Genomic DNA, 286,784 nt, shown 5'->3' with positions numbered 1-286,784 from the left:
TTTAATGCAATCCCTATCAAAATACCATGGACTTTCTTCAGAGAGTTAGAACAAATTATTTTAAGATTTGTGTGGAATCAGAAAAGACCCCGAATAGCCAGAGGAATTTTAAAAAAGAAAACCATATCTGGGGGCATCACAATGCCAGATTTCAGGTTGTACTACAAAGCTGTGGTCATCAAGACAGTGTGGTACTGGCACAAAAACAGACACATAGATCAATGGAACAGAATAGAGAACCCAGAAGTGGACCCTGAACATTATTTCAATAATTTTAAAATGTTATAGAATTTAAGGAACCTCCATACTGTTTTCCAGAGTGGCTGTACTAACTTATGTTCCCACCAACAGTGTAAGAGGGTTCCTCTTTCTTGCATCCTCACCAACATTTGTTGTTTCCTGAATTGTTAATTTTACCATTCTGACTGGTATGAGGTTCCTCAAAAAGTTAAAAATACAGCTACCCTATGACTCAGCAATTGGATGACTAGGTATTTACCCAAAGGATACAAATATTGTGATTAGAAGGGGTACCTGCACCCCAATGTTTATGCAGTGATGTCCACAGTAGCCAAGACGCCTATCGATAGATGAATGAATAGGAAAGATGTGGTGTATGTATGCACAATGGAATATTACTCATCCATCAAAAGGGATGAAATCTTACATTTGCAATGACATGGATGGAAGTGGAGGGTATTATTCTCAGCAAAATAAGTCAATCAAAGAAAGACAATTATCACATGACTTCACTCATATGTGGAATTTAAGAAACGAAACACAGGAACATAGGGGAAGTGAGGGGAAAATAAGACAAAATCAGAGAGGGAGGCAAACCATAAGAGACCCTTAACTCTAGGGGAAAAAACCTGAAGGTTGCTGGAGGAGAGGTAGTGGGGGGATGGGGTAATTGGATGATGGGCATGAAGGAGGGCACATAATGTAATGAACACTGAGTATTATATGCAATTGATGAATAACTAAACTCTACATCTGAAACTAATGATACATTAGGTTAATTAATTAAATTTAAATAAAATAAGATATTAAAAATAGAAAAAAATGAAAATGTTATAGAATTTAAGAAGAGAAAATACAGGATTAAGTTTAAATCAGTCTCTATAAGAATAGGATTAGCAGTTGGCAAAGGAAGAGTCTAGTACACTTTGTTTCTGCTTTGTTTCCAAACTATTACATAATCTGCCTGGCCAGGTTTTGTTTGTTTGTTTGTTTGTTTGTTTGTTTTTTCTGATTTCTTACCTTGAATTTAGTGCAGTAGTCACCAACTCTGATGCAAATTATGACATTATGACATTTCAATCCCCTCTACCACCTGACTCAAACTCCTGAAACCCATCCTCCTCCCCAGATGTAAAACAATCCTCTCTGTTTCTTATTTATGCAAAGGTAAGATTGGACAGGTGCATGACAGATGCAAAAAAATGAGTCCCTTATGTGTTTATAACCACTGCTCAAAATGGAAACTGTTCATTCCAACGTGCAAGTAGAAAGCTGGCAGGTGACACTCTGACCTTCAACAGCCCCCAAGTGTCCTGCAGAAATTGAGTCTGAGGATCTAATTCTGAGTCAACTTATATCTCAATTAGGGGACTTATCCTCAATTAAGGGAAGATAGAAAAACTCCTGCCATCTACTCCATCCCACAGACCAGGTGACATGGACATCAATCTTCTGGAGAACATCCTCCTTTTCCATCAGTATGGGAAGGTTGCAAAGACACCAGAAAATCACCCTGTAATCTTGCTGTCTAGATCTTTTGAAGCTACATACTTTGTCAAATAGCCAGAAAAGTACAAACCAAATCCAGGAATTGAGGCCAAAATTATCTGGCATCAAGAGAGGTATGGGGAAGAAATCCTTGCCACCAGCAGAATGGGTGTAAAATCCTTATTTAATAAAGACAATCAGGATCTATTGCCAACTTTCCTCTTGGAATAAAACTGAAATGTTGATGGATAAAGGGATAAAGGGAAGCAAATAAACTTTTGGTTTGAGTATTTGTTTTTAACACACACAACATGTTCAGACCTGCAGATACAGCTCAGTAGTTTTATTATAAGACTTACCAATAGGGGATCCCTGGATGGCTCAGCGGTTTAGCACCTGACTTTGGCCAATGGTGTGATCCTAGAGTCCCGGGATCGAGTCCTACATCTGGCTCCCTGCGTGGAGCCTGCTTCTCCCTCTGTGTCTGTCTCTATCTCTGTCTCTCTCTCTGTCTCTCATGAATAAATAAATAAAGTCTTAAAAAAAAAGACTTACCATCACATGAGAAGATAACCACAGCACAAGTTTTATAAGATCAATGACTCCTCTTATGGTTGTCTACGTAATAGTATAGAAGTCTCCACAACATCACCATCTTATCAATAGACTGTATCAATCATCACCAATTCCAATTTCCATTCTTACTGGAAGATTATATCTACCTATCACACTGAGTTCAGGTGGAGCCTTCTGGCTTGTTTCATCTTATGAGGTGTTGAGAAATGACGTGTATCCCTAGCAGAAGCTTTAGAAGTTATGCATACTTGGACATGCTTCCTTTTTCCCTACCATGGCTGCTAACAATAATCCAGAAAGAGGTTGACATAGCAGCCCCTAGATAGATGAGAGTACTCAGATGGCCTGAGATGAATAGCTAGTATGGGCAGGAAATAAACCTTCAGTGTTTTACACCCCTGGAATTTGTGCTTCCTTTCTTGTCATGGTATAACCTGTCTTGTCCTGACTGATATCCTTTACTGACCCAAGAAGACAGTAACAACCGTCTCGCTATTTATTCTACAACCTCTATTCCTCTGGCAACAGCAGCATCTACACTGTTGCTAACATAAACTTTATGAAACCCAAAATTGTTTATGCCTTATCACAATCTTTCTATGAAATTTGGTGCAAAGTCAAAACTCATGGTGTAGAAAACAAAGCCATCCATAATCTGCCACTTGCCTATCAGATTGCCTGCCGCTCATCTTCCTACACATCAGCTCTCACTTTGAGCCTCTTACAGAACTTGATGCTGCCATTCATCCCTACCTCCTGACTTTGGTCATGAAGTGTCCTCTCTAGAAGAGAGAGCTATGCCAGTTCTCCCATAAAAAGTTACCCACTCTTCAAACCTCAGCTCACATAGCTTCATTTCAGAGAAGTCCTCCTGTTAATAACCTGTAGTCACCAATGATATCGAACCTTCTAAATATAGGTCTAATACTGGATTTGGCATTTGGTTTTTTTAGTTTTTATCTCTCCACTTAGAATTCGAGTTCTTTAAAGGTTGCCCTCCCCCCACCACTCATCCCAGTAAGGACAATAAAGCTCAAAGATTAAGTAACATGCTTAAGATTAGGCAATTAGTACATTGTAGAATTACAAGCTGAACCTGAGTCTACAGCTCATCCACCTTCCTGAGCAAGCGGCCTCCATCCAACCATAGTCAGAAGACCTGTTCTCCAGTCCTTAGCCCGAGAGCTGTGGCCCAAAACAGAAACTCACAGGAATGGTGGAAGAGCTGAGTATTATTCCCTTTCCTCAATAGCTCTTCATTTATTACCAGGTAATTCTGTAACATCGTCCATATGATCCAGCATCTGAAAGAAATCAGAAAAGGACTATGGATATTATGGATATCCAGCCTGTCCTCATTTTTTCTTCAGTAAGGTTTTTGCGGGTTTATTAATTAGAGATGGGAGACGTCATCAGGGTCCTTAAGTCCTTTTTGATGAGGTGGAATGAACAATGAAGACTCCCTGGAGATCTATGTTCCAGTTCCCTCCTAGGCCACTAACTGGCCTTTGAGTACAAAGTCATAGGTCTCTGGATAAATAATGAATTCTATTTAGATGGTTCTTATGGTCTCCCACAGTACTAACATTGCCTAAGTGTAAAGTATGGTTCATCCAAAAAATAACAATAAACAGGCCTTTGCAAGCACAGGATGTTAACTTAGATCAAAGGATCAAATGTAGGTACCTGTTCACTAAAAATTTAACTGAGGATTCTTATAAAAAGACTTGAAGGTGTTGTTGATCAAATTCACTTTTTTCTCTCCTACACTTCCCTCTGTATTTCAGGTTAGTAATTCCAAAGCTTTGCAGCCAGCATCTTCTTGTTTATTACCAATGGCACCCTTGGTGGGTCCCTGTGGAGTAACTGTGGGGAAATTAAATGTTTTCATGCTGGGTGCAATCCTTCAAAGAAAGTTCTTGCCTGAGACAAATTTTCTCCATAGGTTGTAGTTAGTAATTTGCTTCCTGTTAATAATTCCACACACATTGATCTCACAGCAGCTGGTGATTATTTGGCACGAAACCCTCTGGATTTATTTTAAATTTAGAAAAAAAAATTGCTCCAGTACCTGCTTCCCACTTGGGCATTGCCTTGGGAGACCAGAATATTCTGAATAGCTTGATGCGAATGACCAGTGTTCTCAACAACAACAAAACCTCAAACTTTTCATCCAGCTGCCCACAGGAACAAATTTTTTTCCATTCAACTGAATTTCTTCAAACAGTTTCAACTATAAAGCCTTTTATAGCTTCGTCCCAATTCACTCAGGCATAAACTACTAAAACAAGGCATTTTCTTTTCATGACCAGCTTCTCTTTTTGCCCTGCATACCATCCCCCTCCTCCTAAAAAATAATGGTAGTCACCAAGTGCCTCATATATGTATTGGGAGCACATTTAATGCTAGAACAGAAGTTCATGAAGGTATTTTTGTATTGTTCACAGTGTCATTCTCAGCAGCTGGAACAATGCTGGGTGTCTAATAGGTACTCAAACATTATTTGTGGTGATTTATCAAAACCCTAAACTAGGGATGCCTGGTGGCTCAGCAGTTTAGCACCTGCCTTTGGCCCAGGGTGAGATCCTGGAGACCCAAGATCGAGTCCCACATCGGGCTCCCTGCATGGAGCCTGTTTCTCCCTCTGCCTGTGTCTCTGCCTCTCTCTCTCTCTCTCTCAAATAAATAAATAAAATATTTTTTAAAAAAAGAACACTAAACCACATTTTCTATTGCTTAAATATTATCTTTTGTCAAATATTAAAAGTGGATTAAGAATTCTCTGGATATAATATAATGGCCACTTTTCTAAATATAATTTTACTACTCATACTCTGTGTGTCAGAGACAATCACACATGAATGTGGTCAGGTCTCCTGTTGGGTTATCTTGCCTTCAGGAACCTTTACTAATTCATCTCACTGAAGATCACCTCCAAATTGGGACCTTTGATGTACCACATTATTATTTTATTTTATAATTATAAAATCATTACTACTTTTGTCTTTAAGATCAACTAAAATCTGGGGTGCCTGGGTGGCTCAGTTAGTTAAGTGTCTGTCTTTGGCTCAGGTCACAATTTCAGGGTCCTGGGATCGAGCCCTGCATTTGGCTCCCTGCTCAGTGGTGAATCTGCTTCTCCCTCTCTTGCTCCCCTTGCTTGTTCTCTCTCTCTCTCTCTCTCTGTCAAAAAAATAAATAAAATCTTTTTTTTTATTTTAGATTTTTTTTTGTAATGCAAAACCAATTTATCTCCATGTACGACAATGAAGATTGAGATACTATTAAAAGTAAAGCAGTCTTCCGTCAAATAGAGATCCAGATTTTTAAGTAGCTGCTTTTGGGAACAACTACGATGGAAGACTTGCTGTGCTGCCTTCAGATGTTAAGCCTGTCTGCCTGATGCTTCACCAAATTGTTCCGAGATGCCTTCCTTCGAAGTCAGCCTTTCTAATTCCTTCTGATAGCTATGCTGGTATTCCAGATATTTTATGTTCCTCTTCTGTTTACCCATGAACCTTTTCAGGAATTCTAAGAGATCAGTTTCATTCTTCTGAGAAGCCAAGTTCTGCAGGTCTTGCAGGAGCTTGTGTAACCCGTTTTCCAACTCCAGAGCCATCACTATAGCTTGCACGTTCGTTCCCCAGTATCCTTGGTCAAGCCTCTTAACCACTGGAAGGCAGACTTTACTCTTACGCTCCTTCAGATATCTTATGAACTGCCTTGCGTGTTCTTTCTTCACCTCAGCTTGATCATGGAAAAAGGGGACATAAACAGGTGCACCCAGGTCTTTAAAAAATCTTTTTTAAAAAAAGATTAACTAAAATTCTAGTGAGAACTTAAACCTTCCTGAAATTATCCTTCAGTCTGCAATTTTCTGCCCCAAATGCAAGATGTTCACTCTTCCATCCATATAGAGAATGTTTTTTCACTTTTATTTCATTAATCAATTTTTTTTCTATTTTCCAGAGGTATCTCAATTAGTACATTCTCCATGAAGCCTTCCCTAACCAATGCAGCAAAAACAAGCCCTATTTCCAAAGATACTCCTACAAAAGTCATCTGCATCATTCATTTTGGTCAAAGGCATCATGAGTCGAAGGGAAAATGCATAACATTTGGAGTGGAAAGGCTAAAATTAAATTTCTAATTATGACTATTGAATAATAATTGTGGTCCTCGGAAAACCCTCTTAACCCATTTGCATGTCAGTTCCCTCGTTTGTGAAGCAATGGTAATGTTATCTGATCCATATGTCTTGTGAGAAGCAAATGAAGTAATGGCTGTGACTTGTGAAGTATCACACTAATGATAGTTCTCATTACCTATCATCCACTATCCCCACATCAATGTGTCAGCTGGTCAACTACAGTCAAGTCTCAAATACAAGAACTGTGTTATTTTGTCCTCCACACAACTGAATCCTGCAAAAATGTCTTGACTCTAAAATGAATGCAATAAATAAACATTGAAAGAAGAACCTATTATGTCTGTAACACTGTGGAAGGGAAGACAGATGAGGAAATGAGCAAGAACACTAGAGTGGGTCTATGCTTTGTTGATGGATGTACACCAAGAAATGGGCCCAAACCATGTGGTTCTCAGAGAAGATAATCTTCCAATTCCATTTTACATGGAGATGATAACCTTCAACCAGAGAAAATAAAGAAGGGTATATTAGGAGCAGAGTTAGAAATAACCATGTGCAAAGGCCAGTAAGCATGCATAGGGCGTTTTTATTTTAAGATTTTATTTATTATTTATTTGAGAGAAAGAGAGAGGGCATGAGCCGGGGAAGAGGCAGAGGGAAAAAGCAGATTCCCCACTGAGCAGGGAGCCCGACTTGGGGCTCCATCCCAGGACTCTGAAATCATGCCTGAGATGAAAGTAGACTGAGCCACCCAGGCACCCATACACTGGCTTTAATGTTAAGGGAGAGGGAAGACACTTAATATGGCCCAGAAAGGATCAAGAACCAAGAGATGGGAAAGTCTGGTTGGGAAGGTCAGGTAACAAGGAGTCCTGCATGGCAAGCAAGGAAGCTTTCGCCCTATCTCCTACTCTTTTCTGGTCCATGAACACAGGCTGATCTGCAGGCGTCTGGTCCTCCTCGCTCCACTCACCTGTGCCTCACTCTTCCACCACTACATTCACCATCACCTTCTACTCTCTGTCCTGGACCTTGACTCCATTTAGTCTCTATAATCTCTGTAAATTTCAGATCCATTATTTCTCAGTTGACCTTAGACATTTTTAGAGGATTCAATCTTTTCTCAACCCAAAATGACAGGAAATAAGCACACTGCCCCTGGCTCTCCTGTCGCCCTTAAACTGTACTCCTCATCTGGGAAGGAAATCCATTCCTGCTGAAGACACTGAAGTCCAACTTTTAAAGATTATGCTACTGCACTTAGAGCACTTACGAGTACCTGTAGAAAATCTTATTTGAACTAGAAAAATTTCAACATAAACTCAGGAAGCCTAGCCTTCTCTGTGTGGGTGTGCACCACTTATGCGGTAGGAAAACCTGAAAAAAAACACAGACATTGTACACATAACATATGGAGAGGACATCAAGGTTCTGAGTGCTGTCAACAAAATGAAATGGAGAATTACACTTGGAATTCATAGATGTAAGCTTTGATTGTGTAGTTCAGCTTTCTACAGTTTCCCCAACTGATGGTGATGGTGTCACAAGGACACTTAGCCAGTAATTTTCAATAAGTTGAGCATATTCAATGTGATCTTTACTAGGAAATGCAAAGTGTTATGGGGAAATCAATCAAGTGGTTTCACTGAAGTAACAGCCGAATGGCTGGATTCACTGGTCATTTATGCTGCATTCCATCACAAACTGGATTCTTGCTCTGTGAGACCCAACTGTGCCAGGGTGGAGAGTACAACTCTGGGTCCAGGCTGGAGAGTACATCTTTGAAATTACAAACACCAGCTGTGTTATATGTTGTGAAACCTGAACACACAGTGCACCAGGTTTTGGGGGAATCTTTAGAACAGCGAGATGAAGTCAAAATATCCGTAGGCTTTATTCTGGATCCTCTCTAACCAAAGACTAGAATCAGAGCTACACTGTGTCAAATGTTAAGTTCCAAGTGTTCACTCAATAATGTACTTATTCATTCAAAGAATATTTTGTATAGAACTGCTCTGTTGTATGTGAACATGGAGCTAGACATGACAATAAGTCAAAGTCAACACATTTCTACTTCCATTCTCAATCTGAGTTACTTTACCAGTGTTATCTAAGCACTCACATGAGACAAATAAATATTATACTTCCTTCCTGGTACACACCCCCTGAGGCAATGTCTAATATCATGAACATGATATGTCCCCTGAACATGGACAGGACCAGTGACTTGCTTTTTACCAACAGAATATAGCAAAGGATTCTACTCCATTGTGATTAGGTTATGCTATATAACAAAGTCAGAGGATACCTCTCCATGATTTTATCACTTATATAAGATTATGACTTAGTGGACTAGAGAGACATTCTTCTGCTGGCCTGGAAGAATCAAACAGCCTGCTGTGAAGTGCCCATGGAGAGGACCAAGTGCCAGGGAACTGCAGTGGCCCCTAGATCAATCAGTGAGCAGCTGAGGGGCCTCCATGGTACAACCGTGAGAAAACAAACTCTGTCAACAACCTGAATGGGCACAGAGATGGATTCTTTCCTGATGAACCTCCAGATGAGAACACAGCACAGCTGAAAATTTGGTCACAGCCTGATGCAGGTTGCCTCACTAAACCATGCCTGAACTCCTTACCCACAGAAGCTGTGAGATAATATGTATGTGTATTATCAGATAATATGCTGGTAATAATTTCTCATGCAGTAATGGAAAATAGATGATTCATCCTTGATTCTAAGATTCCATCTTATAAGGTGTAAAATCTATGCATTAATAACTTTTATGGTAAACTAGAGATACTGCATTCAATGTACATTGAGAAAGAGGGACTTAACAAATGATCAATGCCATGTGTTAATGCATCAGGTGCTTTGCCAGACACAGAGGATGGGCTGACAAAGAATAAAATATGCAACCTTCTCTTCTTTATCAACTTTCTGACATCAGTGAACTCACAGTACAGAAGAGAGAGGCATTAATAACACCACCACACGCAAACATCCACTGCCAGCCAGGAGGAAGTAAGCCCATTATGACCTCGCTCTCCTGCTGATTACTGCTGAAAACTCTGCACAGAATACAAAAAGCTCTTGAGGTCTCTGAAAAGTAAGCAATATCAGATAGATGAAGAATTGAAGTGAGAAGTTGAATAACAACTCACCGCCAGAGTGAGTTTCATAGATGTTTTTCCTCCCTTGTCTCCCCAAGGATGAAGTGAACTGCAGAACTCAGCAGCAGTCACCAACTGTGAAAACAATAGAGAAAAAAATCAATAAAATCAGAAGCTCATTCTTTGAAAAGTTCAATAAAATTGATAAAGTGCTACCCGACTGCCCATGAGAAGAGAGAAGACACAAATTGTGTAATTCAAGAATGGAAGAGGAAATAGAACTAGAGACACTTAAGATCTCAAAGGATATTAATAGAATTCCATGAGCAGTTCTGTGACCATGAATTCAACAACTTCCATAAAATGAAACAATTCTTTAAAAGTCACAAATTCTCAAACTTCTCTGAAGAAACAGGTAGATATGACTCTACCAAATAAATAATTTGAATCTGTAGTTAAAAAACCTTTCAACAGAAAAGGTCCATCAAACATTTAATAAAGAAGTTCTATCAGTTTTATATTTTTTTCCTAAAAGGCAGAGGAGGAAATTCTTCCCATCTTATTCCATGAGATCATCATTGCCTAATATCAAATCCGAACAAAGAAATTATAAGAACATTACAAACATCTCTCATGAACCCAGACACAAAAATTATTAAATAAAAATTAGCAAACTGAAGCCACCAGCAATATATACAAAGGATTAGTACATCATGACCAAGATGGGTTGGTCTGGAACGCAAGGCTGACTGAACACTCAAAAGAATCAATGTAATTCACATATTAACAGACTAAAGAAATATCACAGGGCACCTGGGTGGCTCAGTTGGTTGAGTGGCTGACTTATGATTTCAGCCCAGGTCATGATCTCGGGTGGTGGGATCGAGCCCCACATCAGGCTCTGCACTCAACATGGAGTATGCTTGCCCCTCTCCCCAATCACACACTCTTTCTGTCTCTCTCTCTCAAATAAATAAATAAAATCTTTTTTTAAAAAAAGGAAATATTGGGATCCCTGGGTGGCGCAGCGGTTTGGCGCCTGCCTTTGGCCCGGGGCGCGATCCTGGAGACCCGGGATCGAATCCCACGTCGGGCTCCCTGCATGGAGCCTGCTTCTCCCTCTGCCTATGTCTCTGCTTCTCTGTCTCTCTCTCTGTGTGACTATCATGAATAAATAAATAAAATCTTTAAAAAAAATAAAAAATAAAAAAATAAAAAAAGGAAATATCACATGATTATTTGACAAAAATGCAACATCTATCCATGATGCAACATATCAGCAAACTAGGTATAAAATGGAACGTTCCTAACTTGGAAAAGGGCTTCTATAAACTACTTATAGCTAATACTTAATTGTGAAAGATTTCATACTCTCCCCCCTTAGATAAGGAACAAGGCAAGGGTGACCACTCTCATTACTCTCAGTCAGCATCTTACTGGATAATCTAAGGAGTGGGAGAACAAAGGGAAAAGTCTGTAGCCTGAAAAGGAAAAATGAAATTATCTCTTTTAGAAGGCAACATGATTGAAAATACTACAAAACCTACAAATATAATCTTTGAACCAATGAATGAGTTTAAAATAGTTGCAGGAAAAAAGATGAGAACACAAAAGTTAATTGTCCTTTTGTGGTAGACACCTGGAAATTTTTTTTAAAAAAATTAAATATGATTTTTAACAGCACTAAAATAAAAGAACTAACCCTAACAATACATGGACAACTACTATAGGTTGAAAAGTACAAAACAATGATGAGAGAAGTCAGAAAGGGGCAGCCCGGGTGGCTCAGTGGTTTAGCGCTGCCTTCAGCCCAAGGCATGATCCTGGAGATCCGGGATCAAGTCCCATGTTGGACTCTCTGCAGGGAGCCTGCTTCTCCCTCTTCCTGTGTCTCTGCCTCTCTCTCTTTCTGTGTCTCTCATGAATAAACAAATTAATTTTAAAAAAGAGAGAAGTCAGAGAGGACCTCAGTAAATAAAAATAAACAGTGTTGAATCGATATAAAAAGTTTACAGAGGCTTTATCAATAGTCACCAAACATGGAAATAATACAAAAGACTTTTAAGGTGAGTGGACAAATAAAATATAGCATGTCAATACTACTCAGCAATAGAAATGAACAAATTACTGACACAGGAATAAGGTTACATTTCAAATGCATTATGTTCAGTGAGGGAGATGAGGCTACGTGTGATATTACTCCTCTTAAGTGACCTCTCTGGAAAAGGCAAAATGATAGGGCTGGAGAACAGATCAATGGTTTTCAGGGTTGAAGTGTGGGGTAGGAGGGGTAGTGTTAGACTATTTATTTCAGGTAATGGAACCCTTCTGTAACTTCATTCCAGTTATGGCTACATAGTTTGAGGCACTTGTCAAAACTCATAGAATTACACATTTAAAGAGTTCATTTTACTATATGTAAATTTTAAAAAATAAAAGCAAGAAATAAGGAATTAAACCCTAAGTCAAACAAATAATATATATAACTGCATCGGTTCTATGTACTACAAAAGAAAATATACAATAATAATAATGAGCCTGGTCAGAGAGGACAGATGTAGACTATTGAGTGAAAGGGAGGTTTGAAGAATAGTACCATTTCATGGGAGAAGGGGGTGAGGAGTGAAGGACATTCCAGACACAGGGTGAGCCATCTGTGCAAAGGTCCCGTGGCAAGAAGGAGAATGTGTTTTGGTTACTGAAATAATGCCAGTATGGCTGGAGCACAGAAAATAGGAATGGCCTTAGTGTGTCTTATAAACCACACTATGGATTTTGTGTTTATTTGAAGACCAGTGCAAAGCAACTCAAAGATTTTTAGCAGACAGAGGACAAAAGCTCTCCTCTCTTAGCGTGGACTCAGGGAAACAACCCATAATTATGATCCTACTGTGACAGTTCGGGGAAGAGATTGTCGGATTCCCTCCTGTTGTGGCACAGTGATGATTAACAAAACTGAAAAGATTCCTGGAACACTCCTGAGGCAAATCGATAATATTCTGTGAGTTGGATACAACACATGAAAGAAGAGCAAGTGTCAAATGTCACTCTAAGTCTGGATCATAAGCTCTCTCACATTGTAGGCTTTGACGGCCACACGTGAACTCTGTTGCATATTCTCTTATTTTATTTTATTCTGCTTTTTATTTAAAAAAAAACATTAAAAAATGTTCAGACCATTCTTAGCCGATGGGCCACACACAACAGGCCACAGGCTGGATTTGCCTCTCAATGTAGGAGATTCTCACTTTTATAAGACAATAGATATCCTTGCCATTCCACAGAGTAGTTGATAGGGTTTGAAGTAAACATCTCATGAAATCAAATTTTTTAAATGTTGAACTTGAGCTGCCTTTGAAATACCAGATGGAGACATCAAGTTGTCATTTGGATATATGGAATGATGCTCAGAGGAGAAATCTGGGCATGACACATGATTCCACATAGTCTGTGCTGGGTGGTAATAAAGCTGGAGATACAGATGAAAGTTCCTGAGGAAAAGTTAAAAATTGGGTATGAAGGGAAACTGCAGAACTCAGTGCCTGGACTAGGGATGAGGTACCTGCAGCAGGAACAGAGAGTGGGTAGAGACACCGAAGGGGAGTCAGAACAGGCTGTGTTACAAGAGCCCAGGGATTCAGATAATGTGCTCATTCTCCTTCAGAATTGCACTCAAAATGGAAATTTAAGCCTATAAGACTTATGTCCAGTCTTCCAAATCTGTAATGGTCCTGGGTGGCTTCCTAGATGGGTACAGTGATACAGTGTGTTTTTATTGTCCTCTGTGGGGACAGTAACCTCTTAACCTCTGTACTATCCAACCGTAACATAATTTTGACTATTGAGAATAACAGGGTCTTGTTTGTATTTGCTATTTGGCTCAAATAGTCTTACTTTTTCAAAGTCAAACAACTTCTCCTCAAATCCAACGGTAAGGGTTTGCCCATCAAAAGTTACCTACCTGTGATATTCTCATACAGAGCCCATCAGTCTCACCTAGCTGCAAAATCTGTGTGCTTCTGCATATATTTGCCAATACTTATTGTTACCGGATCGTCTCCTATCACCACACAATACATAAGTTTGTAATATCTTGTGTACAAATAACCTTCTTTCTTTCCAACAATGCATCATGATGTCATCTCTTACACAATATTTTATGAGACAAGCAGGGATTTGAGATTAAATTAAAATCCAACCACTCCTTGTACTTCCGAAGCATGTAATTTACTTGAGAAGACAACCCGAGTCCAATTACTATGTACGTATTGACATATATACAGTTCGCCCGTATGAAAGCAAGTTTGGCTATATGACAACCTTGGAGCACCTGAGTGGCTCAGGGGGTTAAGTGTCTGAGTCTTAATTTCGGCTTAGGTCACGATCTCAAGGTCATAAGATTAAGGCCTGTCAGGCTCCATGCTCAGTGAGGAGTCTGCTTGTCCCACTCCCCAACCCCACCCCTACCCCCACTTGTGCTCTATCTCTGAAATAAATAAATAGATAGATAGATAGATAGATAGATAGATAGATAGATAGATATTTTTTTCAAAATGACAACGTTTTTAAACACAAGGCAGCTGATAACTTTGGCTTTTACATCAACAGAAGGTAAAACCAAATTTCAAATATCTTCATGGAGTCTTCAGGCTAGAAAGGCAGAACTTCAGGGTTGATGTTCTAATTTTACGCAGCACATCTGAGAGAAGGAAAGCCATGGTAGAGCACAGAGAAAGAAAAAACAATGAAATTAAGGGAAGAGAACATAAGGCGTGTAAACCAGAGTTAAGTGGTCTAAAATCCAAGAAGAAGAGGGAAAGAATAGAGCAAAAGTGTTAAAGAGAATGTTCTCCAAAAAGATAAAAAACTCACAGGTTCAATAAGCTTGATAAGCTCAGATCAGAGATAATTCAGAGACAACTACAGCTAACAAAACTCAGTTTCTATTGCCAAATTGCTGAAAACCAAAGATAACAAGAAATTCTTTGTTTTTTATTTTTTTTTAAGGATTTTTATTTATTTATTCATGACAGAGAGAGAGAGAGAGAGAGGCAGAGACACGGGCAGAGGGAGAAGCAGGCTCCATGCAGGGAGCCCAACATGGGACTTGATCCGGGGACTCCAGGATTACGCCGTGGGCTGAAGGCGGCGCTAAACAATGGAGCCACCTGGGCTGCCCAGAGAAATTCTTAAAAACAGCTAGAGAAGGACCGCCCGGTGGCTCAGTCATCTGACTCTTGACTTCTGCTGAGGTCATGATCTCAGGGTCCTGGAATCCAACCCTGCTTGGGACACTGGGCTCAGCAGGGAGTCTGCTTGTCCCTCTCCCTCTACCCCTTTCTTTCCCTACTTGTGCATGTTTTCTCTCAAATAAACAAAATCTAAAAGAAAAAAAAAAGCTAGAGAAAATGATTTTACTACATTCAAGAAAGCAGCAGTAGACTTTTTCAATGGCAAACCTAGAAACCAAAATATAATAGAATTGCTTCTTGAAAAGTACAAAACAGAGGGAAAAATCCTCTAAATACATTATACTATACCTAACAAAAATACTCCTCAAAAAAATAAAGGCAAAATAAACATTGGGAATAAAGTCATGTTCTGACAAACAGATACAGAGAATTTGTGGTCAGCAGGAGGATACCACAAAAAAGGAAATCCTTCCAGATGAAGAAAAAACAATTGCAAAATTAAGCACAAATATGGATGAATGCAAGTGCCTAAAGGAAGCATGAGGATCAATCATCTCTTGTGTTTTTTACAATTTTGCCATATTCTTGTTTATTCCTAAGAAATGATGCTTAGTTAAAATTTAAACTTTATGTAATATTTTCTTTCATAGATTCTTTAACAACTTGCTTTTTTAAAATTTTGTTCCTAAGGTTCATTAATTTTTGGAGTATAGTTCAAATTCATTAAATCACAAATATTCAACTTTGTGAATACCTCCAAAATGAACTTAGCTGTTTTTCTACAGGACGTTTGTGTTGTTTTCAATGTTTTGCCAGTTCTTGTACTTTCCACAAAATATATTGACGTATCTCTTTTGTTAAGGCAAACATCTTGGTGGACCGCTGCTGAGTCATAGGTTAGTTTCATCTCCAACGAATCTAGACAATGTTAATTATTTCCCCAAATGGTTTAACCTATTTAGAACACCACCAGCTGTATGCAGGCGATCCCATTATTTCACATTTTTGCTAACACTTGATATTGTCAGTCTTTAAAATTGCTGCCAATCCTGGGAGCCCATTGGCTTTGTATATTTCATTTCCATTTCCCTGAATAATGGAACTGAGCATTTAATTTTTTTAATTTAAATTAAAATTAATTAATATATACTGTATTATTAGCTTCAGAGGTAGAATCCAAGCTTCATCACTTATAAACAACACCCAGTGCTCATCACATCACAGGCCGTCCTTCGCACTCAGCACCTAGTTACCCTGTCCCCCACCTCCCCACCCCTCCAGTGACCCTCAGTTTGTTTCCTATAGTTAAGAGTCTCTTATGGTTTGCCTCCCTCTCTGTTTTCATCTTATTTTATTTTTCCTTCCCTTCCTCTATATTCATCTATTTTGTTTCTTAAATTCCACGTTGAGTGAAATCATATGGCATTTGTCCTTCTCTGAGTGACTTATTTCACTTAGAATAACACCCTCTGGTTCCATCCAAATCATGGCAAATGGCAAGATTTCACTCTCTTTGGTGGCTGAGTAATATCCCATTGTATATACAGACCACATCCTCTTTATCCATTCATCTGTTGATCGGCATCTGGCTCTTTCCATATTTTAGCTATTGTGGATGTTGCTGCTATAAACATTGGGGTGCATGTACCCCTCCAAATCACTATGCTTACATCCTTTGGATAAATACCTAGTATTGCAATTGCTGGATCATAGGGTAGTTCTATTTTTTACTTTTTTTAATATTTTTAACTTTTTGAGGAAGCTTCATACTGTTTTCCAGAGTGGCTGCACCAGTTGCATTCCCACCAACAGTGTAAGAGAGTTCCCCTTTCTCTGCATCCTCACCAACATCTATTGTTTCCTGAGTTGTTAATTTTAACCATTCTGACCAGTGTGAGGTGGTATCTCATTGTGGTTTTGATCTGTATCTCCTTGAGGCCAAGAGATGTTGAACATTTTTTCATGTGTCTATTGTCCATCTGTATGTCTTCTTTGGAGAAACATCTGTTCGTGTCTTCTGCCCATTTCTTGACTGGATTTTTTTGTTTTTTCAGGTGTTAAGTTTGATAAGTTCTTCATGATATTGGACACTAAGACATTTGCAAATATCTTCTCCCATTCCATAGATTGCCTTTTAGTTTTATTGACTATTTCCTTTGATGTTCAAAAGCTTCTTATCTTGATGAAGTCCCGATATTATTGGTTATTTGAATTTCTTTTTTTTGTCAAGTGCCTATTCAAACTTTTTCTCCCTCTTTTTTTTTTTATTAGTTTGTTCCCTTTTCTCACATGGGTATGTAGCAATTGTGTATACATTCTGCATATTGACCGCTTCTTAATTTTATGTTTGGAAAGTATCTTCTAGTTTTTAAACAATCATAACCTCTTTCTCTGATGTATATTTAGTAGAAGAGAGATTCTTAATTTTAAAGAGGTATAGTTTTGCTTTTTGTGTTTTTCATTTTTTGGCTTGTTAAAAATTATACTTTACTATGATAAATATATTATCTATATTATCCTCTATTCTCTTTTAGAGGTGTACAGTAATGTTCTCTTTCCCTATGAATCTGCAACATTAGTGCTGCCATAAATCAGGTTTCTATAATTAAGTGCTGATTAAGGTTCTCTATTCTATCTCTTTGGTTAATTGGTCTATCATTGAAGCAATGCCCTACTCCCCTCCTCTGCCTCCTACGTACCATAGCATCAGAAGTCTCAATAAGTCATAAGGAAGCCACCCTTTATTCCCCATACCCTAGCATTGCCAAGTTGTTCTTCTTTAGTTCCTTGGATTTTTTTTTTTTGCCATTTACTATCCCATATAAATTTCAGAATTTTTATATGTTTTATAATTTTATATTTTTATGGTACATTTTAAGTACACTTGGCCCTTGAACATTGCAGAAGTTAGGGGTGCCAACCCCCACGCAGTCAAAAACCAACATATAACTTTTGACTCCCACAAAACTTAACTACTAGTAGCCTATTGTTACCAATAACACAAGTAGTAGATTAACACATATTTTGTACATTATATGTATTATATACTGTATTCTTACAATAAAGTAAGCTAGAGAAAAGAAAATGTTATCAGGAAAATCATAAGCAGGAGACAATATATGTATAGAACTATACTGTATTTATTAAAAAAAAAAACTAATCCAAAAATTCACATGTAAGTAAACCCACACAGCTCAAACCCGTATTGTTCAAGAGTCCACTATAGATTGCACTTCCTTTCATGTACTGCTTTCTGCCTTAAAGTCTAATGCATCTGACATAATATAGCAATCACATCTTTCTTTGGGTTAGTATTCGCCTCTACTTCAAACCTTTCTGTATTGCTTTGCTTCAGAAGTGTGCCTTATAAACAGTACATACATCTATATAGAAAAACTATTTTAACTAATTCTGGTTGTCTTTCTCTTTTAACTGTTTTTTTTTTCAGAAATTTTATTTATTTATTCATGAGAGACACATACAGAGAGGCAGAGACACAGGCAGAGGGAGAAGCAGGCTCCTCTCAGGGAGCCTGGTACAGGACTCGATCCTGGAAACCCGGGATCACGCCCTGAGCCAAAGGGAGATGCTCAACCGCTGAGCCACTCAGCTGCATCTTAAGTGGATATTTTAGTTCATTTACAAATATATTATTATTACACACACATATATGCATGTACTTGTTCCTACCATCTGGTTGTGTGCTCTATGTTGATTTTGTCTTCTCCAAAACTTTGGAGTGTATGAACTCTGTCATTCTTCAGTGGTTATCACAGACAATTTGACATATACTTAATTCCTTGGAACCTGAAATACGATAAATAACTTTACCCACCCCATTAGTAATACAGAGATCTTAAAACATTTGTTTTCTTTGCCTATCTCCTGACTTCTAAGCTATGATTGTCACTGATTTTAGTTTTATTCTTGTGTCTTTAGCAGGGTTATTACTGCATTATTACTCTAGGAACCAATTTAGGATTGTCTAGATTCTTCTACATATTTTCTACTCTCTTTGCTTGATCTTTCATGATTCTCAGACCTTCCATTGGTGATAGCTTTCCTTCTTCCCAAAGTCCATCCTCCAGAAATATTATATTATAAACATAATATATATTATAAATATATTATAAATTATATAATATAGCATAGTAATATACTTGTCACTATATAACTTAAATATTGCCTATAATAAATGATTCATGATTAAATTTAATAATTATATGTAAAACTTATAATAATTACACATACACATATATAAAATTTTACCTTGTCGTGTATGTTCCTTCAATAGATTGAAAAATCTTATTTTTCAGCTTCCATGGCAGTTCTAAGGAATCAGATGTTAATCAAAGTAACATACTGATAAATATAATTTTTTTTCTTTTTGTTTCAAAGATCTGTTTTCGGTCTTCATTTTTGTTTTTCCCAGTGCCGTTGTGTCGTATTATGTCAGGGTTTCTTTAGAATTCAACCTACCTGTGATTTACTGAGATTTCCGGATCTGAGCACTGACTTCTTTTAACAATTCTGGAAATTTTTGCTGCATTATATCCTTCGATATCTCTTCATCCATCGTTCTCACTATTATCTCCTTCAGGAACACTAGTTTGGCATAAATTAACAATTTTGATCTCTTCTGCATGTGTGTTAAGTTCACCTTATCTGTATCACCCATTTATCGCTCTCCATCACATCCCATGTTATGTCACCAGTTCTTCCACAGTGTCCAATCTTCCATCTATTCTTTCCAATATTTCACTTATTTCTTTAATCAATGTTCTTAATTATCTTTCACTCTTGTTTTTGAAAATATTATCAAGCTTTCCTAATTAATATCCCTTAATACATGCAATGTAGGACATGCTCCTATCCCCATCAAGAGGTCCATGCCCCAATCCCTGGAATTTACAAATATATAGCTCTAAATGGTAAAGGTGACTTTGCAGATATAACTGACTTTAAGATAGGGAGATTAGCTTGGATTACCCAGAAGCATGTGATTTAATCACAGGAGGCCTTCAAAGGTAAATTATCCCGGAGGAAGAAAAAAAAATGCAGCAGAGAGGAAATCAGCCATGCCAAGTGCAAGAAGAATTCAACATAACTTTGTTGACTCTGAGATGCAGGCACACCCTTAAGATGACCAAAAAGGGGCCTCTTGGCGTAAATGGTGGCCCCACTTAGCAGTTGGGAAGGAAATAGACCCTAGTCTTACAATGGCAAAGAACAAGATTTTGCCAACAACATGAATGGGCTAGGAAGTGGGTTCTCCCCAGAGAGTTTTCATGAAGGCCTGGTCAGCTGACACCTTAATTCTGGATTCCTAAAACCTGGAGCCAAGAACTCAGCTGAGCCAACTCAGGCTTCTAAGTACAGAGCTGTGAGATAAGAAACTTGTGTTGTTTCCAGCCCCTAAATTGTGATACTTTTTTATGGCAACAATGGAAAATTACAGAGCCTATTAAACAGGATACCAAAACTTTAATGCATGGTCCACACAGATCAGTAGCAATGACAATGCCTCAGGGTGTTTTAGAAATGCAAAATATCAAGACCAAGTCAGACTTACAGAGTTGAGGCAGGAGAGAAGGGAGACTCAGGAGACCAGCCGTCCAGGGTAAAGCCATCTCAGTGTTAGGCTGATCTTTAACCTAAAAGTGAACAAGTCATAAAGAGTCACAAGATCCAACTCTTGGAAGACCACGAGACCCCACTGCCTTGTGCAATAAATGCTGCAAAGGCTGGATAGTATTACAATTGCTCCCTGCGGGTAACTGTACAACCTTAAAAGAATGGAAAAACTAACTGCCCAATAGAAATGATAAACCCAAAGTTAGAGAGTAAGCCCCCTCTCTTTATGGTTAGCTAAAAAAAAAAAAAAAAAACAAAACTATAAAACCCTTCATTTGAGGTAAGGGTATGGGGTCATATTCTCCATCTGGAAGGAGAGGCCTCAGCTTTGTACAGTAGCTCCTTTCCTGCTTCCATACTTAATAAATCTTTGTCCCTTTCTCTCAATGGCTTGCTCTTGAATTCTTTCTTGTGCACACTTGATGGGATAAGCACTGGATGTTATACTGTATGTTGGCAAATCGAACCTCAATAAAACAAACAAACAAATAAATAATTTTAAAAAATAATTCTTTCTTGTGCAAAGCCAAGAGCCCTCTAACTGAGGGTCCTGAGTATCCCCTTCTTCTCGGAGCTTCAGCCCATCCAGCATCAGAGTTAGAATTTCATTTATCAAATCAAAATATTACCAGATGACTCATAAATTTTCAGAAGTAATGTTCTAATGTTATCTGATTACAGCAACATCTGATATCTTTGTGGTGTGATTCTATTGTTTCTCATTTCTTCTTTTCCCTTTTAAAGATTTTATTTATTTGAGAGAGAGAGAGAGAAAGAAAGAGAGAAAGAGCATGAGCTGGGGAGGGGCGGAAGGAGACAGAGAAGCAGACTCCTCCTGGGCAGGAAGTCTTCTGCAGGACTTGATCCCAAGACTCTGAGATCATGACCTGAGCCCGAGGCAGTCGCTTCACCAACTGGGCATCTCTTGTCTCCTGTTTCTGTTCACACTTCCTCATGGTGCCTTGATTCCTTGTGTGTTTCATGATTCAGTCTGAGTTCCTGTTCTGGAATTTGAGAGGCAGGATTTCAGGGTGCAAATATGTTTAAGGATTGTAACTGAGCAGGTCTGGAGTGGGTCCTGATGATCCAGCCTTCTAGCCAGGTGAGCTCCTTCAGGGAGGAATTGTATTTGCTTCCATCAGGTGCCTGGAGACCCTCCACCTGGGGTTAAAATTTCTCCGACTACACAAGAAGTATGAATTTAGTCTCTACACGACCGCGAGGCTCCACTTGAGGTTCTGGATTCTCAGAGAAGATTTCTTCTACCTTCAACCTGGAACTAAGGCTTGAGCCAGATAGTTTTCCTTGTAGCTCACTGGGGAGTGAGCATATTCTAGTTACTCTTATGCTAAGGTGAGGTCATTTAAAATCACAGGCAAGGGGGCAGATTTATCAGCTCTCCCACAGTGGCCGGGACCTTGCCTTTGTGTGGCCTTGTGCTTGGTGTGGCCTTGAATGCTGAATTTCATAATTACCCTGTTAGCAGCTGTCCTCCAGGTGATAGTGTCTTGCACAGCTCCACTTCTCCTGGGTTCCTCTTTCGCACTCACACCTCTGGGTCCCCCCCTTAGGGATTTCCTAAGGGATTATTGATGCCATTAGAAAATGATTCCTATATATTGCTGGAAAAATATCTCTAAAAATTGTAAGTGATGGTATTTTTTTTGTTTGTTTGCTTGTTTGCTTTCAACAAGGTCATCCCAGGAACATGGTTCATTATGTGCTGGAAACAAATCCCTCTAGCAACCATGCTTGGTAAGTCACTGACATGTCCTGCTCAGCAGGAAGGTAGCAGAGAGGAGGCCAGGGGTCCCCCACCACCCTTATGTCAGGTGTTGGGTCAGTAGGACAGTCTGTGTTTTATTATTGAACCCGCCAGGTTAAGACGATGCCCATGGGCTTGCTTGCACATGTTGTTTGGGAATAAGGCCTCCTTGGCTTTGGGGTGGTTTTCGAGAGGAAGTAGTTGCTAACCGAAATGAGATCTCCCAGGACAGATATCGGTGTCAGTCACTGAAATAAACCAGGACTGGAGAGACGGAACTTCAGTTTTGAAACGTGAGATGCTCCCTCTGGAGATCGCGGCATGGAGGTGCCAAGCAGGCTGCTGGTCTGGGCAGAGCAGAGAGCAGGGCAATGGGTAAGCATGGTACGACCCGGCACGACGATCGGGAGGACGAATGTCCCTGGGAGTCAGGCGGGCAGAGGGCCGGCTGGCAGTCGCAGGGGGGCCGCTGGATGTGGGCCGAGGTTGCCCGGGGGGCCTCTTGGAGGAGAGGGCTGAGCGAGCCACCGGCGTTTGTGACAGTGTCTGTGCTGGAGAAAGCAGGACGCACGCTCAGCAGTGGGGCTGCGCCGGCAGGAGAATTGTGACAGCAGGCCCACCTGAGAGAGGTGGGCAGGAGACAGAGGTGTTTGTTTTCCTCATTATCTCCTTGTAAAAACAATCTCAACATTTCGTTTTATTTTCAAGTGGCACGATGTTGTGTGAGGTTATTTCATCTCCCTTTAAACAAACAAACAAACCAAAAGGAACAGAAGGTAAATACCATAAACAGAAGCTGGAGAAACCTCCAGAAGGTAATCTGTTAGGCTGCAGCGAGAGGTGTCAGCCCTGCCTTCCCCAGCGTCGCTGGCTACAGGTGCTGCCTTCCAGCACCTGCGGAATCCCAGCACCCCCCACCCCCCCACCCCGGGGAAGGAACCGCAGGAGCCCGCTGCGCCCTACCAGAGTGTGGTCTGGACCTGGGAGCAGAGGCGTCTGCCCAGACCCAGAACCTAGGCCGCAGGGACGCAGGGTGGCCTGCCACGCTCTTGCACCCACCCTTTCCAGGGGGCCCCCTAGCACTGGGACTCCCCATCCCTGCCACCTCCCTACCATCCCGGCCTTGCTGGCTGGCTCCTGACTCCCTTCCTAGCTCTTTTCATGTTCCAGACCCCAGTCATGTACCTTCACCCCAAATAGACCAAAGTTTCTGATGCCTTTGCTACGAATGTCATGCCCTGCATCCCACCTTGGACTAGGCTGCCTGGGTGTTGACACTGGCACGGGTCAAACAGAAGCTTCTTCCCACCACCAACCCCTACACAGGAACATGCTACTTGGATTCCTGGCTCTCAGTGCCCGCGGTCAGCCCAGCAGCCCAGTCGGACCTGGTCCCAACTTCCTCGCCTCCTACCTCCCCTCGTGCCACCCTTGGCCCAGCTGCTAAGCCCAGATGGCCGTGCTCCGTGAAACCTGGAAGATTCTAGGAGACTCACTCATTCTGTTCGTCAACAGATGTTCATTTCCTGGCTGCTCTGGACACCCCAAATTCTGCTGCAACAACAAAAATAAAGTCCCTGGCCTTCAGCTTGGGGCTGGAGTGAGAGGGCAGGCAGTAAATAATCAGAATTATGGAGCATGTGAGGGGGTATTAAATGTTATGAAGAAAGGAGAAAGAATCTCCAGGAGTGGCGAGGGAGGGGTGGGCTGGTTTTTAGAGTATCCAAAGGTAGGCCTCTGTAATGTGGTGGCGTCTAGCAGAGACCTGGAGGAAGGGGAAGGAGACGTAAGACTATCCGCCCGCTCCACAGCCCGCAGCAGGTAAGGCCCAGACAGAGCCCAGAGCCCGGCTCCTGGGCTGGGGCTGATTTGCTGAACCTGGCCTCGCCGGCACTGCCCTGGCCCACCTCCTGCCTGAAATGTGGACTCTGCTCGGAGAACGATCCCTGTTAACAAAAAGAAGCCGATGGCGTGGGACCCTGGGCAGCCCTCCAGGGTTTCACGCTGGATCACCCAGTGCCTGTGAAGCGGCCAGACACCCTGAAGAACACTTCAGTTCAAAAATGCTAATTGTAAATTTAAAAAATGCTAATTGTGTTGGGGAGCCTGGGTGGCTCGGTCAGTGGGGCATCTGACTCTTGATTTCAGCTCAGGTCATGATCTCAGGGCTGTGGGATCCAGCCCCACGCTGGCTCTGCGGTCAGTGAGGAGTCTGCTTGGGATTTTCTCTCCCTCCCTCTGCTCCACCCTGCTCTCTCTCACTCTAATAAATAAATAGGAAAAAAAAGAAAGAAGAAAGAAAGAAAGAAAGAAAGAAAGAAAGAAAGAAAGAAGAAAGAAAGAAAGAAAGAAAGAAAGAAAGAAAGAAAGAAAGAAAGAAAGAAAGAAAGAAAGAAAGAAAGATAGACAACCTCTAACTGCGGAGAGCACTTAGGATGAGTTTTGCACACCAGAACCCTTAGAAGATGGTGCAAATCCCTGGTACTCTCAATTCTCACTAGCTGCTGTTGTAAAAACAAGTGCCTCCCTGCTTTTACTAGGTCCTTATAGAAAACACGCGAGAGTTCCAAATATCTCTAAATATTTGTTGGGGCCAAACGGTTGGAATTGAGACTAGAATTTGGTACTCAAGCTTTTTTTTTTTTTTTTTTTTTTTTTTTTTTTTTTTTTTTTTTTTTTTTTTTTTTTTTTTTTTTCTGGCAATATTGACTGAGTATCTCCTGTGTTCCAGCATATCACATACTTCTCCACAGACCCCCGTCAGGCAGGAAAAATCGTTCCAGCTTCACCTACATGGCCATAGGCGACACACTCTCTTTGGAATTAGAAATCAAAGACAGGCTTATCTGAGTTCAAAAGGTTGGCTTTTTCAACACAAAGTCCCCATTTGAAAAGGATCACCCTAATTTTCTCATTGGGTTGAACCTGTGAAACTCCCTCGTATCCATATGGAAATGCCAAGGAACCTTGACAGTGCCTAATGATAATGCAATAGAATGGCTTGATTTTGAAGATAGAGTCTGTTGAAAAACTTTTAGGTGGTTGAAGGAAAATTCAGCAAGAAATTTAAATTTGGACAAGTCTCTAATTTCAGGTCCACAGTGAGAAGATTGTGTCATGTAAGATGAAAAAAAAAAAAAAAGAATTGCCAAACTTCCTTCATTTGAAGAGGTAAATTTTCACCTGCAGAAGACCTTGTCATATATACGGATATCATTAAAAACTGCAAAGCAAAACTTACAAAAGTAGCACATTTTTACAGAACTGCAGAAGCCTGATTTAGTCAGTGAGAATTTCTTCTTCACACAGATTTTTGTCATCTCTCTCAGCTCCAGGGGCCCCTTAATGACAAATTAGCAAGGTGCTACTGTCTTGTAACTAGGAGACATTTTAGCACATTGACATTCAGCATTGTGACCCGCTTCTTGCTAGACTGCTAATTAATATTTGCACTGGCTGCAGAATTAGCTTGTGTTCTAGATTATTTCATATTCAAAAAACCGCCTGCAAGTGAAGCAGGCTTCCATCTAAAAGCTTTATTTTAACTTTGTTTTATCAACGGCATTTACAGGAAGAGCTACCACTGGTTATGTATCTGTTCTTGCTGGACATGCAGGCCTCTTGCAAGCCTTATATTATCTCAACGGTGCTACAGTGGGGCAAGAGAAATAATTTTATCTCCACTTTGTACTTTAGGACACTAAGCCTCAAATGTTCAAATAATGTTCTCAAGAACACGTAGTTGATGAAGGCCATAACTGAGGTTCCAACCATCTTCTGCAAGAATGCAAGATGCTGGTAACTCCATCAGACCATCATCCTCACGCTAAAGGGCCACTAGAAGGAGGAGCAGAGATCAATCAGCATTCTAAGTGACGCATCGCCTTCGCAGGTGTATCACAAGACTGTAGATTCTCCTGCTACAAAAGAGAAAAAACACAAAATGTTCTTCCAAACCAAATGATTTAATTGGAAATTACGTGAATACACCTGAGCTCCCCTAGTATTCCATCGGCATGCAAATGTACTCACGAGCACCTTTTTTCTTTAAGGACCAGCGTTCATTCTGAGGAGCTCATACTCAGGGCTGAATTAGTTATTAAATATTTTGAATCACACTCCAACAGAACAGGAACAGCCTCTTCAAGTGTGTCTTTATAGAAACAGGAAAACAGGATAGTTTTTTTTTTTTCATTGCAAAAGAATACAGGCGAAGATATATATACACAATTCTATCCCTCCTATCGCCTGCTTCTCTGTGGCAAGGATTACAAAGGTAACATCAAGCTTGGAAGGAAGCAGGAGCCAGCAGCCTGAGCCCCTAGGTTTTCTCTCAGGAAGAGCAACTTGTTTTGTTGCTTTGACTGTATTTTTCAGTCTCAGAATTCTCTTCTGTATGTCTTTTCTGAGCACAAATTTTCTTCCCTGATGATCTAGGTCAATACTTGAACAGATGGCAGCTGGCATTTCCAAACTGTAGCTTGGGAGGAACTGGGAGAAACTCAAAGGGTCCTAAACTAAAAAAACCTTATATTTATAAAGAATTCACTTTTAAAACAAAGGTCAATCAAATCACTGTCGATTTCTTCTTTTAAGGAAAGAGTATTCAAATTCAGGTTGACATTTTACCCGTTTTATTTTAGCCTTCGTTGTTTTAGTATGCGAATAATACATGGTTATGTGGACAAATAGAAAATACAGAGAAGGGGGAAAAAAGGAAAGGAAAAAATCTTGTGTCATCTCTTTGATGATAAAGGGGTGTTAATACCAACTTGCTTTGATTTGTGTTAACCCAATCATGGGGGGGGGGATCATTTTTTCTCCTGATAGTCTTTTTGGAGCTTGTCTTTTTATTTCCTATAGATTTATAATTTACATTACACCATGAAATCACACTATGCTCTCTGTAACAGATTATCAGGTTTTCATATTAACAATTTCATGATGTTCATGGTATGTTCATTGCAATGTTCACATACTGTTCAGTATCATCTCAGTGGCTGTGCCGTGTCATCACATGGGTGTAATACTATTATTTGCTCCACAGCCTTAAATGATTCACACTTCAGTTGGTTAACTTTTGTTGTTGTTTTTATTAAAAAAAAAACACTTTAATGAACATTTGTGTATATATATATCCCGGCACTTGACTAATAATTCCCTTCGTATAAATCCCTAGAAGCAGGTCAAAGCAATGAACATTTTTAAAGTTTCCGATGTAGTCTGTGAAGAGGTTACGACGAATAGTTTTCACACAAGCTGTGTACGAGTACGCTAGACCCCCTCACCCTCTGCAACGCTGTATATTTTTATTCTATTTAATCATTGTCAGTCTCAGCAGTGCCAGAAAACAGTAGCTCTTTTGTGTCCTAATTCAGCCTCTTCCTTTCGAGCTGCATTCAACACAGACACAAAAATCCAGCGCAAAACTTGAAGAAATCTGGACTGTATGCTAGCCCTTTGTACAGACTATTTCTTTGAACTTTTTCTTTCCAAGTTTCTCTGTTTTCTGCCTCACTCTCCCATCTAAATGCCCAGTGTTTACTTCAGAAAGAACCCAAGGATATATAGCTCTAGATCTAAGTTTCCTGGCTACCTCTCTGCTCAGAAGCTCCACACAGCAGAGCCAAGGGAACAGACTGTGTCCCAGTGCCCCCACCTCATGCAGGTCCGAGGAAAAGAGACCCAGGCTTCTTGGCACATACAGGCTCTCCAGACTGAACAATGCACAGGCAAACACAGGTCTGCAGCCAGCAACTCCGTGGTGGTCCTTTTATTTGGAATAATTACCTATTTTTATTTTCTGTTGCTGATTATCCATTCAAAACTTGCTGCTGGTGGTTTTGATAAAAATTCACTCTTTTTCCAGGAGATGAAGCAGTGGGGCTGAAGGGGAGGCATTTTGCTTCCCTTGGACTAGATAAAGGCTTTCTTCTTGGCAAGATGCCCCTCTACAAGGACAGCAGCCCTGGGGAAGATGGGAAGATCCGCGGGTGCCAGGACAGCCCACAGATTTTGAAAGCCTCGTCAGGGAGGCTCACAGGTGAAGTGGGAAGCTGTGATTTCAGATTTAGTCCCTCAAAAATCAGCAAATTGGCTGGATGTTGAGCCTGTTCAAGTGGGCCCATGAAGACGGGGGTGGCCAATCAATGATTCCTACCTTGGTTGTCTATCAACAGACGTGAACTAGTTAAATGTTAAAGCCTTGAGCTGCTTCCACCTCCATCTTTGAAAGATGGTTTATGTCCAAAGATGGGAGGACATGGCTCTCCTATCCTATCAGAAGTGAATCTAGAAGTTATTCTACAAACAGGAATACAAATAAGTAAAAGACAGACTTTAAAGAACTCTTCCAAGATAAATAATATAAGAAACACAGAACCTTTATAATGGGACAGGTAAGGGCATTTGGGGGAAGACACATGGGCAAAACTTGAGCCAGAGGCGACCCACCTGTCCCAGGCCACTCTATCGAGTTTTTAGCTGAGGTGGGCAAAGCCGAGAGAGGAAAGCAAGCCCGTAAGGAAATACAGACAAGAAACACAAAATATGTATGGTGACATATTAGCAACTGGAATTGGAAATCAAGGACTTTCTGAAAATTACTAAAAGAACATAACAAAGGAGGCTGTGTTCTAGCACACATCGGCATGGGACGAGAAAGCCAGGTGCCTGCAGAAGTGGACCAGCAGAATGTGGCTGAGAGAAGATAAATCTAAGAGGGACCTTCATAGAGGTGATTTTCTTAATCACACTTGTTGAGGAACTTCGTATTAGAATCACTACACAGAAAAAAAAAAATCACTACACAGATAGTACTTGAAGGTGTGCATGAATAGGCCCGATAAAACGTGGAGGTTTTTTTCTCATTCCATAGTATGGGTTTGGCTCCTTCTTAACTCATTCTCTTGAGATTTTCAGATACTTTGAGTTAAAGTTGTTAGAAATAGAGATTTGATCTGCGAGAAATTGGTACCAATACAGTCAAGATTCTGATAAGAAGGGAAGGCAAACGTGAATTAAGCAGACCCCACCCAGAATGCATCCCCAATGGGGAGCACTTAGTCTTGGAGCTGTGACTTCCCTGCTGGGTTGTGTGCTCTGTGCTCCATCCACTCCAGCAGTTCACATTCCCACATGTGGCTGTTCTGTCTGGGGAACATTTCATCTCATCCTAGGACACAAGGTGTGATGGTCACTCCAGAGCAGGTCCATCCTCCTGGCTACTCCGGAGCAAACAGTCGGAGAACTAGGTAAAGAAGCTCACTGCCCTTCTGACACAGAAGTGGAGATCTGACGTACTTCTACCCCTGGGTTTACATGAACCCCATACCCTAAACCAGCTTCAGTTTGGCACAAGGACTCTTCCCCTGTGAGGGAAGGGAAAGGACTAGGAGAGCAAAGGGGAGAAGTATATGACTCACGTAGGATGAACACCCCCCTCAGGTCATAGGGGGCATCTCCTGCTCTTTCTATATTGGTCTTCATGTGGATCACCTATGATATTTACTTCAAAATCAGGCACATGGCCCCATATGTGCCTATAGGGCTACAGGCCAGGGTCTGGAGGATAGTCAGGCCCACTGGTCACCTCACGAGGCCAGAGCAGAGTCTGCAAGAATGCTCTTGAATCTTTCTGATGGACATGTTGCAGAAGTCATGTCTTGCTCTATTCTGGGAATAGAGATGATGCGGAGTGATTACAGAAATTCCACTCCAGAGTTAAAGAATTAAAGCCCAGATCCCAACCAAAGGACTGGGTAAATTAATTTAAGATATACCACTAATAGTATTTTCTTGTATAAGGTTCTTCCTACTTCAGATTCAGGAGGTTTATCCTTTTTCTAACAACAACAACAAAAAGATTCATTTATTTTAGAAGAGACAGAGCATGTGCATGCACACACGAGCTGGGGGAGGGGCAGAGGGAGAGTATAAAGTCCAACATGGGACCCCACATAGGACCCAACTATGGACTCAATCTCACAACCCTGAGATCATGACCCTAAGATCATGAGCCGATCTGAAATCAAGGGTCCAAGGCTTAACCGACTGAGCCTCCCAGGCGCCCGGACAGGATTTTCCTTGCATTGCGCTGAAGTGTAGGGCTAGCAGCTTAGCTGAATAGGAAATGGCCTCAGGGATATATGTGAGCAAAGGGCCACAGGGTGAGCTGCATTCCCTGGGGAGGTGTCCCCAACCACTCTGGGCTTGTCTGAACTGAGGCAAATATGTAGCCCACAAGACATCACTTCTTCCTTGTTGTCCTAACAGACACTGATGATTAAGATCAGGACTCTCCTACATAGATGGGACCCAGCTTCCGGATCCTGCCCAACCCTCAGTCAACCCTTGGCACAGCTCCCAGTGTGGTGAGGGACAAACACCCTTCTTTCCTCTGACGGCCGAGGGTCCTTCGAGCCATAAAGGTCAGTGCTTGTGGAAGGAAAGCCAAATGTTACTCCACCTTTCTGTTATTAATAAACACTCAGTTAATGCGTATTTACTGTACTTAAGGATTTATGCTCACTTGCAGTCCCCTTCTCCTTCACTCCTTACAGCAACCCCAGAAACTAGATAGTACTATCAATCCTATTTCACAGATTTGGAACCTCAGGCTTGGAAATATCAGATGACTAACCTAAGGTTACATAGTTAGCTAGATACACGGGGGAAGGTCTTGCATCCAGCCTCCAGCAGATGAGCTGGGGAAGGCCCTGAGGTGGGGCCCGCCCAGCTTTCCTTCTCCCTGGCTGTCCCTGGGCAGATCCAGGGACCTGCACCTTCCCTTGCACAGCTTCTTGCTGACCTGCACAGGGCACACAGTCTCCAGGTGGGGACGAATCGGCAGGGCCCAGATAATTTTAAGACCAGTGAGACTATTCTGTAGGACGCTGTGCAGGTACATACATGGCATTATGCATTTGTCAGAACCCATAGGATGTACAGCTCAAAGACTGAACTCTAATGTAAACTCTGAGCTTTGGTAAACACCGTTGCCTATCCGCTTAGTTGTGGCCAAAACACCGCCCTAAGGAAAGCTGGGAATAACTCAAAGTTGGCAGAGGATAGATGGTCAACAGGAAGCCTCTGTCCTACCAGGCCAATTTTCTGTAAAACGAAAACCCCTTTGAAATAAAAAGTCATCTTTTATTTTATTTTTTAAGATTTTACTTATTTATTCATGAGAGACACACAGAGAGAGGCAGAGACACAGACACAGGCAGAGGAAGAAGCAGGCTCCATGCTGGGAGCCCGATGTGGGACTCGATCCCAGGACCCTGGGATCACAACTTGAGACAAAGGCAGACGCTCAACCACTGAGCCACTCAGATGTCCCTCTATTTTTTTTTTTTTTTAAGAAAAAGAGAATTGACAATATCACTTGATACCGAGAAACAGAGGTAAAAGGTTGAACCCACTAGAGATGTGCAAGGACGTGCAAGGATGACTTTTTAAAATTACGACATGAATGTGTGAAATAGGCAGAGGGGGTCCAGAGTACCTTTAGTGTGGGGCACCTGGCTGGCTCTGCTGGTGGAGTATATGACTCCTGATCTCGGCATTGTGGGTTTAGGCCCCACATTGTGTAGAGATTATTTTAAAAAATAAAATCCTTTTTTTTTTTTCTTTGTAAAGAGTACACTTGTCATGATGAGCACTGAAAATTGCTGAATCACTATACTGGACAAACCTGAAACTATCTTATGCTGTATATTAACTACATTGGAATTAAAATTTAAAATAAATTCACAGCATAAATAAGGTTAATAGAAATGATTTAATTAAAAAAACAGAATTTAAAGACAGTTATTAAAATGAAAAATGTTATTTAATGTGTTGAATAAACAACCCAACCATCCAGTCTGCAAATTGAATCTGAGCCCTTCACACACGTGGTCTCCATCATCCCAGGAGAGCTTTATCCGTTCCCTCGGCGTATCCCCCACACCTCGACGGTTGAGCTGACAAATATTCTGATACTTCTTCCCCACTGAAGCCAGAACAAAATGATCCTTCCATCCTCGAGGGAAGCGGATGCTGTGGCACCTTCCCGTGAAGCTTGGCTTGTGTGGGAAGAATAAGGCACCCAACTCACTGGCAACCCACCCCCCAAACGGCCCCATCAGGATCAGAGACCCTGCGCGGGAAGATCTCGCACTAGACCCATCGGTCCCGGCTCAGCCTCTGCCGGTTGTCTTCATTCCTTTGGTTTTCTCTGCCTGTGAGGTTGTGAGGTGCACACGGTCTACTTAAATCCATGGCAACGTGCGAAGCTGTGTTGCCAAGTCCCATTTACTGAGCCAGGCTGTGTCCATGTGCACCTAAAGGTCTGTAAGCTCTGACTTCTTTATATTTCACGATGCTTGGACTTTAAACCAACAAACATGTCTGCAAAGGGCAAACAAAGCACATTTTAAAACAAAAGATAGTTTTGAGTCGGGTAACCTGGGGAAAGAGTCCCCCAGCCTGAGAGCACATCCCGCTGGCTTCACCGACAGAGCCCGTGCTGTGTGCAGACACGGGGGGCAGGTCTTGCACCCAGGCTCCAGCAGATGAGCTGGGGAAGGCCCCAGGGCTGGGGGCCCCGCCCAGCTTTCCTTCTCCCTGGCTGTCCCTGGGCGGGTCCAGGGACCTGCACCTTCCCCTGCACAGCTCCCTGCTGACATGGGCTCCAGGACTCCAGGCCTCGAGTACTAGACATGAGCAAAACCCCATGTGCTTCCGAGGTCCGTGGTCGGGAGACGAGGGGTTCGGTGCCTGTTTCCTTCGATCCTTCCCGGGTCAGGGCAGCAAGCCTCGAGGAGGAGGACATCGCTGATGCCTGTCTCGGGCAGCTCATTAGCGGAGACCCAGTGGCCCAGCCTCACTGTCTCTCATCCTAAAGGATGAGTGCTCAAAGCCAACGGCTCGGGCTTTCAAGACATGTTGATAATTCACAGCCTTTTGTGAGGTTCCACATTCATTTCGGGGTTTCTTTTGCCAAGTTTGTGTGTCCAACGTTGGGCCTTTTCTCCTTTGGGTAAAAAATATCTGTGGGCTGGCCACGGCCCTGGCAGGTTCTCCGCTGCAACAGTGACACCTGCTGTTGAGGACATAGTTGGTGCTTTCTCAAAGGAGATGCTCCCTGGGGTCAAGGTTGCTTGCAGATTTCCAAATTCTGGAAGCCGAAGTGGGTGCACGTTGCAGGGAATAAACATCGTTGAGCTGAACCACCAACGTAGGAGGAGAGGCCGGCACATGACACAGGGACAAAGAAAATGTCTCCTGAGTTGAAAAGCAAAGACATCAAGGAGCCCCCTGGCCTGACACAGAGCCGGCCAGGAGCTGCTCTGCCACAAAGGCTGAGGGAGCAGTGGCCCTTGGCACCGGTGATTCTTTTTTTTTTTAATTTAAATTCAATTAATTAACAGATAGTGCATTATTATGTTCAGAGGGAGAGCTCAGTGATTCATCAGTTGTGTATAACACCCAGAGCTTATCCCATCACGTGCCTCCTTCATACCCATCACCCTGTCACCCCATCCCCTTACTCCTCCCCTCTAGCCACCCTCAGTTTGTTTCCTAAAGAGCCTCTTATGGGGATCCCTGGGTGGCGCAGCGGTTTGGCGCCTGCCTTTGGCCCAGGGCGCGATCCTGGAGACCCGGGATCGAGTCCCACGTCGGGTTCCCGGTGCATGGAGCCTGCTTCTCCCTCTGCCTGTGTCTCTGCCTCTCTCTCTCTCTCTCTCTCTCACTGTGTGCCTATCATAAATAAATTTAAAAAAAAAAGAGCCTCTTATGATTTGTCTCCCTCTCTGATTTCGTCTTGTATTTTTTCCTCTCTTCCCCTATGATCCTCTGTTTTATTTCTTAAATTCCACGTATGAGTGAAACCACATAATTGTCTTTCTCTGGCTGACTTATTTCACTTAGCATAATACCCTCTTGTTCTATCTATGTCGTTGAAAATGGCAAGATTTAATTTTTTGATGGCTGAGAAATATTCCATTACATATCTCCATAAACCACATCTTTCTTATCCATTCTTCTGGGCATCTTTCCATGGTTTGCCCAGATGGACATTGCGCTCTTTCCATAGTTTGCCTGTTTGTGGACATGGCTGCTGTAAACTTTGAAGTGCAGGTGCCCCTTCAGATCACTACGTTTGTATCTTTAGGGTAAATACCCAGTAGGCACCAGTGATTCTGAGATATTCCTGCCATCAGTGGGCCCTCCTCCAGGGCACAGAGCGCTCTGTTTCCCTCAGGCAGACCTTGACCCTTCAAGGAAGTGGTTTCCGCCAATAGGCTTTCCTCCAGGAAAGGACCACCGAGGCCCATTTCCCGCAGTTCTGGGCACAGCGGTTGATGGATGTTCTCCTCTGGTCCTCCCTGCCCTGGGATAATGAGTGCTTGCTGTCACAGGCTTCCTAGAGTTTACTTTATAAGATCCACATGTTCAAAGACACAGGTCTCCAATTCCTTTAAAACCCCAGAAATTATAACAGGAAACATTTATTATCAATGCCCATTTTCCATTTGCCTTTAATGTTAAGGAGTAATTCTATTGTTACTGATTTTAACTTGCCTTAACTTTTTTTTTTTCCTTAAGTAGACTCCATGTCCAATGTGGGGCTTGAACTCATGACCTCAAGGTCAAGAATCACATGTGCTACTGACTGAACCAGTCAGGTGCCCTGACTTAACTTTTAATCAAGGCAGAATTTGAAGTGTCTATGATGTCTCAAATTCTTACCTTATGCTCACAGAAATAGACACATTTTTAAGTGACCCGCTCTCCAAGTAGTTATGTAAATATGTTCAAAATGACCTTTCCACGTGTGTTCCAGAAGTATTTTCCCAACTACATGGATATAAAGCTCAGCTTTTATTTTGACATCCATAGGGGATCTATCAAATAAATGTGTCTAGTACCTAAACAGAAGAGTTTCAGTTTAATAGCAGGAGCGCCGATCTCAGAATCAGCAGAAGTGGGCAGTCTCAGAGCAGGGGCTGTGTGTCCTCTGCGGGGTGTCTTCACCTCTCTGAGTCATAGTTCTTTATGTATCAAATGGGGGAGTCAGAACATAAAGCAGAGCTTTCAAAATTTTGCAGAAATAGGTTTAACCCTTTTTGCACAGATAAGAGAAAATCTGCAGGGAAGCCTAATTTTTTTTTTTTTTTTGAATTGAAAATGGTGGGAATCCTCATCTTTACCCAAAGGGGCCTTGGAAAGACTCCTTGGCAGCCCAGAGGCCCCCATAGGACAGTCTGCCAAGCAAAGGGCGAGCACCTTGCCCTGGTCTCCAGCCGCCCCCCCCCAACACACACACCCTGCAGGAACCATGGCCCCAGGTCCCCAGTCTGCACCCCCATCTGTAGGATGAGGACAATTTGCCTGCTTCATGGGTGACTGTGAGAATCAGGGGTACAGCACAGCTGAAAAAGCATTAATTAACACAAAGAGCTAAACAACTATGGTTATAAAGTAAAAAAGGAAAATAATACTTTTACCTCCTTAGGTTCCCTTTCCCCAACTATGAAATGAGGGATTCAGATTAGGTGATCATTCGTGACACCCTGTTACCTTGTGAGCTATTAAACATGGCCAACTCTGTGGTGCCATCCCAGCTCCATGTTCCAGCTGAAGAAGGAGGATCAGGAGATTCTGGAGGCCAACCAGCTGCCCATCTGGGTCCTGGGACTCCTGGACCAGTGCACACTGCATCATCCCTCATCCCCTCCGTGACCTCGATCAGGCTCGGTAGCTTCGAGCTCTGTCATTCGGTGATTCTCTGAAATGCTGTCCTCACACTCTCCTGATGGAGAGCTGCAGCTTTGCACATGGATGTGAAAGCAATAATCTGCAGATTCCAACATACTGTGCGTCAGCCCCGCGTTCTCTGCTCCGGCTAGCCTACATAAACCATGAGCGTCCTTCACACGCAGCAGCTGGACCGCAGCACGGGCTGCGTCGTCAGGCAGGCCTTCGAGGTGTTTCCGGCACGTCTTTTGGGGCCGTCCTGACCCCTCTACCCCAGACGTGGGGGCTTCGTCAGCGCCGTTGGAATCTCTCAGGGACGTGCTCTCACTCCCCATCCCACCTGGACTGGATGTTACAGCAAGATTTCATTTTTTTGTTGTTGTTCTTCCCACTTCCAATTTTCCTCTCTCATTCATTTTAATTTCCCTGATTTCCCCCTTATCACTTAATACATTTTCCTCATTATTGGCATCTGGGCTGAAGGCTGCAGCGCAAACACGGAAAGACCAAATCAAGATTTAAAAAAAAAAAAAAAAGAGCAAAATATTCCCATTTCAGATGGAGAAACAGATGGGGCTCTTGGCACTTCAGAGGATTTAAATTGACCCTCTGCACCACGCTGGAGGAAGGCAGACTGTCACTGCTGACAAGGAAGCACGGAAGAGCCCTGCTTTCCCTTCAAACATACAGTAGCATTTGGAGTTCTTTTCTCTCGGCCGTGTATGACGAGAAGAAACCATATGATTTATTCTGACTCTCTTGGTGCCTGAAAATGCAGCTGTGGGACCCCAGAAGGCCCTGGGCATAGATCGCTCTTCCTCAAGCCACCGTTGTGACCTGGACACGTTGACCTCGGAGCCTGGTATGCCATCTGAAGATGATAATGAAACCACCTGCCTCTCCCGACAAGCAGGAAGTATGCTAAGACGGAGGCAGAAGTGCCCAGCACAGTGCCCTGCATATAGGAAGCGTTCAGCACATTTAGTGTCTTTCCTGCTTTTTCACACACGGCCAGAGATGTAAGGTTTTTGGAAGCTCCCTCCCCACTACTTTCTCTCTTTACAGCTGGTGAGGATGAGGACCAGGTGGGTGGCTCTGACCTTCCCTGGGATGGCATTTATAAAATAAGCACTATCCATATGCAGGACAAGTGCAGTCGGCATCTGAGACAGGAGTTCCTTATTTTAAGCAGGTTTTGAGCTTGCCTGCAAATCTTTAAAATATGGAAATCTTGGACAACCTTTAGTCAGAAATCTTGAGGCTGCCCTCCTGTTCCGTTATCGAAGATGTTCCAAATCACTACGTCTATCCATTTTCAGCTATTCTAAGCACTGACTTCTTTTGATGGCATGAACTGTTTATTTTAATAATAATTTTAAAAATCTGCCTCAGACAAACCAAACTACTTGTGCTTGTTACTAAAAACAACAACAACAAAAACAGAAACAAAAAGGAAGAAAGAAAAAAAGAAATGGTATAAGGCAAGAGTAGCTAAATTAGTTACAAGAAACTTCAAACCCAAGAAAGGAAATCCACTTAGGATATTTATAAATGAAAGTGTTTATTATCAGAAAGACCATGAAAGAAGATTAGAAAGAGGAAAAAAAAAACTGTAAGAATCAAAGGAGATAGATAGGGATTACTGATGCACCTCTTTGAACTCGCTGCTAGACATCCTGCTTCTATGTTTCAAACCCCGCTACTAGGTGCCTCACAGCCCACAAAATGAATTCAGCCTCCAAGGTTCAGCATACAGAGGCTTTCTGTTCAGTTTTTCTTGACCTTTCTCAACTCAGTGTTTAATAATCCCCTCTCCTCCATGGATAATCTACCTCACCAAACCATTCACATTTCCTGGATCATGCCTTACATGTTAACTGGGACAATGCTTGTGCTCAATGTCTATTGTTTACCCAAATAAACAAGCAAAAATTAAGCCATTGTATTTAAAAGTCAATAACATAGCACACAGGCCACAGAAAATCTCAGAACTCCTTCTGGAAGCAGGAGTAAGAAGAGAGGCTGAAACAGAAGAACCCATTAAACACCCATATAGAGAGCTAGACCAGATGGGCTCCATCCTGGGCAGTGAGGCACTACACCTTCTGTCTGGGTGGGGTACTAGGTATGCATGCACTTCATGGAGAAAACCAACCAGAGTCTCTAGAAAAGAGTAAAAAAGAGAGAAAGAAGGTAAAGTATGAGGCTGAAGACAGAGGGAATGAAGCTACCATAATAAAGGGGATGTCCTCTCGACCTCCTCTCCTTGGCTCCCAGCACACCCTGGGCAAGAGATAAGAGAACAGATTTCTGGAGAATGGGGGAGCCCAAGAGAACAGACAAGTACACAGCCATATCCATCCCAAGCACCAATTACTCTAAGTGAAGCTTGCCAATTCCTAAGCCACACATACACACAATTCCCATCAGATTTTTGTACTTGACTTTTGCATCCAAGCAGAAAACCAAAAGCAGTAGAGATCTGACTAAAGCCTCTAGTAGGAAAGAAAAATCAAAACTGAAGAAGAAAGATGGAAACTGAGGCACAGCAATGAGCAGAAGAAAACTTTCAAAATACATTTAATTAAACTCCTCAGAGAGTTAAGACATTACATCAATTAACCAAGGACAGAACATTGTTGAGTACGAACAGAGAACAATAGAGCTCTTAGATAGTAAAACTAAAATCTGTAAAGTCAAAAACACGATAAAAGGTCTAGAAGCTACATTTGAGAAAATAGCTCAGAAACTGGAATAAAAATGATAGGAAACGGAAAATAGGAGAATGTAAGAAATTAAGAGAACTCATCTGGGAAATCAAATGTCTTAATCACAGGAGTTCCAGAAAGCCTGGAGTAAATAGAAAGGAAAAATTATTAAAGAAATAATAAAAGAAAATGTCTCCGAAGCAAAGGACTTCAATGGCCAACAGACACACAAAAATATGCTCAATATCACTCATCATCAGGGATCTACAAGTCAAAACCACCATGAGATATCACATTAGAGCTGTGAGAATGACTAGCATCAAAAAGACAAGAAATGACATGTGTTGATGAGCATGTGGAATAAAAGGAATCATTGTGCACTGCTGGTGGGAATGCAAACTGTGCAGCCATTGTGGGTAACAGCATGGAGTTTCCTCAAAATATTAAAAATAGAAATATTATACAATCCAGTAATTCCACTACTGGGTACTTACTCAAAGGAAATGAAAACAATAATCCAAAAAGATATATGCACCCCTGTGTTCATTGCAGCTTTATTCACAATAGCCAAGATATGGAAGCAGCCCAAGTGCCCATCAGTAGACGAATGGATAAAGGTGTGGTGTGGATAGACAATGGAATATTACTTGGCGATAAAAAAGAATCAGATCTAACCATTTGTGACAACACAGATGGACCTAAAGGGTGTTCTGCTAAGTGAAATAAGTCAGACAGAGAAAGACAAATATCATATGATTTCACTTATATGTGAAATGTTAAAAAACAAAAGAAATGAATAAACAGAGTAGAAACAGGCCCATAAATACAAAGAACAAACTGGTGTTTGTCAGAGGGGAGAAGGCTAGGGGATGAACAAAGTGGACAAAGGGGAGTGGGAGGTACATGCTTCCAGTTTTGGGATGAATAAGTCACAGGGATGAAAGGCACAGCATTGGAAATAAAGCCAATGCTATAGTAATAGGATTGTGCAGTGCAGATGCAGATGGTAGTTACATTGTGGTGAGCATAGCACAACATATAGACTTGTCAGATCACTATGTTGTACACTGAAAACCAATGTAACGTGTCAACTATGCTTCAATTAGAAAGAAAAAGAAAGGAAGGAAGGAAGGAAGGAAGGAAGGAAGGAAGGAAGGAAGGAAGGAAGGAAGGAAGAAGAAAGAAGAAAGAAAGAAAGAAGAAAGAAGAAAGAAAGAAAGAAAGAAAGAAAGAAAGAAAGAAAGAAAGAAAGAAAGAAAGAAAGAAAGAAACTTCAGTTCCTATTAAGTGGCCATGGTTGGCTGGATAACAGCCCCCAGACAAGGTGTATGTCCTAACCCCTGATTCTTGAGAATCTCTTTGAAAATGTGATTAAGTTAAGGATCCTGACATGGGGAGAGTACCCTGGATTATCCAGGCGGGCTCTAAATGCAACCATTTGTATATGCATAAGAGAGAGGCCAAGGAGATTTGACACACAGAGGAGAGAAGGCACTGTGGCCACAGCCGACGGGCACTGGCAGCCACCAGAAGCTGGAAGAGGCAGGGAGCAGGTTCTCCCCTAGAGGCTCTGGAGGCAGGACAGCCCTGCCAACACCTCGATTACAGTCTAGGGAAACTGACTTCAAACTATCAGCCTCCAGAGCTTGAGAAGGTACATTTTTTGTTGTTGTTTCCAGCAACCCAGTGAGTGGTGATAGTTGTAGCCACAGGAAACGATCAAAATGACCCACTAAATAAATGTGCAAATAAAATACCCGCAGCAAGAAACATCATTGCAAACTTTCAGAGCCCCAAACATAAAGAAAGGAGACTGAAAGCTTCAGAGGGAAGGAACACATCTTTAAAGAAGACTCAGGTGAGAATCATAACGATAACTACTACAACCCAATGCAAAAATTATCTGCAGAATCTAACGTTCTGAGGTCAGCATAATTTCTGATCTAATATTCTTTATCCAATCCATACAAAATGTTAGAGGATCCCTAGGTGGCTCAGCGGTTTAGCACCTGCCTTTGGCCCAGGGCGCCATCCTGGAGTCCCGGGATCCAGTCCCACATTGGGCTCCCGGCATGGAGCCTGCTTCACCCTCCTCCTGTGTCTCTGCCTCTCTCTCTCTCTCTCTCTCTCTCTCCCCCTCTCTCTCTTTCTCTATGTCTAAAATAAATAAATAAATAAATAAATAAATAAATAAATAAATAAATATTTTTAAAAAATGTTAGCCCCAGATAATTGTATTTTTGACATGCAATGTCCCACCAGATTAACCTCTTACACACATCTTTTTCTTAGAAAGCCGCTGAAAGATGTGCTCCAACAAATGAAGGAGGACACTTCCAACAAAAGGGAAAGTCAGAAACTTTAGAAAGAAGGCAAGCCAAATTAGGTGTGGTAAAGAGTGAGTTTCTAGGAAACTGATGATGCCAAGTTCCAGGGTGACAGCTGAACCAGAGACTTGCTGCAGAACTTTGTTAGAGCCTGAGGATGGGAGGTCACAGAAAATGTCTCAAAAGCAGTAACACAGTAGAATCAATATATATCCTAGGTATTGGATGATATTTAGTGGGTCTCTAAACGCCCATTCAAAAAGAATTATTAATGGGTGTATAGAAAAAATCAATTTTTAATAAAATATACATGTGTTGAACCCATGGTGTGTGCTATATATACTGTCATCTTCCATAGTATAAGTCAATAGAGAATTTTTTAATCTTTTAAAAATAGAATGAATATATATTACTAGAAATCTGAAGTTCTGATTCAGAAGAAATAGCAAAGAGTTTGAAGTAGCTGACGCTTGGGCCTAAGGAAGAGTATCATGGAGTCTACAGGTTTTCCTTAAGTTTTTATTATTCTGATTTTTCCAAACCATACACACTTGTTACTATGATTCTAAAAAGAAATGCACAATCTCCCTTGCCATAAATGTTTTTATGTGAGTCCTAATCCAGTTTTCTATATGACAGTAATTGTGTGAAGTATTCATATATATATATAGTTACCCCCTCACTAGTAAAATGTAGTTCATGTATGCCAATTAAAGATGAAGAAACCAGGGGTGCCTAGGTGGGTCCGTCGGTTCAGCGTCCAACTCTTGATTTCGACTCAGGCCTTGATCTCAGGGTCACGAGATCAAGCCCCATGTGGAGCTCTGTGCTTAGCAGAGACTCTGCTTGAAATTCTCTCTCCCTCTGCCCCTCCTTACTTGCTTGCTTTCTCTCTCTCTCTCTCTCAATAAATAAATAAATAAATAAATAAATAAATAAATAAATGGATGAAGAAACCAAAGCTTTGGCCCAGACAGACCTTGTCCTCTTGATTCCTATCAGCACATTCTCTTCACATTATTGCTCCCCTTCCCCACTTCACAGCGTTAAGATAAAGGACCTTTGCAAATACTCACTTCATCGGGATGGCTGGCATTCCTGAGGATGCTCTGTAGGTAATGAACTCAGCCCCTATCTCTGATCTGCCCACACTGGTCCTGAGCCGGCCAGGCCCTGGCACAGAACGGAGGCCAGAGGCACACGCACCCTAGGGTGAGGTTGAATGAGGCTAATTCCTGCCCAGTTCTTGATCCAGGCAAAGACGAAACACGTGCTATTTACCTACCCGGCCAAGTATAAGAGTAGGAAATACAAGCCGTATCACATACCATCCTTGCACCCATGACATCTAGGGACAGAAAGTAGATATCCATTCAGAGTTAATAAAAACAAGTTTTAGAAACTAAAATATAGGAGCCCAGAGGAAGGAAAATCCAAATGACAGAAAGGGCATCCTGGAGATAGCAGCATTTACTTTGGCAATTCCAAACATCCTCCTCATGCTTTAATGCTCCCTTCCTTTGCTGACACCTCTTTCCCCCCAATGGCAGGCCTGGCAACCTCCTCCCTTACACCCCACAGGGCCCTCTGAAAATACCCCATGGCTTTTAGTTCTGTTTCCCTCTCCGGGTTCTGAGCAGTTAATTTCAACCAAAGACTAAAAGTGCTTGGATTTATTAGTATCTATTAGAAATACTTGCCAAGTGAAAGAAAAAAAAATGCATGTGTGTTCTTCTGCTCAGCTCCTATTAGAATCCTGAGGCATCGTACTTCCAGAAGGGAGTAGAGCCCATTTTAACAAAGGGACATTTGGATAAGATTGGGAAGGGGGGCTTCTGTGCACCGGGTCTGGGCACAGGAGCTGAGCTGAAGGCATTCAGACCCACAATCCATATTCGGTCCCCTGCGTTATCAAGCTAGTCCAGTAAAACACGGAGTTTCCACTGACTGGCAAAATAGCTGTTTGCAATCTGTCATTTTAAGGCATGTGTTTTGAAATTAAAATCCAATGGGAATGGAAATGAACGTGTTTTTCCTCTTAATTCAAGACCAATCTTTTTTCCTTTTATTCCCCCCCCCCCCCAACTCCCTTGGAGGCTGGAAAGTTGGATGCCAACAACCTTGATATATTATTGGGGGTTCAATCTGCTTCCAGGCAAAGACAGATCTTTAAGAGTAAAAACCACAACCACCGGTCTGAGCACACAATCAGAGTGGAAGAGCTGAGGGGGGTGAGCTGAGGGGGGTGTGTGGGTATCTGTGTGTGTGTGTGTATCTTTGGGAGCATTTTTTCCTGATGTTGGGGAAGAGAAGGGTTTATTTTTCCACTCCCATTCACACCAGCTGCCATGAAGCAGCAATAAAGGCCCCCCGGCGTAGCACTGTGGCCATAGATCACGGAGCCAGCCCCAGCTGCAGATGGACCCAGCAGCTGGCCAGAGAGGTGCGCCGGCTGACCCCCTCCCACAGGCTGGGGACGTGGGGAGCAGCTCGCACACTCCTCCGCCTCCCACCCCAGATTTATGAAGCAGGGAGCAGCCAGCCAAAAAAGCTAAAGAGAAAAAGCCCAACTGCTCTTCTTCTTTTTTTCTTTCTTTCTTTCTTTCTTAAAGTCAACACACACCTAGCGACGATCCTTAGCCATTAAACTAGTGCCTGTATCTGTCACCTACAAGTGTCAGGAAGCAGACAGGCTGGACATGGAAGACAGCTTTGTGTGCAGAGACCGTTAGGAATATCCAGACTTGGAGCCTCCCATCATCGAGGTCTGTGAAAGGCAGGAATGCAGTAGTCACATATACAGTGCACCTGCTCTGAACTGCATTCCGACATACATTTTTACAGTGCATCACCACACGATATCTGGGAGATAAAAGATTAAGAAGCATTGAGTGCTGTGCCTGGAGTGACATGGTCAAGAGATGTTCCTTGTTGGTGATGGAAGGCTGTTTAAAACAAACAAACAAACAAACAAACAAAAAACCCACAAAGCTCTAGAAGGATCTAGAACTTCCTTACAAGCCTTCTGGATAAGTCATCTAGTTGCTGGTGCTTCAGTTGCCTTTCATTGAGATTGAGTTGGTTTTTTATGGTCTCACACCAAAAACTCAAATTAGGACTGGAGCAGAAGCTCCATTTACATGGGAGCAAATCAAGGCCTTGGGATTCCAAACAGCCTGCCCAAGTTCACCCAATAACTGTTGAGAGAGAGCAGAAGGTAGGACTCCATCTCTTAATAAATACTCTTACTCTTTATGTAAATTCTTAATTTGATGGTAACTTCCCAAAATAATGATGTGCCCAACAGACAGCATAAGTGATACAGTCCATGCTATGGGCCTGTGGGCAGAAGTCACGATCAAAGATCCACCCGAGTCACCTGTTCTTCAAGAGAATGTCCAAGAAGGACATGAACTCACTGGGGTAAAGAGACTTAAATGTCTGACATGCAAAGGAGCTTTGCAGAACCCGAGGCTTGAAAATCATCATGCAAATATCTGTATTTGGGGAGGTAGAAATGGAGTGTGAGGAGGAAGCAAGGATTAGCGGTATATTCCGGTGGGAGAAAATCCTCCATGGTTGCTATGCATCAGCTAGTTGGAGCTGGCATCAGTGGATGCAGAAAAGGCTCCACCCACACACCTGCAGCGCACCCCCTAGGTGGTTCTGGAGCCCAGCTCTCCCAGCCTGGCTCATTCCGCAAATGCCCTTTGAGGGACCTGGTCTTGAGTCGGCACCTTGCGCCAACCCGCTCCCTTTAAATAACAGGAGGCCGGAGGGCAGCGTGGTTGCTGGAGTCCTACAGTGTCGACAACGGAAGAGGAGTCTCTTCACTCAAAGCAGCACCATGAAAAAGGCTGATAGCCGGGAAGGAAAAAATAACTTTAAAAACTCCCAACATTTCCTGATTAGTGAAACACATTTATAGTAACCTACCACCCAGAGCTGTGGACTTTCATGTAAATGCAGAAGAGTGTGGCATTGGGCCAGGTGCATGAATTTTCAAACAGAAGAGGCTGTGAAGCATGTCTCCGAGCCCAAGGATGGAAGTGGCTCTCTAACGCTCAGGGAGAAAGAGCAGAGCCACCAGACGAGCGGCCTTGCCTTAATCAGAGGCTGGGGATCTGCCTATATCTGATCGGGCTGGGACGGACCCTATCTTCATGTGGGTCATTGCTATAAAATGGGTTTCCCTTTATTTGCCCCGGATGGGAGTCTCTGGCTTACTTGTTTCTCCTCCGTTCTAGATTCTGACTTCCTGCGTAGACGTTAAGTTGTATCATCCATCATTGCGTCCAGCACAGTGCCTGGCGCTAAGGAAACCCTTGCCGATCATTACAGAATAAATGGTGAGTGGATATTTGAAATGGAACATTGTTGAGTGCTCTGCATCCCTCCAGTCTGAATGTCGAAGATTCAAAAAATAACACTCCATCGCCAAACCGAGCTATTGAAAAATAAATAATAACTTGGCTGTTCCAGAATGGAGTAAAATTGGTTTCTCTAATATAACACACCTGTTGTTTTCTCTAAGCCCTGGCGCACTAGTGGGTTCCTGATAGTGGCTGCACATTGATATGATCAGGAGCTGAAAAGCAAATAACGCTGCCTACGGCTCAGCCCCAGGGATTCTGACTTAATTCTCCGCAACACGACCTTGGCATTGATGTGCTTTGCGAGCTCCCAGGTTCGAATGTGCAATCAAGGTGAGGAGCTGCAGAAGGAGAAGCTGCACCGTATTCCGTCCATTTGTGTCTGGACACAAGGAGGGAAGCAACCTGAACTTTCTGTTTATGATAGCTGCTGGGTAGGGAGAACTCAGTACTTAAAGTCATGCAGCTACAAACTGCATTTTTCATTAGGTGATTAAAATAGTTTTTTAAGCTTGTCAAAAGGGGGGGTTATATCTGAGCCACCACTGTATTCTTTAGGACACCCTACGCATGGACGGAGCCCAGTAAACATTCGTGGAATTGAAATGGCACAAAGAATCAAAACTTCTTGAATTTCTGGCCCATCCTTCCTATAAAATCTCTGACATCGACTCCAAGAGAAGAGTCCAATAAGCAGCCATCATAGCCAACAGCTGAGCATTTGCTGGGACGACGTTATAGGCATAGCTCCATTACAACAAAATCATATTCTAGAGCCCACGAGCTTGCTGGTGGTTGCAATTTAGCAATACGTCTCCTATCACGTTGCTCCAGTAGGGTCGGCTTCACTGCTCCTGGAGAATCAGGCCTGCACTATGAAAGCTCCCCGCGTTTCCTGGCATCCAAGGGCAGGCGGTCAACTGTATCTTCATAAGGAAGGTCAGAGCAATAGTGAAGGAACCAGACTAACTGCGGTGTGCATGAGCTTTTACGTATCTACACGGGGTGTCACAGGCCCGGGTGTCACAGGCCTATCACCCGAGAAGATGATAATAAGGTCTTGGGCCAACAGGACCAGCAGGCGTCAGGTAGCTCTGGCTCAGGGAGGCTCAGTCCAGTGCCTGCTGCCTCGGGACTTGGGGCTTGCAGCCTTCTCCTGGCGATGCCCACGCGTCGTGTACAGACTTGCTCCCTCTCCAGACACCAGCTTTAAGTGCAGGGAGGAGCACCTGTTTTTAATGGCAAATGACTTTGTGATCATTAACTAATATCTAATAAAGTGAAACCTTTAAACAGGCTGAAGAGAAACAGATGTTTCCAGGGCTTAATGAAAGGGAATTATGCATCGTCATACAGCAGAACCCAGCCCCGCCTCCATCACCTGTGCTATAAAACAGCCAAACGTCCTCGCTGGGTGTTCGAGTAAGCTCGGTGGGAACAGCCCCTGGTAGGCTTACATCGAATCCGACGCACGCTCAAGTAAACACCACATGCTCACAAACACACACCTGCTTCGGTGTGTGCATGCACACCCACGCAGCACCACAGGCAAGGGCTGAGTAAACACTCTGCCATAAAGGCCCTTCAAAAAGGAACCGACCCGGTGCTGGCCTCTGAGATCCTGCGTGAGTTTAGGACTCTCAGGCCAAGTGATACAGAGAAGAACAACTCCGAGGCCAGTCACACACGTTCTACTCCTCACGAGCTCTGTAAATCTGGGCAGATTATTTATCTCAGAGGTCCATTTCCTCAGCTGTAGAATTTAATGATCAAACACGATGGTACCTAGAAAACCAACCTGTAGTTGTAAAAAAAATACTATGTTTTAAAGCAGGTGAGCCCTACGAAAGAGGTTTAAATGACCAACGATCATAAAAGCCATGATACAGTATCCTCCATCTGTCACCACCCCTCATAAGATCCTTTTTTTTTTCAAGATTTTATTTGTTCATGAAAGAATGAATAAAAGAGGGAGAAGCAGGTTCCCTGCAGGAGACCAACGTGAGACTCGATCCCAGGACTCCGGGATCACGCCCTGAGCTGAAGGCAGATGCTCAACCACTGAGCCGCCCAGGTGGCCCTCATCGGACCCTTTTGCATGTGATCTCAGTCCACAGTGGACGCCTCTCCTACCGGCACCTGCTTGGTCAGTCACCCAGAGCTGCCCTTGCTGAGCTGGTGTGCTCTGGGCCTGGACAAAGGCGCCCCCAACGTCGGAACCACAGCTGAGACTGCTCCTTCTGCACCAGGTGACTGGCCAGCCCAGTGCCCCAACCGGACAAGGCTCTCCAGCAGTTTGCCTCCCCAGACACACACTCTTTCTCCACAAAGCTGTGGGTGGCCTCCTAGCCTCTGCCCAGACGGTCACGAGTCGGCAACCCCTCAACTTGGCAAAATGCCTGGGCGCCTGATAAAAACCTGGTTTTTGAAATATACCTTGGTCCTCCCACCTGTTGCCTTTCAGCTCCCAGCTCACCTTGCCTCTCACTCCACTGGAGGCAACCCCCCTCCTCCACCTGCTGGCCCCCAAGGAAAATGCACTTGGCTTCTCTGAAACACGCTGCCTTACATCACCTCCCTGGGCTGCACTCATCGCAGCAGGTGAACGAGAGTCACTCGCTGGACTCCTGCTCCAGGTGAGGCTCCTCGGCCCAGGCCCAGGCCCAGGTCAGGTCCTGTGTCTGCGGGAGAGCTCAGCCTCCCCAGCACTACAAACATCCCCTTCTCTTCTCGTGCTCAATCCTTATCGTTCATGATGGAACACCTATGAGAAAGTAGTGACATTCCCAAAACTCCTAAAATGTGCAGGTGTGTGGTCATTCCCTTTTACAGCCATGTTCCCTGCAGGAGAGAGGTTGTGGTCTTGGTTATGGTGACATCCGCGGAGCGTTTATTACATGCATTCATTGTTTCATACATCTTTGCCTGCATGATCCCCTGTAGCTGGGGCATGGAAGCTCAGAAAGGACTTGGAGAGGCCAAAGCAGCCCCGTAGGCAGTGGTCCATCCAGGACCGGAGGCCCCTACTCACTTCTGATGTCCCCTGTGGCCCCTAGGGACCACGGAAAGCAGGCATAGAGCCACTACGTCCAGCAATTCAGAGGCTCTGGAGACTCTACATGCTGTCTCCCTGGGAAGTAACAGGCTTGTCGGTGACTTAAGAACTTCAAGCCCTAGGACGCCTGGGTGGCATCCCTCTGCCTTCAGCTCAGGGATGATCCCAGGGCTCTGGGATAGAGTCCCTCATCAAGCTCCCTGCGTGGAGCCTGCTTCTCCCTCTGTGTCTCTGCCTCTCTCTGTGTGTGTCTCTCATGAATAAATAAATAAAAATCTTAAAAAAAGAAGAAGAAGAAGAAGAAGAAGAAGAAGAAGAAGAAGAAGAAGAAGAAGAAGAAGAAGAAGAAGAATTTGAAGCCCTAATGAGAATCACACATGGTTCTTTCTGTACGAAAAGCCTCACCCTGGTGTGCAGCCCCACTCCCTGGAAACCTGTGCAAAAGCCACCTTCTTGGCCTCACTTATGAGATCATAAATCTTGAAACCTAAACTAGATTATTGTATCTATGGGTACATAGTGCCTGCTTGGCTGGAATACTGGAAGCTGGAGATTCAATATTCTGAAGGCAGAGGGACACATTGTGGCCTCCACATAGCTGCTTTATTGCTCCAGGGAACAGCCCAACTTCGACGTGCCTCCAGAATTTCCAGCCCAGCATGATCCCCTCTCTGCACGAATGACATTTCTTCTGGAACCAGGCATGAGAACTGAGGCCCTCAGTCCTGTGCTCTTGGGCCGACCCTAAACCTCCTCTCTGTCTTTTTCTTTCTTGCCTAGGCCTCTCTGAGACACAGAAAGGAAGAACAGAGATTTCGTCATCTCTGAGGCCACTTCTCTTGCCTCAGAGCCTTGCAGAGGTTGCACAGAATTTATCTCATTTGCATCTCCTGGCAAGTCTGTGATGTGAGGTCGGCTTGCAGCGGTGACACCCTCCGCTGTCGGGACAGGCTGAGCTGCTCTGGGCGTGTGGCAAGGTTGGGACGATGCCCCGACCCTCTGGCGTCCAGTCCTACCTGCTTTTATATGCAAATTCAGATAGATAACCTCGATTTGCTAACAGTGGCTGCGGTAGGAGCATCGATATGGTAGTGACACCGGGTGAAGCGGTTGCACTAGAAGGAATAGTAATAGTACGAGGAGCAGCAAGTACAACCCCTGAGCCATTAGCAATGGACACAGTGGAAGTCGGAACAGGAATGCGGGTAGCTCCCAGGCAGCCACTGCAAGAAGGGCAACACGATTACAGTGGGCTGAGCCACACTGGAGGTTTTCATAGCAGAAATGCCTACAGAAATAACTTCCAAGAGGTCAAGAAACCCTTAGAGGAGGATGCCACAGAGCACCTTCACCACGGACGCTCACCGTTGTGCGGCCAGCTGAGTGTCATGTCCAGGAGGACAGCATCAATGGAAACCACAGCAGGTGTCTGGCATCTATGATGGGGCTGGCACGTTACAGTCTTTCCCCCTAAATTCAGCTTGATTCTACAGTGTATGGATCATCAGCCCATTTTCCAGATGAGGACAGCTCAGCTGAATAAAGTAACTTGATCAAGGCCAAACTCTTACTAGGTGACAGAGCCAGGATTTGAACTTAAGCCAGAACCAAACTAAGGCTTATGCTACAAACACCTTGGAATCAACATTTATGAAGCAAGAACAAAAGATGGCGCACAGACGCAAGAGAACACTCCTGTGGCGGCATTTTGAATATGTGTCTCTTGTTTCATGAGAGATAAAAGGAGACAAAATACATTACAATATAGAAGGCCTAACGAACATAAATAATAAGGCGGATGTTGTTGACCTACGTCTAACCATCTGCCATGGAAATAGAAGATATGTGAATTTTTTCAAGTGTCCACATAACAATCCTTAAAAACTGACCTTTAAAAAAATTTAAAAATAAAGAAAATTTTTTTAAAAACTGACCTTTTATTGGGCCACAAGAAAACATCACTAAACACCAAAGGAATAGAAGTGCTACATAAAGGGAAAAACAAAACAGAAATTTAAAAACAAAATTAGCATGTCAAATCAATTATCAAAACCCTCCCGAGGGACCCCTAGGTGGCTCAGCAGTTGAGTGTCTGCCGTCAGCTCAGGTTATGATCCTCGGGGTCCCAGGATCGAGTCCCACGTCGGGCTCCCTGCATGGAGCCTGCTTCTCCCTCTGCCTGTGTCTCTGCCTCCCTTTCTGTGTCTCTCATGCATAAATAAATTTTTTAAAATCTTTTAAAAAATTAAAAAAAAAAAAAACCCTCCACAAGGAAATTTAAGAAACTTCTATTTAGGGCAGCCCGGGTGGCTCAATAGTTTAGCACCTGCCTTCAGCCCAAGGCCTGATCCTGGAGACCCAGGATCGAGTCCCACATCAGGCTCCCTGCATAGAGCCTGCTTCTCCTCTGCCTGTGTCTCTGCCTCTGTGTGTGTGTCTCTCATGAATAAATAAATAAAATCTTAAAAAAAAAAGAAGCTTCATTTAACAACACTTTGATCAAAGAACAAATCAAAACCTCAATACGGAAAGGCCAATGGTCTCATCATGATGACGATAGAAGCACGAAGGGCCAGCACCCACGGCACGCGACTCTAAAAGCATTCACAGGGAACTTCTCTGCCTTACATATGTATATCAGCGAGCAAGCGTGAATAGAAATGCATGACTGGATTACAACACTCAAGAAATCAGAAAAAAAAATAGGAAAAATTTCAGGAAGGCAGAGCAAGAGAATTTAAAAAGATGAGGGCAGAAATTGTTTACATAGATAGAACTGATTAATAAATCCGAGAGTTGGTTTTTACGTATTAACGAGCTACAAGATCAGTAAAGACAATGATTAGTGGTAGGAACTGGTCATGAGGAAGTGGCTGCGGACGTAGGGGAAAGTTAAAGGAGGCAGGAACGGGCTTTGCTGAGCTTCACGTGGCACCTGGAAGAGAACCCACATTGCCGCTGACTCCCACGGATGCGCGGCCTTCTACGTAGACCCAGGAACACGGAACAGACCCAGTGACCCCCTCCCCGTAAAAGAGCACCAAGCCTCCTCGTGTCTAACAGGGAATTTCTAACAAATCTTTGAGAAAAAGAATATTAAGGGATTCCAAGCAGGAGGCGGAGGGAGGAAGAGCGAGACTCCCAAGTCATTTTGTAAAGCTAGCAAAACATGGAACCCCGACCCAACCAACAGGCAAAGAGAAAAAGAAAACTGCAGGCCGACAACACTTTAAAATCATGTATTCAATTTCTTAGGCACAACCCAGAGGCCACTCGAAGACTAACACCATGCACAGCGGGGTTTATTCTGGAAACACAAGAGTGACGCGTAGTGGACACCCCACCACGCGGCTTTCTGTTCGAGTGCACTGAAAGGAAACGTGTGCAACATACACAACGTTTTCCGGTGCAAAAGCTATTTGGTAAAATTAACATTTCATTCTTGGTTTAACATTCTTAATGTCGTAGGAATGGGCAAGAATGTAAACTGTTTGCTATTCACAAATTTTTAATTTAAGACCTTTCTTAGACCAGATGAGCTGCATCTTCCAGAACAAAATCCCAACCGCTCTGCCGGGCGATGCAGGTGTATGCGCGGCGCGGTGCTTTGATTTGCAGCAGTTGTACAGATAGATAAACCTCACTGCGTCTCCTAAATGCATGAGGAGTGAATGTTTCTAAAAGCAGCAACACAAAAGTGATTGTCAGGATGATGGCAAGGAAAGAAATGGTGACTTCAGAGGAGATTGCAAAAAAATGCAAAATTCTGCATGCAGATAGGATGCGTCTGTCGAAAAAGACCAAGAATAACGTGCCCTTGGAAAATGTCCATTTGGTGGACAAGTTGTAGCACCAATGCCCCGTATGTGAACCAACCTACCGTGTCCTCAGAAGAAAGCCACGGATGTTTCCAGAGGGTAAAGTTCATTTCTTGGGCTCAGGGTCCTTGTATGTAACAGGGAAATACCAGGTGGGGGGGAAGAGGGCGTCTGTAGCTAGGAAGAAGCTGACGAGGAAACAGATTTTCAAGGTAAATAAAACTGACTATTTGGAGAAATGAAGCCCAGGGAGATAGCGTTTACCCCTACACTTTGTAAAGCTATAAAATGGGAGCGCCTGGGTGGTGCAATCGGTTGAGCACTGGACTCTTGGTTTTAGAACAGCTCATGATCTCAGGGTCTTAGGATCGAGCCCCGCATTAGGCTGCACGCTCGGCGGGGAGTCTGCTTGTCCCTCTCTCTCCCCCTCTGCTCCCCCACCACCTGCATGTGCTCTGTTTCTCTCTCTCTCTAAAATAAATGAATAAATAAAATCTTAAAAAAAAAATAAGGCTTTAAAATGAAATCACACTCCCACTTGGTGGAAATGCCTCTGGGAAAGAGAACCTTAATCCCTTCCCAGTCATTTTTTTTTTAATTTTTTACTTTTTATTTTTTGGGATCATTTTTAAAAATAAATAAATGGACTTCCACTTTGTCCAGGGGGCTGTATATAAGTGAGCGGGGAGAGGAAAACAAGCCACGTTTGTTCTTGGGGCCCCGTCCCCCTGCGCCTCCTGCCAGGTGCCAGCACAGCCCCCCACCCCAGAGCAGAAAGGCGTGCGGCGGGCCGGAATGAAATGACCACCGTGAACGCAGGGCTCCGTGACTCAGGGAGGGCTTCTGACCCACCATCTCCACTGGATCTTCACGGCAGCCTTAGGGGGCACTGCAGGAAAGCAAAGTCTGGCCTCAAACAGGAGAAATGGGGGCCCCAGGGGTGAGGTGGTTTGCCCGAGAGCTGGCCAGTGGCCAGAGCACAAGTAGGCCTGGGATCTCCAGCCTTCCTCCTTCTAGCATCCAGCTGCCAACAACTGCATCCCAGCCCAGAGATTCGGCTGAGCCACTCGGTGGGTAAGATCTGGACTCCCTCTTCTCATCATGCAAGAAAGCTTTTTACTTGTGATAGGGGTTTGCGTGGCAGCCCCAACCTCTGACCCTTAAGGCTGATGAGCAAGTGTTTCTGACCCGTATTCTTGCTAGAATCTGGCAGTCGATAGATGAAAAATATTAGGTCTCTTGTGAAAGTTTGACATAGTTCCCCTTGTCATCCGCACGTGGATCACGATCCGGTTAGATCCCGAGACGTGACACTGATCCCTGCAGGCACCAAAGCCAACTTCATCCACGTGAATCTCAATCAATGGGACCCTTAGTGGATCCGGACTCCTGTGCGTGTTTTGCGGTTGGAGAGCGCACATGGGGCAGCTCAGGGGGCGGCTGACGCGCCCAAGGTCTGCTGGTCTCACTAAGGGGTAGAGGCGAGGGGGTGCGGTGCCCAGCTCAGAGCCTCACAGGCGCGAAACGTGATGGAGAACCCTTCGGAAGAGAGGTGCCAACGCCTGCCTCTTCTCCACCGGCCCGGGGAGTGGGCCCACGTCCAGGTGAGGCCGCCCTGAGGATGAGGGAGGTGGTGACATGCCCGAGGCTGCACCTGGGGTGATGGTCAGAACGGGGGGCCAGGGCTGCCCCCTAGATGTGCCTCTGGGGCTCCTTGTCTTTCTACGATGAAGAAAGGAGGCACTCGGGGAGGTCACCGAGCTAGAGCAAACCTCTCGTCTTCACCAACAAAAGAGAATGTTACAGAAGGACTTCCAGGAGGAAGGCTGATTTCTCTGTCACCTTGAAAGGGGACCTGCTTAAATGGCTGGGTCCACTGAGGTGCAGGGGGGCCTGGGAGTGGACGGGGTGCAGGTAACTGGGCACCTGTCTGCCCCCCTCGTCTGGAGCCTGGGCCCCCCTGCCTGAGGTCCCTGCCGCCACCGGCGATGACCCCAGGGGTCTGCCTCAAGCACGGAGGGCAGCCCGTGCCCCTGCCCGGCCGTCCCAAATGCTCGCCTGTCCTTCCTGAAACTGACCCCAGGCCTCTTCTCAGCTTCGTCGCCCTTTCTTATTCTGCTTTATCTCAGTAGGGGAGGCGGGAAAGCGAAAGTACTCTGGAGGAAGCTGAAACCAAGCTGGGTGGGCACAGGGCGGAGGGGCGGGAGGCAGACACACAAATCTACCACTAACACGCAGAAACGAAAACACCAGAATTTTTAAGAAAAGGAACAAGGGACCAAAAGGCAGCGGGAACTGGAGACATGAAGTCCTCGCGTGCCACCTGCTGGGCGCCTCTGGGCACTGCGTGCTGGCCTGCGCTCCCCGCCGCCCCACAGCCCTGTCCCCCAAGGGGGCCGCGAACCTCGCACATCTGGGGTCCCCCCCTCCACTCCCGGTGCCGCAGAGTCCTTCTCATGCTTAGGACAAAACTGTCGCTTCCCAATGTAAAACCCTCCAGTGGTTCCCATTCCACACAGGAGCAGACGGTCCCTGTCCTTCCAGCCTGCCCCCCACCCAGCTTAGTATTTGTCCCTGGCATATATTTGCAAAGCAAACGCTGCCCCTTGTCCTGGGGTCCAGGTGGGCGCCCCTTAGGCTAAGAACTGAGAGGCTTTCGAGCACCTGCTGTCTTCCAGGGCACGGAGGCGACGAAGGACCTGCGGCCCGGCCCTCCCTCGGAGAGCCCTCCTCGCCCAACCTAGGGGGGCACAGCTTACCCGGGAGAGTTGCCAAGGCACCTGGGCCCTGCCGGCCGCCCCAGCAGCCCCGGAGCACCCCTGAGCCCTTCTCACCCCCTTTCCTGGAGAGCACCCCAGCCTCCCCTGGCGGGGACGCCCTGGCCAGTCCATCTCTCCTCCCACTCACCCCCCCACGTCCCTCACCTCTGGGCAACGAGCCTCACTTGAAACAGAAGGGCCTTCACACGGCAAAGACTTCACTGTGACCCTCAGTGTGTCAGCCTGCGGCCAGGTCTGCTCTGCCAACCCGAGCCCCTCCTGCGGGCGAGCACCTCAGTGCCCCCGGGTCACCTGGCCAGCCACCGGGACGTCTGGCAGCACCGAGGGCCCCGTGCATCTGCGCGCCCAGCCTCCTGCTGCCGTCCAACACCCTCTGGCTCCCACGCCCTGTGCCAGGCAGGGAGGTGGCGCCGTCCCGGGTGCCGGAGAGTCAGGATGACGTCCCACGGATCCAACTTTCTAGATGGGCCCGCGAGGAGTGCACGTCTCCAGCGACCGGCTCCCGCCTACGTCAGGCCATTGGCAGGTGGCACATGGCGTGACCAGAAGCCAGTTGGAGCCTCGGAGTCCACCTCTCAGGGATCCAGAGATCCAGAGCTGCTCCCCCTCAACTCCAATTCCAGAGCTCGCCACGGCCCCAGGCTCTCCCCGGGTTTTCCTCTCGCAAACCTCTCTCAGCCTCAGGGGTCCCCCCTCTCCAGATTAATCTCGGATTTCTCTCCAGGCCAATGCAGACCCTGTGAGGGCGATACCAGAGCGCAGACACACGTGTACACACACACGCACACTTCACTCACCTCGAGCGCTTCGGGAGGCTAATTAACGGCCAAGAAATGGGTGCGTCGAGAGAACTCCCCTCCACCACCTGCCAGCGTTCCCTCCGGCTCCTGCTTCCATGCTTCTGGCAGGAACCAGCAACGCTTCTCCTCCAAGTCTCCTGGGATTGGGGGCGGCCAGGCTGGTCTCAGCTCCTGCCTTAAATGAACTCGTCCAAGAAACTTCCCTGGAATCTCCTGCACTCATCACCTCCCTGCCGCTTATTCCTCCCTCGCTTGCACCTGCCGCGGCCTCGACCACCACCATCCAGATAGATCGGCCCTCACGTCTTTTTTTTAAATATTTTATTTATTTATTCATGAGAGACACAGGCAGAGGGAGAAGCAGGCTCCATGCAGGGAGCCCGATGTGGGACTCGATCCCGGGTCCCCAGGATCACAACCTGGGCTGAAGGCTGCGCTACACCGCTGAGCCCCCAGGCCGCCCTGCTCTCAGGTCTTTAAAAAGTGGGACCAGCCCAGTCTCCTGACTTCCCGGCATTTATGAAAAGCTACAGGGCTCATTGTCCGTCCAGATGAGAAAGTGTCGCAAGAACAATAAACAAGTCGGGGTCGGTTCCCCCAGCTGCCAGGCCAGTCCTGCCTCCCGTGGCCGCACCTTCTTCTGGGCCCGCATGACCATCGCCCGCGGTGAGCTCCTGGGTGTCCGGCCCGCATCTCGGGGCTGCTCCCCGGGGCCCCTGTGTGCCCAGGAGCCGAAGGAGTCGGGACACAAGGGAAAAGCCACACCTGCAAGCGGAACAAAGGTCAGAGGAGCGGCACCAACTCTTCCTTCCGCCGCAGGGGCCAAAGCCGGAGCAGAGCTAGGGGATGAGGCCAGGGGAGCTCAGGGAGAGCAGGGATGAGCCGGGGGAGGCGCCGGGTTTGCTCTACTTGGAGCCAGTGCCTGGAGCTGTGATTGACCACAGAGGCCCCGGGGCTCGGGGACTGCAGGCCACTCCAGGGCCCGGTCCTGACTGCGACGGCAGCCGTGCACCTCCCGCCAGCCCGGGCGTTGCCTGGCTGCTGGCGCGGTGCCGCTTCAACGCCTTCAGGGGCGGCCCGCAAGGGCCTCCGGTGCGAACTGAGCCCTCTTCTACCTCGGAGTCCGAGGGAAAACCTGTATCCACAGTCTCGCTCACTCACTCACACACACATCTGTCCATGCACACACGTGTGCCCACAAACACACATGCACAGACACGTGTGCAAGCCCATGCCCACATACACACACACAGGAGCACAGGTGCACAGCTGCACACACACTTCAGTCCCACAGTTTAAAAGCAGGGACACTTTGGCCACAGATCTCTTTGGCAGGTGTTCTGTGTCAGTGTAAGCCCCACCCATGGCCCCCCCATGGTCACAGACAGGAAGCTACTTCCCACCCCCCACCCCAGCAGGCAGGTATCTCGGGGCCTCCCAGCCACACTCCCCAGAGCACAGCTCAGCACCCCTGCGCCCGGCCCCAGGCCCTGGTGTCCTGCTTCAGCCCCGCGTCCTGAGGCCGCGCCTGGAGCAGCAGGTGGAGGCCGTGTCTGGGCTCCTCTGGGCTCCTCGGCTCCCGCGGGACAGGCAGTGGAGCAGAGGCCGCCCCGGGTCGGACTCGGTGGCCTGGAGTGGCCAGTTGCCCCCCTGAGGGAGCCCTTCAGTCTGGCCCCAGGACGAGGAGCGAGGACACTGGCCCTTTGGATATTGCTACCCTGAGGACAGTGACTGTGAGAGTCTCCGATCGGACACTGAGGCAAACCTAGGTCACTGCGCAGTTGATGTTCTGAAACAGGGTTAAAGGCAGCTTTCCTTTTACCCGGAACCCTGAAATGAGCCACGACGTCCACGGGACTGTGGTGGCAGCAGCCATCCCCACAACACGGTAACAGGACACGCCTCTTACTGCATTGCCCGTGGAGATTCTCAAAGTCTGTAAGCAGAGTAGAGGGCCGACCAGTCACGCGCAAAGGACGCACCTATAATTCATTGGCCCATGATTCTCCAAATATAGGAATCGACAACGAGCTTTGCCCTCCATCCTGCCTTCCTTTTATGGGGTGGAGTGCAAGGTGACATTTGCAGAGCACCCAGTAAATAGTACCTGATTTGGGAAATGATGGTTCACAGGCCAAAGGTCAAACTGTAGGTGCTATGACTGAACAATTTTTCCAGCTTCCTTTCCTCCCTCCCCTCCGGCCTCCTCCCCATCCTCCCCTCTGGCCTCCTCCCCATCCTCCCCTCTGGCCTCCTCCCCATCCTCCCCTCCAGCCTCCTTCCCCATCCTACCTCCCAATGTCCCCGTGCGAGCACACGATGTTTCCATCAAACCAAACAGTCTCAGTTTCCTTGCACATGTCCTAGGCCCTGTGTCTCCTACTGTGGTTCTTTCTGACCCGGTTCCCCTCCTCAAATGCCACGTGCTCAGGTGGCAGGCATCCCTCCAGGCTCCAAGCACCCTCCACTGGAGCTTCCTGCACCTGCAGCCCTGGCACCCAGGCCGTCTGCGGCCTGCCTTCACCGGAGGCTGGAGGCCATCACCTCCCCAGGCTGTGAACACCCTGTGCCACCGTCATCCCTGATTCTGCCCCAAGCATCTCAGATCCTGAGAGGCTGGTGATTAAACAGGCCCGTTAACCCCATGCCCCGGATCACTGCTTTCATTTCCTCAAAATAGAAACTCGGTCTTCCAGCTACAGCTTCTCATCAACCTGCAGCCCCCTAACCAGGTTACGAAGAAATGCCACAGGGCTCGGGCTCGCACTTCAGTCTAAGTTACATTGAAAGGAACCAAGTCAAGAAGGAACCAGAGGGAGATGTGACTTCCAAGGCTCACTGCAAAGCAAGGAGATTAAGCTGATGATCTTCAAAGTCTTTTGCTTTCCGACCACCCAAGGTTCCCTAAGCTGAGTTGTTTAAAATTGACAAATGGAAACCCTGGGCGTGAAGGGCTGAGCACGGAGGCTGTAGCAGCGGTGATGCCCGGGCTCTCCTCCTCCCGCGCGGCGATCCACTCCTTCAGCGTTGCCAGTAACATCGACTCGTAGCTTTCTAGGCACCAGGAAGTTTGCATCCGTTTCCTTCCATACCAACGATGATCCACAATGTAGAATCACCAGTTATAGAAAGTTGGGCCCAGGCACGCGGAGCAACGTTTCCAGTATAGCACACGTGGCCACACAAACCCCAGTCTGTCTGGTTCCGAAGCCTAGGGCCGTCCTGCTATCCCTCAGGGTAGGTAGGGGAGGACCCATCATACGTCTCCAATCATGGTTTCTGCAGGAACGTACTGAGGATAATTAATCATCATCATCATCATCATCATCATCATCATCATCATCGTGTGTGTTTCTGCAGCATCAGGGCGGCCTGCCTCTCAGGGAAGAGGCGTGAGCCAAAGTAGCCAGCATCCCCATCACCGTGGATGTGTTTTGGAAAGTGCTCTTCCTAGACGTGGCTTGGACTGGGCATGTGGTGAACAGACACAACCACGGAGGTCAGGGGAAGAAGACAAAGGTGACTGGGTGCAGGGTGAGGATCACCCCTCAGGGCAGCAGCGTTGGAAGACGAGCGAACATCACGCCCCCAACACCTGGCCCCTGCCACGGCTGCGATGTATTTAAGATCCACCAGGCGAGCTAAGCCAGCATAGGAAAGAAGATGGGCAGAAAGAATGGGCAGGAATCATTGAGAATTCAGTGATTTTTCTAAGAATAGGCTTTTATCTCCAAACCATGAAATGCAAAACTTATTTCCCCGGATATATTTAAATGCCAGATACTTACACACTTGGGAAATTTTAGATTTTTTTTTTTTTTTTTTTTTTTTTTTTTTTTTTTTTTAATAAATGAAAGTGGATGCTCTAGTTTAGTTTCTTGTTGTTGGAGTTTTTTGTTTTTTATTTTTTTAGATGCATTTGCTTATCAAGATCACCAGGGGGAGCTTGTACCAGGTTTTATCTCCCAGGCTCCAGCTCTAGAAATTAGAAACCATTAGGTCTGGCTCCACTTCTAGGAAAGGGCACCACAAAAAAATAAAAAATAAAAACATAAAAAATGAATAGAAAAGGGCCCATGTAATTCCAATGTGCATTCCAGGTTAAGTACCACTGTGTCAGGTGACTGTAAATTGCCAGGGATCCCAAGATTCATCTATTCATACTTAAAAAAAAAAAAAAAAAGGTTTAGTGGTTACTCAGAGCCTAGCCTTTTATTAGGGGCCAAGCCAAGGCAAACACAACCAGTGCCGGGGAAGACCGTCCCTGTTCCAAGGGGCTCCAGGCTGCTGGGGGTGTAGACCTGCCCACCCTAACCATGGCTACTTGCTGGCGCCGGGCCACACACCTTCCCCGCCCTCCGGTGACCGACAGCGGAGTTGCCCTGCTGATGTTCTATCTAAGGGAAGAAGGGGAAAGGCAACACGTGTTTGAGGGTGGTCTTAATCATTCGTATTACTCTATCTTTAGACAAAGTTTCATGGCCTTTCTGGATTAAACATGACAGTAAAAAAAAGACCGTAGTGAGAAAAGTTTCCACGTCATAGGTCACAAGGAAATGCGAATGAAAACAATAATGAGATACGACTACGTAACCATTAGAATGGCCAACGCCCAGAACACTGACGCATCTAGCGCTGGTGAGGATGTGGGGAAGCAGGAATCTCGCTCATTGCAGGTGAGGAGCCCGAGGAGGTGCAGTCACTTTGGAAGACAGTCTGGCGGTTTCTTGCGACACCAGATAGACTCTTGCTGGAGGATCCAGCCATTGCACTCCTTGGGATTTAGCCACAGGCGTTGGAAACAAGTCCGCACACGCGTGTGTGTGGCGGCTTCATGCGGAATTGCCAAATCTTAGACGCAAACAAGATGTCCTTCAGGAGGTCATGGATTAACCGGAGCATGTCCAGACCATGGAACGCTACTCAGCGCTAGAAAGAAATGGGCGATGGAGTCCTGACAAGACACGGAGGAAGGCTCGGGGCATGTTATTAAGCGAGAGAAGCCAATCTGACCTGATTTCATATGTATGATTCCAACTACATGACATTCTGGAAAAGGCAAATCTACGGAGACGGTACAAAATCAGTTGTCACCAGGGGTTGGGAGAGGGATGGATGAAGACGCAGAGCCCAGGGGATTTTCAGGGCACTGAAATTACCCTGTGTGATTTTCTAAGGACGGATACGTGTCATTACACATTTTCCCAAACCCACCAAAGGTGCAACACCAGCAGTGAACCCCACTGAAAATTACGGGCCTTGGGTGATTACGGTATGTTGGTGTGGGCTCATCGGTCGTATCAAACGTCCCACTCCTGCGGGGGATGTCTGTGTGGTGGGGGACAGGGAGTATAAGGAAATCTGTACCTTCCTCTCAGTTTCACCAGGAACCTAAATTGACTCCAAAAAAAATTAAATCTTAATAATTTTAAGAGACACTAGTTCCAGAGGGATGCTCCGGGATAGTTGGCTTTGATAGTGATGAAACGAGTCCTGGATAAAACACCTCAATCTTCTTGGCTTCAATCACATGTGGTCTGAATGACACCAATGGACAAAGCCAACTGGGATGTCCAAGCATTGTTGGATCACAGAACTTTGTCTTCTGTGCCTCCCTTCAGCTGGATACAAGGACAAGTGTTTCTATCGGATGGAAGCAAGCTGGTTAGTGGGGAGGGCACCGGCCGGGTCCGAGCTGCGAGACGGCAGCCGGTGACCTGCGTTGGTCATGAGGGGATCACCTCAGCCCGTCATCATCTGAATCGGCCTTTGGAAACCCAGAGCTCAGGCAGGAAGGATGGCAGCCTGGCAGATTGGCCAACGTCGTGAGGGGTTCCAGGGCCCAGAGGGAACAGCCTGGCCTGGTTCCCTAACGCGTAGATGGGGGGCGTCCTGGGTCCAGCGTCACTGCTCTTCCGGAAAAGAGTTCAAACCAGGAAAGCAGAGTTTTGTTGTCAAGTGTGAAGAGGGGTGAGCAGAGGTCCGGCCGTGGCCAGAGGAGTGAAGTGAGGAGCATGCGCACTCCGTAACCCCCAGGGCTCCCCAGAAACCAGGGGCATCAAGGGGGCGCTGCCAGCGTCCGGGGAGGGAGGGCAGGGAGGTCTTCCCACAGGCCTGGCACCAGGCAGCCTGACCAACGTCTCGAGTGTCAAGCCCTGAGAGGTGAGGCCTTGGGATCATCCGGATGCCACTTTCTAAGGATGTTACCTGCTACGATTGTGCTTATCGCTTCCAGCTCGGTTTCTCCACTGTGAAGGCCGAGCACCCAGCATCGAAGACATCATGAGACATTTGAAGGGGAAGCGGCACCGCACCATATGCGTGCCCTCGGCGGCCCGACGGCAGCTCGCTCCTGGCACGGGTGACAGCCACCGTCCCAGCGGGCGCAGGGTTTGGCAGGAGGGAGGCAGGGCTGAGAGGGGGAGAGCCAGGAGGGGCACGGCCCCCTGCCAGCTGTGCCCCTTCCTGGCGGGTGGCGTCGCCGAGGCCCCCGCGGCCAGCCGAGCGGTGGCACCCATAAGGCAGCTCCCCTCCGCTGAGTCACACTGCGGGACGACAGTGACGACGGCCTCCCGGATGCTGCTCAAGCCGCCCTGCCCATGGCCCTGGACACAGACTGGGCTTCTCCAGGGCGCGTAGCCGGCGGGAAACCTGCTCCAGGCCTGGCCCAGGGAGGGTCGGGGTGTCGGGGAGCCCACAGGCCCACCGCCGCCTCCAAGCTGCCCCAGCCCAGAGGTCTCCAGCAGATGCCCTCTTGGGTGCAGGGTTTTAGGAAAAGAACAACCTGCTCTGGTGAGGAACAGGTTCCGCGTGGAGGAGTGGGGACCCTACCTCATGACCTCTTCCTGTCCATCCCGTGCGTCCCTCCCCCTGAGGAGCTGGAGGGAGCGCCTCATAGGTGCCACCTCGCTTCCTGGCTCATGTCCCACCGTACACAGGACCTCGGAAAATTAAAGGACCCTCCTTCAATTATCCCCCTTCTTTTTTCCGTCTGGGAAACATCTTTCAAGACCCAATCTAAACACTTCCTTCTCTGGGACACCCCCCACCCCACCCAGATCCCCCGGCTGCCACTGAGCTTTCTGCACGAGGGCTATTGTATTGCAGCAGGTGAAACCGTCTGCACGTGGCCCCATCACAGTCAGTCCCCAGCGATTACCAAGGTTGGCTCGTAACCCGTCTCTATGTCGTCGTAGACTAGCTTCCCTGCTGAGAAACCGCCCCCAAGATCTACACATACACCCCGGCACAGGGCCTGGCCCACACTAAGTGCTCAGTAAACATTTCAGAAGAGGAAGGCATCAACCTTCGCAAGAATCCCGCCTGCTGGGGAGGAACGGGCTTCCTCAGAGCCCACGCGGTGTATAAATACCACTCCCATCTGCAGGCCACCTCTGTCTACAGGGATCCCCTCAGGATGGGCCTCCTCAGGGCCGAGGAAGCCTTGCTAATCTGCAGTCACTCCATACAGGTGAGCCCTGGGGTAGGTGGTGCTGCAGACACCTGGGAATGGCACCCCGCCAGCTCGGGTGGGGGGTTGGCTGCACCCAGCAAGGCATCCTGGGTCAGAAGCTGCACTTTGACCAGCGGGTGACGGTGGACGCTGTGTTACTTCACATCTTCCCCAATTGCATTCAAGGGTATCAAATACACCTGTGTTAATGGGGCTTCAAGGGGTTAACTTTCGGAGTGCTTGGGTGGCTCAGGGGTTGAGCGTCTGCCTTCAGCTCAGGGGGTGATCCTGGAGTCCTGGGGTCGAGTCCCCCTTTGGGCTCCTTGCATGGAGCCTGCTTCTCCTTCCTCTATGTCTCTGCCTCTCTCTGTCTCTCATGAGCAAAATAAATAAAATCTTTAAAAAAAATGGGGGGTGCTTACTTTCATCCCCACTGCCTGGTCAAAAGAACATCCTTATAGATCGGCAACGTGCGCCGGGGCCTTCCGCATGCTTTCAGTGTCCTCTGGACCATTTATTTCCTCCCAGGAGGCTCCTGAGAAGTAATGAGCTAGCAAGGACTGCAGGGTTGTGCAGGGTCATCTAAAACACAACAGTGTGGGGGGAGCTATATGTACAAAGGATTTCGGGTAAAGTGAGCAATCAATCACAATGTCACTTTGAATACAGAATGATAAGCAGTTAGGTTAAGAGAGGGTTCACATGCACTAGCCCACCTTGGCCCACTCAGGAGCCCTCAGCCCCGGCGGCCGTCCACCCTCAGCAGACCCGGGGAAGGCTGGGTTTCGGAGCCTACTCCTCGTGTGTACGCAGGGACACAGCGCTCCCCATGACATCACCTACAGAATCCAGAACACTTGGAAATTACTTGCCCATCCATCAGAACAGCCGGCACAGCAATAGTGGCTTATTCACACCACAGACAAAATCAGGCGGTGAGTTGTCCAACGGTTTTGCCCATGAAGCACAGGAGGAAACATATTTCAGGCTGTGGACCTGCCCTAACAGCCTGGACTTTTCCAAGAAGCCTCAGTAATATGCCCTGTCCCATGTCCCCTTCACTTGAACCCGGACAGCCTTTTTTGTTGTTGTTGTTGTTGTTTGTTTTTCACATAAAAAGAATTTTATCTATTTACTTTTTTACATTTTTTGAAATTTGAATTCAATTTTTCAACATCTAGTATAACACCCAGTTTTCATCCCATTAGGTGCCCTCCTCAGTACCCGTCACCCAGTCACCATATTCCCCCACCCATCTCCCCTTCTGCAACCCTTTGTGTTTCCCAGAGTTAGGGGTCTCTCATGGTTTGTCTCCCTCTCTAATTTTTCCCACTCAGTTCCCTTCTTTTCCCATATAATCCTTTCACTATTTCTTATAGTCCCCATATGAGTGAAACCATATGATGATTGTCCTTCTCTGATTGACTTACTTCACTCAGCATCATACCCTCCAGTTCCATCCACATCGAAGCACATGGAGGGCATTCGTCTCTTCTTATGGCTGAGTCATATTCCATTGTGTATATAGACCACAGCTTCTTTATCCATCATCTGTCGAAGGACATCGACCGGCTCGGCCAGTAGCTGATAGCAGAGGCATTGCCAGGTGACTTCCGAGGCTGCACTGCAAACATGACTTCAGCTTTGTTTGCTTGGAGCTCAGCAGCCAGGCTGGGAGGAGGCCCACACCAGCCCGAGCAGAGCCCACAGTGCAGATGTTCGAGCCGAGGGCTCACTCAGGTCCTGGCCAGCCTCCTCCAACAGCCTCTTCCAACAGCCAGCACTCCCAAACCTTTGACTCTTCCCAGTTGGGACCACAGATGTCATGGAACAGAGATAAGCTATCCCATGGGTCCTGCCCAAAGGGCTGCTCCACGGGACCCGCAAACAGAACACGATGGGTGCCCTGAGAAGGTTTGCCAGCGACCACTATACCTGGATCACCTGCACGTACAGGTGACAGAAATAAAAGTCTTACAAAACAACAATACTTAACCTTAAAAAAAAAAAAAAGCTGTATCATAGGAAATAGCTAACGAGAATGAATTCCTTCCTCCCTGTCTTTCTGTGTTCACTCACTCACATTCATTCCAAGAAATTCTAAAGAGACAGCATCACCTTCCTCCCCTCCAGAGAGAACTGTTTATTCATTCCAGGCATTGTGCTATTGTGCTTGGCTCTGAGGTCTCTGAAGTGAAAAAGACGCAGCAGTTACTGGCCACGGGGCTTAGGACCCGCAGCCCAGCAGAGACCCTGAGTGAATTTCAACAAGCTTAATTCCTTTTTTTTTTTTTTTTTAAGATTTTATTTATTTGAGGGCAGCCTGGATGGCTCAGTGGTTTAGCGCCGCCTTCAGTCCAGGGCGTGATCCTGGAGACCTGGGATCAAGTCCTGTGTCGGACTCCCTGCATGGAGCCTGCTTCTCCCTCTGCCTGTGTCTCTGCCTCTCTCTCTCTCTCTGAATAGATAAATAAAATATTTTAAAAATATATTAAAAAAAAAGATTTTATTTATTTGAGAGAAAGACAGAGAGCATAGGGGGTGGGGGGAGGGAGAGGGAGAAGCAGACGCCCCCTGAGCAGGGAGCCCGACACGGGGCTTGATCCCAGGGCCCTGAGATCAGGACAGACACTTAAACTGCCTGAGCCACCCAGGCTCCTCAAACACATTTAATTCTTAAACTCAAAAGCATGGAGCTTTTGAAGAGCCCAGGAAAATATTTACCACCACCGCCACCAACAACAAATCACCAGCTACAAACATTTGTTTAAAGCTGTGAGGTCTCGGGATCCCTGGGTGGCGCAGCGGTTTAGCGCCTGCCTTTGGCCCAGGGCGCGATCCTGGAGACCCGGGATCGAGTCCCACATGGGGCTCCCGGTTCATGGAGCCTGCTTCTCCCTCTGCCTCTCTCTCTCTCTCTCTCTCTCTCTCTCTGTGACTATCATAAATAAATAAAAAATTTAAAAAAAAAAAAATAAAGCTGTGAGGTCTGATTTCTATTTCTCTAGATGTCTCCAAAAGTGACATGTCAACTAGTCAACGTAACTCAACTCCTGTGATTGCGCATTAAGATGACATGTGATGTGGGCCGTGGCCACCTCACGTACCTTTGCTGGAGTGGGGGGTGGGGGATTATGATGGGGACGCAGGTAAGCCTGGCATGAACATAGTCCTGGCAAGGCTGCAGGGGTGAGTGGGGTGAGGGAGGCCCCTGAGCAGGACGTAGAACCCACTGGCTTTCATTGATGCTGCTGCAAGCTCCGGACTCCAGCGGCATGTGAGCCTCTCCAGGAAGCTGGTGGCTAGGGCTCTGGGAGGGACGTGACGAGCTGCTCCCGCACGCAGGAACCTGCACCTTCCTCCAGGTGGGCTGGTTCTCCGGCCTCCTGAACCCACGGGAGGCTCAGCTCTGCAGCAGGAGAGGTGGAAGGAGCTCTCCATGAGGCTCAAGGGCCTGAGGGCAGGGAACAGAGTCAGAAGAGCTGACTTTGGAAGGGGGCCTTCCCTCACGCCCTGACGCCCAGCACAGCCTGGGTTTGAGCAGCTGAAGGAAGCTTCCAGACTGACTGGGGTGTAACTCTGTGAGGGCCAATACGTCTCTGTTTTCTCATCCAGGGAAGGAGTGTCTTCCTCATGAGGCGGACTAAGGTTGCATGCGTTCAGGCACAAGGAATGCTTAGAACAGTGTCTGGCCCAGCGTGGGCGCTTAGCAAATACAGCTCATTAAATACACCGTTCCGGTCCACACGTACAACAGCAGGTCTCTACCACGTGCAGTGTGCCAGGCCCTGGGGGGCTGTGCTTGGCCCAGGGGAGGAGGAGCGCCAGGCCGCACACACACACGCTTCATCCCTGATGGTGCCTTCAAGCTAATTTTAAAAAGTCACCCACTCCTGAGGACATGCTTCCTGCCTCTTCCAGAAAATGATCACATACGCACGAACGTATGATAAATGTGACCATGATTCAGACATCGAGGGCAGTGGTTTGACCTCCTGCCCGCCTTTGTACGAACAGGAACATGAAGTTAGCCCTGCCCTCCAGAGCTCATCATCGATTTCCAAATAGTGACAGACGTATTTGCAATCTGGTGTGAACACGGCATGATTTCTCAGCAGTGAGAGTGCTCAGCAGACTTGGCAGACGGGGAGGCTGAGAAAGGCCTCCCAGGGGAGCTGCTGGGAGCTGGTCTTGAAGGCTGAGCAGACCTCCCCGGGGGGAGGAAGACAGGGGAGTCATCCCTGGCGAAAGGAACAGCCAGCTGAGGGCCCGTGTGGCCGGAGCTCGGTGTTCCTCAGGGACACCTCCACGTGTCTGCAGCTGGAGCGGGGCACGGCGTCCAGCAGGACATCTGCCTCTGAGACTCTGGACAGAACCCTTGCTGGCCTCTGCCGGCATCTGGGGTTGCTGGCAACCCACGGTGCTCCCTGGCTTGTGACATCATGACTGCAGCCCCCCCTCTGCTGTCATCTATGTTCTGTGTGTGTGTGCACGCACGTGTGTGTATCCAAAATTTTCCTCACTTTATAAAGTCACCAGTCATACTGGGTCAGGGCCCACCTTCATGCAGAATTACCCCCAGCTTAATCTGATCCCATCTGCCACGGCCCTATTTCTAAATAAGGTCACATTCACAGGTAGCGCGGGTGAGGACCTTCCACATCTCATTTTCAGGGACATAATTCAATCCACGCAGGTTCACACAGTAGTAGGAGGCTAACTCTGCAGAGAAGGCTCTGCTTTCACCCTCACGGGGTCTTTCATTCAAAAAGCTCCCTTTTCAGACTGTGGTGATCATTCTCCAATAAGCACACATGCAGAAACATCATATTGCACACTTGAAATGTTGTATGTCGGTGATACCTCATGTTATATATGTCAGTTATACCCCAATCCAAAAAAAAAAAAAAAAAGCTCCCTGTTAGTTGTCTCTGCAGTGGTCTTTAGAGCTCCAGCTTTCCAGAAGTCTCTATAGAATCCCCAAATCTAGTCCCGGCAACACCGAAACAGCCCTGCCACTTGGAAAGCCCTGCAGACTTTCTCCTGCATACACCACACTTGAGACCCAACTGTGTCATTATCTTAGCACTTTTACACACGTGGGAAGGGCAGCTCAAACTCTGGATTACAGGCACAGGAAGCGTTGACAACATCCTGAAACCTAAGCTGTTTCTTGTCATTAAAGGCACAGATTGCAACATCTTTCAGGGAGTTAATCTCCAGGACGTTAGGAAACTTCTATCAGACCAGTTAGAACTGTGTCTTCACCACGGTGTGGATCAAGTGCTCTCTACAGACGCCTCCTGGGGACAAGCTGGGGTGTGAGTCTCACCCACCTGGACGCACATCCCCTGCGCTCCTCCCTCCAAAAGTTGGCAAGAGGGGACGCAGCGGCCCTGGTGACGAGGTGGTAATTATGTGCAGTGGCTGGAGATCCCGACAGCGACAGCCTACTGGAAGCCACCAGAATAAAAGCGAAAGAGTCAGAGAAAAAGAGACAGAGAAAGCGAGAGACCCGGGCATATAGGAGGAGAGAAAGGTAGTAAGTGATGGAGGGAAGGAAAGACAGAAACGGGGGGGAGAGGGTGTTTGAGAGATGAAGGGAGAGAAGATGCTCAGGAGGGCACAAGGCATCACTGGAACCACGTTATGGGGGAAAAGAAAGCCCGGTAGAAAAATTCCTACCAGATAATACTCTGGTTGCGTAAGCATGATCCGAAGTAGGACTAATTTATTGCTCTCAGTGTGACAGCTCCTGCCACCTGCTGTGGGCAGCCTGTGCAGTGGGCAGGGGATCCCGGGCTGCCGGGGCCGACGGAGGCCAACTGCTGACCCGCGGCTGACCCACTCGCCCCTGGACTCCCAGCTCCCTCGGCTGTGACATGGAGAGACAACCGCCTCTCAGGGGTGCAGCTGGGATGAGGCCTTACCGTGTGCAGAGCGTCCGGCTCTGTGGCTGCAGCGTGGGACACGCCGGGTAGCCTCCACTGGCCCGTCCGCGGTGACCTTGGTGTCCTCGCCAGTGCTGCTCAGGTCTCTGCAAGCCTGTCACACCCCTACGCCCACCTTCACTTGCAGCAGCAAGAGTCAGCCACTGTGTCACCCCTCCTAGATGGCATCCCCGGGAACTGGCAGCTAAACTCTCCCACTGACGGCACCCTCTCGGTGTGCCACCCAGTGAGGCACAGGCTCACCTCCAGCCCAGGCTGCCATCATGGAAGGCCCTCACTCTAGTCTGAGGGTCTCGACCTCCACGGGCATACCACAGTCGCAGTCATCACTGTCTCCCTTATTCCTTATCCTCCTGTTGGTTGTTCCCGATGCTAACGCCATCCTCCAGGCTGGAAGGATCCAAAGCTCAACCCCCTCTTGATTCTCCTTCCCTGCCGTAGTGTCTGAAAGCCAGTCATTGGACCCCCACCGTCATTTTCACTACTGAGTTTCTCTTTGGCATCACCCAAATTCTTTAACTTTCCTGTTTTAGCTTCCTCATCTTTCTTTAAAAATTATGGTAAGAGGGCAGCCTGGGTGGCTCAGTGGTTTAGTGGCGCCTTCAGCCCGGGGTGTGATCCTGGAGACGCGGGATCGAGTCCCACATCGGGCTCCCTGCATGGAGCCTCTTGTCCTTCCGCCTGTGTCTCTCATGGATAAATAAATAAAATCTTTAAAAAATAATAAAATAAAATAAAATAAAATTAATAAAATTAAATAAATACAATTAAATAAATGCAAATAAATAAATAAATAAATAAATAAATAGAAATTATGGTAAGAACCCTTAACTGGAGATCTGCCCGCTTAACAAATGTCTACGCGTGTTACATTTCTCTGGACTGTTAGTACGATGCTGTCCGTAGGCCTCTAGAGCTTGTGCATCTTGCCTGACTGAGATTTTATGTCTGTTAATTAGTAACCCCCCATTTCTCCTTCCCCTTGACCCCTGGCAGTCAGCATTCCACTCTTCAATGCTGTGAATTTGCCTACTACACACCCCTCACATGAGTGGAGTCAGGTGGCGCATATTTTTCTGTGACTGGCTTATTTCAAAATGTGCTCCAGGTCACTCATGTTGTCCCATGTGACAGGATTGCCATTTTTAAGGCTGGATACCATGCATGAACCACTGTGTGTATATGCCGTGTTTTCTTAATCTGTTCATCTGTGGGTGGCCACTCAGTTGTATCCATATCTTGACTCTTGTGAATAGCACCGTGATGAAGTGCTAGTAACACTGAATGGAGGGGTAATATCTCGGGGAGATCCTGATCTCAACTCCTTTTGGATAAATATCCAGAACTGAGATTGCTAGATCATAGGGTAGTTCTATTTTTAATTCTTTGAGGAACCTCCTTACTGTTTTCCACAGTGCCTACACCATTTGCCATTCCCCCCAACAGGGCGTGAGGGTTCCAAGTTCTCATGTTCTTGCTAACACTTACTGTCTTATTTTGTTTGGTTTTGTGGTGTTTTTTGTTTTGTTTTTTGTTTTTGTTTTTGTTTTGTTTTTTTTTATAATAGTCATCCTGACAGCTGTAAGGTGACATCATGTCCTGTGGTTTTAATTTGTATTTTCCTGATGATGAGTGATGTTGAGCGTTTTTTTATATACCTGTTTATCCTCATGTTGAAAAAGCAGGGTAGGGGCACCTGGCTGACTCAGTCAGGGGAGCATGAGACTCTTGATCTCAGGGTCATGAGTTCAAGCTCCATACTGAGTGTAGAGATTATTCTAAAAAAATAAAATTAAATAAAACACGGGGCAAACTACCCAGCTGTCAGGGAGCACAGAAATTAGACATCATGTAGAAGGTACATCTACGGTTCTATCTCTGATTCCCCTCACCCCATTCCACTTTTCAGAGACCTGCCTCTCTAGCTGCTCCAGGTCTCAGTGGTCAAATGAGAGGAGATATTTTTACGATTGGTACAGGCCCCTGGCTTCAGTAGATTCACCTGATGAAAGTCCTTGATCAATTTTTTTTCCAATCAGAGTTCTTCTCTAGGAATTGGCCTTAGGGAATTAACAGATTCCCACATCAACTTAAATCCTCTTTGAAGAGAGTAAATGAAAATAGTTGCTGCCAGGACACTGATGTGTGGGAACCCAGCAAAGCAAGTCTTCTGGAAGGGAAACACGTCAATGCAAGAGGATGGAGAGAACATTCTAAGTCCCAGTAGGACACCCTGCGCACCTGCCTGTATCATTGTCACAAATCCACCTTCTTTCTTATGCACTTAACATAGCTTGATGTGATACCTGTAGCCCTAAGAGCCTGAAGTAACACACCATCAACAGGAGACCCTGTGTACTGAGTGAGAGGGCTGCCTCTGGAAACCAATTCTGTCCCCCGACAATGAGGTGCATGACCTCAAGACTGAGTGCTTCCCATTTTATTTATTTATTTATTTATTTATTTATTTATTTATTTATACATTTTTAAAATTTAAATTCAATTTGCCAGCATATAGTATAACACCCTGTGCTCATCCCATCAAGTGCCATCCTCATCGCCCGTCACCCAGTTACCCCATCCCCCCACCCGCCTCCCCTTCCGTGGCCCTTTGTTTCCCAGAGTTAGGAGTCTCTCACGGCTTGTCCCCCTCTCTAATTTTTCCCACTCAGTTCTCCTCCTTTCCTTTATAATGTCTAAGTCTTCTATGCTCAATTACAAGGTAGAAATGAGAGTACCAAAGTCACAGAGTTTCCAAGTGGCTAAAATAAGAAGAGGGGTTTCTAGAACACCAAGCACCATGCTGGGGGCATGTTAAACACTCAGTGAATGTTAGCTTTTACCATTCCTGTTGCTACAGCCAAGCAAAATCACGGACAACTAACAAGCACGTGAGACGCAATAGCTGTTTGTATTTACTACAAACTGGCATCCCTAACTGTTGTCTTGCACAATCTGTGCTCCAGGATCACCCACGCTGTCCTCTGCGCCGTCTCGCTCAACACCATCCTCTCTGGAATCAATGGTGAGCAAACCTTATTTATCTCACTCTCCTCCAGAGATGTCTGTGATCAATTTACTTTAACTTGGAACAACGATGTCCTTCCTACCACAGATGCAATGCCTTGTGACCTTTCTCTGTTGAGATGCAAAGCCTTTCTTCGAGTACTCCCCATCACTACTAAGAACACATCTGAGAGTGATACTTGGATGCCCTCCCTCTGCCCACCCTCCTTGCAATGTGATGTTATAGCAACTTCCATCAAGGGGAAGAATATAGTTCCCAACTTCTTAACTCTAAAATAGTCTTGAGATTGACTTGGGCAAAAAAACAAAAAGGAAACACCACCACCAAAACACCAGAAAATGCAGGAAAGTTAAAATGAAATAGGTTCATGCCTAGACCTCCAGAGACCATGTGTCTTTCTGTTACTTCTCTGACCTCTACCAAGGCCAGACTGAGGACAATGGTTGTCAAAATGGCCAGAAATGAGAGTCCACATGAAGCACAGCTGAGTCAGCCCAACTGTCCCAGTTGAGGTACAAGGCACACAACAGGCCCTAGCCTCGATCCGCAGCACCAGGTACCCAGCAGACCCGGAGGTAATGACGGGGGCCTGAGTGAGCTCCCCAGACTTTGGAAGGAGTGCCCATGTGGCCACGAGACCCACAGGCGGTGGTAAATGCTCATTCTTTTAAGCTGCTGAATTTGGGGATGATTTGTTAATCATCAACAACAAACAGATGCGCTCTTGTTTTATCTGTAAGGGAATAAACTGGGGGAATATGCCTACCGTTTAATATAGATGACTTACACTACATCCAATGTTTGCTACGTAATTATATGTCAATTCATATAGGTAAAGCACAGAGTGGGCCTTCCCACATGTTAACTTCTGAGACCCTAGGACTCTTTCTCATTCCTGTGTTGGATAATTAGAAGAGCTTTGCTACTACCCCTAGCAGAAGCAAGTGTGAGATGGAATTCTAGGCCTCTGCGTCTGGCCTAAACCGTGAACTCCAAAGAACGGGTGTGCCAACAATCAGCAAAATCTAACAGCAGGAGACTCATTCCTGACCTGTGTTTTTCCAGGACTGGCTGCTTGGCAATGGAATTCTACGGGGCCCCATGGAATTGTGCACAGATTGACATAGGAGACAAGCAATTCTTTGGGAAACTTTTTGGTTGCTGTTATTATTTTGCTCATCTGGGAAGAAAAAGCCATCAGAAACCTCACCGTGGGGCTTGGCTCCATGCATTTTCCCTTGGAATATGATTAATTACTGTCTAAATAATAGAAGTCTTCCAGGAACAATAGAAGGCAGAGACTACAGAGACTACTCATAAATATTCAACTGAAGCCTGCTGGGAACGTTATACTCCCATCAGGGTTCTCTGCTGACATTGGAAGTCAGACCCCAACTCAGACCCATAAAACTTGCAGAAAAATATTTACATAAGCAAGCCTGGTATGAGTTGTCAGAGGGCCACGTTCCACATTTGCCTGAACATTGGGAATTAATTTGGACCTGATAATGAAGCTCAGGTCTGAATGCTAGCAGCTTGTTTATTTCTGTGACGAACTTCCCTGTCGGGGGTGAACACAGTAGGACTACTCAAGCCACCACCTTAGCAGAGACCGGGTCACCAAAATATTGTTTTATTTGCTTTTGATTCTACAGTTTCCATCTGCCCTTTTAGAGATCATTTTGCCCATCTCCTAGACACTAGGGAAAATAAAGAGTAGACGTAGGCCTCATGTTCTTTCAAGGAAAGTACATTCCACAAAGGATACAGACTCATAAATTTGTCATTGCAATTAATCTCAAGTGCCAAGCTGGTGGCTAGGCCAAAGGGTACTGGGTGTAGGAGGAAGGAGGGGCTGCAGATGCCGGTCCCGACAGTGGGGCAGGGGAGTGGCTGGATCCACAGAAGAGGCCTTACCCAGGATGGGACATGAGTGGGTCTCTTGGAGGTTAGGAGAACTTCCAGGTGAGAAGAGAGGGTGGGAAATTCCGGGCCTTCTCTCTTGTGGTCTGGGACAGTGAAGGACGACGTGGTTGTGGTTAGGGAGCAGGAGCTGGAAACATCAGAGCTAAATCTGGAACAGCAATTTGGAGCTTCAGAAAAACATAATGGCCTTGCCTTTCCATTTCATTGTTGGTTTATTCTGGCTGCAGTTTTGGCAAGAGGGGAAGACTACAGAGGGCACCCGAGTATTCGTCTGGCTGACTCCTTGGGAATCTGAGGGCAACAAAAGTAGCACCCAGCCCTGCAGGTTGCCGTGCGCTTCGAGAACGACGGCTGGTGGTCACACGGACGCTCGTCCACGTGGACCTGCGCCGTGTGGTCTTTGTCAACCTCCTCTCAACTACCGACCCCTCACCCAGAAACCTTATCGTTAGAAAAACATTAGAAGTGATCCGAGACTTTCAAAAGTTTTAAAGAAAGTCCTGCAAGGGACAAAAGATAGGAGAGAAAAACGTGCGAGAGGAGCTCAAGGCAAGTGTGGGGAGAGAAGGAAAGATGGTCAGCGGGCCTCTGCTTAGCGGTCGATTCTGTCTAGAAAGGCCCTGTTTTCAACCTTATCCTGATGGGCTGCAACTCCGAGAAGGTGGGTTACACTTCAGGACACGGATGTGACCGAAATGAACATGTAAGCACGCTGCTTTCCTGGGCCAGCAACACCAGAGCCTCGGCACCTGCAGCAGCTATGCCAGGCTTTCGACAGATTCTGATGTCCGCAAAGTATCACCGTGTCTTTCTGCCTCCAGCGCCCCTTTTTGCTCAAGGAAATTAACTTTTAAACATTTTCCATTAAGTAATCCATTCAGGGCATTCCCCGCGTCCCCCGCCCCCAGCCCCTGGCATCTGGCTCAGGGTTGCTCCCTCGGCTTTGATTTGGGGTTAAGTTCCACGGTCACAAAGCACCAGGTGGGGAAGTCTCAGCTTCTCAGCCATCAGCATGTGCTCTCACGGGGATGGATGGAAATTGCCCGACCTCTGGCTCCTGGTACCGACCGAGGGACCTGGAGGGACCTGCCTCCTCCCGGCCCAGGCCTCTGTCTGCATGGCCGCTCAGCATCTCCATCGAAAGCCCTGTTTTCCTCTGCAGGTTTGGGGCAGTAACTCCACCGGGAAATCTGTACAGACGCCCCCACTGCTGCCCGACTCCGACAGTGTCGGGCCGGGGGTGCTGTGGGGGACATGGAGCACGGGACGGCGAGGAACACTGCAAACTAAAACTTCAGGTTAGGGACGTCCACCTGCAATATTTGCACCTTTCTTAGATTCTGTCTAAAACCAACTAATAGTGCTCACTTCGGCAGCACATATGCTAAAATTGGAATGATACAGAGAAGATTAGCATGGCCCCTGCGCAAGGATGACACGCAAATGCATGAAGCATTCCATATTTTAAATAAATAAATAAATAAATAAATAAATAAATAAATAAACCAACTAATATAAAAAGCTGTAGAATAATACGAGAAATTGAAACGCTGATGAGAAATTTGTGATATCAAGTAATAATTGTTGATTTTTTTTTAGATGGGATAATGGTATTAGAGTTCTGGTGGATACAGCCCTTACCTTTTAAAAACATCTGGGGAAATACTCACAAATTGATCAAAAGATACCTGATATTGGCTTCAAAATAGAAAAGCTGGAGAAAGTGAACGAGATACGGAGAACACAAGAGTTGGCCGCCATGCTCTGATGATCGTTGAAGACAGATGTTGAATCCATCTGGGTTCCTTACACTAGACTGGATCATTGTGTCTTTGCTTGAAATTTTCCCCTCAGACAAAGCTAAAACAAACTCTGATGACAGCTTTGACTTTGTACTGTCCCTGTACACACCCTCGTGTTTCACAACTGGCCTCCATAGCTTGTGCTCTTGCGTTACCCCCTCTGCCTGGAGCAGCTTTGTCTTGATTCTTACTTTTCTTCTCTTTCCTCCACTTCTGACCTAATTCCTACTAGTCTTGGCTCTTAGAGTGTTCCCTTGGTATCAGGTTGATTCATCTTTGTACCTTAAATATCTAGCACTGTACGAGGCACGTTGTCAGTAGTCACGCCACCAAGATCATTATTTTTATCTCCTTAGTGTAGTGAGGATTAAGCCACGTGTATAAAGCACCCAGCTTGTTAGAAGCTCGACACCAGGCAACGCCTCTGCTCCCCTTCCACCATTTGAACCTACACCTCCCTCAACCCTCAGTCCCAATGATGTTTCTTCCAGGAAGCTCCTCAAACAACTACTGACCCACTGGTCCCTCTGCTTTGTGAATACTTGTGTCCTCCGACAAATATCTGCTTGACGTTTGCTCTTCCAGGAAGATTTCTATGAGAAAAAGTACTAGGATTCTTTTCAGTTCCTACCTGCCCACCTCCGGGGATTATCACAGTGCTAGCAGGACTACCTAAAATATATTCAGATTGACGGAGGGCAACTGAAATTTGATAATTCTAAGACTGCTGGGAATTGTAAGATGGTAACTCCAATCTTCATAGGAAGGATGAAGCCACTCTAGTAAGTACACACAAAGAGCAAACAGTCACATGCCCATCCATTATGCTTATGCCGTCCAGTGGAGTAGTTAGAAGGGGGCCTGTTGTCACTATTTGTTAAATAAACTTGAGAATCAGGGAAAATGCTCGAGTGCATTCAGCTACTCAGCTGAATTAGTTCATTAGCTGAGTGCGCTGGGAATGAAAGGCCAGGTCTCATGATCCCCTGACACCCTGGTGCCTCTACAACATTCTTGCCCAAAGGGCCATCCAGTTTCTGATCCTCCACACCAGAAAAGTCCTTCCTCACTAAGCTGTTCCTAAATTTTGCTTCTTCTTTTTTTTAAAGATTTTATTTATTCATGAGAGACACACAGAGAGAGGCAGAGACACAGGCAGAGGGAGAAGCAGGCTCCGTGCAGGGAGCCCAATGTAGGACTTGATCCTGGATCTGGGGACCCGGACCTGAGCTGAAGGTAGATGCTCAACCACTGAAGGGGGAAGCCACAGGCGTCCCTCAAATCCTGCTTCTGGAATCAACCACAGAGCACTCACTCTGCAAACATTAAGTCTTTATTGTGCATCAGGTGCTACACTTGACACGGGGCTCGATGGGTCAAGAGGAAATGAGTCGGCCATCAGATAGCTTAGAATATACTGTAAATGGATACAACACGCTGCACCGTGTCATTGTCTCCAAGGGAGACAGTTCTGTGTGACACAAAGACACAGCTTGGTAGTTTTAACCCTCTATTTCACCAGCACTCAGGCCGTAACTTACTTCCCAAAGCCTCCCTACTCACCTCCAGCTGGCGTTGGAGCCTTTTCTTTGATAAACACCAGACAGGCGGGAGCTCTCGGGGGCCAGATTGTGCAGTCCTGGGCAGGGAATGTCAGGGATCTTGGCAGATGGAGGCCCCACGGGACTCAGAGCTCCAAAGGGAGCTTGCCCACATGCTGCACCAGGCAAACAGGCTGTCGGGGAGCTTCTGGTGCACGGGGTCCATATGGTCCCGAGTACCATGCATGCAGATACCTGGGATCTGCAGACAAGCAAGGCACGCATGACTCCTCCAGGGTAGACATGGAAGTTAAGGGAAAAGAGGACCAAGACCAGGTAGGAAAGCCACGGGATCTGAATTAAGTGTTGGCTTCAAGGACAGGCCACAAAACCTGCAAAGGGAGCTGCCTAACAGGAGGGAAAGCTCGCGGGGTGCGTCAGGCACGCTGCTCAGAGAACTCTGAAGGCAGGAAGCGGAGTTGGCAGGGCTGCAGAATCCACAGCTACGGTGACCTAGAAGAGATTCGCGAGGTGGAGTGGGCGGAGGAGGCGGCGGGCAGGGGCCAAACGGCGCCAGAAAAGCTACTCTCCCTTCCAGCCCTGCATCTACCTCGGCCACCCCCGCCCCGTGTGCATTTTTTCGCAGGTGCTTTCGCTTGCGTATTGCAAACACAAGTTTGCGTGGTTGCGACGTTCCTTCTTTTCTGTCCCCCTGCATTGTCTGCTGCTAATAGGTGTTTGTAGTAACTCTCCATCCAGTATCATCTGCATGTTTCATTAACCTGCTGATAACTCCTCAGCCATTAATAAGAAAAATATTCAATTATTATTTAAGGTTCATTGTGCACAGACAACACACCCGTTGTGCAGAAGAGAGAAGCCAAGTGTACACTAACCGCACCCTCATCCTCCTGTCCCTGACATTTCTCAAGTAGCCTAGCGTGGTTGAGTTTTTGTCCTTTCCCCTTTGCAGATCACAAGGATTGTTTTTTTAAGGTCCTTGGCTGTCAGGTGGAACCAGAACAACAAAATCTCCAGAGATCCTATCTCCCCAGAGGGACGTTACGTGACCTCATTAGTCACTTCTCATCTGTCACTTTCGTTACTAAGAATCTATATCCTCCCAAGGTCCCTGTGCCCTCATGTAGGATGGGGGCTGGTTCGCCTGTAGACCCCACTAGACCTCGAGCTCCATGAGGACAGGGGTTAGGACGCTCCGCATCTCTTGGTGTTCTCGTTGTCCATGACTTCTGTAAAGCAGGGGTCCGGTGTAGGCGCAAAGGCCCGGTTTTGGCTGTCTCATGCCTCACCTGCACATTCAGACCTGGCCTTCAGCTAAAGTGAATCTCTTCCAGAAGGTGCCGAGTGGCCTTTGTTAACATTTACATCTGCAGTTTTCAATTTCACCCTGGCTCCTATTTCTATTCCATGTCATACCGTGGGGAATGCCCACTTCCACGGTGGTCCTGTCCTAGGAAGTACTTTGTCGTCCTGGACACATGGTTTGGATAAGTCTTCATCCTGTGGTTAATCCTCCTGACACCAACAAGGCTGCCCTATTCCCACATCTCTGAAACTCTTTCTGAAAAGAGGTTCCCCTGGTCACCACTGTCCCTTGCCCTTGAAGTGGCTTTTGGTGTCTGCTTAAGTCCTGAGTTTTCTCTCTACAAACTGTGGGGTTGGGCCTCTGCTCCACAGTCTACCAGTCCCTGGTACGGAGTAACTCTTAACAAGAGCTTCAGTCCCCTTGCTTATAAAGTGAAGAATTTTGAGAATAATAATACTTTCTTTTCCAGAGGGGTTTTGAGAATCAGGTTCATCTACACACAGTGTTGCTCTGGGAGGGAGTGTTTATCATGCAATGGCCATCATCTCCAGCCAGATACTGATCCAGACACCCCAAGAGGTTATGTCATAAATGGGGGGAGGGTGCGAGGTGAGGCAGGTTTGGTTCACAGTATCTGAAAGCATCCAAGAAAATATTTTCCTTTAAAGTCATTGTTTCAGGATCCCTGGGTGGCGCAGCGGTTTGGCGCCTGCCTTTGGCCCAGGGCGCGATCCTGGAGACCCGGGATCGAATCCCACATCGGGCTCCTGGCGCATGGAGCCTGCTTCTCCCTCTGCCTGTGTCTCTGCCTCTCTCTCTCTCTCTCTCTGTAACTATCATAAATAAATAAAAATTAAAATAAAATAAAATAAAATAAAAAAATAAAGTCATTGTTTCTAAGCAGAGTGTTCTCTGGGGCCCTTCCCACATTCTAAGGTATCTCAAGGAATCAAAGCTCACCCAGAGTGGGGAAGGACTATTTTGGGGGTGAGGGGGCCGTATCAAGAGGAGCTTCTGGACCCCGCCTGGGTAACCCTTCACCTTCTGTTCCTGTCTGCCTTCCCTGTTTGGCCTCACCAGGGAAAGACTGTCCACCTGTGGACCGTGCTCGGGCTTGGACCCGTGGATGGGCTTTCTTGTGTTCCCAGAGATGTTGGGAGTCCTGACCACCAAGGCCTGTGAATGTGAGATAGGGTCTCTGAAGATGATCAAGTTAAGACAAGGTCAGAGTGGACTAGGGTGGGCCCAAATACAATGACTCGTGTTCTCATGAAGAGGATACTTGGACACAGACACGCATCCAGGGAAAACACCATGTGAGGATGATAGAGACCCAGGTAATGCAATCTACAAGTCAAGGAAGGTGAATAATTTTTTTTCTTTTTTTCTTTTTTTTTTTTTTTTTTTTTTTGGACGGTGAAGAATTGCCAGCAAACCACGAGAAGCCGGGGGAGAGGCCGGGAACAGAATCTTCCTCATGGTCCTCACCCACAACCCTGATGACACTTTGATCTCGGACTTCCAGCCTCCAAAACCATGAGAGAAGAAACTTCTGCTAAGGCCCCCAGTCTGCAGTAACTTGTATGGCAGCCCTCTTCCACTCCCCGTAGCTTTAGAGTGAAGGCCGAGTTCCCAGGCTCTGCACACTGTGCCCTCGAGGTTGGACTCTTGAGTAACTGACACTCAGGTATACCAGTTGGACCAAACTCCAACTGCACCTATTGGCCATTCTTTTGGGACATTCCTGCTGTGTGTGTTGCTTAGCTGACACCTACTCATCTGCAAGACCCAGGTCACCTACAGCATCCTCCCAGCAGCCTCCTCTGACCTTCCCCCCAGGCTAAGTGCTGTGCAAATCCCCACCATAGCACCTGCCACACCTTATTCTCATCGCTAATTGGCAGATCTGCCTCCCATCTAGACCAGGAGCTCCTCATGACTAGAAATAGTGTCTTTGGTGCCAGCAACAAATCCCTGGTTAACAAAACACAGCTCCTCTGATCTGCACCTTAAGATTCTGAGGATGGTTTTGAAATGTACCACAGTATCAGGAACAGGTGTCTGTCCCTAGCCTGCTGCTTCACATCGATGGATGTGGTATATATTCTCCTGTGAGGTTTAAACAAGGAAATGAAAGTCGAGGTGAGTTATCAGAGTTACTATGAAAACAAGCAGCATCTGTGTTGATTCTTTTTTTCCCCCAGTAGTAAAAAAAAGGCTCATTGTCATGATGCTGCCCATCAATTCTGATAGGTTTGTAAGTACTTGTCTCGGGCAGGGAGGCAGCCAACGCGGAGATGCTTGCTGATGCCATGTTTCTGGGTTGGCGCCATGAGGAGGAGGGTGAATGTGCGGCCACTTACCCAGCGACTCGGATCCATTTGGCACCGAGAGCTGAGCACACCCCCAACAGAGAAAACCTCAGAACAGAAAAGCATTCCCCCCAGTGGTGGGAGATCACTTTCCCACATGCCTTTCCTCCCTCCCACCCCCAATCATCCTGTTTTCAATCTCCAGGAGTCAACGAAGAATGTACAAAAAGATGGAGCCAGACAGGATTTACAAAAGTAACCTGTATTCCAGCCAAAATCTCTTTAAAAAGAAATCCCTTCTAAAGGGGGGACAAACTACGTAAGACACAATACATTTAAAATATGTATTGAAATTACAAATCAAACTTTTCCATGTGATTCCAAAGTACAAAACACAACATTAAAAGGCATTCAAACAGCTCTTTTATACATCACAGTGTTAGTGGCACAAAATGTACTGACATTTCAAAAAACACAAACCGAACTTTTTTTTTAACCACTGCATGTAAAATACGTACTGTATACATGTGCATGACCCACTCATGCATATTTTTATACAAGATTAAAATATACCCATGGTAAAATGAGCAAAGAAGGAAGGAAAGGTCAGGCATGTGGCAGGTACCTACCCCTCACCAAAGGCTCCCAGAAGTGTGGAAGACAGGGTTATATAAACCAAAGGGAGAATGGAGCCCGTGGGCTTTACATACCAAAACAGCATGCTCTCCTAGGACTGACGCATTAGCAACTATATTTGAGTGCAGGCCCGTCGTCCTATTTGGCATTTTTGGCAACACCAGCCATAATCTCTTCGTTTTGTGTATTTTCATAAGGACTTGGGTTAATTATAAGGAATAAACAAGCTTTGGTATTTTTTTTTTTAAAGAGACCTTCATGAAGCTTTATACATGCAAAATGTTTCTCCCTTGATGATTTCACTGTGATTTATATATATATTTATATATTTATATTTATATACAGGGGCATTTATTAATAAATGAGAATCTGAGAAATATACAAAAAGCCCACCCTGGTTCTTTCCAATCCCCTAATTGTTAAAGACTACCAAGGGAAAATGTCCTCTTCTAACCTGTTAAATAACTTTTAACTTTACGATAGAAGATGAAAAAGACAGAGTCATCTTGGAGTAATTTTTGCGTACCTGGGAATCCTTTTCCCCGTGGGCCCTGCATTCTGGTCAGCAATCGGCCTGGTTCCTACACTGGTTTTATGGAATCGAATGTTGTCGAGAGAATTTGGTTAGGAGGGTGCCACACGGTGGTTCCCTAGTCTCTGGTTGCTCCCGGGGGGGTGAGGAAGAACTGATCTGGATGGCGGCTCATGCAATCGAAGGAACTGACTATGCTCAGATCCCGAGTCAATCTGTGCTATGTGAGTATCTACGGCGACTCCTTCTCTGAGGGCACTGGCCTCCTGTGACCGTCACAAAGCTCCAGGGCCCGGCTACACGGTACACGACGGAGCCAGACCGATAGGCCAGGCACGTCCAAGAAAACTGTATGAGAGGGTCAGAGGGACACAGACGACCGAAGGTCAGCCATGCCCTCCAGCGCCACCCCAACCAGATACCAGTCGCATCGGCCATGGTCGAGGGGTCCTCTTCCCCTCCTCCAGGATTTCAAGGCCTCTAAAGGAATAAACATACATGTGCTTCCAGAACGTCGGCATGAAAACCATCCGTGAAAGTGAATGTAATTTTCAACTAAGACAAGCTATGCCATTTAACACCCCACCTATGAAGTGTAGAGCTCCCCAAGTTCCCCTGGGGAGTGATGGCAAGGCAAGGTTAAAATCCAAGACGCGGGCCATCTTCCCACGCTCTGTGTACATTTTACATCATGCGTGGTTAATATTGCATCCCCACCAATGATGGGAATGAATGGCATTCCCTACTGAAACAGAGGAGTCGGGCTGCAGAAAAGCAAGTTTACGCATGACACCTCAATGCAATCCTGCTGGTATCTTCCTAAGGAACGGAGAGTTTTAGTCATGTTACTATGAAATCAAACCAAGCAAAGTGAAGCATGCTTGGTGCAAAAAATCAGAGCAAGCAGATGCTACTTTGGCTGTGGCCGGCCCCAGAATCTCCGTGGTCCCTACCTAGGTCGAACCACGCGCTTGGGAAATGTGTCAGAGGTGAAGGCACAAGGATGGCTGAGGCTATGGATGTGCAGGATTTGCTTATGGATTTCTCCAGGCTAGATGAACAGCCCAATCCATTAAAAATTAAGAGATCTGGGCTCCAGCCCAGAGAATGTATCCTTTCCAAAGGCTTAGGTCCCACCCCAAAGGAAAGGGGTACTACTATGCAGACTGTGTATGATATGCAATGGGAAGCACCCTGCACAGTAAAGGTGGACCAGGATGGGGTGAGGCCTGCCCCCTGAACACCGGAAACAGGGCCACGAGTCTGCTGGCTTTGATAGGCATCTTAAAGGGTCTGGCTAGACAAGTGCACCCACGGATCCCAGCCTGGGCCCCCGACTCCTGGAGTGTCACCTTCTCTGTAAAGCCATTTACCACCAGACCCTGTCATGACAAATCCACCTACAGGGACTCACTGTCCGGGCTTCATTGAAAAGACAATTTCAGGTGTGTTCTTGTTTTGTTACTGAATTAAAAATTCAACTGTGGTTGTAAGGAGAATGTTCTGAAATGTGATTTTGACACAGATTAGTTTCCTAATGGCTTCGATTTCATAAAGATAACTAATACCACAGGTGGAGAGTGAAGGGGTACAGTTTCTTCTAACCTCTCAAATGTTAGGAACAAAGGAAGAAATTTCTATACGGGGAAGCAAAGCAGCAACCGAGGCCAACACACAAATGCAGAAGTCAAACATACCAAAAACGAAACAAAACAAAAAAACAAACAAAAAAAACCCCCACCATTTTAAAAATATGCTTGCAACAAGCAAACAAGTCATATTTTGTTTCCATTTCACTCCTTTGTGGAATGTGTAATGAGTTTTTAAAAGTCCCACTAGGATAAACCTACATTTGCCTTTCTTTTATTTTTAGAAGTCCCAGGTTCAATGCAATCAGTTTGCTCAGGTGGCTTTAAAAGTCATATTAAAGCCAACCCTCTGGAAAGAACACACTTTCTCCACTTTTGAAAGTCAACTGATGGAGCAATGTGTGTCTTATCGATCCGTGCATTCTGCTTCTATGGTAACTGTCACCCACAGCCTAGGAGATGCTAAGTTGGTAAGATCCTCTAATCGAAATAACTAAGTGAAATGGAAGGTTTTTGTCCCCCCCCCCCCCCCCCCGTGGGGCAAAATGGTTAGCAACAGGACCTGGAACAGTGTACGATACAGATTTCTCCAAAATAACTTAGTTAAAAACAAAAAACAAAAAAACAAAAAAACAAAACAAAACAAAAAACAGAAAATTGGGAAGCTTCTCCCCTAGCCCCCAGGAGTCGTCCAGTCCTGCCAGGAAGCCCTGCCGGTGAGGACCAATAGCACTGTTCTCTTCTCCCTGTTGCCACGAGGACGCTGAGGCAAGCAGCCAAGCCACAGTGGCTCCCAGCAGAACGATTCCCAAGTAAAGCATTTGGTTTCCAAAGACATTAAAAAATATTTGCTCATACCTGGATGAGAAGAGAGAAGCCCCCAAAGAGAGAGAAGAAAAAAAAAAAAGGAAAATCTAATGATGAAGATACTCCTTTAAACACATTGGTCATTTTCAAAGAAATGCAACAACATAGGGACCCACGTTGGTAACAGTACGCTGCGTACAGTGTTCAAAACGTCATTACGAGTTTCGAGAAAAACACAAAGAGCGCGTAAGGCTTTCTAAATCTCCTGAAAAGTGGCCGAGCCAGAAAAGTCGTTTAACGGTATCTTCCTAAAATGCACATTTCAAGAAAGGCATAGGATGGTGTAGATGCACCTTGTTGATTTTTCACTACTCAGTTGGAAAAAAAGAAAGAAAGAAAAAAAACACCTTCTAAAAAGGATTTTACTAAATGCCATTAGTAATAAAAACAGTTGTCATAAACAGAGTGCTTTCCTCAAGTCAGAATTATCGGATTCTGTCTGAAGTGAGTTGTAATCCTCCAAAGACTTCTTCTTTCAGGAACGTGGCGCCATCTGGACGCCAAAGAGGAGACGGACAACATTTTGCACGAGAGGGTCTCAGGCAAACCCCAGACACTCCTAGTCTATCACCACTGGGAGAAAACCGCCCTGCTTGCTTCATGCGGCGCCTCCCTTGTCAAGTCGGCGGAGACGGATTGTGTGGGGACGTGCCCTACCCACGCCAGCCTGCCTTCCCCACGCCCGGGGGGCCGCACCCTGGGCCTCGGCGCACGCTCTGACATCACTCCCTGAAATCACGGCATCCGGCGTGACACTGAAGCTCAATGGGGCACATAAGGCAAGAAAGATGTTTAGTGAGAGGGGACGGCGGGGTGGGGTGGGGGAGAGCCACGCTTCCCAGAGGCAGGGGTCTTGTTCCAGCATCGTGCCTTCCTCTAGGTGGGTAATGGGTCGTCGTCACCTTTACTGAACTTGCACTTGCAGCAAAGTACAAACGGCGTGGCCAAGAGCAGGAAAGGCGAGGCCACCAATAGCAGGAGCCCAAATCCAGCAAAAATGCCCACGACCTGCAAGAAGGAAACACAGGAGCAGAGGGTGAGGTGACTAGCCTGCAGGTTCCAGAGCCAAAGTATAAACCACACGACCATCCACCCACCCGTCATCTACCCGTCCATCATCCATTTATGCGTCCACTCAGCCACCCATCTACTCATCTATCCATTTGTCCATCAACCATCCATCCATGCACTCACTGTCCACCCATCCCTTACCCACTATTCATCTACCCAGGCATCGATCCATCCATCCATCCATCCACCCATCCCCACCATCCTCCCACCCATCCATCCATCATCCATCCCCACCATCCTCCCACCCACCCATCCATCACCCATCCTCCTGTCACCCACCCACCCGTCCATCCATCACCTATTCTATCCCCCATCCATCCATCCATCCATCCATCCATCCATCACCTGCCCATTCATTTATCCACTCACCCACCAATACTTCCTTCCATCCCCTTCCTTCCCCTGACTCCCCCTGCCCTTCCCTTCATTTCTTTTTCTTCTTTTCCCTTTCCTGCCCCCCCTTCCACCTAAGCACCCAAACCACCATCCAATTACACATCCAATTAGCCAACAAGCCTCCTCTGAGCCAGGCTATTACAAATATGGAGACACATCACACTGTGGCCCTAGGGGAGCACCCAGTTTGATGGAAAGAGACCCAAGATTTAACCGACTATACATTTTACAAAAACTGCCATCAGGTTTCCAGGTATAAAGGGAGCCCATGGGCCAGGCATTTGTGAAGGGGAAGACGATAAAGATGAGGAGGTGGATAGTGTCCTGGAAAGACTAGGACAGTGTGTTCCAGGTGAGAGAACAGGAGGGACTCAGGCACCGGGCATTAGGGAGGCAGCACCCCTGTGTCATTTCTGGAGGAGTCAAAAACACAGGGCTGTTTTTTTTTTAAACCGTTACACGTTTTGACTTAGTTTTATAACACACGCTCACGCCTGGGCGTGAGTAAATGTGGACACACTGTCAGCTAAGACAGGCAGAGCGAATTGGCCAGAAAAGCAGGGTGTTTCCTCTTGGACAGCCGCCTGCGGGGCCGCACCCTTCCCGGCAGAGGGCGGCCCGGAGCGGAGATCTGAGGTTGGAGTCAGCCCGCCACCTACTGTTCACAGCGATAAATACATGGAGGCACCGGGCACTCTGCTCTAATTCCCATTCTGCCCCATTTTTCTCAACTATAAAAATAAACAAATGAGGTACAAGATCTCTAAGGGCCATTATCAACCCTGAAGTATGATCCCAGGCTAGAGCACCCCAGATGTGTGCAGGAAAGTAGACCTTCCATTCCGCCACACAGGCACCACACTGCATTCATAAGTTGACCCGTGTTTTCCGCCCAGCTGGCTCAGCCCACTTGTCTGAACCTAGCGTCGATGGTGGAATTACGGGCTGTGAAATCGGATCAGCTTTTGTTAAAATCACGTGCACACCAATACCTCAGAATACTTGAAAACCCCCAGAAAACGGTTATTTCGAGGGCCCGCACACAACCTCAACTACTTGGAAGACTCGGTCAGTCCCAAAGAAGCCAGGATTCTTTGCAGTTGAAACCCTATCGAAATCCTTGACCAGATGCTTGCATTCTGGGCCAGTGACACATCTTGGCTTCCACCCTATCTTGCCTCTTGCTATGCCCGCCGCTTCCTAAAACAAGGCTATCCATCTCTTGCTGGTCGGTGACAAGAAGATGCAGATACTGCCAGAAGGAAGGCAGCCGGCAGTAAGGAATGAGATAGGAAAAGCAAAGATCACAAAACAAAAATACCCAGTCAGCGAGCATGTTCTAACTGTGTGTCAGGCACTAGGTTTTGCACTGCAGGTGACACGGATGTGTCAACGGTGCCAGGCTCCAGAGGGAGCCACCGCATACGCGGCCTTGTTCGTACTGCCCACCTCTGAGATCTCAAGGTCTGGCTGAGCCCTCAGGCTGAGCTCACACCGCAGCTTCAGAGTAGAGCGCGGGTTCTGTGGCCACGCACAGCCCACCGTGTCTCCCATAGTAAACGTGCAACAGATGTTCAGGAGACGAACCAGCTGGATAGAAACGGGCACCTTCCAAATCCTCCCTTCCAGAGGGTTCTACACACCGTACTCCAGGGCTGGGGGACAACAAGCCAAAATCAAAGACACAGCAGGGTGAATGCATGACACTGGCACTTGGCATTTGCACATGGCCTCGAGGCCTGCGGAGCACACAAGAGATGCAGCAGAGGCCTGGACAGGGACAGGTGAGGGACCGAGGGCTGTGTCGTTTGCAAGTCTTGTCCCAATGCCTCCTTCGGTGACATCTCAGTGGCAGCTTGAAATAGCCCCAAGGGGGTGTTTACACCCCAGGAAGCAGCTGACACAGCAACACGGGAGACTGGGCCACCGCCTGCCCGGGAGCCAGCTGTGAAATACCGGCTATCACACCGCTGGAGGCCAGAGATTCCAGGAGGCAGGAGCGCCAGCAGCGAGCGGAGTCTACACTGACGTCCACCAGGTGACAGCTCCCGCCTCTCTCCTGCCCACCTTTGGTAACAGCCCCTCTTTTCTCTGCTTAATTTGCTGTTCTGAACTCATGAAAGAACGGGTCCTGGTGGGAGGGCAGGCAGATGCCAGAAACAACAAAGGGGGCCAAAACTGCACAGATATGGATGGGAGATGCGGAAAACTGGTGCCAGGGAGCTCAAGGCGGCTTCCCTGGGGAGGCAGCAGGTCCCGCAGGTGTGAGCTCGCTGCAGATGGGCTGAGGCATCCGGGAGAGATAATTGCAGCCACTCAAGGGCTCACAGCAGACCAGGCAGGTGGGCGGGAGGAGGTCGATGTGCAGAAGAGGCACAGGTCAGGAGGAGGTTCTGGAGCAAATCAGCAAGACTCGCAGGGACCCGGGAGCCCTGCCCTCGGGTTTGGCTTGAGGGGGTGGACGTGCCACCTTGGTAATGAGGCAAGAACGATGACTTCCATTTGGACATTTGGAGCTTGAGAGACCCGTGGGCGCCCGCGTGAAGATATCCATGAGGCAGTGGGTACGTGAATCTAGAGCTCCGGGGAGAAGCCAGCAGGTTCCAGGGCCATCGGCACACAGATGTTCAAACGAGTGCGTGCATCCCAGGGAGGGAGCACAGGCTGGGGAAGCAACAGAATTAAGCCGTCCCGCCAGGTGCGTGCAGGAGACAAGGCCATCTCGGGAGCCCCGGCGGCTCGGGCTGCATAACCAGGCACTGCAGACGGGCCCAAACACCGGACAGCTGTCTCTTCCCAGTCCTCGCGGGTGACAGGTCTGAGACCAAGGTGCAGGTAGGGCCGGTCCTCAGCTTGCAGAGGTACACCTTCTCCTGCAGCCTCGCACGGCTGTCCCTCTGGGCTTGCCTCTGTCCTAATCTCTTCCTATAAGGACACAGTCACCCAGCAGCCCCACTGCCCTGGACTCGGATCCCCTGGTGCTGGTTCTGGGTGGCCCCTGACTGGCTGCCCACGTCGTCTACATGGGCCTCCCCTCAATTCCCTCTATTCCTCTCCTGGCCCCAGAGGGCTCCGGGGCACCCACATTCCGCCTCCACACCCCGAGGGCTCTGGGGACCCAGAAGGCAAGGTGCCTGCAGGATGGGCAGCGAGTGCCACGGGGAGGGGGCCCAGCCTGGCCAGGCAAACCGAGGCATCTGCAGGAGCACCCATCTGCAGGAGCACCGGCTGGGGTGCTGCCTGAGGGGCGGCAGGAAGGGGAGCGAGCTGGGGAGTGGGGTTCAGGGCACAGAAAGGAGAGTAAGCCAGGCCTTTTGTCTGAGCCACAGGGAGGCTGGAGAGGCACTTCCCGAAATCAGGGGGATGAAGAGGAGGACAGGATCTCAAGGGAAAGTCTAAGGTCTGCTCATAAGTCCACGGGACATACACACAGGGCTGCTGGGAGCCAAGGGGGCTGCATGGGCTGGGGAGGGACCACACAGTACAGGAGGGACGGGGGCGCCTAAGCAGGCCCCTCTATCGCCGGGCCACAATCGCTATCAACACATTAATGAGTCGTTTTGATCCCTAGATTATAGTCCACACCAGTGTTATTTCACCAGTGCAAAATCTGGGGCCAAAAACCCATCTCGGAATCTATTTAAGGCAGTGGAGTGGGACTGGGTGTGCTGATTATGCACAAGCGACACCTCGTGCCTATTTCACTGAGCCCTGTGCAAATGACCCTCAGGACAGCTCCGTGCACGAGGCCTCCAGGACACGAGTGTCTGTGCAACGGACTCCCGCCCTCAGCCTGGGCCCGGCGGGCGTCTCCCGTGCGTGACACGGACGGTGCAGGCGGCCACCCTCGGTGCCGTCCCCTGGCTACACGTGGGCTCTCCCTTCACCCTGAGGTGGGCCTGAGGATTCCCTGCTCGGAAGACAAGGGGGAGCCGGTGCAGAGAAGCCCGTCTCCTGTCTGGCGCTGGCGTCCTAAGGAAAGAGATCCATCTAGAGGAGAGGAAAGGCGCCGTCGTCCGCCTCTGACATCCGATGGCCCACCTGTGGGCCGGCTCTGGAAACGGGGCAAAGGGTTCGCAGCCACCGCGTGCAAAGGGACGAGCGGGGAACAGATGGAAGGGCACGGCTGTGAGCATCCAGGACTCTGCAGCTCACCGCGATGGGATGTCGGACGCCTTCTCCTTCCCAGCCACCTGCTACCGCCCCATCCTGGTTTGCAAAAGCACCAGGACTTTTGCTGCAAAAGTTCCAGCAGAAGACTTGTGTGGAATCAAAGAATGAATGAATGAATGAATGAATAAATAAATAAATAAATAACATCTCTTGGGGCAAAATGGAATCGTGTAGGACCTTTACGTGGCAGAGATTCATCTTTTCTGTCCACAGCCCCTCGTCCCAACGCTCCACCGGGCAGGGCTCTGGGTAAACTGTATTTGGCATATGATAGCTTTCCTCCCCTAAAGATATTGGGAGCAGCTGCGATAACCCCGAGGCAGCCCACGGAGACGCTCTCACGGACTCTGTACCTAACAGCGCGAGAGCTAAGGAGCGGGAGCTTTGTCAAGCCCATAGTTACACCAGGCGATCGATGGCAACCCCTAAAAACGGGGAGCTATGGGGACACTGAGTTCGGGGACGCGTCCTGAGTGCCGCTAAGGCCTGCAGTGGGCGAGGCCCGGAGGGGCAGACGCAGCATCTCCCCAAGGAGCTGACGAAGCCGACACCGGCCAGAAGCTCCAAGCAAGGCCGCCGTCAGTGTCACAGGGTGTCTGGCCCTTCTGTGGGACAGGGGAGCCGTATGGGGGCAACACCTGAATGTGAGGGATGCCTGGGGGGCTCAGGGGCTGAGCGTCTGCCTCCGGCCCGGGGCACAATCCTGGAGCCTCGGGATCGAGTCCCACATCAGGCTCCCTGCGGGGAGCCTGCTTCTCCCTTTGCCTGTGTCTCTGCCTCTCTGTGTCTCTCATGAATAAGTAAATTAAAAGAGACCAGAACTTGAGTAAATAGGACCGAACACATCAAGCAGGGAAGACACATGTGGGTGCACGTGGGTATTTTACAGGTGAGAGGGCACCATGTGTTCCTACCATGGGTTTCCGTCAAGCAGGACTCCACAGCCACTGCTGAGAAGTGCTATGGCCTGAGCAGGTGATGGGGGGGACGGAAGGAGGGGCTGGGGTGGGACCCTGGGGGGGACCAGGGACGTCAGCACGAGTCCCGTCTGTGCTTTCCGCTCGGCTGCTCTGACACCTGCTGTGGCTCCCTAGCGCCGCAGGTTTAAGTCGAAGCACGACATCGGGGTCTTCTCCGGGCCTGACCGCCACCCCACTCCAGCTCCCTATCATGCAGACACCCCGGTCCTGTCCCCCCCGGGGTCACATCCTGGGCCTCTGGCCCCTACTCCACGAAAGCCTCCCCTGCAGGCTCCCGTTTCAGACTTGGTCATATTTAGTTCCCCTCTTTCTGCAGTTCTTCTCGAATCTCCCGGCCTGAACAGTCAACAGGAAATACTCCTGTGCTGCCAACACCTCACGCTGCCCTGCAATCCTAGGAGCTCCCGAAACGTGCTTGATCGCTGGTCCCGGGGCTTCCCTCCCGGGGCTGCAGGGGGTGAGGGTGGGGGGTGGCTGGTCAGCCGGGCAGCGGCGCAGAGCAGGGACGGGGTGGGGGGCTGTGAGGGGCCGCAGAGCAGGGAGGGCCCGGAGGTCCTCACTTCTGACGGCAGATACGAGCCTGCGTGATGCCAGAGTGCCCTGGGCAGGGTCGGCGGCACTCGAAGCCCCGTATGTTGTCGCCGGTCACTCTCGGTCACACCAACACTGCCCCCGGCTTCCTCCAACACCACCGCTGCAGGTCGGGGCGCACTCCTCTCATCAGGAGCCTTTCTGTGTCCCCTGGAGAGGGGATGCCAACATCGCTCCCCACTACACCAACCAAACCAGCTCCCTGTCCCCACCCGCCCGGCTCCCCCTGGGGGCACCTCCCCTGGACGCAAGTGGCTCCCATGGGATTCCCGGCCAGACAGGCCCTTTCCTTCCTGAAGCCCCCGAAGGAGACAGTAGCTGCGGGAGCAAGGACACAGGGGACACAGGTCCGTGCCGACTGCCGGCCTTGAGGGGGGACGGGGGCTGTGACCAGGTCAAACGGCAGCCAAGGCCATCGCTCCTGCTTCCCTCCACGTTTCTGGCTCAGGCAGGGGACCAGGGCCGTAGGGGTCACGACGACCAGCAGGCCCTGGTACCGAGGACAGTCTGTCTCCAGATAAGACATGGGTTCAGAGGGGAGGACGGGAGGCAGTCGCAGCAAGGCATCGGAGCTGCAAGAAGCCCGCAGAGCCCGGGGTACAGGACGGGGGCTCTGGGGACAGGCGGGAGCAGGAGGGTTCACGGAGGACATGGCCCTGAACCTGGCTGTGGACAACGGGGCCGCATCTCGAGCAGCGAGCTAGGACACAGAGACCGGGAGGACGCAGGGGCCTGAGGAGGCGGGAAGAGCCCGGCAGGACGGCAGGCCCAGGGCCAGTGCTGGGCAGTCGGGGCATCTATCCACCCCCACCCCGGGCGCTTCCCATGCACTCGCCAGACACTTGAGGCAGGAACTGATGAGGGAGAGTAAAACCCGCATTTCTGCATTCGAGGCTTTGCCCTAAACACAAAGTGTGACTCCTGTCCCAGGATCAGCAACAAGCCAGCGGAGAAGCCACGTCCAAGCAGGAGCCCATCCAAAGGAGACGGGGACGGGGACGCCCCCTCTGATCCAAAGGCAGCAGATGCATACGGGACATGGGGCCAGTCTCAGGGTCCTGTCCGGCCGAGGCTCATGCTGAGGACGAGCCCCTAGGGCAGGAGTGCCTTCAAGCTGAGGGGACCGTGCAGCCTGCGGGGGGCAGGGGGTCCCCACTGTCAACGCTGAAGGCTTAGCACAGCCGCCCACGGGGTCTACACGAACGTCTGCTCCCATCCGGCTCCGCAGGGCACACAGGGTCCCTCAGCAAGTCCCGGGCCATAGGCTTCGGCTCCCACCGTGTCACACTCCGCACTCGGCTGGTTTCCTCACTATCCTCACTGTCCTTTTGATGCTGGTCCGCTCCTATTTTACTGTTTTGCCCAAATCTAACTAACACTAATGCGTGGGCAGCCTCCGCTGCTCTAACCTCTGACCCTGCACCTCCGGGGAGCGGCTCGCCCCACAGAAGCAGGTGCCTGGGTGAGCGCGCGCCGCCGTGCGTGCCTGTCCCCTCCTCCTGCTGGGCCCTGCCATCAGGGCCTCGGGGGGCTTGGGGCCTCATGGCTGGCGCTCAGAAGCTAAAGGAGCGGGCGGGAAGCTGTGCCAGGCTCCTCCCCGAGCAAGGACCCTCGGGTCCTGGTTTCTGCATTTCTCAAGGGACTTTCTCGATTCTGTTGATGCCTATTACCAGGAACTCAGGGCCGCCCTGGATGGCCCAGGGACATGCGACTTCTCGCCTGAATCAGGCACAGGGCCAGGGGGTGACTGCCAGGCTGGGGGGGACGGGGCCGGTCTCCACCTGGCCCTGGCGCTCCCCCGGGGAGCTCACGCTTGCCACCAGCGGCGCCGTGGTTGGGAAGCTCAGGCCGCGTGCAGAGACACGGGAAGGAGCTCCAGCAGGGGCACCGGCCCGCAGCGTGTCCACCTCCCCACGACACCCAGGGCACCTCCGCCCCAGCTCGGGCCGCGTGGCGCCTTGTTCACGCACAGGCTCGTGAATGACGTCAACACGAGGACGTGAGGCTGATGCATTTGGGGAGGTTGTATACGCAGCCGGGGTACCCCCTTGGGCAAAGCCGCCTTCCCTTGGCTGCTACCCATTCCCTGCACAGAAAAGGCCAGAGTGGAACGACGGGATCCCAGAGTCCTCGCCGGCTCTGGTCCAATGGCCCCGCACAGGCGCCGACAGCTTCCACCACGCAGATCCATGCCCGGCCATCCCCGAAGACGTGGGGGGAAAGGGGCACAGGAGGACGGCGGCCTCGCTCCAGGCCCCTCTACTGCACGGGGTGAGGGTGTGGGTATCGCCAGGGGTAGAACCACGACCCCCCGACGAGCTACCTGTGGAGTCCTGGCCCCAGGACTGCAGGATGGGACCTTGCTTAGAAATAGGCTCTTTGCAGAGGTCACCGTGTTCAAGTGAGGTCATCAGCGTGGGCCCTCGTCCTACACAGTGGGTGTCCTTATTGAAAGGGAAATTTGGCCACAGTGACAGCTGCGCAGAGGACAGGTGGCCTCGCCCAGGGAAGCACCTGCGAGCCAAGAGACACCACGGATGGTCGGCCTGCACCTGAAGCCAGGAGGCCACGGACCGAGTCCTCTGCAGGCTTCAGAGGCAGACCAGCAGGGTCCCGGGGAGGTGCGGGGTGATCCCTGAGGCTGGAGGTGCTCCCCAGGAGGAGGAGGGGGAGGAGGAGGGGGGAGGAAGGGGGGAAGAAGGGGGAAGAGGAGGAGGAGGGGGAAGAGGGGGAGGGGGCGAAGGAGGGAGGACCAGAGGGAGGAGGAAAAGGGGGGAGGGGGGAGAGAGGAAAAGGAGAAGGAGAGGGAGGGAGGGGGAAGATGAGGAGGGGAGGAGGAGTGGGAGAAGGGGGAAAGAGAGGAGGAAGGGGAGGGGGAGGAGGGAGTGAGGGAGGAAGAGGGGGAGGGGAGGGGAGGAGGATGCTTCCACAGCTCTCTAGACCTGGTGAGCTCCGTGGCCTGCACCAGGTCCACAACAGCCTTTGGCGCCCGGCCATCCACACCCCTTCCCACCCAGGCACCCCGTAAGCTGCAGGACTCAATGCTGTTTGGGGTTGAGGACCAGGCAGCCAGCCCCTCGGTCCAGTCCAGCTCGGCTCCCTTAGACCGCTGTCCTGGAAGGCACCCGGGGCTCCGTGCTGACGCACCGTCCGCTGCTCCCCCCGCCACCCCCGCCCCCGGCGGAGGGTCACTCCTGGGACGCACAGCCCGCCACCCCAAGGCCGTCCACCCAGGGCCCCTGCAGGAAGGCCTCCTCAGCCCCACTCTGCGCCTCGTCGGCTCCGCTTGGGCGGCCGTGGGGGAGTCAGCGCTCACAGGGGGAGTCGTCAGCCCTGGATGCGTCAGCCCTGGATGCTCCTCGTCCCCAGCTGGGCTGCACACCTGCCTCGGCGGGAGGCACAGGTGGTGTGACCCTGACAGTGGGCGGGGGCTGTCAAGCTTCTGGGGTTCTGGGGACTCTCTTCTGACACCATCGGCGACCACTGGGCCTCACCCCTGCTGCGGGCCCTCGGGCCTTCACACCAGGGCTCTACCCATCAACCCTTGCCGTTCCCGCAGTTTGAACTCTTCTCTCTACCTGGACCATCCCTCCTCTACCTGGACCATCCTCCCTCTGCCTGGACCATCCCCTCTCCGCCTGGACTGTCCCCCCCTTTACCTGGACCTGGACTGTCCTCCCTCCTCCTAGACCGTCCTCCCTCTGCCTGAACATTCCCCATCCTCCTGGACTGTCCCCCCCCTACCTTGACCGTCCCCCTTCCACCTGGACTGTCCTCCCTCTACCTGGACCGTCCCCCCTCCTCCTGGACCATCCCCTCCTATTTGGACCGTCTCCTCCTACCTGGACCATCCCCCTTCTGCCTGGACTGTCCCTCACCCTGAACCATCCCCTCCTACCTGGACTGTCCTCCCCTTCCTGGACTGTCCCCTACCTGGACCATCCTCCCATCTACCTGGACTGTCCCTCACCCCTGGACTATCCCCCATCTATCTGGACTGTCCCCCCCACCTGGACCATCCCCCCTCTACCTTGACCGTCCCCCTTCCGCCTGGACCATCCTCCCTCTGCCTGACCATCCCCCCTCCTCCTGGACAGTCCCCCCCCTGCCTGGACCTGGACTGTCCTCCATCTGCCTGGACTGTCCCCCCTCTACCTGGACCATCCTCCCTCTATCTGGACTGCCCCCTCTGATCCTGGACCATCCCCTCCTACCTGGACCATCTCCTCCTACCTGGACCGTGCCCCCTCCTCCTGGACTGTCCCTCACCCCTGGACTGCCCGCCCCACCTGGACCGTCCCCTCTGCTTTGTCCCCCGCTCCCGCAGCTGGCTCCTCCCCATCACTGTGAAGATCACTCAGAGGAAGCCTCATTACGATGGCATCAGGGGCCGCAGGCTGAGCTCCTGTGTCCTCAGGGCAGGTAGGGACAGGTGCTGGCACTTGGGGAGCTGCCTCGGGGCCTCCCCTGCAGGGGGAAGGGCAGCCTCCTCCTCCCCACTCCCTGGAGCAGCCCAGCCCTGAGGAGCGCTCGTTCAGGACCCCGCAGCTCCCTGGTCCTCCCAGGGCCTCTGATGTCTCCACGGCCTCCCCAAGGCCCCCCTTCTTGTATGAAAGAGTGCCCTGCCTGGGGCTGGCCGGGCCTGGCTGCTCCCGTGGCGCACCCCTAAGCTGCTCCCAAAGAAACCCATTTTTGCTGGTCAAATAGCCGGAAGCCTCATTTCCAGGGCGAGCGTCCCTCAGCACCGGGCCAAGGGTACCCCGCGCTGGCCCTCCCGGCCGCGCCATCCATCACCTACCCCGCTAAAGCCCTAGCACGCGTCACGCTGTCCCCGCAGGACAGGGACGCACCTGTCCTATTCCCTGAGGACCTCCAGCCCCCGCTCCAGGGGCCCCAGCTGTACTACACGCAGCCCCAAATCACTGTGTGTTGGGAAGCCCCACAGGCTGCGCAGACGCCGCCAGGCAGGGACTCCCCCTTCCCTCCGTCCCCCCTTTTCCTGAGACTAGCTGGCGCACCTCAAGGGCTCCAGCGGCAGCTCTTCACTGAGGGCCACGCAGGGATCCCCCCACCCCCTGGGGGATCATCGCCAACGCCGGGAGTCCGGGGGGCTGTCCAGCCCGAGGGTAAGGAACTGCACGTGCAACACGAGGCACGCGCACCACGACACGGGGCCGGGGCCACCACCAGCTTAATCTGAGAGCTAGAGGGTCCCGGATGACCCACGCTGCCCAGCTCCGCCTTTCCACAGGGCGCGGCTCTCCCGCCCCAAGACCCCGGGTCTGGGCGAGCCACCTCCTACCTGTGTCCGATGCCAGATGACGGACGCCCTGGAATGGCCCAGCTTATTCCGGCAGGGTCCTTTATCGTAATGGATTAGGAGGAAATCATCCTGGAAGGAGAGACAGAGAGAGCGGGGTCAATGGCAGGTGCTCCTGAGTTTCCTCAGGCCCCAGGCAGGCAGGGACACGAGAGGGCGCGGGTGGCCCGGAGGAAGGGCACGGCCCGGGGGCACTGGGCGGCCTGGCGGGCCCTCTGCCTCCACCCTCCCTGCAGCACCCCCAGGGGCCGCGGCCGGGGGCGCCCTGATCCAGATTCCAGGGTCCCGCCCTTGCAGGAAGAGCCTCTGTGATGCAGGGCTCGTGAACAGGTGGGTTGGGGGCTCCTGGTCCCCCACAAGCCGCTCCCGGCTCTGGCTGTGTTGAGGCCACGGGTGCGCTTCTGTCTTCATATCCTCTTTTTGCCCGCCCGGCCGGCAGGCTCACCCCTGCACCCGGTGATCCCTTCATCTCTGGTTCATCCTCCTCCACTGGTGCCAGGCTTCTCACCTGGGAAGTGCTTCTTCCTCTCAGCTCCGGCCTCTAAAGCGGCCTCATTACTCAGCGACCACGGGCCACCTACAGCTCCTCCGGCAGAGCGGACCGCCCGAAGCGAGCTGGGCCTCCCGGACGCGGCCTGTTCCTGCCCGAGCCTCGCCCCCAGCCCTCTCGGCTCCCGTGCCGGCCCCCAGGCCGTCCCTCCGTTCCTGGCGCTGGACCCTCAGCCAAGGACAGTCGCTAACTACGTCCTGGCTCAGCACGTGACCCCCACACCCAAACCCCTCACTGCCCCCACCGACCCTGTGGAACAAAGAAACAGCTCGAGACCCAGTACAAAGGAGGGGCCAGTGGCTGTTTACTCATTTAACTGATGGCCTAAACCGCCTCCTCCTGAGAAAGGAATAAATAAATAAGCAGAGGCCCCAATGTCCCGAGAGGACGGGAAGTCACTGTTCCCGGAGGCCTGGAAGGCCGCACATACAGCCTGGCGTCCGGCCCTTCCAATCAGCTCTGCTGGACCAGCCTGGGGGCTCACGGTCAGCGAGGCCTGCTCTCCGAGACCGGAGCCCGCCTGGAGTCTGCTGGTCCCACGGGCCTTCCCGCCGGGGCCAGGGCGCACAGTGCACGTCCTGACACCCAGGCTTCTCCGTGGCAGCGGCAAGAAGGAAGCCTTTGTGGAGGCTTGGAAGTCCCAGCCTGCCACGGCCTGCCTCACCCCTGTGCCCGGGCCCTCGACTGCGGAAGGAAGCCCAGGTGCAAACGAACAGAAAGCCTCCTCTAGCCGGAGCCGCGTCTCCTACGAAGCGATTTCTGACGTCTGTCCACTGTGAGCCCCTGCTTCCTTCAACTTTTTTTTTAAGGTTTTATTTATTTAGAAAGAAAATGAGAGAGAGAGAGAGAGAGCAAGCAAGAGCAGGGAAGGGGCAGAGGGAGAGGGAGAGGGAATCTCCAGCAGACGCCCACATGGGGCTCATTCCCACAACCTGGAGATCATGACCTGAGCTGAAATGCAGAGTCAGTCGTTTAATCGACTGAGCCCCCCAGTCACCACCCCCCCCTTGAACTCTTAGTTGCACTTTCCTTTACGCTGACATTTACCCAGACATGGAGATATTAGCTAATTCCTGGCTACGTCTGGTCTTCCCCGACTGCCTGTCACAAAGCCTTGCAACGTAGGCTGCTGCTGAAGAGCTTGTTTTCTGAAACACAAACCGAAGAAACGGGCAGGGCAATCCCCAGCATCCCCGCCAGGGCTCCGCCACCCCAGGGAGTCCAGGGGCGCCAAGACGCTCAGGGTGTGCCTCCTGAACAGAACGGGAGCTCGTTCAAATAGTGCCTTCCTCTTACCCGACCAAAGCCCTCTGCGACGCTTTTACAAAATACAGATGATTTCACTGTGACGTTTAGTGGTCGGAGGCTTTGGGCAGAACGACCCCCAGGACCTGCCAGGAATCTAGGTGTACCTCTGTGACCTGGAACACTTGCCTAACGATGTGCAGGGAAGTCTCGTTAAGCCCCGGGCTGGACACAGAAACTATGGAGCGATCCGAATCTATTGTCTTTTTAGAGACTGAAAGATCAAAGAGTGGACGCTTGTTCGTTCCTCCTGCAGTGCTTTTGGGAAAAGCTGTTAAATCTTCCTGGACTCCCCTTGAAAAAGGAAATCGTTCTGACTCGCACAGGAAGAATGCACGCATTAAATAAAGCGGGTGTGTATGACCAGTTGCACAGTGTGGGCACTGAACAGATGAACTTAATAGATATGAACTACTATCTACTGCCCCAGAAAAATAAAAGGAAGAAAGCGCAAGTGTCCCTATCGACCGTGTGGCAGCGGCCAGGAGGCACTGGAGTGGGAAAGCCGGGGAGCGCGACGGGCGCCCCAAGTGAGGGTCCGGGCCAGGTGCAGACAGGGGGAGAGGGCGTCTAGTGGAAGGAAGCCGCCTCGCAGGATCTGTAACTCCCTGACTGTAAGTGTGCGAGGGAGGCAAGTGCAGCGCTCTCCTCTCCTGTCTTAGAAGCACTGCTGGCTTCCAGCCACGCAACCGCGCACTTGTCTCACGGTGTCTCACGGTGATTGTCCTCGAGAAGTTACCCGCGAGCAGACTCCCTTTCCTTGAGAATCTGCTTTCTCGGGCCACAGGGCCATTTCTCAGCAGCTCTTCCTTTACAAAGACAAACAAGAAATGCTTGGCCAGAGGGGGTGAGAGCTTTCAGGAAAAGAGCAGGGTGGCGCCACGCATCCTTAGTTTGGGCAGAGCCAGGGTGGCCCGGGCCTCAGACCTCAGGCACGTGGGGCGTTCCTCTGGGGACCAAGGCAGAGTCGACGACCGCACCCTTTCCTGTAGCTTCATCAGAGCAGCGTGGGGGGGGGTCACCCCAGAAACTACACCTCTGTCAGCCGGCTGCCAATACCTCTCCCCAAAACTCTTCAAGAAGATTGGCTAACAGGGAGTGAAACTCTCATCTCCCTTCCTTCCCTTCAGGAAAAGTTTTAAGGACTGGCAAACTGCAGGCCAACACTAAATACATCCTAATTGATGTTTTGTTTTGTTTTTTTTAAGATTTTATTTATTTGTTCATGAGAGACACACACGGAGAGGCAGAGACACAGGCACAGGGAGAAGCAGGCTCCATGCAGGGAGCCCGATGCAGGACTCGATCCCAGGACCCCGGGGTCACGCCCTGAGCCAAAGGCAGATGCTCAACCACTGAGCCACCAAGGTGTCCCTGGGTACATCCTAATTTAAAAATCAGTTTCCTCCCCACAACGGGAATATGTTAAAATACAAAATTACACACATAAGAAAGAAAAACTTGGGATCCCTGGGTGGCTCAGTGGTTTGGGGCCTGCCTTTGGCCCAGGGCACGATCCTGGAGTCCCGGGATCGAGTCCCGCATTGTGCTCCCGGCATGGAGCCTGCTTCTCCCTCCTCCTGTGTCTCTGCGTCTCTCTCTATCATAAAATAAATAAATAAATAGTAAAAAAAAAAAACTTTATATATAAAATTTATACATATACTGTACACCCAGGTAGTATATGTATGTGAAAACTTCCAGGCCCTAAGGACGTCGTAGTGCCTCAGAAGTCCTCTAAACATCTCTTCTCAACACACAAGATCACAGAACATAGTTGTCTGGATCTAAGCTAAAGATTAATCTTGCCAAACTGACTTATTAAGCTTGCCTTGGGTAAGCAAATGAAGCCTCCAGGACACCAAAAGGGTAATATCTTCCCAAGACTCATGCAGCTACACGCATTCTACTGCACATCCAGTCCTTTAAGTTAATAAAAGAACAATAAACATCTCAGAAAAACAAGCCAAAAGAAGCAATCTAATTTTTTTAAAGGCAGCCTTTAACTTACAGACTCTTTAAGATTCCACCTCAAACAGGCATTTACTTTCTCGACAATCTGCAGACTTGTCCTGAGGACGACAGGCTGACTTCCAAAGTTACTCCACTCAGCCCACTGTCAGGGACCCTTTATCTCCTTCACCTTGGCAGCCCTGAGAAGCTGGCCTTTCTGGGCCCTCGGGAGCTGAGCTGACTGCTCTGATGTGGCCCCAGGGAGGGACACTTACCCAGACTAGGGCTCTGAGGTCACAGAGTCAGGGAAGCAGGGGTGGGCTGTGGACCAGTGAGCTCCTCACAAGGTAAAGCAGGAAACTGTGGCAACCCTCCCTCCATTTAGTTAGATCTTAATGGCTTAATACTATTTACTGAAGAAGCCAGACACAGTCAACCTTGCTCCACAAGACAGACAAATATAAATACATAGGACACATGGCTCGATTTGCTATGATAGTCACTAACCACAAAGATTTTAACAGATGATTATTTCTGCTACTTAGTTTTAAAAACCTATGCACAGGGGCGCCTGAATGGCTCAGTCAGCTAAGCGTCCAACTCTTGGTTTTGGCTCAGGTCATGATCTCGGGGTCATGAGATGGAGCCCAGCATTGGGCTCTGTGCTGGGTGTGAAGCCGGCTTGCGATTCTCTCCCTCCCTCTGCCCATCCCCATTGCACGTGTTCTCTCTTTCAAATAAATAATAATAAAAAAAAAAACCCTATGTACAAATAAACTCTTCTAAAACTAAAGTCAGAATGTGTCATTTTGGCAAGATGCCCATTCTCTTAATACGGGTGAGGAAGGAGAATATGGAACTGAAAAGAAATATCCTTCACATCTGACCCGGAAGTTCCAGAAAAACAAAAACAAAAACAAAAACAAAACAACAACAACAAAAAACAGGTGCTTCAGGAGGGGAGGGCCGGGTGCTCCCAGTGGGAATGCAGCATGTGTAGAAACACTGGCATATAGAGTGTTTGGGAAACACTGGGCACAGCGGACACTTGGGAGAAAGTGGCCATACGAGGCTGGGAACTTCCATTCTGCGAGATGGCACAGAGTGTGTTTTTCTGCCCTGAAGGTAACAACGGGTCAGGGAAGTAACCGTGTGGCCGCCACCATATTTCCCAGTCCCTTACCTCTATTTATCCTTCTTATTCCACTAACAGTCCCTGCTGTGCACTACATGGTTGCGTCCCCCCAAATTCATATGTTGAAGCCTGAATCCCCCATGGGACCCAAAGGCAGGGTCTTTGGGAGGTGATGAGGTTCAGATGAGGTCATGAGATGGGTGCAAGCTCTTATACAACGAAGAAACACTAGTTTCTCTCTCTCTGCCTCATGAGGATATAGCGAGAAAGCAGCCATGTGTAAGCCAAAAAGGGTTCTCTTGCCTCTCTTGGCATTGGGGCCAAGGGCCAAGAACTGAATCTGCTGGCACCTAATCTTGGGCAATAAGGCTCCAGAACTGGGAGGAATAAATGCCCATTGTCTCTGGTGTTCTGTTACAGCTATCGAGCTAAGATCATCCCCATGGACAAAATCTAAGATCCTAAGACCATGTCCACCTGGGCTGAATCCCAAGCCTGAGCTGACCATTTGCTCCCCAGAACTTCTGATACCACTGCACTCGATGAATTAGTATTTTCATAAGCACAGAAAAACAGCTGATAATGTTATTTCTGTTTCCTAGGCACGTTCTCTAAGCTCTTTAGGAAATGGCTGGTGTGTTTCCCACTCCAAGTCTGAACCTCCAAGCCAAGCTCAAGGCTGTACTCACGTCCAGAGACTCGAGGCAGTACCAGCAGAAGGCGTGTTTGCAGTTCTTACACATCATCTGGGCACAGCCTTCGTCCCGCTCGATATAGACCTTGCACTTGGGGCAGCGCTTGATGGGTGCGTCGTCCTCCTCCAGTTTGAAAGCAGAGCTGCGGGAGAGATTCCATCAGCGCTAGGCTCAGCGTGGCCCAGGGGAGAGCTGTCGGCACCAGCTAGGCTGCAGGCGTCGGCGCAACTAGAGGGGCCGAGGCCGCTTGTTATTAAATGTCATAAACTGAAACCAATGAAACAGACTCCAAAAAACAATCACCAATAAAACCAAAAAAACCCACAATAAACAGAAAACAAAAACCTGTGGGTCAGCCAGCTGGATTTAAGGGAAAAGAAGCAATTATCAGTATATATTAAAGTTTAGGCATATGTAGACAAAAGACATTACTTACATACAGCAAAGGTTTATAATGAAGGTGTCTGCATAATGGGATTATATTCATATTTTATGTCCGTCTTCAGATGAAGGACATATACTTTCCAAAGGATCAATGATAACTTTTAAGCACTTCACTATTTTCAGAAAAAAAAAAATGTTACAACTATGTGCTCATTGATTAGTTAGATCTACTGGGCTTGTCCTTACAGATTCGCTTTCCTGAGAAGTCTGGTTAGGCTCACGGTGGTTAGTGTGATAGGGTGTAAGCCCGGGGTCCCGAGCCGGCCCTATGCAGACGGCTGTGCAGCAGCCACGCTGGGCCTCAGCCCTCCCGGTATGAGCATGCTTGAAGACGAGGCGTGACGAGAGTACAGTGCAGCCTCGGGCATGGGGGAAGCTGGCCGATAAATGACAGCAATAATTTCATGCTGATAATGAAGAGATGACATAGACATTTTGGTGGGATTCCGGAAGAATGTTCATCCCACGCTGTTAAATATCAAAAGAAAGCTCAAAAAATACATGCCTGGGATCATTGGGAGGAATAAATGGTAAACTGCTATAAGTTCTCACTGGCTATGGGAACGCTTTTGCTGTATTACCTGAACTCATTACATCAGTCCAACGTCTCCAGGAGAAGAGTGATCTCCCGCTGGAGTGAGCAGCCCCTCCAGAACCTAAAGCACGGATGGGCACACGTCCACGGCAAGGGAGCAACTTCCAGCATTTGGAGTGCATTTTGGCGGAAGGATCTTCCACATGCATCATATATCATGATTAAATATAATAATTAAAAAGTGTTTTGAGGGACGCCTGGGTGACTCAGCAGTTGAGCATCTGCCTTCGGCCCAGAGCATGGTCCCGGAGTTCCAGGATCGAGTCCCACATTGGGCTCCCTGCATGAAGCCTGCTTCTCTCTCTGCCTGTGTCTCTGCCTCTCTCTCTCTCTCTCTCTGTGTGTCTCTCATGAATAAATAAATAAAATCTTATAAATAAATAAATAAATAAATAAATAAATAAATAAATAAATAAAAAATGTTTTGACTCTCGTATGAGCCAACTGATAACCAGGAGAGGCTCCTCCTCGGTGAGGCACGAGCTCCAGCAGAATGTGGTTCTGTTCTGTTCAGGAGGTGACCGGTGAGGACATGCTAGAAGGAGGTGGGATGTCCTTGCAGGGAGGAGCACGGGGTCTAGAGACAAGTCCCAGCCATGCCACTCGGGCATCAGCAGAGTTGGGGTCCTGACCCACTGCTAGAAGTGAGGCTGGCAGCATCCAACTCAGGGTGTGGTGAGGCCTGCAAGGGTTTCCCTGCACGCAGAACACACACCTACAGACCCTGGCCGTAAGGGGCACGTGTGGATATACTCTCTCTGAAAAGGGAACACTGTCTCTAGCTCCAATTCTCCTCTAAAGTGGAGGCAAACCACACGGCAAGCTGGCTGCACAGAATGTGAGTCCGGATGAGCCAGGGCGGTCACAAGCAAGTGCCTCCAGGGGGCCCAGGGAAACAGCTCAGCTCTGCGCAATCTCGAGCTGGGCCCTCCAGATGATTTCTGCCAAGAGCCAAAAAGTCACAAGGCACCAAATCCAGTAACTGACGTTGGCTATCGGGTTAGATAACATCATTTTGGTTTGAAAGCTAGTTGTGACCTTCGAGTAATGAGACTAATTTTCCCATGTGACTCATAAGCTCATTTTGAAGGAAATGCCATGAACGGGGCCAGCATATCAGCAGAGAGCCAAGACCATCTCTCAGAGAGACTTTGTAAAGTGGGAAAGAGTTAAACTACGTAAGTTCTGGTGCGTTGTGGCATGCACAGGAATTTACATCGTACGGACAGTGGTTTCCAAACATTTCCTGGCATCTGAATTACATGTATGATTACTATTAATGACAAGTCTCACTAGGAACTCAAATTTATGAAGGTAGATAGGAGTCTCCGAGAGCTTCCTCACGATCTGCGTGAGGCAGACATGCGTCATTGTGATTGGAGCTGGTCAGGCGGTGGATGGGAACATGGCTTCAGGGAAGATGGAGCCGAAGGACCAGTGGAGCGCAGCCTGGGTTCCTAACGCCACCTGCCTCCAGCCTCAGGACCAGTATGCAAGAGGACTACAGTACACTAAAAATAAGCACCAACCCCCTTCCCAAGAGCTGGCTGCTTCTCTGCTCCAGCGACCATCAGCAGGTGGGAATAGAGGCTGGCTCAGTGCAGCTGGAGAAGCCAGAGATTTCTATAGGAGATCTTTGGATTTTTAGGTTTCCCCAAAATGAGACTGGTGAATTTCGATTTAATTTTCCCTGTGTTGCTTTTTTAATTTTTTTTAGTTTGCACAATGTGATGTTTTTCATTTTTGTGTGTTTCTGCTCTTTGCAGGGCATACAATGAGATGATTTAACAGACACGTAGACTGTGCAATGCTTGCCGCCCTCTGCAATGACCTAAATGAGACCAGAACATCTCAGGAGGAGAAATACTAAGTCATCAGGCTCCCAACGCTCACCAGCCTCCGCTTTAGGCTTAAGAGGTATCATGGCTGGAGCCTGCCTCCACCCCACCCAGGACGGGACCCTGGCTCTCTCTCACTGCTCATCGTCTTCCGTAACAGAGCATAGGAACCCACTCACTCACTCACTCCCAGGGAGCTTCTCTTTCAAACAGGTAACTCGGATGTGTCGTGAGGAGAGAACCCCTACCTGCTTCCTCTGTACCTGGCCCCCACCCTGGACACTCAGCTCTTCAGTAATGTGGACACTGACCGTACAGGAGTGTGTTTCTTCTTGCAAAGTCATGAAGCATTAAGAACCTAAATATGAGGGAGGTGATCCATTCTAGCATTCGAGTGCCTGCCGGATGCCAAGATCTGGGGTGACAATGTTCGGACAAGCGTGGGCCGTGATAGGGGAGCTCAGACTAGTGGAGGAATCGGCCACATACACAGACGAGCAAAAGCACCATATGGCTGGTGCTGTGACCCACGCAGAGGATCTGCAGTGGGACGGCACAGAGGGTGGGGTCATTAGCCCTGTCCTGGGAACGGGGCAGCTGGATAACGGGGGGATGTGAGCCATGTCTTCGAGGGGGGCAAGAAGCCTCCAGGGAAAGAGGGTGGCGAAGGGGCACGTGGGCACAGGAATGGATGTGCAGATGGGAGGAAGGGCCCGAGGCATGCCAAGAGGATATGTGCAGGTGGAGCTGTGGGGAGTGAGAGCAGGGGTGTGGGATGGGGAGAGGGGAATGGGGAGCAGCTGGTAGCTAGTGGGGACTAATGGGGAGCAGCTGGAGGCCGCACTTTTGGGTGGCCAGTGGGAGTCCCTCTACCAGGAGCGTGGCCTCAACGGGTGCAAGGCTGACACCATCTCGGGGAACTATCTGTGCTACAGACCTTAGGGGACAAAAGTGGCTGAATATTGCCAGTTCCTTAGGATTCATGCTACTCCACTTCAAGGCACCTACAGTGATGGTGTCCGCCCGGGCAGCGGCCTGGGGGTCTGACCAGGGCACAGGAGGGCAGACACGCAGTCGTGCTTGCCCGCAGCTTCCTGCGCGCCCGCTCTTCTAGGGAGATGCCGCCCCTTGCTCTCGGGCACCTGGAAACCTCCTCCCCTGGTATTGGTAACCACCGTGCGCCTCCTCTTGCTCCTGTTCCCGTCCCCCTGGTCTCACCCTCCACACAATGGAGTCTGGGAAATCTTTAGGTACCACAGGACTTAGAAGCCGTGACAGTAATAAGCCGTCCACACGTCCGTCTTTCTGGATGGGCGGAGAGCGGTCCGTTTCCTGTGCGTCATTACAGCGCCACTGCTCTGCACAGTACCTGACGCATAATCAGCTCTCAAAAATAATCAACCCACCCACCCACCCGGGTTTAAATGAGGCTCAAGAGGAAGAGACTGATCCAGATGCCGTCACGTCTTGCGGAGACGCGTCTAAGGAGGAGCGCCCCCCGTCTTCCTCGGCCCCAGCCCTTGGCCCGTGCCTCCCGCGGTGGCTGCGCGGCGGGTACCTGGTCTCTCCGGGAAGGAAGGTGATGGGCATGGTCTCCGGGCAGCCCTGGCCAGGGTGCCAGCTGGCTTTGCAGGCGGAGCAGAATTCCATGGCACAGGCCTTGCACTGCACCAGCTGAGGGGTCTGCAGCCCCATCTCCTGGAGCTGGCACACGGCCTGGCAGGTGGAGGCCGGGCACCACGTCCGACAGGGGTCCAGGAGCACCTCTAACACAGGGAGACAAAACGGGAGGTCAACGTCTACACACGAAGGGTCTCGAGAGGTGCTCAGGCTGAGGGGTCACAGGAGTGTGGGGCTTCCAGAGGGAATGTCACGGGCTCTCTATGACGCCCTTCAGGGCCTGCTGCTTGCCTGGCTCCTTCTACCCCCCTCCCACCACCACCACACTCCGCACTCCTGACCCCACCCCAGACACCCAGCATCCTTTAGAGACGCTGCTGCCCGCACCCAGAATGCCGGTGGCCACGGGGAGGCACCCGCCTGCCACCACATCCTGGCCTCCCACCCCCAGCCCCCCGAGGGGCCCCGGGCCAGGGTCCAGCACCCCTTCTGCTCCGTCTGCCTCCTCAGGACGCAGCTTCCTGAAGTCAGGCCTCTGTGTGCCTCCCGACCCAGCCCAGGGCAGGGCAGGAGGACCCAGAGACAGGAGGGAGGAACGTGGCCAAACTCTTCTCATCGAGAGGCTCCTTCACCTACGGCTCCCTCCCAAAGTTGAATGTAAGCCACGGACCCACTCACACCCCCGTGGAATGGCCAGGCCGCCCCTCCCAGCGGAGGCCAAGCGGCTAAGAAGCCCCACGGAAGGGAGTTCAGTGGCAGCGTTTATTTTGAAAAGCAGGCTACCCTCCCGTTTCCACTCCCTCATGACCTGGTGCAAAACCTGCATTTCTTTGAATGATGGGTCCCGAGCTGCCCTTCCTTGTGAGCCGGGCTGGTCGCTGCACTGGCGGCCCGTCCGGGTGACACCGAACCCTAGGCGAGAGCCCAGCAGGAAACCACAGAGAGGCTGAGGCTCTGCCAAAACCTATCACAGGCCAGAGGCCTGGGGCTATTTTCAAAGGCCCTGAAGTAGGCCACGGGTTTCTCAGCGGTGGCCCTGGGGACGTAACCCGAGCCCGCGGGCCTCTGCCAGGGAATCCTGGAAGGCAATGAAAGGGCCCCGCGAGCTGCGTGGCCGGAGACAGCCCGCCAGCGGGGTGGGCCGAGGTCACCTGCATCAAGGGCAGGGTTTGCACGCACCGGGATCTACCGCAGCCCGGAGGCTGCACGGGGGCTGGACGTGCGCCTGGACCTCACCCATGGGCTGCCACGGGGCACGCGGAGGGGAGCCACGGCCCCCGCTCACACGGGAGGCCAGATCCAGCCCTCTAGGAATAAGCTGCGTCAGGTACAACCCTGAAAACCGTCTTCTAGCCCAGGAGCGAGCCAACGTTTTCTGCAAAGTTACAGTGTATTTTAGTCTTGCAGAGTCGTGCGGCGTCGAGCGGATGTCTAAATGTGTGTTCCGATGAAGCTTTACCTACGATGCCAGACCAAGGGCCACTGGCCGGGGCTGGCCCCCCTCCTGCTCTCATCTAACGCCTTCCCCCGACCTGTTTTTGTTTTTTGTTTGTTTGTTTGTTTTCCGGAAGGGAGAATTCATCAGCGGCAGGAAACTACCAAGCTGGCAGGTCTAGGGAAGATTTAGGAGAACCTATTAACATAAAGGAACTCGGGCATCCAGGAAAATGTGCTACTTCTTAACTGGTCTTCGTTAGGGTCATGCAAAGTCTCCGCGATGTTCCCGATCCTGAGTGAAGGGGTAAAATTAGCTCTTGGCATGAGGTGAGAGCTTCAGGGTTTGTTTTTCTAGGAATGTCTGTGGCCATCAGATCCGGGGAGGTGGCTCCGTGGGGCACGTGTGCGGGGAGCTCACCTGAGTTGAGGTGACGGGAGGCGAGAGGGAATGGAAGCGGGGAAGGTGACCCAAGCCCTCCCCTCCCTGGTCTGATTCACCCCCTCATGCCCTCTGCGCAGCTCCTTGTCTTCAGCGGGGCTAGTGAGTGCTTTGGGGGAGCCCAGCTCCGCCCTAGCTAGATTTCGGGGTCCCCTCTGGGCACGGGGGCAAAGCAGAGGGTGGGCCCTCAGGACACGTGGAGGCAAATCCTCAGGCTGCTCTGTGCTCTTCCCTCTCCACATGGTGGTTGGAGCTGGTCTGTCAGGGCGCGTCAGTGAGCCCGCCGCCCTCTCCCAGCCCTGCCCTACTCTGAGGAGCCTGTGGCGTGGGTCCGGGAGGCCTGCGCTCCCTCGTGCCCCTCTGGCTCTGCCCCATGTCCCGTTCATTCTCCTCGCACAGCGAATGCAGCCACTGGGCTGCCTCATCGCCAAAGGCCCAATTATCTCATGGAGTGCAGGGCGAGGAGACCTAGTTAAGGTTTCCATGGTAATGACTTAAATTTTGTGACTTCTGCTCCTCGTGGAAGCTGTGACAGCAACTGCCTGTCCCCAGGGGGCAGATTCCCTTTCAGAGAGGGCAAATAACCTGTCCCAACCTGCCGCATGTGCACACCCTTCCCGAACGGCCAGGGCACCTCAAAGCCTGTGAATCCGGCCCCAGGCCTCCTCTCTAGGCCTTCTATGGACAGTCCATCATCACCCCCACTGCTGAATTCCACCAGCCGGCGGACAGGACAGGAATTGACCCCTAAGCAAAGCCACACCGGGAAACTCCCGAGGGCTCTATCAATCACGTACATGCCTAACAGCACACGTTAGACACGTTCCATCCTATATATATGACATCTAATTTTCACGCAGACCTATCTGTGTATATCCTAGATTTCCAAACAAGGCCAGCAGCGTATTTTCTGGCACACCAGACGAAATTAATCTCAGCTCCCGTCTCCCAAAGACACAGTAACAAAAGATTAATGATTAACGAAGCAGGTCCCTGATAGCTCTGCTTCTGTAAAAAAGCCCAAGATCAAAAAAAGAAAGAAAGAAAGAAAGAAAGAAAGAAAGAAAGAAAGAAAGAAAGAAAGAAAGAAAGGGAAAGAAAGAGAGAGAGAGAGAGAAAGAAAGAAAAAGAAAGAAAGAAAGAAAGAAAGAAAGAAAGAAAGAAAGAAAGAAAGAAAGAAAGAAAGAAAGAAGGAAAGATGCTTCTCTTTTTAAACAGGGTTTTCTTGGAGAAGCGTGCTGGGAGACGAGGCGTGCTCAGGGTGCCGTCCCTCCCTGGTACCGGCTCTCACTCCGCCGCTGGCCAGGCTGGCACGCTGGCTGCATCTCGTCCCGTCCTGCGGGGAGACCCCGGCTCTGGTCAGGCCTGATGACGCATGGATCAGCCTGGCGAGTGAGTTCATCCCTCTGGGCGTTGCTCTCATTGAAAGCACCAAGGCCATGCAGGACAAGACCAGATCTCTGCATTCATCTGACTTGCACGTGGCTGTCGCAAGGATAAAGCAGCCAGGGAAGCTGCAGGGCCTGCCTCTGGAGCCAGGGACACGCAAAGAAGCACCTGCAGCCTGGCACGGTCGGGGCTCAACCGGGAGCATGGGCGCAGTGCAGCGGGGGCACGCGAGCGAGCGAGCCCCCCTGCAAAGCCTGCCGCCGTCAGCCTCCGGAGTCTCCCACGAGGGCAGCTGGGCGCTCAGAAAGAAAAACAAGCCCACGGCCTCCTTGCCAAAGAGTCCGACTGGAGGAGTGGGGGAGACTGGCTGAAAATCAAGGTGGTTGTACCTGAAACTAATACGACATTGTGGCCAACCGTACTTCCAACTGGAAACAAAAAAGAGACGGTGGCTGTTTTATCAGAGGAGACATTCTAAGACCCATGGAGACAACAGCTGCCACTTTTGCAACGTAAACCGACCGCAGGACCCACGGGACTTTTTAGAACTAAATGTGGTCAGAGGGCCTGAGAGCTGGGTTTTCTTTCTTCCGTGGTGTCCTCCCCGACTGCATTTCACAAGGACAGGTTGAAACTCGCCTTCTGATCGTATCTCAAAACGTGGTCAACGTACTAGCTGGAGCAATCACTGTACCTCCACCGTTTTAATGTTTCACTGAGACGGGTCTTCAGTCATAAGCCTGAGTATATTTCGTGTTTCTGTGGCTTTTCGCACAACACTAGCAAAACGCTCTCAGATAATTGTTGAGAGATTTTGTTAAACGAGGTCAAGATGGCTTTGTCTTTAGGCAAAGTTTAAAAAAAAAAAAAAAAAACTTTTACTAAGCCAAAGCATTTGAAATTACAAAGTTTCACAGAGTCGAAACTATTAGGTAGGAAAATTTATCCAGCTGCATTTTTAAACGACTTCAAGGTCAGAGAAAGTTAATTTTCTTAGAACCCAAATAACTGCCAGCTTCTGTCAAGATTCTCTCTGGAAAATATTTTCAGAAGAGCCCGAAAGTCTCAGAAATCCAAATTAATCAATTTTATAGCTCCACATGCTGACTTTCCTATCACGTGGCATTACATCTGAACTCTAAACCACCTCAAACCGAATGATATATGCCATTTAAATAAACAAGCTCTTGAAAACAATTTCAATGTCGTCAAAATCCTGTTTGATATATTTTTTTAATTTTTTTAAGTTGGCCACACACTGCCTTTTCTTCTTTTTTTTGAGAAGTAAGCCTCAAGAGGAAACACAACTATCTTTAGCATTTCTTAAAAAAGGAAGAAAGAAAGAAGAAAGAAAGAGAGAAAGAGAAAGAGAGAAAGAAGAAAGAAAGAAAGAAAGAAAGAAAGAAAGAAAGAAAGAAAGAAAGAAAGAAAGAAAGAAAGAAAGAACCTTCCCATATTCACTTAAGCTAGGAATCTCTCCATACTTTCCCCTATTCTATTCTGCATCCCATTCCCATCTTGAGAGTGTTTTCCTGTATACACGCCCCCCAGGGTTGCATCTCCATAACGAGCGTCTGATGCCCACGAGGTTTTTTATCAGACCAGGAAGAGGGGAGGAGCGCCCTTGAACGATTACAGTCTGAGCTGAAAAGGTCAGAGTTTGGATGTGGTGTCTTAACACCAAAATTCTGCATAAGGAGCTAAACATGTCTGTTACTCGGCTCCTTTTCAGGTGAGCTCAAGGTCCAGGCATAAAACAAAGCCCAGTGGAACGACTGCACAGAACCTTTACAACAGCATTTTGTGACCCTGGCACACCTCTGGGAACCACACCAAAGAGCGGTCCTGGGCATCCAACATGTTCCCATGCTTAGCAATGACCCCTTGAAGATGAGGTCAACTCTGCACGTGCCGCACTGTGCTCCTGGGGAACCCTAAGGTCTGCAGCAGGCCCGGCTCCCACCCACGGGGCACTCAGGAGGTGGAGGTGGTTCTGGTATACACTGTGCCCTGCCACCCACTAGCACTGGAAAGCTGGATAAATGAGTCAGCCTCTGTGGATCCCACGTTAACAGAAGATGACAACCTTCCAGGGCTGTCGGGCACAGGGAGGGACTCAGGGCTCAGCGCCTACGAGTCCAGACCTGCAGCAGGTGCGTAGTGAGTGCAAAGGGACAGGCTACACTTTCCTGGCAGGATGTCTGTTGTCCTATTTTCACCTACGCTTGGCCTCTGAATTTCCTTCTACGTCTTTGGATCCTTTAAATTCTGCATTCTCTAAGAATTTAGTCCCCAAACCGTTTGCCCTGGCCTGCCTGAGAAATAATCATGCCCCATGAGGGTCAAATCTCTTTAAAACAACCCCCTGAGCCCCAAATCCCTATAAACAAGCTGCGTTTCGTGATTCCTGCTTGTTACCAGTGGAAGCCCAACAAAGGCCTTCCAGCTAGGAGCTCTGCAGAGAATTCAAAATGACAATTACATTTCAGAAATCTAATTTACATCGACTCTTTCACTTCCACTGTAGCCAAACAATGTACAACTGTATCCACTAAAAGCATTCCCCACCCCGAGGTATCTGGACTCCACCACAGGAATCCGTTAACGGGTAACACGCTGGGGTACCTACCTCTTTCAAATTGTAGCTTTTTGTATCTTTGCATAATTTCTGCTGCAACCATGCACTCAATCTAAGAAGAAAAAAATACAAATAAGAAGTATAACAAGCTGAGGGGGGGCTAGAAACACAGCACAGGTCGGCCCAACGAGAACCCACGACACACGGCGAAGCCAAGCAGGGCACACGTGCACACGTTAAAAACCGGGTTTGTTCGGGTGCTCGTGCCTCGTCCTCCTGCAGGTGGCCCTGTTTAGGGCAGGCAGCATCAGGACAGCTGATTGCAGTTTCTAATCCTTCTTTGATCAAGAGCTCGACATACTGTTTCAGGCACTGAAAAAAAAAAAAAAAAAAGCAAAGAGAGGTATCGGTCAACATCTTTACTTCCTTAAGGGTGAAGACGCAGCAACACGTAAGAAGTGACGCACCGAGCACCCTGTCCCGACACAGCTTCGTATTTTCACTGTGTAGCCCACAGCGACCACCAAATTAGAGGTTCTGGCCACTTGACGAGTATTTGTGGGGTGTCCCCTGTTCCAGGCTTGTCACAGACCTAAGGCTGTGGGTGTGACCCCTGCACGCAGCCTGGGCAAACGCCAAGCCAGTGAGTCTAACCGGAGGAGGAAAGGCAGAGAGAAAGGTCGGGAAGCAGTGATTCTCAAATGTCAATGTATCAGACGTCGGGCACTGCAAGCGTCTTTTATATTCCATTGTTTCGTGTGCCCCTTAGATCATTCTTATGGGAGAGGCGGGAGGGTTTCACCTTTCAGGTGTGAACATGGAGTCACCAAAGAAGGGGCTTGCCGGGGGCACCTGGGTGGCTCCGTGGTTGAGCATCTCCCTGGGATCCAGTCCTGCATCCAGCCTGCTTCTCCCTCTGCCTGTGTCTCTGCTTCTCTGTGTCTCTCATGGATAAATAAATAAAATCGAAAAAGAAGAAGGAGGAGGAGGAGGAGGAAGAGGAGGAGGAGGAGGAGGGGCTCGGCAGTGTACCAGGACAGCAAGGGCAGAGCCTGGCTCGACTCGGAAATGCCCCTGCGCCCCCCGCGAGCCCGTGCACAGAGGCCCGTCCTCGGTCCCCACCGCCCATTCGCCCAGCAGCTACCTACCTACTACCACCCCACCTACGTAAGGACTCCCGAAAGTCTGTCAGTCCCACAGAAAAAGTGGGAGGCGCAGTGGAGTTCTCCCGAGGAGGATGAGGCCGTACACAGCACCGATTTACTCCCGCCACGGTCTACCATCCTGGGAAGCCCAGGCTCCCCTGAAGAGCACGTTATTAAAGCGCTATCAGAAGAGATACGGCCTCCCCGGCAGGCTCCCTACCAAAAGTAAGGAGACAGACTTGGAAGAGCTCACGGGAGAACCAGAAGAGCACAGGAGCTGGGACCATCCTGTGGAGAGAAACCAGCGGAAAACATCTCAACGGCGTCCCGGGATCACCTTGCAATCACAACCCCACTCCAATATTTGGGGTTAGTGATGTCAGCACCACTGTTAAAAGAACACTACGAAGGGACACCCTGGTTCAGTGGTTGAGTGTCTGCCTTTGGCTCAGGACGTGACCCCGGGGTCCTGGGATCGAGTCCCGCGTCGGGCTCCCTGCGTGGAGCCTGCTTCTGCCTCTGCCTGTGTCTCTCATGAAAAAATAAATAAAACCTCTTTTAAAAAAGCAAAATAAATTAGAAAATAAAAATACCCATCGAGGTTATCTTCAGAAAGAGCCATTTCCCACGGCGGTTCTCAAGAGCGCTGAACAGGACGCATGACGTCTGTGGACTGTCCCGTGGGCGCCCGGAGCCCAGGTCCGGACTGCCCCATCCTGCCCGGGAGTGAGAGCAGAGGCCGGGGCAATGATTAGGGAGAGGGTTCCGGACAACAGGGGATGGAGGAGCCCCAGGGGGGAGCCCTGGCTGAGGCCTCCGAGGTGCGCTGCTCAGGACGGGCACCAGAAGGAAGCGGGGGAGCAGACAGGAGGTGGAAGCCGCACACGGGCCCCCCAGCAGGCCTGCACCCGGCTCTGGGGCGCCACCGCAGCCGTCTGGGGGACACAGCAACGCAGTGGCCTTGGTGGCACGCGGCCCTTGCAACGGTGGTCTGTTCATAGTCGGGAGGAACCTGGAATGCCCTGTTTATGGCCGGGGGACACGTGAGGAGGGAGAAAGACCGCAGCCCCCGGAGCTAGACAAGTTCAGGGACCCGTTGCGGGCAGAGGCCGCGGATGGGGTCCTGGACGAGCTCAGGCCACAGGTCCCCCGACCGGGGAGCAGGGGGGACGCCCATCTTGCTGGGCTTCTGTGACCCTGTGAAAGAGTGCAAAAGCACCTCACACAATTCCCGGTGCGCAGCACCAGCTACGCAAACAGGTGGCTGTCGTTCCCTCTGCTTTGCTATCTGTGCGATATGCTTCTTAGAGTCACTGGCATAGAAATGCAACAAAACCTTGGCCGCGAGATGATCATTTTACTTTTTATAATCGGTCTGTCTATACGGGCTCTCCGGGGAACACTGGGATGCCGTAAACGACACAACACTGAACCTCCCACGGCACGATGCAGGGCAGCGCACCACGAGGCTCTGCGCGCCCCAAGGGGCAAACCACCACGTGGAGCCCGTGTGAAACCAACACCAGGGGCATCTGCGACTCTAAACATCACCGTCCAAGAACCGGCGTGACCGGCATACGGCAGAATGACTCGCGTGTCGTGTCCGGCGGGGTGTCCTTCAGATGCCTCTGCACAATCTGCCAAATGACTATGCTCTGGGAGTATCGATTTGTTTCCTATACAAAAAGAGGTGAGGATCCAAGCGTCTGGCCAACCGTCCATGGAAAACAAGCCCAGGCTTCTTCCAGATACGAAGTGAGTCATCCCTCACAAGCCATGCGTTGCAATCTAACAGCAAAAAGAGGACTTCAAATGAGCACAGAAGAAATGCGCAGAGAAACTCCTGTAAAAACAAACACACCGTACAAAAGCAGGCATGGGGCAGCCTGGGGGGCTCAGCGGTTTGGCGCCTGCCTTCAGCCCAGGGCGTGACCCTGGAGACCCGGGATCGAGTCCCACGTCGGACTCCCTGTATGGAGCCTGCTTCTCCCTCTGCCTGTGTCTCTGCCTCTCTCTCTCTCTCTCTCTCTGTCTCTGTGAATAAATTAAAAAAAAAATCCAAAAGCAGGCGTGGACAGGTTTCCTGCTATCATCCCGACTGTAGCGCTCCGCGACCAAACGCCCTCACCAGAGCTGTCTTAGCCCACGACCGCAGGAATCACATGAGGTGTCACAGCGCCCAGTTAACAGATGGGAAAACAAAGTCCAGGGAAAATTAAGAACAGGCCCAAAGACACACCCTGCACGTCGAGGAGCTAGGGCTCACGTGTGTCTGACTCCAAAGAGGAGGGGGTTTTCGTTTTCGTTTCTAATTTCTGGCTTCTTCCTCAATCAAGAACTCTACTCTTCCACAGGTAATCATTTATTTCATATTTTTAGCTACTTCCTACATTTTTGTACTAGAACACAGCCTTGTATGTACTTTTTTTTTTTTTTTTTTTTTTTAAAGTAGGCTCTACATCCAGCACGGGGCGCAGTGCAGGGCTTGACCTCACGACCTTGAGACCATGACCTGAGCTGAAATCAAGTCAGACGGAGCTTAACCGACGGAGCCACTCAGTGCCCCTGCTGTATGTACTTTAAACTGGCAAAGTCTGAGTCGGCCCGGAATGCATCTGTGCGCGCCCATGCTGCTCCGAAGCCACCACGGCCCCCGACACCAAGCCCCCCACGGCCGCTGTAGGAAGAGATGCACCTGCAGGCCGTGCGGTCCCTGCGCCTGACGTTGCCTTGGGAAGCAGCCCCCCACTAGGTGGGGTCAGGGACACCTGGGCCAGAGGGACGAGACACCCCACACCCCAGGCGAGGGGGCAACCGCTGCAGAAAGGGCAGGAGGAGGGAGGGGATGTGTCAAGAGCCACAGAATGTTCCAGGCATTTCATTTTCCATTTTGTCTTCCAACTGTTTGAAACCCAGCTCCAAAGAGGAGACGGCACTGCAGCTTTGCTGCGAAACCTCTGCTGGCGTTTCCTGCCAAGGAGAAGTGGGCCACAGGGACGCAGCGGCCTTGCCTGAGCCTCAGCAAGCCCGGATGTTGTCTGTTTTCTCACTGGAAGGTCTGCTGGCTGCTGAAGATCCCTGAGCTGAGGAGCCGGAGGGGCTGACGCTTCTCAGGGACCCTCGGCTCATGATCGCAGCGGGACCCCAGTCTGAAGGGTCTTCTGTCTGAAGAGCTAGGGCCCTGGAGTCAGACCGGGGTTTGAATCCCTGTTTACCACCGACCGGCTGAGAGCAAGGAGCTCCCTGCCCCCACCCCCTGGCCAGAGCCTCCCTGCCCATGGTGTGGGGTGAGAGAAGCCCGTCACCACCAAACCCCAGCCAGCCACCAGGCCACTTGGAGGTGGCCAAGATCACCGCTTGGGCAGCTGCCATGTGCTTTCCGTGGGCCTCGGCACGCCTGCCCCTGCGGCCATCCCACCCGGGGTGTTAGTGCCGAGCTGGCCCCGCACGCAGGCAGGGACCCAGGGCCCGTGCACCCCTCTCTGCGGCCTTGTGGTTACAAACGCCCCGTAAGGACGTGGAACCACAGATCCAGCGTCGGACACCCTCTAGCACCAAGTCGGGAGCCCTCAGGTGTGAGTCTGGCACTTGTTTCTAGGGGTTTCTAGGTCAATTCCACTTCCTTCTGGGGCCAGGAAGGCTTAGGGGGGGGACCCGCCTTCCCCACAATCAAACCAAAGAGGGACGCAGCGTTCCATACAGTCAGGCAGAGAAGTGCGAGCCCGTTCCTGTGACACCAGGGGAAGGGCTGGACCACCAGGCGCCTCAAAAACACGCAGCTGGTATCGGGGGCTCGTGGGCTGCAGAGGCCGGAGGGGACCCATTCAGAGGGGGCAGCGGGGCTTCGTGTCCAGAGGTAGCAGAGACTCATTCACACCAAGGGACTGTCGCCAGCAGAGGCCGCGTTACAGGCAGTCCGCGTCAGTGGGGTGAGGGTCCAGCGAGCGGGCCAGGGACCAGGCAGGTGGCCAGGCCAGCAGTACCCCCAGGGCAGGGCGTGGCCCCGACTTCAGGAAGCCTCCGTGAGGATGTGCGCATCCTGCAGCCTGGCCTGGAACCCGCAGGACGTGAAACGTCGAACTGCCAAACGTGGGCTCCCTGGGGAGTCGCGCACGAGGGGTCACCGGCCCTGCTGCGACTGCGGAACGGCTGTGCTGAGAACCGGGTGCCCAGTGGCCAGCGACCGCAGGCCTGATGTGGTGGGAGCCAGCATGGGGCCCAGGGTGAGGCTGAGAGTGACTGGAGGTGACAGGACCGTCGGAAGAGGGACAGTCCCCTCTGACGACCTGGGGCCTTTCTGGGGACTCAGGGGCCTTTGCACCACTGCTCTCCACAGAATGAAGGACCCGGAGTGGAAGCTGTGCTTTCTGCTCTTGCTCGGGGACCAGGGACCCAAGGACCTTCTCCTGGTGCAGAGGTGGCGCTGGCAGTGGGGAGGGGGCTTCGGAGAGAGCGCCACTCCTTCCCTGCAGGGGCACACACTTCTCCCTGGGGGCCCCCACCCTCCTCTGCAGGGGACACACACTTCTCCCTGGGGGCCCCCACCCTCCTCTGCAGGGGACACACACTTCTCCCTGGGGGGCCCCCACCCTCCTCTGCAGGGGACACACACTTCTCCCTGGGGGGCCCCCACCCTCCTCTGCAGGGGACACACACTTCTCCCTAGGGGGCCCCACCCCCTCTGCAAGGAGCACATGCTTCTTCCTGGGGGGACCACCCTCCTCTTCAGGGGGCACATGCTTCTCCCTGGGGGCCCCACCCCCCTCTGCAGGGGGCACATGCTTCTCCCTGGGGGGGCCCCACCCCCCTCTGCAAGGAGCACATGCTTCTTCCTGGGGGGCCCACCCTCCTCTTCAGGGCCCCACCCCCCCTCTGCCGGGGGCCTATCCTCCTCTGCAGGGGGCACACACTTCTCCCTGGGGGCCCCCACCCTCCTCTGCAGGGGCCCACCTGCCTCCGCAGGGGGCACACGTCCCTCCCAACACCTGTAAACACCCTGCAAGAGAAGCAGCAAGTGTGGACCACACTTCTTATCTGCTGAATGTGAAAAACCAAAGTCACAGAGGAGCAAAACTGAGCCTTTCAGCCAACATCACCTTCACCGCAGAGACCTCCCAGTGGCAGGCGTGTCAGAGGTGGCTGGGGTGGGAGGGCGCTAACACCGTACAGCAGAGGCAAGAACACCAAGCGGCCACCATGCCATCCACTCCGCAAAGACTCATTTGCTCTGAACCGAGAGTCTAGGAGCCCAAAGTCTGGAAGAACAGAGAGACCCCCGGGCGACGCTACTGATGGGAGAGTCGGTGCGTTTCCATGTGGGGTCTGTGGGGTCTGGGTTGTGTGGATTAAGAAGGCCTGGGACAGAAGGCGGCACAGATATGTGACTCTGGGCCCCCGGCGGGGACAACGTGAGTACGTGTACAATTGCTCAGAATCGGGATGCCCGCTAATTCCAACAGAGGGAGAGTCCGCTCATGTCGCCTCGCTTGGCTCAACGGTCTCAATCACCCATGCAACTGCAGATCACTCCATCACACGGGGGAACCAACACTTAGTTTGTTTGCTCTTTGCTCGTGGATGAGACGGGGCCAGGGGAACACTAAGCATCTCCATCTGGGTGCCTTGCCTACGATGGGGCAGGGCTCCAGGGACCCAGATGGGTCCCCCTGGGTGAGAACAGGGAGGGGGGACTGGGGATGGAGAGTCGAGCACACGGAGCAGGGAGACAGAAAGCAGGCCCCGAGCATCCTTCCTGGGTCGGAAGGTGACGAAGGAAGGCCCCTGCCCTGGAGTGTGGCCTGCAATGACCCCAGAGCAGCCCCCCAGGCCCGGGTGAAGTTCCCCAGCAAAGCAGAGGCCAAGAGTCAGCGTTTTCCTAGGGGCCATCAGTAGACAAACACCGGATCTGGATGCAAGCTACAAGCGCGCTGGCATCGTGGCAACCCAGGGAGCATTCTAGGGCAGGCCACGCAGTCTTCCTGGGCTGCACTCTTTCCATGAGAAGGGAGAAGCATGCCCACTTTACAAGATTTTATGACAAGTGAGAGAAAGAGGAAGGCAGGTGTTATGTCACCAGCAATAACATTGTTCCCATCCTTTTCTAGCCACAAGGTAGGGTTTTAGAGGGGCCCTAAAAGCCCGACATAAAGACAAGAACCGCTCTGGTGTGCCTATGAGCAGTGTGGGCAGAGGCCGGAGGGGTCCGAGCGACGCCCTGACACAATGCAGATCAGAGGCTGGTCTACAGGGACCCAGAGGCCCCGCAGAGCTGCGTGTCCATGTGGCCATCATCTTGGCAGCTGGAAGCCCCGCACCTCAAGGCACCTCACCCTGCAAGTATGCCTTCCCCCCTCTAGAGACCCGAGACTAGGACTGGGCCCCAGACACCGCTGAGCCCCCAGCCCACGGAGCAGAGACTGGGGATCTGTGCCCCACCGAGGCCCAGGGCGCTCGAAGACCCAGGAGCCAACGCACAGGACAGAGATCATGCAGCAGACTCCTGGCCCCTAGGCTTGGAGGCTGGATACAAGGCAGGCCCCTGGTCACACGGCAGCATTTCCACTCAAGAGGGTCCGAACTGCAGAGGGGGTCATTTGAACTGGCTATAGAAGAGCACGAGGATGGGCAGAGCCATCACGGAGACAAGCAAAGGTTGGGGGGATCCTGGCATGATGGGGCCAGACTGCGAGGTTTTTGCTAGGGTTACCACCGGGTTCTGACGTGTACCAGCGACAGACGTGGGAGGCCTGGAGGCTCTCGGGACGAGGGAGGCAGCGTAGGGGTGCAGAGACAGGTGCAGTGTGCTCAGCCCGTGAACCAGCCGTGGGTCATCAACGCCTCCACAGGCCAGGGCCACACACGGGGCACAAAGCTGGGGGTTCAGACCGTGGGGACATTTTTCAGCGAGACCAACTTTTCTGTGGGGCACCGTTGGCCTCGGGAGCCACGGTCCGGCCACTGTGGGAAGAGGACCTGCTACAAATCCCGGGGCTCGGTGTGTTCCAGGGTGGGCTCCGCCGTTAGCTCCTGGGGGACCCAACACAGATGAAGCCGGAGGGGCCGGCGAGGTCAGCCACAGAGCCTGCATCTGGAGGCAGATGCCCCACTGCACCGCCCTGGGTTCCCCCTTGAGGTCTCCGTCCTTCAGAATTTAACAGTAACGAAAGGAAAATGAGTCCCATCCCCAGGGTTACCGGCTGGAGGTGTCTGGCGGCCTGTCCCACATCCTCTCCCTCCCATCCTTCCCCATCTCAGGAAAACATCGAAAGCAACTTCCTGCCCTTCAGGTTGGAGTGACCTTCCTGAGGTTTTAAGGAGACGCATCTCGTGCAGGGCACACGAGGAGGGCTCGCTGCAGTGTAATCCCGTGAACGCTTAGGGACTAGCCATCGTGAGTCCTGAGCAGACCAGCTGTCTGGGGGGGACAGAACCCTGCTCAGAAGTCAGAGGACAGGGGCACGAAGGTCCGCGAAGCTCCCTCTCCCCATCTATGAGACCGACGCGGTAATACCGAACGTGCCCGTGTCGCCGGGACATCGTGAGACACACATGGAGGAAGGTGCGTCTGTACAACACGGGCAGGGAGGATGCGTCTCCTGCAAAAGGTAGGGAAGGCTGTCTGGTGACGGATTTTAACCTGGACGTCTGCCGCATACACCGGCAGGCCACCCAGATGGTCCATGTATAACACGGTTAAATTCAGAAGCAACTTTTTTTTTTATAGTTGGATGAAAACTGTTCTTTTTTTTTTTTTTTTTTTTTTCTTTCCTGGACTTTTTTTTTTTTTTTTAATGCCTTGACTGGGAAGAAAAATCAAGTAGAACTCAATTAGATGAACTGAAAATAAGCCCTATATCCTCACTTTCCCTTTCTGAAGGTGGGAGATGCTGGTCTGAGTTGGGCCTGTGGTCGGGGCCCAGATAACACAGGCTACTTCTTACGGAAATTTTTTTTTTTTCTTACGGAAATTTAAACGTGACTTCAACATCCTCTTTAGCACCACAGTGGTGAACGTGGACACGAATAGCTAAATATTCTCACTGTGCAACCTCGCTCGGTTAGCACGGACTTATGATCTCAAGCACCTGATTGTTCAATTTAAAATGAGGGGGGCGGAGGAGGCTTTTTCTTTCTGGAAAGGAAGGCGTGTGTCACCTTCGGGTTTTCTAACCTGCTTTACTAGCTTCTGAAATTCTGTTTAACGGAGATCTTCGCATCACGAGTGCCTGTGGTGGAAATCTACTGGGGAGCCTGACTGGTGTTAATGGGAAATTCTCTCAATAACCGCGGGAGAGACCCCGTCACGGGCAAAAGTGGGGTCAGAGGTTTGCTCGGTGTCACGACGCACGAACGCGAAAGCCTCGTCCTGAAATCCTTTCAGAAAGACCAACCAGAGTACAGAAGATGCACTGGCACTGGGCTATGGTCGTCATCTGCTCCACTGGGTACTCCCCGAGACACAGCTTGCACGACACCAGCGGATCGAGGGCCAGGTCCCACGTGGGCCGGTACCGCGCTGTGGTCATGGCAGAGCAATCTGAAATGAGAGAAGCACAGGCCGTCAGACCACCGTGGCCTCCAGCAGGACCGAGGCAGGAATCACGCCTGGGGCCCCTATGGTGGCCAAGTGACTCAACAGGCCCAGGGCTTTAGACGACTCGTCGGGTCCTCTGAGGTGTCGGCTGGGGCTCCTGACCCGGGTCTGAGGGTGACCCCTTCCCCGTGTGAATGGTAACGATCGTGTCTACCCTCGAAATGGCAAATGAGTCATCCCAGTCCCCCTCCCTCCCCCCATCTTCCTACAGGCACTGAGTCAGACACCTCCCACCAACCAAACCCCTAGACCAGAGGCGGAAAACCGCAGCCAGGACGCAAGAGAAGCTTTCGTTAAAATGGTCTGATCAGATGAAAGTGTCAGGTTCCTGTTGTGGGAACATTCCAGGGGAAGCAGTGGGTCACCCGCCTCTGTCCTCAGCGCCCACCAAATGGGACGCCCCTTTCCTCATTGGCTTCCAGTGGCCCAGGTGCCACCTGACCCTCCAGCATCAGCCCGCGCACCACTGCTCCCTAAGCACTGGCAGGTTCTCTAAAGCTTCAGGGGGGCCTGGGCCCCGGGGCAGACTTGTCCACTTACAGGGCCACGTGCATCTAACCACACCCGGTGTCTACTAGACACTCCATCACACCAATAAAAGTCACCTTCCCTTCCCCATCCTCCCGAAACATTCTCTGGCCGCTCCCTAACCTGCCCAAAGTCGGCTTCCTCATAGCACGTATTTTTCTATTTATATTTATCGCACTGATTTCCACTGCTTGCTGCCTGGAGATGGCGGAGCAGGTGCGTGCCCTCCGTTCATAGCTCAGCACCTGACCTGTAATGGCCTCTCCACAGCGGCCTGTCGAGTGAGTGAACAAATCCTTGCATCCAGGGACATGCATTCCCACCCTGAACCCCTGGCACCTGATTTAGGCCTGCAATCAATCAGTAACAGTAAGCTCCCCAAACTCAGAAGTGGGTTAAGATTCTGTTAAAATTTTGGACACATGGGCAGCCCGGGTGGCTCAGTGGTTTAGCGCCGCCTTCAGCCCAGGGCCTGATCCTGGAGACCCGGGATCGAGTCCCACGTCGGGCTCCCTGCATGGAGCCTGCTTCTCCCCCTGCCTGTGTCTCTGCCTCTCTCTCTCTCTGTGTCTCTCATGAATACATAAATAAAATCTTAAAAAGCTGACTGATAACCTAAGGCAGTGAGTGTATGGTTTGCATGAGAAATCAATGTTCCAGGCACTTGGCAAACGTGAGAATAAGTCTGGGAAGATTCTGTCAAGTAGAAGAGCTGCACGAGGAAGACGAAGCTTGCGTTCGGAAGGGAGGTGACACTTCACACAGGTCACAGAGACCGGATATCAAAATGGGAGAGAAGATAGGCTCAGACCTTTCCCCAGACAGAGGGTGGCGGCCCCGCGGCAGGGGCAAAGGGATCTCTCTGCTTGGAGCAAACGGAAGGCCCACAGCTGGCGCGGGGCAGCGGCGTGCCCATCATCCAGCTGGGTGCGCCGCTGTGCGTGGGTGACGGGGCTGATGACCACGTCTCCCAGAGGCGCTGTGGGGGACCGAGATCACGCCAAGGACCTGGCACCAACAGGAAACGCCCAGGAAGGACCCCACTCCCCTTCCCCTGCAAGGTCTCATTCGGCCATCCTTTCACGGATCTGCGAGAAAGGCGGTGAGGATGCCCGTGAGCTCGCAGACTCTCCGTCGCGTGTACAAGCTACCCCTGGGGACAGACGCTGTCCTGATGCCTTCTCAAAGTGTACTTCTATCCCTTTCTCCAGCTTTGTCAGTCGCAGCTCACTGGGCATCGCTAAGCGAGGACTCAGGTAGGACACAGCCCTGTGGACTCTACGCCGGGCGTCCAGACTCAGGGACAAGATACTGCACAATCTTGGACGGGCTCAGAGGAGAAGACGCAGCGACAGAGGACAAAGGAACGTCGGGGCTGTGACCATAACAGACACGCAGGGGAGACCGTGGCCTCTAAAGGCCCGAGCACACGAGGGCAGCTGTCGCCTGGATCCGCGCTGCGAGTGAGGACAGGAAAGGGTCGGTGCCCGGGACGACCCCACCGACACCTCCCAGGACAGCTCATAACCACAGCCACTTAGTCTACAGGAAGTGCACCTTCTGCTGTTAGGAAGGAACTCTTCAGCACAAACTCAAATGACTTTTATTTATTTATTTTTTAAAGTATACTTTTATGTGCTTTATTTTTATTTATTTATTTATTTTTTTTAATCTATTTACCTATGATAGTCACACAGAGAGAGAGAGAGAGAGGCAGAGACATAGGCAGAGGGAGAAGCAGGCTCCATGCACCGGGAGCCCGACGTGGGACTCGATCCCGGGTCTCCAGGATCGCGCCCTGGGCCAAAGGCAGGCGCCAAACCGCTGCGCCACCCAGGGATCCCTTAAATGACTTTTAGATTGGTTGGAGCTTTCTGAATAATTTAAACAAGGCTCATAATTTGACCCATGGCCGATGGGGCCAGCGCTCAGATGACCCGGGGTCACTCAGCTACCTGGGGGTGCAGTGGGAACCAGAGTCAAGTTCATTTAGATTTGGAACATTCCTCTACACCTTGAATCCATCTATTATTATTATTGTTGTTGTTGTTGTTGTTGTTATTATTATAGGTGTCCACAAGCATTTTTGAGCCCGGGCTCACAAGTCAGGGTTTCTTTTTTAATTTGAATGTAAACATTCCTCTACATCTTTTTTTGTTCAACTCCTGGATGATTTTGTTGCTTAAAGCCCACTGTACAGAATGATGATTCTGTTTTGACTATGAATACTAGCCAGCCCTAAAAGGGATCAAAACCTGTAGCAAAAAAGAATTAAAAAAAAAAAAAAAAAAAACCTGTAACAGAAGCAGAAGCAGAAGCGCTGCAGGCCTGGGGTGGAGGCCACAGACTGGCACGTCCCTCCGGGAGAGCGGGGGCAGGTGCCCCGAGCTGTCAGGCCCCGGCCCTGACTCCAGAGGGCGCTACAGCGGCCTCAGGGGGATGAGGTCCCCACCTTGGATGGGAGCAGACCTGGTTCAGACACTCGTTCTGTCACAGGGTCGCTGACTGTGGAGAAACCACTGAACCTCTAGAACTTCAGCGTTTTCACTTGCTAACACTACCCACCACCGCCTCCCACGTGCGCTTGTTGTGAAGAGTGGGAAGAAATATATTCAAGGTTCCTGGGACCTTTTACCCGCCTGGTTAAGTGGAAGTCACTACCATATGTCAGGTGTGAGACCCTGGACGTGAACCCACAGGGACCGATGGGACCGACGAGCTGCTGAGCAGAGAAACTGTATGATGAACTTCATCTTTCAGGGGGTCACTGACGGCGGTAATCTCTGGAAGAAGCCAACCAGAACTGAAGCCTCCTGCTTTTTTGTCTTTCTTAAAGATTTATTTAAGAGAGAGAGAGAGACAGAGAGAGAGAGAGAGAGAGAGAGAGGCAGAGAGACAGAGCACGAGCATGAGGGCCAGAGGGAGAAGGAGAGACCATCAAGCAGTCAGTCTCTCGGGGGCTGAGCGCACGCTCGGACGCGGGGCTCCATCTCACGACCCAGAGATCCTGACCTGAGCCAAAACCAAGAGCCAGTAGGTCGCTTACCCAACCGAGCCCTCCAGGCGCCCCCGAAGCCCCCGCTTTACCGTGCGCCGTCAGGGCGATCCAAGGATGGGGTGGTGGCCCGGGATGCACGGTAGGCGGATGGCCAGACACCGGCCCTCGCACCGGGCTGGCAGCAGCCGCTCCAAGTCCCGGGCAGACCCTGCGCCCGTGGACACGCGGGGGCCCCCCAGCCGTGCACCGCCCGCGCGGGACCATCTGCCCTCTCCCGGCCTGTCCGCTCCCAGCGTCTCCTGCTCTCCCAGCCTCTGGGTTTGGCTCCGTTTCCTGTTTACAGCCTCTCCGAAGACGTGACCCTTAGCACAAGCTGCACGCTTGACCTCTCGCTTCCTTTCCTCCCGGACCACGATTTCCACTTGACCTCTAGGCAGCGTGGCTTCCCGCGGCCCCTCGCTTCCCTCCCCGGGAACCGCTCTCCACGCCGGTCAGATCCCGATCCCCTGGCACCGCATCAGGATTCTTTCTCCTCTACGTGACGTCCTCCCTGAGATGTCCTGAATCAGGATTTAAACACACAACAGCAGGACAGATTTTACTAAAAAAAAAAAAAAAGTCACTGTCTAAGCCCCTCATGGACCACCCTCCACACTGCATGGGCTGAGTATGATTCTGCAAACACTGAACAGCTGCAAACTTGAAATAGGAATTTGCTAGGGGAAAAGTCACAATGGACAATAAAAGAAAAAACAGTCTTTGTTTTCCTAATGTGAAGGTCAAGTCATATGCAGCCAACTATTTTTAAGAACATCTGGTCAATTATAAGCCTTCCTCAATGTAAGTAATTCAAAGTGTTTCTAAGGGAAGCTGCTTGTTTAGCGGGCTGGGGTCCTGCAGCGCCGTCCGCAGGTCAGTGCAGAGCGGTCACACGCCCGTGCACGGGCTGTGCGACCGGGTGGCTCCCCACCCTCTCTGGCCTCACCCCTTCAAAGACATCAAGGGAAACAGGGGACTCACTGCAGGCCAGTCGCTGCCCGCCTGCCCCGCTCTGGGCGACTCCAACACGCTCCCGTGCACCTAAGCAGGCTGAGTTTCCCCCATTTCCTCCCTTCCGCACCCCATCACCCCCTGCCCGCCTCCATGCCCACCACCAGCCCCTGTTGCTGTGAGGTCTCCCCGGGTTCTCTCAACCCCTCAGCTGTGCCCCCCCGACCCGAGTCTCCACGACATGTGGTCGATTGGTTCTGAACACACGCTCCCCAAAACACCAGCATCAGCACTGCTGGAGAACTTGCTAGTACGCGACTCTGTGGGCCCTGACCCAGACCTACAGAATCAGCAAGTCTCAGAGTGGGGCCTGGGAGGGGGGAGAGACCCAGCAATCTACGCCTCCAGGAGCCTTCCTGGGGATTCTCCTCCACAGCGAAGCCTGAGAGCCACTGGTCTGCGTCGCTGAGTCTCCAGCACTCCCACCAGGTCCACAGGCTCCAGAGCCCACCTGGGCTGAAGGCCGACAAATGCCTCACCCCTGGCAACACCACAGCAGAGGACCCGCGTCTGCCAGGCGCTGGGCTAGACTCTGCATATTGGCTTTCATTTCATCTTCCTTATGACTCTCGGGGTGAGCGTGGCTTTCCAAGTCTGCTGTATGGGTGAGCTGATCTCCCCAATTTTTTTTATTATCTCCCCAACTTGATAACACATTATTCCAGGCTAGCTGCTGTTTCCTACCCTCTCAACAGTGCTCGTCACAGGCAGATCTTCGTATTACACACACACACACACACACACACACACACACACATAGTTTCATGTGCATCAGGCATCATGTTAATCACTTTCATAAATTATCTCATTTATCCACACTATGACTTTGAGACTCGAAAGATTTGCCATTATTCCAATTCTACAAATGAGGAAACCAGGGCACAGAGACTGGGTAACCTGTCCAAGCCCTGAGTGGCAGTGTGCAGGACACAAATGCACAGGCAGTGAACCATCCTGCTAGCCCTCCTTTGCACAGGAGAGTGGGGCCTCCTAGGTCTGCAAAGACACAAGAGGGAGGAATTTCAGTTCTGCCTTGGAGCTTCCCGGGCCTTACTGGAGCGCTTCCATGTTGGCAGGGCTGGTGGAAAGCTGCAGCCTCATAATTTGGGGCTGTCAGTGGCCGCAGGAACATGAGAATGGTAGCCGAGTAGAAAGTTAACTGTAGAGATGCTGACTTATCCAAGGGCTGATTATCCTGATCCTTCAGGAAGATGCAAGGGATATTACCTCCTCCCAAGGAGAGGATGACAGCTCGATGGTAAAAGTTCACTATTTCCAGCAGCTGCGTAGCCAGGGATTTATACCCAACTAATTTGAACACTTGCATTCCCAGGAAAACTTACACAGGGACGTGCAGAGCAGCTTCATTTGCAAATGCCAAACCTTGGAAGCAACATAGGTGTCCCCTTCAGTGGGGGAATGAAATACCCCAGTTTGTTTAAACTGGTGCTGTGTCCAGACAATAAACTATTATTCAGAGCTACGACGAAATGAGCTATGAAGCCATGAAAGGACATGAGGGGGAACATAAATGCATATTACTGAAAGAAAGAAGCCAATCTGAAAAGGCTGCATCTGTGTGATTCAGAATATATGACATTCGGGGACACGTGAAACTACGGACACCAGTGACTGCCAGGGAGGGAAAGGGGGATACATAGGCAGAGCCAAGAGGATTTTTTAGGACCGTGCAACTACTCGGAATGCTATTGCGTTGGGGGATACATGTCATTATACGATTGTCAAAACCCACACAATGTCCAACACTGCGAGTGAACCCAAATCCAACTGTGTCCCTTCTCCCCAAACTCCTATGCTGTCGCCCTAACCCTTGATGGGACTCTATGCCTTTAGGAGGTAATGAAGGTTACATGAGGTCATACGGGGTGGAGCTTCGGTCCAACAGGCCTGTGGCCTTCAAGAGAGGACCATCTGGGTCTCTCCCTCTCCCTCCCCTCATTGCCTCTCATCTTCATGTGAGGACACAGGGAGAAGAAAGAGGGTTCTCACCAGAACCTGACCACATTGGCACCTGCTCTCAGACTTCCGGCCTCCAGAACTGTGGGGAATAAACTGTTGTTTAAGCTGCCTGGTCTACAGTGTTTTGGGACGGCAGCCTGAGCCAACACAGTAAACCTGGGGGTGATTACGATGACTCACCCACGGACCAGAGGCCCCCTCTGGGGCAGGGTGTCAACAGGGAAGGAGTGAAATGAAGGAGTGTGCGCATGTGGGGACACGGTGTACGTGGGAACTCTGTACTTCGCCGTCAATTTTGCTACGAACCTAAAACCCTGAGAAACAAAGTCTTTTTTTTTTTTTTTTAAAGGCTACATCCTGTATGGTTCTAATTATATGACATTCTGGAATTGGCAAACTGTAGAATCAGTAAACAGATGGGCAATCACAGGGGACTGGGAAGGAGGGAGGAGGAGGAGGAGGAAGGCCGATTAGGTGGGACGCAGGGGCTGTTGTAGGGGGTGGGAAGTATTCTGTATGATGCTGTAATAGTACATGCGTGCCGCTATGCATTTATCAAAACCCGTAAGACAAAACTTTACAGCACAGAGAGAGAACCTGGATGTATGCACATTTAAAAAAAAAAAAAAAAACTTTAGGAAGTCAGGGTATCCCAGGTGGAAAGCAGACAGTGAAGAGAGACCCTTACTCTACTACAAACGCACAAACCAATCTCACTGCAGGGGTGGGGGAAGCGCTGACCTGCGTAGGTCTGGAAACCAGTGGAATCTGCAAAAGCGCAGGCAGACGGAACTGTCTACAGGCCCCCCGAGCCCTGGTGGATAAAGCTGCCTCCTCAGGGGTGTGTGCCAACAACGCTGAGGCTACCATCCACATGAACAAATAAGCCAGGGGACGGCTGGAAGGCAGGAGTCAGGCTTCTCGCCGCTGGAGTGGAAGGTCCCAGACAAGCGAGGGGAGGCGGCTGGAATGGTCGGGGTGGTCCTGGGTCAGAGCCGGAGGCCCCGGCGGGCACGCACGGTTAGCCTGATAGAGGCGCACGCGGCCCCAGCAGGACCGCTCAGACAGGTACGAACACGCAGGTTCACAGCATGCAGCTCTACCAGCCGACCGCGCCCTGATGCAAGGGCACCCCGCCCACAGCAAGCACCCCACGTGCCCAGATCTTGGTTCCTAACAGTCGCGCCCCAACAGAAGGAACGAGGCTACAATGGCAGATTGAAGGACCTGCCCAGGAAACGCTCCAGCTCATTCTGGTGAGTCCTGCAGCGCACAAAGCAAGGAGGTGCTCCAACGGGGCAGCCAGCCACACTGCTGGGGACATGTCACAGCCACACAGGAGCCAAAGGGACGGGCTCCCAGCAGCTGAGGTGGGAACCATGTGGGCAGCGAAGCAGCAGGATTATAACAAAAAACAGACAGTGGGGAAGCCTGGGGGGCTCAGCAATTTAGGGCCACCTTCTGCCCAGGGCCTGATCCTGGAGACTCGGGATCGAGTCCCACGTCGGGCTCCCTGCGTGGAGCCTGCTTCTCCCTCTGCCTGGGTCTCTGCCTCTAATGAATAAATAAAACCTTTAAAAAACAAAACAAAACAAAACAAAAAATACAGTGAATGTCCATAAGCTCATCCTGGTGTAAGTAAGTGGCTGACTATGTAAATAAATAAATAACCGGGAGAGCAAAGAGGCTTCTCACACGCAGAGAAAAAATCCAAGTAGTTTTGGAGGCTGCTCTCCCCGCCTCCAGGAACTGGAGCCTCACCCCCGACTCTACGTGTGGCTGCTCACGGTGACTTCCTCCAGCGAGGACAGCGTGGACGTGGGGACGGGGCTTACTGCCTGGTGGAGAAAGCTGGCCCACCCCACAGCCAGGTGACCCGGGCGGCGCCGGCCGCGCTGAGTCACGACCACCCCACGGACCCCCTGATGTGGCGGGACAGACACAGCCCTTGCGTCTCTGTGGTCTTCTTCCCAAAACCCACAACCGCAGCCTAATCACAGGGGAAACATCACTCAAACCCCAGGCAAGTGGCGGCTGCAAAACCGAGTGGTCTTCCCCACAACCATCAGGGTCATCAGAACTAAGGAAAGTCTGAGACACTGTCACAGCCCCGAGAAGCCCAAGGAGACCAGAGAAGTGAAAGCAGTGTGGCGTCCCGGGGCGCCCGGTTGGCTCCATCAGGAGCACGTGACTCTGGACCTCCGGGTTGTGAGTTCAAGTCTTATGCTGGATGCTGAGATGATTTAAGAATAAAGTCTTTAAAAAGGGGAGAAGGGGGCACCTGGCTTCGGCTCAGGGCGTGATCCCAGGGTCCTGGGATCAAGTCCTACACCAGCCTTCCCTGCAGGGAGCCTGCTTCCTCTGCCTATGTCTCTGCTTCTCTGTGTCTCCCATGAATTAATCAATAAAAAACATCTTTAAAATAAAAATTTGGGGAAAAAAAAAAAAAAGAAGTGCAGGTCTGGCCATGTGGTGTCCTGGATGGGATGGGTCCCGGGAAGGAGAAATGACATTAGGTAAAAACCACAGACGTGGGAATGAGGTGTGGACTTCAATCAGGGATGTCCCGGCGCCGGCTCAGGAGCTGTGACAAATTCAGCTCCCCCCTGCAGATGTCACTAGTCAGGGACGCTGGGTGCAGGAGCAGGCGAGCTCTCTGGACTTCCGATCTGCGTCATTTTCCTAAACTGAAACCCAAATCTGCTAACCTAAATCTAATCTAAATCTGCACATCTAAATCTGAACCGTACAAAAATAAAAAGCTTATTAAAAAAAAAAAAAAAGAACTTTACTTTTTCCACTTAAACCCAAATAAGCCTATTGAAATGCAGATTCAAGCGGAAAGGGTAACATTTTTAAGCCAGCGCTTTCCCCCATGGCCTTATCTCAAGTGTGACACTAACAATCTGAGAAACACTGTGCTAATTCTAGTGGCACAGGTTTGTTGTTGATTTATAACCATCAAACTCTGTGTGGTTTTTAACATTCTGACAAATGCAGTGATGTTCCAGGAAGGGTGTCAAGGATGAGCAGAGTGGACCCCAAGCACTCGCTCAGATGCAACCACACATCGTTCATGTTTGGGGGCCGGGGGGCTGCGCTCAGGCATTTCCCTGAAACGGGCTTCGCTGCACTCAAGAGTTTGCAGGGGCGGGTGGGGAAGAGCAGGCCCCATCCACGGAGCAGGAGCCGCAGACCAGAGGGAGGGTCCCCAGCTGTCCGAGCTGCCACCATGCAGGGGACCAGTTCCCAGCGACCCGCAGCTGCAGACAGGTGCAGTGCAGCTTGGGGTGCTCTGTCCCTTTCAAGCACACGTGCACAGTGAGGGAGAACAGGGGCTTCCTGTGTGCAACATCTGCAGCAGGTGTACCCCGAAGGCCCACGTCATGGGAGCCACTCGTCCCACAGGGCAGGCCCCCGGCCTCCCGTCACCGCACGGCACCCGGTCTGTACCGCCCCCCCCAGGAGGAGAGGCCAACAGGCCAAGACTTCCAGGAGCAAGGCCCCCAGGACACCCACACGGACGAATCCTGCAGACAACACCCTAGAGAAATTTCCAGTGCTGGCCAGGGCCGTGGCCTGGAGACTCTTCCTCCCCAGGGCTGGGCGGATCTGCAGACCTGCTGCCACAAGCTGCCTCTCTGGTGGGCGGCTCGCTTGGGACACGGTCAGCATTTGTGGCTGAGAACTCGCATGCTCGCTGCTGAGGGGGATGAAATGGTCCACGCGCAAGCTTCAGGTGTGGTAGTCGCGTCCCGCCAGGCCCGGACAAGCCTGGTGCTGCGACCTCCCACCCACATGAAACGCCCAGGAGACACAGAGGCCCTACTGTCTCGACTCCAGTGTGCCCACGTACACACAACACTGTGGCTACCAGCAAGTGACGCTTTAAAAGTCAAACATGGGGAGGATCCCTGGGTGGCTCAGCGGTTTAGTGCCTGCTTTCGGCTCAGGGTGCAATCCTGGAGTCCCAGGATCGAGTCCCGCGTCAGGGTCCCTGCATGGAGCCTGCTTCTCCCTCTGCCTGTGTCTCTGCCTCTCTCTGCCTTTCTCATGCAAACCATACACTCACTGCCTTAGGTTATCAGTCAGCTTTTTAAGATTTTATTTATTTATTCATGAGAGACACACACACAGAGGCAGAGTCTTCAAATCTACTTGGTTGGATTTCGTTTCTTAACACGTGAACGCACACACCACAATTTCTCAAATGCAGATCGATGGTGCTGGGGTGGAGAAAACCCCGGAAAGCGTTGGTACTCAGCTCGCACCTGCTGCAACAGCGGGCAGAGACCTCCATCCACCCAGTCACCAACCCCACCGTGTCTGGTTCCAGCGCCGTTCCAGTCACCGGGGATGTCCACTCTGAGCAGATGGACAGACGGCCCTGCCCTCCGGGAGCCTACACTCCACGGGGGTGCGGGGGGGTGGAGAATATATCACTCAGGGCAGTGGATACGACCGACACACAACAAGGCAGCCTGTGTGCTCGGGGGTGGGGGGATTCAGCCGGGATGGGGACAGGGCGCAGAGAACGTATGCAGGCCGGACAGAGGACCGAGTGGCCGCACCGAAGCCAGGGGAGGAACGGGTCTGGAGGCTTCAGAGCCTCTCCAGCATGCACCCCGCTGCTGTGGGAAAATGTGTGGCCCCCTGAGCCCACCCCCTCCCTGCCCCTGAGGCAGACCAGACCGTATCAGGGAGCGGGCAGCAGGCAGGGCGGCACTGGGCTGGCAGGAGCTCCCTCCAGCCTTTCAAGCCGGGTTTGTGAGGCCTTTGCCTCGGACGGCGCTCAACCTCAGAACACTCTTATACCTTTTTAAAGATAAAACAACCAAATCACAAACAAAGAAAAACCAGTAAAACCTAAATGACTCACGATCTGGCCCTTTCCAGGAAAGTCTGCTCACCTTCATTGCACGGGTTGGCATCTGGGCCTCCACGTGTGGGGCCGACTGAGGAATCCTGAGCAAAGCTCACAGACGCTCTGGAAATTCCTGCTAGGAACCCCTCTCCAGCTCCAGGTCAGGACCCCGGCAAGGACTGGAGGACCCGAGTCCTTCCTGAAAAAGCCACCGAACGCTGAACACGTCGCCCGTAAGCCGTGATGTTAGCCTCCCAGGACGGAGCGGGACCAGCACTCCTGACAGGGGTGCAGCCTGTAAAGGACACTTCTGTTTCCCCCCTTGGCACTCCAGCCCACGGAGACCCACGGGCTCCAGGACATGCTCCAGAAAGAGGTCAGCATGGGCCACAGGGCTCAGCCCGCACACCCCGAGCTTTGGGGACACTTCTTGTGGGAAAGCCCACGGGAGCCTCTAAAGCCCCTGTGCTCCGAGGAGGAGCTCTCCCTGCCGCCCCCTGCAAGCCCAGCAGCCCACGTGGGAGCGCAGCCACATTCAGGCTCCCCAGCTCGAGATCTGGAAGCGGCAGCGAGTGGCATCTGCCAACGGGGACAGACAGGTAAGCCCCACTGGGGAACAGGGCTGCTTCTCCCTGACCAGCACACATCGCCCCCGCGAAAGAGCTCTCCTGTGGGCTCTACCTTTGGGCATCATCGGGGCTCATCGGTAATGACTAATCGTGGCCACCGTGTGTGGAAGTGGGCAGGATCCACGGCATTCTGGTCCACGGGCCTCGACTCCCTTCCCAGTGCAGCAGCAGCCTGAGAACCGTGAGAGGGCTCTATTTTTAGGAAACAAGCAGGACAAGCCTAAGGAATCGTATGTCACCCCAGCAGTGTGACGACTGTGACAACCACGTCACCAATCTTCATGTTTTCCAGAGCACGATGGCCCGCAGCCCATTATATCCCCCGCGTCCTCTCAATCCTCTGATCACCCACATAAAACCGCGGGGCATCCCCCCGCGCCCGAACCCATCACTCCCTGTCACCTTCCCTGTCTGGCACCCCACAGCCATTCTCTGACGTACGCTACGAGCAGGTCTGCATTTATTTGCTCTCTTCCCCGTCACGGATGGAAGCACCACAAGGAGGGTATTACCATTCAACAATCGGGGGGAAAAAAAAAACAATCCTCCAAGGAAAAACTGCCAGGCATGATTTTGTTCTCGCCTTGACCGCCTAGTTAGGGAGGAAAAGACTTGCCTCAGCGGGGCGATGCGGGTGTCCCAGGGGTGGAGAGGACGAGTGCTTTCCCCAACAACCAAGGAGCCAAGCAACGTCCAGCTCACTCGACCTGCGCAGCCAGAATAGAGGAGGTCCCCGGGTAACTATTTCCTCATCGCATACGCTGGATAACAATTGTGATGCTCGTAGGATCAGTGCCATGTTCTCTGGCTTCTGTGTTCCACCTTCTATTTTGCACTTGATCAATCAACCCTGGGGAGACAGGGAGTCAGCTCAATGGTCCTCACTTAACACATCGGGAGACATGAGGTTGGGGAAGATGAACGATGTGCCCAAGGCAACAAGTGGCCCTTCCAGGATTCTATCCCCAGTCTCCTGACTCGGGAAGCCCATGCTTCCTTCCTGCACAGCGGACCGGGCTGCACCAGGTCCCAAACCCTCCACCCGATGGCTCACCCCACGGCTCACCCCACCACTCTCCCCACCACCCACCTTAATGCTCCACCTGCTGGAGCCTGGAAGGGCTCCTTCCCCCACCAGGCCACCCACAGCACACAAAGGGGCGACAGCGCACCTGGCTGTCCCAGCTTGGAAGAAAACACGAGAGGCTGCCCTCTGAGGAAATGCACCATTGATGTTCTGAACATTCCCCACCTGGGAAGAATATTTTCCATCACGGAGAACCGTCCAGTTGTTAAATGAGATACCTGGCTTAATGACGGTAACCATGAGACCATTTAGTCAGCTAAAATGCAGGAATCAGCCCAGCACTCAGGTTCCCCAATGAGAAGATGGGTCATAATCACATGAAGGCTCCTCCGTCTTCCCCCAGAGTCAACGCCAAAGACTGTAAATGCTAATATCCGGAGGGGAAAATCTCTCGTCTCACTCGAGCCTCCTAACCTCTGGATGAGGAGGGCTGGCCCTCGGTGTGTCCTCACACAGGCCCACCAGGAGGTCAGCAAGGGCCCACCCTCCGCAGCTCCGTCCCACAGAGTCAAAGAGACGACTCCCGACATTACTTGCATAGCCAGACCCCAGCCTCAGTCCCTTACCCACTATTCTAGAACATATATGTTCTCTCTCTAGATGTTCGCTATAAGAGAACACAGGCAAGGCCGCTCCAATCTCGCCCTCCTGGCCCGGGCGGAGGAGACCCCAAGTGCAGATGAGCCCGCTGGATGGAGAGAGCCACCAAACTCATGACACAGAGAAGCAATCCTGGTGATGTCGGGAGCCCCCTCAATGCCCCACCTGTTCCCAAAGCCTCAGCCACCCCCACGCTTCATCCTTCACCCAGACAACATTGGGAGCTCTATTAGATATAAAAACAGAAGCACAAAACTCACTCAAAATGAGCTCAGACATGGAGGCGTGGGTCCGGGTGCACGAGCAGAGGAGCCCGGAAGAGCAGGGCCGGGGCTCCAACTGCAGAATCTGCTCATGGTTTCCGGAACGTGCAGCTTTGTTCAAAGCCCACCCCTGGGGGAGTCAAACCTAATCAAATAAACTGATGCAACCTTTCCTGAAGGGAAACGGAGAGGTGAACTTCAAATTATTCCCAGGAAAACAGCAGCAACAAGCTGGGAGCAGGCTTCCAGGGGGAAGCGTTCCTGCTGGGAATAACCCACAATAACCCGCGTCTACGAACCATATTTACTTCCAGGCCGTTGTCCCAGCCTGGCCTTTTCCTCCCAGGACCGGGTGCGGAGCCGGGGTGTGTGGGGCCCGCGGCCACGGGAGCAGACGCAGAGCCTCAGAAGTCTGCATCGGGGAGGGACGGAGCCGTCGAAGCGATAATGGGTCTAAGGGGACCGTGTTCTCTGGCAGACGGAAAACTGTCAGGTCACCTGAGAGTCATTAGTCTAGGAGAACAGCACCAAAGAGAAGGGAACCCACGACGGCCGCGCAGTGTTTCCCTCGTTCACACGTTAGCGCGGGCCTCGGACACGACGGGGGCCGTGCACGGATTTCCCGGCGTTCCAGAAGGCCCAGTTCGGGGGGCTGTGCGAGGCCGGGTCTCCTGTCCTCTCCCCTCCCAGCGGCTTGGCCCCACATGCCCCCTGTGAGGCGGAGGGAGGGGCTGGGCTGCTTTCTGGGGCTGCACCTGCAGCACCATGACCCCGTCGGGTTCCTCCCCCCCCGAAACTGCCAGGGTCCCCTCCCACTCCCCCCACACACGCTTCTCGACGTCCTTCCAGGCTTTCCCCTCGTCCCGGGCACTTGCCACTGTCTTGTTTCACTCCCTTATCTCGCTGATTCTGCGGCCCCTCCAGGACATGCCCTCTCCAGGGCAGCGATCTGTGTGTGCCTGGCTCAGCCCGGTACCCAGAGAACCCACGATGGCGCTGGCGTGGCGGAGGGGCAGTGCCACCGACCCTCCAGAGCTCCTGGCCGGGGGAAAAGCTGCGGTAACGTTGCTCAAAGGAATCGCCTCTTCTAGTAGCTTCGAAGCTTCCATAGGAACCGGGAGGATTTGATGGCCGTGTAACGTCGACTACCTGGTATAACGTACGGCATCACGGCCGGTACGATGCGCCGTATGTGGAAAGTCAATATTTGCCGAGTGGATGGCTTAGTAACTACTGGCAATTAAGTGTGATTTTTCACTACAGTGAAATAAAAACACTCATTTTGGCCCAATAAATTTATGTGAAAATTGCCCAGAGGACCATGGTGTGAACTCACGCAGAAAACGTGCCAGGCTTCTCTTCCTGGGAACCAGGGCGCTGGCTTCTGGCCTCGGGTCTGCCCTCCCCCAGCTCCCCGACCTTGGCGTATCTCAAGTGCTCGTGCCCTGATTAATGCACACAGAAAATGATAGGGTTCGTTCTCCACCTGTAAAAATCAGCTGCACATTATCAAATTATAATAACTGGGTTAGAGTCAAGGAAAAACCCATCAACACGACTAAAGGAAATGCAGGGGCGCCTGGGGGCCTCCGTCGGTGAAGTGTTTGCCCTCGGCCCAGGTCATGATCTCAGGGTCCAGAGATCGAGCCCCGTGTCCAGCTCCCTCCTCAGCGGGCCGTCTGCTTCTCCCCCTGTCCTCACCCCTGCTCATGCTCTCTCTCTCTCTGTCAAATAAATAAATAAAATCTTTAAAACAAAAGGCAAATGCAATGATAGGACTTTTGGACGGGCAACAGGCAATACTCACTAATGCCCTTAATAGTGTCTAAATCTTTTGATCAAGGAGCCCCATTTCTGAATAAAGAGGAAAGGAGAAAAAATGAGTGGGAAATATCAGAAAGGGAGACAGAACATGAGAGACCCCTACCTCTGGGAAGCGAGCTAGGGGTGGTGGAAAGGGAGGTGGGCCGGGGGTGGGGGTGACTGGGTGAGGGCACTGAGGAGGGCACTTGATGGGACGAGCACTGGGCGTTATTCTATATGTTGGCAAATTGAACACCAATAAAAAATAAATTTATATAAAAAATAATAATAAAATTCTAATTAATGAAAAATTAAACCTTTAAATTGTTAGCATAAGTTGTCTTTCTATTGTGCAAATAAATAAACATAATAATAAAAAAGGAGCCCCATTTCTAGGAATTCATCCATAGAATTAAAAAAAATGTTCGTTACAATATTTCCTATAACCTTATATAAGTTGAAGCACATAAAATGTGATTTTTTAAAAGCCTATCAAACCAGTAAAAGCAGAAGAATGGTAAAGTGTGGGCGTACCGGTTGAAGTTCAAAATAATACAGCACATGAAAAGAGTTTTTTTGTCAAAATCTACAAACCTTTGCCTACGTTTACCCACTGACCCAGAAACCCCACTTCTGGGCATGTGAGTGGTGTCTAAAGTTAGTCACAGCGGTCCCGTCTGAAATACCAAAGGCGGAAAAACAATCCAAGCCGGACACTGGGTAAATAAACTGTGAACATCCACACTCCGGACGCCAGGCCGCTGCAGACCGAGCGCAGGGCCTCCCAAGCCTAAAATGGAAAGGTCTGTAAACACAGGAAGTACAAAGAGCCAAGTACACGGCGGTAGGTGTTTTGCCCTGAACACTCTGGAAACCTCAGGTATACGTGCATTTATTTTTATTTGCATAAAGCAACAGTGGATGGCTACCTTAGCTCCTAATGAAAGCAGTCTCTTAATGCGGTGGGCAAGCTTGAGGGTAGAGAGAATGGCCCAGGCACAGGGGCAAACAGAACATCCCGATATTGGGACGTCTGGGTGGTTCAGCGGTTGAGCGTCTGCCTTCGGCTCAGGTCATGATCCCGGGGTCCTGGGATCGAGCCCCACCTTGGGCTCCCTGCTCAGCGGGGATCTGCTTCTCCCTCTGCCTCTGCCCCTCCCTGGTTGTGCTCTCTCTCTCTTCTCTCTCAAATAAATAAATAAAATTTTATTAAAAAAATAAAATTACAAAGTTTTGTGCTTGCTGTGGCAGCACATATACTAAGGTCACGATGTTTTAATAAAATGAATTTAAAAAAAATAAAATAAAATGAATTTAAGTATCGTACCCATGGGAGTTCGGGATAAAGAAAGGGTCTCTCTCCTGGGCTTCCTTCAGTCAAGGGAGAGCCTATTCACTCAGCGCACCTGCTCGCCTACTTAGAGTTAGGAAACGTACATCACTATTACATAAATCGAGAGAAAAGTTCCGAATGATATTTAATAGCATTTTTCTTCTCTGAGCTAGCTCAGAGTTCCCAAAATGTCAGTGTATATCTGCTCTCCTACACTCCTCTTCCGAATTTAAGATCTGACATTTATTTTATCGTCAAGAGGTTCAACATCCTCCGATGGGCTGCCTGTCGGAGCTGAGTCTTCAGACGAGCACCTGTCAGCTCCAGAAGAAAGGCGTTCACAGTGTCAGGCTTTGGCAGAGAGTTTTTGGTTTTCTCACAAGGTAAAAAAAAAAAAAAAAAAAGGCGACATTAACTCAAATAAAAATTAAGGAATAATAATGTAACTACTGTTTATTGAGAACTCCTCGGCCACCTGCTCTCTCAACAGCTTTATGAGGTAGGTGCCCTCATCCCGTGTCTGGCAGAGGGTCCCGGGCGCAGGGAGGCCTGCTGCGGAGACGGGTCCAGTCCTGCCCTCTGGGCTGAAATGAAGCTAAGACGGCGTAAAGTAGCAGGTGTCACGAGGCGGTGACGCTCCTGGCCACGCATAGAACCACGCTTCAAACACATGCTTGCTCAGTAAGGACTCTCTTCGTTGGCTCGCATGCTCCTGGAGAACAGGTGTGAGTTCCTCCCTCCCCTTCCACAGATTAGTACCTGAGAAGGGGCTGGTAAAGGAGCAATCTGTGACCCGCTGATGAGCACTAACCACGGCCCACGAAACGATGGAGTCCAGAATTATGACCCAGCCCTACTTTCTACATCCTTCCTCCCTCTGCTGAACAGTGCACTATCCGACAGCCCAGGAAAGGTACAGAGCGTCGGCTGACAAATTTTATCCACAAAGGGTCAGATAGTAAGTATTTTGGGTTTTGAGGACCACACAGCCTCCGCAGCAACTACCAGAGTCTGCTGCCGTAGCACCAAGGCAGCCAGACACAGATCCTAAAGCACAAGGTGCAGGTGTGCACCGCTGACACAGACCAGAGGCAGACCCTGGTGAAGGTATGGTTGGTGAGACTCCTGCCCGCCATCCCAACCTTTCCCCTTCTCTACATGGTTAGCTCATCTCACAAAGTTTCTTTTTCCCCCTAAATTACATTTCCGTTCCAAAATGCCTGAGCCTGCTGTGAAGACATCTCACAACCTCATCCTCAGCCAACGCACAGCCCTCGCGGCCTCACAGGACTCGGACCCGGTCCACATCGAGAAAGAACATTCTATTTTGGCCACTCGCTCTAGTGCTCATTGCCTGAAGACGTCTGGGCCTTCCCACACGCGGCCTTCGCCGGCGCCGTTCCAATGGCACAAACGTCCACCCTCCTCCTCCTCCACCTGGTGAATCTGTGTCGTTCCCTCATGAGCCTCCTGGTGGCATCTCCCAAGACCCCGCAGCACAGGCGTGGGCACCCCCTGTGAATCTCATGGGCCCCGCGTCCTAGGAAACCCACCCACAACTTACCTCTGCGGTAAGTCTACAAGACTCTCAGGGTCAAAGCCAGGCCACCTGCCCTCACGCTCCCGACTCTCCGTAGCTTTGTTCTGTGGGTTGGATGACCACACAGCACCCTTACTATGCCCACACTCTCAGAGAGGCCTAGGACATGCCACAGAATGGACCCAGCCAACCTGTGGCTAAACAGGTAATGCAATTCTGAGAGAAGAGCTCAGCCTCCTTATCCAAGGAGCGTAAGACACCACAGGAGCCTAACACAGACAACATCCTTCCTGGAAGGCGTATGGTCTCTGGGATCAGAGGCCATTGGGTTTGAACCCCAGCTCAGCTGCCGTATTACCATGAAAGCCACGCTACTGTGGCCAGTCCCATAAGGCTCATGGTTCCCATGGCACCATCTTGAACCACATGACATGCAAAGTGTTTCCCTTAACCCTCTCACCAGCTGTGAAGTGCACACCCTTATCCCCACTTCATAGATAAGAAGACTGAGATGTTGAGTCCCACAAAGTCTCCAGTGCTAAATATCGGAGGTAATGCGGGTCTCACAGCTCCAACCGTAACTCATGGCCTCGTGGGGGCTGCTGCTGGTGGTGTCTCCTGTCGCTGATCATTCAACATGTGCTTTTGGGATTATTCTACTCCCGTTGGTAGAAGGTGGGCCCCGTCTGGGTAAGGTGAGCTGGAGAACTGATCTCACACAGCCCAGGATGGGAGCCCGGGCCTTAGCCTCAGTGGCATCAACGTGCTGGACACCCCGCAGAGGCACAGCTGGCTGCCTTGTCAGCCACGCTCACAAGACACATCTGCAGCAAGCAGCCGATCCCTCGGGTCGCAGTGTCCGTAAGCTAGCGGGGCCAGGACGCGGGGCACCCTGGAAGGGAAAGAGGTGCCAAGGGGAGTCCAAGCCCACTTTTCCATTCCGAGAAAGAGCAATTAGCCCATAGAACCACCTGGGGCTGTTTCCACTTCACCCAACCCACTCGAAAAATTCTTCTAAAGGTAAAAATAGGTTACAAACATATGAGATGTGCAGTTTGAGAAGATGAGTGGGGGTGAACACCAGAAGTTATATAACATCCCTGCTGTGGGGTTGGGGGGGTTGTCTCCCAGACTCTGACAAACGAACAAAGGGGCATGGCGGCCCCTCAGGCTGTCAGTCCTGCTGCAGAACTGCCACGCCGATGAGCGGGCATGTGCCGCAGTCCCTGCCTGCGATGAGGAGGAGGGGGACCAGTTAAAATTAGAGTCTGCCCAGCGGTGTGCTGTTGCTCAGGCTCCCAGGGAAGGGGGGGCTCCGCTGGCTCTAGGCTGCTTTGCTTTCACCTGCAAGAGGGGGTGGGCATGGAGGGGAGAGCCGTCCCTCCCGGGACACCACTCCTGAACCAGGCTACCGCTCACCACCCCCCAACCGCCCCTTTTGCAAACCAGTAAGAAAAGATCAGAAAGAAAACGGCATTCGGTTCAAAGGAAGCGGAGCAGGAAGGCAGAAAGTCTCTCTTCTGTGCTCCCTTCGTGTGCAGTAGATCATGCAAGGCCTCATTTCAAAGGTGGAGGAGGAGGTGCAGGTCAGGGAATCCGGAGGGAGTTTAAGCCATTGCCAAAAATACAGTCAAAGAGCGAGGAAAAGCCTCGGGAATCCTACTGCCCCAGCCCTCATCCTCTGCATCACTCAGAGGTGAGCAACTCCCGCCGCTGTCGCCACAGAATAAACCAGGAGACGGGACTCCTAATTCCCAGATCACTGGAGCTGCCGGGCCACCCCACCGAGAGCCCAGGGCCTCCTGCCCTCATCCTGAGGAACCACCGGCGGCCCATTCCCAGCAAACCGTTCTATGGGGCTGAAACGATGGGCAGAGGCAGGACGTGCGCCAGAGCGCAGGCTCAGGGAAGACACGCGGCCATCCTGAAACCCCCTTGTCCTCAGCCAGACCCCACCGAAGAACCCAATTAATGTTTCAGTCACCATCCCATCACAAAAGCTGCTCCGTATTATATTCTGCAACCTTCATGACGGTTCTGGGACCTACACTGGTGAGCTCAGGACTACCCCACACACCAGATGGGCCGTCCCCAATCAGGGCGGCCCCCACCCACCCCGGCCACCCCCACCCCCCCGCGGCTCTCACGGTGACGGAGAAATCAGGCCGACTCCAGAAACCAGAAGGCTGAAGGCAACGCCTCGCAGACTCAGCAATCGAGGGAACGTGACGGAGCACCACTCTGCATGGCCGTCCCAGAGTCCCGAGTGACTCCCGGGCTGGGGCCAACCTCAAGCCAGCTTCTGGAACAAGCACAGCACAACAGGGGCAGCAGGAATCCAGCAGACGGCAACAATATAGTAAGATCGAGTGGGGACCAGCGCTTCTGATTTTAACACTCGCCAGATACTCTACAGGGTGTGTGCTCGACTTTGTGATAAGAAAAACAGGTGAGGGCAGCCCCGGTGGCGCAGCGGTTTAGCGCCGCCTGCAGCCCAGGGCGTGATCCTGGGGACCCGGGATCGAGTCCCACATTGGGCTCTGCATGGTGCCTGTTTCTCCCTCTGCCTGGGGTCTCTGCCTTTCTCTCTCTGTGTCTCTATGAATAAATAAAATCTTTAAAAAAAAGAAAAAAAAGAAGAACAAGTAAGAACATGTGGCAACAAAAAATGTTTAGGGAAATAAGGTGGAGCCGGGAGTGATTTCCAGGCACACATTTCATGGTCTTGGAGGTGTGTGCTTGTTTTCTTTATTAAGAAACACTTTTGTGCACTAAATTTTGTGCAGGCCAAGGCTTTGGGAGCGATCAGTGTAGCTCAAAACTTCAAACAGGGAGGAGGGCATGAGAGGAAGCACAGGGAGCACCAGGCCACCGGAGGAGTCCCTGCAGAAAATGTGGCCCCCGAGGCCTGACAGACAGGAGGCTCACGTCGCCCGCTTCCCAGGCCAGGCCTGGTGGCCTAGCGCCGACCCTGGAGCCACAAGGCCTGGGTCGCACAGGCCACAGCCCCTGCTCTCCGGGGGAACCTGGGCAAGCCCCTGAAGCAATCCAGGCCTCGGTTTCCACACCCACAAAATGAGGATGACACCTGCGGTTTGCTAGGGCTGCCGGGACAGAGAACCCCCCAACCGGGTGGTGCAAACAATAATTCACTATCTGTCCGGCCGTTCGGGAGGTTGAAGTGTGCCATGGGGCTGGATCCTTCGGAGGCTCTAAGGGACAATCTGTTGCAGGCCCTGCCTCCCCTGGCTCGCAGGTGGCTGTCCTCCTGTGTCTCTTCCCACTGTCTTCGCTTCTTACGTGTCTGTCGCCAAATGTCCCCTTTTCACGAGGACGCCTGTGATGCTGGTTTACAGTCCACCCCAGGGACCTCGTTTCTCCCCGATTCCCTCGGAAGGGGGGGCCTGTCTCCACACAACAGCACATTTTGAGGTCCTGGGGAAAGGACTCACCTGTGGATTCGGGGGCCCACAGCCCACAGCAGTGCTTATTACCTCCGTGCTGTCGTGAGGACCCGACAGGGGAGCAGAGGTGACACACTGCTAACGGGGCCGGAACTCCATCAGCGCTCTGACGACCGGCGCTCCGTCCCTGAGGATGGGCTGTCAGCACGGCCACCGCCACGGCCCAGCAAGCCAGACACCCGCAGCGCCCGATGCCCCGGCCACGGCGCCCCTGAGCCGGAGACCTCATCTGACCTGCAGGAGTGAGGCACATCTGCCAACCCCACTCACTCCCTGACGGGGGGACGCGGGGCGGCGGTCACTGCCGGTTCTGATGTTTGAGGAGGCCGATGTTCTCGGAGGCGGCGGCAGCTCTGAAAGTGAATCCTCTGTCCCGAAGAAGAGTCGCTTTGTTTTCCCCTAGACCTTGTGGCTCAATTGATTTGTGGGGGGGAAAAAATCACAGGTAATTCCGGCTGCTGTTTTGTATGGCTGGGAAAGTGACCAAGTTGTCAGGAGTGTCTGTCCCGGGCAAGGAGGACAGGCTGACCCTGCAGAGCGGAGGGGGGTCTCCAGCCCAAGAGTCCTCTCGCCAGCCCGGGCCCCCAGGACTGCCAGCGCCACCGGGCACACTGTAATTACTGGACCAGTTTGCCACGTTCCCAGAATAGACCATTGGTTCGCCCTGGCTGAGGATGGGACTAGCAATTGGCTACGTTGGACGCTGCCAACCAGAAGTTTGTTCTGGCATTAATTCTGACCCGGCTTCCTTCTGTGCCCTAAATGTTCACTGTCCTCCTCCTTCAACCAAAATAAAATACAAATGTCCTCTGCCAACATATTTGAACTCGTGAGTCATCCTGGAGGACATGCTCCTTCTGTATTTTCTAATGCAAATAAGGAAAGCCAGACGGTTCCAGAAGGTAGCTCAAGAGGGGCCGCAAGAGAAGGCACCTGGCGTGGGGACGCAAGCAGGACTGGGCGGGTGGGCCGTCTCCCGTCTGCACGGGCCCTGCTCTTAGCCTCACACGTCCAGGCCCACGGCACCGGCCTTGCCCCAGGTCACTGCTGCAGGGCCCTGGGGGGTGGCAGCGGTGGAGCAGGACGGGCACGTAATTTAAAAGCAACGAACAACACACCCCAGAGAATTAAGAATCCTTTGGAGAGGAAACCATGTCCCCCAACTCCACAGATGCAGACATCTCACTGCACGCAGAGACCCATTTCTGGAAAACATCAGTGTTCCCTGAAAGGCTAAAAAGAGGTGCCCCCAAAACAGATTCCAAAAGCAACCCAATGAGTGCTTGGGGTTTAGGGTGGGTTTGTGTCCTTCAACAGATCGGATTCTCCCAGAAAGCTCCCGAGTTTTCCCTCATTTCACACACAGAGAAACGGAAATCTATGGAAGAGACTTGACTTGCCCAGAAGGAGACCCCACGACGCTGACAGAGTCAAGTCAATTATCTGGGAAGAGATGCTGGAGGCCAGCCATTGCTGCAGGGAAGTGAGATGGGGAAGGCGGCCGGTGAAGCCTGCTCTCTAGCAGGTTCATGGGTGCTAACCCATCTGTGGAGTGGGGGGGCCACTGTCACACCTTGCTCATCATCACCCCATCCTGCAGCGGCTGCTCCAGGCAGGGCTGGGGTCTCATCTCCACACCTGCAGCCTCCCCCCTGCAGGGACAGGCCGAGGGGGGGTCCTCAGACCAAGTCCTGGGGTGAGGAGGTGCAGGCCCTGGGCCAGGGGGTGCAGGGGGGCAGGCCGTGGGGCTCCTGGCCTTTCCCACCTAGGCACACCCAAGCCTGATGCTTCCAGGAAGACTTCCTGTGGAAGGTAACAAGGAGCTGCACCCCTCTGTGGATGAGGAATGACGTGGCTCACCTAACATTTTCAGAGCTTGACTTGTGATTTGTCAGATAAAGTCGACTCTAATTAGAGGAAGAACCACCCAAAAGCACAGCGATGGGTAAGAATGCATCCCCCTCAGAGCCTCCAGCCATAGAGCAAACAATGGACCACGAGGGGTGGTGACCGGGGGGCATGCGGGAGGAAGCGGGGATGGAGGGGTCCCCACAATGCCTTGCAGATGGCTATAAAGCTCACAACCCCGTTAGCAGACACCAAGGCAAGAATGCAAGGGTCGATGTGGGGAAAGGCGTCTATGTGGGGTAGAAGCATGCAGGTGCAAGAACAGAGGGCTTCCAGGTGGCAACGCCCGGGCAGTGCGGCCACAGGGCTTGCAGCAGGGAGCTGGGCCGTGTGCCCATCCGGGCACCAGCGGCTGAAGGATCAGGCAAGTGCAGAGCCCAGGCGCTCGCCCAACAACTGCTGGCTCCCTCCGTGTCCTGTGCACACAACACCCCCCCGCAGTCATTACTCTCCTGAATGGAGGTCTTCGGGCCACCTGGGAGCAGCTTCCAAGGCACTGTTTACTGGACTGCAGGATGCCGGTGGGGGAGGCCCTCACCGAAAAGGGATCGAGCTACTATTAACCTCTACCTTAAAATGTTCTTTTTATAATAGGCTGTCAGGGATATTTTGGTGATTGGGGATTTCAACAGTGGCAATTTGTCCTTCTCCCAAAACAAACCTCAAAGCACAGGCCCGCAGGTTCTGGGAAGGCAGGGCCGGTCCTGCCGACCAGCCAGTCTGCATGCGACGCTGTTTTGGTTTCTGCATCCTGAGAAGACAACATCCACCATGTGGGGCAAAACCCCAACGGTAAAATCTTCCAGAGCAGCCCCGGCCGATGTGTCCTGATGAGACTCACGTGGTCGACCAAATCACCCCTTTTTCTTACTAAGTATAGGACTTAGGAAATGAGGCAAAGACGGTGCCTCACAGGATGGGGCACACAATTGTTTACTGAGCGAATGCCTCCTCTAGGACCAAAGGTGTGATTGTGGTGTTTGGGGTGTTTTCCTCTTTCTTTCTTTCTTCCTATTTTTTTTAAAGATTTTATTCATTTATTCATTTATTCATCTCACACACACACACACACACACACACACACACACACACACACACACAGGGAGAGACACAGGCGGAGGGAGAAGCAGGCTCCATGCAGGGAGCCCGACATGGGACTCGATCTCGGGACTCCAGAATCACAACCTGGGCCAACGGCAGACGCTAAAACAATGAGCCACCAGGGCTGCCCCTTTCTTTCTTTTTAAATAAGACACTAAAGGGGCACCCAGGTGGCTCAGTAGTTTCAGCGTCTGCCGTGGGCTCAGGTCATGATCCCAGGGTCCTTCGTCAGGCTCCCTGCTCTCCCTCTGCCTCTGCCCCTGCTTGTACTCACTCACACACACTCTGTCAAATACACAAATAAAATCTTTAAAAAACTAAATAGGATAAAAATAAATAAATACATAACGCGAAACGCTTAACTCTCTCGAAACTAAGACGCAGATCCTGTTTAAAAAATGGGAAACGATAAATGAAACCCCCAGTGAATGTATACTGGTTGTTAAAATGGAGACTTCCTTTTAAGATGACAAAATCACCGAAAAAAAGTGCTGTTTACCTGGAAAATGACAGGGAAATGGCTTCATCTGTGGAGTCCTGAGGACATAACCCTGTAACGCTTTCCAGAACTGAGAGCCACTGGCCGTCCCCTCTACGCCTCCAGTGAAGTCACATCCACATGCACCTGCTCTCTGCGTGAGAAGGTTACATCTGTGTCCAACAATGTAAGAGGGACCCACCCCCTTGTAGGGTCCCCCAAGCTCATTAAAGTCCTAAATATACAGACTTTTCTATAACTGGGTAATTGAGAAAAACAGTCTCCATGCAGGAGGGGGCCTGGGGCCCTGCTGACCCGGCACGTCCACTGGCCCTGCGATCGTGGCCCTGCAGACACCACTGAGCAGCTCAGCCTTGCACCACTACCTCCGACGCACCCCCTTGCAGTGACCAGGGACGCGTCCATGTCCCCCCGTGGCCACACCACAAACTCTGCGTGCAGAGTGTCTCACGCTCCTCGCGATGCTCCATCCTGGCAGCCCCCGGCCCGCTGAGCTGAGGGAAACTGGTGTCCACGCCACCCCACGGGAAGCGTCCTGCAGAAGCTGCAGCAGGACCCCTGCCTCCACGGTCTCCAACCTCTGCACCGACTCCTCACGGCCTCCTGGACCTCAAACCACAGGACGAGGATTCCACAGAAGGAGAATTCAGACCCGAGGGCGACGTGCTCTCCGGCTGTTCGTTTTCCTGCGTGTCCCTTCCCATCTCTGGGCCTCCTGCATTGGCTCTCGTCCGGGCCACCTCACTAGCTCTTCTACAGCTCTGCCCGCGGGCTGGTCACGGGGCCCGGCGGTACGTGAGGAGAAGACGACACTCGAGCCACCAGTTCCTAGCACGGCTCCCAGCGGGATGGCTCTCGAAGGCACCGCTCCCTTCCATGTGCAGACTGCGCACCCCCACCTTCCCCTCCCAACTGGGGGCACACACTATACTAAATTCATCTTTAAAAACCCCCATTCCTCATCCAGCGACTGCACATAAAGGACATATGACCCAGAAACCCTGAGTTTTACCTCTAGATGAGTCGTGAACCAGCTAGAAGGCTTCTCCTCTTCGATTAAAAGGACAGAAGGAAGGAAAGAAGAGAGAAACACGGGAAAGGGAGGAGGCCCAGGGAGGGAAGTTATTGAGGTCCTCGGTCTATCTGAGCCTCTTATCTTGCGATGCCCCCTCATCCCGCCATCGGGGCAGAGGCCCCCCCAAGAGACGGCATCTGCGTGGACCCACACAGTCACTTATACAGATTAACACGGGACCCATTTCGACCCGAAAACTCCTTGTGTGGCCAGTGAGGGTGGACATACGCTCAACCAAAAGTCAGGCTTGCATTTGGGGCTACTTAACCTTCCTATCATCGGAGAACTCTCAATGTTACCTCGACCCCCTCCTCCTCTCCAGAGCCCCGTGTGTCCCTGTGGAAGGCACGGGGCACGGTCCAGAAAGAAACGTCCTCACACATCTCAAACCCAGAAACTGGATTTCAGGAGTCCAACTGCTTCTCCTGGACTTGTTAGCCTGATTCCAGTCGACGTCAACTTCTCGTTCTTCTGCTCCAGTGCGTGGGACGGTCTCCTTAGTCATCCACCTTTTAAAATTACCATGATGTTGGGGCGCCTGGGTGCCTCAATCGGCTAAGCATCTGACTCTTTATTTTGGCTCGGTCATGACCTCAGGGTTGTGAGATCGAGCCCCATGTTGAGCTTGGCGCTGAGCACGGAGCCTCCTTAGGGTTCTCTCTCTCCCTCTCCCCCTGCCCCACCTCTCTCTCTCTCTCTCTCTCTCTCCTAAATAAATAAATAAATAAATAAATAAATAAATAAATAAATAAATAAATAAAATTACCATTATGTTCATGGGGGTCTCTCTTCCATGGCCAACGCTACCACAGTTCAAAGACCCGCCCCCAAAGATTCAGCACTGGTCTCATGAGGCCACAAACCACAGGAAGAGCATGGGGTCGCCCAGTCATGAACCGAATACCTTCTGTGTGTGAGGCCCAGGGCTGGGCACCGGCTATGGGCACCCCACCTCGGGAAGCTCACACGGAGTTGATAAAATAACCCAAGTGCATCATGAACTCCAGAAAATAGAAGGGAAAGAGTAATGTGTTACTGATGGCCCAGTAAGTGGTCAGGTTACCTGTTTAAGTTCACCTGCCAAGGTAGTGGAGCTACCGCCCCAGTCCAAAGGGCTGTGTGTGTGCTACCTGACTCTACAGAGGAGGACACTGAGCCAGGAGGTTGGAGCTCACACGGAATATTACACGTGTTTAGAGTGAGTGAGAGACAGTTTCCAAAATGCCAAGAGACACAACCAGTCCTACGTCCACCGGGCCACATCTCTGGATGAGGCCGCATCTCCAGGGGGCCTGGCCAGGAATGCTTCACGGAAGAGGCCCCTCCGGGGTCAGAGGATGTTGCTACGGGGGAGCAAAGCGATGCCAGGCAGACCCAGAGATGAGAAACAGTCCCGGCCGTGCTCTGGAAGTGGAGGCCCGGCCCCGTGGAGCCGCGCAGCCCATGGAGCCGCACACCGCAAGCCCTCCCCGCCGTGGCTCGCTTATTTCCCCGTTTACTGAAATGAACGTTAAGGGCGTCCTTGCCGCACACAGCTCGTCTCTCCCCGCACATTAATATCTCTTTCCAGGCCAGATCGGCGTCTATCTTTGGCTCCCCGAAAGCTCCACTCACAGGGCCTTGGGCAACGTCGGTGCTTAATACAGAACTTAAATGAACAGTTAATAGCATCCGAAATCAGAAAATGGGCTTTCATAGGAGTCCAATGTCAAAAATAAAATACCTCCAACCGTCAGAAAATAATTTGTTCTTTCCCGGTGTCAGGTCGCTGCTGCATCTAAAGTCTGAGTACAGCTAAAGGAAGAAAGTGCAATCTGAACACAAATCAAATACCTGCAAAGCAACCAACCCTTCTGTGACGTGACTCGGGGCAGTAAGACACCCGTGAACTGACTCAACGTTAGGCGTAGGAAAAGAAAAGCATTTATTATTTCTCTTCCAGCCACAGAAGCATCCCTTGATGTTTCTGCGTGTCGTCCTTGTGCCGGGGCCGTGCTAACCTTCCCTGTGTCGTTGCAACGTCTCAGTAGCTGTGCTGCCGAAGCGAGCACCATCACATGACGTTTTAAAAGAGAAAACACAACAAAAGGCATAAAGGAGACAAATGATAAATCCACAAACCAAGGGGATCCCTGGGTGGCTCAGTGGTTTAGCGCCTGCCTTTGGCCCAGGGAGTGATCCTAGAGACCCGGGATCAAGTCCCGCATCGGGCTCCCTGCATGGAGCCTGCTTCTCCCTCTGCCTGTGTCTCTGCCTCTCTCTCTCTCTCTCTCTCTCTCTCTGTGACTATCATAAATAAATAAAAATAAAAATTAAAAAAAAAAAAAAGGCATCACACTGACCAGTGACGTCACAAGATCCCTCTGCTGCCAGATTCAAAATAACACACAGGCCCGTCCTTCCTTCAGCTGAAGGGAACAAACCAACCACCGGCACACGTGAACACGGCATCAGTGCAGGGACCCTGTGACAACTCACCTGTGCACACACCAGGACCCCGCGCATGCAGACGTCACGGCCATGACTGCGCCTGCTGGGGACGAGAAGGTTGGGAGCAGAGAGAAGAAATAAATGCCATGTGCTGAACAAGCCCACGGCGCTTCTGACTTCCATCAACCTCTGTGCACGCCAGCATTTCTGAGGCACGAGTGCTTTCTCTTCACTCCCCAGATTGGCTCAAGTGTCTTTCTGTGTGCGTGTCAGTCATCACCGTCCAGGATACACGCCGGCCACTCTCGTCGCCCCGATGGAGTAGCATCCGGGGACCCCGGGAGGCTCACCCCACTCCACTGCTCTAACAAAACAAAAGCAGAGGCTCCCTTCCCGGCATGCCTTCCGTGCATCAGAAGCAAACTTTTGCTAAGTTTTCAAAAATAGGAATGTGAGCCAGACTCTTAAGCGTTGCTCTGGAAACCTCAGAGAGACACTCGGCTCTGCTTAAAGACCTCCTTCCAAAGGAACAAACGTCCACGCTGCACATCCTAGCCCATCCCAGGGGAGGAACAGAAGAAAATAAAATCAGAGGGTTTCAATGAGCAAAAAACCCAAACCGCACAGTTTATTTTTTCTCCTCCCATGTTTCCACACAGTTTTTTAATGGCCTCCACGGTCATAGAATATCCTCCCAGATATTACAGGAAATCTGTGCATTTCTGGGGTTTTTTTAAGAGATTTTATTTATGTATGAGAGAGAGAGAGAGCGCACGAGCAGAGGGGAGGGGCAGAGGGAGAAGCAGATGCCCTGCTGAGCAGGGAGCCCGATGCGGGACTTGATCCCAGGACCCTGGGATCATGACCTGAGCTTTCAAAGGCAGACGCTTAACCAACTGAGCCACCCAGGCACCCAATCAGTGCATTTCTATTTTTTTTTCTTTATTTATTTATGATAGTCACACAGAGAGAGAGAGAGAGGCAGAGACACAGGCAGAGGGAGAAGCAGGCTCCATGCACCGGGAGCCCGACGTGGGATTCGATCCCGGGTCTCCAGGATCGCGCCCTGGGCCAAAGGCAGGCGCCAAACCGCTGCGCCACCCAGGGATCCCAATCAGTGCATTTCTAAAGAACAACTCATTCTTAGAATCCCAGAATGTGAGGGCACAAGGGGGGAGGGTGCTGTGAGGAAACAAAGGGTTGCAGTGAGGAAGTGACACAGCACTAACCCTGTGGGCCCCCGTGAGAGCGGCACTACGGCAGACAAGCCCTGCGGGGTCCCAGGGGCCTGGGCACCCACTTGCTGCTCCAGCCACAGTTCCCCGGGACGTGAGCAAGCAAACGGACCCCAGGGTCTCTGTGTTTCCAATCAACCATCAAACTACCTTGCAAAAGTTCTCAGTCCCCACCGCTCCTGTCAATCCCTCTGCTTCCTTCCTACCTTGCCCACCTTCCGGCAGCCCCCAGGCGCAGCCATGGAGAGCGAGGCCTCCCGGCCCCAGGGACGTGGGTGGGAGGGCCCCCGGGAGCTGCAGGCTGACTGGGATGCTTCCCACGGACTCCACCAGCCTCACCGGGAGCTGGGCCGCTACGGTGCATTTGCAGGATCCGGTGGCCCTGGCCTCCCACAGGGAGTGCTGTGTGCTGGGGATAGGTCTCGGGTACTTGGGTGGGACCGTCATGTGTCCCGCCCTGGGGGACTAAGAGGATGGTCAGGCCGGCAGCTGACACTGCTGGTCCATGCCTGGGAGCCACATGCTGAAAGCCTCGTTGAGGAGCTTCGCCGGGGCATCCAGTAGATCCCTCAGCTTGTATCCAAGGGTCTTCACAACCCACCCAGAACACCCTGGACACCTGACCTTGGGCACGACCCAGGTCCTCTTCCCCAACCTGTCCCTGAAGGGTTGGGAGGGAACTGACCTTTCACCACGCAGAAATGTCAGAGTTCCGCGCTGAGCCGCGCTGGCCACGGGCCACAGGAGCTGGTGTGCAAGGACCACCCAGCACCGCGTGCACAGAGGGCAGGATCCAGAGCCGAGCACCCTGCACCCGACATGGGGTCAGCCCCGCAACCGCCCTGCGGCACTGAGCTCGCCGTCTCCGGGTCTCCACTCCTCGTGTCCAAAACAAGGCGGAAAGGCCCACGTCCGCGCTCCTCGCGAGGAGTAAGGCAGGTTTCACGAGCAAAGCGCCCAACAGGGCCCAGGCACAGGAGATCCTCGGGTGCAGGAGATCCTCGCAGGGGACCCTGTCCCCGGCTCGAGCTCGTCAGAGTCAGCATCACCCCGAGGGGGACAGAGCTTTCAAACTTCCTCTCCAGGAGACGCACTGCGCTCCCTCCGAGTTAGGGTACCGCGTCACAGGCTCCCTGCAAGTGCTTCCCAGGAGGGGCCAGGGTGTGGCTGCTTGTGCCACATCCGAGCCAAAGTCCATGGAAACTAAGCAGAGCTCGTAAAATGCTGCTGGGGACCGGGCATGTGGGTGGAGGCTGGGGACCCCTGGCATGTGGCCGGAGGGCAGGGAGGACGGGGGCACTGTAGTCCCGGGCCCTCGGACACCAGCAGGCGGGCGGCTTCCTGCGGGTACCTGGTGCGGCCCGCAGCCTCAGGGAGCAGAGAATGGGGTTCTGAGTCATCTACCCCCGCTCAGCCCACAGGCGCCAGTTGATTTGGAAACAAAAGAGGAAAAAAAAGAGTCTTGCTGCCAAAACAAAAGCGTTCTGTAAGCACCTGGCCTGCATGAGCGCCAAGACCCCGTGGGTCTGAAACACCCGGACGGTGACCCCAGGCTCAGCGCGGGCCTTGGGTCTGGCAACGCCACCTGCCCCGCCAGCCCAAACCAGGGAGGCGGGGAACACGCACGCACATAGTGCTCTGACCTCTGTGTCTTCAGGCTCATGCAGCAGAAACAGGGAGCACCGCATTGGCGCCCACGTGCCAGGCCCAGCCCCGCACGACCCCCTGCCCACAGTCCAGGAACAACCTTACCAGGAAGCGGCGCCCAGCCCGGGACCCTTTGGGAAGTCAATGATGGCCACCGGGACGTTCCCAGAATAGTGGACAACGAGGCTCTGGCCTGGCACCGAAGAGCCACATCAAAGTCTCGGGAACATCAAAGTCCCAGGAACGCGCCCCTACGATTCAGGAGAGAGTCTGCTGCGCGGTGGCTGCAGGCGGGGGGCCCGGCTGACTCCTGCTGCTCCCCAGGGCACTGCAGGCCCCCCCGCCAGGGGCTTCAGAAGGGGGTCACACGGGTCATTTTCTCAAGGTATATGCTGGCAAGTCCACACACCACTAAACCCTTCGGGTCTGGAAATTTCATTGTAATAGGCTGCTCTAGTAAAACTCTTCTTTCCTTCCAAACCGGCTGACAGCTAAAGGGGTGGGAAAGAAAAGCAAGGAAGGCCTGTCCTCTCCCCGGTCTGTCCGTCCGCACTGCTTCTGTCACAGCAGTTAGCAAGCTAGCCGGGGGCTGTCTTCAAGCACCTTTTACTCTCTGGACCTCTGGCCAGCCTTCGGACGGGAGCGGCCGGCCAGAGCGGTGAGGCTGCAAAGGGAGGGCGGGGCGCGGCGCAGCAGGACCAGGTTCCAGCACCCCACGGCCCGCGCACGTGACAACCCTTCCGCAAGACGGCCGTGTGCTTCCATCTGTCACCTCGCAGAGCAACGTGACAGGAGCCCTGCGGCAGTCCATACGCTTCCTCCTTCCTAACCGCCCACCTGAGTCCGTGATGGCCTCGCAGGGCACAGCCAGGATCGGACAGCCTTGGCTGCAGCCTCCAGAAGAGAAGCTAGGAACCTGGTACCAGGATGCAAAACCCCAGACACGCTGGGACTGGGGGCTGGGGGAGTGGGGAGGGTAGAGGAGGCCACAGCACCTGCACGGTGGTGTCTCTGGGTTCAAAGCCCGGAGAAGGGGTACGGCAGATACGGACGTGTCTTCTGCCTAAAGCATTTGCAGAGTCGGGTCTCAGAAGATGTTCAGAATCAGAAGCCGCAACAGTCTCAGTATTTAAAGAAATGACAGTGTCACTTAATCCCATAGATACAAGTGTGCAAACCTGCCTGGGAAAACATGGGGACAAACAACGCGGGGCACCACCCCCCTGCAGAGTCCACGGCACTAGGTGCATCGGGCACGTGCAGCCAGGACGCCAACACCACAGTGGGCAGCAGGCGGACCAGGGCCCCTCTGAGCCATCACGGCATCAAGCACCCACCCATCTGCCAATCTTCCCCTTAAACCACACTTTGCACACAGGTTACCAGGGGATGCAAAAGGGGACCCGAATCACTGCCGCTTGCTCAGTCAGCAAACACTCCCAAGTGCGTCCTGACCTTCAGGTGCTCCCTCAAAGCCCAGCACCTGCAAGGCTTTGCACCGCTGAGGAAATCTATGACCACAGGGCCCAGGAATGGGGGCTGGGGTGGCAGCAAGTGCAGGGGAGTGGGGGGGGGGGGGCTCCTGCAGACACGTGACAGACGGGAGGGAGTAACCAGTGAAAAACCATCCTGGACTCCAGCCGGGTGGCGGCCAGGGCCCCGACAGCATGAGACGGCGGCCAGGCCAGGTGCAGAGTCTGCGCTTGGCCCCCGAGGCCCTGGGAGCCACCGATAGGAGTTCTGCAGAGAGTCTTTCATGTTTGTCGTTTTCGAGCAATTATTCTGTAGCTTAAGGGCAGAGAAGCCAGTAATAACGTGGAAATGGCCCCGCGTTTTCCGTAGCATGTGGATGCCGTCGGATAATGGGTAAGGGAGCGGACCATGCACGACCGAGCCTTCCAGACATGACAGGCTGAGGGGGCTGAGCAGTGCGCCCGGGGGGCCAGGAGATCAGAACACGCATGTGCGAGGATCTACGTGGATAGAGCAAGAGGGAAACGGAAAGCATCTGGGCGTCACATTCAGCCGAGCCGGACTCAGGAGCCAAGAGCGAGCGGGTTCCTGCGCGCTTGGGCACTTCCTACCCCCGCTGCCCTGCAAGCCTGGGCGCTGCCGCGTCCACTGCCACCTGCGCAGGGGTCGCGGGGAGGGGGGAGGGGAGAGAACGTGCACACGGGCGCAGGGAAAGCACCAGCGGCACATGCACGGGAGCCGTCAGGCGGGGAGCCAGGGGCCCCGAACACCTCTGACTGCAGCTCAGCCGCCCACAACCACCGCACCAGACACTGAGGACACAGGGACGATTATGGAAGGTGTTGTCCTCAGGGACTTTACAGGAAAATAATCGGCTCGGACTGTGTGTCTGACCTCAGGGGGACAGACTCTAGGAAGCTGCCAGTCGGCAGCCAAGGCTCCTTGGTGTCAGACACAAGTCTCCATGAATCAGAGCCCCCTTAACATGTAATCTGGGCTATTTTGGAACACCCCATAAACCTTAAAACGGTTTAGAGGGATCACCTCATTGTCGAAGGTCTCAGAGGGCCCACAGCCACGTGGTATTTTTATAGCTTCTTCTGGAGTCGAGAGCTGTACGGATTTTTTGCTCACTCTGAATTTAACTAGTATTTAAGTGTGCTGATTATAGCTGCAAACACACTGCTTATTCCAGTGTGTGGTTGTGGAGAGGTGGACGGGGAAGCAGCTTTGGAAATTTACAGCACAGAAATAGCATGTGGTCTGTCGGCTTGAAAGAACGGATCCCTCTGCGACCAGCAGTGAGAAGACAAGCAAGAGCCTGAAGCAGACAAAAGGCAAGAGAAGAGACCAGTCTCTCTGTCACCACGTCCCTGTTACGGGACTCTCGACTGGCTCCTCCTTGGGCTGGCAGGCTCCCCGGGAAGCCCACAGCAGGCCCAGGGTTGGGAATTAGAAGACACTGCAAGTCTGGCTGGAAAACTGGGGTCACGCAAGCAAAGGACCTAGACAGACATGACCCGGATTTGAAGAAATAATTCAAAGTGGAAATGTGTAAATCATGTCCTTGTCGGCTCCACGTGGAGCAGCAACTCTACCTGGTTGTGGGAAGGAGCTGGTGGCTGCAGGGGCCCAGAAGGGGCCATGAAGACATGGACTCTGGCCCAGCCACCAGCCAACCCAGGGCCCCTTTGGAGCTTCCAGCTTCTCTTCTGATGAAATATAGGGGTTAATGCAAAGGAGTGCTGGTGGGCTCTGCAGCTCCCTGGCTTTCCCTGGAGGCCAAGGCCAAGCACCCTTAGTGTGGGCTACAGGTGTCCCGAGCTTGTTCCACCCTGAGTCTGCTCTGCCCTTTATTTCCACTTATTAAGACATTGGCCTTTCGTGAGACTGATTTGAAGAAAGGGCCACTGCACCACCACCTCCCCAAAACAAGTTTTGTAAACCACTGTAGCGCAGAGTTCCATCATCTCCTTTGAGCTGAACGTCCTACAATTCTATAACCAGACACATGGGTGTTGCCATACAATGAAACATTCAGGAGAAAAGGCACATCTGATCTGACCCTAATAGGGTCTGGCATAGTGCCACAGACACCTAATAAACACATTTAATAATGAAACTCTGATGTGTACCAGAATTTTAAGTCCCTGAGAAAAACATGGGACAAAGAGGTTTCCTAAAAAAAAGAAAAAAAAAAAAAATATATATATATAGAGAGAGAGAGAGGGAGAGAGACTATTGGCCTTTTAGTTTGTGGGCGGTAATGGTGTGAGTCTCCTTATACATGTTGATACACTATTAAGAAATAAATGTAAAATCAAATTATAGAATTACAAAAATCTACAATACCTTGCTGATAATAATTTTAATGCTGTTACGTTCTTTCTTTATGTTTGCAAAGTATATGAAGGAGCAGAGCTCTCTTTACATGCAGTTTAGATCTGGATCATCCACCTAGTCCAAACTGACCAATAAATACGTGTTTACACTAATATTTGTTGCACACACTCCACTGACAATCTACACAGGAGTCATGAAAACCTTCCTGCAGCAGAAGGGTTAGCACCCCCTGGGATACTCCCAATACTGAAATGGCTTTAGGACCCCAGAGACTATACCTTTAGTAGCAACAAAGACGTAATTACTTTAAAACAAAAATAAGAAACAGCTACTCCTCTCAATATGATGAATTAGATTCTATAATGGTCTCTCACACTGGAAAATAACCAAAGCCCAGTTAGAATATTAAAACAAAGCAAAACAACAAAAAAAGCACACATAGCTTATAAGTCTAAGTCAATCACGGTGTTCTAAAGGTTTGTGCATTTTAAAGACCGAGGAGTTTAAAGAGTTTATCTTAGACCGAGTCTAAGATAATTATCTTAGACTTTATGTATAGTATATGGTAAAATTTCAGCAGTATCCACTAAGATAAAAGAAACAGAATGTATAACTGCCAAATTATAAAAGGAAAAGATGCAGTAAGAATACAAAGACATGAACATGCACTTAAAAGGAAAGTAAGAAAAGAGTATAAAAATAGTTTGGGAGATAAAATCCAAATATACTAAAGATCATAAGAAATAGATGGATTAAGCTTGACAGCTGAAACAAAGAAATGATAAAACTGAATTGTACAAAGAGAGGAAGATACATCAAATCTTGAGAAACTGGAAAGATTGGAAGTCAAAGGACAGAGAAAGGTGAAACAGGGAAATGCTAACCAAAAGAAAGTTATTGGAAAAATTAGAATTTAAAACAAAAAGCCTAACTAGAAAAAAGAAAGTAACTACACAACACCACAAGTCCACTTCATTATTAAGCTAGAATAATTCTAAATTTGTATACATCGAATAGCTACAAAATATAAAAAGCAAAATTGATATAGTTACTGACAAAAATGGCATATACACCATCCAAGGGAAAATTCATTATAACCTAATATAACGCACATACAAAATTTGTAAAAATATGGAAGACAGAAAAAGCACTATTAATCTAAATTTAATAAACATGTAAATCTTAGAATCAGCAAACTACAAATTCACAAACTTCACAAAACTACACGGAACATTCAGAAAACCGAACAACACACAGGGTCATAAAAAATGACTCCTCAAATTTCAAATAGTGGTATTATCACATGGACCATCTCACATCAATGCAGTCAAGACCACCGTCAATAATGAAGAGCCCCCAACTTTGAAAACTGTCAAAGGCTTAATAATTCATGGGCTTAGAAGAAAGTACAGAACAATGATGAGAATATTATTTAACAAAAGTTAAGATGGCATTAAAGCAGTACAGAGAGGGAAATTCATCATCTTAAATGCTTCATTAATATTAAAAAGAAGACTAAAAATTATTGAGCTGTCTGAAGCTTAGTAATTCAGGAAAGCAACTATAGAATAAACAGAGTAGAAGGAAATACCTGTTAGAGATAAAAGTAAAACACAAGGTTAAAATAGAGTCAACAAAGGCAAAGGTATTTTGCTTTTAAAATAAAAATGAACTCTTTGGCAAGTTGGTCAAGAAAAAAAAAAACAGATGTGGCCCAATAAATGATATTTGTAATGAAACACAAATAGCAGAGACTTAAAAGTGAATGAATAATTTTGTACTGATTTTAAGTTGAAAATAGGGAATATTAAATATACTCCTAGAAAAATATAATTTAAGAAAACTGGCTCAAAAAGGAGTTCAAATAATTTTATAAACCCTAAAAAAAAAAAAAAAAAAAAAAAAAACTTGAGCAGATAGAAATCTTCCAACAAGGAAAGCACTAGATCTGGTCTTCAGCTGAACACTACCAAAATTTCAAGAGCAGATAATTCAAATCATGCAAGGAATAGGAAGAAAAGAAAAAAAAAATAAAACTTTCTACATCAGACAAAAGCAGTTAGAGTCAGGGAAAATATAGACAAACTGACTCATGAGTAAAGAAAAAAAAAATTAAACAAAGTAAGACCAAATAGAATCCAGATGTGTATCAGAATTGCATTAGTGGGGAAAAATCCATAAGGTTGAACTAGCTAGATTTACCCTAGGAATACAAGAGAGTTTACCATTGGAATAATACATTTACTCTAACACAGTAAGAGGAAAACAGTAGAAACCATAAGGTCATCCTAACAGATGCAGAACAGCCTTTTATAAAACTCAATATGCATGTATGATCAAAAACATAAGACACAACTCTGCAAAACAGAAACATAAGGGAACTTCCTTAACCTAATAGGGAACATTAAAAAAAAAAAAAAAAAAAGCAACAGTAACATCACTTTTAATCAAATTAGAACATTCATTTTAGAAATCAAAGGCAAGGAAAGGACATCTTCCATTACTTCAATGTAATATTGTAGTAAGGGCCCAAACTCAAACAGGAAGATAAGAAAACAGGCAAATTGAAAAGGAATAACCAATACTTTATTTAGTCACACATGACTTTTTATATAAGGAGATATCTACGGACAAAATATTAGAAATACTGAAGGCTTGGGAGAGTGGCTAAATGCAAGCTCAACATACAAATGTCAATGACATTTTTATACCCCAGCAAAGATGCCATCTCCAAAAGCATCCAAACTAAGGTGCCTAGGAGCAAATGAACACATGCAACATGCATGTACCTAGGACAGCACACAGAAAAGTATAGAACTACCAAAAAACATTTGTGAAGACAAACATAGACAATGATACAATGTTCATAAATAGGACTCAATATAAAAAAGGGTAAATTCTTTCTAAACAGACGTATAGAATTAATGCAATTCAAGCAGATGCCCAACAGGTTTTACTCTTATAATTGGGGTGTTGTTGTTTCATAAATTAACTTTAAAATTTCTACAGAAGGCCAAAGCCTGAGTACAGCCAAATACCAATGAATTAGAGGAATAAGGTGAGAGGGCCAAATATCAAGTCTTAAAAGAGAGCTACAATAATTAAGAGCATGATGGGGTGCCTGGGTGTCTTGGTCAGTGAAGCATCTGCCTCCAGCTCAGGTCGTGATCTCAGGGTCCTGGGATCAAGTCCCACATCAGGCTCCCTGCTCCATGGAGAGTCTGCTTCTCCCTCTCCCCCTACCCCTCCCTCTGCTTGTGCTCTCTTTCTCAAATAAATTAACTAAATTAAATAATTTTTAAAAATAGCATGTTGCAGTGATACAGAGGTAGGCAAATTAACAAACAATAAATGGAGAAGACACAGAAACAAACCCATGCACATATAAAAACTGAACACATTACAGAACATGTATTTCAGATCAGCTGGAAAAAAAGTATTATTTGGTAGATGGTGCTGGGTAAATTATTTTTCCTATGGACAAAAATCATATTGGATTCCTACATCACACACCAAAATAAACTCCACATAATGTTAAAACTGGAAAAGGAAAATATAAAAGTAACTTCTGACCTCAGGATGCAGAAGTGCATCTTACAATGAAAATGAAAGGCCCTACTATAAATGGGCAAGGATGACACACTAAATACCCTAAAATCCAGAAAATCTTTTCATCAAAAGACACCTTGTGAAAATATATGGCACAGGCTGGGAAGTGATATTTTAACATATGAAGCCAACAACATTAGTCTTCAGAACATTTTAAGAAGGTTTCAAATCAATGAGAACACACCCAATTCAACAGAAAACGAGACCAAAGGAAGGAGAGGAAAGGTCTTTTTACAACAGAGGACAAGGTGGTGATGAAGCATGCAGAAAGCTCAGTACCCTGGACACACTACGCTCGCTTTACTGTTAACTTTGCAAAAACTAGAAGCCTAAGAACACCAGGTGTTGGGATAAGACAAGCGTGGATCTCACAAGAAACCCGTTCACTGTTGGTGACAATGCAAACTGGTGTAACTGCTTCCCAAATCCCTACATTTTCTTGTAAGGTTGATCATGAATTAGCCTTTCTTCAGGCCCAGAGGCTCCTCCTAAGTAGATAATCGAGAAGAAACAAGAATAGCAAAATAGCTTTTGCCAAAATAGCAAAAGCAGAATGTTTTATGCCAATAATACAGCAAAGCTCACCCAGCATCCACTGGCAGGAAGACCACGGATTGCTCGGGGTCACATCATCTCCTGTTCTGTAAGGGGTAGACGAATACGTACAGCCACACACAGCAACATGGTCAAATTGTAGAAATGGAGCACGGAGCACACCGGTCTACTCACAGCCTGACCCCATTTCTAAGAGTAAAATTCTATACAGTTTAGGGAGAGACAGAGACCACCTGAACCAGTGATGGGGGATGAGAAGGTGCTGCAGGGGAGGGTGGGACGTGAGGGCAGTCAGACCAGACGGGGTGGGGAACGTTCCCAGGGATGCCCCCTGGGTGGATAATGACTTTAGGGAAGAGACCGGCTCATGGATGTTCAGGACTTGTGCTTCGTGACACACATACATGGGGAGTCCTAGGTATCACGTGCTGCCCGACGTTTCTTTAAAAGTCCTCTTTGGAACAGTCCAATGGCTTATCTGGTTTAGATTTTAAAAGAGTTATCTTCTGGGGCACCTGGGTGCCTCAGTCGGTTAAGTGGCCACCTCTTGATTTCAGCTCAGGTCATGATCTTGGGGACCTTGGGATGGAACCCTGCACCAGATCCGTACCCAGATGAGAGTCTGCTTCAGGAGTCTCTCTCCCTCTGCCCCTCCCACCGCCTGCTCGCTCTGCTCTCTCTCTTTAAAATTAATAAATAAATACATCTTCAAAATAAATAAATCTTCAAAATAAAAATAAAAAGGTATCTTCTCATGAGCACTAAATTTTTCTAGATGGGTAAATAAAAAAAAAATTCATACTGGTTTTCTCTGGGGAAAACAGGCATAGGCATTTTTAAACTGGTATTTAATATCCTCTCTATAGTTTTAATGATTTTACTATGTGTGTGTATTTATTTTAAAAGTAAGTAGCCAGCTTACCTGGTAAACTCTGAAAACTCAAAGTCTGAGATTAAGAGCAAAGACAGATCCTGGAGGGATTCAGAAAGAACACCGTTGGGCACCTGGGTCTCGCAGTGGTTGAGCATCTGCCTTCAGCTCAGGTCGTGACCCCGGGTCTTGGGATCAAGTCCTGCATCCGGCTCCTCACAGGGAACCTGCTTCTCCCTCTGCCTGTGTCTCTGCCTCTCTCTCTCTGTGTCTCTCATGAATAAATAAATAAAATCTTAAAAAAAAAAAAAAAAAGACCACTGTCGCATCACCATCAATAAATTTAAAGAGAGCATGGATGGTCTAGCTGAGCTGGTGGCCAGATCTCTGAATGGAAGAAGGCCTGGATGATATCCACAGGCTCCCCACGCCTCCATCTCCACCCCTAGAGACGCAGCTCTAGGCTCCAGAAGTCCACATTCAACTCCAATACCAGCTCTTAACATCCATGATTTCATAATCCTTAGTTTAGAGGCCGGCCTTCACATCCTGTCCTACAACGGAACAAGAATCTTCCTCAGACCAGGCACTTTGGATTTATTCTCTAGTCTACTGGAAGCTTTTTTGATTCCTTTATTTAAAAAGTATTGCGAAATGCCTTCTCCAGGCTAGCACCCTCTTCAAAGATTATGAAATATGACTTCTTCCCCATCTTGAAATAATTTACATACAAAACATCCTGTTTCTTGTTAATCTTCACATTCACTTACTCATCCGGTGAAGAAATCACAGAATGCTCTCCGTTCCAATCTTTCAAAACCCTATGTTGCCTTTGATTTTCCTGCCTAGGGGCGGGAGTGGGGGGTGGGGAGGGTGATAAGGTTCTGTCCTCTGGTGTTCACGTCAGCTTATACCATGGTGTTGCACTTGGACTGGACAAAGAGGATCCAGAACAAAATGGCACAGTACTGTGTGGACACCTTGTGTGGCCATCCCTTCTGGGGACAGATGCCCAAAGCCCACTAGCACCCCTCCTCCCCTATACACCAACCCTGCCCATTCGTGGTCTTCACAGTGGTAGTCCTAAACTCTGCAAGTAACTCGTTAGATTTCAATATATACGGCCCCTGCCACAGCTGGGCACGGTTACCACCGGGGCTCAAGAGATCTTCAGGTGCCCATGAAGCACCCGTTCAGGATAATTTTGAACATTAAGTACATACCTGAGAACAGATGGTGTATATAAAAGTGAAACTCAATTTTTGGCACCTCTTCCACATATATGCCAAAATCATGTGGAAGAGGTGCAAAGAATAATAATAATAAAGTGCAAAAATAATTATAAAATAAAAGCTTGTTTTAGTGATCGGCCAACAGTTTCATCACTGGATCTTCCTACCAAAGAAAAGCTTGGGAAACCACCTGATCCCTAAGAAAACGAATTACCAAGACATTAATCATCAATCACTCAAGGCCCAACTTCTGGGAAGTGCATCAAAACAGTGCACTAAGGCTGAAGACATGTTTTTTGTTTTTTGTTTTCTTTTTTTTTTTTTGAAGACATGTCTTAATTGCACTCATGACTTTTTCTCTTAGAGGCACCTTGTTTAAACCAACATATTCAGAAAGAATTTGAAAAAATATAAATTTTAATGCACCTTTCAGTTTAATGTACCTTCCACTACGCACTTACCAATGCACGATTTTATTACAACAATGCTTCAATCGCAGGCCTGTGCATATTTAAGTTCTTCTAATAACTTAAGAGACTTCTCAGGCCCTTTCACTGCCAAACTAATCAGCCAATCAGACTTCCTTGCTATCCCCTTATTATTAAATTCAAAAACATGGGTTGATACTTTTTAAGACACTAGAAATCAATTATGGAACAGACTCATAAAATCAATTATTAAAACCAGTAAAGTCAGAATGAAAATGAGATTGAGGTAATTGAGTTATGTTATCCGTTTTATAATAAATTACAATGACCCGATACTAATGGTTTCCTCATTGATATTTAATCAAGCAATGTTACAGGTAGCTAGGATCATAAGTTATTTATGCAACTCTAAGTACAAGGGAAGGCACGGGATTTCTTTGCTAACTGTGTAGGCATGTGTCTACGAAGCTCTGTTGTTAGGCTTTTAGGAATAACAACAACAAAAAAAAAGCAGGATGTTTTTAAAATCATGGGGAGGGATTTCCCTTAATTTTGTTAGGTCACATGATCAAACTTTTCCTTTTCGACTCTTCTGGCAGCCTCCAATCTTCTCTTAGTATTGGAAGCACAACAGCTTGCAATGTATCCATCCAGGACACATTTTTTTTTTAAAATCCTATCACTACCTTTCACAAATGTTAATGTTAATGGTTCAGCCCCAGAATAGACGCTAACTCCGGGTGTTCAGGGTCCAGCCCACAGTGGCTCCTGACACCTCTGTCCTCCCCCACTGTCCCCGTCCCAGTCACCAGGGCAACTTCCCAGGCTCAGCAGCCACTCCTCATCGCCTCCATCCTGGGACTGGGACTGGAGTTCCACGTGGTCAGCTCATGAACATCAGTCAAAGGAAAACAGTAACGCTGAGATGCCTTCCCTTTCTGCACCCCCCACCCCCCGGGCCCCAGCACATGGCCTTGCACGGACGGATGCTCCCCAAGCCCGGATGCTCCCCAAGCCCGGATGCCAGCTGACCGTCCAGAGAGGCCTGTGCCCCCAGGAACGCGCCCTGTCTCCCTCTCGCCCCTCCGGCCCCCGCGCCCGGCAGGTGGAAACCCAGAGCGCCCCTCAGGTCGTGCCCAGGCCACACGCCGCTGCCTGTGGAGCCCGCAGAGCAGCAGGGATACCAGAGCCGCCCAAGCTCTCAAACAAATGAGAAGAGAACAAAAATAAATACAAAGAGAGGGCAACGCGACGGAGCTACAAGTGGAAAATGCGGTCGCTAGGACTGATTTGCACAGAGCTTCCAGCCACAGCAGCTCACAACAGCATCTTTAACTTGCCATTTTCTAAAAATACTGCTCATTGAACCCCCTCGGCTGCTCTGAAACCGATGGCACAGGAGCAGGCTACTGGGATTTTCGGTTCTAGTTAGTGTTTTGAACGCCCTCTGCCCTAACGCTTCACCAGCCCGGGCTGAGCAGAGGCACGCGGTCAGCGCCAGCCCTTCCCCGGTCACGGCCAAGGCCCCGGGGCGGGGAGGGCGCGGCTCGGCGGGGGGGCTCTCAGCCCAGGACATCTTTTCCCACCAATGACAGTCTCCACTGGACGGAAAAAACCAACCAGAATTATCTTTCGGATTTAGCTACTTCAATCACAGAAGTGTGAATCGGGGGAGGTTTAGATCCCATGAAGACTGTTTCTCTTTATAAATCCCAAACATTTAAAAATATCTCTGCTTGTGCTGGAATGTCATTTTCTGGCATTCTGGCCTCTTCAACATGAATTTTTTGTGACTGTGAAGCCATTTCCCAGCTCTCGGAATTTGCTGGAGACAGAGACTCCCGAACAGAACGTCCTGGGAGGTGCGCGTGGGCAGGAAGAAAGGCCGGTTGCACGCAGCCTCACGGCGCCTCTTCTCCAGGGAGTGTTGCCGGCTCCCGCACACCTGAGCACACGCTCTGGGCCTCTGCGCCAGTACGTGCACTGCACAAGTAGATGCAGTAACCCTCAAGTGTTAAGGTTAAGGTTAAAAAACAAAAGGTGAGCACACACATAGTTTCCAAGGCATGTGAAGAAGGGGAGGGGGAGCTGCAAATGTCAACGTCCACGTTTCCTCTTTCCTTTCCGCGGTGAGGAGGGCCTGCACACCTCCGCACACCTCGCTCTGCCTCAGCAAAGCAGTGTGCACTCCCAGCATCACTCCAGGGGCCTCGTGGCTGCTCGCTCTGAAGTCCAACAGCAGAAGCCAGGCTGAGTAACGAGGAGCCAGGGCCTGCAGAAGGCCCTCTACCCAGGGTCCCTGCGTGACTGCAGCCCAGCACCTGTGTCCCTCAACCACTCAGGACCCCTGACCGGACAGTGCTGACCCTCCTCAGCACCTCCTCCACCCATCTCCATCCAGCCCAGGCTCTTTCTCGCTAGCCCCTGCATCACCGCCTGCAGATCCGTCTGCCCAGGGCCACCTGCCTCCTGCATACACATGGTCACTCTGCACCCCATCTCCATCTCTGCTCAGCCAAACAAGAATTCAATTCTTGACCTACTGGGTGCCTTCGAGTCCCCAGCAGAGCTGTCTAAAGAAACACATGATCACACTGACGTGACCACTCGTGCTAAAGGGCTCTTCACGCCTCCCCCTGTCTTCCCAAATGTGCAACCTCTCCTCCACTGCAGCACTCTCAGCTGGCCACCCTGTCTCCTATTTCACAAAGAAAATATAAGCAATCAGAAGAAGCCTGCTGAGTGAGCGGCACGCCTGGGCACCCACGAATCTCGCCAGCCTATCCCCCACCCCACACATTTACCTGCCCGCCTCCTCAAGCAGGTATGCGTGTACACAGATGCACCTCTCACCGGCTCGAGAAACGATTGCCACAACCCCCCGCCCTGCATTATCAATTTTTCACTCTCTACTGACTCACTGCCACCAGCACGCAAGTGTGATGCTAATGCTTCCCACTGAAAATTAAGTCTCTTGGCCTTCGTTACCCAGCAGACACCACCCCATATTCTGCTCCCTTGGCAGCAAAGCTTCTCAAAACAGTTGTCAACAATCTGTTTCTCCAACCCCTCCCCTCCATCCGTCCCTCTCTACCCACTCCAACGGCGCTTTTCTGTTGCCACGGTCACCAGACCCCCGTGTCTTTTTACTCTTCTCACCAGAGCCACCAAGGACCCGCATGGCGTTGACCCAAGAGGGCTCTCAGCGCTCATCCCACCTGGACCATCAGCTTGTAAGCCCCTGGCTCCTAGATGACTTCATGAAGCTTCCCAGATGCCACCCGCTCGGTCTCCCTGTACATCTCTGGCTGTTCCTGCCTGGTCTCCTTTGCTGTCTCCTCCTCTTCTTAGGGCTACAAATGTCACAGGGCCCCGGCCTCAAAGCCCTCCTTTCCCTGGGATCTCATCTGATCTTCTTCCTCTAAAGGCCGTCCACAGGCCCAAGGCTCCCATTAAACTCCAGCTCAGATCACAGGCCTCAGCAGGAGGATCTATATACCACCGTCACTCCGCATCTCTAAGACTCCCTCAAAGTGCTCAAAACTCAATTCTAATCCCTCTCTGTACCCCAACTCTACCTGCGGACTTGCCCGTCTCACGGGTAACAACTCTGTCTACTTACACCAGCTAAAATCGTTGATGTACCTACAGACTTGTCCCTTCCTATCACCACCCCACACCCATAGGACATCTCAAGGACTCTGTCATCAAACTGTATCCCGATGTGACCACTTTTCACTACTTCCACGGCCACCAGTGGAGCAAGCCACCATTATGTCTTCTCTGAATTAGTATAATGGATTTCTCTATGGGCCTCTAAATGGTCTCCTCGGCTATCCTCATCCCCCACCCCCTACATCCTGTATCAACACAGAGGCCAGAATGAGCCTGTTAAAATGGAATGCAGATCCTGTCCCTTCTCTGCTTAGTACCCGGCACTGACTTCCCATCATCCAAACTAGAATTCCCCAACAGCCTGCAGATAGACATGCTCAGATCCCTGCTACCTCCTGACCACCTGGTTCCCCTCCAGCCGCCCTGCCTCCCTGGTGTTTCTCCAACACGCCTGTGGACCTCTGCACCTTCCTTTCCTTTTAACTACAATGCTCTCGTCCCAGACGCTAAGTGGTTAGTTAGCACAACTCCTTAAATCCGTGTTCAAACGTTAACTTCTTACTGACGCCTTCCTGACCACTCCCTTTAAAACTGTCACCTGCCCCACCCTCTTAAACTTGGTCTACTTTTCCTTTCCTCCACAATATTCATGCCTTGTCACGAAACATGTAATTTCCTTCTTCACGCTGTCAGCTGCCTGTGGCCTGTCTCTGTGCCCGTCCCCACCCCCATCCTCCACTCATACTGCCATGGAAGCAGGGGTTTGTGTCTGCTGTGTTCACTGTGTGTCCTGAGTTAGAGCAGCACCCGGCGGGACACCTGGGTGGCTCGGTCGGTGGCTCATCTACCCTACACTCAGGTCATGATCTCGGGGTCCTGGGATCGAGCTCCACGTCAGGCTCCCTGCTTCTCCCTCTGCCTCTGCCCCTCCTCCATGTGCTCTCTCTCCCTCTCTCTCTCGCTCTCTCTCTCCTCTAGGTCTCAAATAAATGAATAAAATCTTTAAAAAAATAAAATAAAACGGCATCTGGCACAACGCAGGAGCACAGCCCTTAGGTTCTCGACGAATTAATGAATCAGTGAGACCCTGCATACATCTTCTAGACCTGTTTCCTGATGTACAACATGACACTAGCAATATCAACCCCACAGCTTGCTATAAGCAGTAAATGAGGACCCGTGTGGAAATCTTCATAAAATATTAATTACTATAACAGCTTAACATAATATGTCAAGAATCATCCTTAAAATTAATTCAGAAGTGTACTCGGTAACTGCTTAACATGATGTAGCTCAAGAGGTAGAGAAAAATCCACCCAGGCAGCGGGATAGTCTTCCCACTGGCTGAGATTCTACTAAGTCATAAACGAAAGTTTTCAAGCCTTCATTTTCCAAATTCAAAATTACCTCCGAGAAGTCCTGAGGGGAGGAGAGGAACTGTCTTCTGGTCAAATCCTGGTGTCCTGATGGGCTTTTGTGCATTCAGCTGGTTCCTCTCTTCATGACAGGCCGTCCATAAGGAGCCGTGGGACAGGGTCCTGGGCACTGGGGTCCCTCTAGACCTGGGGATCGGGAGCGTAGCAGACCCCGTAGGGTGCTCGGCACCTGGGAAACGTGAGGAGAGCACAGCTCAGACAGCAGGTTGCAGGAGGAGGAAGCGAGGACCACCGTGCTGACCTCCAATCACCCCAGAACTGACCTTTCAAATCTCCGGGCCAGGAAGGAAGGCTCTTGATATGATTACTAAAAATTCTATCAGATCAAATATTTGGGAAGTATCTAAGTTCACTGGAGAGGTTTGTGGGATAAACCAAATTCCACCAAACAGTTAACAGATAAACCAACCCACACAGATCATTCTCAGAAGGTGTTCCCTTCTGTCCTCCCCCCGTCATAGTCATCAGATTTCTCCCAATTGGATTCCTCTAGGGACAGATTCGGGTCCACTGACAAGCTTAAAAATAAGTCAAGACTATGTTAATTATAATCCCTAAGGTAACCCCGCTAAGAAAATCATTCAAATATATATTAAAAAATAAACAACTGAATTACCATGGTCCACTGGAAACTACTTAGCATAAAAGTAGGTACAACAGAGGAATAAAGGAACAGAAAAGACACAGGACTCATGGGAAACAAGCAGCAAAACAGTAGGCATAATTTCTACCTTATCGGTAATTATATAAAATGGTCTAAACACTCCAATCAAAGGGCAGAAATGGGTAGAATGGATTTTTTAAAGTATGCTGTTAAAAGAGACCTGTTTTAGAACAGTATCAAAAAGAATACGATATTTACAAATAAATTTAACAAAAGATGTGCAAGACCTGTACAGCAGAAACTACCAAAACATCAGTATGAGAATCCAAAGACCTAAATAAACAGACATTCTGCACACACGGGTTGAAAGATACGCTGTTAGGATAGCAACTTGATCCTCGGGTTCAATGTAATGTCCTTTCAAAAACCAGTTTCTCCTTTTTCTTGTTGTTTGGAAATTGACAAGCTGATTCTGAAATTCGGGTAGAAACCTAAGAGACGGGCAGCCCTGGTGGCGCAGTGGTTTAGCACCGCCTGCAGCCCAGGGCGTGATCCTGGAGACCGTGGATGGAGTCCCACGTCAGGCTCTCTGCATGGAGCCTGCTTCTCCTTCTGCCTGTGTCTCTGCCTCTCTCTCTCTCTGCATCTCTATGAAAAGAAAGAAAGAAAGAAAGAAAGAAAGAAAGAAAGAAAGAAAGAAAGAAAGAAACCTAAGAGACTTCGAAGAGCCACAAGAACAATGAAAAAGAAATGCAAAGTTGGAGGAGTCATGCTCCCTGATGTCAAAAAGAAGAAAAGAAGAAGAAGAAGAAGAAGAAGAAGAAGAAGAAGAAGAAGAAGAAGAAGAAGGAAGAAGAAGAAGAAGAAGAAGAAGAAGAAGAAGAAGAAGAAGAAGAAGAAGCTATAGTAATCAAGATGGTGTAGCACTATGAGATCCCACCTCACACCAGTGAGAATGGGGAAAATTAACAAGGCAGGAAACCACACATGTTGGAGAGGATATGGAGAAAGGGGAACCCTCTTACACTGTTGGTGGGAATGTGAACTGGTGCAGCCACTCTGGAAAACTGTGTGGAGGTTCCTCAAAGAGTTAAAAATAGACCTGCCCTACGACCCAGCAATTGCACTGTTGGGGATTTACCCCAAAGATACAGATACAGTGATACAGATGCCGGGACACCTGCACCCTGATGTTTCTAGCAGCAATGTCCACAATAGCCAAACTGTGGAAGGAGCCTCGGTGTCCATCGAAAGATGATGGATAGAGAAGCTGTGGTCTATGTATACAATGGAATATTCCTCAGCCATTAGAAACGACAAATACCCACCATTTGCTTCGATGTGGATGGACCTGGAGGGTATTATGCTGAGTGAAGTAAGTCAATCGGAGAAGGACAAACATTATATGGTCTCATTCATTTGGGAAATATAAAAAACAGTGAAAGGGAATAAAGGGGAAAGGAGAGAAAATGAGTGGGAAATATCAGAGAGGGAGACAGTATATAAGAGACCCCTAACTCTGGGAAACGAACAAGGGGTGGTGGAAAGGGAGGAGGGCGGGGGATGGGGGTGACTGGGTGATGGGTACTGAGGGGGCACTTGATGGGATGAGCACTGGGTGTTATGCTATATGTTGGCAAATTGAACTCCAAGAAATAAAGAAATAAAGAAATAAATTCTTTAAAAAAAAAACAAAAAAGATGGTGTGGCACTGGCCTAAGGACAGACCTACAGATCACTGGGTTAGAATGGACCAGTCCAGAAATAAACCCAGACATTAATGGGTAATTGATTGTCGACAAGAATGCCGTGACGTTTTAAAGGGTAAGTGACAAATACATACACACCAAGAATAGTCACAAGACAGACCTTATACCTTTCTTTTTTTTTAAGATTTTATTTATTCATGAGAGACACAGAGAGAGAGAGAGAGGCAGAGACAGAAGCAGGCTCCCCACAAGGAACCCGATGTGGGACTCGATCCAGGATCCCGGGATCAGGGCCTGAGCCAAAGGCAGACACTCAACCCACTGAGCCATCGAGGCGTCCTGACCTTATACCTTTTACAATAGGTCAGACCTCAGGGTAAGAGCTAAAATTATGCAACACTTAAGAGAAAAATATAGGAGTAAATCTTTGTGACCTTAGATTAGGTACTAGTTTCTTAGATATGTCACTAAAAGCACAAACAATAAAAAAATACTAAAATTTAAAATTTCATATGTCTGGGGATCCCTGGGTGGCTTGGCAGTTTAGCGCCTGCCTTCAGCCCAGGGCATGATACTGGGGTCCCGGGAACGAGTCCCGCATGAGGCTCCCTGCATGGAGCCTATTTCTCCCTCTGCCTGTGTCTCTGCCCCTCTCTCTCTCTCTCTCTCTCTCTCTCTCTCTATCTCTCATGAATAAATAAATAAAATATTTAAAAAAATAATAGTAAGATAAAATAAAATTTTCTGTGGCCAAAAACATCACAAGTAAAAAACAACCCACAAAAGAGAAAATACATACAAAACCTACACCCAACAGGGACCTCGGATCTATCTAGATGATATAAAGAACCCACACAGCTCAATAGTAAAAAGACAAATAACCCAAGTCAAAAGTGGGCAAACGTATTAATAGACATTTCTTCAAAAAAGATATTCAAATGTCCACTAAGCACATAAAAGCATCTGACATTCGATTAACACAAATTTTGTATGTTAGGTGCATTACATACTGTAATCTTATAAAGTACCATAGAGAAAAGGAAATGCTGTTAAAATCCTGAGGAAGAGAAAATACACTCACAGAACTGTATATATTTATTGAGAAAAAAATATGCGTATAAGTGGACCGTGCAGTTCAAACCTATGTTGTCTGAGGGTCAACTATACTCTAAAATAGTGAATTGTACCTCGATGAAACTATTATTAAAAAAGAAACATCAGGGGCACCTGGGTGGCTCAGTTGGTGGAATGTGTGGTTCTTGGTTTTGGGATCATGAGTTCAAGCCCCACGTTGGGTGTAAAGATTGCTTAAACAAATAAACTTAGAGAGAGAGAGAGAGAAACATCACTGGAAAAAGTTTTTTAAAAAGTAAGGCAAGATAGCCCCTGAATTTCCCAAACTCTTCTCAAGCACAGTGTCTGCTCGGAACGTAACGCCAACATTTGAACTTGACTTATTTTTAGGCGTATGGTCAGGGAGCAAAGAACAAAATCAATTCCGTTTTTCTCGTCCCTTCAAAGAGGGGCATCAGAGAGCAGCAGATGCTTAAATCTGATAGGCATGAGATACGTCCCAGTGGCTAAACCCACAGCTATTCCTTCCTCGCTTTGCCTAACACGGCAAGCGTTCCCACGCGCGGCCTGGGCCAGGGAACTCCCCTGCACTGCTCAGGACCGGGCTCCTGAGTGCAAAGCCTTCCACGTTAAGGCTGAGACTTGCACCTGCCCCCAGACCGCTGGCTCTTGCACACAGCAAGCCTCTTCACCTGCGGAAAGCGGCACCTCCTCGGTCCTGAACGCATCCAGACACAGCCTCCAGAAAACCTGGTCACAATTTTGCAAATCTATTCTCTGCCTTTACTTGGCAATAAATTCAGACCCTTCCAACAAAACACAACAGAATACAGTCTCTCTTACAACCTGCGTCTGCCACTTTTCCCAGATAAGAAGATCCAGTGGATAGAATTATCATCTTCAGCAGGAAGGAAAAGCTCTCTGCTCAGCTGGAGCTCAGGCAACAGGAGACTTTTCTAGCTGCCTTTTAACAAGAGTTATAAAGGGAGGCTGCATGCAGAGCTCTCGACCCAGAGGGTGTGCCATGAGCCCGTGTGGCTTTCAGTTTGTTGGCAGGTTGCAAAACCCCCTGACCTCACTTCCCCGGAGCCCCACTGGCAGGGAGCTGGCCTGCACCTGCACTGCCCCAGCGCAACAACCAGGCAGCAGTGATAGTGCTGCAGCACTGCCCACGGTGGCTTGTCCATCCACGCGGGGTGCGGGCCGTGGCAGCCTCCAGCCGCCGCTCACTTACCCGGTGGCGAGCTCTGCTCTTCGCAGTGCCCTGTCTACAAAGCTGCAGGGAGTGTGAGTGGTTGGTCCCTGTCCTGACATTTCCCCACAAGCCCTGCTATTGTTAGCGCACAGTGCCGCAGAGCACCAGGAATGCACATGTCGTGGTGGAGCCGAAACACCAATGGTAAATATTCAGCTATCAACCTTTTTTTTCACTCCTACCATCTGCTGAGATACCGGGTAGGAGTGCTACAAAAATGGATGGAATGTGGGGCGCCTGGCTGGCTCAGAGAAGCGGGAGACTCTTGATATGCTTCCTCTTTGATCTTAGGGTCCTGAGTTCAAGCCCCATGCTAGGGGTAGAGATTACCAAAAAAAAAAAAAAAAAAATGGATGGGATGTGGGGCTCCTGGGTGGCTCAATCAGTTAAGCACCTGACTTGTAATTTCGGTTCAGGTCATGCTCTCCAGGTCCTGAGACTGAGCCTCCCATCAGGCTCTGCGCTCAGACGGGAGTCTGCTTGAGATTCTCTCTCTCCCTCTGCCCTCACCCTCTAAAATAAAAAAAAAAAAAATTTCTTTTTTTTAAATGGGTGGGATATGGCCTTGCTCTCAAGGAGTTCAGACGTTGTACGAATCTTCATATCCACACATTACCCTTTAAGTGCCCAAAGAAAAAACTACTTTTAGTAGTTTTCTGTCACTTGAGGTAGCTTATAATTTGAAGTAAATATGATATACTAAAGCATGGGATGAATCTTCTCATCTCATGAGTATGCCCCTGTGGTAATTTCAATTTCACTTCAATATAATTTCATGAATTCACTCCTTTATATGAACATAGACAGTATATCAAATTATGAACAGAAGACTTGGTTATTTGGGATAACCTGAAAAAGCCAATCTGGTACAAAAACATGCATTGCAGAAGTTATTCCACTCATTTATTCCTTTCACCAACTGTATGTCTGCCAATACATAAATGGGTCCTATTGGAGAGCTACATGTAAGGGTATTCCTTGTTAAATTAATTCACCAAAAAACAGCTGGAATCACTAAAAAAAATAGGGTTAGGGATAAGCATTCAAAACCTTTAGAAGTTTGTTAAAATAGACTCAGATATTATATACACACACATATATACACTCAGATATTATATACATACATGTATATATTCATATTATACATATATACTCAGGTATTATATGTATATACATAGACTCAGATATCACATATATACATGTATACACTCAGGTATTATACACACGCATATATACATCCACTCAGACATTATATATATACACATACATACACTCATAAACCTCAGGGCTGCTGGACCCTGCTGAGGGAGCACTGTGGTCAGAAACAGGGAGGCAAGGGGCCAGGATGAGCATCCCCCAGCCCCACGGAGAAGCTCATGGGCTAGCATACAGTAGCAGAAAACTGTGTTTTAGCTAAAGCTGGGTTTTGCCAGGTAACCATGGAAGGAAAGACAGTGAGAATGTAAGGGGGCAGTGAACACCGAAAAGGAAACAGGACTGATGGTCCAGTGGGGACAAATGTTTCTGAAGACCAGGTGCAAAAAAGACTAGAGGGAGGATGGTGATCAGAGTGGGTGCTGGATGTCCAGATGTCACAATCACGAGGTATCCCTCTGGAAATAGACAGGAGACATCAGATGGAAGACAAGATGACTGGAAAGCAGGTCTAGGGAGAAACAGGATCCCAGTTTCAGAATGATTTTCTGTGTAGATGAACAAATGGCAAAAGCAGTGGATATACTGGTAAAATCCTCAGGGGGCATAGAGGAGGGATGAGGGAGGGCATAGGTCAGAAGACTCAAACAAGAGGGAATGGGGATGGGAGTCTGAAATGCGTGTCTCAAGGGAGCAAGGGATGTTTAGGGAAGAAGAGAAACAGTGATCTAGAAGCAGCAAGGAGGAGAAAGAGGTATCAACCCCACAGTGACAGATATGTTGGCAGACTCAGTGGCAAGTGCAACACAGGCAAGAGCATAGACGCTGCACAAGAGCTGTGCTCATGCAAGAGAGGACAGGAGATCCCTGGTCTGTGGTCAGAAGCCGGTCGGGGCAGCCTGAGTCCATCCAGAGCAGAGCTCCTGCATGTACCCCTCTCCCCCTCGGCATCTTCTACATGATACTTTAAATACTTCTTTGCATTGTCTCCAAATGATTGGGGAAAGACCGGTGCTTCATTAACTAGCATTGGGACAAAGGCTACAACTGGGAAAAAATCAGGCTTGTTTCCTAACAATGCCTAAAGGTAAAACTACAACCTGTTACCAAAAAAAGAAAAAAAAAAAAAAAAGCATAAATTGCCTAAATTATTTATAACCCAGAAGCAGGGCAGACCTTCCAAAGCAAACTTCAAAATTAAGTAAGAAAAAAGATGCCATCAGATCAACAATGATTAAAAATTCAACATGGCTGTTCAAGAACTCAATATTGTTGTATTGTTGAGTGTGGTGTAATAGGAACTTTCATTTATTTTTTAGGAGTATAATGGGTGCCATTTATAAAATTATTTGGAAATAGTTCCTAATATAAAACATGCAGAGGGGCCTGACTGGCTCAGTCAGTTAAGCATCTGACTGGATTTTGGCTCAGGTCATTATCTCAGAGTCATGGATCGAGCCCCACATGGGGCTCTGCTCTGGGTATGGAGCCCTCTGCCTGTCCCCCCACTCGCTTGCTCTCTCTCTCAAATAAATGAATCTTTAAAGATACATATATAAAACACATGTATACCTTTGACCCACATGTGCTACCCTGAGTATTTACTCTACAGATAGACTGTCAAAAATATTTCCTACATATGAAAAACATATTCTTGGTGACATTCTTTGTAAGAGCCACACTAGAAAGCCACTGAAATGTCCATCAAGAGGGACAATGTGAATAAATACTGTAGTGTTATCCATGCAAGTCAAGAATGAGCTGAACCTGGAGGGGCTGGTATGAAGAAATGTCTACAACATAACGGCAAATAAAAAAACATAACACAAAACAATTCATACAACAACCCAATTTGGAAACATAACTTTAAGTAAGACACTCACACATAATTTTTCTAGAAGAATGTAGAAAAAGGAAAAACCTGTTGATAATCAATTTAGACTAAAGGGAATTTTACTTTCCATTTTATTCCTAATTGATTTTTTTTAACTTCTGCATTTATAACTCTCAGTTTTTAGAGCTAAAGATTTTTTTTGAGCTAGAGATTTTTGTTTTTAAGATTTTGTTTATTTATTCACGAGAGACACAGAGAGAGAGAGAGAGAGAGAGGCAGAGGCAGAGGAAGAAGCAGGCTCCACGCAGGAAGCCCGATGTGGGACTCGATCCCAGGACTGCGGGATCACATCCTGAACTGAAGTCAGATGCTCAACTGCTGAGACACCCAGGTGCTCCATTGAGCTAAAGATCTTTGATGAGAAAAAAATTATTATTTTTGTTTGGCCTCATGAAAAATCACGTTAAGTACAACATATCACAACTCTGCATTAAAATCCCACCAAAAGGCCCCCCTGCTTTGCATTGCTAAATGCGCAATGCAAATCCTTGGTGCAGGGCCTGCTCTGACATCTCCACAGGGATTAGTTAATGGAAGCTCCTCCTTCTCCTAGTCTTTCTCTCCTCTCCACAATGAATGCACTTTTAGACTTGGTGCCAACTAGTCATCAGCACAGAACTGTGCTCACGAACCCCCCCCCCCCCACTTACCTATAACTCCTTACACACAGACACAAAGTAATCCAAAGGCAATCCTGCTTCTCCCCAGTCTTTCCAAGTTGACAATTTCTTTTAGCTGCTGCCCAACATGCAAGTTACTATTCCCCAAATCAACATAGTTCTATGCATTTCAGCTGGAACAGCCAAGATAAGTGGAGATTTTCGCATATGCAATTTGTTTGACTTTAATATGAATAGAGGTCTTGTCCTGCTTCAAGAAAGCCATCTCTGTCTACAGGCATTGTACACTAATGGTCATGCACGCTGGGGGACAGAAGGCCCCACAGGCATCCCTTTAGAGCTGTCCTGCAGTTAGTTATTCCACATTTGTCTTCTCTGGGGGAAAATAAAATACCTTCTCCAATAATGAAGACATTTGTGAAATTAGCTATGGAACAAATTCATTGGCTCATTGACTATCAATTAATTAAGAGAGTTGTTTTTTTAAAAATTCTCTTGTGATAAAAGGCATTTGGCTAATTCCACCATCATTCCTGATTCTGAGAAATGACTCATAAAAATGAAGCTGATTTTTAGCTTTAAACCTGCTCACACAAAGAGCTGACTGATTTACCCAACTGGATACTGAATTAGGCACAAAATAAGAAGCCTGTTAAAAAAAAAAAAAAAAAAAAAAAAAAAAAAAAAAAAAAAAAAGAAGCCTGTTATAGTAGAGGCATGACCAAAGGGGGAAAAAAATTAGAATGGTGAGATAAAACATACACCAACTTTAAAGAACTTAGAAATAGTTCCTTTGACTATGCAGTTTGAAAAGGAAGAAGGTAGATTTTATGTGCCAATAAGGAAAAAAAAAAAAAATCTCCAGATTAAGTAGCAAAAAGCAATATGCAGTATTTCCCATTTAAAACGGGACGTGAGGGGGCTGGGGCGCAAGTACATGAAAGAAACTGATTGGCAGCTAAATGCCTGGGGCAGGAGAAAGAATTGATTTGCACTATAAAAGTTTTTGTACCGCTAGATTTTTGAATTTTTAATGTACTATATATCTTTTATTGAAGTGAAATTCACATAACATAAAATTAACCATTTTAAAGTGAACGATTCAGTGGCATTTACTACGTTCACAATGTTGTGCAATCAGCACTTTCAGTTCCAAAATACTTCCATCACCCCAAAATAAAACACATTACACATTAAACAGGAATTTGCCACCCCTCCCCCTGTCCAGTTCCTGGCAACCGGCAATCTGCATTCTGTCTCTGTGGTTTTACCTATGCTGGCTATCCTGTATACATGAGGTAACACAATAAGTGACCTTCTGTGTCTGGTGTCTTTTATACTTCATTTTTAAACACTAACATTTAAATCAAATATTTCCTGGAAATATTCTATCCCAGTCATTCACTGTAAGTTTTTTTCACAAATATTTGAAGGCCTAATATCTGGAAACCAATTATATCATGGCCCATAGATGACAGAGAAGTGAAACAATCCATGCAAAGATTATCCAGATAATTATTTTCTGCTTAATGGTGCAAAGGTTATCAGTCAACTGAGAATTCTGAACACACAACCTACACAGTATACCTTGCAAGCTATTCTAAGTCATCTATAAGAAACAGAATTTAGAGTCAAAGCTGGAAGGGAAGCTGGAGGACTTATTACATTTTACTTATAGGTTGGAAAGTCAAAGCCCATAAACACAACAGTGGGCGGCTTCACACTGCAGGGAGAGCCCTGTGCCCGTCGGTGCCCACACCACTACCATGGCCATGTCTTCATAGGGCTTGTAGATGACCAAACAAGAGGAAGGAAGCAGAGCACATGTGGGCATAAAACTCTGAGGATGGCAGTCTGAGGCTTAGCTCCTGTTTAACATGTACCGTACAGGAAAACTGTTGGTCACATCCTCCCAAGAAAATGCTGGACAAACCAAGAATCCAGCACTTCTTGCAACCATCAGAAAATGGGTCACAGGGCAAACCAATCCTCCAAAATCTGGAGACAGGTGAGACAAAGAGATTCACAGCCATGATCTGCTCATCAGGGGGAGAATATCAGGGCCACCATTGATAGGAACACCTGCTTGGGGATTTTCATGAATTGCTGGGGGCTGAGTACGAACTAGCTGAAGAGTGGAAAAGAAACCTCTAGGAGCAGTCTTGAGGGAACCCCTACATTTTTGTGGGTTTGACCCTTCCCCACTCCCACCCCCAGGAATCCCACCGTTCTCATAGCAAAGAGGCCAGAAAAGCCCATTTTCAGCTCAGGACAGGGGAATAGTTACCAAGTGAAGAATTCTGGGAGCAGTCCTCATGACACAGACCCATCCGGCAGGCCCCGAGGAAGGGCAGTGACCTGACTCCAGCCTTGCATCTTCCTCAGCTCACCCAGGAGGGACAAAATAGCTTAGAAACACTGGACCAGGCTGGGTGCACTGGCCTGCTAGAAGACTGAGGGTTAATCCTAAGAGCACAGAATCTTCTCCTGCCCCTGACACTTACACTATGGCCCATTAACAAAGTCCCATACAATCACAATGAGCACAGCTGAAATGGACCTACTCAAGAAGAAAACCCCAAAGACCCACAGGGCAGATGAAAACAGGACCCTAGAGGAACTGAAGCCTCTCACGCCTACAGTGTCAGCACACAATGAACACAATTCAGCTTCTAGCCAGATCTACGACGCAAAACCTCACACCAGAGACCTTTCACCTTAGTTCTCACACCCAATAGAGCAATGAAAAACCCACAAAGCATGCCAAAAGGCAAGAAAAATCAGAATCTGAAAGGACAACAAGCATCAAAACAAAACTCAGACAGGACACCGATACTGGAATTATCAGACAGGCAATTTACAATAATTATGATGAACGTGTTAAAGACCCTAATGGAAAAAGCAGACAAAATTGCAAGAGCACACAGGTTATATCAGCAGAGAGATGGAATTTTAAAGAAAGAATCAAATAAAATTGTAGAGTAAAAAACTTGCTAAAGAATGAAGAATGCCTTTGTCAGGCTCACCAGCAGACTGAGCACAGGCAGCAAAAAAAAGCAGGGAGCCTGAAGAGTTTGACAGGAAGTTCCCAAACTAAAACACAAACAGAAAAAAAGAGAAATAAAACCCCACAAACAGAACAGAACATCCAAGAACTGTAGGATAATTTAAAATTATATAACATAATGCATAATAGGAATCCTGGAAGGAGAAGGGAGAACAGGGCAAAAAAAAGATATTTGAAGCAAGAATGGTTGAGACAGACACCAAACTACAGATTCAGGGAGCTCAGAGAACATAAAGCAGAATAAATACCCCAAAAAAGTACACCTAGTCATATCACAGTCAATTGCAAAAATCGAAGACACAGTGAAATTTTTGAAAAAAGCCAGAGAGGGCAGAAAATGTTGTATCAAGACAGGAGCAAGAACAAGAATCATGACAAATACCCACCATTTGCTTTGATGTGGATGGAACTGGAGGGCATTATGCTGAGTGAAATAAGTCAATCGGAGAAGGACAAACATGATGTGGTCTCATTCATTTGGGGAATATAAATAATAGTGAAAGGGAATAAAGGGGAAAGGAGAAAAAATAAGTGGGAAATATCAGAAAGGGAGACAGAACATGGAAGACTCCTAACTCTGGGAAATGAACTAAGGGTGGTGAAAGGGGAGGAGGGCGGGGGGTGGGGATGACTGGGTGGCGGGCGCTGAGGTGGGCACTTGACAGGATGAGCACTGGGTGTTATTCTGTATGTTGGCAAATTGAACACTAATAAAAAATAAATTTATTATTAAAAAAAAGAACAAGAATCAGGTCTGACTTCCCTTCAGAAATTATAGAAGCAAGAAGAGAGCAGAGTGAAATATTTATAGCACTGAAAGAAAAATACCAACCTAAAATTCTATTTCCACCAAAACTGTCCTTCAAAAGTAAGACCAGAAAAACAACAAACAAAAACACTCTCAGATAAGCAAAGACTAAGGCAGTGTGTTACCAACTGTCTGTGCTGCAAGAAATATTAAAAGCTCTTCAGAGAGAAGAAAAGTGATATGTCATAAACCCAGATCAACATAACCACAAGAAGAGAGAGAAGGAATAAAAGAAGTTAAAATAAAATATTTTGGGGGAAGCTTGGCTGCCTCAGTTAGAAGAGCATTCAACTTTCAATCCCGAGGTCATGAGTTAGAGCCCCAAATTGGATGTAGAGATTATTTTAAATAAATAAATGAATGAACAAACATTTAAAAAATAAAATAAATATTCTATTTTATTTTCCTTATTTTTAATTGATCTAAAAGAAAATTGTTTCAACAGTAATAACAGAAATGCATTGTGTGATTATGATCAATGGAAAAAAAGAATGAGCAAAGTCATAAGGGAAGGGATAGAAGACCCAGCAATACTCTAAGGTAACATTATTACATATCAAATGGTACAGTATTATTTAAAAATGGGCTTAGTTTGCTTAACAAATGTATACTGCAAACCTTAGGCCAACTACCAAAAATGTTAGAAATTAGTTTAACTGATATAGTAACAGTGGAGACGAAAAAGAATTATATACAATATTCAGAAGCAAAGAAGCCAGTAAAAGAAGGAAAAAAGGAGGGAAAAAAAAGAACAGATGTAATGACTAAAAACAATTATAGGGCACCTGGCTGGCTCAGAGGATGGGGCCTATGACTCTTGATCTCTGGTTGCAGAGATTACTTAAAAATAAAATCTTTAGGGGTACCTGGCTAGGTCAGGAGTAGAGCATGTGACTCCTGATTTCAGAGTTGTAAATTTGAGTTCCACATTGGGTGTAGAGATTACCTGAAAATAAAATCTTAAGGGGCCTGGGTGGCTCAGTTGGTTAAGCATCTATCTGCCTTATGCTCAGGTCATGATCCCAGAGTCCTGGGATCTAGCCCTGCATCAGGCTCCCTGCTTAGTGGGGTGTCTGCTTCTCCCGCTCTCTCTGCCCCTCTCCCCTGCTGGTATCTCTCTCTCAAATAAATAAATAAATAAGTCTTTTAAAATAAATAAAATAAAATCTTAAAATAAATAAACAAAAATAAAATATTAAAAAAACAATTATGAACACAGTAGATATTAATTCAATAATATCAGCAGTCTGAATATATTGGATAAAAGTTAAAAGACTGAGATTTTCAAAGTGGCTAAAAAAAGCAAGACCTAAATCTATGTTATTTAAAGTAATCTACTGTAAATAAGAAGGCTCAGGTTAAAAGTAAAGGGGTGGAGAAAGATATACCGTGCTAATGCTAATCCAAAGAAAGCTAGAGGAGCTATGTTAACTTCAGACAAAGCCAACTTCAGAACAAGGAAAATCACTGGAGATAAACAGGGACATTACATAAGGATACAGGGGTCTGTTCTCCAAGAAATAACACTAAACATATATGCACCTAATAACAGAGCATCAAAATACAGAAGCAAAAACTGACAGACATGCAGGAGGAAATACACAAATCCACAATCACAGCTGGACACCACCACTCCTTTCAGTAACTGACAGATCCAGCAGGCAGAAGTTGACCACGCAGCACTAATAATCAACTTGATTTATTTGACACAATTCAATATTCCATCCAATAACAATAGAATACACATTCCTCCAGCTCCCAGGAAACATTCTAGGCCATAAAACCCACCGTAACAAATAAAAAAAAAAAAAAAAAACTGAAATCATATAAGCCCTGCTTTCACATCACAATGGTACTACACTATAAGTCTATGACAAAAAAAAAAAAATTGGAACATCCCCAAATATTTGGAGATTAAACAACACACTTTTAAATGACATGTGGGGCAAAGAAGTCTGAAAAGAAACTAAAAATCATTTTGAACTGAATGAAAACAAAAGTAAAACTTATCAAAATGAGTACAATGTAGCAAAAGCTGTGTTTACAGGGAAATATGTAGTATTAAATGCATGTGTTAGTAAAGCAGAATGATCTAAAGTCAGCCCCTCAAGCTTTCTCTTTAGGAAATGAGAGAAAAGCAACTGAAGCCCAAGGGAAGCAGAAAAAAATAAAAATTAAAAAATTTAAAAAAACAATAAAAATTGGAGCAGAGATCAATGAAATCAAAACAACAATAAAGAAAAACAACAAAATCATGACCTGGTTCTTTGAAAAAATCCATAAAAATCGATAAATATCTAGTCAGGCTAAAACCGTGAAGGGTGAGATGGGTACAGAAGAGGGAAGGGGTGTGCACCTTCCATAAGAAGCAATGGCCAACTCAGCCCACGGCCAGTCTACTTGTCCTGTATCTACCAGCAATGCCACCTGTGCTGGCATCGTCCCTGAAAACCTATAGCTATACAATAATTAAAAGAGAAAAATAGGAAAAGGAGGAAATACGCATTATTTCATTTAGGCTGCCCTCATTTTAGTTGAAAACCTCAAGGGTAGCAGCCTTCCTAGTTCTAATGCATTCCGTTTTCATAGACCAGAAAGGCTACTGGTGTCTTATTCAACCAGGAAGTGTCTTCCAGATGGAATCTGGGTCCAGCAGGCAGTATTCCCTGAGGTCCCCCAGTGCTCCCCACTTCCTCATGTCTCACACCTGTGAAAGGGCCACAGGGTCACTTGCGAATCCGCCTTTTGGATGGGCCTCCAGCGATTTCTCTAAATTTTCTTATTCACAATTTCTTTAACCCTTGCAGAAGCCCCAAAAGGGAAGTAATCCAAGTACTGGTCTCACGTTTTAGATGGATAAAATAAAATGGGAAGTTTACAGAGAGGCTCCAGGTCTTTGCAGAAGGCCCAGTGGGACCAGGAGTGTGGAGCAGGATTTGAAGCCCCAATCACCGAGGTCTAGTGATGCTGCCCTCAAGTCGGACCCACAACTCCTGAGCTGTGACGTGGTCCATGGGCCACGCTGTCACACTCCTGATGTGAGCTGCCCTTGGTCAGATGTGCAGAGCTGTGACATAACACAACCCTGCAGGAAGACTGGGGGTGTTCAGGGGGCTGGTTTCATTTATGGATAATAGGAGCACTTTCTCCTGGTCCATTATCCATTCCTCTCCAAGGCCGAGGCAGCGAAATGACCACTGGAGATACAGTCAAATGATCTGTTGAAATATGTATCTGTCGTGTAGGAAATAATAAACTGTGTGTGTTGGTGGGCAAAATTTACAATTAAGTAAATTTTAAAACCCAGATCATTTATTTCACTATAAAATAAAACCACAGTTTCAAAAATCAAGAGTAGGGGCGCCTGAGTGGCTCAGTTCATTAAACATCTGACTTTTGATCTCAGCTCAGGTCATGATCTTGGGGTTGGGGGATCGAACCCTGCATTGGATTCTCTCTCCCTCTCCCTCTGCCTCTCCTCTCCCCTCCTCTTTCCCTCCCTCTCTCTCCATCTCTAAAAATATAAAGACCCACCATACAAGGCAACTGGGTCTCAGAATTGTTTTCACTTCACAATATATTATAAAAATTTTCCCATGTCCACAATCTCCAAAAATCATATCTAATTAGAGCAGGATATTTACTTAACCATACTTAGATGTTTTCCATTTGGGACTGTTATTTAAACACACACACACACACACACACACACACACACACGAGAAGCATTTGTGCATAAAGATTTCCTTCTTTTTCCCCACGTTTAGCATCATTTCCTTGAGCTAGATTCCCCAAAGTGCAACTGTCTCAAGTATTTGTGGTTGCAAATAAAAATCATGCATTTATCCTTAAGCCATCCCTTCCCCTCACCCCACCCCGTTTAGGCCCAGAAACGCATTCCTTCTGCTGAGCCAGCATGATTTATACTTAACCGCTTCCTGTTCTGCAGCAGAGCCCCCTTCATCCTATCAGCCAATGTTCCTTTTACCTAATTCCTCCTAGAAATTCTCTTAAATAACAATTTCATGTTAACCAAGAAAAATCGCTCTTGCCACCCAAGTATTTTATTATCACATGATGGTTGTTATATTGTCACGAGACTGACTTCTGGATGGCCAGTATGGAGCAGATGACACAGAGAGTTCGTGCCAGGAAAGATCTGTATACAATTTAAACTAAAATCATGCAAACTACGTTTGCAGCCTCCAGATGATTATTTTTGTTAGCAAATCAGTTCAGGGTGTTTGCCATTTGGGATCAGCTTATAGATGCCACTGGGTTTTAAAAACCACCCTAGGGTGGCGCTTCAGAAAGAAGCATAAACTTTCAGGCAGATCGGAAGGTCCTTTATTTTATTTTATTTTTTTTTTAAATGCGGGGAGTTGAGTTAAAAGTTTAAAGCACTGAAGCTAAATGTACCTACCAGGTGCCGGGCTGGGGACAGGAGTTAGACATGCTCTTCACCCAGGAGCTCAGCCTGCCACAATGCACCCCAAGAAAGCCTGACAAATAAATGTGGGCATCTGAGTCTCTGCTCTACCGCCCAGAGGAGCTGGGCAGGACCGGCACGAGGGCAGGACCTGGTCAGGGATGTTTGCTTCCCCGTAAATAGTGCCCTCATTTCAGGTTACCCAGAATTTCTATAAAATTGTGCCTTGAGTTTCTCTTGACTATTTTGTCGACAAAATATGACACGTGCTAACATCAGTTCTGGGTGTTTTGCTTTTAATACTTTGGAGCTAACACTGGTTTCCAAGATTTAGAAATATTTCATTTTGCAAAGCTCCTAGGCCGTAGGCTCCGTGCCTCTGTGTCCGGAGAGTGAAAGGATGCTGTCTCCGTACCACGTCCTCCACAAAATGCCAGAGCTGCTCAGGGACACCGGGACGGAGGAGGGCGGCTGGCAGGATGACCAGCACAGAAGGCATCGGAGATGCAGGGAAAAGCACAGAGATGCACGGAGCCGCTAGGAAAGCCACGGTTCAAGGAGGAGGGCGCCCTCGCAACCGGCCTTCACCGGGCTCACGAGTGGGAGACGTGGTGGGTACCCTGGACTCGAGCCCCACAGGCCAGTGTTCAGGAAAAACCACAGCGGGGGGCTGGGAGAGAGACTGGGGGGATTGCTCGGGGTGGGGGGGGGGCGGAATTAGGAGGCCCTAGAGCAGTTAACCTGATGCCCAGGTGAGACTCATGGCAAATTCCAGAGACTAAAATGATATGTTTGCCCAACCCAATCTCATTTTATACATTAAAAAAAAAAAAAAAAACAGTCCAAGGATACCTGCCTCTGAGTTGATACTGACTTGAGCTCAGTCCCTCAAAGCACCGAATGCGAATAATACAGGCTGCAGGGAAGAGGTGCACAAATGGGCCAAGTCGGCAGGAACCTCAAGCATCGGGGCTAAACGGCAGACACCGTCACTGGGGAGCGAGGATGAGCACACGGCCCGCGTCAGGACGTGCAGCCCGGCAGGGGTGACCCCACTCCCAGCCTACGTGCCCACGCGGGGCCTCGACACAGGGGCGAGAGGCCTGCGAACCCCCAAAGAAACATAGGCAGCCAGGTCCCTGCAGACGAGCACTATGGCAGGGAAACCTACAGCAGGGAAATCTAACGTGAGCTGCGTCCCTCATGTCACATTTTCTGGCACATTAAAAATAGAATTATTTTTTTAATTTATCTGTTTACTTGAGAGAGAGAGAGAGAGAAGGTAGGCAGAGGAGAGAGAGCATCTCAAGCAGACTCTGCGCTGAGCCCGACGGGGGCTCGATTCGAGACCCTGAGATCATGACCTGAGCCGAAACCAAGACGCCCAACCGACTGAGCCACCCTGGTGCCCCTGGCACGTTTTTCTTTTTCTTTTTTTTTAAGTAAAAATAAGGGAAATTAATGTTAGTAACATTTTATTCAAATGAGTAAAATAAAATCACGTTAACATGTAATCATGTAAATGTTATTCCTGAGATTGCTTTCATTTACACCGGTTTTCACGCCAGCTCTTGGAAACTGGCCGTGCATTTCTCCACACACACAGCAGGTCCCTTGGGACTGGCCTCCGTGGAAGGGCTCAGGACCCGCGAAGCCAGCGGCCTCCGCCTGCACGGTGCAGCCCTCCACACGCCCTCCCCTCTGCCCATCTGGTCGGGTTTGCTCTGTTGTAGCCAGAAGACGTCCCACCTTCGCCGGATAAACAGTCCCCGGGAGAGCAGCCCATGTGCCAGGCCGGCAGGACACAGCCCACGCCGGTGCCCGTGCCTGTGCCCCCAGAGAAAGCCCGTACCCGCAAGCACGCACGTGGCCGTGACGGAGAGAAAACAAGGTCACTGTGAAGGAAACAGGGCGCTGGGCCAAAGGAGAAAGAGTCCTGGGAGCGATTAAAGGATTAACAGATAAGAACTGGCCCCCTGGCCCCTCCGCTGCCCGGGGGAGGGCAAGCTCATTTAAGAACAAACTGACAACACTTCCTTCTGAGGCGTTGACGTTTGCACCTTCCACAGCCCAGGACCTGGCTGAGGACGCGGTGGGTATTTATTGGGCATTAATAAACTGCGTGAGCCTTAGATGTTGACCTATTTCACAGGCGGAGGGAGTGGAGGGTGAGCGACGCTGCCAGATGACAAGGGATTGCTGTGGGTCCCTACTGGTCGTCCTCACTGGAGCGAAACTGGAACTTGCATGATGCCGAAGGCTGCAGAGGTCCGTACCTGCCGGCGGATTACAGAGCTCCACACCCCGTCCTGTTCTGGAAAGGCCTCAGCAGCCCCCTGCCCTCCCCGGGTCCCTGGGCGCGCCCTCACTGGATGTCCCTTCATCCACCTTGGAACGCAGGAGGTCGACCAAGGGAAAGGGCCAAAGAACAGAAGGGATGGAGCAACGGCTGAGACTGCTCCTGGACCCCGAGGCCTGTGAAGGGTGGAGAGGCCTAGTTAAGGTCTGCAAACACTTACGGAGCAGCTACCCCGTGCCAGGCTCCGTGCCAGCTGCGAGGGGGACACAGACACGGACAGGACAGGACGTGATTTTCTGCTCCTCACCGCACCCAAAACTACAAATCAGGGAAGGCTCAGATGGGCTTACGCGACACTGGCAAGACACCGGGGCCACGTGAGCCACGCGACCCATGCGCAGGCTGGTCTGGACCTCGTCCCGTGGGGATTCCTGCCTTCCAGATGAGAACAGGTGAGACCAGCAAGGGCAACGGACGCTGGCACAGCCTGGCCATGCAGACGCTGGGCAGCTGGCTTCACGTACCGTGCTGTCCAGTTCTCGTGAGGACGGTCCTTCTGGCTCCCATGGCCTCTGGCTCCCCCAGCTTCTCACACCCTGGGGTCTGCCAGGAAGCCCACTTCAATGGGACACACACAGAGGCCGTTGCAGGGCTTCCCCAAAGGCCTGTTGTTCTCTGATCAAAAGGACAGATGCAGGCGACACCAAACTCCCCCCCACACACACACATACTTCTCTTGCCACCTTCAACACACACCCGTGAGCTGGGAGTTGTGGTGAGCCCTCTGGACCCCGGGGTGCCCAGCATGAGGGCATAGGCCGACACGCGGAGGACAGAGGGCAACAAGAGCAGAAGCCAGTTCTCGTGAGCAGCACGGTGCAGCAGGACCTGTGCCGGCAACCGTCCCCTCCCAGTGCCACGGAGGAAACGCCAACTGGTTTCTTGCAGCCCTCGTTGGTGAGCGTTCCCTTGTGAGCCAAACACACAGCAACATACAAACATGTACAATCGTGTACCCCTGCGCCTGCCGTTGGTGTTACGGGCTGAACTGTGTCCCCTTTTGGATACGCCTAACCCCCAGGATCGGTGATGTGCTCATTCGGGTCCTTGCCGGGGATCCAATTCACGTGTGACCAACAGAGTAGGCCCAACTCCCGTAGAACTGGTGACCAGCTGTCACTGCCTATCTTCGTTCACTCCAACCACCCTCGTAACCGTCCCCTCGGACGGGCGGCTCGTAAACAACGGACACTCGTATCTCACAGCTGTGGAGGCTGGAAGTCCGAGCTCAAGATGCCGGAAGGTTCGGGGTCTGGTGACAGCCTCTGTCTGGTTCAGGTGGCCTCCCACTCGCCATGTCCTCACGGGCAGGATGGGCGAGGGGGCTCCCATCCCATTCACGAGCGCCCCCCCCCCCCCGTGCCCGACACGCCTCCCAAAGGCTCCGCGTCATCACATCATCACACTGGGGACCTGGCTTGGGGGGGGCAGGCTGGGGGCAGGGCACTGCCCCCCTGCATGCAGACAGAGGGCAGTGGGAAGACGTCAGTGCCCCAGACCCGGAGGAGGACAGCGCAGCCTGACACGGAGGTGCTGCCTTAGGGTCCCGCAAGCGGAGGGAACGCAGACAGATAACCTTTTTGTCTTCTTTCCCCGCCACATCCGGCCCTACCCGCCCGCTGCTGGCCTCTCACAATCACACTGTCTCGGTTCCCAGGGCCTGTGCTGGACGCTTCATTGAGACCTAAAGAAGAAAGAAGGGACTGTGATCTCTGCGGGGCGCCGTCTCATCCACTCCAGGCACTGGCACCACCTCGCCTGCCAAGCGATTAGGAAGAAATAGGCAGTTTTAGCCAACAAATCCACATCCCAAGGCGCCCGCTCTCCAAGTCTTCTAGAAGCTCTTCTAACTCTGTCATCCCGGGACTCCCGTGTGCCCGTGCGTGTGTGTTGGAAGGGGGCTCCTGAGAAGTACCATATGGCGATCGGGGCACCCAGAAAGTGACTTTCAGGGACTGTGTGTTTCTCTGACAGTGGCCTCCAGGGCGCCCGCAAGCCTTCGCACTTCCCGACGCAGCGCTCCTTCTGGAACACACCCCCCGTGTGATGCTGTGGAATGGACACTGGCACCACGGACCAAAGGAGAGCGTCAAGCCCTCGAGAAACAGAGAAAACACTGACTGCTGCAGATTATTCTGCACGCACACTCTCGGGTCTCCGCAGCCAAGGCTCTCCGCTTCCTGTGTGGGAGGAACCACGCGAATCAAGGGCCCACCCCGTGTTTCCCAGACAATCTCTCTTTCTAGGAACCCAACCACCCTTTGCCTAGAGCGCCTCCGCCTCCCGTTAGAAAGCTCCAGACTTGTAAGGCTGACGGAGCCCGCCGCCTGCTCCTGCCCCCGAGGGCCCGACCACCAGCCCGGACTCACGGTCTGCAGGAACAAACCCCAGCACCGGGTCCCATGCCTCAGGGCCCCGTGCACACCGGCTCGGAGCTGCCTCGAGTCTACACACGCTCACGCCAGCCTCCAGAGCTCCCGTAACACACACGAGGACACGCACACCTTCTGCACACCGCAGAACGAGGCCCACCTCAGCCTCCCCCTCCCCAGCATCGCACAGTGCCCGGGCCACAAGCTGCCCCAGCCAGCCCGGACAGCGCTCTCATCTGACACTGGACCCGACGGCGTCTGCTGTCTATGGACAGGACCGGCCAGGCCTCCCTCCTCCCACCCCCACCGACACCCCCACCAGCACTGCGTTCAGCTTCTGAGGGTCCCACAGGGCACTGCTCTGTGGGTGGACTCACCTCCCAAAGAGAGAACCGGGCTCTCTGGATGTGCTCAGATCACCCTGGAGCTCGAATCCTGTGTCTTCATTTCCCTTTTGAGCCCAATTTCTCTCTCTCTCTCTCTCTGTCTCATCTTCAATCACTTAACCAAAATGCACTCAGAAAGTGTACAACAGGGCAGCCTGGGTGGCTCAGCAGTTTACCGCCAGCCCAGGGCGTGATCCTGGAGACCAGGAATCGAGTCCCACGTCGGGCTCCCTGCATGCAGCCTGCTTCTCCCTCTGCCTGTGTCTCTGCCTCTCTCTCTCATTCTCTCTCTCTCTCTCTCTCTTTCTCTGTATCTCTCATGAATAAATAAATATTTTTTTTTTAAAGTGCACAATAGGTGCTCAGGGAACGCAAAAATGAGGAAGTTCATACCCTTGTAGGGCTTACGAGAGGAAATCAGTTACATAAATCGCTAAAATTAGATTCGAGAGTTTTAAGTGCAATCATAGGTCTTGAGAAAAGTTGCTATGGAAGCACCTGGTACAGAGAACGTCCCAGCTGGCAGGTAGGAGACGGAGGGGGCCAGGGCTCGGGGTGCGGGGACGAGGCTGGCCGGTGCTGAGGCCTGTGGCTCTGTCCTATGCTCCCACATTCCCAGGGCCCCATCAGCAAGATGCCAGGACCTGGGGAGGGGACCACCCCAAAGTCCCCATTAGCAGTTCTACAGCTTTGAGAAGAAAACGGTATGTGTTCTGAGCCCGGAAGGGACACCAGGAATGTGGCCCACGGAGATGGCAGGAGAATGCTCCAGGGCACCTGCTCGGGGGCTGTTGGGAGGCCCACCCTGGACAGGCTGGGGTCAAGCGATGAAGGATCCCGAAGACTCGACCGAGGGACATGCTCGTCATTGGACAAGCAGTGGGGGCAGCTGAGGGCATCCCAGCAGCACAGTGACAAGAGGTCTCTGGAGAGATGGTGAGGGACCACAGTGGGATTGACACAAAGTTTGACTTTCCCAAGAAAGTCAAAAAATATGTGTTGATTCTGGCTTCAGAACACCCGTTTAAGAGAACATTTTACATCTAGGAAGAAGAGGGTGCCTAACCCACGTTTCTGTGACGGGGACACTGCCCGGCACCCACAAGCTGGCGGAGAGGGCCGGCCGCTCTGCCCAGCAGGCTGCCCTTCCCGTGGGGACGCAGGCGAGCCTGACCGGGGACGGGGTGGTGGGGACGGCAAGTACTGGAATGGGGACGAGCCTGCAGACCGGCCAGCCCCCAAAGGCGGGTAGAGACGAGCACACCCAACCCCATCACTAGCCACTCAACTCGCATCCTGGATGCAGACACCACAGCAGACGGGCCCCGCACTGTCCGCAGGCTGGAGTCTCTCCACGGTTGATGCAGCCTACACAGCCCCCCTCCCTCCACAGAGCCTTAAAATGCTGCCCATCGCCCCCCCCCAAAGTCAGACACCCCCTGTTCCAAAGAACTGCTTGGAAACTGACCCCCTGGCAGCCAAAAACAGTCCCAGGGAAATCGTGTAAGAGGTGTTCGAGGTGTAAGAAGGTGTGTCTGTTCAAGGACGGACACAAAACCCCATGTAACCGAGAGCCCTACTACAGACACCGTGGAAGCTCCCCGCTGTTCTATGGGTCTGGGCCCGGGGTCCTGCCCACAGAGCCCTGCCAGCTGGGGAGAAGCTGCGGAGGCCTGCACTTTGCTGGGGTGACTCCCAGCTCGGGGATCCTGAACAGTAGGCAGCAGCTGCCACAGGCCCCGGGGAGTCACACTGGCCTCGCTTGGGGACTCTGAAGGCAACAGGAGAGGTGGCTGGCTGCCTTGTAAAAACACGGGGTGCTGCCCGTGGTTCCACTCACCTTCTCTGAACTGAATCTCCTCCAGCACACAGACTGGGCAGGGGGGTGAAGGGGCCGGGGGGAGGCTCTAAAACTATACAAGGATGAATCCCACGCTGGGAGAACCTTCTAGAAGACACACCAGAAACCAGAGCAACCGTTTTCCACTCCGGAATCTGGGTTTGGACGGTGTTCCGAGATAGTTAGCCTGCTGAGAACAAGACCCTGTACAACAGCCGGCTCCCAGTTCCCGGCCCACGCCCAGCTCCTGCTGGCTGTTCCCGGGGCCCAGAGTCTGACCTTGAGCCTCCAAAGTGGCCTGGAGAACCTGGACTCACCCTTCAAGTCGCTGGCATCACAGGCTCCACCGGGAGCTGCCCTGGGCACACCAACCCCATCATTAGGACTGTCTGTGGATGTGCTGGCTTCCACCCCCAGGCTGTGGCCTCCTCGAGGTCACAGAACAGATCCTCTGCCGAGGACTCGGAGTCCCACGCGGGCTTCAGTGTTCACCACGTGCACGGCCTCGGACAGCCCAGCCACGCCCTGCTTCCCTTCCCTCCTCAGTGATGTGGGGACCGTCGCAGCGCCCGTCCCGCGGGCTACACGAGAACTGGGTTCCTGGGCGAGGGCCCGATGAGCAGCACTCAGTGACAGGGCATCCTAAGTGACTACGAACCATTGCTTCCTCCCTCTCCTGGGGCAAATCTAAGTGTTGGCTGACACGCTACTTCCCACCATCCAGGGAACTTATTTTCCTCTGTTAACATCACGTCCAGCTTGTCAAACTTGCACCTCAGAGGAGGCCCAGCTCTCAGTCTATAGGCCACCCAGAAAACATGTTCCAAGGCAGGTGTCAGATTCCAGGAACGGAGGAAGATGGACACTCATCACCAAGAACCACCCCCTCCAAAGCCTGTCTCCCAACACATCCTCTGTAGGAGAAGACATTCTTCTCCAAAAGTCCATAAAACTGGTTGCATTTGGCACCTTATCCCGCAATGCTGATTCTCCTAAAAAAAAAAAAAAAAAAAAGATCTTAAAAGCAGCAACTGCTTTTTTTGGATCTTGGGAACCAGCTAGGCCAACACCTGGCTTTCACAGTTTAAGCCACTGGCGCCACCCAAGGAGGTGAAGACACTTGCCCTGGGTCACACAGCCCGGTCAGAGGTTTGCGCAAGCTCTGTCCTTCCGGACCAATCTCCAGCAGCTATAGAAACAGTTGCTGCAATTTAATTTCTTCATCTAATTAAGAGAAGCTATTCATGTGTGTCAGCTACAAGGAAACGAAGGACAAAGGAGGCTGGTCCCGAGAATGATCACCTCAAGTGACTTTCCTAGTCGTAAGGCACCTTCAACTCCGCTCTTGGATCGCCAAGGCGGGAAGCTACCCAAGTGAATACGAAGAGGGTCTGTCTTCCTCAGAAGCAATCCCCTCTGTTCATCGTCTCTGGCGCCCTCTGAAATCCTGCACCCAGAGACCTGGGGGCCTGGGGCGGTCTTGCGTAGCCGGATGCCCAGTTAGCGGCGGAGGCCTCAGTGTCATCCTGGGTACCACCAGGCCAGCAGACCCCCAGAGCAGCTGATGTGTCTCCCCTCCCCTAGCCCAAGCCCAGAGCAGGAGGAAGGCCGGCAGGCAGTCGGGAAAGCTGCTGCCGGGCCCAGGCCAGCCTCGGCCTATGTGGGGGTCCCCGGGGTGGGGTCCCTGCCCTCTCTCCTCTCCAAGTCACAATGAGCGGGCTGAGCTAGGAAGCTGCAGTGACCACCTATCTCTGTGACTCTCAGTCTGCAAGGGCGGGCCTCCTCCTGTCTCCACCACCAGAGAGAAAGGTCCTCAAAGAGGAGAAATTGGAACAAAAGAAGGCAGCAGAGCCAAATTACGAACCACAATGGGAAAAACAGGCGACGTGGCTCCCGGCTTCTGGCTGAGCCCCAAGCTCACCCGCTAAACGTCAGCGGCTTCCACTGAGGAGTGTGTGGGGTCCCTTCCAAGCCCCAAACCGCACGGAGTCCACAAGAGAAGCACCATCCTCTAGTGCGGATGTGGATGCAGGAATGACACACCCTCTGAAACCCGGGGCACCCAATACACTTATCAAGCACACGCAGCTGAAAGTGTGCTTCCGCGTGTCGGTATCGGCTTGGGCACCGCCTGTGGGCGCCCACACTAGGCGCCCATAGTTGCAGCCCGGCCCGCAGCGTCGGAGCCCGCCCGTCCTTAGTTCTCCAGGGCTCCTGGCACTAGAATCGGGGCCCCTTTAAACACGTAAACTTCCAGACTCCAATTGTGCTGGATCTGGACAATCCCCATCCCACGGAAATTAGGTTACTGACATCCCATTTTCTCCTGAGGTCTGCAAGCCATGCCCCACCTTTGATAAGGGGTACAGGGGGAAGCTCAGTCCCAGCAGGTGGGAAGTGGGGTGGGGTCGGAATCTAGGGGTGGCACCCAGCACACTGCACAGCACCCCCTCAATTGCACACAGCAGGGTTCAGCTCACTCTCCTCCCCCTCCTCCTCCAAAACCATCAAGGGCTCCCACCATCAAGGGCTCCCACCACCAAGGGCTCCCACCATCAAGGGCTCCCACTGTCAGGGGATCCAGACCGAAGTCAGCCTGGAATTCAAAGACCACGATTTGTTCCCATCTGACCTCTGCACTCAAATTTCCTTTGCACGCCTTACAAAATAATAAAGAACAAACACCATAAAGTCACTAGAAAACCACAAAGGACCAGGTCCCTCATCCGAGCACTGGGGAAGGGAAGCTCGGGGCATGGGAAAGGTCCCAAGCCTGCACACACCTTGTGTTCCCATCCCCTCGATCCGCCAGGCAGCGCCCCCGGCCTCAGGTGCACCTGCCCCACCTTCCGGCTTTGACTCAACAGCCTCCCTCACAAAGCAGCCCTGGCCCTCCCCTCCCTCCAGGGGGCTCCGGCTCCACCGGCTCACCCCGCGCCCCGCCCTTGACCTCAGGACACGGCTCCCCGCCCCAACACCGCCCGGTTCACCACCACGTGTCCTTGCGGGGCCAGGCCCCAGGCCCCAGGCCCTCCCTGGGCGGCACCGCCCCCGCCGCGCCCCGCGCAGCAGCACCCACCCCGCGCAGCAGCACCCACCCCGCGCAGCAGCACCCGCCCCGCGCAGCAGCACCCACTCCGCGCAGCAGCACCCGCCCCGCGCAGCAGCACCCGCCCCGCGCAGCAGCACCCACCCCGCGCAGCAGCACCCGCTCCGCGCACAGCACCCTCCCCGCGCAGCAGCACCCACCCCGCGCAGCAGCACCCGCCCCGCGCAGCAGCACCCACCCCGCGCAGCAGCACCCGCTCCGCGCAGCAGCACCCTCCCCGCGCAGCAGCACCCGCCCCGCGCAGCAGCACCCGCCCCGCGCAGCAGCACCCGCTCCGCGCAGCAGCACCCTCCCCGCGCAGCAGCACCCACTCCGCGCAGCAGCACCCACCCCGCGCAGCAGCACCCACCCCGCGCAGCAGCACTCTCCCCGCGCAGCAGCACCCGCCCCGCGCAGCAGCACCCTCCCCGCGCAGCAGCACTCTCCCCGCGCAGCAGCACCCGCCCCGCGCAGCAGCACTCGCCCCGCGCAGCAGCACCCACTCCGCGCAGCAGCACCCGCCCCGCGCAGCAGCACCCGCCCCGCGCAGCAGCACCCGCCCCGCGCAGCAGCACCCACTCCGCGCAGCAGCACCCACCCCGCGCAGCAGCACCCACCCCGCGCAGCAGCACTCTCCCCGCGCAGCAGCACCCGCCCCGCGCAGCAGCACCCACCCCGCGCAGCAGCACTCTCCCCGCGCAGCAGCACCCGCCCCGCGCAGCAGCACCCGCCCCGCGCAGCAGCACCCGCTCCGCGCAGCAGCACCCGCCCCGCGCAGCAGCACCCGCCCCGCGCAGCAGCACCCGCCCCGCGCAGCAGCACCCGCCCCGAGCAGCAGCACCCTCCCCGCGCAGCAGCACCCACTCCGCGCAGCAGCACCCACCCCGCGCAGCAGCACCCGCCCCGAGCAGCAGCACCCTCCCCGCGCAGCAGCACCCACTCCGCGCAGCAGCACCCGCCCCGCGCAGCAGCACCCGCCCCGCGCAGCAGCACCCGCCCGGCGCGCTCCTGGGGCTCCGTCCTACCCTCTTCCGTGAAGCAGACTTCCGCCTGGCACACGGCAAGCCAGGGGATTTCTTGGACATGTTTTTATTATCATTTACTGGAAAGAAAGGCACAGAGAGAACTTTTGAAGTGACCACCCAGACCTGACGGCGGGGGTGATGAGGGGACCACGGGGAGCCCCTCCCCCCGAGACCCGAGCCGCGCCCGGAAGGCGCCGGGGAGCCGGGGAGCCGGGGAGCCACCGCCGGGGGGAGCGCAGCCGAGACCCCCAGGAGGGGCGGGCTCCGAGGAGGGCCGCGGGGATGCGCACGCGGAGGACGCGCCCCCCCGCCCCCGCCGGGCCGACCAGCCTTCCCGCCGCCTCCCGCCCCCCGCGGCCCGCGGCCTGCGGAGCCCCCCCACCCCGGAGAGAGGTCCCCGCCCGGTGCCGGGGAGCCAGGGAGCCAGGGCGCGGCGGGGCGGAGCGGGCCGGGCCGGGGGCGGGGGACCCCGAGCTTCCCAAGTGGCCGCGGCGCTGGGGCGGCCGAGGGGCAGGCGGGGCGGGCCCAGGGTGCTCCCCCCGGGTCCCCCGGCCGGGCCCGCGCGCCCTCGCTCCCCCCGGGCCCCCCCGGCCGGGCCCGCGCGCCCTCGCCGCGACCCCAGCGCCCCGGACCCCGGGCCGCGCCGCCGCATCCCCAGCCCCCCCCGCCCCCGCCGGGCCCGGCCCGCGCGTCCCCGCCGCATCCCCCGCCCCCGCCCTCGCCCGCGCCCGCGATGCCGACACAAAGCGACGCGCGTCACCCACCTGCCTGGTCCCGCGCGGCGGGGGCTCGGGGGCTCGGGGGCTCGGGGGCTCGGGGGCTCCGAGCGCCGCGCCCAGGCCGGGTGTCCGGGGCGTCCGGCGCGGCTGCGGGGTGCCTGTCGGGTGCCCGGCCCGCGCCCGCCGGAGCCGCCCTTTATGCCCTGCCCGCCCTCCAGCGGGGCGCACCGCGGGCGGGGGGAGAGTGGGCGGCGGCGAGCGGCACAAAGACGCGGGCGCCCAGGCCCGGCCCGGCCCCCGCCCCTGCCCGCCCGCCGGCCGCCCGCCGCCCGCCGCGCAGCGCCCCCTGCCGCCCTCCGCCCGCCGCGCGCCCGGACCCCGCCCCCCGCCCCCCGCCCGCCCGGGGCGGCGCCTCTGCCCGCGGGGTCCTTCCCGGGAGGGGAGGGGAGGGGAGGGGAGCGGGCGCCCCCCCGCCCCGGAGCCGGGCCCGGAGAGCGCGGGGCTGGGCAGCCCGGGCCGCCCCAGACCGGCCCCGAGCTGCAGCAGCGATCCCCGGTCCCTGCGGCCTCAGGACCCGGCTGTCAAGATGCCAGGGCGTCGCGGAAACGTCCTTCCATCCCCCTACCTGGTGGCATGGATGGATGGATGGATGGATGGATGGATGGATGGATGGATGGAGAGCCCACCTGGACGGCGTCAGGATACCCGAGATCCAGGCACGCAATCCACCTCCTAGCCTTAGGGTTTCAGGCTCCTCGCGATCCAAAACCCCAAAACCGTAGAAGACAGGATCCCTGCAAGATTTTCTTTTCGCCACTCCCTTTAGTAGCTAGAAGTTCGCCAAGTGTTAAATAATATGCCTGTCAGGCATGCATAGCTGAGCAAAACTTGTTGGTGTGCAGGAAACAATGCCTCCTTCGATGCATACACTCTTTTCTCCAGAATTATGAGAAAACCAGCCCCAGCCGTAGGGGCTTCCCTCCCTAACAGCCGTCCCTCCTCTGTGGGCTCTGAATTCTAATGCCTTCACCTTCCCGACCCCGTGTGCTCAAGGGAGTTGCTTAACTTCTTTGGCCTTCCATGTGTTTTAGCTGGAAAATGCAATGATAGTAGTGTGTGTGTCATAATGATCTTGGGAGGGATTGAACAGGTCACACGAACAAAGCACTATCACCATAATGGCTCCACCAAACTATAAGGACCCCATAGCCCTTCGCTGTTCTCTTTCCTATTTCCTTCAGACAATTATACAAGATTCTCAACTACCACGAGGTTGTGTATGATTTATCTTCCCCTGCTACCTATGCATCTTTTTAAAAAGCATAAATCTCTCTCATCTACACTGAAAAGTCATTCTGGTAAGTATTTCTCCTCCTCGAAGATATGAATGGGCATTTGACTTTGGAGGACTGTCAAATTCTTCAAAGAAATGTCCTTGATATTCAAGAGAAAGTCACAGTGAGAAGAATCCTAATACTTGGTTACTCTAACCTCTCAACAGGAGATGAGAGTGCTTCTACCTAGGGGTGGGAGCCTCACAGGACATGTATTCTCACACACACACACATACACACACGCACACTCACTTCTGGACTCTGGTCATGGTACCAGGCAGGACCCATTGTGACAGGATTTATGGATGAATGGACAGATGGATGGATGTCTGCAAATCTACCAGGAATGGAAGTGAGCCTGTGTATTCCATGTTGGATGGGTCCATGCTGGGTACCATTTCTACTGCAAACAGGGACATAGAAATCATGTCAGAGGAGCTGAGAAGGAGCATCTGGGGCTGGCAGGGGGAGTGCTGAGGAGCAGAACCATGTTCTCAGCCAAGTGTGTAACTGAGACTTCTATGCGCTTATATAGTGACCTGTGTGTGGCTTCATTCCCACGCTGTCTTTGTTAAGGACACCATCGTTGATAATATAATTTGCATACAATGCATCTCAAATACAACAGTTTTCTATAAAGTCTTCTCAGTCAATCCCCTCTTCCCCTATCCCCAGATCTCTGACCTTGTGTATGATTTAGCTTGTTTCTGTGTTGATCGTGGCATCGGTCACACTTCCTGCTTGGGATATTTACTGTCTGGTTGTTAGATCTTAAGATTCTGTAGAGCAGTGATGAAGTCATTTTTCTATGTTTTCCTCCATAGGGCCTTGGGCATGCTAAGTACTCAATAAATAAAGAGTGAAATCATCTACTCTGAGCTCTGCCTTGGAGCAACCATCCTGGTTCTCTCCAGTGATACGCTGTCGGGGTCTCTCAAGGTCATGTCCACTCTTCAGTCCAGTGCCTTCACAGGTCATGACTTGGGGCCATCTGCCCCAAAGGTCTGTCATGTCAGGCCTTTTTTTTTTTTTTTTTTTGTCAAGCCTATTTTAGAAGACACCATTGTTCCTAAATGTCTGTGACTCATCATTCACTCGCCAAACAAGGGCCATTCTGATTACCTACAATAGGCAAGATTCTGCGTTAGACAGGAAACAGGCTGCCACTGTACGTGGTCCAGAGGCTGGAGAAACGGGATTCCATCCTCGAGTTTCTCCTCTAGACGCAGAACTGAGGGAAGCTCAAGATTCACACTCATAGCTTAAAATAAAAATATTTTAGACAGTTTGTATGAATTTGTAGTCACACATTCTCTAAGGACAGAAAATTCACCATTTCTTTAATTTTTAAAATCAATTTATATGCAATTCCTTGTTTTCAGAGCGTGGCTGGCCACTAAATGCCAGTTATTGTTCTGACTCTCTTGGCTGGGATACACAAGAATCAGGAGGATTCCATGGTTCTGGGAATGTGGGATGTAACCCACATTCATCCTCAGCATGTGGCCAGGTCCACTGAGAGTCTCCTCCAAGACATACTAGCCCTTTTGGGCAAGCCGGCCACAGTTTCTTGTTCCATAGGTTCAGCTCCCCAGGTGGCCCAGGTGGCCTAAGAGGACGGGGCTATGCCAAGTCCCTGGCACTCTCAGGGCTTCTTGGGAAAGCTCCCGTGGTCTGCACTCCTGCCTCCTGCCTCCTGCCTCTCAAAGGCCTCCTCTTTCTTTCCCAGCCCACACATCCCAAATAATCCCATCCGTGCATGGAATGTCCGCATAAAACAGGATGCAGAGGGATTGTCCTCAAGCAGCTCTGCCTTGGGCTCTGCAGACTCCCTTGGAGCCAGAAAAAATGCAAGGCTCCAGCTATTTTCCTAGGCAGAGAGAAGATGCAAAACAGCAAACTTACATTACCATCACATAAAATATGTGGTCAAAACAACAAGAATAATCGCTTGAGGAAGAAAAACAAAACTTCTAGAAAGTACAAGTGGAGAGAAAAATCCATCCCAGCTGTCACCTAACAGCACCGTTCTGGATTGGCTTGGAAGCCCCTGAATTCTTATAATGTGGTTCTTAGCACCACTACCTCATGGCATGACCTTCTATGGAAGTAGGGTCGTTGCAGATGTCATTAGTTCTGATCAAGTCATCCTGGAGTAGAGCGAGGCCTCATCCGATGTGACTGGTGTCCTTATATAACCAGTTAGTTTGAACATAGACACACACATAAGGAGGACGCTATGTGAACGTGAAGGGAGAGGTTAGGTGATGTGTGGAAACGCTCTGAGTCTCGCCAGAGACGGCCAGCTGAGCACCAGAAGCTAGGAGAAGGCTGGAGAAGAGTCTCCCTCCCAGCCTCACAAGGAACCAGCCAACCCTGCCGACCTCTTAATCTCGGACTTCTGGCATCCGGAGTTGTGAGATGACACATTTCTGTTGTCTGAGGCATTCGGTCCCTGGTGTTTTGTGTCGGCAGCTCTAGCAGGTTGACACGAGCACCGGAAGGGTGCCCATGTATGACTGCAACGTAGAGAGTAAGCGCTGTAACAAAAATTAAAATGCCATCTACGGAGGTGGTAAAAATAAATGATAGTGTGAAAATTGATAAGGGGACGCCTCCCCGAGCTCTCAGGCCCTTTCACTCCTGGTCAATCATAAATCCAGGGGCAGCGGGGGAGGTGGGGGTTGCAGGTGGATGCTACCTACTGCAGGCAGGGAGGAAGGAAGTTCCTCCCCAGGGGAACAGCCCAGCGCGCCAGAAGCTGTCACATCCCAGCCAAGGAGGAGCCACCACACTTCCAGCTCTTACTTTACTTTGTTGGACTTTATGTATAACAACCTTCCAAACTTCCCAGTTTCCTTCATCAGAGAGCCTTCCTCTCCTTTGTTCGGTGGAGTCGCCCATGGTTTTTGCCATAGCTTGCTCGTCCCAAATCGCAATTCTCTGCTCTTCCTGAATAAACTCATTTTTGCAGGTAAAATAACTGGCAGTTTTATTTTGAAGATTAACAATCCTAAAGACGGCTGCTATGCCAAAAAACAAAGGAAGACTAGTTTTCTTGGCACCTTTTCCAGAAGGTAGAGACATTTTCTACCCTGTTCACCACCACATTGGGCCCAGAAAGGACAAGTTGTGGACATTCAATAAGTATTTGTCAAATGAAGTCAATGACTCACGCCTTCTACAGCTCTCGCTAGCTGGTACTTCTCTCTGGCTCAGACCCAAATGCCATGGATTCTAAACAGACATTTAGACTAGAGAGAAGGTCGAGTCTAATCTTTTCATCGCACATATAGGAACAGCGGGCTTTTAAAGTGGCCTTTGACAATTCCAAGATCACCGCTAGCTAGTGGTGTAAATGGTGCTATTACTCAAGGTTCTTGGCAGATTCAGGGTTCTTTTGACATTTTATTACACTACTTTTCTATAGTGATCAATAGAATATGGCCCTTGTGGCTCAACAGAATTTAAAAAGCCTTTTTCAATTCTGAAGAAATGATTAAATTATATTCAAAATTAGGTAGACTTAATTGTGGGCAGACATTTAAGGCTCACTAAATATCCGTGTGTTTCTCCACATTTCCAAGCCCCCTTGCAGTGAGGTGGGCACATAAGACCCATTTTGTTCAATAGGCTGTGGGCAGGGATGTCACTTCAAAGAATTCTGAGACCTCTAACTTGCCCACCCCTCTCATAGTGATTAGAGAGCCACCTTTCGAGATCACAAAATGCAATCTGCCCAGATCTGTGAGTTGCCTCTTGCTAGGAGAATTACCAGGGAACGTGAAGTCCCATGGGTTGAGCTATTGAAATTCTAGGGTGTATTTGTTACTTCAGCTTAGTCTAGCCTACACTAACTAATGCCTTCATTTTAGACTAATTTTGAGTAGCAGTAATCATCGTACTATGTCTTACAGAGTCAAAGTGCACTCCCAAGTAAGGAGGGGAGATCGAGTGTTAGACAGGAGAGCTCTTTTGAGGCAGGTAGCAAAGAGCCCGGAAAATAAGGGAACCTGGAAGGAATTCAGGTATCAGGTGCGCAGAAAGGAAACATAGTAAGGAAACCAGGAGTGTGTCAGGCCAAGAGGTAGGGTGCCTGGAACACATTCCTCATGGGTGTGGCCACATGGTGTCAGGTGTTAGGGGTGGGAGGTGTCAGGTGTTAGTGTTTGCAGGACTTGGCTCTGCATCCACTGACCTGGGTTTGGGTGAGATTTCACAGGTGTAATGAATGCTGCAATGCCTGGTGCAGACCCACCTGCACAACCAAGGTGCGCTCGCTCCCCCAGCTGCTGGGAGTGTGGGTGCTGACAGCTCACCTCCCAGGACTTAGCCTCTTCCAAAGGCATCTGCTGCAACAAATTACCACCCCCTTTGTGGAGGCAGCTGCTTCCAGTAATTGTTCCGTGCAGGGTTAAAGACCTGCCCTGCTGCCTTATCCTGAGCCAGTCTGTGGGGTCCCGGCCCACAGACCCATCCACCTACATCAGCTCGCCACCCTCTGCAGGTGCCAGTCCTGACAGCATCTCCAGCCAGCGAACAGCCATCCTGGAGCCTCCCAGGGCCCGACCACTGTAAGTGACCACGGCAGGGAGAGCTCCCGCCACTGCAATGGGGAAAATCAGGTAACACCTTCCCAGGATGGATTGTTTGGTTTGATAGAACAGAGAGTGTCTGTTAGAAATGAGGATGGCTTGGGCCCGGGATCCACCGGAGCGAGGATCATGGAGAGCAAGAATAGAATTGGGTCTACACAGACCCCTTCTGGACCTAAACAGACGTAGAGAGCTCTTTAGAGACTGTTTCGTTTTGTTTCTCTTTATTTCTAAGAACCGTTTTGTTTGTACTTAACTTTTATTTCGCTATGATTTTCAATGTACTAGCCTTGGATTATTCAATCGCCTTAAAATATAGACAATCCATAAAAACCTCTCCTTCTCTCTCTCTCTGCACATACACCCCCACCAATAACAATAACAATACGGCAACACACACACACACACACACACACACACACACACACACACACGAATGCCCAGCTTGGCAGCCTGGGAAGCCACTCCTAGCATTTCAGACCCCAGTTCCCTACTGACGCCTTTGGCAAGCATTTCCAGGACCCCTCTGGATGCTTTAATTTGTCTTGTGTTTCCTACACTTTTGCAACTTTTTCATTCTGTCTGTGTGTCTGGCACTGGATGCGGCTGAGTGCAATGTCAGAATGAAGAATGCAGCTTCTTGGGGCACCTGGGTGGCTCAGTGGGTTAAGCATTTGCCCCTGGATCCCAGGGTCCTGGGATTGAGCCCCACATCCATCTCCCTGCATGGTGCAGAGCCTCCTTCTCCCTCTGTTGCTACCCCCTACTTGTGCTCTGTCTCTCAAATAAGTAAATAAAAAAATTTTTTAAAGATTTTATTTATTTATTCATGAGAGACCCAGAGAGTCAGAAACATAGGCAGAGGGAGAAGCAGGCTCCATGTAGGGAGCCTGATGTGGGACTTGATCCCGGGACTCCAGAATTCATGCCCTGAGCTAAAGGCAAAATCTCAACCGCTGAGCCACCCAGGCGTTCCAAGTAAATAAAATATTAAAAAAAAGAAAAAAGAAAAAAGGCATGCAGCCTCTTTCCTTGCCCATTTGATGTGCATCTAGAGATTTATCCCCTTCCCTGCCCTCCCCTCTCATGTCTGGGCATGAATGTTGGCCCCACTGGGCTGTGTTTCTGAGAACTTATTCTCATCCCAGTGATGTACATTTGGGATGTTGGTGAGGTCCAGAGAATTCTTGAGATGTCTTTTGTGCAAAAGGTCATTTTATTAAAGCCCCAGGGGACAGGATCTGTGGGCAGGAAGAGCAGCTGCCCGGGGGTTGTGAGGAGTGGCTGATTATACACTTGGGAGTTGGGGGAGCTAAGGGAAATGGGAGGTGTCCAAAAGGACTTTCATCTGCTAAAGACCCTAGGATGCCGGGGGCCCTGGCTACTGCCAAGTTAAAGTAGTTTTTCCAGGAGGTCTGGGTAGCTTGGTGGTTGGTTCAGGTGGTGATCCCAGGGTCCTGGGATTGAGTCCCACATCAGGCTCCCTGCATTAAGCCTGCTTCTCTCTCTGCCTCTCTCTGTGTGTTTTTCATGAATAAATAAATAGAATTTTTTTTAAATGTAGTTTTTCCTTCTAGTAAGGCATTAACATTAAGACAGCAGGAAGCTTCCTGGAGGCATGTTACTCTCTTCCTGTCACAGGTCATTATCAATGGGCTGCAGGTCATAAAGGACTTTGATTTTATTTACATTCCCTTCTGCCTCTATTTCCCACTTCCCTATGGTGGAGAGGGTGATGTTAGGGCTCCAGGAGACAGAGCTGTGGCTCTCTGAATGTTAGGCTTTTGATAAGACTGTTTTTTCCTCGTAAATCACTGAGACATTGGTAAACTGAGGGAGCCTCCAGGCCTGAGGGGGTGTGATCTCTATCAGCTGACCCTTTGTTTTTCCTTCCCTTAGTTTTAGGGCAGCTGGGAGGCCTGAGGAATGTCACACATCCCTTTCCTGGAAGCTAGGGGTGGGGGTCAGCTTGTGCTTCTGCCTTCTGCTCCCTCATCACTAGGACCACGACCACCACGGGGCAAGGACATATCCCACTTCCCCAAAAGAAGATGCACGTTCATGATATCCAACCACCAAGAGAAGCCTCCACAGATTAAAACAAACAAAACCCGAAGACAGGGGTGGAGTCTGGGTCTCAGGCCGTTGGGAAGGAGGAGGGAGCACCTCTCTCCATCCCCTGAGGTCTGACAGGAGTGTGCGCTGTGTGGAGCCCCACGCTGCAGAACAGCCGTCAATGCCACGAGGACAGGCTGGTGGGAATCATCACCCGGGCTGAAAAATGAGGTTGGACAGAGTAAATTTGAAGTTCAAATTGGCTTTATTAAGTGATTCCTGAATCAGGCAGGTGGAGGGCCGCCCCAGCAGCTGCACACCGCAGAAGGTGTTTGCAGGTGGGGGTGCATGGTGAGAAGCCATCCGCAGAGGGAAAGAAAGGCTTGTCTCAGGCCAGGACATTGGCTTTCCTTCCAGGGAGGCAAGAACAGCGGGGTTTGTCCTGCAGGTGGCCTCACCAGAGCTGATAGGGACATTTCAGAAGGACTTCCTTTTTTCTTTTCTTTTCTTTTTTTTTTAATTTTTATTTTATTTTAATTTTTAAAAATTTTAAAACTTTTAATTTTTTTAATTTTTTACATTTGTTTTTAGTTAAGTTCAATTTGCCAACATATAGTATAACACCAAGTGCTCATCCCACCAGAAGGACTTTCCAAAGGTCATGCTCCTGGGAGAGGTGGAAACTATCACTGAATCGCCTTTGCTGTGCTGGGGGCCAAATGACTCCATTTAGGGCTTGATGGATGTTTCTTTTCTCTTCTTTTCTTTTTTTAACACCTGCAACCATATCTGCCATCCCCTTGATCTTGGATTTCCCACCTCCAGAACTGAGACTCACACGTCTGTGTTTTAAGACCCCTATCTATGGTATTTTATTTTATTTTTATTTTTTTAAATATTTTTATTTATTTATTCACGGGAAACACAGAGAGAGAGGCGGAGACACAGGCAGAGGGCGAAGCAGGCTCCATGCAGGGAGTCCGATGTGGGACTCGATCCTGGGACCCTGGGATGACGCCCTGAGTGGAAGGCAGATGCTCAACCACTGAGCCACCTGGGCGTCCCTATTTATTTATTTATTTTTAAAGATTTTATTTATTTATCCATGAAAGACAAAGAGGCAGAGACACAGGCAGAGGGCGAAGCAGACTCCCCGCGGGGAGCACTATGCAGGACTGGATCCCGGGACTCCGGGATCATGACATGAGCTGAAGGCAGGTGCTCAACCACGGAGCCATCGGGTGTCCCATCTACGGTACTTTATCACGGTGGCCTGAGCTGAGTCAGGTGGGTTTGATTCAAACAACACTTGAATGCTTGCCGTCTGTTGGGCTTCCTGGAAAAGCTGACTTCCCTGACTTAGGATGCAAGGAGCAATGAGGTAGCCCTCCTGAAAAGACAGGGCTCCAACTTCACACCCGCTCTGGTGTTCCGACTCCTCAGTAACTACTTGCTTGCAGGGGGGGAAAGCAGCCTCAGAAAGTTGATTACCACCCAAGCTCCAGAGAGAACTGATGGAGGTCAGTCTATTGAGTCAAGGAGCTAAGGGGGTCTCAGGGTGTGATACTGTGATTTATAATAAGGGATAAATATTGGTCTTTGTTCCCCTTCCAGGCCCAGAACTCCTAAAACCCTTGGAATTTCCTAAGTGGTGAGAGCAATAAACGTGTGTTTTGTTATGTTAATCAGTTGACTTTGGGAAAAGCCCTCAGGGTGCAGGCTGGTTGTCGGGGAGAAAACCCCGTGATTTGAAGCTTGCAACTTTCATTTCTACCCCCAGGCCGCTGGAGATTTTCACTCACCAATGGCCAATGGCCAGTGGTGTAATCAGGCCTCTGTAATGAGTCCTCCATACAAACCCAAAATGATGGGGTTCCGAAAGCTTCCAGTTTGGGGAAGACATAGAGATTTGGAGAGATCGGTGCCCCTGGCAGACGGCATGGGAGCTCCTCACCTTTCCCCATACCTGGCCCTACGCATGTCTTCCTCCTGGCTGCTCCTGACTTCTACCCTTTTATAATAAACCAGTGATCTAGAAAGTAAAATGTCTCTCTGAGTTTGGTGAGCCACTCTAGAGAATTGATTGAACCCGAGGAGGGGGTTGTGGGAACTTCTGATCTATAGCTCCTCGTTCAGAAGCACTGGAGATGCCCTGGGCTTAGGACTGGCCTCTGAGCAGGGGTGTGGGGGGCGCAGTCCTGTGGGGCTGAACCCTCACCCTGCGCGCCCACCACCATCCAGGCAGATTCCTCAGAGTGGAGTTGAACTGTGAGGCACCCACCGGTGTTGGAGAATTGCTCGGTGGTAAGGAGAAACCTCGCATATCGAACTGGGAACAGAATCAGACAGGGCCAAGTCAAGACGGCCCTGAATGAAAACATAAATCACTTTTGGGCTGTTTCCCAGATCCTCCAGGAATTAACTCGCACAGAGGAGCTTTATTATTATTAATTATTTCTTTTCTGAATAAAGTGAATTCTCAGAACATTTGATACAGTCACATTCTTAAATATCTAAGCAACTCAAAAACCAAAGCCAGTGATTTTTTTTTTCAAACCGACTGCGGTTTTTAGAAGGACATTAGTGTGAATTGTGAGGAACTAGCTGTTCTCATTAAAGCATAAGAATACTAATTGGCTTGAAAAACCTTCAGAAGATTTTATGTGGGAAACAAAATTGAGAATGAACTCAATTCTATTAAAAAATATCCCTGACCGGAAAGACGTGAAGTAAATTAGCAGTTACCTCCCAGTGATACAATTATGGATAATTTTTATTTTCTTCATTTTGCTCTCCTCTGTTTTTCAAATATACTCTAGATATGTATTATTTTTAGAATCATGAAAAAAATGTTAATGTCTCTTCTGATTTTTCAAGTCCATCTCAATAGCATCTGAGTTGGACTTGCTGTGCGGGTTCCCCCTGACTGGGTAGGGCACCGATGAGCAGGAACTTGATGTGGAGTCATGAGCTCCAAATGTGGCCCAGACGCAATGATCAAGGACTCGAGCTGCCCCCTCGAGACTCAAGGTCCTGGATCTGACCCTGGTTCTCTGGGGCTGGAGCCCAGTGTTGGTGAGCATGCAGGAGGATGAAGGCAGTGAGGCCACATGGGTCCTGAAGAGGTGAGTGCCCTAACCAGAGCTCAGGTGCATGGGCCCATCTGAGAGAATGCTGTGTGGCCAAAGGAGGACCAGTCCAGTCTGGAGGGCAGGAGGTGGACACTGGGGCCAGCCATACAGAGTGCTTGGCCCTAAGAGCCTGGAATTGAGAGCAGAATCAGACAGCGACACGTTGAGATGCTCCAAATGAAAAAAAATCGATCAGTTATGGGAGGTATGGGAGGGGAGTGCTGACTGACAGGGGAGGTGCTTGCTGCTTCCATGCTGGACCAGTGGATGTGGGTAAGGAAGGGCCCAGGAACTGACCGGACAGCTAGGAACCGGGGTGCGAGGGGTGAGCTCTGCACCTCCTGGGACTCCAGGGCAAGGCGCTTGTCTGCCCCCGGGGGCAGCTGACCAGCTCACACTCAGAGCACGGAGTTGGGACCAGTGGGCTGGAGGCTGGTGCTACCCCGCGTCCCCTGCCCTGACACGGTCAGGTTTTGGACACCTGGTTCCCAGGATGCCCATTCTCATTTTAGAATACAGAATGACTCATCTCCACTCCATCTTGTTGCTGATTGGGTTGCCTGTGATGTGCTTATTAATTATTGATAACTTTGTTGATTTTAAAATTGTTACTCCCTTTTAGCAACGGCAAAGTTTGTAAAAACACCCAATGAGTTTAAATGCACAGCCAGGAGACGCTTCGTTACATGGACCCACTGAGAGAGAAGGCATCGTACAAAAATTGTTTTTATTGCAACATCTTACAACACATCAGATAAATCCTCAGAAAGCATCACATATGAAGAAAAAAATATATACTTTTCTTAAAAATTAAGACATATATATACTCAAGACAAAGGCTCAAAATCTTACAGCACAATGAATCTCCCCCTAAGCTGGTTAAATAGTCTTTAACAAGAGGTTAAAACAAAAAAACAAAAACAAAAACAAAAAAATCCAAAAAACAAAAAACAAAAACAAACAAACAAACAAACAAACAAACAAACAAAAAAAACCAAGAGGTTAAGCAACAAGATGAATCATTGCCTGATAGAGCCTCATGGAGACTGGTGGCTCGTTTTAGAATCATGGTTCTTTGGACCAACCCAACCACTAGCCTCCAAATTCCAGTCGAGATGGAACAGGAGCCTGCATTTCAGATGATGGATCTGGGTGGTCTCAGCCATCTTCAAACTTAAAAGAAAATAGGGAACTTTCAGGTCATTTATCACTAAATGACAAAGGTGATTCGTACTTGTAAAACCAATATGCTATTCCTAATGTCTGGTCTTCCCAGATTTCTTAAAGCAAAATTCTCTTCATATCATTACAATGTAAACGTTAGCGACACTTAAAAACACCACAAAACCTTTGCTCTCAACACTTACATTGAGATGCCTCAGATAAACTACCATTTGATTTTTTCCTTTCTTTTTTCATTCATTTTTTCCCCAAAAATTCCAGTTAGCTGACATATAGCGTTGTATTAATTTCAGGCATACAATACGGTGATCCAACACTTCCCTACATTACCCAGAGTTCATCATGGTAAATGTACTCCAGTTGTTTTCTCAATAAAGAGGAAAATATATCATAAAACTGAAATTCCTATTTAAGACCAAAAAAAAAAAAAAATAAAGCAAAACGTTATATGATCCAAATTTGAATTTTACTCTAATGACAAATAATGTGTCCTTATTTCTCCCCCTTAAGAAAAGAAACATTTAGATATTTTAAACATTGCAAATCCCGATAGTGCGTAAGGATGGGGAGCGGTGATGTAAAACCAGTTGGAAAATATATTTTAAATGCCTATTTCTCAGGGGCAGTTTTGTTTTGTTTTGTTTTAGATTTCCCTTTGGGGAAAGAGTAACACAATTTTCCACATTTTTTTTAATTTGAGCGGATTTGAGAGAAATTCATTCCAACTCAGAGGATGTGGGTTTCCAATTTAGATTCTGTTTCAAATAATGATTGAGCCCCTGCTGTCCACCAGACAACATCTTTGGTGCTTCCACATACATGATCTTTCTTTGATGAACTTGATCTTGTTGAATAGTGTCAAGATCAGCATAGTATGCTCATGTTACATTAAAAAAATATATTTATACTGATTATATTAAGGGCATCATAGCTTAACTATGGTCAAAACCCATACAGGGAAAAAAAAAACTTTCTAATTCATTTCTCTCTGAAGATATACAACAAAATAAAATGGAAAGTGCATGACAGCCCATCCTGTTTTTTTAATTAATTAATTTTAAATTGTATTCATATATTTATTTTACCCATTTATTTGACCCTGTTTTAGATGAGACACAACTATATTTCAGTTGAATTGCAGTCACTTAAAACTTGAAGTAGAAATATCTTTTCTGAGAAAAAAAAAAAATCACAAAAACCAAACTTTCAAAATCACCAAGTCTGGAAACTAGGTTAAGTAGTGGAATTGCTGGGTGTTTGCTTCAGGGACTCAGGCAGCATTTAATGCCACCTAGTGACCAACCCCAGCATGGCAGCTGGATGAAAATGTGCCTTTGCCTCCGAGGGAGGTGGGGGTGGATCCCCATGATTTCCTATTTCTGAAACAATGATAAGAAATTATTTAAAAAAAAAAAAGAAAGAAAGAAAAGAAAAAAAAGAAAAGAAACAAATTATTGTTTTCCAGGCAATAAGATACTATCTAAATTAAATAAACAAAGTGCATGTGATATTTCCACAAGGGCAGGCTTCTGTTCCCTGACCCACTTCAGGCGACATTTTCCCAAAGAAGCTGGTAAAGGAAGGAACAGGATCTTCTCCTACTGACCCAAAGTATATCCTTATTTCAAGTGATTCAAAGTTAGTTGAGATATATGATATTGTGCCACTGGTTTGTTGATGTAAAATCCAGGCACATTCTAGATGCTTCCTCACATTCTTTCCTACATACCAGTCCAGGGCTGTTTCCTAACAGATCAGGCCCATCTAGTAAGGTGTCATTTATCAGAGATGTGGGGACAACTGTCCGTCCAAATGAATGCATACGCCGTGGCGAGGCTGACTCAGGTGGCTTGGATGATGGGTTCCTGCAGCAACAGGAACCCTGACCCCGGGTCAACTTTGTCATGAAAGGTATGGAGTTTGCTGGTTTTGCTGAGACTCGGAAGAGAAAACAGAGCCGCAGAGATAATTAACACCCACAGAACAGCCAGCAGGGCCCAGGGGCTGTGCAGAGCACCGGCAGGTGGACACTCCCTTCGAGGTGCTTACTGAGCACCGATGAGATGATCATTTCCTACCCTGTGAAATATCTGTTGACTGTTTCCAACTCTGGGTAAAGAGTCCAAGACTTCAGTGGTTTAAAGGCAGAAGGGAAAGAGCGTGTCAACAAGCAGAATAATTGAGGGAGGGGCAGAGATTTTGTAATTGCTCTAGGTGTGAAAATTGGCATCTCACTATTTAGCAGGAAAAAAAAACGACTCTAGCAAATGAAAGGACTGGAAAAGTAACATCAAAACTAGGAGCACAGGAGTCACAGAAAACACTTGCTAAAAAAAATAAATCCTAAATAGGCTAATTAACTAAAGTTACTGGTTTTGCATTATCGACGGATTTCAATTATCCCAGTGATTTGTGTGTTCAGTGGCCACAGACAATCAGATATCACGTGCAACAGAAAATCAGATCTGGGGCCCTTGCAAAATGCCAACAGGAAGCCCCGCCGATGGAAGTTGCCACACCCTGAGTCTGAGTGAGTTCCCCACAGGTGGGTTGAAGGCTTGCTCCATCTTCCCTCTACCAGTCCAGTTTCAGATCTGCCTTGCTCCATACATATTTTCCTCCTCGCTTTAGAAACATCTTTTCATCAAATCCACTGAATTTTATAGCTTCCTCTACTCCAACATCCAGGATAGACTTGGAAGGATCCTTCCGCCCATTCTGACAGTTCAGGAAGCGCATCTAGGAAATCCATGACAGAAAGGAGTATAATTTATTCCATGAAACTCAATTCTGGGGATTAATCCAGAGTGGTTTTTGATATTGCACTCATTTCAACAAATATTTATTGAAGGCCGTGGGCCAGATGCTATTCTGAGGATGCCGACCTCCTTGAACACCCTTCCTCTATCCAAGTTGCTCACTTTAACATGAACACATTCGATCAATGTAATGCATAATAAGCTGAATTATACGCATGCCACAGCAGGTGCATGTTCCTCCATTGGGGGGGCGGTGAGTAATGTTTAGGAAACTATAAGCTGGAGAGACCAGTGTTATATAAGCACAGACCCATGAAACAGGAGGTGTATCTGGGAAATTGCAGGTAGGTGATATTGCTGGAGTGAAAAGCGCTCGTGCATGAATACATAGGTGTGAAGTTAACAAAAACCTCTTTCAAGAAATGGAGGGGGAGGGATAAAAAAGGAAGTACAAGGCAGGCAGGCGCCAGGCCAAGAAGAGTCTTATACACCCTGTTAAGGGTCCCAGTTTTTCTCCTAACTTAAAGGCCTTACAGGCAGGAATCAGGTCTTCACACTTCTGCCCCACCGTGTCACTGAGCATCTGTAGTAATACTTGTGGAACCAAAATGTTCTTTAATTACCAAAAGCAAATGTCGGTTCCACTCTGTTTCTGGCAGTTGTGTGGAGACCAGAGAGTCTGTTGAGGAGCACGGCAGCATTGGTCAAAATCCCCAGCCAGTCATGACACTCCAAAAATAAAAACTGGACCGCCCGGGGGGGCTCAGTCAGTTAAGCGCCCAACTCTTGGTTTGGGTTCAGGTCACGGTCTCAGGGTCGTGGGATTAAGCCCTATCTTGGGGCTCCAAGCTCAGCGTGAAGCCTGCTTGAGATTCTCTCTCTCCCTCTCCCTCTGCCCCTCCACCTCTCTCTCTCCCTCTCCCTCTGCCCCTCCCTCTGCCCCTCCACCTCCCTGTGCCCCCCTCCTTGCACATTCTCTGTCTCTAAAAATAAAATAAAAATAAAAATAGACAAAGATAAATTCTGTTTGACTTTTCCTCTCTACCTCGAACCAATGCACTGAACACTAGAGTCCTTGCCTTCCCCCTTATGCCCCATAAAGAAAGTTCATAGTGACCAACACCAAAATGGTTATGAAGCATCATTGATTGATTTTAAAATAGTAAAATACCAAAAGTCAAATAAATATTTCTCAAACACCAAATTCCATGTATACATCATTAAAGTCATTGTTCTTGTTGGAATCTATCTTCCTTTCTTTCTTTCTTTCTTTCTTTCTTTCTTTCTTTCTTTCTTTCTTTCTTTCTTTCTTTCTTTCTTTCTTCTTTCTCTCTCTCTCTCTTTCTTTTCTTCTTTCTCTCATATTTTATTTATTTGAGAGAGAGATAGCAGGCACGAGCAGGGTGGGAGGCAGAGGTGGAGGGAGAAGCAGACTCCCCTGCTGAGCAGGGAGCCCCACATGGGACTCGATCCCAGGACCCCGGCATCATGACCTGAGCCCAAGGCCGACTCTTCACTGAATGTGCCACCTGGGTGCCCCTGGAGCTCATTTCTTAGGAACAGGTCTCTGAATGGACTTGTTTGTCCTGTACTAGAACTATTGGCAAAGGCTTATGAATCGAAGTACCCCCCCGCCCCCCAAAAAAAAAGACAAAGGAAGGGGAAAAATTAAGTTGTTTTTCAAATTTGTGAAGGATGGATTTTCTTTTTTCTTTGTAAGGCAGAGCGGTGGCAACAATATCCACGGCTTTGGGAGAAGAGCTGTAGCTGCTTCTCAGCAGAGCCAAGATTTATCAGTCAGGGAATAGGCTGGCGGTATCAGAGGTATTGAAGGTAATATGAAGTGTGAAGGTGATGTGAAGTCCTCCCAGGCACCACCGGTTCCCGTTGCTGGAGAACTTCCAGCCCACGACAGCACGACAGAGGTCTCTGCAAAGTCAGCTTCAGGGTGACCTCCATGGCTCCATGGCCTGGGGTTGGTGCGGATACAGGAGCCTGGGTCATACGAAGTCCTGTCTACACGGCTAGCTCAGACCCGACCCAGTGAGATAAGGGCTCTATAATAGTGATGCTAATCTGTGACAACAGAAGTAGGAAATGCTGGCTCCAAAGATAACCCGGGACCGGTTATGCTCAGTAGAGCTCAACACTGGGATTGTTGAGCTCTAATTAATTTTAATTAATTAAAAATTACTGAATTTTTAATTAAATTAATTAATTTTTAAAAAATCTTTAAGATTCTTTTTATTTAAAAAAAAATTTAAATTGGGGATGCCTGGGTGGCTCAGTGATTGAGCGCCTCCCTTCGGCCCAGGGAGTGATCTTGGGATCCTGGGATGGAGTCCCACGTCGTCAGGCTCCCTGCATGGAGCCTGCTTCTCCCTCTGCCTGTGTCTCTGCCTCTCTCTCTGTGTCTCTCATGAATAAATAAATAAAATCTTTGAAAAAAATTAAATTGTATAATTCATTGCAAGTACTTACATACTCATCCAGAATAAGGTAGGAATCTCTCATCTGCAAAAGAGAAATGACACACAAATTTAGTTTCAAGTGTATTTTTCAGTACGTGGGTTCAACGATCTTGGGGTGTTTGAATGTGTGTGCTTTATTCCTTCTGGAGTCTACACTTCTTGTATCGCCTGAGTGTCTTTGGGTATGTCCCCTACGGGGTGGTCCCTCTGTCGGTGCCTCCATCCCCACCCAACATACGTCTCCAGGGGCATCTGTCCGTGTCCACTCGGATTCCAGCAGATGCCAGCAGGCTGGCTCTCTGCCCCACGCTGGGAGGGTCGCATGGTGCTCAGAGCTTCTCTGACAATGAAATCTCCCCATTTCTTCAAGCGATGGGAGGGCCCTGTTCCTTATTTAATCTTCCCAATGGATGATCCTACACTGAATTCAGTGAATACACTGAATGTCCCCCTCTGTCAATGCATAATGCTTTCATGCTATTACCTGAGAGCTCACCTGAAGATCTTAATGTGACTCTCATTACCTGTAACCAGTTGTATCTTCTACAGGTATATGGAAGGTGGACCCTCTATAGGAAGCTATAGTGGTTCAAGATTGAGTCCTTGGAATTGCTCCCGCTGTGGGAACAGTGGGCGGACGCCTGGTCCAAGGAGCTGAAGCTCTTTTAGCACCCCTCCCATCCTGCTCGCCCAACCCTCTAAGGGAACAACGTGTGGACCCCTCTGGGCTAGAGAGCTCCCTGCTTGGACTCAATCTCAAGGTGTCATGATGAACAAGGCAATGTTTGCTTCATACAACCTTCTGGTTAGACTCGGGCACCAAACAGGACACCTCTTTGTGGCGGTCTAAGAATCCTTCAAATTCTTCATCGCTGATAACAAACCGCTGCGCTTCCCTCAGGGCATCCTCTCCAGAATTCTCCCCCTCAATCAGAAGACATTGGAAGACCTGGGACACAAGGAGGGTGTTTGTTGTGCAAAGAGCCTCCCATCATTTTCACCCCAAACCGCGTTTCCCCAGACCCAGCTTCGTCTCTTCTGAGCAAAGACGACTCCCCTGACTAAGGAACCATCTAGAAAGACGTTGCTCTGGAACCCCTCAAAGTCAGGAAGTGCAAACCGTCTGAAAATATATTTTTTTTTATTATTTATTTATGATAGGCACACAGTGAGAGAGAGAGGCAGAGACACAGGCAGAGGGAGAAGCAGGCTCCATGCACCGGGAGCCCGACGTGGGATTCGATCCCGGGTCTCCAGGATCGCGCCCTAGGCCAAAGGCAGGCGCTAAACCACTGCGCCACCCAGGGATCCCCCGTCTGAAAATATAAAACCAGTCTGGTGTATGTTTGATCTGGTCTGATAATCCGATGTCTTCAGACCACCAAATACCAGGTGTGCATTGCAGGAAATATGGACAATACAAAAGCATCAAGAAAATGAATCATTTGTGATTCCCAAACCAAGAAATGAATATTTTCAGTATGTTGTTTCTGCTGGCTTCACTAAACCCTTACTAAGGCCTCTAGGCTATGTGGTTTATTTTTCAGTTAATATACAAGGACAGTTTCCAAAGCCTTTAATAGTCTGTCAACATTCCCTTAAGTAAACAATTGTGTGTGTGAATGTATTATCCCACCATAAGGAATACCATCATCCGAGAAGGAAAAACTCTGTCCCGGGGACCCGCTCCTGGAGGGACCAGGTGGCAGCTGATCAAACACATATCCAGCACCAAGCCTGGATCTGTAGGGTTTTCATGCAAGGGGAGGATTATATATAGTGTTTAATTAGAATTAATTTTAAAACTCCCTAACCAGTGCCTTCTTTGCTCACTCTATTCCCTTTCCACCTTCCTTTGGCTCCCAGTCCCTTTAACACCTGTCCCTGCAGACCCTGGTCACGTGGTACTTGTATCATTTGCCTTTGTGGGTGTCAGCCGCTTGGGAGGGGACACCCTCATCATTGTCCCCACAGCACCCAACCCCAGTCCAGGTGCAGGGTGAAGAGGGATGCCTGGCAGGGAGGTTGGAAGAGGTTTCCACACAGGCTAGAGGCCCAACCTTGAATGTCAGGTGGGTGAAGACACACATGAGCTTTTTCCCTCGAGACTGTGGTTCCAGAATCCACCAGCTCAAATGGAGCTTGAGAAGCAAAATGGGCTTGGAGGCGGAGAGGGTGGTGGGATTGATGAGGAGGTCAGGAGGGGTCTGCTCTGTCTTCACTAGAGCGAGCCTAGGGGGGACACCGAGCTCCCTGCTCACGAATACCACGAGGTCCCTTCCCTGCCACGCGTGCTCATGCTGGTGTCCTCCTGACGGGACCTGCAAGCCCCGAGGAGGCAGCCCTGGGGACCAGACACCTGGCTCAGGGGTGCAGGTTCTCATCCGTCTGCAGCTTGCAGACAACGGTGATCTGACGCGAAAACTGCTTTCCTAACAGGCAGGCGCTAATCTGCCTCCCTCTAGAAAACTCAGGATTTTGAACCAGCAATTCTGGAGCGAAGCAGCAAGTGGAAGCCACAATCACAGTTGTAAGATTGGAGAAGAAAGCTCTGAGATAAAGGAGCTATGAGGCGAGGCGCTCCCAGCAAGCCAAAGCCGGGAAGAAAAATGTGGATGTAAATACAGAGAGAGAAGGTGGAAAGAGAATGAGGAAGACAGTAACAGCAAAAGAAGTGGAACAGAGATGGGGTGTCAGGGAAAAGGAGCGGGACAGGTAGGTGGTTCTAGAAGGAGGATCTAAGAGCCCGGAGCCCAGCGTCCAGCCCTCGTCTGGCCCCCTCCTGGACCACAGCCTCCGTTCCTCCCACATCCCTCCATCGTCAGCTTCCCTCCGGTGCTTCCGGGGTGGGGGTGCAGGTCCGGGGGTGCAGCTGCTTTATAAGCAGCTCCCTGAGTTGATTCTAAAGAGCAGCCATGGGTAGGACACTTCAATTTACCATTATTTGCAGGTGTCTGCACCTTGTGGGTGCTAGATATAGACATCTCGAGTTTGAACTTCAGATTTTAAGGAGCTGATAGAGAGGTTGGTCTTAAAGCACCGATCTTGGCAAATAAACTTTGCTGCAACTTAAAAATAGTGTTGCCCCAATATCTTCTAATAATCCAATGAAAACTGTATTAACAGAACGTATGGAGACCAGATAGCCATTTATGAATAAGCCAACAGCTTTAAGAAGAAATCCAGCCTTATTATATTTAATAGATAAACACAAATTAGGCTTTCTATGGGCATAGTCTTCAGAACACCTCCAAGCACTGACTGTATCTTTTTTTTTTAAAGATTTTATTTTTAAGTCATCTGCACATGTAATGCAGGACTCGAACCCACAACCCCGAGATCAAGCCTTTCACGCTCCACCGACGGAGCCAGCCAGGTGCCCCCGACTCTATCTTTTGACTTTTACTCCCCCAATATTCCAGAAGGGAATCAGTTCCAGTTTCTAGAAGGGGAGACTGAGACGAAGGGAATGTAAGTAGTTGGAAGTTTAAGAGAGCTGGAGGAAGGACCAAGGCCCGGGTTTCCCATCTGGCTTGGTCACTCCGGGGTTTCAGCGTCACAAGTGTCTCCGGAACATTATCTGAGTTACGCGCAGCAGAAGCGACACGGCACTTACCTTCCAGCGGACGGGGTTCAGGGCTTTAATCTGCTCCCTCATGTCCTCGTCCACGTTGAATCGATTGATGACAGAGTTGATTTTGAAGGCCACTCGATAATCTCTACACCACGTTCTCAGTTTCTGGAGGTTTTCCACATGGTTTTTCTTTCCTTGCCCACGGCCAATGAGGACATTGACTTGCTCATCAAAGCTGTCACAGGAGATGGCGAGGATGTCCAGGTATTCACCTGAGGGACAGTGAACACCTTTAAGCCTCGAACACCATTCAAGGACCAAAGCTTTTAGGCCGTTCATATCTCTTTGTGATAAAACACATCTTGCTCGTATCTCAGGGTTTTTTTGTTTTTTGTTTTTTTTTTACAATTTTTTACTTAAATTCAATTTGCCAACATAGTATAACACTGAGTGCTCATCCCATCACGTGCCCTCCTCGGTGCCCGTCACTCAGCTACCTCACCTGTATCTTATTCTTAATGTTTAAAAAGACTTTTCCTTGTACCCACAACACTCCATGGAAATGTGAATTTTACTTGGCACTTGTTTAAATAATCTTGAAAAAAAATACACATCACGCATGAGGTGATGGAGATAACTCATATTTGACCATTCTAAAATGGCACCTCTGTATGTGTGTGAGCATTTATTGGTATATTTAAATGAGTCATTTTTTAAAAGATTTTTTTATTTATTCATGAGAGACACAGAGAGAGGCAGAGACACAGGCAGAGGGAGAAGCAGGCTCCATGCAGGGAGCCCGATGTAGGACTCGATCCCGGGACTCCAGGATCATGCCCTGGGCGAAAGGCAGATGCTCAACCACTGAGCCACCCCGGGATCCCAAACGAGTCCTTAGTTAATTGCTGCATCACAATTATGTCATTTCTGAGGCAATAAGTATTTTGGATCTATGAGCATTTACAGGTTTGGCAGTCTCTTTTGCTCATCATATAAATAAAATTGCTCTGCAGAAAAACTTTAATATTTTTGCCAGGTTCTTTGGCTTCTTCTTGACCTCTCTTCTATGCTGGCGTCACCATCTAAATGTTTGTAGAGGGACAGGCACCTGGGGGGCTCAGTCAGTGAAGCCTCTGCCTCCGGCTCAGGTCACAATCTCTGGGTCCTGGGATCAAACCCCGCATCATGCTCCCTGCTCAGTGGGGAGTCTGCTTCTCCCTCTCCCCCAGCTTCTCCCTCCCTGCATGTTTCTGTAACATCAATTTCTCCTCTGCCTTTCTTCTCACCCCTTTCATTTCCTTGGCTCATCCACCTGCCTCTCAAGCACAGACATTTTCAGCCACCCACCCCCTTCGCCGGCTATGTCCTCGACATGGACGGAGTCTGAGTTTTCCTCACTATGGTGACTGCAGAATTGCCTGCAAAGTTGATTCTTCAAACCCCTCCAATTATAGAAAGTAGGGGGTCCTGAGACTCTTTAAGCAACTATGACCAGCTGTCCTAATCAGAGAGACATTTTAAGTTCAACGTAGAGGCCAATCTGATATTACCCACGTGTACGCCCTCCACTTCTTAGCACAAATTGGAGAAAGACTGATGTGACGGGTTGTCCTGAACTCTGAACCGTGAGTTGCAATCTATTAAGCAGATTAACAATAAACTAATCATCCTAATTAGTCTCTCGTTTCTCCAAGGGCAAGCACTTGTCTTTTACCTGATTTACAGGCTCAAAGCAACGAGCACAAACTGGACCCAGAGAAAGCAACTGACTATTATTTAAAACAACTCAAAATGCCCTAAAAATTGATCTTAAATAAATTCCTGATGGTTTATCATCCTGAGAGAACTAACTGAGTGCGTGGTCTCTAACCCAACCAAGAACAAAGTTCAAAGGTAAAATAGACACCTATCAGTTATAGTAAAGCCTTGGTTGGTGTCCACATCAGCTGAGAATCCGTGTCAATTGCTTTACTCTGCTAACTCTCCAGCTTCTGCTCTGTGACCACAAGACCTCTTCCTCCTTCTCTCAGATTTTCTGGTAGGAGCCCTTGTGATGAGAGATAGCGAAGCCTATCTGTTGGCTCAGTCCATCCAAGTCTCCAGAAGAGCCTGCCTGGCCCTATGAGGGAGTGTTGGCCAATCGCTGCATGTAAGGCGACCAGAACATTCTATGTGTCTCCCACTCATGAAGTGTCCATGCCTGGAGCAGTGGGGCATGTTATATCAGCTCATCAAGAGCTGTTGGGGTCATTGAACAACACTCACGATGTACCTGGTTTTGTTGTTGGGAGTCCTGAGTTTCAGCTGCCATGGATGGGAACACAGCAGCATGTGCCTAAGTGACCAGCCTCACAGGAAAGCCTCAGACCCTGAGGCTCACAAGATCATTCCTAGGCAAAAGCATTCCTGACATGTCCCCATAGGTCACCGCTAGAGAGAAAGCACATCTTGTACGTCCTGGAAGGGAAGGACTTAGAAGCCTGTGTCTGAGCTCTCGGGACCCAGGGATGCATGTCTTCTCCTGCTATTTCTGCACCGTATCCTTTGCTCGGATGGACCTTAGCCACGAGCCTCGTCTGCTCCTGAGTCTCATGAGCGCTCTTAGAAAACTGCCAAACGTAGAGAGACAGACGGTGGTTGCTCCAAAATGGCTCTTCTGGTCCCCACAACACACAAACTTAGCCCTGGTCCTATAAACCAGAGGTGAGAAATTGGAGGCAGATAGGCCATACAGTTACACGTAAATGTTGCTATGGTTTTCCTGTGTGACATCTAATCCCATTTCAAATTATTTGCAAATATTTAAGGGGAGATTTAACATAAAATGTAGATTTCTGAAGTGTCTTTAAGAATTTCAGACTATGGAGGCCCTAACCCTACACTCCCATAGAGGATAAATGTCCATGGGAGCTCAGGACTAACTGCTGTCTGCGTGTCCACTATGAACCAGGCAGGGTGCTTCCCATTCTTCATGGCCTCACACCTGCTTATTGTCTCCCTATGACTGAAGTGGGTTTTTCTTATGCTCCTCCAAATTCACTGATTCCCATGGCCTTCCCCATGCCAGCATTTGAGCTTCTGACCCTGGATGTGGTGACCCGGCGGGGCCTCCTCTTCACAGCACAGTGGTGTGCATGCAGAGCCAGTGTTGGAGGAGGAGCATTGCTCAGGGACCCCCTCAACACCCAACCATTATCCCTTGTTCACATTGTCCCCTAAACTTTTCTTCCCCCTCTGAATCTGGTCCCCAGACTTACGTAGAAGCTTCTGACCCTATTTCACTAAGTGACTCCCTTCACAAACGTTTTTATTCTTTTTTAAAAATTTATTTTCGGGGATCCCTGGGTGGCGCAGCGGTTTGGCGCCTGCCTTTGGCCCAGGGCACGATCCTGGAGACCCGGGATCGAATCCCACATCAGGCTCCCAGTGCATGGAGCCTGCTTCTCCCTCTGCCTATGTCTCTGCCTCTCTCTCTCTCTCTGTGTGACTATCATAAATAAATAAATAAATAAAAAGTTAAAAAACATAAAAAAATTATTTTCCTTATTTGAGAGAGAGGGACACAGAGAGAGACAGAGAGAGAGAGAGAGAGAGAGAGAGAGAGAGAGACAGCAGAGGGAGAGAGAGAATCTCAAGCAGACTCTGCACTGAGTGCTGAGCCTGATGCAGGGGTTAATCCCACCACCGAGGATTATGACCTGGGCTGCAGCCAAGAGTTGGACGCTCAACCCACTGAGCCATCTGGGTGCCCTGGATGTTTTGGTTCTAACACATTGTCTCGAATCTTCCCTGATTCACCTTTGTCGGAGGGGCTACACCACCCACATCCACAGTCTTCCCTCCCCATGCCCATTTCTTCTCCATCTCGGGAGGGGTATTTGGTGAGAGGCTCTCTGTGAGCAGCCTCAACAGGGAGTAGATGCAACTACTCTTTCAGTGATGTCAAGGCTCAAAGAACTCATACAAAGTGAGAACAGAAAATTGTGCTCTAAGAGGTTATCATCGTCTCCTGAAATGACGGTAATAACAACAGCTCTTATTTCCCACTGCTCCCTAAATTCCAGGTATGGTCTAGGGATATCACATCTATGGAAACTCGGCCATAAGGGACCTCCACGGTCTTAGGATCGCCATCCTGGCCGTGGAGCCAAATCCCTTGCAGCCTCCCAGGTCTGTCTGTCCACGTACCACAAGGTTCTGGGATTCTGTCCCCACGCAGATCTTTTGCTTAGATTTCTTCAGCAGCCAAATATGTAGCCAAAGGTGGGAGAGGCTGCTTTAGTCCAATTGCTTCATTTAGGAGACTAATACAACAATAGCTCCTTTCGTATCGAAATATTAAAGGTCAGTAGCACGCAATAAGGGAGCGGCTGCAGAGCTGTGTCAACACTCCCTAATGCCTTGGCCTCAGCTTCCTCTAAACCGGGCTGCACACCGTTGTTGTGCTTACTGATACTTTCTGTCACCTGTCCTGCCACACCCGTTAGTCAACACCTATAGGGCTCTAAGTATAGAGCCCGCAGAATGAAAGCCTCCCGACTGCCTGCATGGCTTGCACAGGGATTGGAGTTCGGTGTCTCCCCCCGCCCCATCACCTCTCCCTGCCACGAGCCTGGCCTCAGGCTCAGGATGGAAGGAATCCGGGACCAACGGTCATAGCAGCCCCGACTACAGCGTGATGCCAGGTGGCTCACCATAGTTCTGGAACCAGCGCTCCCGGATCAGGCTCCCGTTGCTCACGATGCTCACGCTGGGCAGCCCAAGCTCCTCTTTGCAGAACCTCACCAGCTTGCCCAGGTACTCGCCCCGGTCGTGGATAAATGGCTCCCCGCCTGAGAAGTTTATCTTCTCCATCCCTGCGGGAGGCAGACCACAAAGCTTAACTTCTGTTGTTTGTTTCCCCACTGCCCAAATACCCCTCACTATTTTCATGACAAAAGGAATGTTCTTTCAAAGTAATGAAAATGAAATGAAAGTTGCCCATTATCCCCTGCCCCCCCTCGAGCCCTGACTCCCCATGCTCCCCATGGGGGGTGTTGGGTGGGGAAGGGACTATCCATATACATAACCCGGGTCTGACTTCTCCCCTGCTTTAACATAGATGCTCTTAGTGTAGGGGATCGGTTTTAGAGATGATACACTTGCTTGGGAGGCAAAGGGAGAGATGGGCGAGACAGCACAGAGAGGTGCGGAAAACCGCCTCGGCTCCCTCCAGAACGTTCTTGCGGGGCCCTCTCAGCCCGAGACAGCCCTGCGCATGGCCTAGGGGCGTCCTCCCTCTCCCACAGGCTGGAACCCCCTCAGCGTGGAACTCCCGCCCTTGCCTCCCTTGGTGTACTCCCTTCTTTTGGAAAAGCTGTTAGCAGTTTCCTGGGGGAAAAACAAAACAAAACAGAACAAAAAAACACAAATCAAGATGAGGATGTCTAGGTTCCAAAATACATCTGTGACCAACAGTTTGGCCAGGTAAAGTATTCTGGGTGAAGTTGCTGTGCCTTGGGAATTTCGACGGCGTTATTTCCTGTGCTCTAGGTTTTAATGTTATTGCTCAGAAGCCTGATAACACTTTGATTTATAATCCTTTCTAAGTGCATGGGTTTGTTTTTTTTCCCCCTTCCGGAAGCTTTCTTTCCAGTGTCCCCAAATGTCAGGGTGATGAGTCTCAGCAGAATCTGTCTCTATTCATTGTTCTGGCCACTTGGCAGGTCCTTGAAGGAAAAAATACAGTTCCTAGGGTGCAGGAAGTTTCTCATTCTAGGGGTTAGATAACCCCTAGGTCTTCTCCAACGTGCTTTTCTCTTCGGGGGGTTCCTCTAGCTGGTCTGCGGGGCTCTGGCTTGTAACCACCACACCTTCCTGCTGTGTCTCCTGTGTCACACTTTCCCAGGACCTTATCTTTTAGTCTATCTATTAAAATTCTAATTTTAGAAATCCCAGTTTCCGTTCCCCAGACTCTCCCATATCTTAGTTTCTCAGCATAGCAGTAGTGCTCTTTCTTAACAAAACTTTCTCTCATCTATCCGGGGTTATCAGTTAGGGAAGTTTTGAAGTGTTTCCTATATTCTCCTTGTTTATTTGTGGTGGCGTCTGCCTTTTATTTTGGTGTTTCTATTTGTCCTTTCTTACTTGAGGGAAGCATAAAAGAGTGGAATGGAATTTCTGTGATTTAGGAAGAAACCACTTGGCTGGAGGGTTTTGCTACAGAGTGACAGAGGGAGAGACTGATTTAGCCACTGGATTATGCCCCGCAGGCTGGGAAGCTGTGGTCTTTCCTCTAGGCCATTCTATCCTGCTGGAGAAGACTCTCAATCTCCTGCTCGCTGCAGCCCCTGCTGCCTGCACCCAGGACGTGGACTCTCACACCCAGCAGGCCAACTTTCATTCCTTTGTGGAGCTTTCTGTCTCCCTGCTTCACCCAGGGTCCCTGAGCACAGCCTCCATGGGCCAGATCCTTCTGAAAATAAGCCTCCTGTCACCCATAGGGCTCGGGGAGGGGCTCCCCCGTGGTGGGGACAGCAGCGGATCTGCCTTCAGCCCTTGTCTCCCTCCTGCCTCCACCCCCGACTTCTTGATGAAAGCTGTGCGTCTGCACGATAAGAAGGTTCTCGTCTCTGAAACGTCCTGCATTCCCCGGGGCCGCCTGGGGAACCAACCTCTTGTAGCCACCGCCCTGCAGACACATGCTGAAGACGTCCAAGTGCCATCAATCAGTTTCAATCACTGGGTGTTGATTTGTTTGTGGGTTTGTGGGTTTGTGCCCCTCCTTTCAACGCTGTTGCTGAGATTTTAGTGGAGCGGAGGGAAGATTGGAGGGAACGGGGACATTTGCTAGAAGGTCCAGGGTATCTTGAAGTTTAGAACATATACACTGTCATAGTGGAGTTCATTTTTTTAATTAATTAATTTTTAGTGGAGTTCATTTTTAATTCAGCTCACTTTGACTCAGTTGACCGAGTCTTGAGTAGGTTCTCCCTGCCAGGGGAGCCCTCAGAGTGAGGCATTTCCAGAATTCAACCTTCCATCATTAAGTAACTTGCTCCTCTAAGTGAAGTTTGAAATGCCTGCTTCCCTGGGCCCTGAGGGTGCAAAGCCACAGCACCAGACGGACAGCTTATTCCAGATCGGAGTAGAGACAGAAGCCACTGCGCTTCAGAGACGGCGAGGAAAGGACATGGGGTGGCAGGCCACAGAGACGGAAGCACGTGTGAGCATCGGAGCTCAAAGGAAGAAGCAGGAGGCCAGTAAGAGCAGCAAACAGACGTGGTCACAGAAAGGAAATAATTAGCAGCACCAACCAGACTAGCAGAGAGGGCTGGGGAGCTGATCAGGGGCCAAACAGTAGATCATGCCATAAATTTCCCTACAAATGTTATTTGTCAACATCCATTCAACCCATGGATGGTACATTACTTGGTACCTACAAATGGTAGGTGTGTTACTTGGTACCTACCAAGTAATGAACGCTGTGCTCATTACTTGGAGATTTAATTTGTGCAAACTCCTTGTAGCACGGCTTTTAAAATGCTGTCCTGAGTCAGCTTCGAGGTCCCAGCTGAAGGCTGGTCAGATCCTCTTCTTGAGCAACCCCAAGCACCTCATCTAGGAGGCTCCCTCTGGGCCACTGCACTCTGCCCTCCGCCTCCCAGGGCCAGATCTAGAGAAACGGGGATGCCCCTGTGCCCAGAGCTCGCTGAGCTCACTCCCACTAGCACTCGCTAAGCAGACTTTGCCTCCCTGTCACTTCCTCCCTGTGAAAACTACAGTGAGGAGGTCACATCCACAGTCCCTTCCTGCCCCCTGCCTGGCAGCAAGTGGTGCTCCCCCCAAGGAAACAGTGAGAGCCAGTTACAAAACCCTTCCCAGTTTTTCTCCCTTGATGGGCATCTGGCCTCTCCACTCAAGGTAACGTGGCAAAGGCAAGCACTGAATCCTGAAACTAATCCAGCAAGGAAGGAATCCATCCTGGGTTTTAGTTGCAGAAATTGAAGCTCAGGGAGGTTCAAAGATTTATTCGAGATCATAAGGCTAGGAAAGAAACAATGGAGCTAGAATGGATGCCCAATCCGCACGGCCTTCCATCCTTGTCAGTGGGCTTGCCCCTCGTCTCTGCTCGCCTGGAGCCACCCGGCTTATGGCAGACCAAGCCACATGGCTTTTCAACACCCTCTTTCTCTTTCAGGTGTGTCTACAGCTGGACACTGACCAGTGCCATCATCTCGCTATTGAAATCCAACATGCTCTCCATGGGGGCCCAGTGTGCCATGGCTGCAAACAGTAGCCTCCTTGGTAGTGTATCCAGCCTGTTGATTGTATGGGTTGCCCTAAGGGACCTTGGAGACAGCCCTTTGTGGTCGACTTCGAGGTCTGACATCATGCTATCTCCAATCTAGGCTGCAGACAGGTATGTGAGGTGCCTTTGGGAAGCCCCAGGGCACAGTAGCCAGGGTCCACATTGGCCAAGTCATCATGTCCATCTGTACCAAGCTGCAGAACAAGAGCATGTGATTGAGGCCCTATGCAGGGCCAAGTTCAAGTTCCCTGGCCGCCAGAAGATCCACATCTCCAAGAAGCGGGGCTTTACTAAGTTTAATGTGGACGAATTTGAAGATATGGTGGCCGAAAAGCGGCTCATCCCAGATGGCTGTGGGGTCAAATACATCCCTAATCGTGGCCCCTTGGACAAATGGAGGGCTCTGCACTCATGAGAACCTTGCACCACCTGAACCCTACTCATGCCCACCAATAAATCCTGCTTCCTGTCTGTCAAAACTAAAAAAAAAAAAAAAAAAAAAAAAAAAAAAAGAAAGAAATCCAACATGCTGGGAGCCTGCTTGTGTGACAATGATCATCATCCAATGGAAACATCATTATTCCCTAAGGTGTGGTGAGATAGGGTCAGATGAACCAGAGGAAGCGAAACAGTACAGGCCAGCGGCCCTTGATGAGTTTGAGAAGACGTAGAGGGGACGAAAGGAACAAAAACTGCTTATAGGTGTGTAGGTAAGATCTTAGACGAGCAAGGCTTACTTCACGATGATGTTAACACCCAAGGAGCGATCACAGATCGATAACTGATGCTCCCAGAGGCTAAATTCCATTCAGTCATCTCTGTGTAAAAGCCGGAGAGGTAAAATATTGTAGAAGCCTCTTCCACCAGAGTAGTACATTTTCATTTCAAATGTAATTTACATTTAGATTTGCGTGTTCAATCATCACCAAAATAGATTTTCCTCCGTCAGCCAGCAATCTCCCTTACGAGGCATACGACCTACGACCTACGTTACACCTTGATCGCTTTAATTAACTTTGACTTTAGTTACTTAGAACTGAGGAATCATTATGTAAAGGTATTAATTATAGCTATAGTAGTTTATACTCTATTTAAAAACACATGAGCATTCACCTACTTGTGCCATGAAGCCACTTTTTGAGATTGGCATGCAAGTGATCTTGATTATCTACACTTTAACGATTGCAACACTGCTACTCAGAAAAGTTAAATGTCTTGACAAGTCTCGTCAGCGTTAGAGCGGGACTCTTGCAAGTCAAGAGTCTTAAGTTCTTTCCATGGCACCAGACCTCCCTCCCTTCATTATTTCATCTATTAAACCATCTCTCCAAGAACATTTATTACCCTGCTATGATGTCCTAGATATCCTGGCAGGCACAGAGATACACGGCATGTTAACGTTCAACCTCGGAACTCAGACTCTGTGGGGATCCAGGTATTAAAAAATAAAACAACAGAGGGAAACATCACGGTATAACTTAAGAAGGGCTAGGGATCCCTGGGTGGCTTAGTGATTTAGCATCTGCCTTCGGCTCAAGGTGTGATCCTGGAGACCTGGGATCAAGTCCCGCATCGGGCTCCCTGCATGGAGCCTGCTTCTCCCTCTGCCTGTGTTTCTGCCTCTCTCTGTGTCTTTCATGAATAAATAAATAAAATATTTTTTTAAAAAGTGCTAGAATGCACCTTTGTAACAAGCACCAAGGGTTGCAAATGAAGGAGAGAGGGCATTCCAGAAAGAGAGGACGGCATGACTATAGGCTTGATTTGTGCAGGCGCTGGGGGAGATGTGCCTGTAGCACAGGGCACTTAAGTCACCAGGATGGAGGAGCTTCCTGTCCCAGTGGGGACACCGAGACAATTACAGGGATCACAGCAATGCAGGTGAGCCCACTGAGTTGGGGATCCCAGCGAGGCGGGTCTGTATTTGGATGAACAGCTGTGGATGATGGAGCAAATGTGATGGAGAACAAAATAAGTCAGATCCAAGGGATGGTTCAGAGGTTAAGCTCTGCTTTCAGCTCAGGGCCTAATTCTGGAGTTCAGGGATCGAATCCCCAACATCATGAGCTGAGCCAAAACCAAGAGCCAGACACTTAACTGACTGAGCCACCCGGCCGCCCTTCACACACTGTAGTTCTTAAGTCAAAGACTTTGTCTTTGGTTTCACCTTTCCTCATTAACGATTTCTGGAAAGCCCCAATCCATCCGTGTTTTGGATAAATTCAGAGAGTGGCAACTTTCCCAGCCTGTCTCTTGGCAAATGCTGGCCACCCTGGGGGCCTGGCAGGTGCACAGACCTCTGCTGACACGGAGGCTACGGGAGGGATGGGTTTGCATCCCTTACCAGCTGCGCAGGCTGAGTCTGGTTCCCCTAGGCGTGCACCCCAGGCTCATCCTACTCTTGCCTTGAAGGACAGGACGGGACGCCTCCCAGGTTCTGCAGGAGCTCTCCCTCTTGTGCATGCGCCCAGCCAGTGGCTGTGCCCTGATTCCCTCCTGGGACGGGGGACTCACCGGCTTCCTGCAGCAGCCGCAGCCCTCGCTTGGCCTCAGCCAGGGGCAGCACAAAGGACGTCTTGGCCGTGTGGAAGCAGAAGCCACACTTATAGTTGCACTGGCGGGTGAAGTGGTAGTTGACGCTGGTGGGGATGGTGGGCTGGTCCAGGCCCTCCTTTGCCCCCGCTCTGCTCTCCGGCAGGAGCCCCCGGGCTCGAGGCTGCGGGCTCTTGCCCCCTGCCAGCCAGAGCACTGCCCTGAGCCAGAAGAACCAGGGGACCAGGCTGCTCCATAGAGAGCTCAGCGGCTTTTGGAAAGCGCTCAGCAGCTTTCCAGCAAAAGCGATGGGCACGAGCATCCACATGGTGGCCAGATGCTCTGAGGTAGCCCTGCATCCTGGAGACTCAGTTTATATGTCCTGGGGTGGCCTATTGCACAAGCAGGATGCACACACCTCTGACTGCCTGTCGGCTGAGCTCAAGTTTCGATTTTCCTGTTCATGAAAAATGAAAGTTGGAACAGGGCCAAGCCCGAAGGCTCGGGATCAGGGCCAGCATCTGTGTCTCTCTGCTGCACTTTTCCCTTATCCTCTGGGTCAAGGGTAGCCTCCCACCTGGATACAGATCAAGACCTTGCTCTGCGGCTCTATCTCCACCTAGCAGAGAGCTGCAGCAGGGAGAGATAGTGGCCTCCTTGGTTGCATTACTCACGCATGACACAGCCTGTGGAGCCTCTGACCGGGCGCCCGGCCTGCCATCGGGGCCACCCTGAGAGTTTGTTAGGAAAGCCAAAGAATGAAAGATATGATTGACCTGTGCAGGCGGAGGACAGGACCCACTCCAGACCACAGTCAGAACGCACAGGCTCAAAGTGACAGTTATCCTTACTCTGTCTTTCCTTAGGCATCTTTGTGGTGTTTGTTTGTTTTTTTAAGATTTTGTTTATTCATTAGAGACACACAGAGAGAGGCAGAGACACAGACAGAGGGAGAAGCCCGATGTGGGACTTGATCCCAGGACCCCGGGATCACGCCCTGAGCCGAAAGCAGACATTCAACAGCTGAGCCACCCAGGCGCCCCTCTTACGCATTTTTATAGAATTGAAATTTAGACATTTATATTTTCCCACATATCTATTTATGCATAGTTTATTTATTTACTTTTAAAGAGTCTCCATCCCCAGCATGAGGCTCGAACTCAGGACCTTGAGACCAAGAGTTGCATGCTCCTCCAACTGAGTCAGCCAGGAGAGTCATTTCTATTTTATTTTTATTATTTTTATTTTTATTTTTTTCCCAAGCCAGACTGTATCCAGCTTTATTAAAGATACTTTTCATAAACAATCATGGTATTTCAGGCAGGACATGGGCGGACGATCGTTAACAGTATACCACAACTTTCAAACTCCCTTCTTCAATGGACTACCAAAAATCAGGGAGCCACTATAAAATCCAATGAAGTCTTCATGTGATTCTCTGAACAGGGCAAGTTTAGAGTGGAGGGTTGGCCGTTCACATTTAGCATGTTGTTTAACAACTTTTCACAAGCCGACCCTGTCTTTCAGGAAATGAAATGAAAATGGCAGAATTATCAATCTGAAGATCCACAAGCTAAAAAAAGGAACTCTTGTAAGGGACGCCATCTCAGTGGTGACACTGTAAAGTCCAAATTGCCTGACATACTGGGAACCATTTCATGGGGTCAGGTTCCAACAGGTCTCTGGGTTTAAAGGAGTCAAGTCTATGTTGAAGGCAGAGAGGGAGAAGAGGACATAAAAAAAATGAATTTTAGTTTTTCCACACCACCAACGTGGCTCATGTGTGTCAACATCAAGGAATCCCTCCTCCTGGGAGCCAAGAGGAAGTTTCTCAAAACTAGGAGGGGAAGGTGTTTTTCCCTCTTGTTATCAATCTAGCTTCAGAGATATTCTATTAGTGACATATGCCCTCCCCCCAAAACAACAATGAAGTGTTCCGTGTGCTAACAACATAGCTTAAAAAAAAAAGTAAAACAAAATCCTGCATTTTTATAAAACTTGATAAAAAAATAGTATTTCAAACTGTTACAGTCACCAGAAGTACACCGTTTTCAAAAATGCACACACTTCACTTGGCATCTCTAGCACCTTCAGCTTTCTGTGCCTGGTCCGTTTGGGCATCTCCATTTTCTGCAGGGTTGTTTCCATCCTTGCCAGCCTCAGCTTTCCCGTTTTTCCCTTTGGGTACCTTCTCTCCCTTCTTTGCAGGGGCCTTTTTAGATTTGGGGTCTGGCTTTAGAGGAGCAGGTTTAGCAGATAACGTTGCAGATCTTCTCTGTGGCTCATCCTTCACCTTGGCTTTATCTCCTTAGCATCCCCTTCAGCCTTTCTCTTGGGCATGGTGGCGACGGCGGCGGGACGTAAGCGCTGGATGCGGGGATGGGGCGGCACGCAGGCTTTGGCCGGTCTGGGGGTCGTTCTCACCTCTTCTTCTTCACCTCTATTTTATTTTTAAAAGACCACAGGAAGGGGCTCTTGGGTGGCTCAGTGGCTAAGCAACTGCCTTCAGCCCAGGGTGTGACCCCGGGGTCCCGGGATCGAGTCCTACATCGGACTCCCTGCGTGGAGCCTGCTTCTCCCCCTGCCTGTGTCTCTGCTTCTCTCTCTGTGTCTCTCATGAATATATAAATAAAATTAAAAAAAATAGACCACAGGAAAATCAGATGCTTTTCTAAGATGGTTCTTGGTTCTCAAGAGCGACAGTGGCTTCTTTCTTATTTTTACAGTTTCTTAGAAAGCGCTGTCAGCTTTTGTGCCGAAGCTTCCCCCCCCACCCCCACCCCTTAGCTGTCTTTAGTCAGAGGCGTGTTTGGGCAGGTGGTGTTAGGTTTTCCTGAGACCTGTGGAAAGTTGGACCAGTCCTAAAGGGGAAGCTTCTGGAACCCTGAACCCGGCTCATCGCGTATAACTGTGTGACTTTGGTAACTTTCCTTGCTTCCTCTGGGTCTTCACTGCCTCATCTGTCGGTCCAGGTATCTCACGGGACTTGCTTTGGGAAGACTGAAAATTCTAACGTATGTGCATCACATTAACCGGGACAGCGTCTGGACGATTGGGTTTCGTGAGGGTTAGCTATTGTTCTTCTAGTCGTGTGACGTCCTGAACAGAAACAAAGATGACTTTCACTTCACTTAGAAAGGAAACTGAAAGTAAATTCAGCAAAACAGCAAGCCTCTGTGTAATGATTTCCAATTATTCCCTGATGGCTGTAATCCAAGTGCCGGAAACTGTCGTAGCCAAAAGCATTTTGAAACATCACCACGGTCTGACTCAACCAAGACAGATTTCTTTTTCCTTTTTTGCTGGGTCACATGTGTATGGAGAAACGAAAACCAAGTCCTTTTATGGTTCACATCGGCTATCAGGTGTGGCACGGAGGTAGCCATGGAGGCTCATCAAGCCAAACATTTTTAAGGTGTGAATCCTACTTCAGCAAAGAGTGTCTAATTTTGGGTAAATTTTTACTTTACCCACCTTGTTAACCCATCTGGGGATCATGGGTATTAATATCACACTCACACGGGGCATTTTAAGGATTAAATGACATACGCCCAGAGTACTGCTTGCGTAATAAATGAGCAATTTCTAGCACACCACACAGCATTGCACACCAGGCCCTGCCCTGCACTTTGCATTCGCTAACTTATTTTACAGTTGGGGAGTGAGTATTTGAACTGGGATTTATTTATTTTTTTTTATAAATTTATTTTTTTATTGGTGTTCAATTTGCCAACATATAGAATAACCCCCAGTGCTCATCCCATCAAGTGCCCCCTTCAGCGCCCATCACCTAGTCACTCCCATCCCCTGCCTACCTCCCCTTCCATCACCCTTAGTTCGTTTCCCAGAGTTAGGAGTCTCTCATGTTCTGTCTCCCTTTCTGATATTTCCCACTCATTTTTTCTCCTTTCCCCTTTATTCCTTTTCACTATTTTTTATATTCCCCAAATGAATGAGACCATAAAATGTTTGTCCTTCTCCGATTGGCTTACTTCACTCAGCATAATACCCTCCAGTTCCATCCACGTTGAAGCAAATGGTGGGTATTTGTCATTTCTAATGGCTGAGGAATATTCCACTGTATACATAAACCACATCTTCTTTATCCTTTCATCTTTCCATGGACACCGAGGCTCCTTCCACAGTTTGCAGTTTGTTCTTTATAATTAAGAATCTGTTTCTTGATTTGTCTCTCTCTTTTATTCCCCTTTGCTCTTTTGTTTCTTAATATCCACATCTGAGTGAAATCATATGGTATTTGTCTTTCTCTGACTTATTTCACCTAGCATTATACTCTCTAGCTTCATTCATGTTGATTTAAATGGCAAGATTACATCTTTAATGGCTAAATAATATTCCTATCTATATCTGTATTACAACTTCTTTTTTTAAATTTATTTTTTATTGGTGTACAATTTACTAACATACAGAATAACCCCCAGTGCCCGTCACCCATTCACTCCCACCCCCCGCCCTCCTCCCCTTCTACCACCCCTAGTTCGTTTCCCAGAGTTAGCAGTCTTTACGTTCTGTCTCCCTTTCTGATATTTCCCACACATTTCTTCTCCCTTCTGAACTGGGATTTAAACACCTGCATCGCTGCTCAATGATTGATAATCAACAGCACGTTTTTTTCCCCAAGTTGGTTCTAACCGGGTCAGTCTCTTTTATTCATTCACGCGTTCATTCACTCACTCATTCATTGATTGAGGCATTCTTTCTTTCCTTCCTTCTCCTTTGCTTCAACAACTGCTTGTGGAGAGCCTCCTGTTTTTTTTTTTCTGATAAAATATTAATACATATGAATAACATCTAAATAAAGAAGTCAGAGTCTTTTACAGGAAAGATCTCACACAAGTCCTTGAACATATGCCCTAGTCCTTCCAACTTGTCTTCTTCCATTAACAGTAACTAAGGCTCAGGAGTGATGGACTCTCTGGTTCAAAGTCATGGCGTGCACAGGCCAGGGAGGGATTTCTTCTTCCATCCGCTCAAGGCGGGCATTGGCTGGAGGGGGCAGGCGGCAGCCCCCTTTAGGCTTTCTACACAGGACACCGTCTCTAAATGCATCTAAATGCAACTGGAAAACAGCACATGTCATCATCATTTTTCTTTAGCCAGAGACTTTCCTCAAAGCACCTGCACATCCTTAGGGTACCCCATGCTCCCAGATGTGGACCATTTCCTGTAGGAAGGTCCCAACAGGGGCTGCATCCCATTAGCAGATTGTGGCCGAGGCCTGAACCCTACTTCTGCTCCAATGATAACCCTGTCTTTTTTTTTTTTTCAAATAAAGATTTTATTTATTTATCCATGAGAGACAGAGAGAGAGAGGCAGAGACACAGGCAGAGGGTGAAGCAGGCTCCCTTTGGGGAACCTGAGCTGAAGGCAGACTCTTAACTGCTGAGCCACCCAGGCGTCCCTCCCCCCGCCCTGTTTTCTAAAAACCATACTCAAAAAAAATAAATAAAAAAAAATAAAAAAATAAAAAAAAATAAAAACCATACTCTAGGTTATGACAGCATGACCTCTCTCTGTTAGGCTTCTCTCACTCAGTGTTGAGTTTGCAGACTTAGCCACTTTGCTGTGTGTACCAGTAGATTGTTCATTTTCATAGCTGGTACCTACTGATTCCATTGTTTGAATATATTACAAGACACTGAATTATTTTATTATGTTGGGCATTTGGAATACCTTGCTATTCCATGCTATACCATGAATTTTCTTTTACGTGTCTTTTGGACAACATACACGTATGCATTTACTTGGGGTATATACCCAGGAATGGAACCACTGGTTCATATGGTGTATATGTGTTCCTCTTGAGTGCAAACCTCCAAAGAGTTTTCCAGGGTATTTGAGCCTGTTTACGCCCTCACCAGAATTACTGTAAGAGTTTTGGCTGTTCCCATCATCCCGTTTGGTATTTTCACAGTAAGATTTTTGTTTTGTCTGGTTTACTTTGGCCACCCAATGGGCAGGTAGTGGTATCTCTTTGTGCTTTTAATTTCCAGTTCTCTGACGACTGGTGATGTGAAGCACCTTCTTATATGTGTATTAGCCATTTGGACCTTCTCTTTTGCAAAATGCCTGTTCATATCCCTTGCCCATTTTCATATTGGACTTTCTCCATTTTTATTACAGTTTTTTAGAACTTCATTGTTTATTGTGCACTTTCTTGCTTACATACATTGCAAACATCTTTAAGCCTTTGGCTTTCTTGTCCATTCATTTACTAGTTGAAATTTAGTTGATTTAATAAATATAGTTTTACTGACTTGTAGAGCTGTATTTTGTGTATAAGTGTGTATATTTAGAGAAATGAAATGGATTCTTAAACTACTTCAAAATAAGAATACTATGTCTTGCAAGTTTTACTTAATTGTCCTGTGTGTGTGTGTTTATTGGCTGAAAGGACTTGTATGACTCAGTAACAGGTTACATTCACTGTTAGGCTTATTCCAGGGAAGGGATACAAAGTGAAAACAGAAAGAAGGGAAAGAGTCAAACATAGTCTGGAGAGGTCCACACAGGCTTCTGAGCCCTTGGCTATCTTGGGTTGCTCTGGAGGAGTTTTCCCTCTAGCAGCACGCTACAAGGACACATGTGAACCAGCTGGTCAGGGAAGCCTGCTCGAATCCCAGGGCCTGGAGTTACATGGAGGGCTAGATATGTAGGTGCATCCTGCTGTGGCCGGCCATGGTCACCTAATCTCAGAACCCAACTGTGAATGACGTGCCCATCACCAATCTCGACGTTTGTGCAAAACAGTGCTGACAAGCCTATGTGGCATCGCTCCGGGTGTAGACACAGAAGAATCAATGATTAATATAATGAACCTTTTGAGGAGCATGTTTCTAGGGTTTGGCCAGGATCAACCATGGCTCCAGGCTCCCCTGGAGTGAGCACCGCACCTGCTGTGTTGAATCTCTCCTCACAGGAAGGCACGTAAGCTCTATTACTTAGTGAGAAAATCAACTCTGCAATTAAATAGAGTATCTTTCAAACTGGAAGCCCACAAATGCATCCAAAGGAACTTTATAAAAGATAAATAGAAGGCTTACGTTGTAGAGGGTTACCTGTTCCCTAATAAAGCAGTTACTTACCAAATGTGTCTACTTAGGGGCCCTTCATTCACTTCTTTCCTAGGGGTTAGATTATGGAATCGGCTCTCCTTCCTGGATCTATCTTGTCAATTCTTATTTTCCAAATTCATCATTTATTGTATGACATCCAGATGTGAAGACATCTCTGCATGCCCAATACCCCAAAGTCAGATTGCTCGCAGAGAGTAAGAATGATCCTGTTCTCAAAGAGCTAAAACCATCTTCATCTCTGAATCGCTCCTGGTCTATCAGCCCATACTTCAACCACGCATCTACAAGAGTTCATGTTAGTCCAAAAGTTGTATTCCTTCCAGAATTAAGTGTACACCCGTGCTAAATCCAAATTGCTTAAATCATAGCTTATTTGCCCTCACTTCACCTAATGGTTTTCGTCTTTATCTCTATCCTAAATGAGTTTTCCCCCACAGGACTTTTAAGTCTGTTTGACAATCATTTTCCCAAGATACTGTCTCGTGAGTGAAAAACCAGACATCCGCACGATTGTGTAAAAGCCGCTGTGCCAAAGTAGGGCTGCTGCAGCTGCTGTGGGCTTTGGGCTGGGCCAGCAGGCTACCACCCACAAACCTGACCCCAAGGCAGGACTTCAGTTTGGCTCCCCTGCAGATCGGGCCTGGTTTGCCTGGTTTGCGAGTCAGCAAACGGGAGGGGAGTAGTTGGAAGAAGAGGGAGTGGCGCTCCCTGTTCAGGCAGTCCAGGCAGCCACTGGGGCTTGGGTCCCACTGAGGCCGAGAGAGACAGCAGGTCAGGCGGAGGAGGCCTGAGGTCCTGGAGGGGGCCTCTGGACGCCAGTCAGGCCCGGGTCAGGCCTCCGCACTGCACTGAAGAGCTGGGGTTGGGCAGAGAGACAAGAGGCGGGCAGAGCTGGGGCGCGCGCTGTTTCTGAGAGAGAGAGAGAGAGAGAGAGAGAGAGAGAGAGAGAGAGATGCACGTGCACACACGCGTGCACACCCGGGCCGTACCCAACAGGGCCATCTGCCCCCTCCCCGCACCCAGCGCTGGGCCCAGAGCACCGGGGGTGGGGGGGTGCCAGAGGAGGGCTTGCTTTGTGCAAGGCCTGGGGCCATCCATCTGCCCCCTCCCCGCACCCAGCGCAGGGCCCAGAGCACCCCGGGGTGGGTGGGGAGGAAGCCAGAGGGGGGCTCGGTCCGTGCAGGGCCTGGGGCCATCCATCTGCTCCAGCGCGGGGCCCAAGCACCCCGGGGGGGTGGGGGTGCAGCGGGGACCGCGCGCGCCTCCTGCGGCCGCCCCCCCCCCCCCCGTCCCCCCGTCGCTGGGTGCGCGGCCCCCGAAGCACACAGAGGCCGCGGAAGCGCCCGGGTCCGCCCGCCCCGCCCCGCCCCGCCCGCGGGTCGCTTAGCTTTCGTTTCCCGGGCGGGGGCGGCGGCGGGCCAGGGCGCATAAGGCCTCGGCGCTCCGCCCGCTCCGCCCGCCCGCCCGTCCCGCTGCGGCGCCTCGGCTCGGGCCATGGAGCCGCCGCGCCGCTTGGCGCTGGAGCTGCCGGGCTGCGCGCTGGCCCACTTCGCGGTGGGCGGCCCCGACCCGGGCTTGCGCCCCGAGCCCCGCGCGGCCGCGCTCCTGGGCCCCGGCGGCCGCGGCTACCTGCTGTGCGCGGGGCTGGCGCCGGGCGGGGGCTGCGCGGCCCGGGTGCGCGCGGCGCGGCTGCTCCAGCGGCTGCTGCTCGGGCTGCGCCGGGGCCCCCTGCGGGGCTGCCAGCTGCGCCCGCTGCTGTGCTACGGCCCCGGCGGCGGCGCGGACGGCGTGCAGCGCGGCTTCCTGCTGCTCGACCCCGGCCACGGCCCCGACACGCGGCGCGCGCTCTGCGCCCTGCTGGGCGAGGCCCCGGGGGGCCCGCGGCTCGGCGAGTTCGTGGGCGACGCGCGCCGGCAGGTGTGGCAGCGCCTGTGGGAGCCGCGCGGCGGCGAGGGCTGGCGGCAGGTGGGCCCCTGCGAGCGCGTCGTGTCGGTGCCCGAGCCCGCCCTGCACCCGGTGCTGCCCGACCTGCCCAGCTCCGCCGTCTTCCCGCACCGCCGGGCCGCCCGCGCCGTCTTGGAGGCGGTAAGAGCCTGCGCCGTGTCTGCGCCCGGGGGTGGGCGCCCCGCAGGCCCGGGGGGGACGCCGTGGCCCGGGGACCTGATGACCCCGCAGCGCCCGACTCCGCTCCCCTGCACCCCTGCACCCCTGCCCGCCGGGAGCCCTTCCTCCGAGGAGGAGGCGGGAGCTCAGGTGCCCGCGTCGGGCTCGCGGCGGCCGCTCCGAAGGCACCTGGCGAGGGGCGGGGGGGGGGGGTACCTGGGAGGAGCGTGTGCCTGGGAAGCAGCCACACTGCTCTGGGATGCCCGGGCGTGGTTCGGGGGAGAAAAGGGCATGAATTGGGGGTTTAAGAAACTCGTCCCCCACCGGGGGCTGCGCGCATCCAACCCACGGTTTTCCCTTCCGTCTGTGACACCTGCCCCTGCCGCGTGTAGGACAGGCCGACAATGGCACAGGGCAGGTGCCCAGGGGAGGAGAGCGAAGATGCTCTCCCAGCGCAGCCCGGGGTGGGCGGGGACGCCCAGGTCGGCCTCCCGAGGCCGCGCGGTGCAACCTACTGTATTTCGCAGGCTTTGGGGAGGGCGGGACCGACCGCCTGGGTTTAAATCCCAACGCCAGGTGTCACTTTCAGGTTCTCAGATCCCGCCTTGCCTCAGTTTCCCTGGTCCGCGGATGGGGGTTAATGCTGAGCGAGTTGCCATGGGGCTGGCCATGCTGGCCCTCGGATGCATGCACGCATGGAGTCACGCGTGGGCCTCGCTGCAGCAGAGAGGCAGGGGTGGGCGGCGGCGGAGGGACCGCGGAGGTGAGAGCGCTGGAGGCCGCGCACACCTGGGCCGCCGCGCGCCGCTCTCCTCTGCGCCCCCTAGCGGTTAGGAGGGGACGGTGCCGCCTGCTCCGGGGACCTGGACCTGGGTCTTGCCTGCCCTTCCTGCCCTGGGGCGGCGGGTCGGGGAGGGCTGCCCCGCTGAGTGATCTCAGCAGCTACCGCCTCTGGGAGCCACAGCTCTTCAGTAAACAAAACAAAACAAACAAACAAACAAAAAAAAAACCAACAACAACAAAAAAAGAAGGAATTCAGTTCTCCCCAGGTTCAAAGTGCTATGAGTTCCACATGGCATCAAACACACCTCGAGCCTTCTGAGCGTCGCGCAATCTTGTCCTTTGCAGTTAGACGTTGCAAAAGCCCCGTTGCTTCACTGCTGATGCCCACACATTGTTTTGCAGTGTGTCCCCTTCATTCCTGAAGCTCAAGCAGTGCTCGACCTGGTTGACCAGTGCCCGGAGCAGGTCCAGAAGGGGAAGTTCCCGGTCATTGTCATCGAAGGACTGGATGCCACTGGTAATATTACCTTTTAGTTACAGGCAATGCAGTTGGTTGATCCCTCGTGGGGGAGTGTACAGGGGGAGTGTACAGAGTGGTCTTAAGAAGCAAAACTTGACACAGAGTTCAATCCACGAGCGTCGTGTAGGCCTCGGGCGTGCGCCAGGCACGCAGCTAGGCAGGCCTGGCATGTAAAGATGAGTAGGACCTGGGGGGGGTGTGTGCAGGGAGAGGTGGAGAGGCTGTGCCTCAGGTGCTCTGGCAACCACCAGAAGGCACTTAATGCTCGGTGTGGGCCGCAGATGGCTCTGGAGGGATGACACCTGGACTGTGTTTTCAGTACAGATCAGAGGTGGTCAGATGAGGAAGGCAGAAGGAACAGTGTGGGCCAAAGTGCAGGGACTTGAGCCAGCCTGGGGCATTTGGGAACCACAGGCCGTGCAGAGGACCCTTTTGCAGCAAAATTAGGAAGAACTAGGAAGTGGATGGAAAAAGCCTTGGAGCTGCCACACAGATGTCAAAACACAACGGACCACTCACACGTAGCCCAAAACACAAAAGCAAGAGAAGCGAGGCTCCCAGGGCAGCAGGATACCGACGAGGACAAGGTGGAGCCTGCGGCTGACGTCACGGGTGGCTCAGCGCGAGTTGTGGCTCCCTCCACAGCAGGTGCACGGTGTTTTGAAGAACCAGGTGGAGGTTATCCCAGGGCCTGGAGGTCTATACCAGAGTTTAGCATTAATTTTTTTTATTTTTATTTTTTTTTAATTTTTAAAAGTATTTATTCATGAGAGACACACAGAGAGAGGCAGAGACACAGGCAGAGGGAGAAGCAGGCTGAAGGCAGTGATCTGAGCCACCCGGGCTGCCCTTAGCATTAATTTGTAGACAGGGGTGCCATTTCAGTTTTCCTCCAAGTGTTGTGATACCACAGAGAGGAAACCCAGGTTCCCAAAGGCCTGCATCTACTCTTATTTTTTTTTTTAATCAAGAATCACAGGAGGTAATGGACTGCTTTGATTTAGATAGAGGTGGATAGAGTATCTTCAGTCTCTCTGAGCTAATATGAGCCTTTGGGAGTGGTATGGTGGCTGTGATGACGAAGCGCTATGTTTGTGTCTGTCCTGCAGGTAAAACCACTGTGACCCAGTCCGTCTCAGACTCCCTCAAGGCTGCCCTCTTAAAGTCGCCGCCCGCTTGCATTAGCCAGTGGAGGAAGATCTTTGACGATGAACCAACTATTATTAGAAGAGCTTTTTACTCTTTGGGCAATTATATCGTAGCTTCTGAAATAGCTAAAGAATCTACCAAATCTCCTGTGATTGTAGACAGGTAGGTATAAAGATGCTGTGAACTTGGCATTTTCTTCCTAACATGTAAGTGTATGTGTACCTATATATGCACATATACCCCTGTATCTAATCTACTGAGTCAAACTGTATTATGATAGGAATAGGAATAACGTCTATGTTTGATTAATCATCTACACCACAGGCTTGCATTTTGCTAAGAGCATACCTTTATTATACCATATCTGGAGTGATTACGTGGTGAGGTGGGTACTAAATGTTATCCCTGATTTACTGATGAGAAGCATTAGGTCTTGCAGGGGTTAAGAAACTTGACTGAGCTGGAAATAGAATATTGAGGGTATTGACAGAAGTAGAAGCTTCTGCTTTAGAAATCAATGCTTTCAGGTCCATTTGTTCATCAGCTTATTTATAAAACATTTATTGGGCATCTACTGTGTGCCAAAGACTCTCAATTTAGGGGATTCAGTGGTAAATGAGCTAAACGATGATGCTCTGCTTTCATTGAGCAAAGATACTATTGCAGGAGCATTATCAAGACCTATGATAATATCAGAGAACGATAAATACTCTGAAGAGGATAAGTCAAGGTGGATACGGCTGGGGAAGGTCTCTATATGGAAGTAACGTTGATCTGAGCTCCGAATGCCCCCAGAGATGGAAATGAAAGCTGTGGAATAACAGCATTAGGGAGAGATGGGTCAGTGAGGGGAAAGCCTACAGGCAGAGAGAAGGTAGTGTATTCAAGGACGAGGAAGAGGCCAGTGTGATGAGCACATGGTGGGTGAGGGGGTGCTTTCTGGAAGAATGAACGGAGAGAGGCAGGGGATAGAACAGTGGGGCCCATAGGCCAGGATAGGGTGGATTTTAATCTAAGTGCAGGGGGAGTCATTGGAAAGTTTCAGATAATGGAGTGACGCAAACTGATTTACATTTTTTAAAAGATTCCATTTATTCGTGAGAGACCCAGAGAGAGAGGCAGAGACACAGGCAGAGGGAGAAGCAGGCTCCATGCAGGGAGCCCGATGTGGGACTCGATCCCAGGACCCCGGAGTCACGACCTGAGCCAGAGGCAGACGCTCAACAGCTGAGCCACCCAGGGGCCCCCTGATTTAGATTTTTAAAATTCCGTACCTAAGAAGTAGAATAAGACACCACAAGAATGGTTGAAGTGTACGGCAAGCAAGTCAGCCTCGGTTAAAGCCACCCAACTCGATGATATGGAAATCACCGTCACGATGAGATCCCATTTTGCTCTCATCAGGCTGGTGGGAACCAAACGGGAAGGAAGGTCCTTAGACCCGGAGCTGAAGATGTGGGGATGGAGAAAAGCCCTACAAGGTGCCGGTGGGGGGTGGGCCCTGGCACAAGGGCTGGAGAGTGATTTGTGAAAGTGCAGCAAAATGCACACTGTTTCTCCCTCCTGAGGAAACACAAGAGTTTCTTTCAACTGCGTTCATAATATTGAACAATTTGAAAAACCGAAGGCCCGTCAGTAGAAGAAAGGGCGCATAAATACTAGCATATTTGTGAAGTGGAGCGCCGTTCAGCAGCATGGAGCGGTACAGTGCATCGGTGTGCATGGATTACAAAGCCCTAAGTTTGACTGAAAAAAAAATCCAGTTGCAGACAGATGTCCAGTAGAAGACCTGCAAAATAATACAACCTGGAGAGTATGGAGGGGTGAAAGGATATGGAACGAATCTAACAGAGGGCTGAGGAGAGCGAAACGCAACTGATAACAAAGTACAAAAGGTCATCGATTGCAATTCAATTATTGCTTAACTCAGGGAATGTGTATTGTTCTGTCTGCAATTTTACTTATTCTGGAAAGATAAGCAGTTGTATGGAAGTATGACAAGTATTCAGGAAAAAGCACGAATCCTAAATGTAAACCTCAAGGAATTTTGAGCAGTGAACCCACCCAAGGAGAGCCTTCACCCACATTGGAGCGTCGCCACACCTCACAAAGCCACCTCATTCTCCTTCCGCACCACGGCCTGTTCTTCCCTGCTCTCCCCACCCCGTGGTAGCCACGGCCCTCCCCTCCGTCACTGGGGATTTGCTGGGTCTGTGCTGCGCCTGTCTGTGCGCGCAGCTCTGCGCTGGTGCTGTTTGCAGCTGACTTCATGCTGCGTGACACTCGCCCTGCCTCTATGAACATATATATATATTTTTTTATTTTTTATTTATTTTTTAATATTTTCATATATTATATATATATTTAATGTATATATTTTTAATAGAGAGAGAGTGTGGGCTGAGGGTGGCGGGGAGGGAGAAACTCTCAAGCAGACTCCATGCGGAGCGCAGAGCCGACTCCGGGCTGGATCTTGCGACCCTGAGGTCATGACCTGAGCTGAAATCAAGAGTCAGACGCTTAACCGACTGAGCCACCCACGTGCCCCATGAATGTTTTTTATGTAACTTTGTTGCAGGCATATGTGCAGTTCTGGTGCACAGGTTCCCAGGAGTGAACTGTAGGGATGTGGGCTTCTCGTGTGTTCGGCTTTAGCAGGTCTGGTGAAAAGTTTTCTGAAGTGGTTGTCACCGCTCCTGCTGTCTTCCCCCCTCAGTAGTGTTTGAGGGTTTTCTTTGACTCCTATCCTAGCATCGCCAGCCTTTATTCCAGGTTTCCACTTGTGCCTGGGGGGTAAGTTGATCAGTTGCCAGCTAGTGGGCGGTATCCGGAAACTTCTACCCCTTTCTTGAAATACCTTTCTCTGTATCTCTGAAGTGGTCCAGGAGAAGGCAGTTCTGAGCATGTGTAGGGTATTAAGCGGGAGGAGGCGAAGGTACCAGGCAAGATGAAAACAGTGAGAATAAGCTAGAGGGCCGGCGCTGTCCTCCACGCCACGATGCCAGGAGGCAGGGTAAACTCTGGGGGTGGCAAGAGTGTTCTTTTAAGGTTGCAAGTTATAGACGATCCTAGAGAAGGTAAGAGATTGCATCCCTTTGTGGGATTCTTTGCCCATGGGGCGTTTTTGCCCTATTATTATTAACGTGTCCAGATCTACTGTATTTGAGGTCTTTTTTTTTTTTTTTTTTTCATACAGCATCCTCTTTCGAGGAGAAAGACCAAACTTGTCCTGATACAGGGTGGCTTCCGGAGGCAGGTGATTTCTTCAGACATCCCCCCCGAGTCCTGAAGCTGCTTTGGCTTCTGCGTGTAGACAGATACCTCTCCTCTCTGCTCCCAGCGTCCCAGGCTGCTAAATGGAGATATTCCTTACCCCTCCCCGGCCTGCGTCTAGAACTGGTGATGAATCGCCAATGGGTTGATAGAGGTGGAAATGCTTTGAGCAAGCAAATTGCTATTAAGATATAAAGCATTCTTATAGAAGCCGTGTACGTGTCGGCAAATTGCATTTGATTTGAACCGATGGGGCTTCCCTGGGATGGCGGGAATGGAAAATCCTACAGAGCGGAGAGTCTGCAGTTGATGGCCAGAGGGTGTGTGATTATTTGAAGCGAGCCGCCGCGTCGTCCGTGAGAGAGCTCCAGCTACAGAAAACAGGGCTCTCGTTCTTCCCTTGCTTTTCCTTCAGGTCTGCGAGTGGTCGTGGTCGGCAATTTGGTGCCTTAAAGAGATACTGTATCACCACATCAAGTGAGAAGAAAAGAGCAGTTATTTGTTGTCTGGGTGGGTTTTGTTCATGTGTAAAGGCTTTAATGAAATCCGTTTTAGACTGCACCATCACCTAGCTGAACAAACGAGGGAGACAGAGTAGTTTTTGATGGTGCCTATGGTTAAGGCTGGCAACTTAATCACCCTCATTACCTTTAAAAATCTATTCTTGCTGACGGTTTCTCTGCAAAAAGAAGCCTTTTAAAATGAAGATGATATCAGCCTCTGTATTCATAGCTGAGTATTTAATTCAGTGAGCCTGGGACATGTGCAAAATGCAGAGCAAATTGTGGTGAAAATTGGCAACCAAGAAGAAGATCCCCTGGACCCTGGATGGATTGTATTCAGCTTGGGAGACAAGATGCACTCACAGAGGAGGTGAAGGCACGTGTTCGTAGGTGGGGAATCAGGGCCCTGGTAGAGAGGAGCGCTCCCAGGCGGGGCTCTGGGAGCTGGCCGCTGCGGAGCCTGGGGGTTTGCAGAGCACGCTTCTGGAGGCGGACGGGGGGGCTTTGAAGGGCAGATGCTAGCAGACTTGATCCCCTCCCAAATTAATTTTTTTGGTCCTTTTTGATATTGTCTGCATCGTTGTCAGTTGAAAATGCAACTTTAGTGTCCAGTGAGCATAGGTATTATCTTATAATGACGGCATGACACAATTTTTAAAGCACTTGTCTATTTTTGCAGCCACTATGGGAGGAAAACAAAGATTGGATCCTTCTCATTTTCGGGAGGAGGAAATTGAGGCTCTAGCGGCTTAAATGAGTTACTTGGGTCCGCAGAGCAAGTAGGCGGCGGGGGATAAAGCAGTGTGCAGCTCAGACGACACTGTGAATTTATTCGGTAGATTCCAAAATGTCCTTTTCAGCGTGAGAAGTAGTTCAAATGTAAAATGATTGAGAATTTAGGATTTTATTTGTTTTTCATCTTTAGTTTTTTTTAAGATTTTATTTATTTATTCATGAGAGACCGAGAGAGAGAGAGAGAGAGAGAGAGAGAGAGAGAGAGAGAGGCAGAGATTCAGGCAGAGGGAGAAGCAGGCTCCCTGCAGCGAGCCCGACGTGGGACTCGATCCTGGGACCCCAGGATCAGGCCCTGAACCAGAGGCAGGTGCTCAACCACTGAGCCACCCAGCATCCCCCCGAGAGTCAGAGCTTAACTCACAGAGCCACCCAGGTGCCCCCAGAATTTAGGATTTTAAAACCCTGAGGGCAGTGCATTAAACATACTCACAAGGAGGAGGCCATAGGTACGTCTCCACATTGGGATGTTCATAACCATTTCACAAATATCACTTGTAGGCGATAGTCCTTTGATACGTATTTGAAGTTTTGCATTTAGTCCCTAAAGATTGGAATAGGATGCGAACAGGACGAGATTACAATAAGCCATGCCAATGAATACACTGGCATCTGCACACCCAGAGGACGTGTACTGTGTGTGTACTGACTGCGTGCCAGATGCTGGTTTTAGCTTTTCAGCTTTTGAAATGCAGGTGTGACTAAGAAAGGAAACTTCTAAGGGGAGTAAAGAGAGGTCTTACCTCCAGACCAGTGTCTTTTCCTTACCACGAGAAGCACTTCAGTAGAGTCGAGTGTGAAGGGCGTTGACAGCCCAGAGGAGGGAACAGTGAGCTCTGCTTGGGGGCTTTCTGAGCAGGGCTCTGCAGGCTGAGTAGGAGTTCTGCTCACCGAGCAGCCCACTCCGGCTTGAGGAGAGGGTGTGAGGAGAGGCTGGCCTGACGCAGCATGCCGGGGCACGCACCGTGCGTGCTGTGCTGGGTCTTCGTTAGGCTGGACGTTTCCAGCGCGCAGTGGAAAGCCGTGGGGCATTTTGAAATAGGTTTTCTGGGATCCCTGGGTGGCGCAGCGGTTTGGCGCCTGCCTTTGGCCCAGGGCGCGATCCTGGAGACCCGGGATCGAATCCCACGTCGGGCTCCCGGTGCATGGAGCCTGCTTCTCCCTCTGCCTGTGTCTCTGCCTCTCTCTCTTTCTCTCTCTGTGACTATCATAAATAAATAAAAATTAAAAAAAAATAGGTTTTCTTTTCTGGTTGTGATTTTCCGTTCTTCCCCCTCAGACATTTAAAACAAGCCAGTCAAGAGGGCCCTGCTCTGCTCAGGGAGGATTTCATGGAGAAGTGGAGGTCGTATTTGGGTGCATCTCTCCCCCTACAGATGCCAGGCACAGTGAGGTGGCCGGGCACTGGGTAGGACAGGGTCCCCAGAACGTGGATTTCATCCACAAGTTGCACTTTAAAACAACCTGGAAGTGAATGGGCCTGCAAAGTTTTATTTGCCAAGAGACAAGATTAAATGCATGTGGACTACCAGGTGCACCTCTCATCCCGGTCGCCCTCCCTTTCACAGAAGGCAGCATAGGCCAGGCCAGAGAGACCCAACAGTGTCACCTGGCGACAAATGCGGTTTCAGCTGAGTAACCGTGATGACCCCACTCCATTCCTCGTGTTGTTGTTGACTTTGGCTTATTTTTTATATTTTATAAATACTTTGAAAATAAGATTTAAGGGCTTCTGGGGGGCTCAGTGGGTTGTCTGCCTTCGGCTCAGGTCATGATCCTGGGGTCCTGGGATGGAGTCCTGCATCGGGCCTCTGCTCATTGGGGAGTCTGCTTCCCCCTCGGCTTGCTCCTTCCCCTGCTCTCTCTCAAATTAAAAAAAAAAAAAAAGATTTAGTTTTATTTATTTAACATATGCAATGCTAAGAAACTTGAGCAGAGCCATCCCTGGGTTCAACTTTCTGTCCAGCTGATTTTCGGGCACGCCCTATCTTTGGCCTCTGGGCATGGAGAACTCACTCCTCTTGTCCTTCTCAGGTACTGGCACAGCACAGCCACCTACGCCATAGCCACCGAGGTGACGGGGGGGCTCCAGCACCTGCCCCCGGCCCATCATTCTATATACCAGTGGCCCAGGGACCTGCTCAAACCCGACCTGGTTCTGCTGCTCACAGTGAGTCCCGAGGAGAGGATGCGTAGGATTCAGGGCCGGGGCATGGAGAGGACCAGAGAAGAAACTGAACTGGAGGCCAACAGCATCTTCCGTCAGAAGTAGGTGTCCCCATGCGAACGCCAGGGGTTCCGGGTCATGGTGGGGAGCTGGGATCAGCACTGGCTTTAGGGATGTGGAGAAGATGACATTGTTCTCAAACCCAAGGGACACTATCCTCCACGTTAGGCTCGTTGTGATAATAGTGTTACCATGGGCTGTGGGACCGGGCGTCAGATCTTCCTTCTAGTCCAGCTGTGCTGGGAACAGTGTGAACCCGGGTACATACAGGACGCGTGTCTGGCTCTCGGGTCCTGGGTCATCGTGCGGTGGCTCTGGGTGCTGATGGTCTCCACGTGACTTCTCCTTACAGATGCTTCCTCTGTGTCAGGCATTTGGGTCCTGATGCTCTTGGATCCTTGCGGGGGCCACATCAGCCACATTGTCCCGTTGACAAAACAGAGGCTCCAAGGGTTAAGTTTAGATTTGTCTAGATGATTAGCACAGCTACCACCTAGTAAAACTGGGGCGACAATCCCGATCGTTCCGATTTGGAAGGTGGTGCTTCTGTTTTGGTTAGAAATCTAGGAAACCCCAGCAGGAGGGTGTGAACCGCCTCAGTGCTTTGTGACTGGGTGTGAATGGGATCTGTAGGGCTCGTTCAAAGAGCCAGAGCAGAGCAGTTTATATAAATAAACAATGATAACAGTGCTCTCCTAACACGGTCCTCCGATAAATAATTAAATAACAACTCAGCTGTGTGCAGAGAAACCATGTCAGACAATTTGCTTGGATTAATTCAATTAGACCTCGTGACGCACTCCCCAGGAAGGCATGACTGCAGACCTCGTTTTGCAGATGAGAAAACAGAGGCGGGGGCGGGGGTGGGGAGACGTTGGCTGAGCTCCCCCAGCTAGTGAGCGGTAAACAGCGTCCGTCCATCGGAGCCCCAGGCCGTCCCGCTTCCCTAGGGCCGTGGCACAGGCAGCAAGGCCCACCCGGAGGATGAGGTGGGAACCTGGTGACACTTTAGAAGACTCACCCGTGAAACCAGTGTCTACGCTGAGGACGTCCGGCTTGTCCGAACCCAGACCGTGGAGAAATTTCCCAGTTGTCCAATTAGTTAATTAAAAAAAAAAAATTTTTAAAGATTGTATTGTTATTTATTCATGAGAGACATGCAGAGAGAGAGGCAGAGACACAGGCGGAGGGAGAAGCAGGCTCCCTGTGGGGAGCCCCATGCGGGATTTGATCCCAGGACCCCGGGACCACGACCTGAGCCCAAGGCAGTCGCTCAACCTCTGAGCCCCCGAGGTGCCCCTAGTTAACTTCTATGAGCCTCTGCTGCTTTCTCTGCAAAATGGGGATGATGTCACTGCCTTTCCGGGGTTACCCTCAGTAGGAAACGGGAAGAACCGTGCAGCGTGCTGATGCTTGCTAGGTCCTACGTAACACTAATTGCTAGCTCTTCAGCCTTATTATGAATTTATGATTTCTTAAATAAAATGTATCGAATCTCTCCTGTGGATAAACAGGGGGGCCCCAGCCTGCAAGCTGCGTACATTACGGTAGGAAGACAGATCTGCACGGAGGTTCCGTGTTACAAACTGAGCCAACTCTTTTCATTTTGCCTGTCCTCAGGGTAGAAATGTCCTATCAGCGGATGGAGAACCCTGGTTGCCTCTTGGTGGATGCCAGCCCCTCCAGAGAGGAAGTCCTCCAGATGGTTTTAAGCATAATCCAAAATAATTGTAATTAATTGTAATTACTCCAAACGTAATTATACATTTTGCTGGATTTGATGTTGATGGATACATTCAGGCCCACGACTGGTTACACGGTCTTCCCAGATGGCTGTTGCATACACATGGTGTGCACTAGAAGATTGGAGACCGGGCATTTCGATTTTACTTGAATGACCGTCCTCCCTTCTGACCAAGGGACCCATCAAGGCTGAGACTGTCGCATTCCAGCCAGGGATCAGCGATTGCTTCCTTCCACTGTAATATTTTCCTGGGGATTCCTACGAAATCCCTCCAAGTTTTGTCTCATCCAGAAAGGATGTACCAGGACGTACACAGAAGTGACCAGGAAGATGTTCCAAGTCACCGGGAGCCCCGTCAGCCTCTCCCGTGCCTACACCTGGGTCCCTAATGAGATCTCCATGTGACACAGTTTCCTTCTTCCCAATATGATCACACTCCATCCCTGGGGACTCAGCCCTGATCCTAGAGCCATGTGCTCCGGAAGAAAAGGTCCGTGTGTCCTGGCTGCCTGGGGACACGCCCACAGAGCCATCTTCGGGTAGGCGGCACTTACGAAGAAGACATATGACTTGTGCCCTCCGACCCCTGAGACGGTCCTCTTGGTTAGCACTTCAGAGTCAAATGTAGAGACTGCCAGCCTGAGATGCTCTAACTACAAATATACTAACCTTTGAATTTTGTTCCGTTTGCTTATGTTTCTTTCCTTTCCTCTGAAAAACACGGCTTTGGATATGATGAGTGTTTTGGACTGAACTGGATGCATTAAACTAAGCCAATCGAGCAATATAGTTATATTGATATTTACACCATGTTTCTCCTCAGTGTGGGGGCTCTGCTTCACTAATTAAAATTGAAGCCAAGAAGCTAAATGCAGTGCTTGTTGTGTATTTTCATGACACAGATTTAATTTATCTTACTCAATAAGCATAGTGGATCCTGGAATGGGATTTCTTAGAAAATTATCTTGCACTTGAATGTCTCATGCTTGCACATGAAATCGGCGTTGAGATCTGTGTGCCTAGGGGGGAAAAAAGCTGAGGAAAGAGGAAATTTGATAACTATGCAGCCTTGGGTGAGTCACTTAACATCACCAGTCCATGTAACTTGATCTAAAAAGTGATGATGATTCTTTATCTGTCCTAAGGAGTTTGCTGAACCAGGTGATTATCTGCAATTCCTTCCAGGTCTCAGGTGAAGTTTGCAGGTTAGATGTCCAACGCCCCCCCCCCGCCAGCAGATAATTACATTCCAGGCCTTATCAGATTTATCCTATAGAATCTTAAATTATAGTAAAGTTTAGTATTAATAACTATATCAATACCGTTTTCCCAAAGAATGATAGGTAATTTTTACATGATATATTTATGTGTATAAATATGTAATTGGTTTCCGTCGCAAATATTTTTTAAAGCACTAGGTTTCTGAGAGATGTGATATCTAATTATGTTCTTGGTCTTCTGTGCTTGGAACAGTTTGAAAAGCCAACGTCGGCAGCCTAGAAGAACAAAGATCTTCTGCCTTCCTTCTGTACCTTGCAAATGAATAAAGTTGCTGTGATTTTGTGATGCATGGCGTTGTCACAAGTGCCTCTTGTTCTGGGGCGGGGGGGCGGGGGCTGTTCCGGTTCGGTCAGTGAGGTGGGAAGGTGGGAGCTCGTGGGCCCACGGGAAGCTGTGGTCAAAGTGCTTTCAGGGGAAGGAGGGCATTTTTGTTTTATTTCAAACATTGTTCCAGGAAATGGAGCAGAAAAAAAAAAAAAAAAAAAAAAAACAGCTCTTTGTACACTCGAGGATTTGTACCCAGTGACGGGTACGTGATTTGTAAGCGTGAGCCTGGACAGCACCTCCTACCCAGGAGCTGATGACAAGGAAGCATTTGCTTGGCTCCGTGTCGTGGCAAGTTCATGCTCGCTTCTGTTCTTGTGACAGGCCTTCAGGTGTCCCAGATAGTTATTCTCCCTTTGTTCCACAGTGATAGACTTCTTGACATTTGGCTGCCAAGGATCGCCAGCACATTTCTGGGGTTTCCAACTGGCCCCGCGCAGGTTCCTCTGGTGGTCTGTGAGCAGAGGGGCGTGGGCACGGTCCCCTCCCCTTCTGACCCTTCACACTGCCTGGGGTTCGGGGTGACGGTGAGCCATCTCAGAACCAAGAGAAGAAGGGGCCGCATCAAGATGGAGAATCGAGGCTTTCTTATTTTTACTTATGCAAACGTCGATGTGGACTAGGTATGAATGTGTGTGTTTCCCTGAAGCTGTGTCTGCCTAGGGAGGGGCTGTGTGTGCAGCCTCCGACTCCTCAGCCACGTGCCCCTGCTTCTCGAGACTGGAAACTCCTTTTTTTTTTTGCTGACCCTTCTCTCTGTGAAATCTCTCTCTTCTTGGAGCAATTGTGTAGCATTTTTTTTTTATTAGAGATTTTATTTTTTTAAGGCAATCCCTACACACAACGTGAGGCTCGATCCCACAATCCCGAGATCGAGGGCGGCACGCTCTTCAGAGTAAGACAGCCAGGTGCCCCAATGGGTGTAGCATCCTAAAAGTGTTTGGGCCCTGGGATCTTTCTGGAATGTGTATCAAGGAAATAATCAGTGATGCACATATAAATGCCATATCGTGTGTGCATAAGATACTTCAAATAATTGGGGGCATATTTATGTATCTGCATAATGTACAGTTATGTATAATATGTATTTGTTAAAGACATTGGCTAAATCCTTTTAAAGGAATCCTGAGCAGAATGCAAAGCACCTGAGAAGGTGTGAAGCATCAAAAATACTTTTCTCTCAGTGAAAGCCAGGGATTTCCATTTCAGCAAAAAGTAAGGATGTCGCTAAGATTATTTTACATTTTGCTAGGCTGGCAGCTCCAGCATGGGACCTCTGTGCGCAGTAGAGCGGCAATAGGATTGCAGGTGTGCTGGAAGACAGTGGCTTTGGCCTTAGGCTTTCTTCATACGCAAGCTGTTGTTTTTCTTTGAACCTAGGAGCCAGACACTAAGCTATGCTTCCTGTCGGCAAATACATCCACCGGCAAGTCCATCTGAACCCTCAGGCTTCAGTGAATGCAGCTTCGCTCATAGACTTAGATATTTTCCTTGTATGAATGGGGAGAGGAGAGATGGAGCCCAGCCTTTCTCCCCACACCCCCACCCCGTGAAAGTATGAATTTTTTTTCTTCACTTTAAAAGCTTCCCGAAATCCGTTCAGCCCATAGCTGTAATCGACAGCTAGGAGAAGACGTTTTCCCTTTGTGTTGCCTGTCAATAATTGGGTCTTTGTCACAAGCACCATAATGGTTAGTAGAGGACAAGTATTTAGTCTTATCAGATTTAAACTTGGGACTCCTGGGTGGCTCAGTGGTTGAGCATCTGCCTTCAGCCCAGGGCGTGATCCTGGGGTCCTGGGATTGAGTCCTACATTGGGGTCCCCACAGGGAGCCTGCTTCTCCCTCTGCTTATGTCTCTGTCTCTCTCTATGTGTCTCTCATGAATAAATAAATAAAATCTTAACAAAAAAAGATTTAAACTTAATAGAACGTGACCTTTCGACGGTCCTCCTAGGTAATGCACAGTCTTGGAGGGAAAATGCTCAGTGGGTCAGGTTCCCCCATCTTCCAAGCCTCATCCTGGTCCCTCTCCTTGGTGGTATCTGGGTGCCTGGAGGCAAGGGGATGAGGGGAATTGGGCCCGTGGTCCCATCATCTCCTCTCTAACTGGGTGTGGATGGCCCTGCTGGCATAGGTGACTAAAATTTATTTCCTGTAGCCCTTCATGATGGACTTGGCCTCTGCGTGAGTCTCACTGGTGTCTGGATCTCCCGAGTCTGTCTTCCACGCAACCCCAGCCATAGCTGGCTTCATGGTCAGCATCAGTTCCACAGCCATCGGGTCCTCCTCTCCGGGGGCTCACGGACCCTTGGGGCATATTCAGACATCAAGGAACTGAGAAGTCAGGAAAGTAGATGTCAAGGCCTCCTTTGCTCAATCATTCCAGTTGAGATAGCTGGTTCCAGTTGGTTTATTTATTTAATTTTTTTAAAAATTTATTTAAAGAAAGCGAGAGAGAAAGAGAGATCGCACAGCATGGGGGGAGAAGCAGACTCCCCACTGAGCAGGGGGCCCAACATGGGGGTTGATCTCAGAACCCCAGGATCATGACCTGACCCGAAGGCAGACGAGTAACCGACTGAGTCACCCAGGTGCCCCTATTATGACATGACTTTATTTCAGGTTGGTTCAGAGAAGTTCAAGGTCCCGGACGGAGAGATGGATGCTCTCTGTGTTTCCCTCACTGAGCTCATACTCTCAGTTCTGGGGTGAAGCCTGGAGGCAGGAATTTGGGGGGGTTATTTGGCCTCAGCATCTCCCACTTAGTTTTTCCCCGTGGGGAGCCGGCTTGTAGGTTCTGACTTTCACGGTGACGTGATCCGCTGAGTGTGTTTCTGTCCAGTTTTGCTGGGCTCTTGCTGGGTCCTTTCCCTCTAGAAACTCATATCCTTGAGTTTGGGGATATTTTCTTGAATTGTTATTCCTTGATGAAGTCTGTTCCTCTGTTCTTTTTTTCTACATGGTTTGTTATTTAGATGTTGGACATGTTGGACTGGTTTTCTAATTTCCTTATCTTTTCTGTCACATATTATCTTTTCTTTACTACTGTTTAGAATGTTTCTTCAACTTTGTGTCTAAAATCTTTTTAAAACTTTTGTTTCTGCTGTGATGTCTGTAAATTCTGAAAGCTTTCTCTTTCTCCCTCCCTTGATCCTTTCCTCATTCTCTTCCTCTCTTTGTATTGTTACCTAAATATTCTTTCTTTTAAAAAAATTTTTTTTTCTTGGGTTTTAGGTCTTTACTGATCTCTCTGGGACTGTCAATTTTTTTTTTTTTTTACTTTGGCCATTCTTTTTTTTTTTAAATAAATTTATTTTTTATTGGTGTTCAATTTGTCAACATACAGAATAACACCCAGTGCTCATCCCGTCAAGTGCCCATCTCAGTGCCCGCCACCCAGTCACCCCCACCCCCTGCCCTCCTCCCCTTCCACCACCCCTAGTTCATTTCCCAGAGTTAGGAGGACTGTCAATTATAGCTTTGCCCAAAGTCCTCATTTCCTCGAACGTGGGGTTCTGTGCCTTTGCACCTTCCCGGTAAGATGCTTTCTTCAGGCTCTGCTAACGCTCGGTGGCGGCTCTTGGCTGCTGTGTAAGATCGAAAGCTTTAAGTGTGGCTTTGGATCCCATGGAGTGAAGCTCTCACCTTCTGGGTTATTGCTGTAGACACCCACTGACCTCTGTATCTGTGTTCCCTGTACCCTGGTCACTCTTTATTTATTTTATTTTTTAAAGATTTTATTTATTTACTTAAGAAAGAGAATGAACAGGGGGGAGGAGCAGAGGGAGAGGGAGAAGCAGATTCCCAGCTGAGCTGGGGGCTTGATGTAGGGCTTGATTCCAGGACCCTGAGATCATGACTTGAGCTGAGCCAAAGGCAGATGCTTGGCCAACTGAGCCACCCAGGTGGCCTCCTGTTCACTCTTTAAAGTGCATATCATTTTTAAAAGGTATTTATTTATTTATTCATGAGAGACACAGAGAGAGAAGCAGAGACACAGGCAGAGGGAGAAGCAGGACTCGATCCCAGGCCCCCCGGGGTCATGCCCTGAGCCAAAGGTGGATGCTCAACCACTGAACCCCCAGGTGCCCAAAGTGCAGATCTTTTTTATTTTATTTTATTTTTAAAAATATTTTATTTATTTATTCATGAGAGACGCAAGGAGAGAGGCAGAGACACAGGCAGAGGGAGAAGCGGAACTCGATCCTAGGACCCTGGGATCACGCCTGGAGCCAAAGGCAGACGCTCAACTGCTAAGCCACCCGGGTGCCCCTCGTGCAGATCCTATTACAACTCTTCCTGGTGGAAAATCCCTCTCCCAGGACCAAAGAGGGTTGAGGTTGGGGTGGCTAGCTCCATGGTTTCAGGCAGCACAGCAATATTTGATTTTACTTAAAAACAAGCTCTTTGGGGATCCCTGGGTGGCTCAGCAGTTTAGCGCCTGCCTTTGGTCCGGGGTGCGATCCTGGAGTCTGGGGATTGAGTCCCACGTCGGGCTCCCGGCATGGAGCCTGCTTCTCCCTCTGCCTGTGTCTCTGCCTCTTTCTCTCTCTATGTCTATCATAAATAAATAAAATCTTAAAAAAAAAAAAAAAAACTCTTCAGCTCAGTAAGTTTTAGACAATCGAATGTAAGTCTCCCCAACAACGTCAGAGGCCCCACCACCCCCTATTCCTCTTCTTAAGTAGATGAAGGAACTCCTACCAGGAGCTCACAGGCCAGTGGGAGAGGCGGACACACACACACACACGTGTCCTGAGCATCATCGCCGTACCTTCTGTGGCTGGTGTACATAGATGTTTAAGACAAACCGGGGTATGCTTTACGTTGCCTGGGGGGTGTTGAGAAAGGTTTCAGAGACATGGAAACAGAAGAACCTGCCCTAAAATAGGTGTAAATACGGGTTAAGCTGGATTGACATGAACATTTCTTGCCAAACGCTGCACCTTGTTGTTCAGCGCTGGGTCATTTGTCCTACTCAGCCAAATGCTTCTACCCACTAATTTTCTTAAGTGAACTGATTTTAAGATTCTTTTTTTTTTTTTTTTTAAGATTTCATTTATTTATTCATGAGAGACACACAGAGAAACAGAGACACAGGCAGAGGGAGAAGCAGGCTCCCTGCGGGGAGCCCGATGTGGGACTCGATCCCAGGACCCCGGGATCACGCCCTGAGCTGAAGGCAGATGCTCAACCACTGAGCCACCCAGGTGCCCCTGCTTTCAAGATTCTCTGTGGCCATAAGTTAAATATAAAATATCTAATTCAGACCTGAGTATTTTGTTTGAAGGCTGTGCATTGGTCTACATCGACTTTGCAAGTTTTTACTGTTAATCTTGAATTTTTTTTTGAAACAAAGTAAAACCTATAAGACATTTTGGGCAGAAACCTTGCTTCAAATTTGTTTGGTTTGACGCCTGCTTGCAACTTTGTCTTTTTCTCTATTTTGTCCCTTGAAGGCTTCAGGCAATTCCGTGCAGAGCAAACACCCCACGGTTCCACTAGAGGGAGGAAAAGAGCCAATTTTAAACATTTCCAAGGGAGCTGTTCTCGCGTCCGAGATAATCACTTCCCTCATTACACACAAACTGTGCTTGGAAAAACAACAGTGGTTTCTTTCATTTTTATTTAAATGTCTGCTCTAATGGGAGAACAAAGGACAAAACACGGAACATTTCTAGGTCAAAGTGGCACGTCTTTAAAAGTGGCTAATTTCTTGCTTCAAGAATTCTAAATACAGCCCCAGGGTCAGAAAAATATTCAAAGAAAGACCTCAGTGATCGGAGAGCTCAATCTCTTTCTTTAATAGTCGTGGAAAATGAGGCCGGGAGAAAGACTTGTGCTGCCCAGGGTCGTAGGATTTGTGGGTAGCAGATGCGAGAGGATAGAAGAAAGTTGTGCGGATTCTCTTTGTAGCGCGCTTCGCGGCTGGTAGGCCGTGTCCCCGCATCTGCCGCGGCGCAGATCAGATCATCCCGCCCTCCACCGACCTGTTTGAGGTCATACACATGCACGTATCTATTTTCTCCCCAGTGAGGTTTATGATTTGAGATCTGGCTTTAAGGAACTTTCTGGGGCTTTTATGTGTCTTTGTTTATTTGCTTTTAAAACCTCCCCGCCAGGGCGCCTTCCTTATATGACTCTAGATGCAAATGGCACTGCTTATGTTGGGGACGGCTAATGGATTCCACAAGGTCCAAGCTCTTGTAATTATTGACAATCACCAAAATACCCCGGTTTAGAACACACGTCATAAACTTTCCTGTGAAGTCTCCAAGATTTTTATTAACATGCGTGACATTAACGGTCTTGCTTAGTTGGCCGTAATTGAGGGCGTGTCCCATTTCTCTGAAATAATAAGGCATTTGGGGGAACTATCAAATTTCACTTCTGGCTGAACCTGGTCCTTAAGCTCTTCCAAATGTAATGCATTTCGTGTTCATCCTTGAGGTAGGAAAGATTATTTTCGGAGTTTTAATCGAAAAAAAAAAAAAAAAACTCACCCAAATATTTCCTTCTGTTGTTTAAAAAAATAAATAAAAGGCAAGCGATCCACAAACATGGACTTGTCTGAAGGTGTAAAAGAATATTTCTTCCCACATTTCCCGTGGACGGAACTTTTGCTAAGGTGTTTTCCCCAAGCTGCCGAATATTCTGACTCGTGGCCCTGGGCTCTCTCTACTTGGAGAAAACGTGCATAAAAGACGAGGTTAGGATTTGGTAGGAAATACAGAGATATGTTTATAAGAATGGTGGTCATTCTTTTAATAAACGATTATTGTCTTCCTTTTTTTTCTGGGCATAAATAAAAAGTGATGAATGAAAGGCCTGGATGAGAACAGATGTAGGAACGGTTCCCAGCTGAGTGGATCTGTGGCCCTGCACACGTTACTCTGTTTGCAAAACAAGAAGTTCAGGCTGGAAAGGGATCCAGAGCTTCCCACTTTTCCAGGCCATAACTTCATCATTGCCTAATGGATGGAATCCACTGAGGGTCCTAAAATCCCTTATAATTTTTAACAGAATCAGCACAGGGTATGTTGTTTTTGTACCACCGTGTTACTGTTTCAAGAGCTTGGGAACGCACGGTGTGGGTATGGAGGGGCTACCAAACGCCCCGGCTCCCACAAGGCCTTTAGGTAAATCAGTCTTTTATTTAAAGCATTCCCTTGAAATTCTCTAGGGGAGTCTAATGTGACTTCGTGTGACCGATGCATGACCACTGCCATCACCACCTCTCACTGGAGCCCCTGCAGTGACCTCTCATTGGTGTTTCTACCCACACTGTGCTGCCCCCCATCATCTACTCTTTGCACAGCGCCTGACCTGATCCTTCCAAGCCACCTGGTGCATCATGGGGGGCTTCCTTTAGGTGTCTGTATAGCATTATTCCCAAGAAAGGCCTTCCCCATCACTCGGTCTAAAATACCACTCATCTCTCTCTTCCCCTCAGTTCTGATCCATTGCTACCTGTCTCCACCCGAGTCGATGTCTACGCTGCGTTTCTGTCCATCGACATCTATCGTACCTACATCCATAACTATATCTATGCCTGTGGCCATATCTATAGCCGTATACCCATACCGTAACTATATACCTATACCCATAACTGTGTCTACGACATTTATTTCTTTAATTAAAAAAAATATTTATTTGACAGAGAGGAAGCGAGCAAGAGAATGAGTGCTCAAGGAGGGGGAGCAGGAGAGGGAGAAGCAAACTCCCCGCTGAGCAGGGAGCCTGAGGCAGGGCTCGATCCCAGGACCCTGAGATCATGACCTGAGCCAAAGGCAGATGCTCAGGCGCCCCTACAATGAGCGCCCCTACAATGAGCCACCCAGGCGCCCCTACAATGTTCATATCCGCACCCATAACTATATCTATATCCACCTGCACATCTCTATCTGTATATACGTGTGTTTATTTGTACTTCTGCACTAGAATACACACTCCACGAAGGCTGAGGCTCTGCTCATTGCTGTGCTCTCGAGCCTAGAACAGTGCCCGGCACAGAGCAGGAGTCCAGTAAGGGTTTGTCCAGTGAGGATTTGTCAAGTGGACTCAGGCTGGGATGTGGATTGTGGCTTTTATTAGTTCTGTGGACAAGAGACTTCACCATGACCCCATTTTCTCAATTCTCCACCGAGGACATGGTCTTGCTCCTCAGATACCTGATGTCAGAGAGAAATCAGACACGACGATGACCAGTCCTCGCCCCGAAAAGGCACCGCGTCAAGGTCGGTTTCCTTCTTCCTCCTCCTCCTCTCTTGCTGAGCACCCCGGACGCTCACACTTCCCTGGGCTCAAAGGGTCGTGGTCGACTGACTTCGGGGGCTGGCAAACCGAGACTTCCCCACTCTGGAAAATCATCAACCTAGACGCTGTTTTCCACAAGAGGATTACTGCGACGCAGAGCAGATTTGTCCGAGAGCTTAAGCAGGGTGATGGTAAATATGTGTTCTCCCAGAGTCAAGAAGGTGGCTGGTTTACTACTCGATTTTACTAATCAACAAAAACTAAGAGTTAAGAGCTACGCCTTATCATCTAGGTAACAAGAGCTCAAGCATTCACCCCATCACCCAACACAGGAGACAGCCCCTCACGTTTTTTATAAACGGAAAGCTTCCAAGAAGTCCTCTTTCCGTTTGTAGTCAAAAACCAAACGCTTTTCCAACGGAGACTGTTTCCCTCTTCGAGATAGGACTCACTGCAGCCAATGAAAAGATTAGCACCAAGCATCTGCTCAGAGTTTCACACGCATTATCCTATGTGTTGTTTGCGCTGAAACCCATGACTCAACCACAACTGTGGTCTTATGTGCTCTGGGAGGTTGCCAGCCACTGAGGTCTCAGGGCTGGTTAACAGGCAAGCCTGGAATCAGCCCTCCTTTGTCTGACCCAGAGCCAGCGAAGACCCTTACCCACCATGCTAGGATGCACTAGGGGACGGCTGAGTCTGTCCCCATGATGTTCTTTTTTTTTTTTTTTTTTTTAAGATTTTATTTATTTATTCATGAGAGACAGAGAGAGAGGCAGAGACACAGGCAGAGGGAGAAGCAGGCTCCATGCAGGGAGCCCGACGTGGGACTCGATCCCAGGACCCCGGGATCACGACCTGGACCGAGGGCAGATGCTCAACCGCTGAGCCACCCAGGCGCCCCTCAGTGACGTTCTAAAGAAATAAAACCAAAAAGCGAACACCTGGCTCTGTACGGCATTGCGATTGTGCGGCTCTTCCTTATGTAGAAAAGATCCTTTATAAGCCATGTCAGTTCTTCCTATTTTAAATCCCTTTATGGCTGAAGCAGGAGAAGGTTCAGGCTTCCCTGAATATCCCCAGTTCATAAGGAGTAGAGACTGGCACCCTGCTTTGGGACTGTAGATCCTTGCTCTTCCCACTGTTCTCCTTGGCCTTTGTAGGGGAAGAATTTTCTTTTTTCTAAAGATTTTATTTATTTATTCATGAGAGAGGCAGAGATGCAGGCAGAGGGAGAAGCAGGTTCCACACAGGGAGCCTGACGTGGGACTCGATCTCAGGACCCCAGGATCACGCCCTGAGCTGGAGGCAGACACCCAACTGCTGAGCCCCCCAGGCGTCCCAGAAGAAGACTTTTCGTTCCACAGTTAGACACTTACTTATGCATCTACAGAGAACCTGCCAAGTGCCGTTGACTCCAGTAGTTGTTGCAAGCCCGCAGCTGTAGGCAAACAGGGGCGTGATCCCTCCTCTCCGGAGGAGAGAGACAAGATTGAAGAAAGAAATATAGGAGCTACCCACGCCAATGTTACAGTGTGTGAGGGGCATGGGGAGCACTGGGTTGGGGAAGGGGTTGTGACTTTAGACTGGGTGGCGGGTGATGCCTCCTCTGCCGAAGGGCTGTTTGAGCAACCGAGGGAAGCGAGGAAGCCAGCTGGACGGTTACCAGGGGAGACGCGGCCCAGGAAAAGACAGCTGCCTGCCTGTGCAAAGGCCCTGAGGTACTGACAGGTTCTCGAGGTGTCCAGGGGATCAGAAGGAGGCCAGTGGGGCTGGGTCAACCAGGGAGCGGGTGAATCTCCAACTTAGGGGTTCAGCAAGTCTGAGCTCTGGTGCCCACTCAGGCACGTGGAGGTCACCCGGGAGATGCCGTCCTTGCAGCAGCATGGAATCGAAAGCGATTCAGCCCCACGTTGTTTCACGGCTTCAGAAAAAGTGTCCTTTAAGGGCCGGTTCCATGTGGTAGAGGCGAGCTGCGTTGGCCGAGGCCAGCAAGGCCCAGCCGAGTGCACGGCAGCGCCATGCGTTTGAAGCCAAGGCCTCATCGGGGCGTCGGGCAGCGGCCAGCCGGGGGTGCTTGTGGTGCGGACCCCTGCGCCCCCCTCCCTCGGAGACCCACGCCAAGCCTGCTTTTGGCTTAAAGTAGCCTTCCCGCAGCCGCTAGCCTCTTCCCGGCAGAACCACGCACGTGTGTCGTGTTTCCCAGAAGACGGCAGGTTCTCCGGGTCCATGTGTATGAATTATCTGGAGTGCAGGCAAATGTCACAGAGTCATACAAGCCGTTTTAATTAACAGGATCCATAAGCGCTCACTGGAAGTCAGCACTACAGGATCCACTTTTTTTCTTCTTGACATTTATGTAGCTCTCTTTAACATTTAAAATATATTGTCTCCTTTTATTGTCCCAACAAGACTGTAAAGGAGGTGGAGAGATGTCTCTTCCTCCCTCCTTCCTTCCCTCCCTCCCTTTTTTCCTTTCCTTTTTATTTTTTTCTTTCTTCTTTCACGAGGAAATGGAAAGTCAAGTGGTGTTTAACACGATGGAAAAGTGCTGGAACTCGAGAGACCAGGTAGTTTTTTTTGTGAGGTCTGGTCAGACCCCCGAAGAAAGGGGAGTGAGCACAAGGTGCTGGCCTCGGGGTGGGGGGTGGTGGTAGGGACGGCTGGGGGGTGGGATGTGGGGGGAGATGGGGGTCCTGAGTCTGCAGGTGCTCTGGGGGGTCCTGTTTGCTCCCGGGGCCACGCTGGTGGTGGGTGGAGCCTCTGGAGACCAGGGTCCAGGGCCAGGAGGGGCATTAAGTAGCTGAATAAATTTAAGGACCCCCCTCCCCACCGAGCGCCCTAGTTGCCATTCTCTCATCCGAGTCGGAGGGAGTTGGGTTTGTTCACGTGTTTCTGCAGCTCTTACTTCCCTATCGCTGTGGTTCTGAGCGCCTTACGCTCCCTTAGTCTCCCAGACGCCCCTGTGAGGCAGGTAACCTGTATCTGCATCTCACTGAGGAGTAAGGGAAGGCACAGGGGGGCCGGGAGGCTGATGCAGGCCCCAGGCCAGTGCAGCGCGGCAGGAACGCCCTTGCAGCGTCTGGCTCCACGGCTCGGCTTACTCGGTTCTACTGCTGGGCCTCTCGGAGCAGGAATGTCAGCTGCCCCCTCCCTCCTGGCTGATGAGCAGGATTTTATGAGGTGAGATTTCAGCCAGCATGGAAAACTCCTGTTCTAACCCTTTAAATCCGACAGCGCACGCCTGTCTCTCATTCTGTCTTCACTCGGGGTGGATTGCCCCCCTGGAAACGTCTGCCGCGCCAGGCAGCCTGGGTGGGGACCTGGGCATGGGGCCGACCCCCCAGCCAGCACCCAGAGGCATCCCTAAGCTCCTGGAGGTCGGCAGGTGCTCCTGTGGGCAGGCTGGCTGTCCAGCCGCCTCTGCTGGTGACCCCAAATCTGGCCAGTGGCCCCCAGCGCTCTCAGATCACAGGTGCACAGGTTGAGAAGCAGCTGCAAGCACCACCCCCCAAGCACACACCTGCTCACCTGTCTGCCCACTCCCCTCCCCTGGAATCTGGAACCTTCTGCAGGCAGGAGGCTGGGGGTAGAGGGGGCGCTGTGTGGATAAACCCAGAACCCATGGTGAGGCCTTGCCCAGTCCCCTCCCCCTTTGGTTCTCCTCTGGGTGGCACACAGGACACCATAACCCCTCCTCTGGAGGCAGTTCTTGGGATTCTAAGGCTCTTTTATCCTTTTTTTCAGGCAAAAATACATCTTACTCCTTTAGCTGTTGCTGCAGATGGGCATCTGCCCTGTGCTGCTGGCCTCCCTCACCCCCCAGTCTCAAGTGCCTGCAAGGTTTCCTCCCTCACCTTCTCTCTTAAACTCTGTGCCTGGTCAGCTCAGGTCTGGGGGTGCACGGCCCTCCCTCCTGGGGCTCCCTGGAATCCGGGTCCAGGATGCTCCCTTGATGCTTTCAGGCCTTTCCAGGGCTGTCCCTAGGTCCCCGGCATGAGATGACCTGGCTGTCACCCCCCATTCTCTTGCTGGCTTCCCAGCGTCTAACTGGGCACTCGCCTCCTGTGGGGGACCCCGCTGCCACCACTCCATCCTCTTCCTTCTCTGAAAGCAGCCTCGCTACGTAGGAGCTCTCACTGGAGCTTTTCACATGTTAAAATAACTATACAGGGATATATATTTTGCCTTCTTTATTTAAGACTTTATTTATTTATTAGAGAGAGATAGAGAGAGAGAGAGAAAATAGAAGCAGGGGGAGGTGCAGAGGGAGAGGGAGAAGCAGCCTCCGTGCTGAGCAGGAAGCCTGACAATGTTGGGCTCGATCCCAGGACCCCAGGATCATGACCTGAACCAAAGGCAGATGCTTTAACCAACTGAGCTCCCCCAGGTGCCTCTATATTTTGTTTTCACTTTGTTAAAACATATGGAGGCCTAGTGTGTGTGTTCTATACTCTGTCTTCTGCTAAAATATATCTTGAATATTTTCACTGGAGGGACACAGGTATCTACTGAATTCATTTTCACATCTGTATAGTGTTTCGTGGTATATGGCAAGCCTAATTTATTTAACAGATTCTTTTCATTTTTAAATTTAAAAACTTTTTTTTAACGGATTCTTCTTAAAAAATGTTTTACTCTTTGAATTCCAGTGCAGTTATCAGACAGCGTTGTATTAGCTTCAGGTGTACAACGTAACGATTCACCAATTCTATACTCAGCGCTCATCTCGACAGGTGCCCTCCTTCATCCCCATCTCCTAGTTCACCCATCCCCCACCCACCTCCCTTCTGGCCACCACAGGTGTGTTCTCTAGAGTTAAGGATCTAGTTTTTTTTTTTTTTTGTCTCTTTATTTTCTTTGTATTTTACAGACTCTTGATTGACTGACAGTTGATTCCAGCTATTAGCTATACGATTCAGTGCAGCAAATGCACACCAGTGTGGGTGTGCATATGTGGAGACGTATGTGTGTGGGGATTTGTGTATACTTACATGTATTATGCCTTTCTGTGAGTATTTCTGCAAAATGAAAGCATCACAAAGTAATTACGGGATCAAATAATATATTTATTATATTCATTTTTAGTTTGTTCAAAATTAATCAATCTAGGATCCAAAAATTTGTTACCAGTTTAAGTCACACGAACAGTGCATCATATTCCCCCATTTTAAATTTTGCAAGTCATAGAGGTTCACAGTCCTACAGCATTGTTTTAATTTGTGTTTTTAAAATATAAGTGCACCTGAGAATCTGTTTATGTTTCTAAGCATTTTGTCTCGCTCTCTCTGTGTGTTCACATGCAACGCCGGAGCGTTCATTGGGCCTCCCTTTTTTTTACGATATTGCTTTGTGAGATTTCTTTATACATTTAGTCATCAGTCCTATGTCATATGTGGTGCAAAGTTTGGTTTTATGCCATTTTTTTTTGTGAAGAAGTGTTACATTTTTTTCTATCTTGAAATCTTCTCTTCAATGGTTTCTTTCTTTCTTTTCTTTCTTTCTTTCTTTCTTTCTTCTTTCTTTCTTTCTTTCTTTCTTTCTTTCTTTCTTTCTTCTTTCTTTCTTCTTTCTTTTTTAAAGACATATTTTAAAACAGTTTTTGGGCCACAGCAACACGGAGAGGAAGGTACAGAGCTCTTCACGTACCCCTGTCCCTGCACTGGCACACCTTGCCCACTAGCAACATTCCCTGCCCGGGTGGGACATTTGTTACAGTCAGTGAACCCACAGGGACACATCATCACCACCCGAAGTCCACAACCTGCATGAGGGTTCACTCTTGGTGTGGCACATTCCACGGGTCTACACAAGTGAATACTGATGTGTATCCACCACTGTAGTATCCTTGAGAGTAGTTTCACTGTCCTAAAAATCCCCTGTGCCAGGTCTATTTATCTCCAATCCCCAATCCCAGGGTCTGGCAACTTCTGACCTGTTTGCTGTCTCCATAGCGTTACCTTTTCCAGAACGTCAGAGAGTTGCAATCATACAGTTTGTAGCCTTTTCAGATTGGCTTCTTTTACATTTATTTTTATTTATTTAATTTTTAAGAATAGTTTGTTTTTTCATGAGAGACCCAGAGAGAGGCAGAGACCCAGGCAGAGGGAGAAGCAGGCTCCATGCAGGGAGCCCGACATGGGACTCGATCCCGGGTCTCCAGGATCGTGTCCTGGGCTGAAGGCTAATGCTCAACCACTGAGCCACCCAGGTGCTTTGGCTTCTTTTACTTTTAAATATGCATTTAAGTTTCCTCCACGTCATGCCTTGTAACTCATTGTTTTTTAGTGCTGAATAACATCCCATTGTCTGGATGGGCCACTTTTTTATTTTTATTTTTTTTACTTACTCGGTTGCTTCCAAGTTTTGGCAATTCTGAATAAAACTGCTACCAACATTGCTGTGCTTCTGCCTTTCTTGCTTTGCTTTGAAAGGTTTTGTCAACCCCAAGATTAAAAAAAAAAAAAAATTGAAAAAAAAAATTAAAAAAAATTGTATCCTGATTTACTTGTGGTTTGTGATTATATTTCTTTTTTGCATGTGATTATGTTCCTTTTATTTTTTAATCCATTTGAAATTATTTTAGTGTTGGAATACGTATTTATCTCTCTCTTCCCCTATCTCATGACTTATTTTGATGGTAAGAGCTACATTTTGCACTTCTCGGAAATCTCCGTGAGATGTACTAAAATGTTTGGTGTATAAGTGGCACCGAATACTCTGTTAATTACAGCAACGGTACACATTTGCTTTAGCAAGTATTAAGCAGTATCCCTGCCATGTAGGCACTGCTAGTGTAGTGACAGTCGCTGCTGTTTATTGAACAGTTACTATGTGCTGGGTAGACCCATTTCAAGTCCAACAATGCATGTATGTGTGGTTGTCTCTGTTTTGCACATATGAGAATGAATGATCCAGATCACGCATCCGGCAAGCGGCGGAGATTGGACTCGACACACGTTGTTATGTCCTCAAAGCAGCCAGGTTTTCCAACATCTGTTGCTCTTGGTAACGGTGGAGAGAGGAGGTGAACGACGTATGGCGATATAAAGTCACCTCTTTCTGGTCCACTACCTGGAATTTATACTCCTACAGAGTCGGTCTTTACATCAAATATTTTATTGAATTGGATTTAAACCTCTTCACTGTCTACTGAGCTCGATGAGGTAAGACTTAGTGAATGCTATGTGTTGGCTTCTGTCCCAGTGCAGTGGATACGAGCACTTTACAGTGATAATTTCCTCTTAATTGGTTGTAACTAATGCACTGCCATTCTGGAATTTGTCACTTACTGAAATGTACCTTAGCAAATGGACCGTGTTCTCCATCTAAATGTAAATTCACACACACTCAAAAACAGCTTGGTGGAGAGGCAAGGAGAGAGAGGTGGCCTGAGGGACGTGCCCGAGCGGGCAGTTGGTGACCTACTGAGAAGGCCACCTTGTGCTGAATCTCGTTTGGATGAGGGAGGATGTCAGTGTGTCTCCTGGGCTCAGCCTTTCTTCCTCATGGGTCTGTTTTCTCACCAGTGGAATTGAGAGTCTGGGTTAGATCTGTGGGTTCACCCCCTGCTTTGCGGGGCCGGCTTGGGAGCACTGGGAGGGACAGAAGCCAGAAGGGGTCTGCCCCTCCAGCCCACAGCTCTCTGCTTTGCCTGGTTAACATCTGTGGTTTCCACGGTGACCGGGATTCCAACCACGGGAAGTGAGGACCTTCCCCCCCGCCCCCCGCCAGGCCCTGACATTCTGGGATGTCCCCCCTTCTCCCCACATCCTGCAGCCCTGCGTGCACGTGCTCCACTGGAGGTCAGTGCGACAAATACGGTGCGCCCCACATGCTGTGGTTTCCCAGACCTCCTGGCCAGCCGGGGACGGAACGGCGGTGCAGGCCAAGGCGTCAATAGTGAGAAGCGGGGGGCAATGGCCTGGGGGAGTCTCGGTGTACCCCAGGAGCAAGGAAACAAAGGCTGGAGGGGCAGCCGGCCCAGCCTCCGTGAAAGGAGCAAATGTCGCAGAGGGTGCAGCAGAGGGCACCTGTGCCCTGTGTGCAGCTCCCAGGGCTGGCAGGGGCTGAGGACATGTGGAGCGCCCGCCTGCCCCAGCTGGCCGACTTCGGGCAGTGCCGACTGCAACCAAGGGCAGCTTGCCCAGCCGGGCGGGGGGGGGGGGGGCATCTGACACCAGGAAGCCCGGGCCAAGAGGCTAGGTGGCGAGAGGCCCAAATGACATCTCGAGGCAGCCAGGTGACATGAAACTTTCACAGAAAAAGGCACCTCTTTCCTTTTGTCAAACCCCCAAAGTATCAGGGAATTAATCTCTCTGTTTCTTTCTCAGTTCCTCTATCTCTGTCTGCCTGAGTCTCTCATCTACAGTCTACTGAGCTGTCATTTGCCAATAGGCCGGGAGGTCTGAGGTTTCCACACCAACTCTAGTGAAATCTCATGAGAAGTGTGGATGTGTGTGTGAATTCTCACTGTCCCGGGGCCAGGCTGGAACCCTTGGCTGGAAAGAGCTGGGCTTTGCTGGAGAAGCACACATATGGAAGAGATGGAGATGGAGATGGAGATGGAGATGGAGAGAGAGAGAGAGAGAGAGAGAGAGAGAGAGAGAGAGAGAGAGAAATGAATTCAGAAAAGCTGCTGGGAATCTCATCTCTGCCTTTTTTGAGCTGTTGGGAGATGACCTAACCTGTCTGAATGTCATTGTCATATCAGTTAGAAGGGCATTTAGATTAACTTTAGATTCCTAAAGCTAATAATATCTACCTTCCAAATTTGTTTTGAGACTTAATTGGAAAGTTCCCGCTGAATCTAACGGATGTAACACGTGCTCAGCAGGTGGAAGCTGTGATGTTGCACAGGCCAGCCCTGGCTCCAGGGGCCTCGCTCGCCTTCCCACCGTATCCTGAGCCTCTAGGTGAACAGAGCTCACCATGCATGTGTTGCGTGGTGTCAACCTGTCATTTCCCAGGGCTTGTGAAAAGGTCAAAGAATACAAATTTGGAGAAAACGTTAAAAGAACTATTTAAATCCTGAAGGGCAGTTTTCTACTTTTAAACTCTTATCTTTCCTGAATGGCTTTTTCTGCCAAATTTCCAGCCTTTTCAGGAAACATTTCCAAGTTGAACAGAAGTCAGAAGCAGGTGTTGGCCACCCCAGGATGTCAGCTCCAGCCCCATCCTTCATTTCTTGCCTGTTCGGGGGGCACAGGCAAGAAATGCCTTCAGACTGGCAATGCCTTCTAGTCTGGTCTGGCATGTCCTTTTCTAGAAAGTCAGCCTATTGAACCTAATGCTTCTGAAGTCCATTCAACCTCTGGAAAGTTCTTTCCCTCTTTCTCCATCCTGAGACCATGGTTTTTGCACTAAAATTCAGAGACCTGGTCTGATGCATTTCAAGTGATGGAGACATTGAAAGAGATATTTGGAGCTGAAAGGGGTGTGCTTGGCTCCTCCTCAGGATCTTTCTGATGACTTGAGACCTCATTTCCAGGCCCATTGTCAGGATTTCCACACCACTTTTTCTGTGCTGCAGATTTTACAGTTTGAATTTTCCAGTCTCTTTGTCTGGGCACCACAACCCAGCCTGGTTGAGACAGCATGCGGGTTCTAGAGCTAACAATGAAAACAAAAGATTTCAGTGTTTCTGATAAATTCTCAATTTCACCTGTCATATTTTTAGCATCTAAACTTTGTGAACTCTGAATGCCCACCCTTTTACAAAATTTAAAAAAAATTGTGGTAAAATGTACATAACACATAAAATCTATTGTAATCATTTCTCAATGTCTAGTTCAGTCGTGGTAAGTATATTCACATTGTTGTGCATCCAAAGCAATCCCTAAAGGTCTTTAGATCCTGCAAAACTGAAATTCTGTCCCCATTCCTTCCCTAACTCCCCATTCCCCTCCTTCCTAGCCATTGGAAATTGCTTTCTTTTTTTTTAATATTTATTTATTTTTAAAGATTGTATTTATTTATGAGAGACAGAGAGAGAGAGAGAGAGAGAGGCAGAGACACAGGAGGAGGGAGAAGCAGGCTCCCTGTGGGGAACCCGATGCGGGACTCGATCCCAGAACCCTGGGATCACGACCTGAGCCAAAGGCAGATGCTCAACCACTGGGCCACCCAGATGTCCCTCTAGCAGATTTTTTAAAAGTGGGCTTGCACGAGTGTGGAGCCTGACTCGAGACTGGATCCCATGACCCTGAGACCATGACCAGAGCTGCAATCAAGAGCCGGGCGCTAATTGACTCGGCCTCCCGGGTGTCTCTAGACCTTGCTGTCTACATTCTTTCTGTATTTGACCTAAACACCTCATCGAAGCGGAATCATACACTATTTGTCCTTTGTGCCTGGGTTATTTCACAATGTTCTCCAGGGTCCTCCATGCTGGAGCATGTGCCAAATGTCCTTTCCTTTTCAAGGCTGAGTCGTTAGTATTCCATCGTGTGCATATGTGGCATTTTGTTGACCCATCCATCCCTTGATGGTCACTTGGGTTGCTTCTAGCTTTCTGCTGTCGTGAGCAAAACTGCTCTAAACATAGATGGACGCTTCCCCTTTTGTTTTCGCCTTCTGATCTTATTTCATGGAGGTAATATCTGCAATCTTATTTATCCCAGGCAATTAATAGTTTTTGTACTTGTTTTTGGTTTTCTCTTGGTTTTCATTCCCTTTTTTGTTAAAGTTCCTTTCTTTCCCTCTTCCCATCTCTTTTTCTGCAGGGGATTGAATGGTGGCCCTCAAATAAATATGTCCGCATCCTCACCCTTGGGTCCATCTGGTTACTTGATTTGGAAAGAAGGTCTTTGCAGGTGTCATCAGGTTAGGGGTCTCAAGGCGAGGTCATCCTGGATTACTTGCATGGGCCCTAAATCCAGTGATGACATCTTCTAGAAGCCACATGGAGAGAAGAGCAGAAGACAGAGGTTGAGACTGGGTGAGGCAGCCGAAAGGCAGGGATCTGCCGTTGGGGAAAGGATCCTCTCCTAGAGCTTTCAGAGTAAGGAGACTCTAGGTTTGCGACTCTTGCCGCCAAAACAAGGAGAAAATGAATTTCTGTGTCATAAGTTAGCAAGCTTGTGGTACTTGGTTATAATAGCCCTAGGAAATAATGATTCTTACTTCCTTCTTTCCTCTCCCTCCCTCCAGCCCTCCTCCTGCCCTCCAGCCCTCCCTCCCTCCCTCCCTCCCTCCAGTCCCCTCTTTCATGGAGAGACTGTTGTCTAGAGAGTAGTACTCCTTGCACGTTGACTAACACGTCTGTGTCAGACAAAACAAGCAGACGGGCCGCTCTCAGGATGTCTGTGAGTGTGAGTGCTGAGTGTGTGTGTATAGAGTGGGGTTCTTAGGTGCTGTCGACACTGGTTGGGCAGGAAGCCAGCTGTTTCATTCATAATAGGGTCTCCCAGAGTCGGGGAACAGGGTGGGCCACCCTTGCCCCTAATTCCCTGCCTGTGTGAGTAGCACCGTCTCCTCAGCGTGGCCGTGAAGACACAAACTTCTCCACAGTGAGTCACAGAGAGAAACCACACCAGGTGAGCTGTCGCACAAAGGAAACTTGATTCACCTCAAATAAGGAGATCCCAGGGAACAGCTTCCAGAGCCAGGAGTAGGTTTCCCAAGCAAGGGTGAATGGGTTCCTTTTATTTAGGGTTAGGATGAATATTTAGAGGGGGAAGCCTTGTCAACACACGTAGATGTAGACGTGGGCATCAGGTCCCGCCCATTCCTCAAGGAAACAAGCCTGTACCTACACTGTATGTTATGTAAAGGAAGCTTACGGTCCTCCCGGGGCAGAGATTTTAGTGTTATAATGAGGTAAAGGTAACGCTCTGTCCCGTCTGGGTCATTGGTGCAGGGGTGAATCGAGGGTCGGGCTCAAACTGGTTGGGGTGATCTGGGCTGGCCCGAGCTCTTAGTCCAGGCATTCGTTATTCTTGAGAGGTGGTTTCAGTCTCCATCATGGGATGTTAACACCCTTCGGTTCTTTTGCCTGAGTTGAGAGGAGCTGGAAAGAAAAGCTTCAGTACAATATGGGACAAAGGCCAGTGGGTACGGGCAGGTGAGCAGTAAAGGTCAGGTCTGGGGGTCCAGCTGGTCACAGCCGGTGTCCTGGATCTGGGGTCCTCGGGTCCCACATCTCCAAGGCTGACCCCAGTCTTTTTTTTATTATTAGATTTTAAAAATTTATTTATTCATGAGAGAGATAGAGAGAGGCAGAGACACAGGCAGAGGGAGAAGCAGGCTCCATGCAAGGAGCCCAATGTGGGGCTCGATCCCAGGACTCCAGGATCAGGCCCTGGGCCGACCCCCAGTCTTGTGAGGGTGGGCAGAGCAGCTTCCTAATTGCTGCTTCTATCAATTTCCAGCACCCTGCCTGCATAAGGGACCCTCACCCTGCCTCTCTGCTTCCACTGTCCAGGGAACCACCGACCCCAGCCTGGCCCACATCCCACCCTGAGGCGGACAGAGTTCCCGGGCTCTGGTTTCTCTGTTCTGCTGAGTCAGGGCCAGGCAGCGGCTGCTCCCCAGCCCTGTGCTCCCCAGGCCTCTCTTCCTGCTCCCTTCCCTCCCTTCCTCCCTCCTCGCCCTCAGAGCTTTTACCTTTTACTTTTATCTCTTTACTGTCATTTTAATGGGACTTTAGGAAGGAAAGATATTCAATCGGCCTGTGTAAACAGAGAACTCTGAGCTCTTTCTATAAAAGCTAAGTTGAATAATTTGGACTGAACACAGGGGAGTAGCTCAAATAAAAGCTGAATTTGGCTTGGAGAAGATGACTGTGAAAAAGAGGGAAAGTGGCCAAAACGAAGAGCATCCTGCCTTATGATTGCTCCACAAGCATTTTTGAATTCTAAATTCTAAATCCACTTGGGAGGAGAAACGGGGAACTGCAAGTAATACCAGGCAGACACAACTGGCTCACACTGCAAGAAAACTGGTAGGTCCTGCGAAAGATGTACCTAGAAGAAAGGACCCGAAGTGGCTCGTGCACACCTGCACGGAGGCGCATGCACTCGGCCTGGCTGTAGGCCTCCTACTGGCCAAATGCACCTGTCTCCTGGGGCTCATCTCTTCCCAACTCTTGACTTGAAGGTGGACTCTATGGGATTGGCAAATGTGATGAATGAGGGTGCACACGACCTCCAGCAAGTCATTAAACATTTACCAACACATCATGGCATGTGGTGTGTGCAAGAAATGCACACACTCACACTCACGCACCCCTCCCGACACGTGATGAGCGTGGTCTTCCCTGATGATGGCCCTTTCACTGGCATGGGCTTTCCATGGGGTAAGGCCCTCATGCACACGGCTGGGAGCATTTCTTCCTCTGTCCGCACCCTCCTGTCCCTCCCGTGCACTGACACGCAGGTTTCTCTGTGTGCTTAGGACTTCTCCTCAAGGAGCTTCCCTGTCTCCTTCAGGCAGAGTTTGGGGTCTCTCCTCTGTGCCCCCAAGACAGGCTCTGTTGACCAGTCTCTGAGCCCCTGCACTCTGGGAAGCTCCCTACCTCTACTGTTCGCAGCCCCTGGCCCAAGTCTGCTTCTCAGAAGTGCTCAGGGTCTGTTGGGTGGACAAACCACAATGGTCCCAATGGTCTGCGTGTGGTAATGAAGGGGGGGGCAGCCTCTGGCCTGCTCTTCCCCTGGGAGGTGCCCACCTCATGTCCCTGCCTGTTGGTGACCACCCCGATGCCAGCTGCTCCCCAACTCTGCAGTCCTGGGCAGTCCACATTGGTTTCCTGGCCCACGACAGCCTGCCCAGTGCCCTGTATCTGTGCCTCCCATGTGCTGAGCCCCACGGTGGGGAGAAAAGATGAGAAGAGATAGGTCTTGCCTCAGCTTGCTCATAGTCTAGCTCAAAGACGGGCCAAATGCATCAGAAATATTGGAAGTAGGAGTAACGTGCAGAAGGAGAAGAGGAAGCTCCTAGGCAAGAATCAAGAAAACTTCTCACAGAGAATTAGGACAGAAAAGGAACACTCCTTATTTTTTGTACAAGAAGTTGGGAAAGAGGCACCTGGGAGGCTCAGGGGTTGAGCATCTGCCTTGACCTCAGATCATGAATCCAGGGTCCTGGGATCGAGTCCCACATCGGGCTCCCCTCATGGAGCCTACTTCTCTCTCTGCCTGTGTCTCTGCCTCTTTCTGTGTGTCTCTCATGAATAAATAAATAAAATCTTTAAAAAAAGAAATTGGGAAGAAGTAGATAGTCTAGGAAGTAGACGTGGTATGGGTGGTCATGAGGGCCGGTGGGTAGATGTGAGTTCAAGAAGGTCCACACTGCATGGTTTCCTTTGTTGTACACTGGCCCGCCCAGGGATACGTAATCATCACGTGCATATTGCTGACTGTGCCTAACGCATCCCCATCCTTGCTCTGCATCGGGGGCTGCGAGCCGTGTCCTCGTCCAGGTGGGAGGGCGGGGAGACACAGGATCTCTGTGTGGGTCCTGGACACACAGTGTGCACAGTCGTGGCCAGACCAGCCCAGCACAGCGGCCTCCCACGCCCCGACTTCCTGCTCCCCGGTGGGGCATGCGGAGAAGTTTGCCCAGAAATGCCAGCCGAGGGCGGCGGGCTCAGGGAGTGACTCGGGAAGCAGGGCCTGTGGAAATGCTGTGAGCAGCGGCCTCCCCAGTGCTCTGCCCTCAACTCCCAGGCTTGGGGAAATCACCTGTAAAAGGCGGTGGTGGGGACACCTTGGGGGCAAGGTGGGGACACCAGGGTTGAGCATCTGCCTTGGGCTCAGGTCGTGACCCCGGGGTCCTGGGATCGAGTCCTGCATCGGGCTCCCTGCATGGAGCCTGCTTCTCCCTCTGCCTGTGTATCTGCCTCTCTCTGTGTCTCTCATGAATAAATAAATAAAATCTTTTTTTTTTTTTTTTTTTTTTTTAAAGGCAGTGGTGACAGGACGACTTGCTGGAAGCCCTTTTGGCTCTGAACATCTGAGAAAATGAAGGGACATGAAGCTGTTACCTGGATAGACTGCATGGAAATCTCATTAATTCAGAACACAAGGGACCAGACAAAATGGATTTTGAATTAATTAGGTTTGCAGTATGTGAAAGTATTGCTGAGGAATATAGGGCATCGTGTTGCTAAGAAATCCCCATTCATTACATCACCCGATGCGTTGTCTTAGGTACAATGATAGTGACAAGGAGGTTTCCCGTATTTGGGGACAAAATGACAGGTGGCTGGAGGCCTGGTGGTCTGCCCTTTCGGCTGTCTTGATAAAATTTATTTGATCTTGTCTGTTGCCTCAGCTTCCAGCACCATCTGGGCGATTCTCAAGTCCTGCCCTTAAATCATGTTTTCTTTTTCTTTTGAATCCTGACCAGCCTACTGGTTCACCAGATATCGCATGGTTTGTTTTTGATTCGTCGATTCTTAAAGATCCAATATTCTTTTTTTTTTTTTTTTTTTAATTTTTATTTATTTATGAGAGTCACAGAGAGAGAGAGAGAGGCAGAGACACAGGCAGAGGGAGAAGCAGGCTCCATGCACCGGGAGCCCGATGTGGGACTCGATCCCGGGTCTCCAGGATCGCGCCCTGGGCCAAAGGCAGGCGCCAAACCGCTGCGCCACCCAGGGATCCCAAGATCCAATATTCTTTTTTTTCTTTTAAATTTGAGATCATCTCTCCTTTCTTCATACCTGGCTTATGATCATCAGAGGGGGTGTGGCTTCCTCCTTTTTAAAAAAATTTTTTTTTGGCGGGGGAGATCTTGTAATTCCCATCCTATATCAAGTCCTGCAGGGGTTGTCACAGGTTGCTGTCACACGCTTGCACGGGTGGCTTTGGCTGTGGAGCGAGACTTGGCATGTGTGTGGGGAGACCCGTGAGCAGATATCCTGTCTGTGCTCATTAACCTTTTCCTTCTCTGTTAGAGGCAGCTTAACCCAGGGCTCGAGACGATGAGGCTCTACGGAAATGGTGGCGGGGACAAGGAGGAAGTGTGGCCCTCCCGGGACCAGGGAGGCCTCCGCTGCTGCTCCGGCTGGGGGGAGGCTATCCCCAGGCTCCGTTCCTGGGCCCAGGCCTGGGTTGTGCTGCCTGTCGAGGGATGAGCCCCTGCGAGCAGCAGGCCAGGCCTCGGTCACCCAAGCTGCTGTGACCAGAGTGACCAGCCCCTCTCGGGGCACCCACGGGCTCACACCCCTCATGCTGGCGGGCCTTCCATTTCCACACCGTCTTTGTAGGATTAGAAGGAAGGAAGCAGAGGACGACCAAGTCAAAGTCAAAGGGGATTGAGTTTCCCCCTTCTTCTTCTTTTTTTTTTTTTTTTTTTTTTTTTTAAGTTAATGAATGGATTGGGGACATTTGACCAAGTATATGTGGAGTGAAAGCCAAGGAGCTGTTGGAGATCAAGAGATGGAAAGTGTGAAGAAAGGGCTGCAGCAAGATGGTGCAGGGGTGGGATCCTGGATCCAGCCAGGCGGCGGGGCTGGGGGGGCGTGGGGGGTGGGGTTAGGCTGCTGCGTCCCATGGAGTCAGGAGAGAAGGAAAAATCATTGCGCAGAGAAAATTTGTGTTAGGGTCCATCTTTCTTTATCTTATTTTAAAATCCAGGCTGATTTATCATTTTATCAATTTCTCCTGCACCTGCTTTCAAACACTTAACTCAAAATTAAATTTTTCATTGATTATTTCCTTGCCATGGGTGAGTGACTCTCAACACAGGCCACCTGTGCAGCTGTAGAACACCCTTCGCTGTCTTACCCAGGGCTACAGAGGGAGGGGTTTTCCCTCTAAATCTTCAACGGGAACAGCATGGCCCAATGGACCCAGAAAGGGGGAAACAGACTGGCATCTTAGCCTGAAGGAAGCAGGATTTTTGTTGTTGTTCAAGAATATTGTGTATTTAAAATAAATTCCTCATGCTTTTTCAAAGCCTAGAAATAATGTGTTCTCAAAGTAGAGAAAGAAATCTATTGAACTTTCTGCAAGATACTGATTTCACATGCACCCGCCCGAGGTCCCCATGGCCTCCTGGAGACTGCAGGACGGGGATCTTAGCTGGATGGTATCTCCAGGCATCCGTCTCTGCATATCATGCCTCAGTTTCCTTCAAAGATGCACAGCTCTGTGGGGATTTGAATAGACAGTCTTGTCCTGGATCGTTGTCTTAGGGCTCCTTCTCGCAATAAAAACGTGAATACTGGTTCAAATTTAGTCTGAGAACAAGCCATTTGTGAATCCATGACTGATGGATGGAAACAGGTCCTCTTTGTGGCAATGAAACATCATGTGCTCTTCTTCATCAACCCTCCTCTTCCTCCTCCCCCTACCCCTCCTCACAAGGGTTCCTGGAATTTTCAGCAACGTTGGTCTGTGCCGACAAACACAGCTCCCCAGTGTGGCCCACGCATTGCTAAAGCAAGCCAGCTGCAGCTGCTGGAGAGCATGTGCCACCCGTGAGGGGTCACCTGCTTGCCTCTCACCGTCTGTGTCTGTCCATGGAGCTGTTCGAGGGAGGGGTCTGGGGCTCAGTATCAGGTACCCATCAAGAAGCCCAGTGTTTGTGCAGACGTGGCCATTTGTCCCACAAGCTTCCAGATGGAAGGTGTGCCAGGATGCTGCTGGAACCTAGGCAAAGGCAAAAGAATGACCACTTCTCCAACCCAGTGTCACTTCTGCTCAATGGGGACCTCTAATTGTCCTGTGTCCAGGCTCACAAAATTCCCCCTGAAGATCTGTCTTTCCTTGGCTCTAACCCTGACCTCCATGGGGAGCAGACACTGTAGCATCCTTCTCAACCTCCTTATCTTCATTCTCAGTCCCCAGATCCACAAAACTCCTCCTCCTTCTCCCCATTACTAGACTATAGCTCCCCTCTGCATCCGGCAGTGTTGCATTGTCTACACCGGCTGCACGGGACGGGGGTGGCTATGAGGAACTTTTGTGTACAATGTTAAAAAATTGAGAGTCCCCTGAGTTCCTTGAATATGAAAAAAATGTTTTCTGAACAATCAGAAAACCCAGGAGGACAAATTTGTTTATGGAGCGACGGGGAAGAGTATTTGTAATCAGGGATCTACCAAGAAGTCCTGGGTACTGGGTTAATGTAGCTGGAAACTCTGACCTTGGGAGGGGACTGGGTTACAGAACATTTGGAAACCAGGCTAAGTCTGCACACAGAAGCTCTTAGACGATATCAATGACACCACAACACGCCAGATGCTGTCGGAAGCGGCTTCACATATGTGCACGGTGATCCTCATAAAACCAGAGCATAGATACGGCCACGTTCTCATGTTGCTGAGAACATTGCATCTCCAGGAGGTGATTTGTCCAAACACACACAGACTGTGAAGGGTGTCAGCCGTCCACATAATGCTAACCCAGTTCAGACAGGTCATGAAGCTGTGGCTTGTGTCACATGGCCATGCGCTGGGGACATGTCTAGTCATCCCGATCCCTTTCCCGGTCCAGGTCCTCCCTTCCAAGGACCCTGCAGCCAGTATCCAATGAGAATAAGGTTCAGATATCTCAGCTCTTCTCACAACACAATTATTGATTCCTCTTCCTTCTCTGCTAATGTTGGATATCATTTTGAATTTTATTTCCAGATTTTCCCAGCTTTGGGTTTGAGCTTTATCCCTTCCCCCAATTCTTTTTCCTGAGGACTACCCTTCCTGAGGATTGGCTTTCCTTGATCTGATGCTCTGCAGTCACCCTGCGTGAAGGCTCTGGGCTCACCCCGAGGCCTCTGGCTCCTCCTGATGCAGCTCTGGGTGCTGGGCTTTGCCTGTCCCTGGACATCCTGACCTCCGAAGCCCCTCCTGCACTGTCTCCCATGGAGGATCCTGCAGTCTCAGCAGGCAGGTGGGTGCAAGGTAGGTTTCCTTTAAGAGGCACCGAGAGGCAGAGCCATGCTGGGAAGCACTGGGGCTATGTGCCTGGTCATGGAGTGAGATGAGAGGAGGTCAGCCAGGTAAGTGCATCCCCAGGTGGCGATCAGAAGCCTTCCAGAGATGGAAATGGAGAAGAGCTTGAGCCATCTGGGCTGCAGCCTGACCTATGTGTGTCCTAGTCAGCGGCTGTGTGATAACCTTGCCCTGCCCTTGGCGGCCACTGCCCCAGCTGAGCCTGTGATGTTATGAATGGCTCACGTCAAATCTGACCTCTTAGGTGCTGACTTCCAGCTTTTGTAATTTGCCTAGTAGAAGCAGAGAAGTCCAGCTATTTCAGAATATGCCAATAAAACTGCTCATGGATTGAAAGAACCACTGGCCCTCTTGATTTACGTCGGCACACGATGCTGTTCGTCAAAGGTGCTCGGAGGGTCTCCTCTTGAAATTTTCAGCTGTAAATAAGACAGGCATATTTGCCTAGGGAGTACCTGCCTCCAAACACCCATTTTGGTAATTACTATAGTAAAATCAATATGGTGGCAACTAATGGCCTGCCAAGAATGAGGAACAGTGTGGCCTTTTGCATTCACCTTGGCGTCTGCTGGATCTGAGGCCCTTAGGTGAGTAGGTGGAGGTATTTTGATAGCTATTTGTAAGTGGCTGGTAGATCAGTATTCTAAGAACAGTATGGGATTTTCGTCACTTACTAGTCACAGGAAATTTGTAATTTCAGGAAATGTGATTTCTATGTAGTTGTAACTGTGGCACTTAGGAAGTTGAGTAAAAATCCTGTTTTTTTGAGCTTGTCTTCAGATGATTAGGAATAGGATGATTCCTTACTCTTATTTTTGTTGAAATGACATAAAATATCATAGTATTTATTAACAAATATGTATCAACAATGGAATTTTGCACACAGCTATGACAAAATATATTCATCTTCAGGTATGTCAATATTTTATGATCTTTTTTGACCTCATGTTATCTATCACACATTTTTATAAACTGGGGCATCCATGGATGGGCCTCAGAGGGACTGTAAACCACTTGAAATTATACATTTTGACAAGACTGTCTGTATCCTTTTTTTTTCTTTTATCGGAGTGTTTTATCTGTTTCTCAAAGGAGTCTATAGCCCCTAATTGCTTAAACTCCATTGTGTCCAAAACGAAGTCCAAAGCTCTTAGTAGCTTATCCAACACTCCTACACACACACCCCTTGCTCTAATCTGTTCTTTATTTCTCATCTCCACTTTTCTTTTTCTGGCACCATGGTCTACAGCTTTGTCAAAATTCTCTCTGTTTCCCAAAATGGTTATTATTTTCACGGAAGTCATGCTTTATGTCCCCTAACAAACACTACTGTTGGCCAGATAGAATGTCTCTGCTGCTGACACGTGGTCCTCTTCTTCTGTCTACCTGGTGCCCCTGAAAGGACCTGGTTGTGAGGGTCTGAGTAGAGTCTGAGCATTCCATGGGACACCCCATCTTGTAATCCAAGATGCTCCTGGTTTACAGCTCATCATCAGTACTCATGGGAGAGAGGAATGAGCTACCTAGACAGTCGTAGTCACCATCCTCTCAGCAGTCATATAGAAAAATATATCTCATTACGCTGCCAATGACTGAACAACGCAAGGACAGCCAATCTACGTCTTTGTAGAGTGAGGGAGGGTGGTAGGAACGCCACCTCATTTTTGTGTGTCTGAGACTGCTCTATCTCCAGTCTCTCTGCATTGCTGTTGTTGAGTATCAAGAACATTCTTTGCTTAATCATTTAAAACATGGATGTGCATGATTTTCCATGATTTGTATACCCTCAATCTACTTTCTATTCATTATTTGTCCAGATAGGTTCCATTGATTAATAGTATGCAAAACTCATCCTCATGCCTTTTTGGTAATAAGATTAAATGTATCTATTGCACTTTGGCATGGCTCTGTCTTGATGGAGCCCATTTGCTTCACAATTGTACTGATTCGCTTTAGCACCCACAGAGCATTCTCATTTCTTTATCTGGCAGAAACAGTCAATGTATCTTCTTCATGTTCCTCTGATCTGGGCTTGACAAGCCTTCTTTGAGAAGTAGATTTTGGATTTTTTTTGGATTTTGGATTTTGGGAAAAAAAAATTAACAGTGGGAACTGGCCTGCAAATGTGAGTGTATAAAGTCCAGTTCAGTTTGAGAAGTGGGTGAGGTCAGGGGTGCAAGACAAGGCTAGGTGTAAAAGAGCTACACTGTGGTGAATGATTGCATGTTTCCCTGTGTGTGCACCCATATGCTCACATGTGCACGCACACATGTGCACTCTAGTGCACTTTCACTTTATATGTTCTCGTTTCACACTCACTGCACATGGCTGTTGTGAGCAGTGAGGGAGATCGTTGCAAAGCAGTCATAGACTGTCAGCCATGCATCTGTGCTCTGTAACCACCGGCTGATATCCTGAAGCTTCTTAGGAGCCATGCTGACAGTTCAGACCATCACTATCCTAAGTACGGTGTTTGTGACTCTTCTTTCTTGCTGCCTAGAGCCTTTAAAAGGGCATGTCCTGTCCTCAAAAGCATATAAACCCATGGAACCCCACCAGTGGTGGCCTTCTGACCCCTGTCCTCACACTCTGACCCACAGTCCCTGCTCCGTGTCCTGATTTATAGACCATTTGGTTCTGCATCCCAGCTCAGGAGGGCCTTGTGCTGTGCTCTGTTTTGATAACTCCTTTTGGACAAACTTCTTGAGCTCAATCTTTGGCCTTCACTCCTTTCCTTTAATTTTTGTATCCAATCTTGGTCTGGTCACAAGTTGCATCTCTGTTGACAAATTGAAGCAAGTTTTCTGGCCTGGATCCTTAATAATAACTCATGCAAAATCTCAGTCTGCTACTGAGGATAATGCTTTTGCCATGTGGAAATGAAGTAGAAGTGCATTCTTTAAAAAAATAGGAGCTCCAAAGGGCCAGTCCCAAACCTTTTCCTTCTTGCAAGATTTGCGCAGCAGAAGACCCCATTTGTAACATTTGAGTGTACTCCTCACCTCTCCTATCTGTTGGCATTCTCTGGTTGAATGAAATTCCCAGACAGACTTTGCTTCTTTTTCCTTACCATCCCTCAAGTCAGACAGTGACGGCACAAATTGCATGTGAGCAGCGATTGGAAGGATCCTCATTCCATGTAATTTAGAAACAGAGATAGTCTGAAAGGCTCACTGATTTAATTACAGGATGTAAAAGTGGGAGATGCACGGCACACAACTGACAGCTGATGGGGGACTCCACTGGATGGCCTTGTTTTCATCTCTGAAATCATGCTGGCAAACCTCGGGGGAAATTTTGATAGGACAGTCGTAAACAGACACTGCTCCTTAACTCCCAGGGTAAATTACCAGGTAATTCTGGTGGAATCTTGTCTCAATATTACATGATCTCTTCACCATTTCTTCTTTTTCTTCTCCTTCTCCTGTTCCTTCTTCTTCTTATTCTCCTTCTCTATCTTCTTCTTCTTCTTCGGTACCTTTTAAGGGGAACATAAAAGTTCCTTTGCAAAGGTATTTTCTGAGGACACAATTTTCTGATCTGCGGTGAGCGGCATTTCCGAGCAGGGTGGTGATGGGTCCCATGCAGCCCAAATCTACAGAGGTGCCCTGTGTGGGGAGCGACTGTCAAGCCACAGGGCTTCCAGAGACATCACTAGTCACGCTCGTGGCCACCCACAGTCCAGTGCGGTAGCTAACCTCTCAGAAGGAAGGTCTGGCTCAGGGTGGAGACCTACAGTGACTTTAGTTCTTATCTTTTATTTTGGACTCTACCTGGGAAGTTCTGCCCAGTGGGTTGAGTTGTTGATTTCAGATTGCTGGAAAACAAAAGGCCAAAACTCCCGTTCATCCTGGAGACCCTCCTCCACCCGTACCACTCCCTGCTCCCCCACCTCAGCCTCGTGCAGCACTCCGGGACCACAGAGGCGCCCCCCGGGGGGGGCTGCGGCCAGGGCTCTCCACCATGCTGGCCCAGGTAGGCCACGTTGGCAGCCACGTGACCTAGTTCATGCTAGCTGGGGGACAGAGGGACACGGACAACCTATGGATCAATGACTCATGGGCAAGACTGGTCACGATGGAGGGCTGCCCGTGTCACCAAGTGAGAAACCCTGGAATGATAGCAAAAGAGGAGCTATGACACCCACAAAGACCGTGGTCCTCATCTTGTCTTGCACTGTTCTGCAGGACCTCACATATAGCTGACCAAGTGCTCTGCTTTCTCCAGGTGCCTGCCTTCTGCCATCAGCCTAAACCTGAGCACATGACCCGTCCCCTGTCCTCATGCACCTCGGCGGCCTCCTGTGGGTCGGAGGGATCAAGTCCGCCATCACCTGCTTGCATCTCCTTGCCCCTGCCCCACTGCTCTGATGACATCACTGACGTCTCATTTGTTTGGCATGTTGGGCCTCCACTTCCTTCTGTCCTCGAGTGATGGTATCACAGCGGATGCATCCCAAGTGTCCCCGTGATGCTTGGCTCTCCTTTTTTTTTTTTTTTTTTTTTAATTTTATTTATTTATGATAGTCACACACACAGAGAGAGAGAGAGAGAGAGAGGCAGAGACACAGGCAGAGGGAGAAGCAGGCTCCATGCACTGGGAGCCTGACGTGGGATTCGATCCCGGGTCTCCAGGATCGCGCCCTGGGCCAAAGGCAGGCGCCAAACCGCTGCGCCACCCGGGGATCCCTTGGCTCTCCTTTTCAATGAGCTCCACTGTCCTCATTCTTCCTGATGAGGCTGGACTTTTCCATCATTCAGAAACTCATCTTCACCTCTCAACCCCTGGCAGTTAACAATAGCAACCACTACCATTACCGTTTTTGGTCCTAGTAATGTTGTGACATAGACATTATTATTGTTTTTAAGCAATTTACTTTTTTATTTACTAGAGAGAGAGAGAGAGAGAGAGAGAAGGAGAGAAATAAGTCCAAGCAGACTTCATGCCCACCACTGAGTCCAACATGGGGCTCGATCTCACGACCCTGAGATCATGACCTGAGCAGAAATCAAGAGTCGGAGGCTTAATGGACTGAGCCACCAAGGCGTTCCACATATATATTATTATTATTTCCATTTTGTGAGTAAGGAAACTGAGGCTCATAAGGTTATGAGCTGCCTAAATTGGCACTTCAGGAGTGATAAGCAATGACAAGCATTAATCCAGTGCCTGTTGTGCAGCGTTCATTGAGCTAAGATCTCCATATATACTCTTTCACTTAATTCTTAATACGCCCATGCAGTAGACATGGTTTTGACCCATTTTTCAGAAGAAAGTAAGGTCAAAAGAAGAGAAATGATCAGACGATAGTCAGCAGAACCAGGATCCGAACCTTCATGACTATGGTTCAGCTGCTCAGCTAGCTCCACGGTCCAGTTTTTCAACATTATGACAAAATAGCTTAGTAACTGACAGCTGTTGTCATTTAAAAAAAAAAAAAGCATTCTAAGGACTGAGAAAGACTTCTCCTGCTTCTCCACCAGGCCCAGGGCTTGTTCTTACTTGCAGGAAGTAGTTATGGATCATCGGAGGCAGAGGCAAACTGACAGCATCAATAGGAACATTGCAATGTGTATTTTGTGCAGGTGGATCCAGATCCAAAGTTGACCGGGCCATAGCGAAAATACAAATAAATAAAATAACAACTTGTCTCATTTCATATTTGTTTCATTACCCTAGTTGACGTACAAATGTATCGTTAAAAACACAGCTCTACTTGGTCATATTTTGCATCTTGCATTCCCGGTTCAGTTTTTTTCTGCCCCTAAGTAACTCTTAACATACTTCAGTGCTTTAGAAATAGCCTTATCCGAGCTAATGACATGAAAATAAGGAGTAATGTATACTCAATTGTACATAATAGGGTTGTAATTCCATGGAGAGATGCCTGAGTGCTTTGCTAATGTCATCAGAAATTCAACACGAAATTCCAGGCTCCAGTTAACATGCGGGATGGTTTGATTGGTTTGCCTGGGAGGCAATCTGAGCTGACTTTCCTGCAGGATGCCGCTCTCCGTGGGGCCCCTCGAGGGGGCGTGGGTAGTGGAGACACGGAGGCGAAGGTGCGGTCTCCCAACTCTTCTTAATGCATTAAAACACCCTGCCACGGTCCTGCCTAGGGAAAATATGACACCAGGGACCTTCTTGGTGTAGAGTGTGTTCACTGGAGATTGACATTCCCAAATCATAATAACACAATATTATTTTCAATATAGGTCATTTGTCAAGATTTTTCGTAGTGATCAGAAATCCTGAGCTAGGCATTCACACTCCAGCAGACCATCTTGCTCTAGTTAGGAAGCACCCTCTTTTACTGCTACACTGGTACCCAACAAATGCTAAAGGACAACTTCATGCAGGAGTCTGTGCTCAGCTGCAGTGGACCTGGGAGTGTCCCCTGGAGGGCTAAGACTTCCTGAGGTGCTGGGGGCAGTGCTGTGGACCATGGTACCCGGACTGTTGTCTAGAGGAGTCAGGACATCCGCTGAAGCTGCATGTGAAGTCTGGAGGAGCCTGGAGGCAGCTGAAGCAGGGCCAAGGGTAAGGATGGTGAATGAGCTCTACAGTCCCACCTGGGGCAGGTGAAGGCCAGGCAGTCAGGAAAAAGCCAAGGTCAAGGACAGTCACGGTTTATATCTTGTAGCTGGCAATGTATTTTCACACGCACGGTTTCATGTAATTCTCATAAAACCCCATGAATTCCAGGAGGAGCACCGTAGGTCATGTGACTTATGCCAACATTTCTTCGCCTGGGATCCAAAAATCCCTTGAAAACTCCAAGTAGGCCTGCAGGTAGCTTGTACTGGCTACGATCCTCAAGAGTGAGGCAGGTACAGGTAAGAGCCCCCCAGCTCTGCACTTAGGAGGCACGAGGTCTGGTTCAGTCACAATCTCTCTGGCTCAGGTTCCTCATCTTCAAAATCAGAATGCAA

The 286,784-nt window shown here is 49.5% G+C and overlaps 3 protein-coding genes, 4 long non-coding RNA genes, 2 other non-coding genes and 2 pseudogenes across 11 annotated transcripts; 4 read left to right on the top strand and 7 right to left on the bottom strand.

Moving 5' to 3' along the window:
* Positions 1 to 3,519: 3,519 nt before the first annotated feature.
* Positions 3,520 to 20,405, bottom strand: LOC111090412. Its single transcript, XR_005371786.1, has 3 exons — positions 20,332 to 20,405; positions 9,619 to 9,702; positions 3,520 to 3,608 (listed from the first exon to the last, which is right to left on the bottom strand). It is a non-coding gene; the product is annotated as an uncharacterized LOC111090412 (long non-coding RNA).
* Positions 20,406 to 75,483: 55,078 nt separating this feature from the next.
* On the top strand, positions 75,484 to 75,590 carry LOC119864054. Its single transcript, XR_005372840.1, has one exon. It is a non-coding gene; the product is annotated as a U6 spliceosomal RNA (small nuclear RNA).
* Positions 75,591 to 81,346: 5,756 nt separating this feature from the next.
* RNF144A (ring finger protein 144A) lies at positions 81,347 to 197,047 on the bottom strand. 2 transcript variants are annotated; one of them, XM_038560699.1, is made up of 9 exons: positions 196,928 to 197,044; positions 170,544 to 170,741; positions 122,774 to 122,919; positions 113,506 to 113,610; positions 113,290 to 113,350; positions 107,334 to 107,541; positions 102,893 to 103,040; positions 97,243 to 97,332; positions 81,347 to 85,737 (listed from the first exon to the last, which is right to left on the bottom strand). In XM_038560699.1, exons 1-9 carry the CDS (start codon positions 196,938 to 196,940, stop codon positions 85,606 to 85,608), a joined length of 1,101 nt encoding a protein of 366 aa, XP_038416627.1. In that variant the 5' UTR covers positions 196,941 to 197,044; the 3' UTR covers positions 81,347 to 85,605. The 2 variants fall into 2 exon arrangements, with proteins under 2 accessions (XP_038416627.1, XP_038416628.1); XM_038560700.1 differs by lacking the exon at positions 81,347 to 85,737 and adding an exon at positions 94,371 to 94,454 and having other exon boundaries at positions 196,928 to 197,047.
* LOC119869679 lies at positions 134,216 to 135,213 on the bottom strand. Its single transcript, XR_005371992.1, has 3 exons — positions 135,078 to 135,213; positions 134,443 to 134,595; positions 134,216 to 134,347 (listed from the first exon to the last, which is right to left on the bottom strand). It is a non-coding gene; the product is annotated as an uncharacterized LOC119869679 (long non-coding RNA).
* On the bottom strand, positions 151,641 to 151,749 carry LOC119864080. Its single transcript, XR_005372863.1, has one exon. It is a non-coding gene; the product is annotated as a U6 spliceosomal RNA (small nuclear RNA).
* On the bottom strand, positions 188,646 to 192,186 carry LOC111090471. Its single transcript, XR_005371993.1, has 2 exons — positions 189,557 to 192,186; positions 188,646 to 189,463 (listed from the first exon to the last, which is right to left on the bottom strand). It is a non-coding gene; the product is annotated as an uncharacterized LOC111090471 (long non-coding RNA).
* Positions 197,048 to 205,670: 8,623 nt separating the features above from the next.
* LOC119877147 lies at positions 205,671 to 228,838 on the top strand. 2 transcript variants are annotated; one of them, XR_005371991.1, is made up of 4 exons: positions 205,671 to 205,681; positions 207,940 to 207,945; positions 210,105 to 210,109; positions 228,627 to 228,838. It is a non-coding gene; the product is annotated as an uncharacterized LOC119877147 (long non-coding RNA). The 2 variants fall into 2 exon arrangements; XR_005371990.1 differs by having other exon boundaries at positions 228,599 to 228,838.
* RSAD2 (radical S-adenosyl methionine domain containing 2) lies at positions 210,800 to 231,340 on the bottom strand. The gene is made up of 6 exons (XM_038560698.1): positions 230,882 to 231,340; positions 224,772 to 224,933; positions 220,120 to 220,349; positions 217,303 to 217,452; positions 216,514 to 216,546; positions 210,800 to 214,012 (listed from the first exon to the last, which is right to left on the bottom strand). Exons 1-6 carry the CDS (start codon positions 231,225 to 231,227, stop codon positions 213,848 to 213,850), a joined length of 1,086 nt encoding a protein of 361 aa, XP_038416626.1. The 5' UTR covers positions 231,228 to 231,340; the 3' UTR covers positions 210,800 to 213,847.
* Positions 228,294 to 228,420, top strand: LOC119864019 (annotated as a pseudogene).
* Positions 231,341 to 232,415: 1,075 nt separating the features above from the next.
* On the bottom strand, positions 232,416 to 233,239 carry LOC119869733 (annotated as a pseudogene).
* A 6,252-nt stretch (positions 233,240 to 239,491) lies between these two features.
* On the top strand, positions 239,492 to 252,659 carry CMPK2 (cytidine/uridine monophosphate kinase 2). Its single transcript, XM_038560697.1, has 5 exons — positions 239,492 to 240,082; positions 241,286 to 241,400; positions 242,513 to 242,714; positions 249,155 to 249,388; positions 250,968 to 252,659. The coding sequence occupies exons 1-5, from the start codon at positions 239,492 to 239,494 to the stop codon at positions 251,083 to 251,085; spliced, it is 1,260 nt and encodes a 419-aa protein (XP_038416625.1). The 3' UTR covers positions 251,086 to 252,659.
* Positions 252,660 to 286,784: the final 34,125 nt, after the last annotated feature.

Source organism: Canis lupus, chromosome 17, assembly GCF_011100685.1.
Source record: "Canis lupus familiaris isolate Mischka breed German Shepherd chromosome 17, alternate assembly UU_Cfam_GSD_1.0, whole genome shotgun sequence".
Lineage (NCBI taxonomy): Eukaryota > Metazoa > Chordata > Mammalia > Carnivora > Canidae > Canis > Canis lupus.
The sequence above is the reverse complement of the archived record's forward strand: the minus strand, read 5'-3'. Positions and strand labels throughout refer to the sequence as shown.

Bases quoted from the DNA above. Each gene is read 5' to 3' on its own strand.
- RNF144A (XM_038560699.1), bottom strand. The intron at 122,920-170,543 runs GTAATTTTGAAT...CTCTCATTTCAG, and splicing joins CCCCTCAGGACTTCTCGGAG to ATTGCTCTGCCATGACCACA. The intron at 107,542-113,289 runs GTAGGTACCCCA...TCCCTGTGTTAG, and splicing joins AAAGCTACAATTTGAAAGAG to AGGTGCTCCTGGACCCCTGT.
- RSAD2 (XM_038560698.1), bottom strand. From the start codon at position 231,227: ATGTGGATGCTCGTGCCCATCGCTTTTGCTGGAAAGCTGCTGAGCGCT. The intron at 217,453-220,119 runs GTAAGTGCCGTG...CTTGTGTCCCAG, and splicing joins TGAACCCCGTCCGCTGGAAG to GTCTTCCAATGTCTTCTGAT. The intron at 214,013-216,513 runs GTAAGTACTTGC...TGGATTTCCTAG, and splicing joins ACCTTATTCTGGATGAGTAT to ATGCGCTTCCTGAACTGTCA.
- CMPK2 (XM_038560697.1), top strand. From the start codon at position 239,492: ATGGAGCCGCCGCGCCGCTTGGCGCTGGAGCTGCCGGGCTGCGCGCTG. The intron at 241,401-242,512 runs GTAATATTACCT...TCTGTCCTGCAG, and splicing joins CGAAGGACTGGATGCCACTG to GTAAAACCACTGTGACCCAG. The intron at 242,715-249,154 runs GTAGGTATAAAG...TGTCCTTCTCAG, and splicing joins TCTCCTGTGATTGTAGACAG to GTACTGGCACAGCACAGCCA.